Source organism: Hippocampus bargibanti, linkage group LG22 (genome assembly GCF_051943395.1).
Source record: "Hippocampus bargibanti isolate YZ-2025 linkage group LG22, ASM5194339v1, whole genome shotgun sequence".
Taxonomy (NCBI): Eukaryota; Metazoa; Chordata; class Actinopteri; order Syngnathiformes; family Syngnathidae; genus Hippocampus; species Hippocampus bargibanti.
The window spans coordinates 5,381,802-5,615,000 of NC_142755.1; the positions used below are offsets into that span (position 1 = coordinate 5,381,802).

General features: G+C 40.6%; 15 protein-coding genes across 28 annotated transcripts in view; 7 read left to right on the top strand and 8 right to left on the bottom strand.

Annotated features, from left to right (window-relative positions):
* The first annotated feature begins 28,617 nt into the window (after positions 1–28,617).
* LOC148881764 (prickle-like protein 1) lies at positions 28,618–38,601 on the top strand. 2 transcript variants are annotated; one of them, XM_088989176.1, is made up of 8 exons: positions 28,618–28,757; positions 31,530–31,727; positions 32,643–32,756; positions 34,074–34,211; positions 35,497–35,700; positions 35,772–35,958; positions 36,041–37,027; positions 37,118–38,601. In XM_088989176.1, the coding sequence occupies exons 1-8, from the start codon at positions 28,743–28,745 to the stop codon at positions 38,032–38,034; spliced, it is 2,760 nt and encodes a 919-aa protein (XP_088845302.1). In that variant the 5' UTR covers positions 28,618–28,742; the 3' UTR covers positions 38,035–38,601. The 2 variants fall into 2 exon arrangements, with proteins under 2 accessions (XP_088845302.1, XP_088845303.1); XM_088989177.1 differs by lacking the exon at positions 34,074–34,211.
* Positions 38,602–38,738: 137 nt separating this feature from the next.
* Positions 38,739–66,479, bottom strand: pphln1 (periphilin 1). Of its 4 annotated transcripts, XM_088989182.1 has the most exons (14): positions 66,388–66,479; positions 64,823–64,867; positions 56,027–56,161; positions 54,359–54,508; positions 50,433–50,557; positions 47,782–47,834; positions 47,599–47,687; positions 47,143–47,334; positions 46,943–47,004; positions 46,676–46,783; positions 46,344–46,495; positions 45,093–45,148; positions 43,507–43,647; positions 38,739–39,297 (listed from the first exon to the last, which is right to left on the bottom strand). In XM_088989182.1, coding segments are annotated over exons 6-14 (1,059 nt in total). In that variant the 5' UTR covers positions 47,783–47,834; positions 50,433–50,557; positions 54,359–54,508; positions 56,027–56,161; positions 64,823–64,867; positions 66,388–66,479; the 3' UTR covers positions 38,739–39,039. The 4 variants fall into 4 exon arrangements, with proteins under 4 accessions (XP_088845308.1, XP_088845311.1, XP_088845310.1 ...); XM_088989185.1 differs by lacking the exons at positions 54,359–54,508; positions 56,027–56,161; positions 64,823–64,867; positions 66,388–66,479 and having other exon boundaries at positions 50,433–50,591; XM_088989184.1 differs by lacking the exons at positions 50,433–50,557; positions 54,359–54,508; positions 56,027–56,161; positions 64,823–64,867; positions 66,388–66,479 and adding an exon at positions 48,269–48,315.
* zcrb1 (zinc finger CCHC-type and RNA binding motif 1) lies at positions 48,331–51,262 on the top strand. Its single transcript, XM_088989187.1, has 8 exons — positions 48,331–48,456; positions 48,561–48,661; positions 48,768–48,796; positions 48,895–49,006; positions 49,089–49,196; positions 49,280–49,389; positions 49,466–49,544; positions 50,624–51,262. The coding sequence occupies exons 2-8, from the start codon at positions 48,578–48,580 to the stop codon at positions 50,771–50,773; spliced, it is 672 nt and encodes a 223-aa protein (XP_088845313.1). The 5' UTR covers positions 48,331–48,456; positions 48,561–48,577; the 3' UTR covers positions 50,774–51,262.
* yaf2 (YY1 associated factor 2) lies at positions 52,112–65,813 on the top strand. Its single transcript, XM_088989188.1, has 4 exons — positions 52,112–52,246; positions 52,566–52,691; positions 61,630–61,785; positions 63,212–65,813. Exons 1-4 carry the CDS (start codon positions 52,221–52,223, stop codon positions 63,465–63,467), a joined length of 564 nt encoding a protein of 187 aa, XP_088845314.1. The 5' UTR covers positions 52,112–52,220; the 3' UTR covers positions 63,468–65,813.
* On the bottom strand, positions 63,524–124,785 carry pdzrn4 (PDZ domain containing ring finger 4). 4 transcript variants are annotated; one of them, XR_016113738.1, is made up of 18 exons: positions 122,302–124,785; positions 121,060–121,170; positions 118,200–118,309; positions 109,536–109,691; positions 109,264–109,453; positions 95,138–95,385; positions 94,964–95,066; positions 92,530–92,628; positions 92,025–92,087; positions 89,515–89,616; positions 87,950–88,057; positions 86,954–87,859; positions 82,510–85,319; positions 82,284–82,359; positions 77,943–78,279; positions 76,188–76,325; positions 74,645–74,728; positions 63,524–64,867 (listed from the first exon to the last, which is right to left on the bottom strand). XR_016113738.1 is itself a non-coding variant. In XM_088989178.1 (13 exons), the coding sequence occupies exons 5-13, from the start codon at positions 109,330–109,332 to the stop codon at positions 84,747–84,749; spliced, it is 2,271 nt and encodes a 756-aa protein (XP_088845304.1). In that variant the 5' UTR covers positions 109,333–109,453; positions 109,536–109,691; positions 118,200–118,305; positions 121,060–121,170; positions 122,302–124,785; the 3' UTR covers positions 82,928–84,746. The 4 variants fall into 4 exon arrangements, 3 of the variants coding, with proteins under 3 accessions (XP_088845304.1, XP_088845305.1, XP_088845306.1); XM_088989178.1 differs by lacking the exons at positions 63,524–64,867; positions 74,645–74,728; positions 76,188–76,325; positions 77,943–78,279; positions 82,284–82,359 and having other exon boundaries at positions 82,928–85,319; positions 118,200–118,305; XM_088989179.1 differs by lacking the exons at positions 63,524–64,867; positions 74,645–74,728; positions 76,188–76,325; ... (1 more) ...; positions 82,284–82,359; positions 121,060–121,170 and having other exon boundaries at positions 82,928–85,319.
* Positions 124,786–125,481: 696 nt separating this feature from the next.
* cntn1b (contactin 1b) lies at positions 125,482–140,827 on the bottom strand. Of its 3 annotated transcripts, none has more exons than XM_088988419.1 (25): positions 140,659–140,827; positions 140,350–140,545; positions 139,527–139,591; positions 139,391–139,426; positions 139,189–139,315; positions 137,764–137,945; positions 137,595–137,690; positions 136,735–136,947; positions 135,457–135,556; positions 135,191–135,375; positions 134,993–135,117; positions 133,420–133,537; positions 133,197–133,347; positions 131,818–131,945; positions 131,542–131,714; positions 131,158–131,281; positions 130,924–131,091; positions 128,994–129,143; positions 128,817–128,887; positions 128,480–128,732; positions 128,258–128,379; positions 127,093–127,282; positions 126,902–127,023; positions 125,895–126,051; positions 125,482–125,832 (listed from the first exon to the last, which is right to left on the bottom strand). In XM_088988419.1, exons 3-25 carry the CDS (start codon positions 139,579–139,581, stop codon positions 125,756–125,758), a joined length of 3,123 nt encoding a protein of 1,040 aa, XP_088844545.1. In that variant the 5' UTR covers positions 139,582–139,591; positions 140,350–140,545; positions 140,659–140,827; the 3' UTR covers positions 125,482–125,755. The 3 variants fall into 3 exon arrangements, with proteins under 3 accessions (XP_088844545.1, XP_088844544.1, XP_088844546.1); XM_088988418.1 differs by having other exon boundaries at positions 140,350–140,581; XM_088988420.1 differs by lacking the exon at positions 140,659–140,827 and having other exon boundaries at positions 139,527–139,588.
* Positions 140,828–141,754: 927 nt separating this feature from the next.
* On the bottom strand, positions 141,755–162,501 carry nrcama (neuronal cell adhesion molecule a). The gene is made up of 29 exons (XM_088988405.1): positions 162,364–162,501; positions 162,189–162,206; positions 161,800–161,905; positions 160,412–160,605; positions 160,208–160,330; positions 159,968–160,138; positions 159,784–159,895; positions 158,484–158,668; positions 158,167–158,298; positions 156,956–157,099; positions 156,782–156,893; positions 156,394–156,708; positions 156,209–156,333; positions 156,047–156,076; positions 154,258–154,359; positions 153,975–154,172; positions 153,829–153,899; positions 152,243–152,468; positions 152,038–152,153; positions 151,705–151,918; positions 151,502–151,624; positions 150,276–150,452; positions 150,146–150,178; positions 149,306–149,374; positions 147,819–147,941; positions 147,576–147,731; positions 146,184–146,315; positions 145,473–145,551; positions 141,755–143,949 (listed from the first exon to the last, which is right to left on the bottom strand). The coding sequence occupies exons 1-29, from the start codon at positions 162,449–162,451 to the stop codon at positions 143,715–143,717; spliced, it is 3,909 nt and encodes a 1,302-aa protein (XP_088844531.1). The 5' UTR covers positions 162,452–162,501; the 3' UTR covers positions 141,755–143,714.
* Positions 162,502–178,690: 16,189 nt separating this feature from the next.
* pnpla8 (patatin-like phospholipase domain containing 8) lies at positions 178,691–185,148 on the bottom strand. Its single transcript, XM_088988425.1, has 10 exons — positions 185,006–185,148; positions 183,334–184,164; positions 183,117–183,266; positions 181,681–181,832; positions 181,512–181,606; positions 181,268–181,439; positions 181,135–181,192; positions 180,166–180,360; positions 179,900–180,095; positions 178,691–178,965 (listed from the first exon to the last, which is right to left on the bottom strand). The coding sequence occupies exons 2-10, from the start codon at positions 184,147–184,149 to the stop codon at positions 178,691–178,693; spliced, it is 2,109 nt and encodes a 702-aa protein (XP_088844551.1). The 5' UTR covers positions 184,150–184,164; positions 185,006–185,148.
* LOC148881772 (A-kinase anchor protein 14-like) lies at positions 184,351–184,836 on the top strand. The gene has a single exon (XM_088989326.1). The coding sequence runs from the start codon at positions 184,351–184,353 to the stop codon at positions 184,834–184,836; it is 486 nt and encodes a 161-aa protein (XP_088845452.1).
* A 457-nt stretch (positions 185,149–185,605) lies between the features above and the next one.
* LOC148881773 (A-kinase anchor protein 14-like) lies at positions 185,606–185,995 on the top strand. The gene has a single exon (XM_088989328.1). It carries the CDS (start codon positions 185,606–185,608, stop codon positions 185,993–185,995), a length of 390 nt encoding a protein of 129 aa, XP_088845454.1.
* Positions 185,996–186,684: 689 nt separating this feature from the next.
* On the top strand, positions 186,685–189,252 carry LOC148881774 (dnaJ homolog subfamily B member 9-like). The gene is made up of 3 exons (XM_088988447.1): positions 186,685–186,823; positions 187,078–187,326; positions 188,335–189,252. Exons 2-3 carry the CDS (start codon positions 187,110–187,112, stop codon positions 188,757–188,759), a joined length of 642 nt encoding a protein of 213 aa, XP_088844573.1. The 5' UTR covers positions 186,685–186,823; positions 187,078–187,109; the 3' UTR covers positions 188,760–189,252.
* An 856-nt stretch (positions 189,253–190,108) lies between these two features.
* On the top strand, positions 190,109–190,839 carry ndufb2 (NADH:ubiquinone oxidoreductase subunit B2). Its single transcript, XM_088988458.1, has 4 exons — positions 190,109–190,312; positions 190,397–190,541; positions 190,623–190,698; positions 190,764–190,839. The coding sequence occupies exons 1-3, from the start codon at positions 190,227–190,229 to the stop codon at positions 190,695–190,697; spliced, it is 306 nt and encodes a 101-aa protein (XP_088844584.1). The 5' UTR covers positions 190,109–190,226; the 3' UTR covers position 190,698; positions 190,764–190,839.
* A 1,507-nt stretch (positions 190,840–192,346) lies between these two features.
* kdm7aa (lysine (K)-specific demethylase 7Aa) lies at positions 192,347–207,284 on the bottom strand. 2 transcript variants are annotated; one of them, XM_088988423.1, is made up of 18 exons: positions 207,080–207,284; positions 202,974–203,059; positions 202,536–202,653; positions 201,756–201,916; positions 200,464–200,605; positions 200,201–200,387; positions 199,963–200,125; positions 198,207–198,294; positions 198,017–198,123; positions 197,850–197,941; positions 197,686–197,772; positions 197,322–197,606; positions 197,111–197,238; positions 196,888–197,006; positions 195,934–196,019; positions 195,367–195,479; positions 194,949–195,283; positions 192,347–194,869 (listed from the first exon to the last, which is right to left on the bottom strand). In XM_088988423.1, exons 1-18 carry the CDS (start codon positions 207,175–207,177, stop codon positions 194,781–194,783), a joined length of 2,484 nt encoding a protein of 827 aa, XP_088844549.1. In that variant the 5' UTR covers positions 207,178–207,284; the 3' UTR covers positions 192,347–194,780. The 2 variants fall into 2 exon arrangements, with proteins under 2 accessions (XP_088844549.1, XP_088844548.1); XM_088988422.1 differs by having other exon boundaries at positions 195,934–196,022; positions 207,080–207,280.
* Positions 207,285–208,310: 1,026 nt separating this feature from the next.
* LOC148881777 (fatty acyl-CoA reductase 1) lies at positions 208,311–229,146 on the bottom strand. 2 transcript variants are annotated; one of them, XM_088988427.1, is made up of 13 exons: positions 229,130–229,146; positions 228,516–228,644; positions 223,818–224,069; positions 218,830–219,005; positions 218,571–218,750; positions 217,002–217,179; positions 214,902–214,946; positions 214,703–214,821; positions 214,565–214,632; positions 212,560–212,731; positions 212,357–212,486; positions 212,133–212,260; positions 208,311–210,525 (listed from the first exon to the last, which is right to left on the bottom strand). In XM_088988427.1, exons 2-13 carry the CDS (start codon positions 228,522–228,524, stop codon positions 210,363–210,365), a joined length of 1,620 nt encoding a protein of 539 aa, XP_088844553.1. In that variant the 5' UTR covers positions 228,525–228,644; positions 229,130–229,146; the 3' UTR covers positions 208,311–210,362. The 2 variants fall into 2 exon arrangements, with proteins under 2 accessions (XP_088844553.1, XP_088844554.1); XM_088988428.1 differs by lacking the exon at positions 229,130–229,146 and having other exon boundaries at positions 228,516–228,702.
* A 1,293-nt stretch (positions 229,147–230,439) lies between these two features.
* The window catches only part of magi2a (membrane associated guanylate kinase, WW and PDZ domain containing 2a), a 62,825-nt gene continuing 60,065 nt past the window's right edge, over positions 230,440–233,199 (bottom strand). For 2 of the 3 annotated variants that reach the window (XM_088988406.1, XM_088988408.1), the window contains exons 18-19: positions 232,934–233,072; positions 230,440–231,439 (exon numbers count right to left, since the gene is read on the bottom strand). In XM_088988406.1, coding sequence (XP_088844532.1) covers positions 231,147–231,439; positions 232,934–233,072 — 432 coding nt within the window. In that variant the 3' untranslated portion in view covers positions 230,440–231,146. Of the gene's footprint in view, positions 231,440–232,686; positions 233,073–233,199 lie in introns of all 3 variants that reach the window. The other variant, XR_016113635.1, reaches the window with a different exon arrangement.

Genomic DNA, 233,199 nt, shown 5'->3' on the forward strand with positions numbered 1-233,199 from the left:
TTCATATATTTTATGGGCAATCATTTTTTTTAATGCATGTTGTTTGTTAGGTTTTTCTGCGGGTGAGCAGCGGCAGCCACAGGCGCCAACATTCACTCAACCCAGAAGTAACTCAAATAGACAGAAAATGAGCTAGCTAGCTAATAGATAACTAGCTAGATAGCTATTATTGATAGCCAGCCAGATAGCTCGCCATCCACTTAGATATAGCGCTTAAACAATAGCTGAATAAATTCATGAAGGGTATTGAATGAGTTAAATGACAATATTAACAAGTTATTAAAATTTAGTCCCCGCCCCACATCTTTTTCGCCAGCATGACCGCGGAATAAATGTTCAATCAAACAAACCAACGGACTATGAGTGCAGATGATAAAGAATTTATGCAAATTAGTATTGACCCATTATCAGTCTGCTCGGCTAACCATACCGCCGCGCAGATGCTAATTTGGCCTTGACAGTGACGGAGGGAGAATAGCTAAAATTAGCATGCTAACTTTATTGCTAGTCATTTGCGTGGCTTGGGTGTTGACATTCTATCCGGGTGTCAAGAGAAACTATTGTCTAAATCGGCGTTACGGTCGAGTGTCAGGAAATGGCCGGGGTTTTCTGAGTCGTGACAACGACCCGTCGCGACGCAAAGGAAGAGAAAGCGGCAGAACCTGCATGTGATTATCTCCAGCGACTCCAAAACGGCGTGTGGGTTTCTCATTCTGCAACTTTGTGGCCCTCCTCGTCTTTCCTGTGATGTTGCGTCGCCCCGCGTTTGGAATTTACAGTCCGATGGGCCTTGCCTGCTAATAAAACACATGTGGACTTGTAGAGGAATGAAAAGGGGGCAAAGCGAGGGGGGAAGGGGGAACAGCCTCTCTCTGTATGCGAGCACTTAAGAGCACAAACACACACAAACATGGAAACACATATTCCTGTGTACATATTGGCTACCATATACACTTGTAAGGGGCTCAGCGCACATTCCTCCCATCGCTTATTGTTGTATCGCGTTCGTGTACGCTATAAATTAGCTTAGAGCGTGTCCAGAAACCCTTTCCAATAACAAGACCAAACTACAGTGAGACCTCAACTTACGAACTTAATCGGTTCCCAGACGGAGTGTGTAAGGCGAAAAGTGTGTATCTCAAAAACAAAATTCCCATAGGAAACCATTAAAATGGGAATAATCCGTTCCCGGGTTTCCATAAAATATACTTTTCAACTAAATAAGCCTTAAAACTACACACAACATACCTTATTCTATATATAATAAATGTGCTATTGTATTGCAATGAAAGAAATATCGATGAGAAGGTTTCTTCAGCCGTCATCTGTACAAAAGTGAAGGTTTCGGACGTTTCGCCTCCTATCCAAGAGGCTTCGTCAGCGAACTAAAGTCTGACTGGTCGTATCGGCCCCATTTATATATCCCTAATGTCCAGACCTGGTGGCGCCGGACACAGCTATGATAGGTCCCTACTCTCAGGTTGGGGGGGGGGGCGTGGGACCCCCCCCCTGTGGCCCCACGTCCGAAACCTTCACTTTTGTACAGATGACGGCTGAAGAAACCTTCTCATCGATGGACCACTCCTGTACGACTGAGAGCTTACACAGACGAATGAAAGAAATACACTGCACTGTACAATAAAGTCACTATTTACATTTGTGATGGTCATTTATGGCTTGATGGAATGGCGTTGGAGGTCGAAGGTCAAAGGGAATTGCTGTTTGGAAAGAGGAGCATTACACGAGGACTGTAATTAAAGAAATGAACTGCTGTAAAATAAAGTTTTATTGACCTTTTTGATGGTCGCTGATGGCTTATGGAAGGAGAGTCACCTTCCATAAGGACTGTTGGTGCTGTTCGGTCGTGTGCTTCCGCCGAAGATCACTCCGCCCGCCGTGGTGGGTGTGTATTATGAAAATAGTGCTTATTATAAGGTTTAATTTTCATAAATTTGACGTTTGTAAGACAAAAAGTTTGTAAGTTGAGGTGTTTGTAAGTTGAGGTCTCACTGTACTCTACCATAAAAAAATTAAGTCATAGATAGTGTAAGGTTGCTATCGCGGATCTGCTCTGTGCATATTTTTTTTTTAATCTCCTGTATATATTTTAAAATATATTTAACTCATTCACTGCCAGACGTGCAAAAATGTGTCCACTTCAGTGCCAGGGTTTTTGTCATTGTCACTCGAATTCCATGAGAATTACCGCTGGTCGACTGTGTGACGTCGTCTGAGTTTAGCAGACAAAGAAGGATAACTTCTCCATTGTTCTCCCGAAAAACGTCCCGCGTCGTCTGGTCGTACAGACGGACAAGTGGAGATGGGGCTGGGGGGGACGTGGAGGGGTTCTGGGGTCGAATCCAAATCGCAGTCTGTACATTATTAGGACAGGGGGAGATAATAAAAAGGAATTGCGGGTGTGTGTGTGGGGGGGGTAGAGGCTGTCCCTACACAGCCTCTGAATGACTAATCCTGCCTTAGTGTGTTAAGCGGAGTGGCATTGGGGGGTGGGGGGGGGGGGGTTGTGGGGAGGGTCCGATATCTCTTGTTTAAAAACCGTGATGCGGATGCCTTAAAACTCAATGTGACACTTTAAATTGTCCTTCTTCGTAACGTACATTATTTTTAATTCACCATCGATTAACTGAGAAATCCACCATGGTTGTTCCTCTCACACATTTTGCCCAAATATGGACAACTTCCCATCCTACGGTGACTTCATTTTTTATATATTTTTTTTTTCGCGACCCAGGCCGCAGGCCTCACCCTCGTGCGTCACCGCAGTGTCAATAATATGCAGCCTACATACCATCATCGATCCGTTTCCATGGCGGCACCAGAAGAAGAAAAAAAACGGCGCTGAACCGACGAGCCCAACCAGCCGACCGGGCGGTGGCTTGGACGCTTGGATTAGATATGACAGGAAGCGGTAAGTACCTGAGAAGGGGGTGACAAAGGTGTGTGATGGCGGAGGAGGGGTGTGGGGGGGGGGGTGAATACAGAATGGGAACAAAATAATACGAATAAAAATACATATTCCGGCGAATATCACAATAATATCACAAAAAAAGTACCACCCGGATGCCCCTTTTCTAGTCTACCTGGAGTACAGTGAGACCTCAACTTGCAAACTTTTCATCTTACAAACATCAAATTTCTGAAAATTAAAGCTTATAATAAGCACTATTTTCATAATACACACCCACCACGGCTGGCGGAGTGATCTTCGGCGGAAGCACACGACCGAACAGCACCAGAGGTTAACCAACAATCCTTATGGAAGGTGACTCTCCTTCCATAAGTCATCAACGACCATCAAAAAGGTCAATAAAACTTTATTTTACAGCACAGTTTATTTCTTTAATTACATTCGTCATGTAATGCGCCTCTCTTTCCAAACAGCAATTCCCTTTGACCTCCAACGCCATTCCATCAAGCCATAAATGACCATCACAAATGCAAATAAAGTGACTTTATGATTCAATCCAGTGTATTTCTTTCATTACAATACAATAGCACATTTATTATACATAGAATAAGGTATGTTGTGTGTAGTTTTAAGGCTTATTTAGTTGAAAAGTATATTTTATGGAAACCCGGGAACGGATTATTCCCATTTTAATGGTTTCCTATGGGAATTTTGTTTTTGAGATACACACTTTTCACCTTACACACTCTGTCTGGGAACCGATTAAGTTCGTACGTTGAGGTCTCACTGGAATACGAATAAAAATACGTATTCCAGCGAATATCACAAAAAATATACCATCTGGACACCCCTTCTCTAGTCTACCTGGAGTATTTTCTGTATGAGGTGAAGAAGCCAAGGTCACCGTTGTACATAATTTGTGCAACAAAGCCCAATTTTTAGCGTCTAAGCATGTTGCTGACCCGTCCCCCCCGTCCCCCTCTCGACCCCACCGGGTAAACAGACGGCGGCTAATCCTGCAGAATTTCGAGCATCCGCGGCCTGTCGTCCACGGTCTGTTTCTGCCCCAGTCTTTGAACAAAAGCTTTCACTATGTTTGCCCGACAGCCTCGCCGGGGTGGGTCAGGGGGGGGGGGGGGGGGGGGGGGGGGGGGGGGGGGGGGGGTTAGGATAGGGTGGCGTAGACCACCTTTTAACCAATGTTTATTTTAAAAGTGCCCGGTGGTGATGGAAGGGTCGAGAGTAAAAAGCGCCTGTGAGGCAACAGGTTGTGCGGGATGATCCGAGGTAAACAAAAATGGAGGGGGTGGGTTGCGTACTTCAAGTTGGCATAGCAGAGCGAAAGACGAGAGCAGCCATGTTGGGGTTCTTTTCCAATTCAAGTCATTTTTGGAGGGAGGGGGTGGGGGGTCAAGGTCGTGAAACAGTCCAAGTCATCGATGAAAAGGATTGTTCAGCCGTCATCTGTACTTCTTTGGAGGTGTGGGACGTTTCATTTCTCATCCAAGAAGCTTCGTCAGCGAACTAAAGTTGTGCTGGTAACTCTGGCTCTATATATACTTAATAGACAGAGATGGCGGTGCTCAACTACAAAATGGATGAAAAGGGATCTTCGGCCGTCATCTGTACTTCTTTGAAAGTGTCGGATGTTTCGCTCCTCATCCAAAAAGCTTCATCAGCGACCTAAAGTTATGCTGGTAAGTCTGGCCCTATAAATAGATACTTAATAGACAGAGGTGGTGGTGCTGCTCAACTACAACTTGCTGGTAGCTCTGACCCAAATATATATCCCGAATAATAATAATAATAATAATAATAATAATAATAATAAATTTCATTTATAAGCGCCTTTCAAAACTCTCAAGGTCACTTTACAGTCACAGGATAAGATAGAAAGCTAGCTAATATATAGGTAATAGCTAGCCAGCTAGATAGTGAGGCAGATAGATAGCCAATAGCTAGCTAGATAGCTAATATATAGCCAGCGAGATAGCCAGCTAATAATAATAACAATAATAATAATAATATATTTCATTTATAAGCGCCTTTCAAAACTCTCAACGACACTTTACAGTCACAGGATATTTTTTTTTTCCGGGTGAGCAGCGGCAGCCACATGCGCCAGCGTTCACTCAACCCGGAAGTAACATAAAGTAAATTAAATAAATAAATACATAAAAAAAACAAAAATATGACAACACAAATACAGGTCCCTTCTCTACCGCCACCTCTGGACATTAGGGATATGTACTTGGGCCAGAGCTACCAGCAAATGTTAGTTGGCTGACGAAGCTTCTCGGATGAGAAACGAAACACCCGACACCTCCAAAGGAGTACAGATGATGGCTGAAGAAACCTTTTCATCGATGGACCACTCATGTAGGAGCTTACACAGAGGTGTCCAGGTTGCCCCTCACCTCCCCCTCCCCCGCTTCTGCCTTCGAGCCAATGGTAGCGAGTCGATGAATAGTGTCTTTATTAAATGCCAATGGCTGTAACCCTCGGTGGTCTCGTTTGAAAGTGAAAGTGAATTACCAAATTATTTATACATCAAAAACGGAGGGACCCCCCCCCCCCAACCCCCCCACACCCCCGCAAGTTATAAACTAAATTTAGAAGGCCCCTAATGCGATCAGCGATGCCGAAAGGGGACTTTAAAAGCCGCAGATGTACGATGTTGACATCATCCCACATGATGCATCTTCGGCCATTGAGTTGCGGGTCGGGGGGGTGGAGGCGGGGCTTGTCATCCATCAAACTAACACACTCGCCGTCCTGTTTTTCTTTCCAATTGCGCCGTGAATTCAATTAGCGAGTTTGTGATTCGAGGTCATCCAAAAGAAATCACTCTTTTTTTTTTTTCTTTCTTTTTTCGGGAACGCCTGCTTGATCGCACAATGCGGTCATTTATGCATTAAGAGGGATGAAAAAAAATGGGGGGTGGGGGGGGGGGACCATGGCTTGGCTCGCTAATTTGCATTTTCCATATGCACATGACGAAGGTCGCACTCTAAGTTGTAGGTCACCCCCCCCCAACACTCCTCGGGGTAGATACCCCCTAACCCCGTTAGTCTCGGGGGTCAGGGGATCTACATCACCCGGGCAGTCACAAAGGTGAGTGGGACCCCCAAATATTAAATAATAAATCCATGAAAATATAAAATATTACATATATTTTTAAAATAAATTTTGTATTTTTTTCCTTTCTTTTTTTTCATTTAAAATGTTAAATTTGTTAAAAGTTAAAAATGAAAAAAATATTTAAAAAAAATAAAGTGTACACATTTTAAGAAATACAAATTTAAATTTAAAAATCTCAACATTTGGGATAGTTTTGTAAAATATTTTTCAACATTTTGTATTTTAATAAAAAAATGTAAACATGAAAAATAATTTCAAATTTAAAACAATATTAAAAACATTTACCAATTTTTAAAATACAAACGTAAACAATTAAAAATCTCAACCTTTTATTTTTTTCTTTAAAAAAGTTCATATTTTTTTCCAAATTAAAAATTTTAAATGTATTAAAAATTTCATCATTTACAAAATGTAAAAAAGACTAATGTCAACTATTTAAAAACATTATATTTCAAAATAATTTGTAACATTTTATTTTTTTATTTTAAATTTTAATACTTTTACAAGGTATAAAAAATTTCAACATTTTGGATATTTTTTTAATAATTCCTAACATTTTCTTTTTTGTAATGTAATTTTTTTATATTTAAAAATATTAAAAATGTCCAAATGTTCCAAAAGTTAAAAAAATACAATTCCAGATATATTGTAATGATGTTTACAATTGTCTTTATTTAAAATGTTTAATATTTTTTTAAAATTTAAAAAGTTTGAAATGTATTAGAAATTTCACCATTTACAAAATTAAAAAAATACAAATGTAACCAATTTAAAATGGCAATATTTCAAATCTTAAATTATTAAACAAATAAACGGGCGCATTGTGCAAGTGTATTTCACACAAGCATTAACATTCAACAGGATGGGGGCGGGGGGTTATTTTCCCAAAGTTTGCGCCTTGAACAGCGCAGAAGGATTTTACCGGCGAATCAGCAAGAGTTGGCGAGCGCGGCGACGGGACGACGCCAAGTTGGCAGCCTGGCGAGGCCTTCGCAATGAGTCACGGCTAACAGGAACATAGCGACATGTCATTTATCTCGGATCGATCGATACGGAGTGTCGCTCAGGCTGCGCTCTGCCATTGTTTTCAGTCAAAAAATAATTCCCCATGCATAAACATTAGATGATACCATACAGGAGACGTTTAGTATTAACTTAAAGGACAAGCAACGTCTCCGGACAAGTTGTGTCCATAATTTGTAAAATGGCTTCAAATGACTTCTACTGAGCGTATTTTACAAAGATTCCACCGCATATAGCTATATTTTACGTTTTAAGACTCGCACTGAATATTCCGGAAGTCTTGTTTTTGAGTTGGTGACAAGTCCGTACGTGACGTCACTGAAGGAACGCGCCTGACCGAAAAAAAAAGACACATTGTAGCAGTCATTCCATCACGTCAATATATTTTGCTGTAATTGTTTGGTCTGAAAACGTCATGTTGCACCAAAAAGAGCCAGAAGATGGTGTCAAAGCTCCATATAAGGAATTTATCAGCCTGTGGAAACGGAGGTGGCCACAGGAGGTCGCCATTTTGTGCCTCTTTTCTGGTGATCGTTTGTCCCCAATGTTGCCTCAAAATGGCACATATAATTCTTTAATCGATTGCAAACATGTATGCTTTCCTCTTCAGAACTATTTGAATCATATTCATAACTGGATGTGTAACAAGAAAGCATATTCTCCGAATCTGACGCCATTGTTTCGATTCACGAGCAATGCAAGACGTCTTGGCGTGTGACGTCACGAACTGGGGGCGGGACTTTCTGAAAACGCCCAATTCGCAGCTCTATTTTTTGCAAATTTTGGACACTTTAAGTCATTTTTATTGGTGTTTTGCATTTGACTCAAAATATCATACTGCGTGTTGTGGGTAGTTTAGATGCTATAAAACGTTTTTCTGATGTCAGTTAGGAAACAAAAAAGTGACATCGGTTCCCGTTCGGCGGGTCATTCAAAGTAAAGTAAAAAAAAAAGATTTTGAAAAAAATCAAAGCAAGATGAGGTTCTCCCCCCTCACACACACACACATATTCCGACCGTGCCGCTTTGTCGGAAATACGAGACACGTCGCTAAAGTTACGAGACCGTCGTGCGCACCGGCAACTTAAAGTGCTGCCGCGTTTGGGATTTCACCGTCTTACGGTGCAGCAGCCCCCAGGGTGAAACCCCCTTACACACACACACACACACACACACACACACACACACACACACACACACACACACACACACACACACACACACACACACACACACACACACACACGCACACACACATTTTCCACTGCAGATGGCAATGTAATTGCTTCATGCTACAGTTTTTTTTTCATTTTAAAGAGTTTCAGTGGCGATGACATTTAAAGTTAAGCGGAGTACCAACTGCGTACACACTGCATGTCCGCGACGGTGGGAAAGAAAGTGGAAATATCGCGGCTTGGAATTGAAGCGGATTTACGTGGGACAGTAGCCAGCTATCTAGTCGCTGTCTAACTAGCTAGCTGGCTACCTATTTCCTATCTATTCGCTATCTAACTAGCTAGGTAGCTACCTAGCTAGCTATTTGCTATCTATTCGCTATCTAGCTGGCTACCTATCTAGCAATGTACTTGCTATCTATTTGCTATCTAACTAGCTAGCTGGCTATCTATTTGTTTTATATTTGCTATCTAATTAGCTAGCTGGCTACCTAGCTAGTTATATATCTGCTATCTATTCGCTATCTAACTAGCTAGGTGGATATTTGCCATCTATTTGCTATTTATTCAGAATCAGAATCAGAATCATCTTTATTGCCAAGTATGTAGGACATACAAGGAATTTGTTTCCGGTAGAACACGCTGCACTAGTATCGTCGTCAAAAAAACTGCTAAGTGGCACTATACAGTTCCATTTTGGCTACTGTTATTCGCTATCTAACTAGCTACCTAGATAACTATCTATTTGCTATATACTCACTATCTAACTAGCTAGGAGGCTACTTAGCTATTCGCTATCTATCCGCTATCTAGCTGGCTACCCATCTAGCTATCTATTTGCTATCTCTTCACTATCTAACTAGCTAGCTAGCTAGCTATTAGTTGTCTATTAGCTAGCTAGCTAACTTTCTATCTATTTGAGTCATTCCAGGTTGAGTGAACGCTGGCTCGTGTTGCTATCTGTCTGTCTAACAATCAATCAATCTATCCATCTTTTGTTGTTGTTTTTTAACTTTTACTCTCCATATTGCAAAAGTTGACAACCAGACTAGTTGAATGGAAGCTAGAACACTAAGAAAGTTGAGATGCTCAGGTAGGCTTTCCCTGCCATGGCGACGGGCGCACCACTCGCCTTGCCTTTTATGGTCAACATTACCCTGAGTTGGCTCAGAGGGGCTGTCATAGTGCTCAGGTATGCCAGTAATGGGGTGGTGGGGTTGGCGGGGGAAGTTCGCCGGATGCGACCTGTGTCCTCTCACACACACACCTGATAAAAAAAAAAATACATAAAAACACTCACACACCGAGGCGTCAGGAAGCTGCTTCCTGGGAGTGGGAGGGGGGTTGATTTACCTCATTCAACAATTACGTTTCAGAGGTGACAAGAATTCCAAAAATGAGGAACGGGCTCTACCGCACACAATTCACCCAGTGCTTTTCCCACTGCAAAAAAAAAAAAAATAATTAAAAAATACCCGAATTAGTGGGAATTAGTCCGCTAAGCTTCTCTCACGTCGAGGCTCATTTGACCCTTTGGCGGTCTCGCTTGTCACTCCACGTTACGCGTTTCACTGCTGAACAGTTTCCTGGGTTTGGTGCCATTAGCCAGTTAAGTTAGCTTGACGGCTAAGCAACGTTAGCCTGCGAAAGCACTCTACGTGGAACATCGGGTGTTCGCTTTCAGCTTTTGCGTAACCGAATCCGTCAACGTATCTGATGACAGCCCCCCCCCCACACACACACACACTTCCTTTTTACTTCTAGTCTCGTGCTCTCTGTAGCTAGCCTGGTGATGACACGGCAAGTAGGCATGACGAGTGACAAAGCCGACCGTTGAAGTGCGCGCTTATCCAGGGGATGATTCCGATGCTATTAGCGCGCCCTTATCGTCCACCGTCCCACCTCCACCCCGTTGCGGGGACAACAATATGATTGACAAGTTCTCCCGGGGCCACGTCTGGAGCCACTTAAAATTGGCTCTCACCGAGAAGGGGTGAAGGAGTTTGAAGCCGGGTTATTGGGGGTCACGGGGGAAAGAAAGAGGCGGAGAGCTGAGCCCGAGGGGGGTCAAGGCCAGAAAGGGAAACTAATGTCTTCCTATAAAATGCGGGGGTGACTTATTTAGCAGCGAAGCGTGTTGGGCAAATATGCAAAAGTATCAAAGTGGGTTTTACAATACACTCAGATTTATTATATGACACTGTTTTGGGCGTACTGGTTAAACAAATAAAGAAAGAATCATGCTACATTCTACCAAACAAGCATGCTATTAGCTACATTTCAGTCATTTGTTGTCTTTGTACTCAGCTATTGAACTCATTCACTGCCAGACGATGTGTAAAAATGTGTCCACTCCAGTGCCAGGGTTTTTGTCATTGTCACTTGAACCTACAGATATTGAGTTTTAGGACTACATAATCATTGAATACAGCATTAGAAACCTTAGCCGCTCTTCTTTCACCAGAAAAAAAATGTTAATTCCTAAATTATATGGGTCTGGAGTAATATGAGCATGAAATGAGGGTGGCTATCCCTAATACAACACATATTGATTTACATATCGCTTTAACAACAGCTGAAGCTGTAACAAAGTGCTAACATGGACAAAAGGGGAAATGCTGCCCCCTTCTGGAAAGGAAAAAAAAAAACATTGCCAGAGGCCATGACCAGCGCTTTATCGGCACCCAAGCATGAAAAAACAAAACCCGAACAAATGCGGGAATGGCGTTCTACGTTATATTTTCAATTCCTGAATAAATTTGTGAATGGCATTGAATGAGTTAAAATTTGGAGTTATTTTGATGAAAAATATCAATTTTCGCGCTTAATGTTGAATGGTCATTTTTACGCAATAGGGAAATTTGAAAACAAACAACATGCATCCAAAAAAATCATTGCCCATAAAATATATGAGTTGCACAAATTTGGCACCTTTGCACATAATGTAATCATATTTAAAATGTCCTTTTTAAATACAGTAAAGTCTGGTTATATCGATAGTACTGCTTATTACGATACTATTTCTATGAACGCAAGGAGAAAATTTACATGCCGCAGCATCGGATATATCGATAGTCTGGTTATATCGATATTTTTTCAGACTCCAGAGAATATCGATATAACGAGACTTTAGTGTATTAAAATGAAAAAATTAGGCCCCGCCCTCCCAACTCCACCATTTACCTGAAAGTTGCTCATCACTGCTCTAAATGAAATGTATTATTATTATTATTATTATTATTATTAATAAAGAGAATAGCATGTTGTGCTATTAGCTACATTTCAGTCATTTCTTGACGTTGTATTCGGCTATTTAATAACGACACGTGTGACCTTTCCGACTCCAAAGACGCTACGCTACATTTATTTTTGTTGGCATAAGAGCTCGGAAATGGTTCATTTACAGTGGCGGGGGGGGGGGGGTATTGTCAAAATAAAAGCGCCTCCCGTTAGAATGTTCCAAAAAAAAAACCTGTTTTTTTTATTTGAAGCGGCTGACAGTAAAAACAATCTGCGACCGTGAAGAGTTGACACCTCCCCCAACCATGACAACAAATGACAACAGCCCGATGCTGACTCACCGGGCCGCCGCGTGACAGATGAGCCCGGCGTGGCTGCAAGATCGGATGGCCTGACTGGTCTCCTAGCGACCAAAAAGATAAGCTTTCACCATCCGATGCGGCCAACGCAAAGGCGCCATAACAATGCGACCTGTTTTCAAAAAATAATAATCATAATAAAATTGGCATCGGAAGTGCGGGCCTTCCTTTCACATGCAGGAATGACCAACGCAAGCACCCCATTTTGTTCTCTTCACGGCGCACTGATCCTCACTTCCTATTCGGCTGCATGCGTAGGCCTACGGGGGGCTTAGCTTTTGTACCACCCTCCCCCACCCTTCTTTCCTTTTCTGTCTGCTGTAAATAGGCTTAATGTTACAGTTTTCCGTGCACAAGCACAAAAGAGGCGCTGGGGTGCGCTCGTTTTAGCGACCGGCCCGATTGGAGGGGGGGGGGGCAAACGGGCATACAATAGACGATCGGGTTTCGTGAGATGGTGAATAGCGCTGATGAGCGGCGGCGTTAAAAACAGATAGTCGTCAATCACACAACAAATAAATAAATAAAGGTCTTACATCCGACTTACGACCGTTCCGACAAAACGGCCGTAAGTCAAACGGTCGTAAATCAAAATGCATTCAAAATGGCTAACGCGAGGTTTATACGACAGGATAGTAACAATGTCAATCTGTTGTTTTTAAGCAATGTTTTCTATTGAATACTATGATATATCAAAATGTTGACAGTTCGTTTATAAATCCTATAACTTTTCGTGTCATTTGAATCATTTTATAGTCCGTATTATCGATCTTTTTTTACAACACAGATGCTATTGAGCAAAAGTTGTTAGCAATATGGCGCTGTTAGCATAGCCTGGTTGTCATTGGTTTCTAACACTGTATTGAATGTTTATGTAGTCCGAAAACTCAATATTGTGAGGGTACTGGAATTCAAGTGACAATGACAAAAACCCTGGCACTGGAGTGGTCACATTTTTTAGCAATGAATGAGCTATAAAAAACGTGAAACATTTTTTTTAGACACACCGGTAACGGTTTGGTGAGTTTCTGGTGCCCCCGAAAGAACCCTAACTTCATATTAAGTATTCAAACTTGTTCAAAATGACAAGCTGTCAAAGTAACTTTGGTGTATTCTTTTTGGGTGCATATCTCTTAGCTAGCTAGCTTTCTATCTATTTGAGTTACTTTCGGGTTGAGTGAACGCTAGCGTGTGTGGCTGCTGCTGCTCACCCACAGAAAAATTTTGAAGAGTTTTGAAAGGCGCTTAGAAATGAACTGTATTATTAGTATTAGTAGTATTAGTATTATTAGTAGTATTATAGTATGTATGGGATAGTATTATTATGTAGTATTATTAGTATTACGTATTATTATTAGTAGTATTATTATTATTATTAGCAGTCTTATTATTATTAGTAGTAGTATTATGATTAGTAGTAGTATTAGTAGTATAATTATTAGTAGTATTATTATTAGTAGTCTTATTAGTCATATTATTCGTAGTATTATTATTAGTATTACTAGTAGTATTATTATTAGTATTATTATTAGCATTATAAGTATTATTATTAGTATTATTCGTATGATTCAAATTATTAGGATTAGTATTAGTATTATTAGTAGTCTTACTAGTCATATTATTTGTAGTATTATTAGTAGTAGAATAAATGGTGTTATTATTAGCATTATTATAAGTATTATTATTAGTATTATTCACATTACTCGTATTATTATTCGTATGATTCACATTATTAGGATTAGTATTATTAGTAGTATTATTCGTAGTATTATTAGCATTATTATTAGCATTATTATAAGTATTATTCACATTACTCGTATTATTATTCGTACGATTCACATTATTAGGATTAGTATTAGTAGTATTATTAGTATTATTCGTAGTATTATTAGCATTATTATTAGCATTATTATAAGTATTATTATTAGTATTATTCACATTACTCGTATTATTATTCGTATGGTTCACATTATTAGGATTAGTATTAGTAGTATTATTAGTAGTATTATTCGTAGTATTATTAGCATTATTATTAGCATTATTATAAGTATTATTATTAGTATTATTCGTATTATTATTCGTATGATTCACATTATTAGTATTAGTATATCATTGTGGACTATTATTAGGACGAGACTACAAAATATCCCAAGATGTGTTGGTAAGTGGGACGGAATACACAGGGCGGCATGTCTGTCCCGAGTGAGGCTACATGAGGAGAAGGAGGAGGGGGGAGGCAGGAGGTGGGAAAAAGGCCGGGTGGGTGAGGAGGGGAGGGGGGAGACAGGGGATTGTAAGCCAATAGCCATCGAGAAGCGCTAATATCGTTCCTCGACTCTCTACGCTGGTGCCAGAGCTGCGCTAAAACGCTCGCCGACGCCGGGTCGGGTCGCATTCTCTCTTTGGACTCAACTCAAAAGGGGGGATGAGGCGGCAGGAGGAGGCCGCCACTTCGCTTTAGCGTCTCCTTGCGCGGACGCCCCCCCCACCCACCCCACCCCAACCCCAACCCCGGGGGGCCTTGACTTCGCAAGGGAATACCTTTCAAACACGCCCCCCCCACATTTCCATCACTTCTCGGGTGAGTTTTTGACACATCGGAATGGCGCTTTATGAGACTTGAAATCTTTGACATGAAGGAAATGCAGGGGGCTTTTTTTACATGGGGGGGGTGTGAAATTGCGTGTGGCTTAAACGGCACGAAAAACGTAAATAAGCGGGGCAAACTTTTGCTTTCCAGATGTGTGGACTCAGCTGTTGAGTGTCACTCAGGTGGTCCCACTGTATCCCCCCCCCCTCTATTTTTTTTTTTTTTTTTTTTTACGAGCGCACTCTCCGTACTTTTCCCACTTGCCGTAAACGTGTCAGCGTGGACAAACCGCAGAACAAAGTCAAGGGACACACACAGAGAAAGACCCCCCCCCCTCCCACAATGAGGAATCGTATCGCAATGGCCCATTAAACATGTCATGTTGCTGAAAGTTATCATCAATAGAGTGACGTGGGGAGGGGGTAGAGGGGGGGAGGAGGGGGTGTAAGGGGGAGAGCGGCCTCTAGTGGCAGTGATGTAAAAAAAAAAAACAACTTTTGAGATGCCAACTCCACTTAAAGCATTGTCCATTTGGGACAGAGCAGATTCTGCGGATGATTGACAGATGAAGGGGGCTCGTGTGTGTGTGGGGGAGGGGGGGGGGTAATCTCTTTACCCCACTTGATACCCCAGAAGGGATTTTTCATGACTGATTCGGGATCAGAGCAGTCAAGGCTGAGGATCAGGTGACGAGTGAGGTGTGTTTCCCCCTTCCTCCGTGGGGGGCCGTTCTTTGTTGGAGGAGGGCTAAGCCTTTGTTAATGAGTATGTATCTATGTGTGCGTTTCCTAGTCTGTGTGTGGCGCTTGAACGCCGCCGGCGAGCGTGTGTCTACGCGCTCGGTCGGGTGTTTGGATCCACTCGGGGAGTTAAGCTTTGGTTAATTGGTCAGCCATTTTTGATGCGGGGGGGGGAGGGGTGGGGTGAAGCTTAGCATGCGTGCATGGTAAGTAGGTGGCGCTATAAGAAAAATACGTGTAAACAGTTGGCGTAGTGGTGATTGTATTTTTTTTTGTTTTTCTCGATCGAAAGCGGTGTATTGGCACCCTCTGCTGGTCGTTTGGCTCATTACAACTCCTCAAACATTTCGCAATAAAAAAATAGGGGACGCATTGTAAGTTAAAAAAACGACAATACAAACCATATCAAGTTGAGCTGAGTTAATCATCATCGGGAATTTGGGGCGAAAGCGTCCTGTTTTTGATTTTGGGACGGGGGGGGGGGGGGGGGGGGGGGGGGATTGGTTGGTCGATGATGTCGACCGCAAAGAGGATACAAAGCGTTTTTCTCACGCTGGTCCGTCGGCATTAAGTGGCCTCATCCTTCACTGTTCTTTTGTTTTGTCATATGCAACCCAGATTCTCTTCTACTGGGCCGTTGTTCAAGTGCCAGACAGGAAATCCAGCCCGAGAGATTGTTTTGGTATTGTTGGACACTGTCCTGGACAAGGGGGGGAGAAGGGGAGGGGGTAGAAGTGTGGGGGGGGGGGGGGGGGGCACATTACACTCAACTACAAAATGGATGAAAAAGGGTTTCTTCAGCCGTCATCTGTACTTCTTTGAAAGTGTCGGATGTTTCACTTCTCACCCGAAAAGCTTTGTCATTGACCTAAAGTTGTGCTGGTAACTCTGGCCCTATAAATAGATCCTTAACAGACAGAGGTAGCGGTGCTCAACTACAAAATGGATGAAAAAGGTTTCTTCAGCCATCATCTGTACTTCTTTGAAAGTGTCGGATGTTTCACTTCTCATCCGAAAAGCTTCGTCAGAAACCTAATGTTGTGCTGGTAACTCTGGCCCTATAAATAGATCCTTAACAGACAGAGGTAGCGGTGCTCAACTACAAGATGGATGAAAAGGTTTCTTCAGCCGTCATCTGTACTTCTTTGAAAGAGTCGGATGTTTCACTTCTCATCCGAAAAGCTTCGTCAGCAACCTAAAGTTGTGCTGGTAACTCTGGCCCTATATATATCCCTAATGGTGATATGTATATTAGAGGTGGTGGTGCCAAATCTCTGCTCTGATCCCTGCTCTAAGGTTGGGGGAGCAGTGGACTACTCCCTGAAGCTAATCTGATTACTTCTTTACTCAACTACAAAAAGTAAGAACGTAAACACATTTTTTCGATCGTGGGGACACTGCTTGAGTATCAACTTACGGTTTAGGGGGATGAAGCGCTTACATGTTTTCTATGCGCGTAGCGTAGACTGGAATTAGATCAAACAAATTGAACTAATCAGAAACACAAACAACGATGTGATGTGTGTGACCTCCAAACACACACACACACACACACACACACACACACACACACACACACACACACACACACACACACACACACACACACACACACACACACACAAAACAGTGTCCCGACTCTGCCCGCGTCTGTCAGTCTCGAAGCTTAGCCCAACATGAACACACACTGGCGTATTTGTGCGGCCGCACGCTGGAATGAAAGCGAGCGTCGGGGTGTGTAAATCATTGCGAGCGTTCGAAAACATGGCCACTCGCTTGCCAAGAAGCGACCACCCCCCTCACCACCCCCGAAAACCGAACAGTCGATAATGAGAAACAGAAGCAAATCGGTAAAAAAATAAAATAATAATAATAATAATATATCGAAACGGGCGCTATGACATCATCTTTTCCCCCCCTGTTGCAATGCAAATGCTATTTATTCCATTGTTGTCATTTTAACACATTCACTGCCATTTGTGAACTGAAAATATGACGTAGAGCGCCATTTCCCGAATGTGATCGGGTTTTTTTTCATGCTTGGGTGCCGATAAAGCACTGGTCAGACCTCCGGCGGTGTTTTTCTCCCTCCCGCAAGGGGGGCATCATTTCACCTTTTGCCCCTGTTAGCGCTTTGTTCCAGCTTCAGCTGTTGTTAAAGTGCTATATAAACCAATATGCACGATATTGCATTGTATTTTGGACAGCCGCCCTCATTTCAAGCTCATATAACAACTCCAGACCCATGTAATTTAGTAATTAACTCTTTTTTTTCTGATGAAATTAGAGTCTAATGTTTCTAAGGCTATATAAACCAATATGTATGTATTGCATTGTATTTTGGACAGCTGCCCCCATTTCGAGCTCAGATAACTTCAGACCCATATAATTTAGGAATTAACACTAGTTCTGATGAAAGAAGAGAGTCTCGGGTTTATTACGCTGCATTGAATGTTTATGTCGTCCTAAAATTTGTTATTCCATCTAGCTATTTAACTATCTTGCTATCTCGCTATTTAGTTAGCTATGTATCTAGCTATCTATCTAGTATTTTAAATTATGGTTTTGATAGTTCAAATATATCCCATATAACTCCAGACCGATATAATTTAGGAATTAACTCTTTTTTATTGAAATAAGGGTTTCTAACGCTTTTTGTTGCCTGAATGTTTATGTAGTCCTAAAGGTCAATATTCTGTGGGCCCTGGAATTCAAGTGACAATGACAAAAACCCTGGCACTGGAGTGGATACATTTTTGCACATCCGGCAGTGAACGAGTTAACGAGGATCAAGGGCCATCCCATAATATCATACTTGAGATAAATAAAAAGGTCATTAAATAGAATAAGAGGAAACGGAAGGATACGCAGTTCACCGAGACGTCTAAACTCGTCGGTACAGCGCTGATATGGGCTCTTTGACTTTTGATTCTTGTTCTATTTCACGCTCGAAAAAAACTGTAACACAAATTAGCCAACTAGCTTAGCTGTCGCTACAACAATTCCGGTTAGCGATATTCTTACCCGGATGCTAACTGAAAAGGCGAGAAGCAGTACAACACAGATGCCATTGAGCAAAAAGTTGTTAGCAATATGGCGCCGTTAGCATAGCCTGCTTGTCATCGCTCACCGCTGACCATTTATAATGATACCCCGCTACTTTTTTTTTTTTCGTGGTTACACGCTAAACCCTGCAGGCCGCACTGGCTGCACAAGGGGAGTATTATGGTCAGTTTGTGGGGGGGAATGCAGAAGAAGAGAAAAAAAAAATGGGAGACCACAGAGTGAAGACTCACAGCTGCGACTCGGAGTCGTTTCGGCACCAACTTAATTACCTGTACACACAGAACTATTTGATGATGATTAAAGCCCTGGTGTACACACACACACACACACACACACACACACACACACACACACACACACACACACACACACAAAAAGCCCCTAGTAAGTCTCCAGCTAGGCAGACATAAAAAAAGGTGATGATTATTAGATGATAATAATTAAAAGGTTGCTTGGTCTAATAGTATAGATAGCGTCTCATTAAAAAAATGTCGGAGCGGCAAAACCGTAATTACGTGACCACCCAGTGACGCGGGAAAAAAAAAAAGATAAATAATGGCTTATGGCCAAAACCAGGCGACGGGCGCGGGGTGTCGGGCGGGCGTCGCCGTGGCAACAATAACAAACCGGGGTGTGTTTACGGCTTGCGAATTTGGCCGCGCGCCGATTCGCGCGTGATAAACGGCCATCGAAACAAGAGGCGGCCATTTTGAAGTACGACAAACACCGCAAGGATATATGACATCGGGCTCATCTGTCTTCTATTTAGGGTTGCGTGTATTTTCCGTGTATTTTTTTTAAACCTGAAAAAAAAGAAGAAGATGAGTATATATATCAAAAAGCATAAACAAGATGAGATCTTCTCCACCCGGGTGGTCACCGCAGACAGGGGGGGGGGGGCTAGGGGGGAATGGTTTGGTCCAATTTGATGAGAATTGGAGTCAGGAAGAGATGACAATTTGTGTAAAGCAAAAGCTCACTTTTTTTTGTTGGTGGGGAGGGGGGGTTAAATGGCCGAAATAAATTAAATACTTTATTAAAGCGACGTCACTTTTTTGTTTCTTAACTGACATAAGAAAAAAACATTTTATAGCATCTAAAATACGCAGTATGATATTTTTAGTCCAATGCAAAACACCAATAAAAATGACTTAAAGCGTCCAAAATCTGCAAAAAAAAATTGAGCTGCGAATTGGGCATTTTCAGAAAGTCCCGCCCCCAGTTCGTGACGTCACGCCAAGACGTCTTGCATTGCTAGTGAATCAAAACAATGGCTTCAGATTCGGAGAATATGCTTTCTTGTTACACATCTAGTTATGAATATGATTCAAATAGTTCCGAAGAGGAAAGCATACATGTTTGCAATCGATTAAAGAATTTATTCCGTGCCATTATGAGGCAACATTGAGGGGAGATGTCTCAACGAAAAAGAGGCACAAAGTGGCAACCTCCGTTTCCACAGGCTGATAAATTCCTTATATGGAGCTTGGACGCCCTCTTCTGGCGGCTTTTGGGTGCAACACGAGGTCCCCAGACCAAACAAGTACAGCAAAATACATTGACGTGATGGAAGGACCGCTACGATGCGTCTTTTTTCGGTCAGGGGGCGTTCCTTTCGTGACATCACGTACGGAATCGTCACCAACTCAAAAACAAGACTTCCTGAATATTCAGCACGAGTCTTAAAACATAAAATATCGATATATGCGGTGTAAAATACGCTCAGTAGAAGTCATTCAAAGCCATTTTTTTACAAATTATGGACACAACTTGTCCGGAAACGTCGGTTGTCCTTTAACCATTAAGTAGAACTAAACTATGGGTGTTGTTCAATCCCGCTTATTCTTCAGACCGGACTCAACTCGACCCACTCCCCCGTCCCAAGTAACAGATAACAACACACTAAAAATGCGCTCAAGAAATGTGCGCTAGGTTAGCTAGCAGTTCAAACAAGAATAAAGTACTGTCAGCTATGAATGGCGTTTACTTGATGTTCGTAAAATAGCCAATGAGACGGCGCCGAATGTTTTAACGACTGGTATTGGAAGCCTTTGCGAGTACCCGACACACGAAAATAAGGCCGTATTGGCCCCATCTCGATACATGGTATTCATACAGTCCCAATGTATTATCAATATTATTGTTATTAATTATTATTATTAATTATTATTATTATTATTATCATCATCTATCTCTTAGCTAGCTAGCTTTCTATCTATTTCAGTTACTACTGGGTTGAATCGCTAGCTAGCAAGCTATCTATTTGAGTTACTATCTAACTAGCTAGCTGGCTTCCTAGCTAGCGATCTATTTGCTATCTATTCGCTATCTAACTAGCTAGGTGGCTACTTAGCTAGCTATTTGCTGTCTATTCGCCATCTAGCTAGCTATCTATTAGTTGTCTATTAGCGAGCTAGCTAACTTTCTATTTATTTTCTATTGAGTGAACGCTGGCGCATGTGGCTGCCGCTGCTCACCCACAGAAAAACCTGTCCTGTGACTGTAAAGTGACCTTGAGAGTTTTGAAAGGCGGTTATAAATGAAATATATTATTATTATTAACCTATTTTGGAGAGATGAAAAAAATACATATTGAATCACTACTTTTAACCACGCCTCCTGATCACTTGACATCTTTGACTTTGCCGCGCTTCTTAAAAACAAAAAAGTGGGGGCGGGTTAGGGACGTCAAGCCCGTCGGATGAAAGCGTTGGGACTTTCCGAGCGATACAAACAGTCGTCGCTGAACTGTCGTCTGGGTTACGAGTGCTTGAAGTTGCCATTTGTTCCTTCGTCACCCTTTGTAAAAGGGAGCTTCAAATTGCCCTGCGCTTTAATGAGGGACTTAAAAAAATGGCTGTTGTAGTAATAATAATAATAATACATTTCATGTATAAGCGCCTTTCAAAAGTCTCAAGGACACTTTACAGTCACACGTTATTTGTTTATACTGTTGACCTAAAAAAGAAAACATCTTAAAATAATAAAATAAAAGAAAAAATAAGAAAATAAGCTGCTAGCAAAGGTGCTAATTAGCTTCAAGCAGCTAACTGCGAAACCTGACACGCGAGGGGTTGTTTACATGAGGCCATTTTTTTTTGGGGGGGGGGGCTTTGGGGTGACTTCAAAATTGTAAATCGACATAGTATTAAGGAGTGGAGGGGTGGGGGTGTTGGGCGATACCCTCCTGGAATGCCCTTCATGCCATTTTCAGACATGGGGTTGTGGATGGACAACATGGAAGTCCAAAAGTGTCCCAAAAGAACAAAATTAAACCCTTCATCAACACCACCCCGCTTCCCGAATGTCGATCAAACCGCTTCCCTCTCTCGCCATGGCCTTTTCCATCTGTTGCAGATTAGTCGTCCGTGTGTTTAGAGAGCTAAAACCACGTCCGCGCGCGAGACCGAGAGTAAAGCCCACAGGAGGGTTTTCGGCGGAAAAATCACTTTGGTCCAAATTAAGCGAGAGGCCATCTAAGGATATGGCTGGTTGGGAGAAAATGACCAAGGGGGAGGGGGGGGGTGTTTGGGGGTTACTCAAGTACAGAGGGGAAAAAAAATGTATTTTTTAAAAAGTCATTCACTGGCCATAGAGACCATCGCTCATGCTAGCATCGTCGCGTCAAGCACAAAGATGAACGCAAACCCCATTTTAACTCATTCACAAATGTATCCAGGAATTAAAAATATGACGTCGACTTTTTTTTTTTTTTTTCATGCTTGGGTGCCAATAGAGCGCTAGTCAGACCTCCGGTATTTTTTTTTCTTATTTTCCACAAGGGAGCAGCATTTCTCTTTTTTTCCCCATGTTAGCGCTTTGTTCCAGCTTCAGCTGTTGTTAAAGCATGATATAAACTATCTAGGTAGCTATCTATTAGCTATAGGGCTACCTGGCTATCTAGCTAGCTATCTATTAGCTAGCTTTCTATCTAATTGAATTACTTCTCAGTTGAGTGAACGCTGGCGCTTGTGGCTGCCGGTACTCACCCACAGAAAAACCTCTCCCGTGATTGTAATGAAGAAATTAGCCACATGTAGCCTTTTAACATAGTTAGCATGTTTTGCTGAGAAAAGATGGAGATTCGGGGCACTATGTACTTGGATATCTGTTAGCTATATATCCAGCTAGCTAGCTATCTACTAGTTAGCTAGCTCTTTGGCTGGCTATCCAGCTGGCTAGCTATCTATTAGCTGGCTCGCTATATATTAACTATCTAATAGCTACCTTTCTATTTATTTGAGTTGTTCTGGGTTGAGTGAAGGCTGGCGCGTGTGGCCGCCACTGCTCACCCACAGAAAAACTGATCCAGTGACTGTAAAGTGACCTTGAGAATTTTGAAAGGCGCTTATAAATGAAACTTATTATTATTATTATAAAGTTACCTTGAGAGTTTTGAAAGGCGTTATAAAATAAATGTCATATTATTATTATAAAGCAGTGGCCAGACCTCTGGCAATGTTTTTTTTCTTTTCCACAAGGGGGACAATTTCCCCTTTTTGTCCATGTTAGCGCTTTGTTACAGATTTAGCTGTTGTTAAAGTGCTATGTAAACCAATATGTATGTATTGCATTGTATTTGGGATAGCCACCCTCATTTCAAGTCCAGATAACTCCAGAACCATATAACTTAGGAATTAACTCTTTTTTTTTTCCTGATGAAAGAAGAGCGGCTAAGGTTTCGAACGCCGTATTCAATGTTCATGTAGTCCTAAAACTTAATATTTGTGGGTTCAAGTGACAACGACAAAAACCCTGGCACTGGATTGGACACATTTTTGCACATTCGCATTTTGCACTAAATAGCCAAGTACAAAGTTAGCAAATGACTGAAATGTAGCTAATAGCATGAGATTAGCATGATTATTATTTTTTTTTTTTTTTATACCACTAAGACCATAACAGTGTCATATAATAAATCCGAGTGTGTTGTAAAACCCACTTTGAAACGTTTGCATATTTTCCGACACCCTTAGGAGCAATTTTCAAACTACGTGGAAAGGGGGCGGGGGGGTTTCGTCAATGTAACGGGACGAGCTGTCTCGCCCGACCTTGTTAAACGATTTGTTCAACAGACCTTTTACATCTTTGGCGTCTGAGGTCCCGAACGCTTAATGACAGCATTTATTTTGGCTTTGGGGTGCGACTGTAAATCAATCGGGCTGATAACATTCGAGTCAACAAAAGGTTGTCGAAGACGAGTCTTGTATGAATTTAGCAGGTCTTTCTTACTCAGGGAGGCTAATTTTTAATCTATTTTCTTGCAAAAAAAACCAAAATGAATCATTTAGAAGTCAGGATTCAAATCAGAAGAGCTGAACTGCGTCTGTGTGGTCTAAAAAAAAAAAAAAAAAAAAAAAAAAAAAAAAAAAAAACATTTTTTCCGTATTTGAACTGATCTGGGGGGTGTCCGACACATAAGAAACCGAATCGGCTTGCAGCTAATTGGTTCAAGTGGAACACGGACGGGATGGTAACTAAAGCCCGTACTTTGCAACCTGGCCTTGAAGGTCGCTTGCCAGTCACTTGCCAATTTCCTGCTTTTTACGGCACGTTTACGGCTGTGGATTCCCCCACCCCCTCACCCCGGTTGTCCGAACGGTAACACCCCGCGGCGGTTAGCAAGTCTTTTATGACCATGGAACCTCAATCAGCGTAGCTTAGGGGTGTCAAGGAATTTTCTATTAGCTATCAAGCTAGCTATCTAGTAGCTAACTTTATACCTATTGGAGTTCTTCAACTATCTAGCTAACTATCTGAGTTATCTATTAGCTATCTAGCTAGCTATCATGATCACAATCAGAAAACCTTTATTCGTCCCACAATGGGGAAATTTGCAGTTCACAGCAGCAATCTATTTATCTATTAGTTATCTATTAGCGAGCTAACGTTCTACCTATTTGAGTTATTCAACTATCTAGCTAAATATTTATGAGTTATCTATTGGCTAGCTAGCTTTCTACCTATTTGAGTTATTCAACTATCTAGATAACTATCTGTGTTATCTATTAGCTATCTAGCTAGCTATCTATTAGTTATCTATTAGCTAGCTAGCTAACTTTCTACCTATTTGAGTTATTCAACTATGTAGCTAACTATCTGACTTAACTTTTAGCTATCTAGCTAGCAAGCTATTAGTTATCTATTAGCTAGCAAGTTAACTTTCTACCTATAAAAGTTATTCAACTATCTAGCTAACTATCTATGAGTTATCTATTAGCTATCTAGCAAGCTCGCTATTAGTTATCTATTTGCTAGCTCGCTAACTTTCTACCTATTTTTCAACTATCGAGCTAACTATCTTTGAGTTATCTATTGGCTAGTCAGTGAGCTTTTCATCTATTTGGGTTACTTCCGGGTTGAGTGTGAGTGTGACAGCCGCTGCTTACCCACAGAAAACTTATCCTGTGACTGTAAAATGACCTTGAGAGTTTTGAAAGAGGCTTAGAAATGAAATGTATTACTATTATTATTATGATTATTATTAACACTGAAGTGGGTGAGCAGCGGCACTCACACGCACCAGCGTTCACTCAACCCGGAAGTAACTCAAATAGATAGAAAGCTAACTCACTAGCTAATAGGTAGCTAATAGATAGCGAGCTAGATAGCCAGATAACCATATAGCTAATAGATAGCGAGCTAGATAGCCAGCTAACTAGCAAGATAGCGAATAGATAGCAAATAGATAACGGGATAGGTCGCTAGTTCGATTGAGAACTAGATAGCTGGATAAATAAGAAAGAAGTGAAGAGAGGAAATATATTATATGCTAATGCTAGCACTACTTGGAGCCAACAAAGTAAATAATAAGGATGGACAAATGAACTAGTTAACTAAATAGTCTCACTTTATATATGTGAATGGCAGTGAATGAGTTACGGTTGTGGGTGGTGATATTGACTTCATTTTATTTTGGAGATTTCTTTTTTTTTAATTGTTTTATTTGAATGGGGGCGGGGTTTATCTTTGTTTTGGTCGCGACGACGCTAACATGAGGGAAAGCCTCTATCGCTTGCTTTTGATCAGGCCGCAACAAGTTGAGACACACTCGCCATTTCTGTTCAGAGCCAGCGCGGGGTCGCCCGCCTGTGATATTTACATTCTAAGGGCCTCATTTAAACACTGTTGTCCTTCCGTAGAGGGGGTGCGAAGGGGTGGGGGTAACACCGTGATGCTTATTGAGTGCAGGTGAGAACGATTTTTAGAGTGAAAACGGGCCTTGTTCTTTGTCTCTGACTATTTATTTTACGTTCCAGCGTTCACTCAACCCGGAAGTAACTCAAATAGATAGAACACTAGCTAACTAGCTAATAGTTAGCTAGCAAGATAGCCATATAGCTAATAGATAGCTACTTAGATAGCTATTTTTCTATTTTCGGTATTAGCATTTGGCCGTACTAAAGGAGATTAGATTTTCTTTAACAAATACTCTATAGTATGCAAATATATATATAATTTTGACGAAAATAACAAACAAACCCGCTCTCCTAAAAGTGAATTTACCCAAAACATTTAATTTAACAGACAAAACATAATAAAAGCTCGCTAAAAACATCTATTCGCTGGCTAACGGCTATCTGTTCACTGGCTAATGGTTAGCTATTTGCTAGCTAGGTATTAGCTATCTATTCGCTAGCTATTAGCTATAATAATAATGGTAATAATACATTTCATTTTAAGCGCCTTTCAAAGCTCTCAAGGACACTTTACGCTGGCTAATGGCTATCTATTCGCTGGCTAATAGCTATCTATTCGCTGGGTAATGGCTAGCTATTTGCTAGCTAGCTATTAGCCATCTAGTCGCTAGAAAATAGCTTTCTATTCGCTAGCAAATAGCTATCTATTCGCTAGCAAATAGCGATCTATTCGCTAGCTAATAGCTATCTATTCGCTAGCTAATAGCTACCTATTCGCTAGCTAATAGCTATCAATTCGCTCGCTAGCTTGCTATATATTTAAGTTAATTCGGGGATTGAGTGAACGCTGGCGCGTGTGGCTGCCGCTGCTCACCCACAGAAAAAAAAAACGGATCCTGTGACTGTAAAGTGACCTTGAGAGTTTTTAAAGGCGCTTAGAAATGAAATGGATTATTATTTTTAAAAATAAAAAAAAAATCCTCTAAAATGGAATCTGGTTTTCACAGCCATCATGCTCTGCACTGGCAAACGCTCGGGGGTCAGAGGTCATTGCATAAACCGTCCATTAGTTTACTTTGTCCTCTTGGGCGTCGGACATGTGAATTGAAGCGGAGTGGAATCCATTCAGCGCTAGTCGTCTAACAACTCGGGGGGGGGGGATGCCTCGTCGACTTCGGGGGGGGGGGGGGGTGTCGTGGTTGGGGGGGGGTACGATTCCAATAACGACATCATGTAAACTGGGCAGCTCCTAAACAGCTTTTGTGCAACGGACACATAATTACGATATATTTTGGCCGCAATAGCGAAATGCTTCTCTTGGCGGCGGCTAATTTGGCATGTGACAACCAGACCCCCCCACCACCACCACCACCACCCCCTGTCGTCCCCTCTGTTAAGTCACTTAGCCTGGTTGTCAAGGCTGCTCTTTGTCCCATCGGACAATTGAGTCAACTCATTTTTCAAGCCGGAGCGTTTAAGGACGATTGCTGCTTTTCAGGCTTTCACCATGACAGATGGTTGCGGGACCTTGTCCAAATAAGTCACCGGCGAGCGGTCGCGGGTTGTCGGCGACTTGTCGGAATTCTAAATCATTATTTTTTTTTTGGATACAGTTGACTATTTTTTGGGGGTGGATTTCAGAATACAATACATGAACTCAATCATATGCAAAAATGTGTCCACTCCAGTGCCAGGGTTTTTGTCATTGTCACTCAAATTCCAGGACCCACAAAATTGGTTTGACAAGATTTTCCTAAAACAAGTAAATTTATCTCGCTTCCGAAAACCTATACAGGTCTTAAAACGAGTAAGAATAGAGGCACAAAAAGCAAAAGTATCTTGAAAAGACTAATTGTTTTTAGATTTGCTCAAAATGAGAATAATATGCTGAAAATGTGCATTTAATGTTCCTGAAAATATCTTGAAAAAAGAAAATATGGAAAGATATTTAGAGGGGAAAATGGTAAAATAGTGCTTCAAACAAGCTGTCAGAAATAAGATATATTTTCCGGGTTGTGGCTGCCACTGCTCCCCCGCAGAAAAAAAATATATGTGACTGTAAAGTAGTAGCGCTTATAAATTAAATGTATTATTATTGTAAAATATTGAGTTTTAGGACTACATAAACGTTCAATGCAGCTTTAGAAATGTTAGGTTCTTTCATCAGAAAAAAAGAGTTAATTCCTAAATGATGTGGGTTTGGAGTTATGAGCTTGAAATGAGGGTGGCTGTCCAAAATACAATTTATATAGCGCTTTAACAACAGCTGAAGCTGGAATGAAGTGCTAACATGGAAAAAAAGGGAAATGCTGACCCCTTGTGGAAAAGAAAAAAAAAACATTGCCAGAGGCCATGGCCAGCGCTTTATCGGCACCCAAGCATGAAAAAAACAAAACCTGAAGAAATTCGGGAAGTTATTTTGATGAAAAATATCAATATTCGCACTTCATGTTGGTTTCCTGTTCAGCAGCTTTGTTCCATACTTGAATCTATTAGATAGCTTTCTATCTATTTGAGTTACTTCTGGGTTGAGTGAACGCTGGCGCATGTGGCTGCCGCTGTTCGCGCGCAGAAAAACTTATCTTGTGACTGTAAAGTGACCTTGAGAGTTTTGAAAGGCGCTTATAAATTAAATGTATTATTATTAATGGTCATCTTTACGCAATAGGGAAATTTGAACAACATGCATCAAAATAAACGATTGCCCGTAAAATGAATAGCACAAATTTGGCAACTTCGCACCATAATATGATAATATTTAAATTGTCATTTTAAAATATTAAAATGAAAAATTATGCCCCGCCCTCCCCGCTCCAGAATTAACCTGAAAGTTGCTCTAAATAAAGCGAATCTCCGGACGTGTCAACTAGCACTCATTAAAGCTTTGCAGGCAAGTTGGGGGCGGGGTGATGGGTGAGGAGTGGGGGGGGGGGGGGTGTCACTGATTGAAGTGCACTGGCAGGCTATTTGCTGCCTGGACGGGGGAGGGGGGGGTCAGGGGGTTGGTTGAGGGAGGGGCCGGCGAGTCCGACCTGCCTCCACACATGCACTCGCTACACACTCGGGATCTTGAGACACTCCGTTGAGAGACATTGTCTCCTTCTCAAGGATTTCGGCTGCAAAGTGAGGGGGTGTGGGGGGGCACTTTCCGAACTTTCGAGGACATTTGAAGGACAGGGTGGGAGTGGGTAGCAAGGGGGCGGGGGGTGGTGCGTGGGTGAGCTGGATCTGGAAGCGATTAAAGTAAAGACGCATCGGCCTTGGCGGTGCGGATATGGAGAGCGAAGCGTCGTGGGGCTGAGAGGAAGCGGGCCGACGTTCACATCAGGTGGGGAGAAAGATGCTTTTACTGGAGGTAAGAAATTCAACCGGGGGGCGGGGGGGGGCATATGACATGATTTGTCACGGTCTAGAGTGCCTCGCGCACCCCTCGTGACACCCATTTGGCCCTAGAATAATACACTTGAGCCGTAAAGAGAGAGATGAACTCGGCCTTTGAACTCCGCTATTGAATGTTTTTCCACAATCGGCGATGTGGAACTTTTTGTTGTTGTTGTTGTTTTACTTCCTATTCCACTACGAAGCTTCACGTATCAAAAAATGCTATTCGCCGAAGATCAAACGAATCGCCAGAAGGCGTCACTCAGCGACACCCTCGTCGTAGTTACGACTCCTCCGTGGGGAGGGGTGTTGACTGACTTTTTTCTTTTTTTTGGACCTACAAGGTCCAATCAACGTGAGCGATGAAGGAGAAAACCCTTCGAAAAAGTCAGTAAAATCCTACCGGCCCCTCCGCATCCTGCTCACCACCTTTTCCAGCGACTTCCCTCAGGCAGGCGTGAATGATCCTCTTAAACTATCTATCTCCTAACTAGCTACATTTCTATTTGCTATCTAGCTGGATAGCTAGCGAGCTAGATAGATAGCTAGCTCGCTAGGGAGCTAGCATTCTATCAATTTGAGTTACTTCTGGGTTGAGTGAACGTCGGCGCGTGTGGTTGCCGCTGCTCACCCACAGAAAAACTGAGCCTGTGACTGTAAAGTGACCATAAGAGTTATGAAAGGCGCTTAGAAATGAAATGTATTATTATTATTATTATTATTATTCAAAAGTGTCAGTCATGCGAGGGGGGAGGAGCACGCAGTTAACCGTTAGCCGACTACATCTGGCCCGTGTTTGCACAGGCCCCGATGTTGTGACTCCTAAAACGTCTTTTGTTTTGCTTTAAGCACGCTTGAACTCGGCCAACCCCCTCCTGCCTCCCCCTTGTCACGTTCGCTGACGACGCTTGTCTTCAGGAGGAGAACCAAGTGGTATTGTGAGTTGACCGGATAGGTCTGATGGGGGATCTGTACATTTTTGTGGGTGCTGGAGGGTGGAAATAATAATAATAATAATAATAATAATAATAATAATAATAATTATTATTATAAGCGCCTTTCAAAACTCATGGTCACTTTACAGTCACAGGATACGGTTTTCTTCGGTTTAGAAGTGGCGGCGGCACACGCCAGCGTTCACTCAACCTGGAAGTAACTCAAATAGATAGAAAGCTAGCTAACTAGCTAATAGATAGACAGCTTGATGACCAGATAGCCATATATCCAATATAGACAGCTACCTAGATAGCTAGCTAGCCAACAAGATAGCTAATCATAATAATATTAACACTAATAATACATTTCATTTATAAGCGCCTTTCAAAACTTTTTAAGCTCACTTTTCAGTCACAGGATAAGTTTTTCTGTGGGTGAGCAGAGGCAGCCACACGCACCAGCGTTCACCCAACCCGGAAGTAACTCAAATACATAGAAAGCTAGCTAATAGATAGCCAATAGATTGCTAATAGGTAGCCGTAAAACTAATACATACCCAGCAAGCTAACTAGCTAATAGATAGCCAATAGCTAATAGCCAGCTAGGTAGCTAGCTAGCTAATAGATAGCCAATAGATCACTAATAGACAGCTAGTTAGCGAGCTAGATAGCCATATAACTAATAGATAGCCAGCTAGCTACAGATAGCTTGCTAGATAGCCAATAGACAGCGACCTAGATAGCAAGCCAGTCGGATAGCTAATAGATAGTAAATAGATAGCTAAATAGCGAGATAAATAAAAAAGAAGCGAAGAGAGGAAATATATGCTAATGCTAGCACTACTTCGAGCCAACAAGGTGAATGATAAAGATGGACAAAAGAATGAGCTCGCGAATTAATAGATGGCTAATAGATAAGCAGTGTTAAAATGGCATCCTCGAGGGGGGTTTGGGTGTCCCAAAAAAGTTTCAGATTATAAATAATAATAATAATAATAATAATCACTTGCCTCATTGAACAAGATTCTCTTTCAGACACTCGCCAGACAAAAAAATATGTTCCGGCTCACTTGAAGATTGGCTACAAAATGGCCGACGGGCTCAATTTAAGTATTTAGCATCCCCATAAATACATCAAAAGAGGAAATGATGGTAGTACTACCAAAATAAAGACTTTGCTTATCCAATTGTGCTGCTGACTGGAGCTAATAAGGTTAACGCGAGATCGCAGGGTGCAATAGTTGAGCCAAAAAAAAAATCAAAAAATCAACAACAACAAAAAAAGAATTCCCAGTGTGATAACATTATCTCTCCTACCATAAAACCTGACAGATTAGGCAAAGAAGAACAAAGCGGGTCTCAGATGGCTCCTTTGTCCTCGATGAGAAGCTTCGGTCGGTTTGGTTGACGTGCTAATGTTGTGTTTTGAGGCCCTGGGCTTTCTATGCTAATGGTGGCGGGGGGGTGGATGCTATGCTAATCGTCACTCGTGCGAAAACCCGATGGCTTAGCGACGTTTGCAATGGACGCAAGCGCTGTCCGAAATCCAAATGAGGATTCGGATGAGGACGCTGGGGGAGGGGGGGGGGGGGGTTCAGCGTTGGAATGAAAGCCCCCCCCCCCCCCTCTCATTTTTTTGGGTTGGTCCTAATGGAAAAGCTGGGTTGCAGTTTTCCTTGACACATCATCTGGAGAGCCTCTTAAGTGCTATGTTTTGATTTCCCGTCAAGCATGAAAGGACTACTGAGACAAATCGGGCGACAACAACAAAAAATGACACTTCATATGTCCATTTTTTTGTGTCTCAATAGCGTCCACGCTTGATGAACCCAGAGCGCAGTGACCGAGGGGAGCGTCCATCGCACCGAGGCCCCGATATGGAGACCCTCCCCGGTGGGAACAAGGGCAAAGTGCCCGTGAGCTTCCAGAGGAGCTCCACCTCGGATGACGACTCCGGATGCGCGTTGGAGGAATACGCCTGGGTGCCACCGGGACTTAGACCCGAACAGGTAGCGTCCGTCAAAGTTGCCGAGTGGCATCTGATGACAATTTCAATAAAAAATGTATATTGATTTGTGGATGAAAAGGTTTCTTCAGCCGTCATTTGTACTTCTCATCCGAGAAGGTTCATCAGCGAACTAAAATTTGCTGGTAGCTCTGGCCCTATATAGTGAGACCTCAACTTACAAACTTTTCGTTTTACAAACGTCAAATTTATGAAAATTAAACCTTATAATAAGCACTATTTTCATAATACACACCCACCACGGCTGGCGGAGTGATCTTCGGCGGAAGCACACGACCGAACAGCACCAGAGGTTAAGTGACCAACAGTGACTCTCCTTCCATTACAGTCCTCATGTAATGCGCCTCTCTTTCTAAACAGCAATTCCCTTTGACCTTCGACCTCCAACGCCATTCCATCAAGCCATACATAACCATCACAAATGTAAATAAAGTGGCTTTATGATACAATGCAGTGTAAAAGTTGAAAAGTATATTTTATGGAAACCCGGGAACGGATTATTTCCATTTTAATGGTTTCCTATGGGAAAATGTTTTTTGAGATACACACTTTTCGCCTTACACACTTTCTCTGGGAACCAATTAAGTTCATAAGTAGAGGTCTCACTGTATATCCTTAATGTCCAGAGTTGGCGGTGCCAGACCATTGCTTTGATAGGTCCCTAGTCTAAGGTTGGGGGGAGCAGAGGACTATTCCCTATGACTGGCCCTGATTTCCCCATTCGCCCTGGTATCACCTTATCAGCAAGACTAATAAGCCTATGTGGTAACGATCCAGGAAGTCTGTTGTAAGCACAATCCAAATAGAAGCTCACATCACCATGGCGATTCAGTAAAGGGTTTTGCAGTATTGATTTGTGTTCGACTTATAAACTTTCCGTGTTGGTCTACAACCGCAGGTCCAGATGTATTTTTCCTGCCTGCCGGAAGACAAAGTGCCATACGTCAACAGCTCCGGAGAGAAACACCGGATCAGGCAGCTCCTTTACCAGCTGCCGCCTCATGACAACGAGGTATCTTTGACATTTGCTATGTTGGTTTGATTGATCCGGAAATTAAAACTCAATGAATATTAAATCAGGGGAGACAAAAGCCATTAGAGCGCCATTCCCGAATTTGTTTGGGTTTTGTTTTTTCAAGCTTGGGTGCCGATAAAGCGCTGGCCAGACCTCTGGCAGTGTTTTTCCCTTCCACAAGGGTGTAGCATTTCCCTATTTTCCACGTTAGCGCTTTGTTCCAGCTTCAGTTGTTGTTAAAGCGCTATATAAACCAATATGTAGTGTATTTTGTACAGCTGTCCCCATTTCAAGCTCATATAACTACAGACCCATATAATTTAGGAATTTTTCTGATTAAAGAAGAGAGTCTAAGGTTCCTAACACTGTATTGAATGTTTATGTCGTCCTAAAACTCAATATTCTGTGGGTCCTGGAATTCAAGTGACTATGACAAAAACCCTGGCACTGGAGTGGACACATTTTTGCACCTCGTCTGCCAGTGAATAAGCTAATGAGGTCCAAGGGCCATCCCATAATATCATACTTTACAGAAAAGGTTATTAAATAGGATAAGAGGAAACGGAAGGATACACAGATCACTGAGACGTCTCAACTCGTCGGTACAGCGCTGATATGGGCGCTTTGACTTTGACTGTTTTATTTCACGTCCGCAATTTACGGACACGCAAATTAGCCTACTAGCTTAGCTGTAGCTAGAATAATTCTGTTAGCGATATTTTTACCTGGATGCTAACTGAAAAGGTCACAGCAGTACAACACAGATGCTATTGAGCAAAAAGTTGTTAGCAATATGGCGCCGTTAGCATAGCCTGACATTTGTGAAAGCGTGGCTCAATTGGAACCAACATCTGATTACGGCGACGGAGAAAGTTGTGGATGCGGCCGGCAATAAAACAGCCAACGCCTGAACTAACACAAGCAGGACAATAGCCGCATTCCCACGTCTGTCAAAGCGTTTTACGGCGCACCCCCTTTCACATCTGCGCTGATAAGAGTTTACGTCGGGAGATACGACGGGGAGCTTTATCAACCCACGCCAGGGCTGGTTTCTGGATAAACAATAAGTCGCGTCGACGGGTTTTAGAATGTTTGTTGGCGATTGAGGAGGAATTCCTTGCGTTACTGCGGTTAGAAAAAGGGGAGAAAGTGCGCCCGAGCCTGTTGTAAGGACAAGCCGCGCTTTTATCGGAGAATCTTTACCGTTTCCCAAACATGGGGAAAGAGTCAAGCAGAGGAAGTTTAAATAAACGTACTTTTCCAGACAGTGATACGCAGTCTCAACGTTAGTAACTACACTTCTGTCTCCGGTAGGTTCGTTATTGCCAGACTCTAAGCGAGGAGGAGAACAGGGAACTTCACATGTTCAGCGTCCAGCGGAAGAGAGAGGCGCTCGGAAGGGGAACGCCAAAGATCTTGCCAAGAGCTCTGCAACACACTCGATGCGAGAATGTAGGTTTCTTCATCAAAACTGAATTTTACATTTTTTTCAGAATCAGAATCAAAAGCGAAATCCCGTTAAACAAACAATTCAAGGCCATGACAACCGAAAACCGCTAGCGTCAAAACAAAATTAAAGCCTTCGCCAGTGAAGAAAAGCACATCGTATGCTAGGCTACGCTAGCTATGTTACTTTGGGTTAGTGCCCTAAACATAGATGCTAACAAATAAATCATATGTTGCAAGCTAGCAACTCAAGCTACAAAATGTTTTCATCAAAACTGAAATTACATTTTCCCAAAGCGAAATCCCGTCAAACTAACCATTCAAGGACAACAGAAAACCTCTAGCATCAAACAAAGTTAAAGCTTTCGCCAGTGAAGAAAAGCACATCGTATGCTAGGCTACGCTAGCTAGGTAACTTTGGGTTAGTGCCCCAAACATAGATACTAACAAACAAATCGTATGTTGCTAGGTAGCAACTCAAGCTAGCAACAACACATTAATCCATACCGGAATGTTGCTAGCTAGCAACACATTAATCCATACCGGAAACGCCACTGCGTCGCATATTCACTCGGACATCACTCACATTCTCACCCACGCAAAACCACGGCATGCACCCGCATTTGCGGAAACATTATACCTACAAATGCACACATGCTCGCAGTCGAATTATGAGACTCCAGTTTCTGTCATTCTCAGGGACACACATGAGCCAAGATAACTCAAACCCCACCCGCCTTTCCATTCGGAATAATAGCAAACAGCTGCGCGGGCTACGCTATCGCTGTCCGTTTGCATCCCCCTCGCTCTCACGGGTTAAATTAAGACATGCGACGGGGCACTCGGACACACCGCGATGATCTCCGTGGAGTCATGTGAGCTTTGGCGTCTCAAGAACCGAGGACAGAAGGCTTTGTTCTAATTCAGGGAGGCCCACTCATGTGATTACGTTTATGGCTTTTGATTGTAAAAGCGAGACCAAGTGAAAGACAACGCTAACTTCAAGCGGTTATCGGATATGAGAACGGATAATACGGAATTTTAAAAAAATGGATGGACGACTAACTCAATCTAAAAACAATCTACGGTTTTGCTTGAAAAGATTCAAGGGCTTCAAGTTCAATTCGGTTTTCGCCAAACTGTTTTGATTGGATAACATCACCGGCTTTTCTGGTTTCGGGTCTTAACAGATCTATTAAACGACAATTTCAACATACTTATCAGTAGATCATCAGCATTAACAAGATGTCTAGAATTTGAATGCCATGCTTTATTTGTATATGTTTGGCAGTGCGGAGGGGGCATCAACGGAGGCGAGATGGCAATCTTTGCTTCCAGGGCCGGACCGAGCCCTTGCTGGCACCCAGCATGCTTTGTGTGCGCTACGTGTCAGGAGCTGCTCGTGGATTTGATCTATTTCTACCAAAATGGCAAACTCCTCTGCGGGAGACACCACGCGGAAATGATAAAACCGAGATGCTCCTCTTGCGACGAGGTCGGTAGCATCGGGTAGATTGACGTTGAGGTTTACCCGCGTTAATCATTGGCGTACGTTCGCTATTTCAGATTATTTTCGCAGACGAGTGCACGGAGGCGGAAGGCCGTCACTGGCATATGAAGCACTTTGCCTGTTTTGAGTGCGGGACGATGTTGGGGGGGCAACGCTACATCATGAAAGACGGACGGCCTTACTGCTGCGGATGTTTCGAGTCACTGTATGCAGAGTACTGTGAGGCCTGCGGTGAAAATATTGGTAAGTCAGACATTATCCGGTGGCGAAGTCCACGTTCGCCGTCCGATTCACAAATATGTCTTTTCCTCCGACTGGCGTTAAGGAGTGGACCATGCTCAGATGACCTATGAAGGAGGACACTGGCATGCCACGGATGAGTGCTTCTGTTGCGCTCAGTGTAAGGCGTCCTTGTTGGGGTGTCCCTTCCTACCGAAACAAGGGCGGATCTACTGTTCAAAGGCCTGTAGCCAAGGAGAGGACATCCACGCCTCAGATTCTTCCGACTCGGCCTTCCAATCCGCTCGCTCACGCGAATCCCGCCGCAGTGTCTGCGTGGGGAAGAGCAGCATGTCCGCTGCGGAGCAGTGGAGGGAGTCCCAAGTCTTAAACCCCTCCACCGTTGTCTCGGCGAGCGAGTACAAGTCGGTCGAGGGCGAAGTGGACGGGGACATCGAGGTCATTGGGAAGAAGCTTTCTCATCTCGAACTGGATGAGGAAAGGTTCTGGAGGGATCGTGAAGAGCAGGATGCTGGGGGAGAAGAAGACCCTGAGGAATGGGCCCAGCACGAGGACTATATGACTCAGCTCTTGCTCAAATTCGGGGACCAAGGAATGGTGCACCAAATTCAGCAGCCATGTCTAAAATCTTCCACTCCCAGTCAAGACAGAAATCGTTTGATCAATGTCTCTGACCCTTGGCTCAAGCCGGGAAGCCTCGGACTCACTGCCTCTTCACCGACCCCAACCAGTCCTACACAGAGCCAAACTTCCAATCAATCCAGAGCCACTAGCCTGAGCCCTGGCCTCATGAGCAAGAAGCATCTCCCCGAAATGTACTGGGCCCAGTCTCAGGATGGACTGGGAGATTCGGCCTACGGAAGTCACCCGGGACCTGCCAGTGCCAGAAAGATCCAAGAGTTAGAGTCAGAGCAAGATCAGGACCTGTCCGGCGGCGCAGGCAAGCATTCAGTGTGGCAAGACAACAGGCAGTGGTACCAAGACACACTGGAGTGTATTGCGGATGAGCTGAGGAAGGCGGGCCAGGGCGTGGGAGACTCTACGGACTCGCTGGCACTGTCAAACATCACAGGTAAAGAAGGAGGACCATTTGGTTTGGTTCTAGGATTCTTCGTCTGAAGGGAAAAAAAAATGTGTTTGACATCCATTTTCTGCTTCCTAGGTGCATCCGTTGACGGTGACGGCAGGGAAAGGCCTACGGTCTACTCCCTCCATACAACGCATGAACCTTTGGCGGGAGATGGCTGTGAGAAAATGAGCAACATGGGGACCTACAATTCATCTAATCTCCATCACAGTAACTCCTCCCTCAACCTGGTGAAAGGAGGACAGGAAACGGCACAAGAGGGAGAGCTAGCAACCAGGGGAGGACTTTTGTCTTTGTACCCCCATTCAGAAGGTCAGCCTTCTGCGTTTGCGCCAGCTCTGAGGAGGACCAAGTCACAGTCCAGGCCTCCTCAGATGGTCAAGTTCACAGATGACACCGTGGACAACGGATACGACGATGCCTTTGAGGTCAATATTCGCAAGCACCCTATGAGTGAGAGGCCACAGCGGAGGGCTTACGCCCACGACGAGGGGGGTTGGGAAAGAACCCGCCCGTCCAGTCACCACGGGCGCAACAGACAGAGCGCCCACCGCAGCAGGCACCACAGGAGCCGCAAAACCCATTCGGACATTGCCCTCAACATGGTGCCATTGGAAAAGGCCCAAAGACCATTTCGACATCACCGACATCATCTAGCCAGCCCCCGGCAAAGGTCTCCAAGTCAACCCGTGGTGTACTCCCAAAACCGGTCTGAATATTTGATTCAGGGGGCACCTAAGGGAGACCGTCGGATTGATCATTTCATGGCTCGCTATCAAGATGAGGACGAGTGGTGCTCCACTTGCTCGTCATCATCGTCGGACTCGGAGGAGGAGGGATACTTTATGGGTCAGCCCATCCCTCAGCCTCGACCCGTCGGGCGCTACTACGCTGAGGATTATCCGAGGGTCATTGGCCTCTCGTCCCAAAGTCACGGCTCAAAGACCGGTCGCAGAAAGAGCCGCCACTCCAAAAACTGCATTATCTCCTAAAGCTCAGTCTGCGTTAACACTATGACTTGGATAAAGTATTTTAGTTTTGAAACCCCTAACCTTTTGTACAGATGTGAAAGAACTGAGATATGTTGTGAGTGGCAATTAGGCTACGATCGATGGCAACGAGTCTAAAAGGAAACTGTCAAACGGCCCAACACAGTTCAAGTGAAAATGACTAAAAATTTACACCCAGGTGGATAATGAAAGTAGAATAAGAAACTAAGCAATTATTTAATGCTACATTGCAACAAAAAAAGTATTGTAAATAGGCCAATTACGATGTTGTTTTTATTGTAGTTAAAATAAATACTCTGGAAGTGGAATTAAAGTGAAAAATCGCCAGCTGTTTGACTTTTACAAGGAACCAAAAAGTTGCCGTTTCATCAAGCGCGTACTCCTGTAAAGTGCCATAAAACAATGTCTATTTTAAATATTTAGCACACTACGTAATGTTTCCAGTGAGCCCAAATATTCACGATACTTTATTTGTGACATAACCAGTTATTTTACCGAAGATTGTAAAGATGCTTGGAATTAAATATTTTTGCAAAGTGGCAGAAAAAAAAACATGGGTCCACTGGCAAATTTCCTGCTTGAATTGCAAACATTTTTAAATGTAAAAAGGAAAGGTGTTTCTTTTCTATTTAATGGCTTGTAAACCTAATGTGTATGTGTAAAGCACAATAAATAATTTAAATACAAAAAGCAAAACAAGACTTTTTATTTGGAAAAAAAAAATGTTTTCATTCTGTACCTTGGTGACTCAGCACCAGCAGATTGCAATAAACAGTGAAGAGAGAACACTAGAAAGGTAGAAATGTGTTTTTTTTTTTGTGTGTGTTTTCCATCTCCCAAAACTAACACTGATGAACCTCCACCCCACCGTGCTGGAAAATTATGTCAAATCCAAAAATCCAACGAGCGTCCAGTGAGTTATAATCCAAGTTACCCGCCATGGTTAGTTAGACTCGAGTCCTGCAAACGTTCCATGGGACTCATCGGTCAGCCGTGATTGACTCCGGTTGTTGAAAGTTTTTGGCTTCTTTTAGAAGGGGCGGTGGAGTCACAAGTGGCGACTTCCGTCTGTCGGATTGCCTCATCCAGTTCTTCGATGAAGTGTTTGAGGTCCTCCAGACAACGTTCGCGGATTTCCCCGAGGTTCTCCCTGAGGGGGACTTGGAGCTGTTTCTCCAGATCGGGATCTTTAGCAACCAGCATCTTCACCACCGTACCGAAGGTTTCGCAATCCTGGCGGTACACCTGAGAGTGGACAGTGTAACAACAAAACAAAACAAACAAAAAATAAAATACAAAAATATAAAACAAACAAAAAAAAGCTTTGTTTTCACGTGGTATGTCCGTCACATGACTTTTTGACAAATCAGGTTGACGATGAATCAATGATGTTGTCTTGAGTTGAGAAATGGAGCTTATCCCACTTGTGCAGTTCTTCCGCTAGGTGTGAATGCTACTCGTTTTAATTGTCCTGGATTGGGAGTTGGGGGACGGGGAGGGGGTCTTTACGCGTCTTCACACTTTCCATAAAGGCGGCTTAAATCGGCAATGAAAGCAATAAAAGCACTTGCAGCTCAAGAGGTGCGAGCAGGGAAGACGATATCCAGCAGCCTCTTTACTCTTCAAAATAAAACAACACGATTAACCCGTTGCCACACGGGGTCGTATACGGTCCTGTGAGGGGGCGGGTCCAAAAATATGTCCGTCGGGCGCCGTCTAAATCGCATCAAAAAGCAGACGATTGGTCCAGACGACGCAAATGGTTGCAGGAAATGGTGTCGACGGCAAAAACAAACAATGGCTTCCTTTGATCGCATTTCGACTAAATTACGAGGCGATGTGACGCAAAAGAGTGAATTAGCGGGAAATATCCAATCAAGTACGTAAACAAAAAGGTTTCAATAGATTGAGAGGAAAAAAAAATAAGAATGATAATAACCATCTGTGAAACAATGTGCTCGGAATATACTTCCTGTTCTATGAAATGACTTTACGCTCTCATCCAAACGACTTCCTGTCTTATCCAAACAGGAAGGAAAAGAATCGCAATTAACTCTGGGTGGGGCAAGCAAGCCGAAAACTGTATTACAACCCCCCCCCCCCACACACCCTCCTTAGCCTCGATTGAACTGCTTTGCAAAGACTATAGGATGTTAAAATGAAGCAAAGGCGCACGTGAGCGGTCAACGTGTGCATGCCTGCCGGGTTTGGGACAGGCAGTAAGCAGAATGAAAAAAAAGAAAGAAAAAGCAACCAAATAGGGTGGAGGGGGTCTCAGTCATGCGCTGCCACCTTTTGAAGCCTAAACAAAAGAGTCTGAAATGCCTGTACTTGGGCCGAGTTGTCAAATATATTTAGATTATTCAACAAACGGTACCAAATAGCCTTTTGTGTCACAGCCTGGAATGCGAGGAGTAAAAGAAAAAAAAAAAAAAGTCCATCGAGTTTATTGCTTTTTAAGCCCCTCCCACCCCCTGTTCGCTCACCAGCTCGAGTTTGCACGCCAGCCAAAGTCAACCCCCGACAACGAGGAAAAAAAAAAACTCTGCTTTGTATTTCCCGAAGAGCAATTTTAGCCAGCTTTCTGCAGAAAAGCCAAACGAACAAACTGACGGAACTGCAAATGGCAATATTTCAGATGTGGGCGGGCTCTAAAATCTCGCCAATTTTTTTTTGCGACTGCATGGTTAAGTCTATTTTTGTTGTCATATGATTTGTTATTTAGTTTTTTTGTTCTTTTGACTTTATGTCGACATTAGTGAGAAATATTGTGCTTGAGTGAACGCTGGCGCGTGTGGCTGCCACTGCTCACCCACAAAAAAATATCCTGTGACTGGAAAGTGTCCTTGAGAGATTTGAAAGGCGCTTATAAATGAAATGTATTATTATTAAGTCAATTATCTTTCTCTTTTCTGTAATACCGTACAATAGCTACCTAGCTATTAGCTATCTATTGGCCTGCTAGCTAGCTTTCTATCCATTTGTCTTACTATTCTATTTGAGTTACTTCCGGGTTGAGTGAACGCTGGCGCGTGTGCCCGCCGCTGCTCACCCACAGAAAAAAATATCCTATAACTCTAAAGTAACCTTGAGAGTTTGGAAACACGCTTATAAAGTTCTAGCTAGCTATCTAGCTGCCTGGCTACCTTGCTACATGTCTATTTGCTAACTAGCTATCTAGCTGGCTAGCTATTAGCTATCTATTGGCTTGCTTGCTAGCTAGCTTTCTATCTATTTGTCTTACTATTCTATTTGAGTTACTTCCGGGTTGAGTGAACGCTGGCGCGTGTGGCCGCCGCTGCTCACCCACAGAAAAAAAAATATCCTATAACTGTAAAGTAACCTTGAGAGTTTTGAAACGCGCTTATAAAGTTCTAGCTAGCTATCTAGCTGGCGACCTTGCTACATGTCTATTTGATATCTATTTGCTAACTAGCTATCTAGTTGCCTATCTCACTAGCTATCTCGCTAGCTATCAATTAGTTATCCATTAGCCAGCTAGCTAACTTTCTATCTATTTGAGTTATTCCTGGTTTTGTGAACACTGGCGCGCGTGGCTGCCGCTGCTTAGCCGGAAAAAAAAATATCCTGTGAGTGTAAAGTGACCTTGAGAGTTTTGAAAGGCGCTTATACATGAAATTATTATTACTATTATTATTTCGTCAACCATTTTGGCATACAAGGAAGCAAATATTCAAAATGGCGGCTTGATTTGAATGCTTTTTTCCCCCCCAGGCTGGATTAACTAAACATTGGACGGCTACTTTTTTTGTACATAATGTCTGGGAAAGGATCTACTTTTTAAAAGTAGATCACCATGCGCCGTAATGAGAATAAAAACCTCACGGTTAGCAGGGGGTACAAACACACACACCTCGAAGGGAAGAGCGACTATAAACAGGTCAGAATCTGCAGCGTCAGCGAGCCCGTTACAAGCGCCGGCAGGCAGAGCTGCTTTCGGGTTTAATGATCCTAGTAAAGCAGCGGTAGCATTCCCTGTTGCAGGAAAGGCCCTCATTAGATGAGCCAGGGAGTAAATCCCCGAGGGTGGTTTTCACTCCACTGACCTCTATTTATTGGATGCACAAAACTACGCCCTGGATGGTGGACATGAGTTATAAGCGCTTGAAAAATTCAACTATGTAGAAAAAAAGTTTCAAAAGGCACAAGGAGCATTTGTTGTCATCATTTCCTTCATGAATTTACAAGCGTAAATGGAAACATGGTGGGAAATTAACCATCTTGTTGGGAAATCTTTAAAAGCTCCAAAAGCCAGGAAATACTCCCGGGTGGCTTCTCAGAGTGCTTTGGTGTTTTAATTCGGCTAATTATTCAGAAACCTGAATACGCTTTGCTTGGGAAAGCATCGCGCACAAATGCAATGAGACTCTCAAATCGAAAAAAAATAATAAAAATAAAGTATTTTCTGCACTATAACGCGCACCTAAAAGAAAACATTCTTTTCAAAAGATGACCATGCGCCTCATAATGCGGTGCGCCTTATGGATGGAAAACGCTTGAAAATATGTCATTCGTTGAAGGTGATCCTTATAATGCGGTGCACCCGATGTATGGAAAAATGTTTTTAAATACGTCATTCATTGAAGGTGGCCCTTATAATGCGGTGCACCCTATGTATGCAAAAGGTTTTTAAATACGTCATTCAGTGAAGGTGCCCCGTATAATGCGGTGCACCCTACGTTTGGATTTTTTTTACATATGTCATTCATTGAAGGTGGCCCTTATAATGCGGTGCACCCGATGAATGGAAACGTTTTTTTTAAATACGTCATTTGTTGAAGGTGCGCTTTATATTCCAGAAAATATGGTAATAATGTCGTGATTTATCGACGGCGCTAACTCCCAAAGGTGGGTAGGAAGACATTTTGTGTGACTTACCTTGTTTTTAACCGAACGGGGTGGAAAATAGGTTATCGCTCGTCAATCTACGCCGGCGATTTTGAGCGACAGGGGGGGGGGGGGGGGGCTAATAAATGCTAGTCATTTATGTTCAATTCATAGCATGAAAAAAATATGGATACTTTCACTTACTGTGGCTACTATCAAAATTAATACATACATAAAAACAGCGGGATATTAAAAATATTTAGAGACTGATTACATTTCATCAATAATTTTAAGGCCATGTGTCATCCGAGGTATTTGAATATTTCACTTGATAGAATGAAAAATCTCCATATTTTATGGTTGTTGGAACGGCCATCTTTGTTGAATGTGTTAATGCATATCATAAAAATAATGAGGGTGGGATCAGCTGCTTTTACTTGGAGGCGGGGGGGAATTTAGAAATAGCTCACCATGGGTGATTATTGGGACGAAATTACAGGCTACATTATTGAAATAAATCGATGATGACTCCAATCGAACATCCATAAACGGGAATGTCGAAATATTCCGCCCCCCTTATCATCCCAAATAATAAAAAAGGCGTACCTTTTCAATCTCTTGGGCTTTAGCTGCGATGGCCAGCGATCGTTTCTCCTTGAAGTCATCGGCGGTGATATTTGGACTCCCTTCGGCCACAGCGGCCGGCGGTTGCTCCTCTTTTTCGGCTTCTGCCTCGTTGATTTCCTCCTAAAAGTGAATTTATTTGAGAATTGAATAGTATGAGGTGGAGCGCCATTCCCAAATTTGTTCGGGTTTGGATTTTCCCTTGCTCGGGGGTGCCGATAAAGCGCTGGTGAGGCCTCTGGATATGTTTTTCCCTTCTACGAGGGGGCAGTATTTGCTTTTGGTCAATGCTAGCTCTTTTTTTGCAGCTTCAGCTGTTGTTAAAGCGCTATATAAATCAATAGGTATGTATTGTATTTTGGAGACGTCCCCCATTTCAAGCTCACATAACTCCAGACCCACATAGCTTAGGAATTAACTCTTTTTTTTCCGATGAAAGAAGAACATCTGAGGTTTCTTACGCTGAATTGAATCTTTATGTAGTCCTAAAATTCAATATTCTATGGGTCCTGAAATTTGAGTCAAAATGACAAAAACCCTGGCACTGAAGTGGACACATTAACTCATTCACTGCCAGAAGATGTGCATAAATGTTAAATATAGAATCAACTTTAAAATTCTTCTTTATACATTTCAAGCTATCCATAACCCTTACCTATCTGACCTTCTTCAAATTTCTATTCCCTCTCGTTCCCTCAGATCATCTTCCTCCCTCCACCTCTGTATGCCCCCCTGCCCGTCTCAGCACAATGGGGGACAGAGCTTTCAGCTGCTCTGCCCCCAAACTCTGGAATTCACTTCCAACATTCGTAACATGGATTCTCTTCCCACCTTCAAATCCCATCTCAAAAGCCACCCATTTAAAAATCGCATTTTCTGTGTAGCTCTTTCTCTCGTTTCTATTTATAACTGTATTTTATTTATTGTATTCTATTTGCGATTGTATTTTATTGGTTATTGTACATATGCTTTGAAAGGCACTTAAAATGAAATGGATGATTATTAATATGATTTTTTTTGGGGGGGGGTAGGGGTGCAATTTTAAACATTATTAAGACGGTTTGCGCCAAGGGACTGCCAAACGCGGAAAGTTAGGGGGGGGTTCTCTCTCTCTCTCTCTCGTTGTGCTTCGTGGCAAGGAGAGATCCTCTGATAAAAAACGACGGCTCGGGCGAACTTCTGGGTGGCCGCAACGGTGCGGCGGCTCGTCACATCTGCCTCGACTTAACCTGCACCCGCAGCGACGGTAATGGAGGATAGATTGGCAAAACTATTATTTACAAAGCCGCCACGTTTACTTATATGCAGCATTTATATATATAAATATATTTTTTTTTACATTCTAATCAAAATAAAAGACGACTCAAGCTCGAGACTCTCTCCAGCCATGGTTACAAGTCCGCGTGAGTGAAGTCTTGCTTACACAACAGGTAAACAAAGGCACGGGGCCACTTTAAAAACCATTAAAATACTTGGAAGGGGACGAAACACTGAAGTTAAAAGGGTCCACGTGCAGTTTTCTGTCAGTCAGACGTGTGTTTGTGTTTTTATTTTCACTGTGAGCTCACCTTGTTTGACGTTGCACTGCACGGGGAACCGTCTCTTGACAAGCCCGGGATCTTTTCTGAGGCAGAAAAAAATGACAAAGGAAAGATTGAGGAAAGCAACAAGGGGACACATGTAGAAAATAAAAATCAGAAAAAGGGGATGGGAACAAAACAAAATGGCCGATTGACATCGACAACATCATGCAAATGCGATATCATCGCGCCCCCATTTTTTTTTTTGTTTTTGGGTTACGGTCCAGTGGCATTCAAATCTGATCTACGTTGCATGTCTATTGTTTAACTTATATGACAAAATGGAACTGTATAGTGCCACTTAGCAGTTTTTTTGACAACGATACTAGTGCAGCGTGTTCTACCGGAAACAAATTCCTTGTGTGTTCTACATACTTGGCAATAAAGATGATTCTGATTCTGATTGCCGCGGGTGGGCTTATGATCACTGATTATTAGCTAGCTATTATGTAATAGATAGCTAGCTACCTAGCTAGCTAGCTATCTATTAACTAATAGCTAATAGCTAGATATTAGCTATTATTTAATAGATAGATAGCTAGCTATCTATTAGCTAATAGCTATTATCTAATAGATAGCTAGCTACATAGCTAGCTATCTATTAGCTAATAGCTATTATCTAATAGATAGCTAGCTACCTAGCTAATAGCTATTATCTAATAGATATCTAGCTACCTAGCTAGCTACCTATTAGCTAATAGCTATTATCTAATAGATAGCTAGCTATCTATTAGCTAATAGCTATTATCTAATAGATAGCTAGCTACCTAGCCAGCTATCTATTAGCTATCTTTCTGGATAGCTAGCAATCTAGGTAGCTATCAGCTCTATGGCTATCTAGCTCGTTATCTATTAGCTAGCTTTCTATCTATTTGAGTGACTTCCGGGTTGAGTGAACGCTGGCGCGTGTCGCTGCTCACCCACTGAAAAGCTTTTCCTGTGACTGTAAAGTGACCTTGAGAGTTTTGAAAGACGCTTTTAAATGAAATGTATTGTTATTATTATGATTATTCACTGTTAGGAAAGAGCGCCACCTAGAGGTGCTCATTCAGACCACAATTCCCATCTGGACAATCCGTAACAGTAAAACCGGTGAGTCGGATGTTTCAAAATTGGTCGACGTGCAAAAAAAAAGGGAATAAAATGTAGTCTTTTGGGGTTAGTGAGTGGTGAAGAAAAAAAAAATGCACACGACTTGGACGTACACGTTTTAGTACTACGTTTTGACTCTGAGCTCACCTTTGCCTTGCTGCGAGGGAAAAGGGAGGCCTTTGCTGTGATTGGGCGAGTAGCTCCTGCTGCTCACGCTGGAACCCGAACGGCTGTGGGGGGAGCGGTCCTTCGGGTGAGGCAAAAGGGGTGCCTTCCTCCGGCAGTCCTGTCTTTCATCTCTGTGACAGCACATGAAGAAATTTGGTTTGGTATTGTCAAGGTACAACACTGCCACCTAGCATCCTTTTGATGAACATGCGGTTTCAAAAACAAAGGGAGGGAAATATTACCCCAAAGTCCCAAAAAATACACCCCAAATGAGACGAGCTATAGGGAAAAAAAACACATTATTTTTTTACCCCCGGTCCAGGTTGAGTATGGCTTGCATGAGTGTATCTGCCCCACTTTCTGGCAGCGATCGAGGTGTTGGGTATATGCCTTGGTTCCGAGGTGGTTGGGAACGACTGCTGAGAGAAAAAAAATAATACAGTTCAACCACAATAGTATCACAATATAATTCACATAAATAGTTAATAATGGAGATTTTTGCTCAAGCGTAACATCGTGACCCCATTTTCATTGTAACTGCACCATACCAAGACGATAATTGCAGTGTGAGCATTTACTTGTAGTCCATTTGCCGTCCTGAATGTTGCTCCTCCCTCTGTCCTCTGTAAGAATAATCCTCCTGCAAAAACAGGGAAAAAAACAATGAGTTCGGCTTTGCACCTTTATCTTTGCATGCAATTGTAAATTTCTCCACTGTGAGACTAATAAAGGCTATTCCAATCCAATCCAATGACTTATTTAGTATCTTTGCTTTCACCCTTCTTGACGAAGGACCGCCTCTGCGTTCCGAAGGGAAATGACCGCCATCCCCGTGGTAGCCGCGTTGATCTTCTCCTTGGTAATTACGTGAGCCTCCTCCATTTGGGAAAAAGCGAGGGCCTCCTTCATATTCATAACCATCAGGCCTGCCAAAGTGGCCTCGCCGTTCCCTTCCTTGAGAGTATTGACCCTGTACAGAAGGGTGGATATTAAGAGGTGAGCCCCGATAACAATTTGCAGAAATACAGTAAAGTCTCGTTATATCGATATTCTCGGGAGTCCGAAAAAAATATCGATATAACCGGGACTATCGATATATCCAACCCTGCGCGCATGTAATTCTCTCCTTGCGTTCATAGAAATAGTATCGTAATAAGCGGTACTATCTATATAACCGATATCGATATAACGAGACTTTACTGTATGTGTGTGCTTATAGAAGGCAGAAACATACTCTCCCTGGCCTGTCCGCCCTCTCCGTTCTATCCGACATGAAACGGTCTTCATACGCCTCTCGTACATTCCTCTCCCTCCTGTAAGTCACTACGCCGCAACAAAAAAAAATGACAACCAATAATTAGTCAACACCCAACAAGGCATGTATATGCTGTGTGCATTTCTTATTTTATCAACTTACTCTCTGATATCAGGGCTCTCCTAGTTGTTTTTGGTCAAGTCTTTCAATAAAATCTGAGGAAAGTTTAAACAAAAAATAGGGTTACTCAACGTGTCTTAGCCATTCAAATGGAACACAGGATAGACAAAAACTTACAGGTGCAGGAAAATAAATTGATTAAGGTCGAAAAGCATCGAGCTCAACGCGACTGGAGCTACTAATCTCATTCCACAACACTGCCTTACCGGTAACGTGCGAATAATTCACAAAACAAAAGTAAAAAAAAAACACGACGTTTCGTCGTTTTAAGCCTTTTTTTTTCGATAGACTCGCACTAGCAATGCTACTTAGCTAACGGTAGCCAGTTAATACGGCGACGAAATGAGTGTCGTTTTATTTACTGTTAAAACATTATTGCCGCCCAAGAAAATGAACTATCACCATATACTGGACGACATTTAAGTAAAAATAAATCATCTTGGATATCGATTAATTATACAATACTCACTTTAGCCTTTCCCAAACGCTACCATTCGAACGGCGCGTAGTTTAGTGAACGCGCTGTGATGTCATCAACCAGCGACGTATAGTAGTATATCTCCGCACATCCGTTTACAGGGAATACGAGACTTTAGGACAACATTTAGACTTATTTGAATCTTTTTATTTGATTTATTTTTAAATATAGATGTTTTGGTAAGCGATTCTGACTTGGGGAGCTGTAATTTGCATTTTATTTGGCGTGCGTGACAAAGCGATCCCACGGAACTATCTTTATGAATTATGCATTTTTCTTTCAGTTTCGTGTAAATTCAATATGAGTGGGGGATTAGCACCGAGCAAAAGCACCGTATACGTGTCGAACCTGCCATTCTCCCTCACCAACAACGACCTCCACAAGGTAAATGAGCAACCATCCATTAAATCCGTGTGGAAATATTAAACATGTTATTTCACCCGCCTCTTTTGCAAAAATATACACATAACAAACTCGTTGACAATTTCAGCTGTTCACCAAATATGGAAAAGTGGTTAAGTGAGTATATCACCGGTCTGTTTCTATTACAGCTTTACAAATCCGATCAATTTTATTGAACGTGATACCCCTCCCGGGGGTGTGTTTCTATTTCTCAGGGTTACAATTGTGAAAGATAAAGACACTCACAAAAGCAAAGGCGTAGCATTTGTTCTTTTCTTGGACAGAGAATCAGCTCATAACTGTGCAAGAGCGGTGAACAACAAGCAGGTGGGGGACAACTTTGCTAATGTTTTTTTTTTTTAATTGTTATTATGAATGCATATGGCTTACTTAGGTACATGCCTTCCAGTTGTTTGGCAGAACTGTCAAAGCCAGTATCGCAATCGACAACGGTCGAGCGACTGAGTTTATCAGGAGACGCAACTACACGGACAAGAGCAGGTGTTACGAATGTGGGGTTAGTGCAATTGTGAAAACTTTGGGTCGTGCACATTTTGGGTCGTTTTATAGCTGTTTTAATGTTGCTCTAAAATATTTCAGGATTCGGGTCACATGAGCTACGCATGCCCCAAAAATATGCTGGGAGAACGAGAGCCGCCGAAGAAGAAGGAAAAGAAAAAGAAGAAAAAAGCTCAGGAACTTGAACTCGTGTAAGTAACGGCGCATTTGCCCGCAAATAGGGCACCTCTCCTTTTTTATGCTTATAGCTTTTTATATCCTTCATAGTGAAGAAGAAGAACAGGAAAGCGAAGAAGAAGGGGAGGACCCGGCACTCGATAGTCTCAGTCAAGCCATCGCATTTCAGGTTGTCTTTTTTTTTTTTAATATCACTTTAAAGGACAACCGACGTCTCCGGACAAGTTGTGCCCATAATTTGTAAAATGGCTTCAAATGACTTCTACTGAGCGTATTTTACAAAGATTCCACCGCATGTAGCTATATTTTATGTTTTAAGACTCGCGCTGAATATTCAGGAAGTCTTGTTTTTGAGTTGGTGACGAGTCCGTACGTAACGTCACTAAAGGAACGCCCCTGACCGAAAAAAAGACACATTGTGGCAGGCCTTCCATCACGTCAATGTATTTTGCTGTACTTGTTTGGTCTGAAAACCTCGCGTTGCACCCAAAAGCCGCCAGAAGCGGGCGTCCAAACTCCATGGAAGGAATTTGTCAGCCTGTGGAAACGGAGGTGGCCATTTTCTGCCTCTTTTCCGGGACGCTACATTGCAGTCCAGATGCCTCAAAATGACATGGAAGGACTTCTTTAATCGATTGCAAACATGTATGCTTTCCTCTTCAGAACTATTTGAATCATATTCATAACTGGATGTGTAACAAGAAAGCATATTCTCCGAATCTGAAGCCATTGTTTTGATTCTCCAGCAATGCAAGACATCTTGGTGTGATGTCACGAACTGGGGGCGGGACTTTCTGAAAATGCCCAATTCGCAGCTCATTTTTTTTTGCAGATTTTGGACACTTGAAGTCATTTTTATTGGTGTTTTGCATTTGACTAAAAATATCATACTGCATTTTGGGTATTTTAGATGCTATAAAACTTTTTTCTGATGTCCGTTAAGAAACAAAAAAGTGACGTTGGTTGTCCTTTAATCTCAAAACAACTACTCAATTGCGTGTACTTTGATCTCTGTGCATCGCGATATGAATGTAACGGGTGTTTCTTCAAGCTTCACCTTCAAAACAGCAGATAACAACGTCCACTTGAGATGATGGCCGTTTTAGCTCCTGTGTTGATGTTCTCCTAGCCTTAGCCTTCCTAATCTTAGTCCTGCCTCATTCCTGCATCTTGAATCATCACCTGCAAAAAGAAAAAAAAAACATCTCTTGTGTGAATAAATGGGTGATTTCTTCTTTCCCTTTCCAGCAAGCGCGTATCGACGAAGAGGATAAACAAAGAAAAAAAGTGGTCGTGTCCCAAGACGACAGCGCGAATCCTTCCAGCTCATCAGACTCCAGGAAACTACGGATCAAAAAGAGCGCATATTTTAGTGATGAGGAAGAACTTAGCGACTAACGTGGACTTCTTTGTTGTGTTTCAACTTCAGGCGCACCGCATGTATAGATTTGTATGGAAATCGCTTGGATTGGAGATTGCACAAGCCTCATCCTCCTCCTTATTTTGTTTGACATATTTGTTTTGCCTTCTTTTCAAAAAAATGTATTTATTTGGAATAATGTAGTTAATTCACAGTAAATAAATACAAAATTAGTTGTTTACACATGATTTTTTTAAGTTTTATTGTAATAACAGAGGCGTTGACTTTTTTTTCATCAGCGATGCAAGTAAACCTTTTTTTAAGATATTTTTTTGCACACATTGTATTGTTTTCTGTAGCAATTCACATTTTCCTATTACTATTTATTAAGTCAGGGTTAGGTTTTGCTTCTAAAAAATGTTTGCTGATAACTAGTGTAAACGTTTAATTGTGATAACATAAATGCGACTTCAGAGTGACAATTCATTGTAATAAACGGCAGATGAATATTAAATGTGACTCGTGAATGCTTAGTTTTTTTTTTGCCCACAAGTCTTTTACAAAGCTAAAATATAGCTAATTTTGAATTTAGCATCGCGCAAAAATAAAATAGTAGACTAAAAGTCCTCTTGGACTTTTAGTCTACTATTTTATTTGGACTCAAAATCATCCAGCGAACCAAAAAAGACGAAAATGATGACAGTGAGTGAAAAAGTAAAACTAAACTGAGGGAAAGCGAAAGTTATTCCGCTGTTGAACGCTATCACAACGTCAATGAATCTACGGGACGTTACCTCAAGAAAGACGAGTAGTGTACCTCTAAATATACTGCATATACTGTCTGTTGATAGTGGACTGTTTACTTCATTGCATTAGTGTACTGTACTACAAGCATTTATTGTGCCTCTTTATGCATGTCCTGTACTGTATTCCACTAAATTTGGCTTTATATATATATATTTTTTGTACTTATACACATGTAGATTTACCAATACATGTAGATTGCGTTTTTTTGTCTATCGCGGGTGGTCCAGGTCCGCATTAAACCACGTTAATCGAGGGATTACGTTATATTAAAAATACTAGCCCAAAAACGGAACTGTTCGCGTATCTTCCTACGTCGTCGAGGGTGTGTCGAATGTAGCATTGTATTAAGACGATTGTTTTTTATTTTAAAAAGCTAACTAAATAAATAAACCGTCGTGTGGCGACCTCGATGTGGATTATTGACGACAAATGACGGCGCTGTGGAGCCACGGTAGGCTCCGGAAGCAACGCCGCCCGCGATTGGCTGAGGCGGGGTCACGTGACGGACTCCCTCCTCGCCGAGTTTCCACGACAGCTGGAAGCCGAAGCGGCTACGGGGGGGGGGCGCATCGCTTCTTTTTAAAAGAATCGGGACGAGAGAGGAGGAGGGGGGTCGGGGTTGGGGGACCAGGCTTCTGCTCGTCTCGGCAACCCCTTCCAGAGACAACCTGGTCTGGCATGGGCGACAAGAGGAGTCCCACAAGGTAAACGAAAGGCGGCTAAAGCGGCCTCGACGACCGAAATGAAGCCGTGCGGTGGGGGCAGACAGTGGCGAGGAAAGGGGGGTGGACGGGGAGCTTTTTTTTCCCCCTCCACAGTGTCTTCTTGTCCCCTTTTTGGCGTGCTTGTGTTTATGCGCGCGCGCGAGTGTTAAAAGCCTCGCGACGGCGTTGGGATCACGGCGCGCGTTCACACGATTTCCGACTGAGATCGTCGAAGCCAGATGTGTGCCGTCGGGAGCAAGTCGCTCGGTGCAAAAGGGGGCCAAGCCTTCTCTTTTATTTGTCTGGGTTTGTTTTCAAGGCCGAAGCGTCAACCGAAGCCCTCCTCCGACGAGGGGTTTTGGGACTGCAGCGTGTGCACGTACAAGAACACGGCGGAGGCTTTCAAGTGCATGATGTGTGATGTCAGGAAAGGGACATCAACAAGGTAAAGTCGATGAATTTGCTTTCTGGTTTGGGTTTACAACTCCAAGCGCGTAATATCACTACTGTTTTAAATTCAACTGTCAATCAAAGACTAAATTGGGGCGTCTTGTTTTGTGGGAAGCAATAGACTACTGGGCTTTTTGCGGTCCTAATGTCAAGACATCTGGAAGGTGACCGCGTCCAATCGGATTGTGTAGATTGTCATTACCTACCATCAATTATTCAGAATGTTTTTTTTTTTTTTTTTAGCCACGGAATACATTTGGAAATTCCCGCAAAAAAAAAAAAATGCATTAAATTATGACAGTTTGTTCATTTATAGGACAGTCCACCAGCCCGGGTCACAATTGGTTAAAATACATGTATGATTGACACATATTGAAATCTATTGTCAGGGGGGGAGATTCTGATTCAGAGGTGCATCTCATTGACCTGCATGTCACTACACGTCGCTAGCAAAGATAGATAAACAAAATGTTATTTTTAGTCAAAACATTATTTCAAGCCAATATTATGAACAAACCGTAAAAAAAAATGTACCGTATTTTCTGAAATATAAGGCGGACAGTCAAAAAATGACAAACCTTTTCCATACACAAGGTGCACCGCATTATTAGGGGCACCTTCAATGAATGGCAAATTTTAAAACGTTTTCCATACATAAGGTGCACCGCATTATAAGGCGTACCCTCAATGAATGACATTTTAAAAACATTTTCCATACACAAGGTGCACCGCATTATAAGGGGCACCTTCAACGAGTGACATTTAGAAACATTTTACATACATAAGGCACACCGCATTATAAGTGGCACCTTCAATGAATGACATATTTAAATGTTTTCCATACATAAGGTGCACCGCATTATAAGGGGTACCTTTAATGAATGACACATTTTATAATAATAATACATTTCATTGTTAGGCCCCTTCAAAACCCTCAAGGTCGCTTTACAGTCACATGATAAGTTTTTCAGTGGGTGAGTAGCGGTAGCCACACGCACCAGCGTTTGCTCAACCCGGAAGTAACTCAAATAGAGTTGTAAGACAAATAGATAGAAAGCTATCTAGCAAGCCAATACATAGCTAATAGCTAGCCAGGTAGCTATTGTACGGTATTACAAAAAAGACAAAGAGAATACTTAGCAACTGGTCTCCCGGTGTGTAGTTTATATGTTCTCATTTTAAAACGTTTTCCATACATAAGGCGCACCGTATTATAAGGGGCACCTTCAATGAATGACATATTTTAAAACATTTTCCATACATAAGGCGCACCGGATTATGAGGCAAAAATGTTTTCGTTTGGGTGCGTCTTATAGTGCAGAAAATACGGTACTTAAAATTCTGATAAACATTCAGAAATACATGGAAAATGTGTGTGTGTGAGAGTGGGTGAATATAATCTATAAATTGTGAAAGTTTGACATTATTTCCAAATTTCCCCATTGTGGGACGAATAAAGGTTTTCTGATTTTGATTCAGAGGTGCATCTCATTGACCTGCATGTCACTACACGTCGCTAGCAAAGATAGATAAACAAAATGTTATTTTTAGTCAAAACATTATTTCAAGCCAATATTCTGAAATCGGATACATTCCTGCGGCACACTGATGATAATAAAACGTACCAACGATCAATCGCTTTGCGTTTGACTTGATACCGACCTTGGCGAGATGCGAGTGACACACTCCTGTCATACTCGATGGCGATGGAGTCGGGGGAGATGGGGTTGGAAGCTAACATGCTCCTCCCTCCTGTGTCGCTGCTGATATGAGTGAAGCAATCCAGGAAATGAGTGTTATTCCTGCTGGACACTGTAACAGGAGGAATACATAACAAAGAGCTGAGCGGGAAGGAAACGTAACTTTAGCGCAACATCCAAATGTGTGTGTGTGTGTGTGTGTGTGTGTGTGTGTGTGTGTGTGTGTGTGGGAGTGCTCGCCGTGAAAGAGGTTGCCAACGCAGCTGCCAGACCGACAGCCATAGCTTATTACTATGCAACAGCTTAATCAGCCTGCTGTCATCAGACACGCTCAGATGCACTCAACGTGCACATTTCGCACTTGGCCGCATATACACACATATTCTGGCATTATATGCATTGTGGGGACTTAGGGCCTCGCCAGTGTTGTTGTTTTTTTTTTTCGATGTTACTTCGGTGCACGCCGCCATTCCCCTCATTGTCGCCTCCATTTGGCCGATGTTGCTGCTCCGACTATGGTTGCGCCAACTTCGGCTTGAGCACCAAATGGGCCCCATCGACATACACCTGTATCGAGCTAGTTAGCTAACTGTCTAGCTGGCTATCTTTTAGCTAGCTACCTGGCTGGCTATCCATTTGCTATCTATTTGCTGTCTGTTAGCTAGCTAGCTAGCTTCATATCTACAGGTAACATCCGACTTACGACCACCCGTACTTACGACGACAACCTCCAGACACTATTTGTAACATTTTAAGAGGGGGAGTTTGCGAGTCATTAAGCCCCCGAATCGTTATTCAACATTTGGAATGGATTTCGACTTAGGACCATTTCGACTTACAACTGTTTGGTCGGAACGGAACTCGGTCGTAAGTCGGATGTTACGTGTATTTGAGTTACTTCCGGGTTGAATGAACGCTGGCGCATGTGGCTGCCGCTGCACACACACAGAAAAAACGATCCTGTGACTGTAAAGCGACCTTGAGAGTTTTGAGAAGCGCTTAAAAATGAAATTTATTATTTAATAATTTATTATTATTATTATTATTATTATTATTATTATTATCGTGTCAATCGAGTTTTCTGTGGAAACATTTTTTTTTTAAAAGCATGGATGTGATCAAACCACAATCAAATAGTAAAAAAAAATAGTGAAAAAGATTAGCTAACTAGCGTTCAGATAATAATAATAATAATAATAATAATAATAATAATACACTTAATTTATAAGCGCCTTTCAAAACTCTCAAGGTCACTTTACAGTGACAGGATAAGTTTTTCTGTGGGTGAGCAGCGGCAGCCACATGCGCCAACGTTCACTCAACCCGGAAGTAACTCAAATAGATAGAAAGGTAGCTATCTGGCTAATAAACAGCTTGCTATATCGCTAATAGATAGCAAACAGCTACACTGTATATACACACAGATACAGTGCATTTCAGTTCAACGCTGCGGCAAAGACGGTCGCACAGGTGGTCGCTGCTGTTAATGGGCACGCAAAATAGACGGGGCGCCTCGCTTGGCACCGAGGTAAAGGGCAAACGACACGCGGCATACAAATGCAAGATGGCGACGGCTCCCTTGGCGGTTACTAAACAACAACAAAAAAAAATGAAAACAAGTGGAGCGAACCTGCTAGAATTGCATTCCGGTTCTGGTGCGGTGCCATTCGATGCCGAGTTACGTCCATCATGGCTGCCTCTTGTCGTTTTCTGTTTTGATATCCTCGAGAAATTCTTTTGTAGCCCTCAGTGGAAGTGACATGAACTGTAGGGTAAAAATATAGAGATATACATTTTTGGATTGGATCCCACAGTGGAGAAATTTACATCTCACAGCAGCAAAGTTATGGATGGAAACAGGAAAGGAAGTAGAAAAACAAAATACAGGAGCTGCTGTAAAGGCAGCCACTCTCGCGACGCCATCTTGAAGTAAAAAAATAATCATACAAAATAAATAATGTGACCAGAGAGACAGTCATTCAATCTTAAGCACTTTCTGCACCCTCTTTGTTACATACATGAAGCAGTTCTAGATGAAAGAGGAGAGGATCAAAGCATCCTTTTCACCAGTGGATCAGGGACATCATGGTGGAATGTGCATGACTAAGACAAGCTAAATGTTGAAAGCAAACACGAAGCTGTAGCATCAATTGACGAAAAGGGATTGTCACATCTCGTAAATCCGCTTCAATTCCAAGCGGCGACAGTTCCACATACACATTGCCCTCTGTTAATGCACCTGTCTTCTCATTTCAATGTGACAAAAATAGAGGGTTCAATAGGGGTGTGTTGACTTTTTATATCCAATGTCTTAGGGCGTATTGTAAAATAATAATTGACAAATGTATTTTTGAATTGAAAATATGACGTCGAGCGCCATTCCCCCATTTGTTCGGGTTTTGTTTTTTTTTTCTTGCTGGGGGGGTGTCGATAAAGCACTGGTTAGACATCTGGCAATGTTTTTTTTTTCTTTTCCACAAAGGGGCAGCAATTCCCTTTTAGTCCATGGTAGCGCTTTGTTCCAGCAGCAGCTGTTGTTAAAGTGCTATATAAACCAATATGTATGTATTGCATTGTATTTTTTACATCCACCCCTATTTCAAACTCATATAACTCCAGATCCATATCATTTAGGAATTAACTGATGGATCTTTCATCAGTTAATTCCTAAATGATATGGATCTGGAGTTATATGGATCTTTCATCAGTTAGTTCCTAAATGATATGGATCTGGAGTTATATGAGCTTGAAATAGGGGTGGATGTAAAAAATACAATGCAATACATACATATTGGTTTATAACAGTATATAAGGTTTTTAACGCTGTTTTGAATGTTTATGTAATCCTAAAACTCAATAATAGTAATAGTAATAGTAATAACAATAATAATAATAATAATAATAATAATAATAATAATAATAACAACAACAACAACAACAACAACAATAATAATAATAATAATAATAATAATAATACATTTTATTTTAAGCGCCTTTCAAAGCTCTCAAGGACACTTTACAGTCACATACAACCATAGGTACTATAATAAATAGTCTGTGGTTCCTGGAATTCAATTGACAATGACAAAAACCCTGGTACTGGACTGGACACATTTTTGCACATCGTCTGGCAGTGAATGAGTTAAGGCTCTTGATTTGAAAGGTGTCAGATGGGTTCATCTTGGGTCAAGTTAGGGAACAAAACGTAAACAGATTTTTTTTTTTTTACTTAACCCAGGACATCTGACACTGATAGGCGTAGTGATCTACGGGTTTCATCAGCGCCGCAATAAACCAACGTCAACCCTTTGAAAGCGTGTAATCTGCACCGAAATGGGCTTTGACGACGGTCGCCAGACGGCTAACATGCTACGAAACGTGGGCGGACGCAGTCGCAGTCTCCCGGCCAATAACGACCCACGTAGTTCACCTTTTTGTAAACGACCACGCCCCTTCCGGTGTCGCGTACAAATAGTGAAGGTTGAGGGAGGGGGGGGTGGGGTTACAACAAAGCCTGCCATAGGCGCCGTCGCCGCGGCTCAAGATGACGGCTACGTGATAAGCCTGTAATTACGGCGCTGACACTGATGCATGACATTCGGCTCCGAGCGGGAGTAACGGCCGTGTAGGGGGTGGGGGAGGCTAGTGGGCTGTCTAAAAGGTGTCATAAAGCACAGGATGTGACAAGCCATCTGCCCCCCCCCCCCCCTCACGCCATTCTCTCACACACACACACACACACACACACAGAGGCAATCACCCGCACAATGCTAGCATGTCAAGGCGGGATGAGGTATTAATCATCGCTTTGGATGAGCTTCACAACCTGCCCACACCTGAGCGGAGAATGCGCGACGGAGCATAAAATAAGCTATTTCGCAATAATCATCACGGAAGGGGGAGGGGCTAGATGAATAGCGTTGTATCGGTGGCGCTGGTTTGTTTGGATGGTGAAACTTTGGGTTACTGAAGTGGAAAAAAAATGGGCTAGATCAGGGGGCCACATATGGCCTCGGTAGATGTCAAGTGGGCCGGAACATTAAAATTATACCATACATGCTATAAATAACCAATACAGTAAAGTCTCGTTATATCGATATCGGATATATCGATAGTCCCGGTTATATCGATACTATTTCTATGCACGCACGGAGAAAATTACATGCAAACAGGGTCGGATATATCGATAGTCCCGGTTATATCGATATTTTTTCGGACTCCCTTGAATATCGATATAACGAGACTTTACTGTATATCGTGTATTTTATTAGTTTTGCTCCACTGATAGTTCCTGTCGTTCTGACTAACAACTGGCCTGATTGCCCCATTTCGACCGGTATCACCTCATGAGTATTACTAATCTTATGTTGCCTAAGCAGGCTATTGTATGAACGATCCAAATTGAACCTCACCCCACCAAACCGGTTTAATGAAGGATTTAGTTGTTTTATGAAAATCCCTTCTTTTACTCCCCCTTTCAAACCATCTATGTTCTTTCGCTAAGATTTCAACCTCATTGTCGTCAAATGAGTGGTTGCTAGCTTTTAGGTGCATATGTACTGCCGATTGAGGCCCACTAGTATTATCCCTGCGATGTTGATAGTCTTTTTTTGAGAATGTGTTTAGTCTCCCCAATGTACTGCTCTTTACAATTTTCATTCTTAGAATATATTGAATAAACTACATTACTTAGCTTTTCATTTGGTAGCCTATCTTTTGGATGCACTAATTTTTGCCTTAACGTGTTTATCGGTTTGAAATAAGTAGGAATTTTGTAGTTTTTCAGAAACTCCTGCAATGTAAGGTACTGCTACTCCTCACCTTTTTGTATCTTCAGAATTTTTGGTTTCATTCCCTATTCTTTCTTTCTGACATTTGTTAAATGACCACTGACGGTACCCACAGTTTGTGAGTGCTCTCCTGATATGTTTTGACTCCTTTTCTCTACCTTCAACGCTTGTTGGTTATTGGTTTAGCCCTATGTTGGAGGGTTCTGATAACTCCTAGTTTGCGACTTATCCCAATGATTCTACAACTGCAAAAAACTAACAATAAATTGGTATTGAAAAATATAGTAATGCAATTTAAGATTAAATGACATTTATAAAGAAATGAATTTTTAAAGTATTGTTTTTGTTCCTGATATTTGGCATCTTTTGGCCTGTACAAGTGCATCAATACCAGGTGTCATGTCCTGACTAGCTGACACTTTCACAATGTCATTTACATACTTGTTTGTGAGCTTTGAACGCATTTTGTTTTAATGATATTCATTACTGAGAAGATTTGTTCGCAAAGGTAGGTTGTTCCAAACATGCACAAAACTTTAGCAGCCAATTTGGGGTACCTTGGTAGTAGATACTGATAAAAATTTGTCCAGAGCGACGTAGGCGAATTTGCCCTTACTAATGAGGCTGTTTTCTTCTATGTTCTTTAAACAGCACCACTCTGGCCACTAGTGGACAATCGTTGAATTGCACCTCGTCAAAAATATGAATTTCATTTCATTTGTGCATTTTTTTTTTCACTTTTAAATTATCCTGCGGGCCTGATTAAAACCTCCTCGGGGGCCGGTTCTGGCCCACGGGCCGTATGTTTGACACCACTGGGCTAGATTCTTTTTTTGGGAGGAGCAAAATAATGTCATTTAGACATTTCGACGGCCGCCGTTCAGCCCCCGAGGGCGAGAAAGACAATGTGAGTTTTGTGAGCGCTTTTGTCGGTTGCGGCGGGGCGCGCAAAAACAAGCTTTGTCACTTTGGGGAGGAGGAGGAGGATCAGGTTTGTCGAGGAGAGCGGCAAATTGCTTCGGCGGGAGGGTTGGAGGAAGCATTTTGAGGGGGTGGGGGGAGTTATTTAAAAGGTGTCAGCGGTTCCGCAACACGGCGCTGACAGGACGGGATAATATCGGAAGATGGCGGCATCGCCAGCGGCACGACATAGCTGTGATAGATGCAACAAACAAAATGGGGGGTTATTTAGCAGCAAATTGGGTCACCCACCATTGTGAATCATTTAATGCTCGCAGAACAAATACAACTGACATACACAAGTTGCATTTTCCCAAACAGAGGTGCCTTTTTAACTCATTCGCTGTAGGACAATGTGCAAAAATGTGTCCGCACCAGTGCCAGGGTTTTTGTCATTGTCAATAGAATTCCAGGACCCACACAATATTAAATTTTAGGACTACAGAAATATTCAATGCAGCGTTAGAAACCTTTGATTCTCTTCTTTCATCAGAAAAAAAAAGAGTTAATTCCTAAATTATATGAGTCTGGAGTTATATGAGCTTGAAACGGGGGTGGCTGTCCGAAATACAATGCAAATACAAATACATACTTATTAGTTTATGGCTGCCACTGCTCACCTGCAGAAAAAATATCCTGTGACTGTAGTGTCCTTGAGAGTTTTGAAAGGCCCTTATAAATGAAAGGTTTTGGTATTCTTATTATTATTACTATTATTATTACTATTATTAGTATTAGTAGTATTAGTATTATTATTATTATTATAATATAGCACTTTAACAACAACTGAAGCTGGAACAAAGCGCTAAAAAAAAGGAAATGCTGCCCCTTCGTGGAAAAGAAAAAAAAAAAACTTAGCCAGAGGCCATGACCAGCGCTTTATCGGCAACCAAGCATGAAAAAAACAAAACCCCAACAAATTCGGGGAATGGCGCACTACGTCATACTTTTAATTCCCGAATAAATTCGTGAATGGCGGTGAATGAGTTAAAATTAAAAAGCTAGCCTGTTAACGGCTAATTTTCAGCATTCAAAATAGCGTTAAAATCAAAAAAGATAAAAGTAACAAATTAAGTTAAATTAACACTGTTAATAATAATAATACATTTCATTTATAAGCGCCGTTATAATAATAATTATATATATCATCATTTATAATAATAATAATAATACATTTAATTTATAAGCGCCTTTCAAAACTCTCAGGGTCACTTTACAGTCACAGGATAAGTATTTCTGTGGGTGAGCAGCGGCAGCCACACGCGCCAGCGTTCATTCAACCCGGAAGTAGATACCCATGGTGACGTTACGCCACTCTTGCACACTGCAAAGAATCAAGCCAAGAGCGTGAAAAATCCTACTGGACCCTCCACACCCTGCACACCACCTTTTCCAGCAAACCTGTTTTAGATATTTGGCCAATAAAGATGATATCGATTCTGATTAATCTCCGCCCCCGTGTCATCCCCTCATGACCCGACAGGAAGCCACGCCCAGTCTCCCAGCTCGTCTCGCAGCAGCAGGCCACCCAGCAGTTCGTGTTACCCTCGCAACCCAAAAAGGAGAAGAAGGAGCGCGTCGAGCGGGAGAAGAGCGACAAGGAGTCGGCGCTCAAGAAAAACAGTCACAAAAAGATGAGGTGAGACGAGTGATGCCAATATAGATATGTAGATATTGGGAGTAAAAAAAAAAAATATATAATAATAATAATAAGAATACATTCAATTTCTAAGCGCCTTTCACAGTCACGGGATAAGAACTTTTTTTCTGTGTGGGTGAGCAGCGGCAGCCATTCGCGCCAGCGTTCACTTTACCCGGAAGTAACACAGCAGCAACAATTAGCTACCGCCAATATCAACACGCCATGCCTTGAAATGTTTGGTGATGAAAAATAAAAAAATAAGTCCTACACATAAAAAAATATTATTATTATTATTATTATTATTATTATTATTATATTGAAAGGCGCTTATAAATGAAATGTATTATTAGTATTATTATTAGTATTATTATTATTTGCTAGCTATTTGCTATCTATTAGCTCTGGCTGGCGGGCTAGCTATCTGGCTGGCTAGCTAGCTATTCAGTAGCTGGTTGGCTATCAAGCTAAGTATCTGTTGGCTATCGATTGGCTAGCTAGCTAGCTTGCTATCTTTTTAACTTACTTCCGGGTTGAGTGAATGCTGGCGTGTGTGGCTGCCGCTGCTCACCTGCAGAAAAACCTATCCTGTGACTGTAAAGTAACCTTGAGAGTTTTGAAAGGCGCTCATCAGTTAAATGTATTATTATTATGATTATGATTATGATTCTGATTATTATTATTATTATTATTATTGTTGTGCGGCGATTGTTGCTAGCATGAGTGGTTAGCTATCGCTGAGCCGCTAAGCCACAGGTAACTATTTTTCTTTCTAACTGCAACAGTGTTTTATCTTTTTTTTAATGTAACTTTATTTGTTACTTGTTACTAAAAATTAGCTGGAACAAGCTAGCTTTTTTATTTTTTTAACTCATTTACTGCCATTTGTCATTCAATGTCATTCACGATTTTTTCGGAAATAGAAAATATGACAGAGCGTCATTCCCGAATTTGTTCGGGTTTTGTTTTTTCATGCTTGGGTGCCGAATAAGCGCTGGTTAGACCTCTGGCAATGTTTGTTTTCTTTTCCACAAGGGGATAGCATTACCCTTTTTGTCCATGTTAGCCCTTTGTTCCAGCTTCAGCTGTTGTTAAAGCGCTATATAAACCAATATATATTGTAATTTGGAAAGCTGCACACATTTCAAGCTCACATAACTCCAGACCTATATAATTTAGGAATTAACTATTTTTTTTCTGATGAAAGAAGAGCATTTAAGGTTTCTTACGCCGCATTGAATGTGTATGTAGTCCTAAAACTCTATAATTTATGGGTCCTGGAATTTGAGTAACAATGACAAAAACCCTGGCACTGGAGTGGACACATTTTTGCACACGTCTGGCAGTGAATGAGTTAAGGGCAATTTTGGGGTAGGTCATATTACACTTATTTGACGCCACTTCTTTCCTGATTTGTTTTTTCCAGGCCCAGGTTAAAAAACATTGACCGTAGCAGCGCCCAGCACCTGGAGGTGACAGTGGGCGACCTGACGGTAATCATCACAGACTTTAAAGAGAAGGCCAGGCCATCGTCCGCCTCGGCGTCATCTTCTAGCGCCGCGTCATCCGCCGCCGAGCATCACAGCCAAAACGGCTCCAGCTCGGAAACCACCGAAAAGGGTCTCTCGCGGTCATCCTCGCCTCGGGGAGAAGGCGGCTCGGTTAATGGGGAGTCCCACTGAGTCCGCCGCCTTTTTTCCTTCCATACCCCGAACCCGAAACGGATGGATTTCTATCATTGTTTTTTTTTTTTTTTTCAAGCGGGAACTCTGAGCCTTTTGTCAGGCACGGACAGACGGAGCCGTCAGGAGTCGAATCGGTCACTTGAGGGAATCTTATGACTCGTGCACAGCTTCCTCCCAGATTTTACAACGGCCTTTTTTTTTTCGGGACTGTGATACCATGCTCAGATACGCTATGGACAATAAAGTGCTCCAAAAATACATTTGTTATTTTTGGGGGGAGGTAGGGGGGGCGGCATCAAGTGACCATCTTGCGATCTCAAACCCAGAAACTTATCCATCTATTGAACTTCTGCTGTAGAATTGATGATGTTTTTAGCCTGGAGAATATTCTTCATCTGTAATAAGCTTCTTTTTTTTTTTCGGGGAGGTATTAACTCATTCACTGCCAATGTGTCTACTCCAGTGCCAGGGTTTTTGTCATTGTCACTCAAATTCCAGGACCTACAGAATATTGAGTTTTAGGACGACATAAACATTCAATGCGGCGTAAGAAACATTTTCATCAGAAAAAAAAGTTAATTCCTAAATTATATGGGTCTGGGGTTATATGAGCTTGAAATGAGGGCTGTCCAAAATACAATGCAATAGATACATATTGGTTTATATAGCGCTTTAACAACAAGCTGAAGCTGGAACAAAGCGCTATTATTCTTATCATTTGCTAGCTATTAGCTCTGGCTGGCTAGCAAGCTATCTGGCTGGCTAGCTATCGATCTATTCACTATCTAGCTGGCTGGCTATCAAGCTAGGTATCTGTTGGCTATCGATTGGCTAGCTAGCTAGCTTTCTATCTATTTGAGTTACTTCCGGGTTGAGTGAATTATGATTCGTGTGGCTGCCGCTGCTCGCCCGCAGAAAAACTTATCCTGTGACTGTAAAGTGACCTTGAGAGTTTTGAAAGGCGCTTGTAAATGAAATGTATTATTATTATTATTATTATTAACATGGAAAAATAGGATATGCGGCCCCCTTGTCAAAGGAAAAAAACATCGCGAGAGGCATGGCCAGCACTTTATCGGCACCCAAACAAGAGAAAACAAAACCCGAACAAATTCGGGAATGGCACTCTACGTCGTATTTTCAATTCCCAAATAAATTTGTGAATGGCAGTAAATGAGTAAAAGACCACATTTAGGGAAGATTTAGTATATTCTTAAGGGTCATACCAGCATTTTTTTTTTCTTGTGCGAGTGACGAGATTTGAAGCTAATTGGACATTGTGGAATTTGTTGTCTGCAAACGATATTTTCAGTCATTAATTCATGATGAATGAACTCAGGATTGACACTCACCGAAATAGATATCGCTCCAGATCCTGGGAAATCGGGGTTCAGATGCTGTGGGGGAAAAAACAGATGAGACAGCATTTAGGAAAGGTAATTTATATATTATTATTTTTTTTTGGGGGGGGCGGGGTGAGATGTACTAAAATCCCAGCCGAGCAAAGCAAATCCAACTACAGTACAAACTTTTTTTCAGATTCATACAGGTTAATGGATATTTATGATATATTGTACTACCATACCATGTTTTGATGTGACTGGTTATGTGTCATATCATTGTTATTGCTCTGTTTGTTTGTTTTCCCATTCTAAGCAGTGAGTCAAAGAACGGTCACAGTATCAGAAAACGTGTTCTAACATGGGATAACGTTACAGTAAAGTCTCGTTATATCGATATTCAAGGGAGTCCGAAAAAATATCGATATAACCGGGACTATCGATATATCCGACCCTGTTTGCATGTAATTTTCTCCATGCGTGCATAGAAATAGTATCGATATAACCGGGACTATCGATATATCCGATATCGATATAACGAGACTTTACTGTACTTAAGAGCAAAGGTTCAAAACACTAGCTGGGACTATGTGCGTGGGGCCCGTGATAACTGCTTAGAAAAGTGTTACTTGTTTGTGACAACAATTGATTTTTTTTTAGGGGTGGCGATATGCTGTTTGTTGATCTATCTCCTTTTTCTTTGCTCGATTGTTATGAAATGTGTTAATTACATGTCTGTTAGAATTATGAAATGCAAAAAAAATATATATTAGATGCATTTTTACCTTTGATTTCTTCTATTAAATTGCCTTGATTTACATGCCAAACAAAGACAGCATATTGGACTGTACGGTATGTATAATATAGATTTGGTTTTACCCTTTAGCCCCACCTGGTGAATCATTTAGTCATACATAGGTGGGGATAACAACCTACATATTGCAGTTGAATACCACCTATTGATTATCAGACGTTCTAAATGTCAATAAACAACATCACTCTCCCTTTGCTTCATTAAAATGCAATTGAATGAGGCTTCTGCTGCTGCTTATTGAAGAAGTCGCCATCATGACCTCTTGAATCTGTTTGGGAACTTCATAAAGAGACGACAATGAAGAAAGACACCCGGAAAGTCATGTAGCCTAAAAAATAAAAGCGCTAAAAGTCATTGCATTCTAGCTAGTTCTAGCGTACCACCCAAAAGTACATCAAGACCAATTAAAAACAGCAATCTTAAGAATTTGAAACATTTTTAACGGTGAGGCATTATGTAATGAAGGTAGCTTGTTGTTTAAATCGAACCGGAAATGTCAACGCGTCGACGTCGACTTGAATTTAAATATTAGCGTAGTTATGTGGCGTGACTCTTGCCCCCTAGTTCAGCGTTAAACTTGCAGAATGCGTCGTTACATTCGCGCACTACTGATGTGCACCGCGTTTGCCATATTTTTAAGATTGTACGTATATATATGCACTTTTTGACGCGAGTTCGTTGGTCGGGGCAAACGGAGAGAAGACGATTTACGTCGCCCCCCGGAAGTCCCATGACCCGGACAAAGCGACAACACAAAGCTTACATCGACACAGGTTAAGAGAAATAAACGCGTCCTTGTCACTTATTTACTCGTTTAAACGACTAACTACGCCGTCCCGACATTTGTGGCTCAGAATGTTTAGAAATTGTTCAAACACTGAACGCTGGATCTTTTTGACGTCACTGGTAGGTTCATAAACGAGATTCACGCGAGACTTGGACCTGCACGTGACTGAGGGGAAATCTACATTCAGGGACATCAAGGAAAATCGGTCACAGTTACAGAGCTGGTTGCTTACGTGGTGTTGCAATACAACCGATGACCACAAGATGTCTCCCGCGCACTGCATTTACAATAATAATAATAATAATAATAATAATACAGTAAAGTCTCGTTATATCGATATTCAAGGGAGTCCGAAAAAATATCGATATAACCGGGACTATCGATATATCCGACCCTGTTTGCATGTAATTTTCTCCGTGCGTGCATAGAAATAGTATCGAAATAACCGGGACTATCGATATATCCGATATCGATATAACGAGACTTTACTGTAATGATGATGATAACAATAATAATAATAATACATTCTATTTATAAGCGCCTTTCAAAATTCTGAAAGCTACTTTATTTGATTCAGAATGAAGTACTGGGTTTTAGTTTGTTCAATTAAAATGTGTTATTATAGTTATAATTATTATTACTATTACTACTACTATTACTATTATTATTGAGAATGATGAACTTTAGTGGTGTTGCAATACAACCGATGACCACAAGATGTCCCCCGCAGACTGTATTTACAATAATACTATCATACTGTAATACAGTAAAGTCTCGTTATATCGATATTCAAGGGAGTCCGAAAAAATATCGATATAACCGGGACTATCAATATATCCGTCCCTGTTTGCATGTAATTTTCTCCGTGCGTGCATAGAAATAGTATCGATATAACCGGGACTATCGATATATCCGATATCGATATAACGAGACTTTACTGTAGTTTGTTACAGAGCTAGTTGCTTTCGTGGTGTTACAATACAACCGATGACCACAAGATGTCCTCAGCGTACTGTATTTACAATAATACATTTCATTCATAAGCGCCTTTCACTATCATACAAGAATACTGTTGTCCCAAATTAGTTACAGAGCTGGTTGTTCTCGTGGAGTTGCAATACAATCACTGGCCACAAGATGTCACCCCGCGCACTATATTTACAATAATACAGTGTACTATAATACTGTAATACATTGCCCCCCAGTTACATTTACAGAGCTGACTGTTCTCGTGGAGTTGCAATACAATCACTGGCCACAAGATGTCACCCGCGCACTGCAGTTATCATAATAATGCTACTACTACTACTACTACTACTACTACTACTACTACTAATAATAATAATAATAATAATAATAATAATAATAATAATAATAATAACGTCCACTAGATGTCACCCTAACCACATTGTACTTTCATTAACGTGTTTCTCTTTTTGGAAACCATACCTAAGGTGACTGAGTACCACGCAATGTTATTCGGGTGATGAGAATAGCGAGCATTTATTTACAATGGATTTCCTAAATTGAAAGTGCGATCTGAGAGCTCATTTCCCTCCCGGGAGGACGTTTATGGGCTGTTTACTAGCGGTGTCATAATATTGACGACCACGCTGGCATTTACTTAATGATGCCATCAGAGCAAATCTCATTGCCTTTCTGTGAGGCATCGTGAATGGCGGATCTATATCGGCTATCGCCTGCAAAAAAAAAAAAAACAATGTTGTAGGTATTAATTTGGTTTGACTCAGCTTCTTTATTTAAATTTCTTTATTTGTCTTTATTGATTTATTTGTTTATTTTTATTTGTTTTTATTTATTTGTTAGATTACTTGGGTGTTTATTTGTTTGTTCGTTTTTTAATTGTTTTATATTGATTCTATTTTGTATTTTTCATATTTGTCTAATTATCTAATCTAATTACCTATGGATTTATCGAAATGTCTTTTTTTATATTTGTTTATTTCTATTTATTTATTTGTTGACCTTAATGGGCAGGTGGAACAAGCGATTGTAAAGATTGTCGCACAAGGATGCAGTTCAGTTATTTAGGATTTTTTTATGACAAATATATTCTGAATGTAGGGTTGTTTGTGTTTTATTTTGGAACATTAATACTACTACTAATAATAATACATTTCATTTATCAGCGCTTTTCAAAACTCTCAAGGTCACTTTACAGTCACGGGATAAGACTTTCTGTGGGTGAGCAGCGGCAGCCACACGCGCCAGCGTTCACTCAACCCGGAAGTAACTCAAATAGATAGAAAGCGAGCTAGCTAGTTAATAGATACAGCAATAATAATAATACATTTCATTTAGAAACTACTCATTTACTGCCACAAATAATAATAATAATAATAATAATAATAATAATGAAATAAATAAATTACTACAAAATAATTAAAAAAACAAATAAACAACCAAATAATCTAACAAATAAATAAATAGAAATAAACAAATATAAATAAAGAAAAATAGACATTTCAATAAATCCATAGGTAATCAGATTAGATAATTAGAGAAATACATATAAAAAGTACAAAATAGAATCAATATAAAACAATTAAAAAAACGAACAAACAAATAAACACCCAAGTAATCTAACAAATAAATAAAAACAAAACAAATAAAAATAAACAAATAAATAAATAAAGAAAAATAAAGAAATTTAAATAAATAAATACATCGGTAATTGATAGAGAAATGAATTAATACATATAAAAAATACAAAATATAACCAATGTAAAATAATTTAACAAAAAAACAAACAAATAAACACCCAAATAATGTAACAAATAAATAAAAATAAACACATCTAAATAAAGAAAAATAAAGAAATTTAAATAAATAAATACATAGATAATTGATAGATAAATAACTAAATACATATAAAAATACAAAATATAATAAATTTAAAAATTAAAAAACAAACAACCGAATAAACTAACAATTATACAAACAAACAAACAAACAGATAAACAAACTAATACATTTTTAAGTAAATAAATAAACGTTGGTATATGCAGACGTATTGAATTTTGCTCAGTTCACCCCATTGACACCATCTCAGTGGGGGGGGGGGGGGGGGGGGGGGGGTCCTATAGACTGCTTGCTACATGTTGCCTCCGAGCGCTGGCCAATAAAGTTAATTGACAAGCTCGCATATAGCTACACGGTGATGAATGACACCTGTTTGTGATGCGACGTATCGAGGGCCCCCCGGCGGGAACGGCAGACAGACGCCCGCATGTAGCTCCTAATGGGGGGGGGGGACATAAAATCACACCCCCCCAGGTCAATGTTGTCCAGTATCGCAGCTATTGGGCCATCACTTGCGCTTTATGAGCACCTCCCGGCTCGGGACCGCACGGTCGGACGAGCAGCTCTGGTGGTCCGCTTTTAGATTATTGACAAGTGCATCGATCTGTTGCACGAGCATGACATTCGTCTCAATTAGGTGCCTGGATAGAAAGTCTAACTGCTTCTTGCTGTAGCTAAGTGTCAAGGAGGGGTATTTGGGGGGGGGGGGGGGTACTCTAGAATTGGCAGTTCCACGCTTTCGTAGTTTTTTTTTTTTAATCAATGATGTCGTTTATCCTGTTTTTCCGTTCTTCCTCATTGTCATAAAATGGCTAATTATACTCAATTTGATTGATTGATTTTAGAATGTACATTCAGTTGTATTGAATGAAAAAAAAGTACGCACAAGTCTTTGAAAATATGACGTAGAAAAGCGCGCCATGTTTTTTTTTTTTCATGCTTGGTGCCGATAAAGCCATGGCCAATGGCAATTTATTTCCGTTTTTGCATGTTAGGGCTTTGTTCCAGCTTCAGCTGTTGTTAAAGCCCTATAATAATAATAATACATTCCATTTATAAGCGCTTTTCAAAACTCTCAAGGTCACTTTACAGTCACAGGATAAGTTTTTATGTGGGTGAGCAGTGGCAGCCACACGCGCCAGCGTTCACTCAACCCGGAAATAACTCGGATAGAAAGCTAGCTAGCTAATAGATAGCTAGCTAGGCCTTCACTCAACCCGGAAATAACAGATAGAAAGTAACTCGGATAGAAAGCTAGCTAGCTAGTAGATAGCTAACAGATAGCTTGGCCTTCAATCAACCCGGAAGTAACTTAACTCGGATCATGTAAATATATGACAATTAAATTAATGTGAAATGACAATATTAAGACCTGAAAATGCATTTTGAGACAAAAGAAACAAATATGTATCCATTGCATTGTATTTTGGACAGCCTCCCTCATTTCAAAGTCATATAACTCCAGACCCATATAATTTAGGAAATAACTTTTGTTCAGATAAAAGAAGAGGCTCTAGTGTTTCTTATGTTGTATTGAATGTTTATGTCGTCCTAAAACTCAATATTTTTTGGGTCCTGCAATTTGAGTGAAAATGACAAAAACCCTGGCACTGGACTGGATACATTGTGAAAGAGTACCAAAAAAAGGAGAGAAAAGCGAGTGATTAAGTGAAGTACTTCAAGGTGAGGTTGGCCATTTTTTTTTCCGAATAATGGCACAAAAAATGGGCAAAAATGTGAAAAGACAGATGGGATAAGTGCACTTGGGAAGGACAGCGAAAGGCCTGATGGAGTGTGTTTTCATGGATACAAAAAAAAACAAGACTGACAAAAAAAATACAAGGTCGACCGCAGCCAAAGTAGCAATTAGGACATCTTGTGTGCACTTTCTTTGGCTTGATGCAACTGGCAAAATGGATTCCATCAAAACAAAACTTCTCGAGAAAGGTCTCGAGAAGTTTTCAAATTCGAGTACAAATACTTGAAAACAGAAAGACAATTTGCTGTAACTGTCTAAACTGAGCCGCTGGTCATTTTTGTACGCTCGCATGCGCGCACAGCAGGGGAGCATTTACATGTTGTAATAGGGTCTATATATCACGTTTGGCCATGTCATCTGCCCCCCCACCCCTCCAAACCTTGCTTTATTTACTTATATATAAAACCTTATATATAAAAACATTTATATAGGTAACATCCGAGTTACGACCGAAGCAAGTTACAAATTCTACACCTGGCACCGTGACGCAAAAGCAGCCGGCAACACGTACTACAAATTTTTTGCCAGCCAGGATGTCACACACTCGCACAGCAATCTGCTGCGTTACTACACTCAATACAGTGGTATTCAGTATGGGCGCAAGTTATGAATTATACTCCCGGCACCGCAACGCGCAAGCAGCCGGCAACGCGTACTACAATTTTTTTTTTACCAGCCAGGATGTGACACACTCGCACAGCAATCTACTGCGTGACTACACTCAATAAAGTGGTATTGAGTACGGGCGAGAGTTATGAATTTTTCTCCCGGTACCGCAACGCGTACTACAATTTTTTTTTACCAGCCAGGATGTGACACACTCGCACAGCAATCTACTGCGTGACTACACTCAATAAAGTGGTATTGAATACGGGCGAGAATTATGAATTATACTCCCGAGTACCGCAACACGCACTACAATTTTTTTTTGCCAGCCAGGATGTCACACACTCGCACAGCAATCTACTGCGTGACTACACTCAATACAGTAGTTATTTATACAGTAAAGATAACGTCTCGGCAAAATCTCCAGTAGTACTGTACACTGTTTTTTTCTTTCGGCGTCGACCTGAGTCCGAGCGTGTGTGTCGGGCGACCTCTTCTGGCTGTTAGCAGGGAGAGCGATTTTTCAACATAAAATGATAAAAACGACACTAAAAGGTAAGTATAACATTTATAAATGAACTGTACAGTAAACAGTTTTGTATACATTGCAGGTACAGTTATACAGTATTAAAAATGATTATATGAAATATAAAATGATAAAAACGACGCTAAAAGGTAAGTATAACATTTATCAATGAACTGTCCATCGATAATAAAAAAACAATAATACAAACTATAAAATGATAAAAATGACACTAAAACTTATCAAACTTATAAATGAACTGTAAACAGTTTGGTATATCATAGTATTCCAGAGAAAACGTTGCTTAAAAACAACAGATTGACATCACATATACTATCCTGTGATTTCAACTTACGACCGTTGGACTTACGACCGTTTTGTCGGAACGGAACGTGGTTGTAACTTGGATGTTACCTGTATAATAATAATAATAATACATTTCATTTATAAGCGCCTTTCAAAACTCTCAAGGTCACTTTACAGTCACATTAGTTTTTTTCTGTGGGTGAGCAGCGGCAGCCACACGTATATGTATTATATTCTATAACGTGAACAATGTTGCGCTATTTTTGAATCAAAAGCGCCTCCATTATCCTTCAAATTACAGCTTTATCGTTCGCGGGCTCCCTCAGGTATCAATCGACGCCTCGGGTGTATTCTATCGATCTACGCGTGTAAGACTCAGGGAAAAAAAAAAATATGTGAAGTTGAAAAGCCCACATTGTAATTATCCAAGCCCGAAAAGTGGAGAAACACCTGCTATCTGTTCCCATGGCGATAAGCCCCCACTGTGTTAATTAAAGCTTTTAACTTGTTGTTATGCCGAGCGGCGGATGGGTTCAAGTGCGAAAGCCCGAGCGAGACGATAAATCAATTGAACTATGGATTAATTATCAATACGGGGGGAGGGGGTGGGCAGGTATGCATGGTGGATGATTTGTCTATCACTTACTAGGCATGACGTCAGTGATTAAATGCTAACAGTTAAGCGTCCTGCTGGCTTTCCGAGTCAGCGAAATCAAATATTCAGAGCGAGTTTATCGGTCCTGTTTATCACGCCACAATGTTCCGGGTGGAGGGGTGGATGTTTTTTTTTTCTTTTGGAGGGGAGTGGGGGTGGTGAGGACCTATCATCAATACAGTCGGAAGCAGGCCAACTAACGAGGTCTTCTAACGACGGAAGGCGGTGAAAGGATATCATTGGGAGGGGGGGTGGGGGTGGGGGGGTTACGATTATCTATCCTGGAAAAAAAAAAAATGGATGGCGTGCTGTCTGGGGAGGGAGAGTGGCGGTCGCCAAGTGAAGGGAAAAGAGAAAAGTCAATATGAGAACACTTTGGGAGGCAGTGAAGCAGGAAAAAAAAAACACAGAATGTGTCACAAGGCTGAACATTTGTCGACAGATGAGAAAAACAGCTATGGAATTGACCGGGGGGGGGGGGGGGGGGCACACCATGGCGCTTCGGAGTCATGCAGAAATACATTTTGTCACAAAAGTGAGAAAAAAAGATGAATATTGTTGGCTTTCCATGTGTTAAAGTAGCAGTATCTACAATATTGATGCTAATTTGCTAATGCGTTAATGATAATAATAATACATTTCATTTATAAGCGCCTTTCAAAACTCAAGGTCACTTTACAGTCACAGGAAGTAACTCGGCTCGAAAGCTAGCTAGCTAATAGATAGCTAACAGATAGCCAGATAGGTCTTCACTCAACCCAGAAGTAACTCAGATAGAAAGCTATCTAGCTAATAGACAGCTAATAGATAGCTAAGTAATTCGGATAGAAAGCTAGCTAGCTAATAGATAGCTAACAGATAGCAAGCTTGGCCTTCACTCAACCTGGAAGTAACTCGGATAGAAAGCTAGCTAGCTAATAGATAGCAAGCTAGGCCTTCACTCACCCCAGAAGTAACTCAGATAGAAAGCTAGCTATCTAATAGAAAGCTAATTCGATAACTTAGTAACTCGGATAGAAATGTAGCGAGCTAATAGATAGCTAACAGATAGCAAGCTAGGCCTTCACTCACCCCGGAAGTAACTCAGATAGAAAGTTAGCTAGCTAATAGATAGCTAAGTAACTCGGATAGAAAGCTAGCTCGCTAATAGATAGCTAACAGATAGCAAGCTAGGCCTTCACTCAACCCGGAAGTAAGTCAGATACAAACCTAGCTATCTAATACAAAAGCTATTTCGATAACTTAGTAACTCGGATATAAATCTAGCTAGCTAATAGATAGCTAACAGATAGCTAGATAGGCCTTCACTCAACCCGGAAGTAACTCAGATAGAAAGCTAGCTAGCTAATAGAAAGCCAATAGATAGCTAAGTAACTCGGATAGAAAGCCAGCTAGCTAATAGATAAAGTAGCAGTATCTAAAACATCGATGCTAATTGATATCTCAAGTTAGCATTAAGCTATCAGGAGTTTACTTCGGATTGTATGTATTTATTTGTTTAGTTTTGGTTCAAAGGAGCAGGGAAGATTGTTTTGATAGATAGAAAAAGACTCAAACTCACAAATTGGGCTTTTGGACTTGGTGGCTCGCTGGCGTCGATCCAGGTTCAGGAGGATGTTTTCAAACGGGAAGAAAAATCTGGAACCTGGAAAATGCGAGAAAGACTTGGTGACGAAAGAACAAATATGGCAGTGGCATTTTACAATCCAAAAGAATAGATGGAAAATGAAATATAAATATTGCACGTTTTGGGTGCTGTGATTCGACAGGGCCTTTCTGTCCACGTTTTGTTGCAACCGTTGTAAAATGCGCTCTATATATAAAGTTGCAATTTATGGTTTCATTCCAAATTGTCGACTTAAAAGAGTCCATTCTGCTCACTCAAGATGATTGTCACGGCCCTTTTACAGGTACCAATAAAAGCGTTTTGTTGTGTTTGCAAAGTGATGCATTCGTGATCAATTTTATGTGGCCTTGGTTCTCTCATGGCGGGGCACTGTAAATGTTTTACTGGCCAACGGCAATAAAAAAATCCACTTTTTCATCACTGGACATACGTCTCTTTTTTTTTTTTTTTTTTTTTTTTTTGCATTCCCATTTGCCGTGCACGTTCTCTACATATCGTGTACCAACATGACACATAGCCCCCCCAAGTCCATGGACATATTGTTTGGATTTACAGCCCTGTCGAGGAATAATTACATCTCCTAATTGCATCAAGAAAGAGCTCCAGTGGGAACAACGGAGCTCCAAAACAAAGAAAGATTAATAAGGGAATGATATGACGACGCCTGGGAGGAAGATGGGTTGCCGTTAAGGAGGCCGGCGGGTTTGAAGATGTGGGCAAGCAAAGCTTAATCACTACATCTGATTGCCAACCGGAGCCGTGAATCACAATTAGCTGCCTTTTTGTGTCAGTTTGGCAGAGTCCATTTCCATGATTGGACTCTTTGTCTTGTCAAGCCAACATACTGTAAAAATATTTGCAGGGGATCACGTGCCGTATGCTTTAACGCGGGTTTGCTTTATTGAACCAACACTCATATTTTACATTGGATTCATCTCATAAATCTAAATTTACACAATACTTATATTGTGTAAATATTTAACGGGTTTCCATTTATTTGTATAGTTACCATATTTACTTTTAATAACACACCAAATTGAAAATGTATGAATTAGTTTGAGGACTGGAACACATTAATTTAATTTAATGAGATGTACCGAGTCGGTTTACGAATGTTTGACGAATGTATTTTATTTTTTAAATACATAATGCTCAACTACAAAAAAAAAATAACATGCTGTGATTTTTACAACCTGTGCGTCTTTAATGAAAGTCCACATTCCGAATTGGTACAAAACGGCAAAAACTCACTTTTAAACGACTGAAATATTAGCCCCTAAATTGACAAGCTCGCTAGCTCACCTGTGTGTGTACCATAAAAACGCCAATTAGGACGCCATTTGCGGTTGGAACATTATGAAGCCGTGAATATCGTCATGTTCTTACAAGACACACATTAATTAACTGTTCGGGCACTTTAAGCGAATTATCAAGGCTGTACATTATTAAAACAATGCAACAAATATGTATTACATACCTGTCGTCCGTCTTTGGGGAGGTGTTTTGGACGGCCATGACACGCTCTTCTTCACTGACGCATATTTTCGGAGTTGGCAGACCTATTGTGCGACGTCTGCCTCCCCATGGTGAACGCCGGCATTACATCGTTCAACGGCTTAGAAATTGGAAATTGATTTTTATTTTAGGAATTAATCGATTGCGGTCCAAGGGTTCACAGTTGCCTACCAGTCTGTTTTTTGTATATACATTACAGCTATAATTATTATTGATTTATTTTGTAAACTATGTTCACGTTTTATAATGCTTCGCTCCACTCTGGTGTACAGTGTGGCGGGCACCAGCATTCATGTAAAATTTCAGAAACGTTCGTACTCGAGACTCTTTGGTGCGTGTTAAAATAACGTAAGCGTTACAAACGTGTAAATTAGAAGTACATAAAACACAAAAATGCTTTCATTATTTATTTATACATTAAATTAGTAGAGGAATAGCTAATTATCACTCAAACCGGAAGTAACTCAAATAGTTAAAAGCTAGCTAAAAATAGAGAGCTAGCGAGCTAACTCGATAGCTAGCCAGCTCGATAGCAAACAGAGCTATCTAGCTAGTTCGATTGCTAGATAGCTAGCCAGCTGGATAGCAAATAGAGAGTGAGGTAGCTCGATAATGAATAATAAAGTAAAGTAGCTAATAATAAGATAGATGAAAAGGTTTCTTCAGCCGTCATCTGTACTTTTTTGAAGGTGTCGGACGAGTATATATATATATATATATATATATATATATACACACACAGTAAAGTCTCGTTATATCGATATCGGATATATCGATAGTCCCGGTTATATCGATACTATTTCTATGCACGCACGTAGAAAATTACATGCAAACAGGGTCGGATATATCGATAGTCCCGGTTATATCGATATTTTATCGGACTCCCTTGAATATATATATATATATATATATATATATATATATATATATATATATATATATATATATATATATATATATATATATCCCTAATGCGGAACCGGACACTGCTGATAGGTCCCTGCTCTCAGGTTGGGGGGGAGCAGAGGACCACTCCCTGCAGATACTTTAATAATTTAAAAAGAAATCCATATCTATTTTAATCTTATCAATGTCAGGATGGTACTCTGTATTCTGAATACGCCCTCGTTATTTTTAATTGCGGCTAAATATGAGACAATGAGGCCTTTGAGTGCCAAGTCCTTTCTCTCCAGACAGTCACCTTTTCAACAGGCTTCCGCCTCTTCTTCTCTGCCATTAAACAAACCTCCGCGGTTGCCCTGGTTACCCGCAGATAAGCCGCTAGTGTAATTTAGTTAGCTTGTTATCTCCAAGTAGAACGGGGGAAGTGGGCAAATGAGATACTTTGATGCTTCCCCTCCTCTCCGGAGAGATTTAGTTGATTACTGCGCTACAGGAAAAGTGCAGTTTTTACTAGTTTCCTTTTTTTTTGCCTCTTTCTTTCATGGATGCGCAGGAATGCAGCAGAGCTCTCTCCGCGGACCTTCCCAAATATCACCTGGGGTAAATGTGAAAGATGCTAATCTACGATTCGGTTTGATAGTGTCGACATGAAATATTCACGCGTGCCCTCCCCCCCCAGCCGCAATAAGCCGCTAGCAGCTCCCTTTCGTGGTATCGTCGAGCGCGATACTGGCGAGAAACTGCTTGCGAGAGCGCGAATCAGACGCGGATGGTAGCTAACAGTTGTTCATCGCCCCGTGACGCCTCTTCTCACCTGAAAGCGCCGATGGCGGCATCCTTCACGACCATCTGCCTGTCGTTCACTGATAATTGATTCGTCCTTGTACGCTAAGCGTCTCGGGGGTCAGGATTGACTTGCACTGAGTCTATGGAATACATATGAAGGAAATACAAATCCGAGTCTGAAGATGTAGAATAATTGTGAATATTTTAATAAAACCTTGAAAAAAAAGCCACTGTGCATGTTTCTTTCGAGACAATATCGCCAACTTGTGGTCCGATGGGAACGTTGCATCATTTGTGGGACGGGCTGCATGGTTTTGGAGATCTTGAAAGGGCGGGTTTCAGAAGATAACATCCTCTGATAAGAGCTGGGGGCGATGTAAAATGGTAAACATAATAGATTCAATGCAAAAATCCAGCCTTATCAGTGGCACTGCAAGATGAACAAAGACACATTTGACAATCATTTATTGATAATAATAATAATAATCCATTTCTAAGCACCTTTCAAAATTCTCAAAGTCACTTTACAGTCACAGGATCTTTTTTTTTTTGTGAGTGAGCAGCGGCAGCCACACTCGCCAGGGTTCACGCAACCCAGAAGTAACACAAATAGATAGAAAGCTTGCAAGCTAAGCAATCGTTAGCCAACAGATACCTAGCTAGATAGCCATCTAGATAGTGAATAGCTAGCTAGCTAGCCAGAACTAATAGATAGCAAATCGCAAGCAAATGATGATACTAATACTAATACTACTACTACTACTACTACTACTACTAATACTAACACATTTCATTTATCAGCGCCTTTCAAATCTCTCGAGGTCACTTTACAGTCACAGGATAAGTTTTTCTCTTGGTGGGTAGCGGCAGCCACACGCTCCAGCGTTCACTCAACCCGGAAGTAACTCAAATAGATAGAAAGCTAGCTAGCTAGCGAATAGATATCTATCTAGCTAGCGAATATATAGCTGATAGCTAGTTTCGAATGTAAGTAACTAAAATAGAAAGCAATCGTTAGTCAACAGATACCTAGCTAGATAGCTCGCTAGCCAGCCAGATAGCGAGCTAGCTAGCCAGCCAGAGCTAATAGATAGCAAATAGCGAGCAAATGATGATACTAATACTCATACTTCTCATACTCATACTAATATGAATACTAAGAATAATAATAATACATTTAATTCACAAGCACCTTTCAGAACTCTCAAGGTCACTTTACAGTCACAGGATAATTTTTTTTAGTGGGTGAGGAACCCGGAAGTAACTCAAATAGATAGAAAGCTAGCTAGTGAATAGATAGCTATCTAGCTAGCGAATAGATAGCTGATAGCTAGTTTAGCATGTAAGGCCTTATACAACTTAGCTCACGGGGCTAGTGGGATGCGTAAAGCTCTGCATCACAGAAGAAAATAGCCGAAATTGATGGTCTGAACTAGCATTAGCCGCTAACGCTCAAACAGATGGACATCTCTCGTACATTTTCATTTCATTTTTAGTTTTTCGACTGCAATCTAATTTAATTATCTAATCTAAATAGATAGAAAGCTAGCGATCACTTGAGCGAATCTGGAATTTAAAGATATTTTTGTCTGTAAGACTGAGTGAACATGAATGACAGAATCTATTATTTACATGTCATGAAAACAAGCATTGGGAAGTCTTTAAAAGTAACATTAGCCAGAAATGGCAGCATTAACTCTCTCCTAAAGCCACTGTGGAATTCCGCCCGTCAATTAGCGCGACAGCTCCGCAGGCGTGTTTCTCTTCTGCGAGAAGAAAAAGCCGAAACTAGCCGACCCTAATTGCTCGCTGGATGTATTCCCCGGTGCTTGCGCTGAACAATGGGAGCGGATAATGTATTGCTGTCACAGAAGGTTAAATGCTTTTGCCGGCATCACAATATAATTAAGCTTTTGGAGTGTGTGTGTATGTGTGATGTCATCGACCAGATTCTCTCCATGTTATTTAAAGGACAACCGACGCCTCCGGACAAATTGTGTCCATAATTTGTAAAATGGCTTCAAATGACTTCTACTGAGCGTATTTGACTAAGATTCCACAGCATACAGCTATATTTTACGTTTTAAGACTGAATATTTCGGAAGTCTTGTTTTTGAGTTGGTGACGAATCCTCACGTTACGTCACTGAAGGAACGCCCCTGACCGAAAAAAAAAGACACAATGTAGCAGTCCTTCCATCACGTCAATGCGTTTTGCTGTACTTGTTTGGTTTGAAAACTTTGTGTTGCACCAAAACGAGGCAGAAGAGGGTGACAAAGCTCTGTGTAAGGAATTAATCAGCTTGTGGAAACAGGCGGATTAATTCCTTACACGGAGCTTTGTCGCCATTTTCTGCCTCTTTTTTGTGCAACATTTCCCGCCCCCAGATAACTCAAAATGGGATGGAATAAATTCTTTAATTGATTGCAAACATGTATGCTTTCCTCTTCAGAACTATTTCAATCATATTCATAACTGGATGAGTAACAAGAAAGCATATTCTCCGAATTTGAAGCCATTGTTTTGATTCTCCAGCAAGGCAAGACATCTTGGGGTGACATCACGAAAAAGGGGGCGGGACTTTATGAAACTGACCACTTCCAGGTTCATTTTTTTGCAGATTTTGGACACTTTAAGTCATTTAAAATATCAGCCTGCCTGTTTTGGGTATTTTAGATGCTATAAAACGTTTTTCTGATGTCAGTTAGGAAACAAAAAAAAATGGTGTCGGTTGTCCTTTAAATAACATTGGAAGAAACAATGAAATTTTTTTTTTTTTTTTTTATTTTGTTGTCAAGCCCAAGCAATCGACAACATACAATATCAATAAGCTTCATCGACACACAGTTACTTTCCTTAATTCGCCGAGCGCTTTAAGAAACCAAAGCGAGGGCGACCATTTGTCTTCATTGAGCGTCCGCTCACTGTGAAACGCTTAATTAGGACCATCCGGGGGAAAGAGATTAACAATCGCGCTTTGCTGCATTTGCTTTGAAGGCCTTTTTTCATTGATGGCCTTCTTCACACTTGGGTGATTTTCATTGATTTCAGTCGAGAAAGCAAAACATTTTGCATTAAAAGGGGCTTACGGCAATTTAAATGGTGAAATATTTGATTTTAAAAAAAGGAGGGGCGCAATTATTAGATTCAAAGGACAACCGACACCATTTTTTTTGTTTCCTAAATGACATCAGAAAAACGTTTTATAGCATCTAAAATACCCAAAACACGCGAGCTGATATTTTTAGTCAAATACAAAAAAAAAACACAAATAATAATGACTTAAAGTGTCCCAAAACTACTTCAAAATGAGCTCAAGAAATGGCGAGATTCAGAAAGTCCCGCCCCCTTGTTCGTGACATCACGCCAGGATACTCCTTCACAAACTGCCTTGCTCCAGAATCAAAACAATGGCTTCAGAGAGTTCAGATTCGGAGATGACGCTTTCTTGTTACTCATCCAGTTATGAATATGATTCAAGTAATTCTGAAGAGGAAAGCATAATGTTTGCAATCGATTAAAGAAGTCCTTCCGTCTCATTTTGAGGTGTCTGGACTCCAATGTAGTGTCCTAGAATATGCACAAAATGGCGCCCAAGCTCCGTTGGAAATGGGCTTATTTGTCCGCTGGGAATTTGTGTCAACTAGTATCAAATAGTAGTCTTGGTGCAACACACAACGATTCACCATCGCTTTATGTGTTTTCCTTCTAATTTCGCCATCAACACGATGTTTTCAGACCAAACAAAGTACCCAAAATGCATTGTGTGTCGCTTTCTCGGTCAAGGGCGTTCCTTCAGTGACGTCACGTACGGACTCGTCACCAACTCGAAAACAAGACTTCCTGAATATTCAGCACGAGTCTTAAAAGGTAAAATATAGCTATATGCGGTGAAATCTTTGTAAAATATGCTCAGTAGAAGTTATTTGAAGCGATTTTACAAATTATGGACGCACCTTGTCCGGTGGTGTCGGTTGTCCTTTAAGCGCTCTTTTGGCGTAATTCAAGATGGCGGTGGCGGGTGCTTAGCGAAATTCGTTAATTCGCCGCAGCATCGGGGTGCGGGGGGGGGGGGGGGGTTCTCAGCTCAAGGGCACTGCGGTGCAGTCGTATTTTGGCAGGAAGGGTGTCACCCAGAACTAAAAATGGCGCCTAAACAACCTTTTTTGGGTTACATGCAGCCCGACGAGATAAAAACGGGCTAATGAAAGTCATGCATCTTTTATTCATAACCTATTTTGCATCTCGGCCGCATATTCGGTCTCATATAACTGGAAATGGGAGATTTTCTTGCCTCTCCTAAAAGCCAAGCATTTTTTTTTGGGGTGCAAATTCCAAGGTTATCAAAAATACAAGAGGAAAGACTTACCCAATTCACAGTCGCCGGAATGGTCGCTCATCGCTTCGAGGTGGTGTGCTTTAGATGAAAATTTCCCATTTGGCTTCTAAAATGATAAATAAGGCATACAGATGAGAATATAGAAGATATTTCACATGTTTATGTCAACATCTGTGTTCTAAATATAAATAAACCAGCACAAAATATCCTCCTGTCTGTCCTTAGATGCTGGACACAGAAAAAAGGGTAAGTTCACCTGATTGAATACGACGCACAGAGGCGCCACTCTGATGTTTCTCAATAATTCAACTCAGCGGGCTGTGGTAGATTGACGGGTGGGGGGTGGGGGGGGCTTCAGGGGCATCTCACAAACGCTTTGAAATGGTAGTCGAGTTTCACGAGCGCGCCTCAAAACGGACTCTCCTCGCTTCAGACGAGAGTTGTCTTCTCACTGCAAATGCAGTGATGTGATGATGGCCTTGTGAAATTAGGGAAACAACATTAAAAAAATGTATTTTTATGAATAATTTTGATTACCGGCGTGATATAAAATGGAGATGTCAAGAGGTAATAAGCCAGGTGTTGCCATTAGAGAGTCTCAATTAGTCATCATGGTGTGTTCGAACCCCCCAACCCCCAAATCGGCTTTGTTAATAATATGCAAGAGACGTCAATGTCGCTGTCACAATATGTCTTTTTGGGAAGATAAATGTCAAGATGCGATCAGATTTCTGTCTCGGTACAAAAAAAATGTTTACAAGCAGGAAAAAAAAAACAATATAAAAATGTTTGGTCAAATACTGGCATAATAAGAATAATACATTACAATAAATATAAATAACAGATATAAATAGGAAAGTTGGAATGTTTAAAATGCACCACACAGTAATGTCTTTTTTTTTTTAAAGGGGATGTCTCCAAAAGTCCTTGGGAACAGTTCTTGAGGTAAAACTTAAAGGGAAAGTCTTCCAGCATGTCTTAAGACAGGGGTGTCAAAATCATTTTTTGCCACAAGCCACGAGAATGTTTCATCCCCTCCACATATTACATAGCGCGTACAATAAATTAATAATAATAATAATACATTGCATTTTAAAGCGCCTTTCAAAGCTCTCAGGGTTACTTTACAGTCACAGGATCAGTTTTTTGTGGGTGAGCAGCGGCAGCCACACAACCCGGAAGTAACTCAAATAGATAGCAAGCTAGCTAGCTAGCTCATAGATAGCTAATAGATACTTATTAGATAGCTATCTAGATAGCTAATATATAGCTAGATAGCTAGTAGCCAGCTAGAATATTGCTATTAGATAGCCATTAGATTGCTATTAGATAGCTAGTCAACCCAGAAGTAACTCAAATAGATATTTATTAGCAAGCAAGCGAATAGATAGCTAATAGCTAGTGAATAGATAATTAATAGCTAGCAAATAGATAGCCAATAGCAAACAAACAGATAGCTAATAGCTAGCAAATAGATAGCTAATAGCTATCAAATAGCTATTAGCCAGTGAATAGATAGCTATTAGTATTTGAGATGTGAAACAAAATGGCGGAACAAACAATTTAAGAGACCAGATGACATGAAGATCCACATGAATAACTAGTTTTTTGAAGTCAAAAATAATGACATAAATACATTCAAAAATGTGAAATTTTGGGTCTGATTTTAGCAAGCATAGTGGAATTTCACAATTTCGATTTGCTTTCGCGGGCCGAAACAGAAGATGTGGCGGGCCGGATTTGGCCCTCGGGCCTTGACTTTGACACCTGTGTCTTAAGATGACACTTTGGGGTCAGAAATTATGATTATTATTATTGTTACATCCAAAAATATGAAATTTAGGTTCTGATTTTAGCAAGCATTGTGGAATTTCACAATTTCGATTTGCTTTCGCGGGCCGAAACAAAGGATGTGGCGGGCCGGATTTGGCCCCCCGGGCCTTGACTTTGACACCTGTGTCTTAAGATGACACTTTGGGGTCAGAAATTATTATCATTATTACATCCAAAAATATGAAATTTTGGTTCAGATTTTAGCAAACATTGTGGAATTTCACAAGTTTGATTTGCTTTCGCGGGCCGAATAAAATGACGTGGCCGGCCAGATTTGGCCCTCGGGCCTTGACTTTGACACCTGTGTCCTAAGATAACGCTTTGGGGGTCAGAAATTATTATTCTTTGTGTACAATCCACCCGGTGTAAAATCACTTTTGGTAACTCATTTACAACATTGATTTCCAGTATAAAAAAATGAATATAAAGTGTAAAGTAGCGAGATTATAAATAGTGAAAAATCCCCCCCAAAAACCCGTATTTAAAAAAAACCCGCCGCATTGAATGCAGCAGTGGTGTCAATAACAAACACAAAATGACAACGGGAGAGGACCAAAAGTGGCCGAGGGGGAGCAATGCTCCAGGTAACCCCAAACAGGGGTCAGGGGTGAACCCCAAACAGGGGTCAGAGGTGGGTGATTTTTGGGTATAAACAACGCCTTACACGGTGGTAACGGACAAAAAGGCGTTATGGACTTGCGAGTCCTCCGGGATGCGAGCCCCGTGGCTCATCAGCTCCTGGATGGTCATCCAATTATCCAGAATCTTTTTATTACGCTTCTTCATCATCTTCCTGTGACTGAGCTCCAGGATGCTGAGTTCCCCGTGGGCCTCGGCCCCTCCGGCGGGGGTCTCCTTCAGGCACTCCAGGCGGCCCCTCTGCATGAACTCCCTCCTCTTCTTCTGCTCCCTGGCTCGCGCTAGCTGCTGTTTGCGCTCCTCTTTGCTCCAATAGCGCCCCATCTTCATCTCGCTCATGGCGTCGTCGTCCGTGGTCATGCCGCCGCTGCGTTCCTCTCGGATCCTCAGCGCCCGTTCCCTCAGGATGCGGTCGCGGGCCGGGCGTCGGGCGGCGTAACGGGAGCCGTCCGATCGCACTTTGACCTTCCATTCCAGACGAGGTTCGCCGGAGCGGGCGTTTCGGTTCATGGGGTCACGGCAGACGTTGAGGAGGCTCAGCTGGCTTTGGGAATACTCCAAGGATGAGCGTTGTTGGAGCAGCTGCACGTAGCTCTGGAAGATAAACGACCGTCAATGATGGAATGCCACTTTTGCCATATGAGCAGTTTAACTCATTCACTGCTAGACGTGTCCGAAAATGTGTCCACTCAGGTGCCAGGGTTTTTGTCACTGTCACTACATACACATTCAATGCAGCGTAAGAAACCTTACATCCTTTATTTGCTATCTATTCGTTATCTATTTGCTATATATTAGCTATCTAACTAGCTAGCTAGCGATCTATTAGTTATCTATTAGCTAGCTAGCTAACTTTCTATCTATTTCAGTTATTCCGGGGTTGAGAGAACGCTGGCTCATGTTGCTATCTATTAGCTATCTATGAAGCTAGCTATTAGTTATCTATTAGCTAGCTAGCTAACTTTCTATCTATTTCAGTTATTCCGGGGTTGAGTGAACGCTGGCTCATGTTGCTATCTATTAGCTATCTATGAAGCTAGCTATTAGTTATCTATTAGCTAGCTAGCTAACTTTCTATCTATTTGAGTTATTCTGGGTTGAATGAACGTTGGCTCATCTATCTATCTATCTGCTTTCTATTGGCTGTCTATCGAGTCAGCTATTGGTTATCTATTAGCTATCTAGCTAACCTATCAATTTGAGTTATTCCGGGTTGAATGAACGTTAGCTCATGTTGCTATCTATTAGCTATCTATTAGCTAGCTATTAGCTACCTATTAGCTAGCTAGCTAACCTATCTATTTGAGTTATTCCGGGTTGAGTGAACGTTGGCTCATGTTGCTATCTATTAGCTATCTATCCATTTGCTATCTGTTAGCTATATATCTAGCTAGCTATTAGTTATCTATTAGCTAGCTAGCTAGCTAACCTATCGATTTGAGTTATTCCGGGTTGAGTGAACGCTGGCTCATGTTGCTATCTATTAGCTATCTAGCTATCTATCTGCTTTCTATTAGCTATCTATCGAGTCAGCTATTGGTTATCTATTAGCTATCTAGCTAACCTATCAATTTGAGTTATTCCAGGTTGAGTGAACGTTGACTCATGTTGCTATCTATTAGCTATTAGCTATCTAGCTATTAGTTATCTATTAGCCAGCTAGCTAACCTATCTATTTGAGTTATTCCAGGTTGAGTGAACATTGGCTCATGTTGCTATCTATTAGCTATCTATTTGCTATCTATTAGCTATCTATCTAGCTAGCTATTAGTTATCTATTAGCTAGCTAGCCAACCTATCTATTTGAGTTATTCCGGGTTGAGTGAACGCTGGCTCATGTTGCTATCTATTAGCTATCTATTTATCTATTTGCTATCTATCTAGCTAGCTATTAGTTATCTATTAGCTAACTAGCTAACATTCTATCTATTTGAGTTATTCCGGGTTGAGTGAACGCTGGCGCGTGTGGATGCCGCTGCTCACCCACAGAAAAACTTATCCCGTGCCTGTCAAGTGACCTTGAGAGTTTTGAAAGACTCTTAGAAATGAAATGGATTATTATTATTATGATGAATTGAATGTTGATGTAGTCCTAAAACTCAATATTCTGTGGGTCCTACAATTTGAGTGACAATGACAAAAACCCTGGCACTGGAGTGGACACATTTATGCACATCTTCTGGCAGTGAATGAGTTAAAAATGGATTCTCAACGTCGGCGTAACCAACCTGAAGTTGGCGGGGTCCCAGCGAGCTTTGGTACGAGGCAAACGGCGGTTTCCTTTTAGGGTCTTTGGTTTTGTCCCTTTTCTGGCGCCGCTCGTCGTCCGCGGGCAGCGCCGGGTCCGACTCGGATCGGGATGGGTTACTTTGGTCCGGGCTGCTGGAGAAAACGGGGCACGGATGCACTCGTGGCTCTTGTTCCTGTGACCCCGGAGACTCTGGAACGGGGGGCTTTGGCGAGGTCATCTGGAGGTTTTTCCGGTTGGCGACGCTAATGCGTCTCCGGAGGGGGCGTTCAGGAGACCGCTCGACATCCGGCGGGGTGGAACGTGCGCTCTCGGCGGTGTTGTAGGCACAGGAGCTGTCTTTTTCTCGGGTTTTTTCGCTCGGAAGGCGCTGGCGGATGTCGGTCAGCTTTCCGAGGCTTTTGTGTGTCTGACCTTGCGACGATGCGGGCGTTTGCGTGGCCTGGCGGAGCCGCACGATGTTCTGACATTCGAGCTCGATGCTACGTAGCTCTTCCTTCAACATCCTCAACTCATTTTCCATCCCATCGCTTTGGGCGGGGGGCTCGTCGCCGTCGCCTCCCACCGGCTCGGTGAGACTGCACTCGATACTGTGGCGAATGGAGTACACACCGCATTCCACGCCCTTCCGGATTTGACACTTGACTTCTAGAAGTTGCTGGAAGTAATTCTCCAGGTTCAAGATGCCGCTTGCGCCATTTTGAACGCTCGCTACGCCATCGCGGGCTCGCCACCGTTCCTTCAAACACCGAGACGGACTACGGCTGTAGAGACCGTCCGATAAGGGACGCCGTTCAGGACTGTCTGTACCGCACCCGAAGCCGCTGTCTTTGTCCTGCCCGTTGGACGAAGACGTAGCGGCGTCGGGTGGCCTTTTATCTCCATCCTGCGGATGATGAAGAATTCCAAAAAAAAAAAGGGGTAGTGAGCCGGGTCGCTAGCTTAAGCGTTTGGATCTCGAATGACTTATTGTCACCTCAACTCGTCCCAGGTTGCAATGCTCCCCGCCGACTTGTAGGATCTCCATGGTCAGTTCCTTCACCAGATCCTGCCGCGAGTCGTCGAGCCACACCGCATCGTCCGGCTGGAAAACAACACTGAGGATTAGCTCGGAAATAAGAAAATACTGGACCCTCCGCACCCTGCCCACCACCTTTTCCAGCTACTCCCCTCAGGCAGGCGCTACTGATCCATGCGCACCAAATCCGGCAGACATTTAAACAGCTTCTTCCCCCAAGCTACTAACTCTTTGAACAGTAGCCAAAATGGAACTGTATAGTGCCTCTTTGCAATTTTTTTGATGATGATGATACTAGTGCAGTGTGTTCGACCGGAAACAAATTCCTTGTGTGTTCTACATACTTGGCAATAAAGATGATTCTGAATACTACCTTGAGACTTTGCCAGGTCGTCCTTGTGTATTTGTCGAATAAACCTTATTTTTTAAACTGTTTAAGCTGTTTATTGAGAGTACAGTGATACCTCAGTTTACGAACTTAATTGGTTCCCAAAAAGTGTGTGTTCCAAACATTAATATCTCATAGCAAACCATTAAAAATGAGAATAATCCATTCCTAGGTCCCCATAAAACCATTTTCTACTAAATAAGACTTAAAACCACACAAAATATATCTTATTTTATGTATAATAAATGCACTATTGTATTGTAATTAAAGAAATAAACTGTACTGTAAAATAGTCGTTTTATTTACCTTTGTGATGCTTGTTGATGTAGTTGCCTCTTGATGATAGATATCCGAGTGAAGTTGCCGTACTTTCTCAGTGATAATACCCTCACACACACTGTCCCCTGATAGCTGCTTTTCGTTAATCCAAATCAACAGACATTTTTCAACCTCTTCTATTGCCTGAGACCGTTGCTTAGACAACACAAAAACACCCTTAGGCACACGTAGCAATGGTCGACTTAGCATACTGGTACTGGGATGCTAAGTCACACAAACGCACACCTCATTCATGCTATTTTGATGATCTCCTTCTTCTGGTCGACCATAATTTTTTTTTTGTGTCATATTCGGTTTAACACTAGCCTGTGCTGGGGTCTTTTTCGATCCCACAACAGAAAAGGTACTCCACTCGATAACAAACTACGACTGCACTCAAAGGGAGGGAGTGAAGAAAACTAGTCCGTCAGTCACCGTGGCGCTGTGTGGTTTGGTCCGTTCGCCGAAAACTAGTTGGTATACCAAGATTATATTCTGACGAATGTAATGTTCATAAGGTGAAAAGTTCGTTAGCTAAAGCGTTGGTAAGCCGAGGTATCACTGAATATGCACATTTAAGTAATACAGTCTTATTATCATAGTCTATTAACCGATAGAATTGTAACCTGGCTAATGAGCTCTTACTGTGAAGGAGTTTACCAAGTTGTAAATTAGTCCAAGGCCAGATCTCCTACATGAAGATGACAGTTTAACAAACTTTTCTGTGTTTCCATTGCGGGCCTTCTAAGCATGAAACTTTGAAATATGATAACTTCTTCTCTGTCTATTCTCTATCATAAACCGAATCGTTGTTTACCTGCGTCTCTGGTCTTGTCACCAGAAGGACAATGTTTTCCGCATTTTCTCCCGACAGCACGGAAACTGCCTTCTCTCTATCCTGCATTGTGTGGCCATTGATCTGAAGGAAGAAGAAGAAGAAGAAGAAGAAGAAGAAGAAAAAAAAGAAGAAGAAAAAGAAGAAGAAGAAGAAGAAGAAGAAGAAGAAAAAAGAAGAAGAAAAGGAGAAGAAGAAAAAGAAGAAAAAGGAAAAGAAGAAGAAGAAGAAGAAAAAGAAGAAGAAGAAAAAGAGAAGAAGACGAAGAAAAAGAAGAAAAATGAGAAGAAAAAGAAGAAAAAGGAGAAGAAGAAAAAGAGAAGAAGGCGAAGAAGAAGGAGAAGAAGTAGAAGAAGAAAAAGGAGAAGAAGAAGAAAAAGGAGAAGAAAAAGGAGAAGAAGAAGAAAAATGAGAAGAAGAAGGAGAAGAAGTAGAAGAAGAAAAAGGAGAAGAAGAAGAAAAAGGAGAAGAAAAGGAGAAGAAGAAGAAAAATGAGAAGAAGAAAAAGGAGAAGTAAAAGAAGAAAAAGGAGAAGAATAAGAAAAATGAGAAGAAGAAAAAGAAGAAAAAGGAGAAGAAGAAGAAAAAGAAGAAAAATGAGGAGAAAAGGAGAAGGGGGAGGAGAAGAAGGCGAAGAAGTAGAAGAAGAAAAAGGAGAAGAAGAAAAAGGAGAAGAAAAAGGAGAAGAAGAAGAAAAAGGAGAAGAAAAAGAAGGAAAAGGAGAAGAAGAAAAGGAAGAAAAAGGAGAAGAAAAAGAAAAAAAAGAAGAAAAAGGAGGAGAAAAAGGAGGAGGAGAAGAAGAAGAAGAAGAAAAAAAAGAAGAAGAAAAAGAAGAAAAAGAAGAAAAAGGAGGAGAAAAATGAGAAGGTGGAGAAGAAGGCGAAGAAGAAGTAGAAGAAGAAAAATGAGAAGAAGAAAAAGGAGAAGAAAAAAGAAGAAAAAAGAGAAGAAAGGAGAAAAAGAAGAAGAAAAAGGACAAGAAAAAAGAGAAGAAGAAGAAGAAAAGAAAAAAAGAGAGAAGAAGAAGAAAGTCTGTAAAATAATGTTTTGACCCTTTGCGAGGCATGTATCTCCACGATCGAGAATCCTTCCCGGTTGTATCTCCTACGGTGGGGTAGAGCAAGCCCCACCGTCCAAAGCTCTTCGGTCTTCACGGGCTACCCAATTAACTCTTTTTTTGACAAGCGGCGTTCATCTTTTCTCTGGAGTAATGGAGCTGCCATACGGAGATAACAGGCCGCTAGCTGTTCTTTCACAGCCAATAGAAACATGACCCAGAGAGAATTTGAGCGCAGCTTGTTTTTGGCTTAGCTCTTTGTTTTTACACCGCGGCCACCAGCTATCTAGCTGGCTACCTACCTAGATATCTCTTAGCTAACTATTACCTACCTGTTAGCTGGCTATCTAGCTAGCTAGCTATCCAATAGCTGTCTAGCTAGCTGGCTAGGTATGTAGCTAGCTATATATTCGCTAGCTTTCTGTCTATTTTATTTACTTCCGGGTTCAGGGAACGCTGGCGCATGTGGCTGCCGCTTCTCACCCGCAGAAAAAAATGATCCTGTGACTGTAAAGTGACCTTGAGAGTTTTGAAAGGCGCTTCGAAATGAAATGGATTATTATTAATTATTATTATTATTATTATTATTATTATTATATGACACATCTGGCTATCTATCTAGCTTGCTGGCTAGCTTTCTATTATTATTATTATTAGGTGCATCTGGATATCTAGCTCGCTATCAAGCTAGCTGGCTGGCTAACTTTCTATCTATTTGAGTTATTCTGGGTCGAGTGAACGCTGGCGCGTGTGGCTGCCGCTGCTCACCCACAGAAAAACTGATCTGTGACTGTCAAGTGTCCTTGAGAGTTTTGAAAGGCGCTTATAAATAAAAGTTATTCTTATTCTTCTTCTTCTTATTATTATTATTAGGCACACTGGCGATCTAGCTAGCTAGCAAGCTAGCTGGCTGGCTAACTTTCTATCTATTTGAGTTATTCCGGGTTGAGTGAACGCTGGCTCATGTTGCTATATATGAGCTATCTAGCTATTTATCTATTTGCTATCTATTAGCTATCTAGCTAGCTTGCTATTAGTTATCTCTTAGCTAGATAGCTAACTTTCTATCTATTTGAGTTATTCTGGGTTGAGTGAACGCTGGCGCGTGTGGCTGCCGCTGCTCACCCACAGAAAAACTTATCCTGTGACTGTAAAGTGACTTTGACAGTTTTGAAAGGCGCTTATAAATGAAATTTATTATTATTAATTATTATTATTATTATTATTATTACAATGTTCATTATTAGTCTTTTTTTGGGAACTTGAATGTCGCAGCTTGACACTGATTCCATTTTACGAGAATCCAAACAAAACGGAGACGACGGAGCGCCACCCGGATCAGTGACGAGACCACAGACTTTTGTTGCTGATTTTTGGGATTTCTGAGATCCAAACACTCTTTGTAAACATCACTAAAACTTGCGGAAGGACTCACTTGTAAAATACGATCGCCGTTCTTGATGCGTCCGTCTCTCGCCGCTAAGCTGTTTGACTCCACCTGCGCAGATCACAACGTGTTTCATTTATGGAAATGTATTTATTGAATATTTAACTCATTCACTGCCATTCCCAAATTTATTCGGGAATTGATAATATGACGTCATTCTTCAATTTGTTCTGTTTTTAGTTTTTTTCTTGCTGGGGTGCCGATTAATCAGTGGTCAGACCTCTGGCAATGTTTTGTGCCTTTTGTTAAGCGCTATATAAATCAATACATTTTGGACAGTCGCCCCCATTTCTAGCTCATATTACTCCAGACGCATATAACTTAGGAATTAACTTCTGATAAAAGAAAATAATCTAAAGTTTCTTAAGCTGCATTGAATGTTTATGTAGTCCTAAAACTCAATATTATGTGGGTCCTGGAATTTGAGTGAAAAATGACAAAAACCCTGGCACTGGAATGGACACAGTTAACAGCGTTGTAAACGAGCCTGTACCTGGCTGACGTAAACGGCCACGTCGTCGTCCTCATCGGTCCTGTAGCACAACGTCAAACCCAGCTTCTCTTGAGCGTTCCGCTTGCGCAATTCCACTTCCTGTTGGGGAAAGCAACATCTTTCTGGTGAATTGAATTGAAGACCCGACGTTTGTTTGTCTCGCGCTTGTCGTCTGCGACATCTGTTCGGCGCATTTCTGCCTCATTGCCACTTAACATTTCGATGAGGTCTAATTGAAAAGAAATGATTGCCGCGCCTCATCTTCGTTGTTTCCTCAGAGGGTAATCACATGCATGTGCCTGATGCATGTAAATTGAGTACTGACTGGAGAACAAGGTGGTGTAACCAGGATTTTATTTATGAATGTATTTATGTATGTATTTGTGCATGTACTGTATGTGTGTATTTATGTATGTGTGTACTTATGTATGTGTGTAATCATGTATGTGTGTAATCATGTATGTGTGTAATCGTGTATGTGTGTAATCGTGTATGTGTGTACTCGTGTATGTGTGTACTCGTGTATGTGTGTACTCGTGTATGTGTGTACTCGTGTATGTGTGTACTCATGTAGGTGTGTACTCATGTAGGTGTGTACTCATGTACGCGTGTACTCATGTACGTATATACTCATGTACGTGTGTAGTCGTGTACGTGTGTACTCGTGTACGTGTGTAATTGTGTACGTGTGTACTTATGTATATGTGTACTCATGCATGTGTGTACTCATATATATGTGTACTCTTGTATGTGTGTAGTTATGTATGTGAGTTTTGAAAGGCGCTTATGAATGAAATGTATTAATATGTATGTACTTATGTATGTATTTGTGTATGTATTTATTTGTGTATTTAATTGTTATTTATTTGTGTATTTACTCATGTCTTTATTTATGTATTGATTCATGTATTTAATCATTTATATATTCATTCACATATTCATTTATTCATGTATTTATTCATGTATTTATTCGTGTATTTATACATTTATTTATCCATGTATTTATCCGTGTATTTATCCGTGTATTTAGTCGGGCATTTATTCATGTATTTATCCATGCATTTTTCCATGTATTTATCCATGTATTTATCCATGTATTTATCCATGTATTTATCCATGTATTTATCCATCTGTTTGTCCATGTATTTACCCATGTATTTATTAATTTATGTATCCATTTATGAATTTATTTAGCACTAATATTTGTTCAAATGCGTCTACTCCTTTTACTTTGATTATTTGATCTCTGTGTGTCTAAGCTCCTCTCTTGGCTTCTCTGTACAGCAGTTATATTAGCCTTTTTATTCATAGGAGAAATGATACACGGGCGTTCATATTATTTTATAATCTGGGCTATGAGACTCAAAGCTAAAACTGACTGAATGATCGATCTACTTTTCTTCCCTTTTCCCAAACAACAGTGTCAAACTGTGAGCATGATGACACCCGTGTTGCCAACTTGGGTGCATTACATGTGATTCGTCAGCGAGAGGCAACTCTGCTCCCTCATTTATCCAGTCAGAAAGGCCTCGGCGTCTCAGTTATTTACACGCGGCTGACGGATATGCTACGGGGCTGCCAAGCCGAGCTTGTTGTGATTGTACGGACGGCAAGTTAGGCCTCAGCTGGCAGGGAAGGGAGCCCTAATGACCTTCCGATGGCGTTCGTCGAACCAGGAAGTGCCCATTAAACCAGCCAGAGCGGACGGCGGCTCATCACTGTCGCAGGCAATCACCCACAGGTCCTCTTCTGGACCGCCGTAATCCATTTGTCAAGCGCATAGATAGCGCTACATGTGTTCTGGTCCGCTCATTAAATAGTAGTTTACATGGTGCGGGCCAGCCCAGCAAGCAATTGGCAATTTGGCGTCGTGTCGGCCGGCTACGGAATGGACTGTCATGGCTGCCAAACGTCATTCTGCATTTGTTCGAACACGTTTCGTGAAGTTGGATGGATAAGCGCAGAGCACCGATGCGGGACTGTCGCCGCTCGGAATTGAAGCGGATTTACATGGGATAGGAGATGCTCGCGAGACAATTTATTTTCGTCAATGGATCCTACAGCTTTGCGTTTGCTTTCAACATTTAGCTTGTAACAGACGTGTACATTTCACCATGATGTCTTTGATCCATTGGTGTAAATGATGCTTTGATCCTCTCCTCTTTCATCTAGGACTGCTTCATACAACAAAGAGAAAGTGCTTAAGATGGAATAACTGCGTCTTGGGGTTTTTTTTGTTATTGTTGTTATGACTTCAAGATGGCACCACCTTAACAGTATCTCCTGTATTTTGTTTTTCTACTTCTTCCTTTCCTTTAATCTTCCTTTCATAACGTTCCACTGCGAGACTACACAACTGATTGATCATTGATCGGGCTTCTGGAGGGCATGTGATCGTTTGAAAAATAAGAAAGACAAAAAAATGCCATCGTACCTCGTATACATACTCTTCAGTGCGCTCAACTTCAACCGGCACATTGGACAAGTATTCGGGACACTCGTAGAATTCGTGTTCCATAGCGTGGATCGAATGGCAGCTGGAAAGAAAAGAGAAGTGACGTCAAATTAAAGCAAAGTAAATGGACGTTAATTTGCAAAGAGTTCAAACCTGTCAGACAAGAAGAAGGGACAGACGTCAGGCACCGGCGGCGTCGCCGGTCGCAGTTTCGCCAGCGCCATGATATGCTCGAAGGTGATGTCAGTTTGCGTGCACACGTCGGCCACGCAGGCCTCCTGTGGCGCGAGACCGTGATCCCGCGCGACGGGCCGGATGACCTGGACGACGACCGGGTTTGGTCCTGTGAGCTCTGCTGCCGTCTCATCCTGCTGCGCCTTGGAAAAGTTACGCCTGTTTACCTGCAATGGCGACATTTTGCTGTCAAGAGGACTTGTGAAGCTACATTGAGGCCAAGCTAGGCTATATATATATATATATATATATATATATATATATATATATATACACACACACACACACACACACACACACACACACACACACACACACACATATATATATATATATATATATATACATATATATATATATATACATATATACACACACATATATATACATATACATATATAGACACACATATATACATATACATATATACACACACATATATCTACATATATACACACACACATATATATACATACACACACACACACACACACACACACACACACACACACACACACACACACACACACACACACACACACACACACACACACACACACACATATATATATATATATATATGCTGTCTATTAGCCATCGAGCTGGCTATCTATTAGCTATCGAGCTGACTATCTATTAGCTACCAAGCTAGCTATCCATTATCTAGCTGGCTACCTAGCTAACTATCTGTTTGCTGTCTATTAGCCATCGAGCTGGCTACCTAGCTAGCTATCTATTCGCTATCTATCTATCTATCTATCTATCTATCTATCTATCTATCTATCTATCTATCTATCTATCTATCGGCTAGCTATTAGCAAGCCAGTTAGCTTTCTATATATGAGTTATTCCGGGTTGAATGAACGCTGGCGCGTGTGGCTGCCGCTGCTCAACCACTGAACAAAAAAATCCCATGACTGTAAAGTGACCTTCAGAGTTTTGAAAGGCGCTTATAAATGAAATGTATTATTATTATTATTATTATTATTATTATTATTATTAATGTAAATGTAGGCAGCATAATAACTCCATCAACTGACACATCATTTTAGCCAATTATTGCATTTCTTACTGACAAGTGTGCACCCAAGGTCCTTTTCAATTCATCTAAATCATAATTTGGATTTCTTTTAAAACAGTTTGGCTGTATCGAATTCAAAAGAGGAAGTAAATACAAAGTGACTTTTTTTAATTGACCAGTGTTGCATTCTGTGCAAGGTGACACGGCAAAGCGCCATTTTGGACCACGGGCTATTCATCTAATAGTTTGTGATCTTCTAATTAAACAGCCACCAGCGCTTCCAACAAGGTGGCGTTCCTTGAAATTGAGGTGAAAAGTCGACCCCGGGGCCCTCCAATATGCTCAAGATTCAGTCCGCCCCTTGAAAATGTGTCACTTGTCTTTTATCTTTTTTTTTTTTTAATTCAAAATGGGAGGACTGCAGATAAGAGCTGATGGTGTTTTATTTGAGTTTGCCATGTTGAGATAAGAGCGTGATAGGGAATATTGTCATTGTGAGGGGCGGACAAAAAAAAAAAAAAAAAAAGCCATTCTTCCACAAAAAAAAACACACACTCTCCCGACAGGCTTAACAAAGGCTGAAAAATAAATAAATACAAATTCTGGCGATTCAATCGCTTTTCTTTCACGTTGGATTTTCGCAGACTTTGATCCTATACAACATGGGTGTCAAAGTCATTTTTTGCCGCGGGCCACATTGTAGTTATGGTTTCCTCTCGAGGGCCGTTATGAATTAGAATGTTTAAATCCCTTCAAATATTACATATAGAGCACACAGCAAATTAATGAATAACTCGTTTTCAAATCTGAAGTCAAGAATAATGACTTTTATTGTGGTTGACATCCAAAAATATTACATTTTGGCTCAGATTTTAGCAACCATCATGGAATTTAACAAGTTTGATTTGCTTTCGCGGGTCGAAAAAAATGATGTGGCGGGCCGGATTTGGCCCGCGGGCCTTGACTTTGACACCTTTGCTATACAAGTTTATAGATTAGACAAGTATATATTGTTCGGGTGTTTATTGTTTTTTTATTGTCCTCGGGTGCTTTGAAAGGCGCTTGTAAATTAAATGTATTATTACTATTATTACCATTACTACCGTTACTGCCGTTACTGCCGTTACTACCGTTACTGCCGTTACTACCGTTACTGTTATTACCGTTACTGCCGTTATTACCGTTACTGCCGTTATTACCGTTACTACCGTTACTACCGTTACAACCGTGAGTACCGTTACAACCGTGAGTACCGTTACTACCGTGAGTACCGTTACTACCGTTAGTACCATGACTACTACCACTATTACTATTATTATTATTATTATTGGTAAGTGCGATTGTTATTCTATTCTAAGGACGGTATAAGGGGGATTGGTGGGTGGGGTTGGTCTGATAAGAAAAGGAAGCGCAGGTGGCGTGCGTGCACCCACAATCTGGTTTGAGGCCACGGCGGCCGTCATAAATGTCTCATTTCAATAATAAAAGTAGAAGAAGAAAGACTTTGAGCGACTGACTGCAGTGAATGGCATTAACCCTTTGCCGTGGATGCTGGATGACGTTTTTGGGCAGGAAACGCACCTTGTTTGAACCCTACTCGGCCTTGTTTGACCCTTGGGGTCAGTGCAGAAATATATTTGGAGCCCATATGAAGTGAAATTAGGAGTATCGTTGATTATTAACTCATTCACTGCCAGAGGAGGTGCAAAAATGTGTCCGCTCCAGTGCCAGGGTTTTTGTCATTTTGACTAAAATTGAATATTGAGTTTTAGGACGACATAAACATTCAATGCAGCGTAAGAAACCTTAGCCTCTCTTCTTTCATCAGGAAAAAAAAACAGTTAATTCCTAAGTGATAAGGTTCTGGAGTTATTTGATCTTGAAATGGGGCGGCTGTAGAAAATACAATACAATACATACATATTGATTTATATAAGCTTTAACATGGACTAAAATGCAAATGCTGCCCCCTCGTGGAAGGGAAAAACATTGCCAGAGGTCTGACCAGCACTTTATCAGCACACCCGACAAAACAAAAATAAAAAATTAAAGAATTTGCGATTGGCGTTCAACGCCGCACATTCCAATTCCCAAATAAATTCGGGAATGGCAGCGAATGAGCTAATAATATTTTTTTTTTTTGCTAACACGCTTCACGTGGTTACCAATGTAAATCCTTTGTCCAGTTCCTCCGGTCAGAACTTTTTTTTTTCCGGCAACGCACCATTAATCAATGCCACAAGACATTTCATGAGAGACAATTAGCCAAGCATGCAAATAAAAAAGGGGGGTCGTGTGGGAGGGGGAGGCAGGTGGTAAAGATGGCCAATCGCTGACGTCAAATTAGCACTTGACTGGAGAACCGAGCTATCAAGTATGCAAAATAAATAAATAACTAAATAAATTCAGCTCAAGCAGCAACGAGTGTCCTTCAGCTTTTTTTTTCTTTCTGTTTTTCCCGCAGACGGGCTAACAAGAAAAACCAGCCAATTAGTTCTGCATCAAAATGGCGCGTCGACATGAAACATGGATTAAGGCGTGCGGCGTAAGCTAAGCCTTCCTTCCCCTCTTCTGAGGATGAATTCTAAATCAAACATTCTTTTGGTTGGCAGCCCATTAAAAACGACACCGGACAATAAGAGAGAGAGAGAGAGAGAGAGAGAGAGAGACTCTCCCTGCCTCCTCACTGCACTAAGATACAAACGGGCTGCCTGGGGAGGGGGTCAAAGGTCAGATCGTCCATATGGCCGAGCCATTGAATTAACCCCAAACGGTTACCATTGGTAAAGGGAGGAAAAATGGTTGCCCATTTGTGGTAATGGAGCATGTTATTAAGTCGGCGTCTGGATTTGCTTTGAAAGTTTAAATGAGATTCAATTTTTTTGCCATTTGCAACCAAAATAAGACCCCACCCCACCCCCGCTGACGCCAAAAGGCACTTTGATTGTCTCCTAATTTGTTTATTTCAGATTTGAGCTGAAGGCAAAAAAAAAATGTGTTTGCATAAAACACTTGGGAAAATTACTCATTTTCCTAGAGAGGCTGCCACCCCCACCAAAAGAAAAAAAAACATTCATGAAACGGCTATTTGCATAAAATTAAATGGAGATTTTTTTTCCTCCTTTGCAAAAAGCCTCGAATTGAACTACATATTTTTCTACAAACTTTTTCAATTCAATTTCAAAGACATTGGCACAGCCATACCCACTACACACTGCAAGAACAAAGACAAGGGTCATGGAAAATCCTACTTGACCCTCCGCACCCTGCCCACCACCTTTTCCAGCAACTCCGATCCATGCGCACCAAATCCAGCAGACATTTAAACAATTTCTTCCTCCGTCGCCATTCACCCTTGAAAAAGTAACCCAAATCTAACTGTATAGTGCCCCTTTGCAATTTTGCACACACCCCGTGGAACAGCATCCCATAATAATCATCGTCGCTCCAGCTCTGTACTATTTGTGTCTGTATCTATTAGCTATCTATCTATCTATCTATCTATCTAGATAGCGATCTATCTATCTATCTATCTATCTATCCAGCTAGCTATCTAGCTAGCTAGCTATTAGCTATCTACCTATCGCGTTAGCTATCTATCGAGATAGCTATCTATTAGCTATCGAGATAGCTATCTATTAGCTATCTATCTAGCTAGCTATCTCTTAGCTATCTATCTAGCTAGCTATCTCTTAGCTATCTATTAGCTATCTAGCGAGCTATCTATTAACTAGCTATCTATCTGAAGCTGCTTTGGTATGGTTATAAATTCCAATTTAATTCATAAAAAAAAAACAGATTTTTCTCATCCGGGGATAATTGGTGAAAATGTGACCTGACTGACAAACGTGGCTGGATAGCTATTAGTTAGCTAGCTCGATTTCTGACTATCTAGCTAGCTATTTAGCTAGTTATCTGTTATCTCGCTATTAGCTTTCTATCTTAATATTTGAGTTATTCAGTGTTGAGTGAAACACTGGCGCGTGTGGCCGCCGCTGCTCACGCCACGGAAAAACTTATCTTGTGACTGTAAAGTAACCTTGAGAGTTTTGAAAGGCGCTTATAAATGAAATGTATTATTACTATTACTATTATTATTACTATTACAAGTCCTACTACTACTACTGTTACTACTACTACTACTACTATTACTACTATTACTATTAGCATTACCATTACTATTACAACTACTACTGTTACTACTAATCCTGTTACTACTACTACTACTATTACAACAACTACTACTACTACTACTATTACAACTACTAGTACTACTATTACTATTAGCATTACCATTACCATTACAACTACTACTGTTACTACTACTCCTGTTACTACTACTACTATTAAAACAACTACTACTACTACTACTATTACAACTACTACTACTATTACAACTACTACTACTAGTACTACTATTACTATTAGCATTACCATTACCATTACTATTACAACTACTACTGTTACTACTACTGTTACTACTACTACTATTACAACAACTACTACTACTACTACTACTACTATTACAACTACTACTACTAGTACTACTATTACTATTAGCATTACCATTACCATTACTATTACAACTACTACTGTTACTACTACTCCTGTTACTACTACTATTACAACAACTACTACTACTACTACTACAACTACTACTACTAGTACTACTATTACTATTAGCATTACCATTACTATTACAACTACTACTGTTACTACTACTGTTACTACTACTCCTGTTACTACTACTACTATTACAACAACTACTACTACTACTACTATTACAACTACTACTACTACTATTACAACTACTACTACTAGTACTACTATTACTATTAGCATTACCATTACCATTACTATTACAACTACTACTGTTACTACTACTGTTACTACTACTCCTGTTACTACTACTACTACTATTACAACAACAACTACTACTACTACTATTATAACTACTACTACTACTACTACTATTACAACTACTACTACTAGTACTACTATTACTATTAGCATTATCATTAACATTACTATTACAACTACTACTATTACTACTACTCCTGTTACTACTACTACTACTACTATTACAACAACTACTACTACTACTACTATTACAACAACAACTACTACTACTACTATTACAACTACTACTACTACTACTACTATTACAACTACTACTACTAGTACTACTATTACTATTAGCATTACCATTACTATTATTATTACTATTACAACTACAACTGTTACAACTACTACTATTACTACTACTACTGTTTCTATTACTACTATTACAACAAGTACTACTATTACAACTATTACTATTACTACTATTACCATTACTTTTTCATTTTCATTACTATTATATGAAGTTTTGAATTGGGACTATTCCCACGGTCTCAACGAAAACAGCCAAATGTGAAAAAAAAAACGAGTCTGTTTTGTTGGCCAAATGGAGGCAAGTTCAAGACAAGGTGGTTTTGAGTGACAAATTGCATTTCCTCAAAACATCAGCAGACATTTGCGCATCTCCACACCAAATGAGACTCGTCTTATTCTCGGGCCTGAGGGCGCGCAAGCGCGTGCAAGGTTCAGCGCCATGTAATCAACCCCGACGACGCAGATGGTTTTGTGCAATTCTATCCGTAACCGGACTCGACGGCCGTCTCCGACTGCGTCTAATTGACTTGCAAAACTGCGTTTAGTTTTGTGGGGAATTCAAACCCGGCGGGCTGTTGGAACTTCATCTGCCGTCCCCCCCACCCCTCCCCCACCACCACCACCACCGGACCACCTGCGAAAGTCCAAATTGGATTTGATGCGTTCGGGGGTCTAAAGTATTCCACTTTTGATATTGTCGTAATGAATTTGGGATTCTATTGGTTTGAAAGTACTTTAATTTAAAAACAAATGCATATTGTACGTATATTGACTGCCAATAAAATGGCGTGTGTGGCTGCCGCTGCTCACCCGTAGAAAAAAATAACCTGTGACTGTAAAGTGTCCTTGAGAGATTTGATAGGCGCTTATAAATGAAATGTATTATTATTATTAATATTAGCATTAACATTTTATACACATCTCACAATGTAATCTATTTTGCATAACACATTTTTCAATTACATATTTCAGTTTTTTTTTATGGAGATTTTCCTTTTCCTAAATTTTCAGTTTGTTAATTTATGTAATTATTTATGTGATTGATTGATTGATTGATTTATGTACAATTATTTATTTATGGAATTATTTGATAGATCTTTTTTTAAACAAAAAAGCTTTTTAGTCGTATGATTCAAATAGGAATCTTCCTAGCTTCAGATTATTTTAACTCATTCACTGACAGATGTGCAAAAATGTGTCAACTCCAGTGCCAGGGTTTTTGTCATTTGTCACTCAGATTCCAGGACCCACTGAATATTGAGTTTTAGGATGACATAAACATTCAAGACAGCGTTAGAAACTTCTTCTTTCCTCAGAAAAAAAAGTGTTAATTCCTAAGTTTTATGGGTCTGGAGTTATCTGAGCTTGAAATGGGGCCAGATGTACAAAATACAATACATACATATATCTATATCGGATATATTCATATAGCACTTTAAAACATGCTGAAGCTGTAACAGAGCGCTAACATGGACAAAATGCAAACGATGCCCCCTCGTGGAAGGGAAAAATATTCCCAGAGCTCTGACCGGTGCTTTATCTGCATCCAAGCATGAAAAATACATTCTGGAATGGCGCTCTATGTCCTATTTTCAATTCCCGAATAAATTCGTGAATGTCAGTGAATGAGTTTTAAAAACCCATCTGGAAATTTTAAAAAAAGTGTTAATTCCTAAATTATATGCGGTTGGAGTTATCTGAGCTTGAAATAAGCGTGGCTGTCCACAATACAATGCAATACATGCCTATTGGTTTATATAGCGCTTTAACAACAGCTGAAGGTAAAACAAAGTGGGAAAAAAAGGGGAAATGCTGCCCCCTTGCGGAAAAGAAAAAAAAAAAAATTGCCAGAGGCCATGGCTTTATCGGCACCCAAGCATGAAAAAACAAAAGCCGAAAAATTTTGGGAATGGCGCTCTACGTCATATTTTCTATTCCCGAATAAATGCGTGAATGGCAGTGAATGAGTTAAAAATCTATTATGACTTTTTCGAGCGATTGTTTTGATTTAGTTGTTTTTTTTATGCTACATTAAGAGGCTGGTCTCTTATTGGCTGCTCACCTTCAGAGTCTGAGGGTGATTATTATGATTATTTTATCGTAATGAAGGCCTAAATTGGGTACATCTCTCAAATCTCGCCTGCTTCCCGATCGATCGTCGAATACACGAGCGTAATCCCTCTCCAAGTTCCAGATGGTTGACTTCTAAGAAGCTTCAAAGCCGACACAACAAAGCAACAAAGCCTGCGGATTGTGAGCAGAAGGTGTGTTATTGGGTTATTGAGGCTAGCTTCCTGTCATATAAGTGTCACCGGCAAGCAGCTCGCGCGACTAAATCTAATTAAATTCATCGCTTTTATTCTTGGGGCTTTTCGTATGCTACTCTAGCTCCAAGGTTGAAAAATATAGATGTAAAAAAAAAGGGGGCGGAGTTAGGTCAAAGTGTATTAATAGATACAATAGAGTGAAAACTGGACAGAAGCAGTGGAGGCAGAATAAAGTTAAAACGGTGACCAGCGAGCGATAAAGATGGAAAAAAAAATGCTTCTTGGGAAGACTGGAAGCTTGTTTCCCCCTTTCTTTATCACCCACCGCCTCCACTATCCTATCATCTCGCCCAGGCTAATTGGCCGAAGCTGATAAGCCCCCCCCCCCACACATTAATAAAAACAGAGGTGACATTTATACACAGTCGGTAAAAACAAAGCAGAGAATGCGCAATAAACAGCGACCTTTAATTGTGTGTGAGCAAATATGAGTCTGTCTGCCACTTAAAGGACAACCGACGCCACCGGACAAATTGTGTCCATAATTTGTAAAATCACTTGAAATGACTTCTACTGAGCGTATTTTACAAAGATTCCACGGCATATAGCTATGTTTTACGTTTTAAGACTGAATATTCAGGAAGTCTTGTTTTCGAGTTGATGACGATCCCCCACGTGACGTCACTAAAGGAACGCCCCTGACCGAGAATGCATTTTGGGTACTTTGTTTGGTCTGAAAACTTTGTTGTTTTTTTTGAAAGATGGCTTGGGTAACATTTTCTGCATTTTCCGGGACGCTACATTGGAGTCCAGATGCCTCACAATGACACGGAAGGACTTCTTTAATCGATTGCAAACATTTATGCTTTCCTCTTCAGAACTATTTGAATCATATTCATAACTGGATGAGTAACAAGAAAGCATCTTCTCCGAATCTGAAGCCGTTGTTTTGATTCTCGAGCAAGGCAAGACGTCCTTGCGTGACGTCACGAACAAGGGGGTGTTTTGCATTTGACTAAAAATATCAGCGTGCGTGTTTTGGGTATTTTAGATGCTATAAAACGTTTTTCTGATGTCAGTTAGGAAACAAAAAAAAAATGTGTCGGTTGTCCTTTAAATGAGTATTTGTCTGGAGGGCAGCTGGGGGGGTCAAATGTGCGTCGACCCACATTCAGGCTTTCATTCTGGTCTTATCAGAGCAGACACAGTCATCATTGGGTTGGGTTTTTTGACCCTGAGCAAACAAGTGGATGACATCGAGAAAGAAAAAAAACAACAATATCGTACCGCAATCTATTTTTCTTTTCTAACATAAAATGCCAAAGTGTTTGCATAGGACAGGATTTGTCAAGTCCAATATCGCTCACACGTCTAAAAGGTCCAATTTGCTGACCGGCAAAGGCTGCCAGGTTGATAGAGAATAGAGAGAATAGACGTTTATCATATTTATTTATTTATATGTTTTTGATGTTTATTTTATTTATGTTTTTGTTTGTTATTGTTTATCATATTTGCTAAACTAAAAAGCTAAGATGGACAGCCCCTCCCACCCCCTGACAGCACTGGGTAGCTCCTTCAGCCAAAGACTGTTACACACACGATGCAAGAAGGAGAGGTACCGCCGCTCGTTCCTACCGACAGGAAGAGGTCATTAGCCAGGTTACAAATCTATCAATTCATGGAAAGAACAACCAATTAAAATGTCGACGTTCTGTTGTTCTATAGTTGTTGGTGCTTGGGACGTCGTCACATTAAACACACACATTAAAACAAGAGTATAAAATAGGTTCAGATGGAGTATATAGTTAACAATAATATAATTATATAAACATAAGCTCTCTATTTGCTATCTAGCTGGCTAGCTATCCAGCTAGCTAGCTCTCTAATTGCTATCTAGCTGGCGAGTTATCTATTTAGCTAGCTAGCTCTCTATTTACTATCTAGCCGGCTAGTTATCTATCCCGCTAGCTATTAGATAACGATTAGCTAGTGAGCTAGCTTTCTATCTATTTGAGTTACTTCCAGGTTGAGTGAACGCTGGCGCGTGTGGTTGCCATTGTAGTAGTAGTAGTAGTAGTAGTAGTAGTAGTATTAGTAGCAGTAGTATTAATAGTAGTAGTAGTAGTAGTAGTAGTAGTAGTAGTAGTAGTAGTAGTAGTAGTAGAAGTAGAAGTAGTATTAGTAGTACTAGTAGTAGTAGTAGGAGTATTAGTAATAGTAGTAGTATTAGTAGTAGTAGTAATGGTAGTAGTATTAGTATTAGTAGTAGTAGTATTAGTAGTAGTAGTATTAGTAGTAGTAATAGTAGTAGTATGAGTAGTATTAGTAGAAGTAGTAGTAGTAGTAGTAATAGTATGAGTAGTTGTGGTATTAGTAGTAGTATGAGTATGAGTAGTATGAGTAATATACTTATTATTATTATTATTATTATTATCTCTGACACAGATCCACTTCGCTATGCCAAGGTCGCCTTAATCAAGACACAAAGGTTCTTTTTTTTCTTGATGATGTCACAGTCCAGGTCCGAGAAGGCCATATGGAGCGGCCGGCTGTGTGTGGACTGCGACTGGTCTGCGTGGAAAACCCCCTCCTCCACCCCCACCCGCCGCCCCATCGCGATGCTGTCTAACAGGCTGGACATATGGCTTAGCATCTGTCCCCCCCGGCGGACACAACCGGGACGCGCACTAAGCACCGTCGATGACACGAAATACATGTTTTGATGCCATGGACCTGATTGGTTCTTACGGGGAGGTTTTGCATTATGGGCAAGGGATGTAGTTCATCAGCAAAGCCAGTAGGTGGCACTGTGATGGGGGGGAAGGAATCATCAAGCTAGGCAGTACTATTTGTCAATACAAATTTTGTCCATTGACGTCCCAATTTAGAAGATTTTTTTTTTACTACAATCGTGCATATGTCATCTTCTGATTCCAAGCAGGCGGTATCCGTGGAAAACACACACACACACACACACACACACACAGTCCTGTTTCAATGGTTTTGAGAGGTCCGGATAACTCCAGATAAGGAGTGAGGACCACCGTCGCTGATAACTAGTGTGACATTTGAAGACTAAATGTCACCCCATTTCCCACTTCAACTTCTTTAAAAACAAAGCGATAAAAAATGGACTTGAAACTGAAATAACAGCAGGAGTGAGGTTTCTGAATGGCTACATTCAAAGTCCTCACCCCTATAGTGAATTTGGTTAAAATATCATTTTACTTTTTGTGGTATGAACTTTTTCCTCTCAATTACACACACACATAAACACACACAGTGAGTAAAAAGTGTGTGTATCCAAGTGAAATGAAAATATACACACACAAAAAAAAAATTGGGTGAATTTGTGAGGACCTCTCTGAAACTTTAACAGATGCATATATAGACCCACTAGAATGAAAAACTTGTGAGGACCGGCCAAAAGGTCCTCACTTGTCAAAAATGTCCTCACTAGATATGGTATAAAATGTTAGTGGTCCTCACCAGACTGGTCATACAAACACGCACACACACACACACACACAAAAGCTCAGTGGGAGAAGAACAGAAAGCGAGTCGGGCTGGAGGAGAAGAAGAAGACTCGATAAATGTGCAAGGATGAAAGTGGGGAAAAAAGCGACGAGGGGATTGAAAAAAAAGTCATACTTTTGTTGACATACTTTTGTTGCTCCGCTCTTGTTACGTTTTTGTCTTCGATGGACCGATACTGTACTTGCCAACAAAGCATGTTTACTACGCTCAGTAACAAGACCATATGGGCAGGATTGTTTGTTGTTTGGGTCGGGGGGGGGGGGGGTGTAGAAATGAATTCACACTTTTCAAGCACTTCCTTTTCTAATCAACACATCCCAACGTTGTGAAAGTTTTTGTTCCAACGTGTTTGAAGGTTCGCCGCCATGAAAATAAGAAAAGTCGCTTTCGGAGGATAATATGAAAACAATAATATCAAAACTAAATGTAATGAAGTGGTTGGGGGACAGTTGTTGAAATGATAGCTTGGGGGAGTTCATATACACTCATTTTTTATAGCTTTAGAAAATTGCTAATTTTAACATTTTTTTAAATAGAAATGTCTTTAAAAATAGCTAATTTTAACAATTTTTTAAATATAAATATCTTTCGAATTTGGTGATTTTAACCATTTTTAAAGTTAACATTTTAACCATTTTTTAAAACTATAAATATCTTAAAATTACTAATTTTAACCATTTTTTAATATAAATATCTTTCGAAATTCCTAATTTTAACATTTTTTTAAATATAAATATATTTCGAAATGGCTAATTTTAACTTTTTTAAAATATAAATATCTTTCAAAATAGCTAATTTTAACCATATTTTTTTAATATAAATATCTTTCTAAATTGCTAATTTTAACAATTATTTTATTATAAATATCTTTCTAAATTTCTAATTTCAAACATTTTTTATACATAAATATCTTTCTAAATTGCTAATTTTAACCATATATTTCAATATAACTACCTTTCTAAATTGCTAATTTTAACAGTTTAATATAAATTTTAACCATTTTTTGAATAAAAAATATATATTTCAAAATTGCTAATTTTCACCATTTTTTGAATCGAAATAACTATCGAAATTGCAAATTTTAACCATTTTTAGAATATAAATATCTGTCAAAAATTGCTAATTGGAACAATTTTTTTCAAAGAATATCTTTCAAAATTGCTCATTTTAACCATTTTTTTAAATTTAAATATCTTTCAAAATTGCTAATTTTAACGATTTTTTAATTTAAATATCTTTCAAAATTGCTAATTTTAACCATTTTTGAATATAATTATCTTTCAAAAATTGCTAATTGGAACAATTTTTTTCATACAAATATCTTTCAAAATTGCTAATTTTAACCACATTTTTTAATATAAATATCTTTCGAAAATGCTAATGTTAACCATATTTTTTTATATAAATATCTTTCGAATTAACTTTCGAAATTGCTAATTTTAACCATTTTTTTAATTTAAATATCTTTCAAAATTGTTAATTTTAACAATTTTTTGAATTTAAATATCTTTCAAAATTGCTAATTTTAACCATTTTTGGAATATAAATACAGTCAAGTCTCGTTATATCGATATTCTCGGGAGTCCGAAAAAATATCGATATAACCGGGACTATCGATATATCCGACCCTGCGCGCATGTAATTTTCTCCTTGCGTTCATAGAAATAGTATCGATATAACCGGGACTATCGATATATCCGATATCGATATAACGAGACTTTACTGTATTTTTCAAAAATTGCTAATTTTAACCATTTTTTTAATATAAATATTCTTCAAAATTGCTAATTTTAACCATATTTTTTTAATATATCTTATATCTTTCGAAATTGCTAATTTTAACCATTTTTTAATATAAATATTTTTCAAAATCGTTCATTTTAACCATTTTTTTAATATAAATATCATTCGAAATTGCTCATTTCAAACCATTTTGTGAATAGAAATATCTTTCGAAATTGCTAATTGTAACCATTTTTCGAATATATGCAGTACACATACATTGCTAATTTTGAAAGGGGGGGGAAATTCTCTTGTGTAAGAGGTCCATCACTTCCACCACTTACCTGCGCAATCTCATACAGCAGCTTGTAGTGCTCCTCCCGCTTCTGCAAGGTGCACAAATTGCAGCCCATCGCGGTTGCCAGGGGAGACCGTCCGTCGGACTGAAATGCCGCCGCGGGACTGAAACTCGCTCCTGCTTCTCCGCTCTCGCTTCTCGCATCCCTCAGAGGATCGCTCCCCCCCGCCCGGTCACTGCGCACACACACATATGGATGAGTATCACATTGACCGTCTTTGCGTGGTGTACGTGTCGTCAAGATGAGCGAGAAAGCACCTGTCGTTTTCTCCTTTTGCTTCTCCTCCTCGGGCGCCTCTTCCAGTGTGTGAGCTCACACACGAATGCACGCAGACTTTTGGATCAGGCGGACACACCTCCTCCCGTGGCAGGCTGCCTTGCCAGCATGCTACGGATGAGCTGGCTCCTCATTGGCTGGGAGAGAAAAAAAGAGGCGGAGCGCAGGATGAGGGCATCTCGGCGCGCAGGTGTGTTTTCAAAAACACCATTTTTATTTTTTTTTACTTCGACTAACAAGTGTCTTGCTGTCCAATCGAGCTCGCGGGATTAGCTCGCGGTTCAACTGTCCCCCCTCGATGGTTGGGGTGGAAGAAAGCCATATTCATGTTATTTGTTTTCAGGGATCTGGGTTGAATATAAATGACTGGCAGGTGATTACAAGCTTATTTGTAGGTCATTTAATTTGAATTTGCTCAGTAGAAATCACTGAAAAATGTACCGGGCTGATGGTATATTTTAGCAAGTGTTAAAAAGCGACAAAATCCATCACAAAATATATGCTGGAATGTCAAAAGATGACGTAATAGTCCATCTGTTAGCTCACTAGCCAGTTAGCCTCTTAGTCTAAAATGTGGACCGATAGACGATAAAACAAACTGAGGTCGCCAAAGTCGATCAAGCTAGCTGGCTACGCTATCCAAAACTTAATGACAGTTCTTCTTATTAGTTTTATGACAATATTTACTACTCGTAAGCTGTGACCACTAAGTTAGCACTACTAAGCTAGCATCGCGATTTATTTTATCCACAAATGTTTACTGAATATGTCCAACTTACATTTCTTATGGCAACTTTTGCTTCTTCTAAACTAGCCTCAGGAAGCATTACAAAGATAGCCTGAGCTAGCGTGACCAAACAAGCCATAGATAGCACTGCTAAGCTAGCATCCCAACTTTTGACACAAATATTGACTGAAAATGACTTCAACTAATACTGTACTTTCTATGGCAACCTTTGCTTCTTCTAAGATAGCCTCTGTGAGCATTACAAAGATAGCCTAGCTACCTTGACTAAACTAGCCTAACTTAGCACTACTAAGCTAGCATCCCATTTTTTAACAAATATTTACTGAATAAGACTATTAGTAACACTTCTTATGGCCATTTTTGCTTCTTCTAAGTTAGCCTCTGTAATCATTATAAAGATAGACTAGCTAGTGAGACTAAACTAGCATTACTAAGTTAGCATTTCATTTTTTTCAAAATATTTACTGAATATGACTTTTAGTCACACTTCTTATGGCAATGTTTGCTTCTTTTAAGCTAGCCTTTGTAAGCATTACAAAAAAAGGTTAGTTTACTTACTGCTTAACTCGTTTAGTGGTGCTAGTTTAGGCTACAACTAAGCTAGCATCCAGATTTAATTTAGACAAATATTTACTGAATATGACTTTTCACTTTTACAAGTATATCTTAGAAGAAGCAAACATTACCATAAGAAGTGTTCCAAAGTCATTCAGTAAAAATGTGTCTAAAAAAAATTGCAATGCTAGCTTAGTAGTGCTAACTTACTACGTGCTAGATTACGCTAAATTAGCACAACTAAACTAGCATCCCGATTTAATTGACACAAATATTTACTGAATATGACTTTTCACTTTTACAATTTTTACTTCTTCTGAGCTAACATTGGTAAGCATTTCAAAGATAGCCTAGCTACCGTGACTAAACTAGCATCCCATTTTTTAACAAATATTTACTGAATAAGACTTTTAGTAACACTTCTTATGGCCATTTTTGCTTCTTCTAAGTTAGCCTCTGTAAGCATTACAAAGATAGACTAGCTAGCGAGACTAAATTAGCACTACTAAGTTAGCATTTCAATGTTTTTCCAAATATTTACTGAATATGACTTTTAGTCACATTTCTTATGGCAATGTTTGCTTCTTTTAAGCTAGCCTTTGTAAGAATTACAAAAAAAAGGTTAGTTTACTTACTGCTTAACTCGTTTAGCGGTGCTAGTTTAGGCTACAACTAAGCTAGCATCGCGATTTAATTTACTTTTCACTTTTACAAGTATATCTTAGAAGAAGCAAACATTACCATAAGAAGTGTTCCGAAGTCATTCAGTAAAAATGTGTCTAAAAAAAATTGCAATGCTATCTTAGTAGTGCTAATTTACTACGTGCTAGATTACGCTAAATTAGCACAACTAAACTAGCATCCCGATTTAATTTACACAAATATTTACTGAATATTACTTTTCACTTTTACAATTTTTACTTCTTCTGAGCTAACATTGGTAAGCATTTCAAAGATAGCCTAGCTACCGTGACTAAACTAGCATCCCATTTTTTAACAAATATTTACTGAATAAGACTTTTAGTAACACTTCTTAAGGCCATTTTTGCTTCTTCTAAGTTAGCCTCTGTAAGCATTACAAAGATAGACTAGCTAGTGAGACTAAAGTAGCACTACTAAGTTAGCATTTCAATGTTTTTTCCAAATATTTACTGAATATGACTTTTAGTCACATTTCTTATGGCAATGTTTGCTTCTTTTAAGCTAGCCTTTGCAAGCATTACAAAAAAAGATTAGTTTACTTACTGCTTAACTCGTTTAGTGGTGCTAGTTTAGGCTACAACTAAGCTAGCATCCCGATTTAATTTACACAAATATTTACTGAATATGACTTTTCACTTTTACAAGTATATCTTAGAAGAAGCAAACATTACCATAAGAAGTGTTCCGAAGTCATTCAGTAAAAATGTGTCTAAAAAAAATTGCAATGCTAGCTTAGTAGTGCTAATTTACTACGTGCTAGATTACGCTAAATTAGCACAACTAAGCTAGCATCCCGATTTAATTGACACAAATATTTACTGAATATGACTTTTCACTTTTACAATTTTTACTTCTTCTGAGCTAACATTGGTAAGCATTTCAAAGATAGCCTAGCTACCGTGACTGAACTAGCATCCCATTTTTTAACAAATATTTACTGAATAAGACTTTTAGTAACACTTCTTAAGGCCATTTTTGCTTCTTCTAAGTTAGCCTCTGTAAGCATTATAAAGATAGCCTAGCTAGCGCGACTAAACTAGCACTACTAAGTTAGCATTTCAATTTTTTTCCAAATATTTACTGAATATGACTTTTAGTCACATTTCTTATGGCAATGTTTGCTTCTTTTAAGCTAGCCTTTGTAAGCATTACAAAAAAAAGGTTAGTTTACTTACTGCTTAACTCGTTTAGCGGCGCTAGTTTAGGCTACAACTAAGCTAGCATCCCAATTTAATTTACACAAATATTTACTGAATATGACTTTTAGTCACATTTCTTATGGCAATGTTTGCTTCTTTTAAGCTAGCCTGTGTAAGCATTACAAAAAAGGTTAGTTTACTTACTGCTTAACTCGTTTAGTGGTGCTAGTTTAGGCTACAACTAAGCTAGCATCCCGATTTAATTTACTTTTCACTTTTACAAGTATATCTTAGAAGAAGCAAACATTACCATAAGAAGTGTTCCGAAGTATTCAGTAAAAATGTGTCTAAAAAAAATTGCAATGCTAGCTTAGTAGTGCTAACTTACTACGTGCTAGATTACGCTAAATTAGCACAACTAAGCTAGCATACAGATTTAATTTACACAAATATTTACTGAATATGACTTTTCACTTTTAGTATTTTTACTTCTTCTGAGCTAACATTGGTAAGCATTTCAAAGATAGCCTAGCTACCGTGACTAAACTAGCATCCCATTTTTAGCAAATATTTACTGAATAAGACTTTTAGTAACACTTCTTATGGCCATTTTTGCTTCTTCTAAGTTAGCCTCTGTAAGCATTACAAAGATAGACTAGCTAGCGAGACTAAATTAGCACTACTAAGTTAGCATTTCAATGTTTTTCCAAATATTTACTGAATATGACTTTTAGTCACATTTCTTATGGCAATGTTTGCTTCTTTTAAGCTAGCCTTTGTAAGCATTACAAAAAAAAGGTTAGTTTACTTACTGCTTAACTCGTTTAGCGGCGCTAGTTTAGGCTACAACTAAGCTAGCATCCCAATTTAATTTACACAAATATTTACTGAATATGACTTTTAGTCACATTTCTTATGGCAATGTTTGCTTCTTTTAAGCTAGCCTGTGTAAGCATTACAAAAAAGGTTAGTTTACTTACTGCTTAACTCGTTTAGTGGTGCTAGTTTAGGCTACAACTAAGATAGCATCCCGATTTAATTTACTTTTCACTTTTACAAGTATATCTTAGAAGAAGCAAACATTACCATAAGAAGTGTTCCGAAGTCATTCAGTAAAAATGTGTCTAAAAAAATTGCAATGCTAGCTTAGTAGTGCTAATTTACTACGTGCTAGATTACGCTAAATTAGCACAACTAAGCTAGCATCCCGATTTAATTTACACAAATATTTACTGAATATGACTTTTCACATTCACAATTTTTACTTCTAAGCTAGCCTTGGTAAGCATTACAAAGATAGCCTAAGATAGCACCACTAAACTAGCCCAAGTTAGCATTCCAATTTAAAGAGAACTTCACGTTGCCATTCGCCCACTAAAATAAATTCATTAAGAAACGCCCCGAAGGCTTTACAACATTCTCCCCTTCCATAAAGTTCCTCGGAAATGCATTTGCGAGATAATGAGTGATGGCGGTAACAAAAAAAAAAGAGGGGAAATGAAAGCTCCTAGCCTGCACGTTATGGAGGCAACAGGGCCAGTACGGGTCACGCGGATTTATGTTGACCATGAAATAGAAGGAGGGAACTCCCGGCCAGTTAAAGTGGCCCCGTGACCAATAGCTGTCATGGCCGAAGAAGACGAGGAGGAGATGCGTCATCTTCCTTATCACCAGTCAAGCGGTTACAAGGACCGTAGCGGAGCAGTCAAGGGCATCGGAGCACAGATAGATACAACCCATGAGATAACACTTAACCCCTTCTCGCCATTCACTTTCGGATGAGGTCACCCCCCCCCCCCCCCTATCGCCGTCAAATGAATTCCGCTCTCTTTCCTTTCAATTTTTATTCCAAAAAAAACTGATTGACAACTAGAAAAAAAAAAAAACACACGCCAACCAGCTAATTCTCACTGGAGGAATCATAAAAAAGGAAAGGCATTTCATCAAAAGGTGATATCATCATTTTGCGACTTTATGATCCTATTTTTTATTGTCCATATTGCCCTCTTTCTATCATCTCCTTCAATTTTATCATCCCCCTTTTTTATTATGACGACACGAGCGTACGTGCGAGCACCTGCCGCTTGTAAAACTTGAAACGAGGAAAAGTGTTGAAGGTCTACTTAGGGTGGAAAAAAAAAAATAATCAAAACCGTAGGTGTAATTCAATTACGGGTTTAAAGGACAACCGACATCTTTTTTTTTTTTTTGGTTTCCGAACTGACATCAAACATTTTATAGAATTTAAAATACCCAAAACACACAGGCTGATATTTTTAGTCAAATGCAAAACACCAATAAAAATGAATTAAAGAAGGGGTCTCAAACTCGCGGCCCGCGGGCCAAATGCGGGCCCGAAAGAATATTTTGCGGCCCGCCTTGATATGAAAGATTAATGTGAGTGCGGCCCGCGTGATTTATATGAATGAAACTTGTGTGTGGAGCTGAACAAGTAGACAAGAGAAGCCATGTTTAGGACAGTTCATGTTCAATATTTTCTTTATGTTAAGAAAGTTAAAGGTGAAAGAACTGTGAATACAGACATTTGAAACTTTATTAAAATAATTACTTTTCCTGTGTTTTTTTTTTTTTCGGTCGTCTATCTGTCTTATGATCATTATAATTATTTTATGTATTTATTACTGGTTAATTAATTTTTAATTCATTTTGTGTGTGTTAAAAAGTAACGATTTTGAGAACATTGGAATGTTTTATCTGTGATTTTCTTGTGGAAATTCTGATGCGGCCCAGCCTCACCCAGACTCTGCCTCCAGCGTCCCCCGGGGTAAATTGTGTTTGAGACCCCTGAGTTAAAGTGTCCCAAAACTACTTCAAAATGACCCCGGAAATGGTGAGTTTCAGAAGGTCCCGCCCCCTTGTTTGTGACATCACGCCGGGACGTCTTTGCGTTGCGCGAGAATCAAAACAATGGCTTCAGATTCGGAGAAGATGCTTTCTTGTTACTCATCCAGTTATGAATATGATTCAAATAGTTCCGAAGAGGAAAGCATAAATGTTTGCAATCGATTAAAGAAGTCCTTCCGGATCATTTTGAGGCATCTGGACTCCAATGTAGCATCCCAGAAAATGCACAAGATGGTGCCCAAGCGCCATTGGAAATGGGCTGATTTGTCTGCTGGGAATTTGTGTCAACTAGTATCAAATAGTAGTCTTGGTGCAACACACAATGATTCATCATCGTGTTATTTATGTGGTTTTCCTTCTAATTTCGCCATCAACACAAAGTTTTCAGACCAAACAAATTACCCACAATGCATTGTGTGTCGCTTTCTCGGTCAGGCGCGTTCCTTCAGTGACGTAGGGTGAGGACTCGTCACCAACTCGAAAACAAGACTTCCTGAATATTCAGCGCGAGTCTTAAAAGGTAAAATATAGCTATATGCGGTGGAATATTTGTAAAATACGATCAGTCAAAGTCATTTGAAGTGATTTTACAAATTATGGACGCAACTTGTCCGGAGGCGTCGGTTGTCCTTTAAGGGCAAAGCAAACCGGACTGCCGACAGCGTGAGAAGAGCCCGAGGACGCCTCACTCATGGATCTCGCCATCTATTATTTACCATCGTTAGCCATTCATCTGGCTTAAAAAAACAAAAACAAAACACACAATCGAACTTGTACTCACAACATGGAGGCTCTGATTACCCTCAAGTGTCATCTGCCATTCATATTTGCCACCCTTGGTAAATGACATTTTAACTTTTAATGATGGACCGTTGCTGGGATGCAGTTCGCACGGTGTCCTCCCATGTCGTGTCATTCGGGACAAAAGACTGACCGAGAAAGCGACACACAATGCATTTTGGGTACTTTTTGTCGTCTGAAAACACCGTGTTGATTGCGAAATTAGAAGGAAAACTACATAAATAACGCAATGGTGAATCGTTGTGTGTCAACCAATTGCGGTACCACGCATAAATAAAGACGGTGTAAGTTTAAACAAATTCCTAGCGGACCAAGCAGCCATTTCCAACGGAGCAGAGCAGTATAACGCCAGCTGAGGAGCTCCTCCGGAGTACGCGTATCGGCGCTTGGATTACCGTGGTGAAAGAGAGCAATCGTCATAATAGTGGAGCAAAACTATCGGACAAAACATACAGCTGCCGGAACGAGGAGCTAACCGGACTTTCCTCTTCAGAACTATTTGAATCATATTCATAACTAGATGAGTAAAGGATTTTTTTTCCAAATCTGAACTCTCTGAAGCCATTGTTTTGATTCTGGAGCAAGGCAGTTTGTGAAGGAGTATCCTGGTGTGATGTCACGAACAAGGGGCGGGACTTTCTGAATCTCTCCAGTTTTGAGCTCACTAGTGGAAGTTTTAGGGAACTTTAAGTCATTATATTGGCGTTTTGCGTTTGACTAAAAATATCAGCCTGCGTGTTTTAGGTATTTTAGATGCTATAAAACGTTTTTTTCTGATGTCAGTTAGGAAACAAAAAAATGGTGTCGGTTGTTCTTTAACACCTGAACAATATCCGCACCCTTGACACTTGAATTTAGCCACTCTGAGTCTCCGATTGACTTTTAATGTCCGCCTGGGATATTTCGGCGTGTCGAGATAGGGTCAGGGTTGTGGCGCGCATCTGAACAAATCCATTGGAAAATCATTGGAGGGGGATTAAAGGGGAGTGGGACTTACTTCCATCTTGACGAGGCCGATAGTGTCCAAGCGCTTAACCAAATTACGGGTGGAAGTCTAACTAGCTAGCTGACTACCTAGCTAGCTATGTATTTGCTATTTATTCACTATCTAACTAGCTAGCCAGCTACATAACTAGCTATCTAATTGCTATAAATTTGCTATCTATTCGCTATCTAAGTAGCTATCTAGCTAACTTTCTATCTATTTGAGTTATTCCAGGTTGAGTGAATGCTGGCGCATGTGGCTGCCGCTGCACCCCCGCAGACAAACTGAGTCTGTGACTGTAAAGTGACCTTGACAGTTTTGAAAGGTTGGCTACCTAGCTAGCTAGGGGGCTGGCTACCTAGATAGCTAGCTAGCTATTTGCTATCTATTCGCTATCTAACTAGCTAGCTGGCTACCTAGCTAGCTATCTATTTGCTATCTGTTCGCTATCTAACTAGCTAGCTATCTATAGGTTATATATTAGCTAGCTAGCTAACTTCCTATCTATTTGAGTTATTCCAGGTTGAGTGAACGCTGGCGCATGTGGCTGCCGCTGCTGACCCGCAGAAAAACTGATCCTGTGACTGTAAAGTGACCTTGACAGTTTTGAAAGGCGCTTAAAAATGACACGGATTATTATTATTATGTGTTAAAAAGCAGAAGTAGGAGGACAAGGACTTTGGAGACCGAGCCAATCCACCCCTGAACGTTTGAGTCATTTGACACAGGATTTCCGTCACTTTCCATGCAAATTCTCTCCCCTCCGTCGTGAATCGACGAAGCTTTAAAGTCAGCGATAAAGACGCGAGGGGGGACATTTAGGTCGGACGGCGAAAGATTAGTCACATACGCTGAACTCTCGGAGCATTTTCGTCTCGCTTCCTGGTTACAGCTGCCCGGGTACGTCTTGGTGCGCCTTGTCTGGGAGATAAGGACATGCCCATTGTGTTCCGCTTCTATCTGAGAAATAAGAATGAAAGACGAGGGTCAAAAAAGGGGGGTTTTGGGGGGGGGGGGGGGTCCTTCCAACTCCCCCTTACGAACCTTTAGTTAAAACACTTGACAGTCATGTGTGAGGAGATTTTGACTGAACGCTCTTTGCGACCTGCAATTTAATGGGTTTTACTCCACAACTGGTAGAGAATAGAAGTTATCATATTTAAAAGTGTCATGCCGCCGAACACAAGGCCCGCAATGGAAGCACAGAAAAAAACCTAAGGTGAACAGACTGTCATCTTCATGTCGGAGATCTGGCCTTGGACTAATTTATTACAAAGTGACGTTTGATGGGTTTGAGGCCGATTTGGCGCACGATGACCCGAAGGGTCAAAAGGGTCAGATGGTTTGCGTCTTTATGGTGCTGATGAGGACCTGTCAAGCGGCGTGCACATGAGAGACATCCAACTAGCTTGCTGAGGGCCAAACGGACACTTTTATCCCTTGTTTACAATCAATTCCTTTTTATTTTAATAATAATAATAATAATAATAATAATACATTTCATTTATAAGCGCCTTTCAAAACTCTCAAGGTCACTTTACAGTCAGATAATGAGGGTTTTTTTTTTTTGTGGGTGAGTAGCGGCAGCCACACACGCCAGCGTTCACTCAACCCGGAAGTAACTCAAATAAATAGAAAGCTGGCTAGCTAGCTCGCTATTAGATAGCTAATATCAATAATCAATAATAAATAATTTCATTTTGTGTCAAACTGGATGCCCACCTCACTCAACTAGATAGAATGCTAGCTAGCTAGTAGAAGTAACTCAAATCAATGGAAAGTTGGCTAGCTAGCTCGCTAATAGATAGCTAATATTAAAAGTAGTACCAATACATTTCATTTTGTGTCAATTGTGATGCCCACTTAACTACCTGAAATAGACAAGAAGCTAGCTAGCTAATAGGAAAAAAAATAATAATAATAACAATAATAATAATAATAAGTACATTTTTTTTAACAAATTCAAGCGCTTTAAAGGGACACGAGCCTGTCAGATAGAACTAGACTTGTCACCCACAGTCCCCCCTGTGCTGTTGCTTTTAATCAAATCACTCCCAGTAGGCAAAGCTTTTTTTTTTCTATCCCTCTCCCTTTTTTGGGGGACATATGTCGTCATGGCAACCCTGCAATGTGACAGAGCTGATGACAGAGGGACTCTAAGAGGAGATCTGTCAGGGAAAATAGCAGCCATACTGCCGGAGACATGCTTTAATGATGTGTGAGGCAACACACACAAACGCATGGTATTTCCGTCCACCCCTAGGCTTGTTTTCTCCTGAAGGAAAAAAGGTTACAAATGCTGAATGGAACAAAAAAAATAATCAAAGTAAAAAACATAATAATAACACCCACTTAGTACTAAAAGACTCATCATACCATCGCAGCGTGAAATGATTTTGATTGATTGCGACCCCGCTGCTGTAAACATGCCAGTCCACTAGGTGGTACAATCAGCCTCCGGTGACTTTGCGGCAGCATTATTATCATGTCACTATTTTTCCTCATTCACAAATAAATTACAGTGATACCTTGGCTTACGAACTTATTTTGTTCCCAGACAGAGTGTGTAAGGCGAAAAGTGTGTATCTCAAAAAATAATTTCCCATAGGAAACTATTAAAATGAGAATAATCCGTTCCCAGGTCCCCATAAAACATAATTTTCTACTTTCTAATTTTCGAAGAAAAAAACTCAAACTAAAAAAAACTACACAAAATATACCTTATTTTATGTATAATAAATGTGATATGGTATTGTAATTAAAGAAATAAACTTTACAGTATAATAAAGTTGTTTTATTTACTTTTGTGATGGTTGTTGATGGCTTGATGGAATGGAGTGGTCGGTTTCATCATACCCAGGCTTACGAACTTAATTGGTTCTCAGACAGAGTGTGTACGGCGAAAAGTCTGTATCCCAAAAATTATTTTCCCATAGGAAACCATTAAAATGAGAATAATCCGTTCCCAGGACCCCATAAAATATCATTTTGTACTAAATAAGCCTTAAAACAAAAAAAAATATACCTTATTTTATGTATAATAAATGTGCTATGGTATTGTTATTAAAGAAATAAACCGTACTGTATAATAAAGTCATTTTATTTCCCTTTGTGATGGTCGTTGATAGCTTGATGGAATGGAGTGGCTGGTTTCATCAGCATTAAACACTTGAGGAACGTAACCTTCTTTTTCACCATTTTGAGGAATGATCCCTTGTAGGTGCTTTCTCTGCGCTAATTTTATCTAGTTCCTCATCAATTGTGTTCTGTTTAGCTGGGTTGATTTTTTTTGCATCAAGTGTACAGATGGCTTGTGCGGGTTGTTTGTGGAGCCTGATTTTAAACTTGCAGTCTACACTCTGTCTTTGAAATATCAAAGTTGAAACTCTTACTGGCGTCTGCCTGTCTCTTTAATGTTTAAACCAACCCCCTCACTGTTGCGTTCTTGACCAATCACGTGGTTTTAACCGAAGACTGGGGGCGGGGAATAGAGGACAAAAAGTGTCGGCTGCCATTTTGTTGTTAGAACTGGCTCGTTCGCGAACGACACATCACTCATTGAGGCAGCTCCGTGTACGAAAAAAGTTCGTATGCAAAGGTAAAATTGTCATAAATGTAACGTTCGTAAACCAAAAAGTTCATAAGCCAAGGGGGTTCGTAAACCGAGGTATCACTGTATTACAAATGTGTGCCAGTCGTTTATGAGTTACCTAATATGGATTTATGTTTCTTGGTTGGAAGCCTTTGTTGCCTTTTCACCAAGTGTCACAGATCGTAAAGATGGGGTCGCCGGGTCAAATGATGCATGAGGTCAACTCGACCTAAGGGGGGGGGGGGGGGGGGGGGGGAGACATTAGCTGCCCTCGAATGACATTCAAAACAGAATTCACTCAGCTCATTTTTGTGGCTGTGGTGTTCGTCGATTTGAATTAAATAGAACATGTAAACAACAGTTTTAGCGTGACTTTTATGCATGGGATTTACAAGTCAAACTTACAGCTTTATCTAGGCAAATAAAAAGCATCGGACATTTACGAGGTCGCATACATCTCATGACGCTAGCGCTATTAGTGCTTTAGGTTTTGAAGGTAAACTTGCTTGAAAGCGATGCAGCTCGATAAAAAAAAAAAAAAATATGTATATTTATATGATTTTAGTTGACAGTTGATTGCCTCAAAAGACACCAAAGGTCTCTGGTACATAAAGTTCATTCGCTGTAAAGGTCAGAGCAATCCCTCAAGGAACACTTGTTTGGACTTGCTATCTTTGACATTTATCCCAGAAGAAAATGTATATAAGCCCTCCAATGAGTTTCTTAAGGTTCTGGTTACAAAATAATAATAATAATAATAATAATAATAATAATAATAATAATAATAATAATAAATGTAATTTACAAGTGCCTTCCAAAGCACCCAAGGACACTTTACAATTAAAACAACACCAGAACAATAAAACCACAAATAAAATGATAAATATTCCGAGAGGTGATTAAATTGCTGTCTGACCAATCGATGTCAGAGCCTTTGACCTCTGAACTCATCCTAACATTCACCAGTGACCTGCCCCATGTCAAAAGTGGTCAACAAAGGGGCTGAGATTCTTTAAACTCTTGGTCATTAACCTTCATTTGTTTAGCTTGTCTTTCCTTAATTGTGATTCATTGTCAGGGCAGGCGACTAAGGCTTTCATAAATCAATAAAGAGCCGGTGTATTTATAGCGGGTGTGACGGTAAACAGTAGCAGAAAGTCAGCGTTTGGTTACCAGAAAAAAAAAATTGCAGTATTTGTCAAATAAACTACTCTTCATATCGTTAGCAGTTAGCATAGCACGAAAGCTACGAAAGGAGACCTCGAAGGGCAATGCTGGTGACCGATTTTTTTCACCATGCATATGCATAAATCATAAAACACTTGATGGAAAAGCAAAATTAATAACCATAACGTCTTACCTTGCTTATTTTGTTTGTTTTTGACGAGTTTGCGGTACTCCAAGGTCATTAGTAGATTGTAATGGAGGACCACGAAAAAGGTGTTCACCAGGTGTGACGAGATCTGGTCATGTGACACGGAAACGGTGTTCCAAATCCTGCATATCTATACGTATTTTAATTTACATTAAAACAAATTCATTCAAGAAATACAACAATAATAGAAGCTAATAATGAAACAACCAAAATAAGCAATGAATAAATAAATGACACAAAAAACGACTGTATTTACAACCTATGTACCGCAAAGTATGCTGTGAGAGCTAACATAGCGAATATTGCGTACATTACAGGTATTAGCTTTTCGTTCGACTAAAAAAATATATATACACATTAAAACCAAAATTACCACAGAAAAACAACCATAATACAAGCTAATAATGAAACAACCAAAATAAGCATCTTAGAAATAAATGACAAAAAAACGATTTACAAACTAAATACCGTAAGGCATGCCGGGAGCGCTAGAATAGCGAATTATTTGAAATCGTTCAACTTAAAAATATAAATATACACATTAAAACCAAAATTATCACAAAAAGCCAACCACGATACAAGTTAATAGTGAAACAACCAAAATAAGCATTTTAGAAATACGTAAATGACACAAAAACGATTGATAATCAAGTACCGCAAAGCATGCTGGGAGCGCTACAACAGCGAAATACTGTATTCAAAATCGTTCAACTTCAAAATATAAATACAGTATACACATTAAAACCAAATATTTCACAGAAAAACATCCATAATATAAGCTAACAATGAAACAACTAAAATAAGCATTGAAGAAATAAATAACACAAAAACTATTTACAATGTAAGTGCCGCAAAGCATGCTGGGAGCGCTAGAATAGCGAAATATTCAAAATCGTTCAACTTGAAAAAATAATATACACATTAAAACCAAAATATCACAGGAAGCCAACCATAATACAAACTAATAATGAAACAACCAAAATAAGCATTGAAGAAATAAATGACAAAAACTATTATGATCCAACTACCGCAAAGCATGCTGGGAGCGAAATATTCAAATTCAAGTATGTACTGTATTGCTTTCAAGGTTGAGGTTGTTCATTAGATATACGATTAGCTTTTATTTCAACCTAAAAATACATGTATAAACCATGAAGCGCAATGTTTCAATGGAATCAATATCAGATTCTACTTTTATATCAGAAAACATGAAGAAGAATCATGAAAATAAAAATAGACCTACCGTAGAGGGAGGCGACGAGGCACACCTGGATGAGGATATCTAAACTTAAACTAAAAATAATTTAGTGGAATCAAGTAGAGGACAAAATGTGTCCTTGAGGGGAAACTCGTGTATATATTCTTTCTATGTTAGGGATCACTTTGGCAGTAAAATCGCTTATTTTTAAAGGTTGCTGTAAGCATGCAGTGAAGCTTATCGAATCCCGCGTCACTCAAATGGCCCGACACGGCAATTTAAACTGTCAGCTTCATCTAGGAGATCTGTCCTTGCACAGAATTTAGGACTTGGGATACTCTTTTACCACCAAAGTCATGTACGGGGTGTAGTATTCTAATCAAGAAAACTATGTTTTACTAATGTATTACTTTAATTGGCATGTACTTTCAATAAATAGCTTGGCAGAGGGCCGCAGAATTCAGACGTATGTCATGAATGACTGGGTTTCCTACCGGCAGTAGAGACAATCTTTCTGGTTCTAAGTCTTTGTCCACAGTGTCCGACTGTCATATCTCTGACAGGAAGCCATTTTGGAAACACAGCTTTAGGTTAGCAGGTTAGCAAGCTTTTTTTTTTTTTACTACTGTACCGGGAGAGGACATTAAAAAAAAAGTGCAAAGTTGGTATTTTTCCGAGCATTAGCATTTTTCACTTATGCAGCATTATTTGATGCTTTGAGCAGGAAAGCGTCATTAAAAATGCATCTGTGTCAAGTTAGGCAATAAAACATTCAGGGGTTACTCCATTTGTACAAAAGCGTTAAATAAAAGTGGGAATCGGCTTATCTTTATAATGAATTACCCCGATGTAACCCCAACAACAGCTTATCATCTGATATTACACCATATGATGATCATTCCACATATTTCAAAACACAATTTTACATTTTTTTGGGCCCGTATTAATCATGATTTCATATCGTTCAATAGCCAAAATCATTTTACATTTGCTACCAATATACTGCCCTTTTTTTTTATGTGTACATTCAAATGTAATTCTACTTTATTCTATCATTCCACACTAATGTTTTTTTTTCCCCCCAAACAGCATTTATATGCAATTTCAGACAAATTGTTCATTTTTTTTTAATATTAATGAGTTTTGGAACTGTCTTGTATATAAGTGACTATGGCGCTACCTGCTGTTGAAAAAATATAGCGTGAGCCTATGGGATTATTGATCAGAAGTCAATAAAAAAAAAAATCAATACTAATAAAATACTACTACTACTACTACTACTAATACTAATAATAGTCATAGTAGTCGTAGTAGTAATGGTAGTAATAGTAGAAATAGTAGTAATACTAGTGATAGTAATAAGAGTAGTAATAGTAATAAGAGTAATAATAGTAATAGTAATAGCAATAAGAGTAGTACGTAATAAGAGTAATAATAGTAATAGTAATAGCAATAGCAATAATAATAGTAATAGTAAATAATAATAATAATATAATAGTAATGATAGTAGTAATAGTAAAAATAATTAAAAAAATAAAATAATACAATAAAATAATACTAATAATAATAGCAACAATAATAACAATAACAACGATAATAATAATGATAGTAATGATAACAGTAATGATAACAATAGTAACAATAATGATAATAATAATAACGACAGTAATAGTAATAATAATAATAATAATAATACATTTCATTTATAAGTGCCTTTCAAAACTCTCAAGGTCACTTTATAGATAAATAGACACTATGTTCTAAAATACTAGCTTTATATATTTAGTTGTGCATTCTATAAATATCTCAAATGTTTAAAAAAAATAATAAATGAAAAGGAAATAAACAATTTTTTCACCCCTGCAAAGATGGTTTCATTGGATAAAAAAAAAACGATCATTTTTCTGCCTATTTTGATAATTTAAAAAACACGATTCAGAAAAAGCGCTTGGAAAAAAAAAATCAGACAGAAATTTAGTGTAGTAGTATTTTATCTACATCTAAAAGCACTACTTGACATCTTTATACACAATTTGATTGCTTTTGATATAGTGCTTGTCATAAATATCGATTGCTAGTGAGTTTACATGACGGACCAACCCCGAGAAAATAAAAGCCATTTAAAAAATACATAAATAAATATTGAAGCTCAAGTTTACGGGATATTCAAAAGCCTTTTTTGAACTACATCTAATGCGAAGGGAAAGCAAAAATAAAAAAAAAAAACCTCTCGTCTTGACGTTACAATACCGCAACGAGCAGCGCTAGCAAGAGCGCCGAGATGAATCCGAGGGTGGGCGTGGTCACGGGGGCCTTACCTGAGGAGAAGCGGAGCGAAGGTGAAGCGTCTGGGCCAAAAATGGCTGATGGCAAGTCTTACCCAGTAGCTCGATGGTCCTGACGGGACCGTCGCCTCCCTCGTAACGTCCGCGGACCATCAGCTCGTAGTCGCCAAACTGCGGCATGGGGAAGTCCATGAAATGCCAGCCTGTGACGTAAACCTTCCCGTAGATGTAGCCCGTCTTTCGGAACATGACCTGGAAAAGTGGGCGGGGTTTTAAAAATCAAGGTGGCCATTCGCTGCCAGCTGGCGATCTATTTGGCTGGCTAGCTAGCTAGCTTTCTATCTGTGTACAGTATTTAATAGTGACATTCAGTGTATTAGCTAACTAACTATCTAGCTAGCTATTAGCTATAGAGGTATCTAGGTGGATAGCTATCTTGCTAGCTATCTGTTGGCTATCGATTAGCTGGCTAGGTTGCTTTCTATCTATTAACTTTCGGGTTGAGTGAAGGGTGGCGCGTGTGGCTGCCGCTGCTCACCCAACAGAAAAACTTATCATGTGACTGTAAAGTGACCTTGAGAGTTTTGAAAGGCGCTTATAAATTAAATTTATTATTATTATTATTATTATAGCCGAATTTATTCGGGAATTGAAAGCGTGATATAACTCAATATGTATTGTATTTTTGTACAGCTGCCCCAATTTTAAGATCAGATAACTCCAGAACCATATCATTTAGGAATTAACACTTTTTCTTCCTGATGAAATTCCATAGTCTAAGGTTTCTAGGGGGCAGCATTTGCCTTTTGTCCATGTTAGCGCTTTGTTATAGCTTCAGCTGCTGTTAAAGCGCAACACAAATCAACGTGCACTGCATTTTGTACATCTGCCCCCATTTCAAACTCAGATAACTCCAGACCAATATAACTTAGGAATTAACTCTTTAATTCTTAATGAAAGAAGAGCCATCCTAAAACTCTATATTCTGTGGGTCCTGCAATTTGAGTGATAATGACAAAAACCCGAAATGGACACATTTTTGCACATGGTCTGGCAGTGAATGAGTTAAGTTTAAAGTTCCCCAAAGCTCCATGGATCTCACCTTGTAATAGAGCGGGAAGGATACATTCCCAAACCAGTCGTACGAGATGTGGTCCCACCACACATACAGCCACTTTCCAGTCCACGAAATGAAGCGCCACATCCTGGGGGGTTCTGCTGGAGCTGCATCGGAAAAGGTGGACATCGTAAGGGGAGGACATTTTGTTTTTTTCCCCGACATCTCCATCTTACGTGGTCTTTTGGTGAACATCTCGCAGTGTTCTCCAGGAGGTCCGAGGCCTGCGCCGTTAAAAGCCCGCACTTCGATGAGGTAATGCGAGTCGGGTAGCATGTTCTCCAGTCTGGTTTGGTTCGCCGTGGCGTTGACAAAAATGCGATTGGCTCCCGGTTCCGTGTCGTCGTATTTTCGCCAGTATTTAACCTGACGTGGAACGGGAGTGGGTCAGCGGGTCTTTTTTGGGAGGTACAATGATACCTTGGCTTACAAACTTAATTGGTTCCCAGAAAGTGTGTGTAAGGCGAAAAGTGTGTATTCCAAACATTAATTTCCCATAGGAAACCATTAAAATGAGAATAATCCGTTCCCAGGTCCCCATAAAACATAGTTTTCAACTAAATAAGGCTTAAAATGACACACAACATACATTATTTATGTATAAGAAATGTGCTATGGTATTGTAATTAAAGAAATAAACGGTACTGTATAATAAAGTCATTTTATTTACCTTGATGATGGTCGTTGATGGCTTGATGGAATGGATAGCTTTTTGCATAGAGTGTCTTAGAAGTTGTGATATTGCAACAGATTCAGACAGACACACTAGAAACTTCATTAATAGCTGGTTCCATGGCTTGTCTGTTATTTTCAAATTATACAGATGGCTTATTGTTTGTGGAGCTTGACTGGTGGGATATTTTAACCTTGCAGTCTACACTATCAATAAAGTCAAAATTTCACTGTGTTTTCTATCCATGTTTCTATCCATGTTCTCACCTTTTCACTTTTTTTTCACTTTTGTTTTTTTTTGTTTCAAGCTCTGTCGTCTCCCTTTCGTGTGTGTGTGTTTCTGTTTCTGTAACCCCTCCCCCCGCTCACTGCTCCGTGTGCCCTGCTGCGAGTGTCCCACAGATCTTGACCAATCACGTGCGGCTTTAACAGAAGACTGGTCACTGGGAATAGAGGAGAAAAAAAAAGCCGGCTGCCATTTTCAGCTCCTTGTGAGGAAAAGCGGCTCATTCGCGAACGACACATCACTCATTGTGGCGCTCCGCGTGTTTCCCAAAAAATAGTTCGTAGATTATATTCTCGCAAATTTAACATTCTTATGGCACAAAGTTTGTTAGCTAAAGCGTTCGTAAACCGAGCTATCACTGTATTCGGTCGAAATCTTCTCACCTGGTAGCCTTCGATGTACTGTTGCAGGCCCGTTCCCGTGTCCACCACCGGGAGCCACCATACCAGAGCCTCCGTGGAGGACACCGGCCGAGCGTAGACATCCGTTGGAGGCTCTGTGGGGACTGCAGACCACACAACGGGGGTCCCTCAAAAAGTTCTTCATACTCTGGGGAAGGCAACCCTCATCGAGAGACTCTGGAGCGACACCAGGTGTGTCCTTACCGTCTCGAGGGTAGTAGATGACTTTGGTGAGGCTGTAGGGTCCGTCTCCCTTCACGTTGAAGGTCTTGATCTTCACCTGGAACTCCCGGACTTGGAAGTCCTCCTCGCCGGGAAGGAAGAAGGAGTCTTTGTGAACGTAGCGCCTGGTTTCCGGGTCGGAGATGGTCTCGTACCACCAGTCGTATCCGTCGTATGGCTTGAAGGCTACGATGTAACCAAACTTTTTCCCGTAGAAATACCAAGGCTGCACAGGCTATTGGGATGGGATGGGGGGGGGGGGGCGTAAGACGAGTGCTAAAGTGACTTTTAGCAAAAATGTGGTGTTGGGTTTGGTTACCGTCCATGTGATGATAATCTCGCCATTTCGACCGCCGTAGCCTTCCACGTCAGCGGGAGAGACCACCGGTGCTACCAAGGGGGTAGATCAAATTCCAGTTAAATCTCGTTCCAATCTATTTCCATTCCAATGCTAATGCTAACGGTGGACAAAACTCCAAATGGTGCATCTACTTACGCGCGTCCCAAGTTTTGATCTTGAGCGAAGGAATGCTGGCTTCTCCCGAGCCGTATTTGTTTGTGGCGATGATCCGGAACTGATACTCCATCCAGGGGTACAGGTCGGTGACGTCGGCCCGATCCACGTTACCGTCGAGGAAGGTCGGCGCTGAAAGACACACATTCCAGTTTCCAATGTTATTGTCACTTGTGAGACCTTATGTATGCTTTTCTCTATGACTTCTGTTAGCATTATGCTGCCATCTCGTGGCCAAAAGATGAACCCAAATCCATCTTGATGAATCCATTCGGATTTTTAAAATAAATTAAAAATACAAAAATACAGAATAAAAAATATTAATTATATCAATATTTTAAATATTTATTTATTAAAAAAATACATTAAACATTGCAAAATAAAAACAAATACAAAATTTAAAAAATAAAAATAAAAAAACAACAAAAAAACAAAAATAGCAACATTAATAGGGAAAATAAAAATTACAAAAATAAAATAATTTAAAATTAATACAGTTAAAAATGTAAAAAAAATAACTACAAATAATAATAACAAACAAATAAATAAATACTGTAGAATGATACAAATTATAAAATAAAAACAAATACTAAATTAAATAAAATAAAAATAAAAAACAACATAAAACAAAAAAAGCATTACAAACTAAAACATTAAAAGGGAAAATAAAAAGTACAAAAATAAAAACATTTAAAATTAATACATTTAAAAATGTAAAAAATAAATACAAAAATAAGAACAAACAAATAAATACTTTAGAATGAATGAAGGTAATGAACATATAATGAATTAAATAAATAAAAAATACTAAATTACAAAATAAAAACTAAAAATAAAAAAGAACAAATTTAAATTTATATTTAAATTAAAAATTGGAAAATGTAAAATAGAAAATAGAAAATAAAAGTAAAAAAATAGAAGCACTTAAAACATTTAAAAAAAACAATAAAATACAAAGTACAAAATAAAAACATCAATGAACAAATAAAAAATATAAAAAAATGAAATAAATAATTACATATAATATAATAATATCATATAATAAATTAAATTAAAAAGTACAAAAAAAATTATTTTATCAAATAATTAACAACATTTAATAACAACATTTTTTATCAAATAAAAAAAATATAATAAACAAATAAATAGAATGAATGAAGGTACAAATAAATGAAAAAATAATGAATTAAATGAATTCCAAATGAAAAAAATAAAAAATAAAAAATAAAAAAATGAAAAAATATTATTACAATTTACATTAAAATTAAAATGTAAAAAAAAAAAATGGAAAATGGCAAACAAAAAGTAAAAAAAAACAACATTAAAAACAATTACAAAATAAAAACAACAATAAATAAATACATGCATGGCCACCCTCTCCGGCTTCCTCATCATCTCGGGCTGTTAGAGCACAGGTGTCAAAGTCAAGGCCCGCGGGCTAAATCCGGCCCACCACATCATTTTTTTCGGCCCGCGAAAGCAAATCAAACTTGTTAAATTCCATGATGATTGCTAAAATCTGAGCCAAAATGTCATATTTTTGGATGTCAACCACAATAAAAGTCATTATTCTTGACTTCAGATTTGAAAACGAGTTATTAATTAATTTGCTGTGTGCTCTATACGTAATATTTGAAGGGATTTAAACATTCTAATGGGTTCCCCAAATTCATAACGGCCCTCGAGAGGAAACCATGACTACAATGTGGCCCGCGGCAAAAAATGACTTTGACACCTGTGCGTTAGAGGCTCCGAATATCCCTCAATGAGGGCGTTCACATCCTCTGATGTCATGACAGAGAACCCTTCAGTTTTTTTAACCACAGCTTTTTCTACCCGTTTGCATCAATGGCGGCGATAATCGAGCCGTTAAGTAGCAAGGGATTACTGTAATGTCCTGTTGGGTACGTACAAGTGCTGGCGTTCCTCCAGTCGTCCTCATGCAGAGACCAGAAGTGCCTGGTCTGAATGGTGTAATACAGAATGGGACTGTTGTGTTCGGCTCCTTTGGTCCACAGCAGCTTCACCCACGTGTCGCCGATATCCTCCACGCGGATGACACCGGGAGGCCCCGGGACACCTACGACCAAAGACGTTTCCCAGTCACGGTTATTCGGTAGCGGGATGGAAAAACGGGTCTACTGACCGATGACTTTTAGGTCTGCGTACGCCGTGTCGCTGTCCACTACCGTCTGAGCCGTGCACGTGTAGCGGCCCTCGTGTTGGATCTGCGTGTTCTTGATGCGCAGATGACCGCTACCGTCTTCGGTCTTTAGGCCACGGAAATGCGGAAAAGAGAGAATTTTTGTTATTGGAGATTGATCTTTGAAGATTTAAAGATAAATCAGAGGGTAGGTGAGAGAGAATAGACATAAAATAAGTTAGCATATTTAAAAATGTCATGCTTCAAAGGCCCACAATAGAAGCACAGAAAATCTGGAGTCAATCTGAGGTGAACACACAGCCTGTTAAATTGTCATCTTCATGTAGGAGATCTGGCCTTGGACTAATTTAGGACTTTAGACGGTACCATGATGCGCTCATAGTGTGGCCATTCGGCGTCAAAGTCGATGACCCGGAAGTCGATGGCCCAGATGAAGGCGATATCCAGCATGGGGTCATAGGACGCCGAGCAGGACAGGATCACCTCGCCACCAACCGTCACCACAGTGTCTTCGGGAGCCATCGTGATGCCGGTCGCCTCTAAGGAAACCGTGTTTGAAGGCCACATCGCGATGAGACCATTTGATGTACTTCACGGACGATTCAGGTTCTGGTGCTCAAGGATCCGTCTGGAACAACTGACCCGTGATGGTGAGATAACCGGAGCTGTTGGCCTTCCCTCTGTCGTTCTCCGCGAAGCACGTGTAGAAACCTTCGTCGTTTTTGGTGGCGTTGAGGATCTCCAGGGTGCCGTCAAATGCGATGGAGATGCTGCCAAAAAGCATAATGGAAAGTTTCCAGATGCGTTTTTAAACTCATTCACTGTCATTCGCGAATTGAAAATAGGACATAGAGAGCCATTCCCAAATGTATTTTTCATGCTTGGATGCCAATAAATAATAATAATAATAAATAATAATAATAATACATTTCATTTCTAAGCGCCTTTCAAACTCAAGGTCACTTTACAGTCACAGGATCGGGTTTTCAGTGGGTGAGCAGCGGCAGCCACATGTGCCAGCGTTCACTCAACCCGGAATAACTCAAATAGAAAGTTAGCTAGCTAGCTAATAGATAACTAATAGATAGCTGGCTAGCTAGTTAGATAGCGAATAGATATCAAATAGATAGCAAGCTAGGTAGCCAGCTAGCTAGTTAGATCGCAAATAGATAGCAAATAGTTAGCTAGGTAGCCAGCTAGCTAGTTAGATAGCAAAAAGATAGCTCGCTAGGGATCCAGCTAGCTAGTTAGACAGCGAATAGATAGCAAAAAGATAGCTAGCTAGGTAGCCAGAGAGCTAGATAGCGAATAGATAGCAAATAGATAGTTAGCTAGGTAGTCAGCTAGCTAGTTAGATAGTGAATAGATAGCAAATAGATAACAAATAGATAGAAAATAGATAGCTAGCTAGGTAGCAACTAGATAGTGAAAATATAGCAAATAGATAGCAAATACATAGCTCGCTAAGTAGCCAGATAGATAGTAAATAGATAGCAAATAGATAGCTACTTAGGTAGTCAGCTAGCTACTTAGATAGCGAATAGATAGCAAATAGATAGCTAGCTAGGTAGCCAGCTAGCTAGTTAGATAGCAAATAGATAGTTAGGTAGCCACCTAGCTAGCTAGATAGCAAATAGATAGCTCGCTAAAGCGCTGGTCAGACCTCTGCCAATGTTTTTCCCCTTCCACAAGGGGGCATCATTTGCCATTTGTCCATGTTAGCGCTTTGTTACAGCTTCAGCTGTTGCTAAAGCGCTATATCAACCAATATTGCATTGTATTTTGTACATATGCCCCCATTTCAAGCTTAGATAACTCCAGACCCATATAACTTAGGAATTAACTTTTTTTCTGATGAAAGAAAGGAATCTAAGGTTTCTAATGCTGTACTGAATGTTGATGTAGTCCTAAAACTCAATATTCTATGGGTCCTGCAATTCTAGTGACAATGACAAAAACCCTGGCACTGGAGTGGACACATTTTTTGCACATGTCTGGCAGTGAATGAGTTAAAATCTGACCGTGAAGTGTTGAAGAGAAGCTCTTTCCCCTTGGTCCAGGTGAAGCGAGGCCTGGGGGCCGCTCGCGGTTGACATTCGATTAACACGCGGCCGTCACGGGCACCGAGGAGCTGCTTCTTCAAAGGGTTGAACTCAAAGGTCGGAGCGCACGCTGAAGGGGGATTCGGGTGAATAGATCGCCACGTCGCGGCTCGGAAAAAAACACTTTTTGTGGGGTTCTCACCGATCACCCGCAACTCTGCATTGGCATATTTGATGCCCCAGTAGTTCTCCGCAATGCACTGGTACATCCCAGAATCGGCAAACGTCAGGCTGGAGAACTTCAGCTCACCTTTTCCAGACTGGGAAAAGATTGGTAATATTATTAGTGATGATTTACTTTGAAAACTTTATTTATACAAATCTATAAAAAAAAAATATGTCTGTGTAAGATCTTAGTCATATAGGAATGGTCCATCGATGAAAAGGTTTCTTCAGCCGACTTGTCGGAGGTTTCGCTCCTCATCCAAGAAGCTTTGTCAGCGAACACAAATTTGCTGGTAGCTCTGGCCCAATATATACATATATAATGTTTAATTTTAATTGTAATTTGAAATGTATTTTTTTTTTTTTAATGGTAATTGTTTTATTATTTGTATTTATTTGAATTGTCTTTATTTTTTTTATGTTTTAATTATTTAATTTTTATTATTTTTTTGAGTTGTGTATTTTTTTTCTCGTAATTCTCTTTTTATTTTTTTACTTTTTTCATTTGTAATATTTTACTTTTTTTAATGTTTTAATTGTTTTATTATTTGTATTGATTTTCATTTTGTTTAATTTGTTTATTTGTTTTATTTGTTTCATTTTTTAATTTTTAATTGTTTTATTTTAGTATTTTTTTAATTTTGTAATGTTTTAATGTTTTTAATTATTTAATTATTTAATTCATTTTTTGTTTTAATTTGTATTTTTTATCATGTTGTTTATTTTTTTATCTTTTCAATTGTTTGTGTAATTGTTTATGTTTTAATTATTTAATGATTTTTTAATTGTGTTAACTTAACTTTCGATTGTTTTAAATTATTTTTGTATCGTTTCTTTGAGTTGTGTTATTTTTTATTTTCGTAATTTTCTTTGTAATTTCTTTATGTTTTGATTTTGTACTTTTTCATTTGTAATATTTAATTTAATTTTTTAATTTTATTTTTTTTCTGTATTTTTTTATTATTTATTTGTTACTATTTCTTTGAGTTGTGTATTTTTTTCTTTTTATTGTTTTCATATTTTAATTTTTTATTTTTCACGTGTATTTGAAATTTTTCTTAATATAATTATTTTGTCTCTATTTTTTCATCATTTACGTATTTATTTGTTTTTTTTTCTTACATTTTTTTTATTGTTTTTAACTGTCTAATTGTTTTAATGTTAATGTTTTTAATTGTTTTGTTTTTATTTATTCACTCATTCATTCATCTATTTATTTATTTATTTATTTATTTGTTGATTTATTTGAATTGAAGATTCTCGGATGAGGAGCAAAACGTCTTACTACAAATGGCGGCGAAATAAACCTTTTTATCAAAAAAAAAAATATATATATATATATATATATATATATATATATATATATATATATATATATACACAGTAAAGTCTCGTTATATCGATATCGGATATATCGATAGTCCCGGTTATATCGATACTATTTCTATGCACGCACGGAGAAAATTACATGCAAACAGGGTCTGATATATCGATAGTCCCGGTTATATCGATATTTTTTATATATATATACGTATATTTACGATGCTAACCATGTAGCCGTCTTTATACCAGCGAATGAACGGGAAAGGCTTCCCCGACGCAACGCAGCGCATGGTGTGCTCGGAGCCGATGTCCATCTGTGTGTTGTTGACGGTCTCGGCCCACTCGGGAGCAGCTGGACGACAAAATGAGATTAATTTCAAGGCATTGGCACCATTTGGCAACGACGTAGTCCGGGAGACGCTCACACTCAACGTAGAGCCAAGCTTTGTGCCAGTCCTTCCCTTTGGTGTTGATGGCCTCGCACTCGTACGCGCCGACGTCTTCGTATTGGACGTTGTAGAGGTGCAAGGCCGCGCCCGATTCGCCGATCTCGTGGTTGGCCGGTAAGTCCGTGGCGTCCACTTTCCTCCATACAATGTGAGGGATGGGACTGAGGAGAGGAATGAAAAAACGGGATTGGACGCTTTGGAGGTAAATCCCGTGATATTAGTTCGTTGTCAATCAAACGTACTTCCCCAGAGCAAAGCATTCAAGGGTGATGTTGGAGGCGAGCAGGGCGGTCGTGTCTGGGAACTTCACCCGGATGTCTGCTGGGTATTTTCTTTCTTCGCCTGAAGTCATTCAAATAAATCAACAAATAAATAAATAGATGAATGAATGAATGAATGAATAAAAATAAATACATACAATACAAAATTACATAAAATAATCATAAATAAATAAATTTACATTAAAAATGAAAAGAAATAAAAATTTAACAATTAAAATATTAAAAAAAATGAATACAAAATTAAAAAAATAAAAATTACTCAATAAAAAAATGCCATGAATGTAAAAAATACCTACAAATAATTAACAAATTACAAAACAAAAAAGAAAAAAAATACAAACATTAACAAATTAAAAAATACAAAATACAAAATTAAAAAACATAAAAATTGTAAGATGAAAAAAATACAACAAAAAAAATATTTACTATTAAAAGTATTAAAACATTTAAAAATAAAAAATACAACATTAAAACATAAAAAATAAACAATTAAACAATTGAAAAAATAACATTAAAAAAATACAAATCAAACAAATTAAACAAATTGAACGTATTGAACAAAATAACAAAATCTAAAAAATGCTCATCATAAAACAATTAAAAAACATTAAAATATTTTTAAAAAAGAAATTCAATAAATTAACATTTGAAATTAAAATTAAATTTAAAAATAAATAAAAAAATAAATAAATACATAAATAAATACATAAATAAATAAATAAATGAAAAATTACAAATTAAACATTTAAAAAATTAAAAATTTAAAAATTTAAAAAATTAAAATTAAAATTAAAAATAAATGAATAAACACATAAATTACAAAATAAATAAATCAACAAATAAATAAAGCCATTTTAAATTAGACAACAACATGCAAAAAAAAAATGCCTTTGTATCTCCATTCGTATGACGTGGGTGGGTGAAGATCCAGAGCCACTTTCAAGCAACAGTCGGACCACAAATACTTTGGTCAAAACTACCAGTAAGCATAATATTAGAAACATAGTGTTAAATGTTTGCTGAAATTGTGGTTATGGAAGTAGGCCACGTTTAGCAATGTATTCTCTGCATGTGCCACCAACAAATCTGCGTAAGAGTCAACAAGTATACAAAAATGTATCATCGACTGAAAATAAACTAAACATTTTGTGAAAGGATGCTCAATTTTACTTAACAGGTGACTCCAGAAATGTCATCGTTTCAACGTTTTTCAGTCGTTTTGTGACACGACAAACTCACCGTCGTCTGGCGGCAACGGGATAAGAGGAATGAACTTGGAAAAGACACTTCTCCCCAGGACGGGGCTGGAGACGAAGCACGAGTAGTTCCCGGCGTCCTGAGCCTCCACCTTGGAGATGTACAGGTTGCCCGTCCTCTGCGAGACAAAACGGCGGCGGTCCATGTTGAGGAACACCGGGAATTCGTTGAAGATCCAGCGGTAGGAGACTTCCTCTGAAGGGAGAAGAAACGTTAAGGCGCTTACAAATGAAATGCATTATTATAGTGATACCTCGGTTTACGAACTTTTCGGTTTACGAAGGCTAAATTTATGAACATTTTACCTTGGCATACGAACTTTTTTTCGAGATACACACGAAGCAGCCACAATGAGTTATGTGCCAAGCCATCTGTACACCTGATGCAAAAAGCTATCAACCCAGCTAAAATGAACACAATTGATGAGGAACTAGATAAAATTATCACAGAGAAAGCACCTACATTATTCCTCAAGATGGTGAAAGAAGAAGGTTACGTTCCTCATCAAGTGTTTAATGCTGATGAAACCGGCCATTCCATTCCATCAAGCCATCAACGACCATCACAAAGGTAAATAAAGCAACTTTATTATACAGTACAGTTTATTTATTTAATTATAATACAATAGCACATTTATTCTACCTAAAATAAGGTATATTTTGTGTAGTTTTAAGGCTTAGAAAATTAGAAAATTGTGTTTTATGGGGACCTGGGAACGGATTATTCTCATTTTAATGGTTTCCTATGGGAAAATATTTTTTGGGATACACACTTTTCGCCTTACACACTCTGTATTATTATTGATGGAGGAGCAGCTGTTTGACGTGACCTATTTGACGTACCTGGCCACGCTTTGGGAGGGACGCACAGTAGAACCGCCCCTTGGCCTTCTCTGACGGTGACCGGGTCTCTCTCCTCTTGAGGAAACTCCTCGAGAACTTAAACGGAAAAAAAAACATTGAATCATGGCGACACAAATAAAACACATATCTGACTTTTGCGTGTTCCTACATCCGAATTTGACGCGGGCCTCCTTGCTGATGACGGTGCCGTAGATGTTGTGAGCCACGCAGATGTACGTGCCGCCGTGCTTCTTCTGTCTGGGGTTGCTGATGACCAGGTTTCCTCCTACCAGGCTGTAATGCTCATCCGGCTGCTCCATCAGCTTGATCTCCCAGTTGTCACGGCGCCACCTAGCGAGCGGATGCTACGTTAGATATGGATGAGTAACATACCCCCCCCTCCTCCCAAAAAATGCTCATATTTGCATATGCATTGTCACCGCAAAATTATTTGGATACAAATGGAATAAGACACTATTTTTTTCCAAAAGAGGTAAAAGATGCAGAAAACAAAAGAAGGCTAGGAATTGAACCTTGAGGGACTCCACAAGCGGGCATGTGCAATTTTTACTTAACTCATTCACTTCCATTGACAAATTTATTCGGGAATTGATAATATGACATCGAGCGCCATTCCCGAATTTGTTCAGGCTTTGTTTTTTCATGCTTGGGTGCCAATAAAGCGCTGGCCATGGCTTCTGGTAATGTTTTTTTTTCTCCACAAGGGGGCAGCATTTTCCATGTTTTTTTTGTTCCAGCTTCAGCTTTTGTTAAAGCGCTATATAAATTGTATTTTGGACAGCCGCCCTGATTTCAATTCATATAACTCCAGACCCATATAATTTAGGGATTAACCAAATGAGTTTTGAACTCATTTACAAATATATTCGGGAATTGAAAATATGACGTAGAGCGCCATTCCCGAATGTATTAGAGTTTTGTTTTTTTCATGCTTGATGCCGATAAAGCACTGCTCAGACCTCTGGCAATCTTTTTCCCTTCCACAAGAGGGCATCATGTGCCTTTTTTGCCATGTTATAATACTACTACTACTACTACTAATAATAATAATAATAATAATAATAATAATAAATAATCAATTTCATTTATAAGCGCCTTTCAAAACTCTCAAGGTCACTTTACAGTCATAGGATCAGTTTATCTGCGGGTGAGAAGCGGCAGCCATATGCGCCAGCGTTCACTCAACCCGAAGTAACTCAAATAGATAGGAAGTTAGCTAGCTAACAGATAGCCAATAGATAGCCAGCTAGACAGTTAGCGCTTTGTTACAGCTTCCACTGTTGTTAAAGCTATAGTAATGTATATGTATTGTATTATGTACATCTGCCCCCATTTCAAGCTTAGATAACTCCAGACCCATATAATTTAGTAATTAACTATTTTTTTTTTCTGATGAAAAAAGATAGTATAATGTTGTGTAGTCCTAAAATGCAATATTATGCTGGTCCTGGAGTTTGAGTGACAATGACAAAAACCCTGGCACTGAAGTAGACACATTTTTTTGCATATCTGGCAGTGAATGAGTTAATATTGACCAAAGTAAAAATCAATTACAAAAACAAAGATGGACTACCTGTATGCGGCTGGAGGGTTGGCCCGAGCCCTGCAGTTCATTGAGATCCGACCATCGGGGGAGTCCTCCGTGTAGACCACATCCACTGGCTCTTCTTCAAAAATAGGCCCGTAGCCAGTAGCTTCCTCTAAATATTCAAATAACAACCGCAAATATTACAAATACGCATCGATAATGACGAGAAAAACTAAAAGGGACTCACCGCCAAATATCCTGGGTTCCCCGAAAAGAATTGTGACTGACAACAGGAGACATAATGTTACAATGGCAAAAATAATGGCCGCCTTACATAGCTACATATGTAAAGTATATGTAAGTATATAAACAAAAGTACTTACATGTGACCGGGATCGAGGATACAAGGGCCAGCAGCGACAAGACAGTAGGCGCCATCTTAATTCTGCTATAAACAAAGCAAGTGATCTGTTAAATTCCAATTACATGATAAAATTAGTGGGCCTAATAAGGTGCCCTGTGGGTGACATCATAACATACATCCAAAACTATCACGCAGCGTTCTCTCGCGGGACTGCAATGATGACTCAACAGAAACTTCGCCGGCCATCCCGCCTGCCGCAACAACCCCCCCACCCCCTCCTCCACCATCTTGGAAAATATAAATGCACTCTGCACAGCAACTCACGCCAGACATGTTTTTCATTTGTAAACACAAATGCAATCAAATACAGCAAGGGCGGAGTCAAGTCACTGCAATCTGATTTTTATCATCACAACGTGCTGCTTTATTCGCCATGTAATCCCGTCACAGATCCGCTTTAGGACAGATGAAGGTAAATTTAGGTCACTGTATTCATTTAAAAAAAATGATGATGAGGGAGGAGGTGGTTGGGGTATACTGTAGTGGATCTATAGGACGAGTAATCCCTTTTGTGAATTCAATGTCAAGTTGTTTTTGTTGCACAATAACTGCAAAATTTCAACAATGTATTTTATTTTGGGGGAGGGGGTGTTGCAGTCTATACACTTGCCCCCCCCCCCCCCCCCAAAAAAAAAAAAAAAAAAAAATAGTGCGCACCGATGATGCCTCCACCAGCTGTTCTGCAATGCGGTAATCCGGTCCCACCACCAAATAGACTTGTGTCCACACACACATATTGCATCACAACCGTGCACAAACTCACCCAAAAACATATATCTTACCTTTTATTTCAATATAATGTATGAAATATGATTGCTTCTTGAAGCCTGGCACACCTGCAGCCGAAACGCATCGTCCTGCGTGCAGACGCGAACCCCTCCTCTTCGGGTCCGGATGGAACTTTTCGTTTTGGAGCAGAGGGTGCGGGGAGACACGTGACCGCCGCTGGCCAATCAGAATGCAGGGATGGCGGAGTTGCTGAGGAGAACCGGAAATGGACAATCTAAAACGGCACTGGAATGAACAATTTTGGATGATTCAAGGCCATTTTAAAAATAAATTAATACAAACATAAATAAACAAATCCTTACCTTTGAAAGGGGAAGTTGGTTGTACTTCACAAACGGCTCGACACACACAATATAATCAAAACATTCAACTTCCTGGTGTACCAGGTAGTGCTAGCCACTTCCGGTAATTAAGTGACTGGTTGAGTAAACATATGCCAAATTTAAAACTTGAAGCCAACGTTTATTCAAACATTTTCGCCCTATTTTTTTTATCTTCATTTAATACAAAATACTTGTCGTGTTATAGCAAGAGGAACCCGTTGAACAGACTCACTCTCATGCTTAGACGCGAACAGCTCCCGGGTACGTTGGAATTTTTCGTATTGGAGCGACACGTGACCGGCACTGGCCAATCAGAATGCAGGGATGGCAAATTTGCCGAGAACCGGAAATTGATAATCTTAAACATCACTGGAATGAACAATTTAGGATTATTCAGACACACACAATAAACAAGAAATAAATGAAACATTACCTTTGAAAGGGGAGAGTAGGTTGTACATTAAAAATACTTCGAGAACAAATTACATCCACAATAATCAAAACGAACATTCAACTTCCTGGTGTACCAGCTACTTCCGGTAATAAAGTGGCTGGTTGAGATCGAAATCTTCAAGACAACGTTTATTCAACCATTCCTCCCTATTTGTTTTAACTTAATTTAAATACAAAATAATTTGTCGTGTTATAGCAAGAGAACCCCGTTGAATAGACTCACTCTCATGCTGAGACCCCTCCTGGGTGCAGATGGAATTGGAGCAGGTGTGGGGAGACACGTAACCACCGCTGGCCAATCAGAATGCAAGGATGGCAGCGTTTCTGATAACCGGAAATCGATAATCTGAGACATTACTGGGAAGAAAATAGTTGGATTATTCAGACACACGGAATTTTTAACAATAAACAATGAATAAAAGAAACGTTACCTTTCAAAGGGGAGTGTTGGTTGTACATTACAAATACCTCGAGAAAAAAATGACATTCACAATAAAACGAACATTCAACTTCCTGGTGTACTAGAAAGTACCAGCCACTTCCGGTAATGAAGTGGCTCGTTGAGTAAACTGTGCTAATTTGAAATCTTGAAGCCAACATTTATTCAACCTTTCCCCTCCTATTTGTTTTAAACTCATTTAATACAAAATATTTGTAGTGTTAAAGCAAGGGAAAACCGTTAAACAGCCTCGCTATCATGCTTCTCGCGTACAATCTCGCCATACAGTCGCCATAATCGCTGGAGAACGTTTTACAAAATGTGTCAAGTTAGCATTTGTGTCATCGCATTTTGGCTTACACGTGTCAAAATAGTGTTTGTCCATTTACCTTTAAATGATTTGTTTGTGTGTGTGCAGTTAATGTAGCAATAAAGTTTTGTTTTTTTTTGAAAAGTGCACAAACAAGACAACTGTCACCGGAACTGGGCCACAAGCAAGATAATCTCATTTAAAATGTTGGGAGTTCACTTGAAGAATAAAGAAGAAACAAAATCACAGCAAATAAAAACTAAATAGTCATGTGTCACACTACCCACAATGCAACGGGGCTGATTTTTTTCCACGCTCAGGTCAAACTAGCTATTTACAAAATAAAAAAACACATAAAGCTGACATGACCTAAAAACTTGATGCAAGTTATGATAAACGACATATGCGAGGTGGGGGTGGAGCAAAATCAAGTCGCCATTTTGAGAATTGGATGACGAAAAAAGCCTGAAAAGAAAAAGAAAATATGTTCCACATTCAGCATCATTTTCCTAAACTGCCATTTTCACTCCAAAGTATGACTATTTAGGAAAAAAAGAAAAAGCTTTGACCTTGCATTTGACATTCCACATTTGTATATTTCATAATAGTGGTTAAATAAATGGACATTACCAGTCACGGCATTGGGCATAGCTGGATAAACATTTAAAGACACGGTAAAGGTAATTTGTAGTATAGTGATACCTTGGCTTCCGAACTTAATTGGTTCCCAGACAGTGTAAGGCGAAAAGTGTGTATCCCAAAAATAAATTTACCATAGGAAACCATTAAAATGAGAATAATCCGTTCCCAGGTCCCCATAAAACATAATTTTCTAATTTTCTAAGCCTTAAAACTACACAAAATGTACCTTATTTTATGTATAATAAATATGCTATGGTATTATAATTAATGAAATAAACTGTACTGTATAATAAATTTGTTTTATTTACCTTTGTGATGGTCGTTGATGGCTTGATGGAATGGAGTGGCCTGTTTCATCAGCATTAAACACTTGATGAGGAACGTAACCTTCTTTCAACATCTTGAGGAATGATGTAGGTACTTTGTCTGTGATAATTTTATCTAGTTCCTCATCAATTGTGTTCTGTATAGCTGGGTTGATCACTTTTTGCATCAGGTGTACAGATGTTATGTGCGGGTTCGTTTGTGGAGTCTGATTGATGGGATATTTTAACCTTGCAGTCTACACTCTGCCTGTGAACTATCAGAGTTGAAACTCTCTCACTGTCGTCTGCCTGTCGCTTTAATGTTTAAACCACCTTGCGGGGAATAGTGGACAAAAACAAAATCGCCTGCCATTTTGTTTTTAGAAGAATTGGCTCGTTCGCGAACGACACATCGCTAATTGAGGCAGCTCCGCGTACGAAAAAGTTCGTATGCCAAGGTAAAATGTTCATAAATTTAACGTTCGTAAACCAAAAAGTTCGTACGCCAAGGGCTTCGTAAACCGAGGTATCACTGTATGTGCCTTGGCTAACTATTTTTTTCCACCCTTTGCCTCCAAATAAACTGCATCATACGCTTTGGGGTGGCCATTTTAGGAATCAAGATGGACTCCATGCAGTTAATTCCAGTTTGGATGCATTGTGGTTGTATGGAAATGCTAGCAAAGGCTAGCAAATGGTGCGCACACACACATTCCTTTCTATATTGCTTCTCCAGAGGGCCGTTCCCTCGACACCATCTGGGCGGCGGTGTCGGAAGGGGTGAAAGGTGGAAAGAAATAATTAATGGGTGCATCCAGGGTGACGGGTTGCCATGGTGATGAACCACGGCGGTCCAAATTGAAGCGTCCTTCGCACGGAGCGACGTTTAGACAAAGGAGTTCATGGCGTTGACGGGCGACGGCGCCTCCGAACTCTCGTTGCCCTCGTGCGTGTCCTTCTCCTTTTTGCCGCTGTACTGGCCGATGAAGGAGCCGTCCTCGTTGAACTGGCCGTCCCCGCCCTCCCCGTAGTCCACCAGGCTGTCGTCGCTCTCGTCGCGCCGCACCGTGCCGTTGGACGGCGTCCGGCTGCCCTTCAGCGGCTTGTGGTCCTCCGTGTCACTGTTTAAAAAAATAAAAATAAAAAGAATAAAATACAAATAAAATACAATAAATTAGTAGGTTGAACCCTTGACCTCATGTACAACAAGAGGGGACTCTGGTGCATTGACTGCAATCAATACTTGTTGTTATGGGGGAATTTGTTAGTTTTTCAAAATAATAAAAATATAAAAGTATATAATAATAATATAATATAATAATATAATAATACAACGATAAAGTAATAAAATAAAATAAAATAAAAAATAAAATAAAATATAATAAAATGGCAACATGATAAAATGATAAATTAATAATATAAAATAAATTAAAAAATAACATATTGCAATAATTATATAATGCAATAACACAATAATAAAGTAATATAATAATAAAATGATAAAATTAAATTAATAAAATGAAATAATAAAATAAGAGAATAATAAAATGATAAAATTATAGAGTAATCAAATAAAATAATAATATTTTAACATACAGTTATCAAATAAATTAATAAAGACTATAAAATAATAAAACAATAAATTAGTACAATAATAAAATAATACAATTATAAAGTAATAAAATAAAATAATAACATAACATAACATAATGCAATAATGCAATAATAAAATGATAACATTATGACATAAAATTATCAAATAAAATAATAAAGACTATAAAATAATAAAACAATAAATTACTACAATAAAATAATACAATTATAAAGTAATAAAATAAAATAATCACATAATCAAATAAAATAATAACATAACATAATGCAATAATAAAATGATAACATTATTACATAAAATTATCAAGTAAAATAATAAAGACTCAAAAATAATAAAACAATAAATTAGTACAATAATAAAATAATACAATTATAAAGTAATAAAATAACATAAAATAAAATTGAAAAATAAAATAATAAAATAATAAAGTAAAACAATAAATTAGTACAATTATAACATAAAATAATAAAACTAAATACTAAATAATTAACTAAATAAATTTGTAAATTTCTAAAATTAAATCATACAGTACAAAGCAACACAGTAATACAATAACAAAATAAAATCATCATAAAATCATAAAAGAATAATCAAATATGAGTTCCAAATTGAGCACTCTGACTGAACTTTGCTGTGTTTTATGGCTTTGACATTATGAAAAAAACTTTTTACATGTTATGGACTGGTAGTAGTAGTAGTAGTTACGTGCTTATAAATGAAATGTATTATTAGTAGTAGTTATATTTAGTACTGTGTGTCTTCATTTAACAAGACAAGGACTGTAACTAATGAAATCAATGATGGCTTCCCTACAACTAAAAGAGTTTAAGTTCGCATTAAGTTTGTTAAAGAGGACAAATTTGTTTGATGAGATAGTTTCTAGGGTTAGTTGCGATTGAGTCTTGCCTCTGTGGCGTGTTTGCTATTGGGCTCCGCTGATGTCTTGGCAGCTTCGCATAATGTTCTATGTACAAATAACCACAGTAGGTGAGAAAGTGGGTCTGTGGGGGGGATAGTGGAAGTCTGTCTTACCTGTATTCTCCAAAGGTGCCATCGTCCTCCTTCATGGGCTGGATCTCCGGGTCTTGGTGAGCTTCTTCTTTCTCTTTTACTGTCGAAGGCATAAACACATCACCCAAAAGGAATCCATTATAAATACACACTTAAAGGACAACCGACATCTCCGGACAATAATTTATAAAATGGCTTCAAATGACTTCTACTGAGCGTATTTTAATAACATTCCACCGCATCTAGCTATATTTTACGTTTTAAGGCTCGTGCTGAATATTCAGGAAGTCTTGTTTTTGAGTTGGTGACGAGTCCGTATGTGATGTCACTAAAGGTACGCCCCTGACCAAAAAAAAAAAAAAAAAAAAAGACGCATTGTAGCGGACCTTCCATCACATCAATGTATTTTGCTGTACTTGTTTGGTCTGGGGACCTCGTGTTGCACCCAAAAGCTGCCAGAAGAGGGCGTCCAAGCTCCATATAAGGAATTTATTTTATTAGCCTGTGGAAACGGAGGTGGTCACAGGAGGTCGCCATTTTGTGCCTCTTTTCTGGTGATCAGTTTCTCCCCAATGTGCCTCAAAATGGCATGGAATAAATTCTTTAATCGATTGCAAACATGTATGCTTTCCTCTTCAGAACTATTTGAATAATATTAATAAAATGTTTTTCTGATGTCAGTTAAGAAACAAAAAAGTGACGTCGGTTGTCCTTTAAATACACTCTTTTTACCTGGATACTTGCCGCCTTTGTTCCTCTTGATGAAACAGACGATGAGGAGCACCAGGATGAGCAAAGCGATGGCGCACATAAGCCCGATGAACCAGCCTTGGGTGGCGATGTCCACGTGTCGACTGGCCACGGCTACGAAAGGCAGAAAGATTCAATGTGTGGGTGAGTAGGTGGGCTTAAGAGGGGTGCGCGGGGGTTGTCAGTAATGGAAGTCATGATGCAATGTGAAAATGATAGACAGAATGATAGAAAATAGACACGTTTCATGCTTAGAAGGCCCACAATGGAAACAGAAAAAAATCTGGGGTCAATCTGAGGTGAACAGACACAGCCTGTTAAACTGTCTAATTTAAAACAGATTTTTTTCTTACTGTCTGTAAGAAAAGAATCTGTTTTAAATTAGGTATCAAGTAGACAGGATGAACTAATACAACTATTACTGTTAAACTGTCGTCTTCATGTAGGAGATGTGGCCGTGGCCTAATTTAGGATTTGGTAAACTCCTTCAAAGGAAGATGTCATTAGCCAGGTTACAAATCCAGTTATACCTTGTCTTACGATCTTAATTGGTTACCAAAAAGGTGTGTATTCCAAAACAATAATTTCCCATAGAAAACCATTAAAATTAGAATAATCCGTTCCCAGGTCCCCATAAAACATAAGTTTCAACGAAATAAACCTTAAAACTACACACAATATACCTTATTTTATGTATGACAAATGTGCTATGGTATTGTAATTAAAGAAATAAACTGTACTGAATAATAAAGTCATTTTATTTACCTTTGTGATGGTCGTTGATGGCTTGATGGAATGGATAGCTTTTTGTATAAAGTGTCTCAAGGAGCTCTGGGTTGTACATCTTAGTAGTTGTGATATTGCAACAGATGAAGGCAGACACACACTTCCCTTGCTTGTATGTTCTCTTCCAATTATGATGCTTGTGCGGGTTATTTGTGGAGCCTGATTGATGGGATATTTTAACCTTGCAGTCTACACTCTGCCTTTGTACTATCAATAAAGTTGAAACAAGTCCAAATTTCACTGTGGTTTCTATCCATGTTCTCATCTTTTTACTTTTGTTATTTTTTTTAACTTTTGTTTTTTGTCTCAAGCTCTGTCGTCTCCCTTTCGTGTGTGTTTGTTTCTGTCGGTTGTCCTTTAAATTTGCATATACATACTCTCAATACATAGCTTAGCAGAGGGCTGCAGATGTTGTGTCCGAGCCTTTGTTCACAGTGTCAGACTGAATATCTCTATCTAAAGGTGAGTAAAATGAGCCATTTTTTTTGGAGGGGGCGGCTATTGAGATGGAGCTAAGTGAGAAAGTAAAATTCGGAAATGACGAATGGGACTAATGAAACAAAACGACAATGAGGCATGCCGCCTGACCTGGCACCGTCACCACCTCTTCGTTTGTGGTGTGGAACGCCGACCCGGACGGGTCTCGAGCGACCACACGCACCCTATAGGACGTCCCGGGTTTTAAGCCTTTTAAAATATGCGAGTGAGAACCGTTAACCGATTCCTTTTTCCAGTCTTCTTTACCTGAAATGGAAAGTTATGGGTGGAGAAACGTTTACATTACACGGCGGGGTTGAGTGAACGCCGTTATTTGATACGTGAGAGCCTTACTGTTTTCCACCGTGTATTCCACGTAAATGTTCTTATGCTGTCCAAAGTATTCCCAAGTGATCAACGCGCACTCCTCCGAAACGGATGTGTTCACGATGCCAAAAACGGGGCCGACAGAGGGCGCTGAATACATAACGCAAAAAAGGGAAAGGGGCGGGGTTTCATTCCCCAAAATATTGGAATAAAAACACCACTATGGTATTGATAGCTTTTTGGTGAAGTTTCAGGATGAACCATTTTAACATCACATTAATAATTGATACTAAGTGACGCTTGATGCAAAATTTCCACATATTTTGGGGGGTACGGATTAGCGTTACATTTTTAACTTGTTCGCTGCCATTCCCGAATTTATTATTGAAAAGTGTGACGTAGAGCGCCATTCCAGAATCTGATAAAGCGCTGGTCAGACCTCTGACAATGTTTTTCCTTATCACAAGGTGGTAGCATTTGCCTTTTGTCCATGTTAGCGCTTTGTCCCAGCTTCAGCTGTTGTTAAAGCGCTATATGATTCAATATAATAATGATACTAATAATAATAATACTAAAAATAATACTACTACTACTACTACTACTACTAATACTAATAATAATAATAATAAAAATAATAAAAGATAGAAAGCTAGCTAATAGATAGCCAGCTAGACAGTTAGCTAACTAGCTAGATAGCCATACAGCTAATAAATAGCCAGCTACATAGCTAGCTAGCTATTGTAATTTGTACAGCTGCCCCCATCTAGCTATTAGCTGCCTATTGGCTTGCTAGCTAGCTTTCTATCTATTTGTCTTACTATTCTATTTGAGTTAATTCTGGTTGAGTGAACGCTAGCGCGTGTGGCTGCCGCTGCTCACCCACAGAAAAACAAATAGTGCTTGTAAATGAAATGCATTATTATTATTATTATTATTAAGGAATTACCATATTTTCTGCAATATAAGGCACACCTTTTTTTTTTAAGTTGACCATGCGCCTAATAATCCGGTGTGCCTTATGAATGGAAAACATTTAAAATGTCATTCATTGAAGGTGCCCCTTATAATGCGGTGCACCTTATGTATGGAAAATGTTTTTAATATATCACAAGGGGGCAGGCAGCATTTCCCCTTTTTTCCATGTTAGCGCTTTGTTCCAGCTTTGGCTGTTGATTAAAGCACCATATAAATCAGTTATGTATTGTATTTTGGACATATGCCCCCATTTCAAGCTCAGATAACTCCAGATGCATATTACCTAGGAATTAACTCTTTTTTTTTCTGATGAAAGAAGAGCGTCTAAGGTTTCTTACGCTGGATTAAATGTTTATGTCGTCCTAAAACTCTATATTCTGTGGTTCCTGCAATTTGAGTGACAATGCCACTGTTTGGCAGTGAATGAGTTAAAATGTTGCCATGACAACATGTTGTATGTAGCCCATTTTGAAATTTCACCGAAAAAAATCGGATAGAAGGTGAGAGAGAAGAGGTGCGGGGGGGAAAAGCTTGTGTACCCTTGCCAAGCGGGGTTTGCGTAGACCGAGTGACGGGGGAGGTTGGCTGAGGAGGGGGCTCGGTGGGGCCTAAAAGAACACGGAAGAAAGGTGAGACAAACACCAAGAAAGAAACAGCGTCGTGCTAGTTGATCATGTCATTTTCAAGAAGGGGGGAGGGCAAATTTGAGTATATATTTTTTTTTTTTTTGGGGGGGGGGGTTGTTACATTTTTATAGTAATAATAATAATAATAATAATAATAATACAGTAAACTCTCATTATATCGATATTCTCGGGAGTCTGAAAAAATATCGATATAACTGGACTATCGATATATCCAATCCTGCGGGCATGTAATTTTCTCCTTGAGTTCATAGAAATACAGTAAAGTCTCGTTATATCGATATCGGATATATCGATAGTCCCGGTTATATCGATGCTATTTCTATGCACGCACGGAGAAAATTACATGCAAACAGGGTCGGATATATCGATAGTCCCGGTTATATCGATATTTTTCGGACTCCCTTGAATATCGATATAACGAGACTTTACTGTAGTATCGTAATAAGCAGTACTATCGATATAACCCATATCGATATAATTAGACTTTACTGTAATACATTTATTGACAATTGGGCCAGGTCATTTGTTGAAGAGGAGTTTGGGGTCAAGGCAAAAACAATGATAGTACATAAAAGACTTGAAAATGACAGTGAGCGTGAAAAAAAATAGCTAAAATATGAAGCCTGCCCCCACCCTGACGCTTCATATTTTGCCCATCAGTACTCTAAAGTGCAGCTAGCTAGCATCTCGCTATCTTCTCGAAAGTGCACAAACAACAAAGGGTGTCTTGACCTTTGACTGTGGCGACAGTGGGACGAGTGCGAGCTTGGAGAGAAATAGAAAAAGAAAATAAGAGATTGCGGTGCTTTATATCGTAACCCCCCCCTAAGCCTCGTCCCGTCCCAGGTGTGCGCCAACTCACTGGTTTCCATGATGGTGGAAGCCTCTTTGGTGATATCGGCGCCGGCGCCCTTGATGGTCTTTGCGCTCAAGCGGAACTTGTAGAGGACGCTGGAGTTAAGGTTGTCCAGCGTCACGGTGGTCTCGTTGATCGGGAAATCCATAGCGCTGATCGGCCCCGATTCAGTGGCGTTCACAACTGAGAAAGAAGACATAGGGCCAAATGTCAAAGAGCGCTGATGCGTATGAGGAACTGTCGCGGCTCGGAATTGAAGTGGATTTTACGTAGGACAGGAGATGTGAGGCGATTTGATTTGTTTTGGTCAATGGATACTACGGTTTTGTGTTTGCTTTCAACATTTAGCTTGGAGCAGAGGTAAACGTTCTATACCACCATGACGTCCCTGATCCACTGGTGAAAATGACGCTTGGATCCTCTCCTTTTTCATCCAGAACTGCTTCATACAACAAAGTGGGGTGCAGGAAGTGCTTAAAATTGAATGACTGTGTGTCTTTTGCGTTGTGTCACATAATTTGTTATTTTGTTTTTGTGTATTTATTTATGTATCTGTGTATTCATGTATCTTTGTATGTATTTATGTATCTCTTCATGTATCTATGTAGTATCTATTTATATACCTTTTTGTATGTTTTGATCTATTTATCTATACTATCTACTTATTTTCTATATTTATTTATTCATGTATCTATAGGTATTTTTTATTTATGTATATTTGTTTATGTATTTATTATTTATCTATAATATTTATCGATAATCTTTATTTAATTATCTATAATTTTTATTTATTTATGGATCTATAATATTTATTTATGTATCTATCTATATTTATCGAAACCGTTTATTTATTTAGATATGTATTTATATTGTATTTATTTATTCATGTATTTATTCATGTCTTGATGTATTTATGTACTTATGTACTTGTGTAATTATGTACTTATGTACTTATTTACTCGTGTACTTATTTACTTGTATATTTATTTACTTAAGTACTTATTTACTTATTTATTTCCTTATTTACTTATTTATATATGTATTTATATATGTATTGCTATTTGTATTTATTTATTTACTTATTTATTGATGCATTTATGTACTTATGTACGAATGTCCTTATTTACTCAAATACTTATTTACTTACTTATTTACTGACTTATTTGTTTACTTACTAATTTACTTATTTCTTTATTTTTGTCTGCGCAAAGATGTGACGTGATTGCTTGTACCTGGCTGGTATTTAAGCGTGTAGCCAATCAGGCGTCCATTTTTATGCAACGGTGAGCCCCATTCCAGAGTGAGAGAGTCCAAACTTGGATTCAAGATGTTGAGAAAAGACGGTGGTCCTGGCACTAAATCACAACATGGAGCAAATATTTGGAAGGGAAACTGCGAAATAACATTTTTTGACGGCCAAATATCGTCTACAGACCTCCTTCCGGTGTCTCAAACTCCTTCTCCTGACTCTGGGGACCTTCTCCTTTGCTATTCAACACCCTGATGAAGATGATGTACAGGCTGTAGGGTTGCAGGCCCGGTAGACGACCTTCAGTGAGGTTCCCGCTGAAGGTCAGAACCTGTTCTTCCGATTCTTGATCCGCTTCCTCTTCGCTTTCGTGCAAACCCCGCTGGCGACGGTAGTATACCTGCGGGAGGTTGAACGTGACAGCTCGTGAGGAATTATGATTGACAGGACGAGCTTCCAGGGGAGTCACGACCTTCCTCTGTGTTCAAGGTTACCCTTTTTTTTTTTTTTTTTACTGACCTTGTAGCCCTTTAGTTTCCCACGGACCGAGTGAGGGGTCACCGGCTCCCAGTGGACTTGTGCCGTCGTGCTGTTGTGGACCGTGACCAAGACATCATCCGGGGTGGACAAAGGCACTAAAAACGGATCAATAAAAGAAGAACAGGTGAGCAAAGAATAGTTGTTGTTTTTTTTTGCGAGGAATTCAAACATGGCCGCCGCTCACAGTCTTCCCCCGAGTATCCGATGACGATTTCCGCCTCGGGCCCGTTGCCGTAATCGTTGAGAGCTTGGACTTTGATCTCGTAAGGAACGTAGACGGGAACTCCGGATATGACGAGACGTGAGGAGTTGGCCACCGTCTTGGAGGACCAATCTTGATCCACGTGCCTTTGCCTCCACAGCACCTTGTACTCCAGACCGGGTCCGTTGGACTGGAATCCTGTGAGCGACTATAAATGAATATTTTACCGGATGTCAGTGAATGCCTCGATTCAACAACTAAGTCATTATTTGTTATTTATTACAACCAGATTTTTGGGGGTAACTTGTATATTATTTATTTATCTATTGATTTATTTCAGTAATTTACTTTTTGAATTTTACATATTTATATCTTTAAATATTTATTATTTTTTAATGTGAATACCTGTCTATCTGGCTTGATAGCTATCTATCTATTAGCTATCTAGCTAGCTGTCTTGCTGGCTAAGTAGCCGGCTAGCTATTAGCTATATAATAATAATAATAATAATAATAATAATAATAATACATTTCACTTATAAGCACCTTTCAAAACTCTCAAGGTCACTTTACAGTCACATGATGAGTTTTTCTGTGGGTCAGTAGCGGCAGCAACGTTCACTCAACCCACAAGTAACGCAAATAGATGGAAAGCTAGCAAGCTAGCTAACAGATAGCTAATAGATAGCCAGCTATCTATTCACCCAGTCAGCTAAATAGCCATATAGCAAGCTAGCTAGATAACCAGCCAGCCAGCTAGAGAGCTAATATTAGCTAGCTTTCTATCTATTTGATTTATTACAACCAGATTTTTTTTTCGTAAATTGCATTTTATTTATTTATCTATTGCTTTATTTCACTAATTTACTTTTTGCGTTTTAAATATTTATTATTTATTAATTTGAGTACCGGTCTAGCTGGCTTGCTAGCTATCTAGCGAGCTATCTATTAGCTATCTAGCTAGCTCTCTAGCTATTAGCTATATATTATAATAATAATACATTTCATTTATTAGCGCCTTTCAAAACTGTCAAGGTCACTTTACAGTCACAGGATGTTTTTCTATGGGTGAGCAGTGGCAGCCCCACACGCCAGCGTTCACGCAACCCGGAATAACTGAAAAATATAGCTAGCTAATAGATTTATTCATCCATCCGTACATTTACATGTATGTATTTATTTATGTATTTACTTTAGCCAGCTTTCTATCTATTTGAGTTACTTCCGGGTTGAGTGAACGCTGGCGCGTGTGGCCCGCCGCCGCTCACCCACAGCGAAACTGATACTGCGACTGTAAAATGACCTTGAGAGTTTTAAAAGGCGCTTATAAATGAAATGTATTATGTGGCTGCCGCTGCTCACCCGCAGATAAATTATCCTGTAACTGTAAAGTGTCCTTGAGTTTTGAAAAGCACTTATAAATGAAATGTATAATTATAATTACAATTACGATTATTCTTACTATTATTATGACTATTATGACTATTATTATTATTAGCATTTTTTTCGGCCTGCAGTGACAGTAAATGACCATTAGATGTCAGTGTTTCACCTCGCCAGTGTGCTCACCGTCCAGGAAATGACCAGGTTGCCAGGTTCTGTTCCTTTTACTTGAACATCCGAAGGATTCTCATCGGGGGCTGCGACGCCAAAGAAAACATGACAACACGAACAGGCAATCGATTGGAAATTCACAGCCGTGTCCCGGTACGTACCCGCCGGGTTGGTTCTGTACTGGCGCGATGGCTGACTGGCGAGGCTGTAGCCCACCTGGTTCTTGGCCACGACCCGGAATGAGTAGTAGACGTACGGGGAGAGTTCCAGTTGCGCCGTGGTGCTCGTACCGGCGACCTCGGTCATGTTGATCCAGACGCCGGGTCGATGTAGTAAATCCTCATACTGGATTAAAAACTCTTAAGAAAATGATGCATCGGGTTCCATTTTAAGAGTTTTAAATAACAAAATAGCCCCGCCCCCCACCCCAAAAATATGACATACTTTGTATGGGACTGTTGCGTTCGTCTCCGGGTAACCAGGTGAGCTGAACACTGCGCTCGGTTTGGTCCGTGAGTTCTAAACGAGTAGGCGGGTCGGGTTTCTCTGTCAAGACAAGAAACTCATTTAAACGATTGCAAAAAAAAAAAAAAAATGGAGCATTTGGGAAATTGGATTCATTTTCGCGACTCTTTTTCGGCCAGCGAGAATGTCATTCACTGCCAGACGATGTGCAAAAAATATGTCCACCCCAGTGCCAGGGTTTTTGTCATTTTCACTCAAATTCCAGGACCCACACAATATTGGGTTTTAGGACTACATGAACATTCAATACGGCGTTAGAAACCTTAGCCTCTCTTCTTTCATGAGAAAAAAAAATAGTTAATTCTTAAGTTATATGGTCCTGGAGTTATCACAGCTTGAAATGGGGGCAGATGACCAAAGTACAATACAATACATTACATATTGATTGATATATTCAAAAGCTGTAACAAAGCATAACTTTGCTGCTGTGTTATTTCCGGGTAGAGTGCACGCTGGCGCGAATGGCTGCCACTGCTCACCCGCACAAAAAAAAAAAAAATCCTGTGACTGTTAAGTGTACTTGAGAGTTTTGAAAGGCGCTTAGAGATTAAATGTATTATTATTATTATTATTATTATTAAAATGGAAAAAAGGGGAAATGCTGCCCCCTCGTGGAAGGGAAAAACATTACCAGAGGTCTGACCAGCGCTTTATTGGCAACCCTTCGCAAGAGAAAAACAAAACCCGAACAAATTTGGGAATGGCAGTGAGTGAGTGAATGAGAATAAAGACAGACAAAAGAATAATAGCGAGGTTTGTATAAAAATGTAATCATTATTTTAAATTCATTTTTTTTCCCCCATTTGTGACCCTCCCAAAAATAAATTACCGTATTGTCTACACTATAAGAGAAAATAAATAAATATAAATAAAAATAAATAAATAAAATAAAATATTTTGACCATGTACCTCATAATCCGATGCGCCTTGTGTATGGAAAAGGTTTTTAAATCTGTCATACGTTGAAAGTGCACCTTATACAGGTACCAGCCGACTTACGACCGGGTTGACTTACAACCATCCACCATACTTACGACCACGACCGCCAGACCCTATTTTTTTTATTTTAATGCAACGCGCTAGCAACCCGGCAACGCGTATGACAATTTTAGGCCAGCCAACCAGCATCTCACTCTCGCACACCAATCGACTACGTGATGCACCAGAGGGGGGAGTGCCCACCGATGCCAGCCTCGGCGCGGCCAAGACTAGATCCGAGGCGGGTCGGGCGTCGAGTCTCTATTCAACAATTAGAATGGACTTTGACTTACGACATTTTGACTTACGGCCATTTTGACTTACGGCCATTTTGACTTACGGACATTTTGACTTACGGCCATTTTGACTTACGACCATTTTGACATACGACCATTTTGACTTACGGCCATTTTGACTTACGGACATTTTGACTTACAACCATTTTGAATTACGACCATTTTGACATACAACCATTTTGACTTACGACCGGTTGGTCGGAACGGAACCCAGTGCTAAATCGGATGTTACCTGTATTCCAGAGAATACGGTACTTGCTAATCATAGCATAAGGCATACGCACAGAGTCAAATTTAGGACCATTGGAAGAGAAATGTAAACGTTAGATGAGGGAAGGTTTGCGGGTGTGGGTAAGGGGGGGGGGGGGGGGGGGGGGGGGGTTCAAGGGTGGAGACAAGGTCACATGACTACACCAGAGAGGATATTTGTTTACCGTAGAAAATAGCCGGAGTGGGAGTAGCCTCTGAGAGAGCAAGAATCAAGAGTAGAGTACACAGAAAGTTAGCGAAAGTGACATACACATACAGGAGGTTGCGCAAGAAAATTGGAGAATATTGGGGGCGGGGTCAAGGGTCGAAATAAAGAGCGCGAGTACCAACGACTGTCAGCGTAGCGCTGGCGGAGTCCCGGTCCAGGGTGGTGTTCATGATGCACGTGTACGTTCCCTCGTCTTCATCCGTCACATCTTTGATGACCAAATTGTCAGTGTCCACCTCAAATCTGAATGTCAAAAATATTTTTCACCACGTTTGAGTACACGTCACGTCGCGTCCAACCTACCTTTCATCGTCGGGCAGCTCGCCGCCATTTTTGAGCCAGGTCATGGTGGGAATGAGCGACGGGTCGTGTTTGACTTTACATTCGAAGACGGCGCTGGTTCCCCGTTGCGCCACTTTGTATTCGGGTTGCTTGAGGATCCGGGTGGGCTCTTTGACCTCCAGGAAAACGTGGTTCTCTTTGACGCCCAGGTTATTGGTGGCAACGCATGTGTACTTGCCGCTGTTTTGCGACTGGGCCACGTTGATCTCCAGGGTACCGTTTTCGTGGATCACGTAGGGCTCTTCGCTCTTGATGGTGATTAGACCGTCCTTGAACCTACCAAGAAGCAAATATATTGAAGACATTGACTTTTTTGTAGGAGGGGTTGTGATAGTAAAGGCGTTTTTACCATGTGATGGTCGGGATGGGTGAACCAAAAGTAGCACAATGCAGTAAAGCGGGGCTATTGGTGATGACCTGGTACACTCGGTTGGGAGGGGTGAGCACCCTCGGCGGTTCCGCTAAAGGGAATAAGAGTCCAAATGGCCATCAGCCCGTCAAAACGTTTTTTTAGGGCACTTACCGAGAACGCTGACAAAAGCGTTAGCGAGTAGATAGCCGAATTCGTTGGAGGCGTTACACTGGTAAACCGCACTGGAGCCTGTCTGAACGCGGCTAAGAATGACGGTATCGGCATCCACTTTGCGGGTGGGGTCCTCGGGAGCGTCTAAAGAGCAAATATGTGAAGTAAAATGAAGAGTATTTTCAACCATAATCCGTTCCAGAAACAGGTTCGAAAACCGAAACATTTCCCATGATAACTACATTTTTGGTCAAAAACAGAATTGGACGTGACCAGAGATGTTCCAAAACTGAGGTTTGACTACACAGTCAAACCTGGGTTTTTGACCATAATCCATTCCAGAAGCCTATTTGGTGGAAAACCAAAAATTTCCCTTTTTAATCAATGTCTTCTCATTTTTAATCGTGATTAAACAATAGAAACATGTCGACTCACAACGGAATGCTAAACGAGGATAATGCGTCGCGACACAAGGAAGTGACGTATAAGGAAGCGAAGGAGAGTTGAGTGAGTTGAGTTCAGGTGCACTCAGTTTGGTTAAGAACCGATTTTTGGTTGTAAACCAAGACATAAAAAAAATGACATTTTTGGTCGAGAAACCGAATTAGACGTGAACCAAGACGTTCGAAAACTGAGGTTTGACTGTACAGTCAAACCTGGGTTTGACCATAATCTGTTCCAGAAACCTAGTTGAAAACCTATTTGGTCGAAAACCAAAACAATCCCTTTATAATTAATGTAATCAATGTATGATTTTTTTTTTAAATCAAAATTGAACAATACAAACATGTTGACTCACAATGGAACGCTACATGAGGATAATGCGTCGGTCACAATGAGACGCGACACAAGGAAGTGACGTATAAAGAAGCAGAGGGTAGTCGAGTGATGCGTTCAGGTGCGCTCAGTTTGGTCCAAAACCCATTTTTGGTTGTAAACCAAGACATAAAAAAACTTGACATTTTTGGTCGAAAACAGAATTGGACACGAACCAAGACATTCGAAAACAGGTTTGACTATAACAGTCAAACCTCGGTTTTCAACCATAATCAGTTCCAGAAACCCATTTGGAAACCTATTTCCAAAATCTTCCCTTTATAATCAATGTAATCAATGTTTGACTGTAAATAACAAAAAATACAGACTGAATAAGATTTGTCGAAACTCCAGAAAACGGCAACTTGAGCAACAGATAAGCACACAGCGCTCACTTTCTATGGGCACTCCGTTGATGAACCAACTAATATCCGGTTTCGGGTCTCCGCTGACCCGGCAAGTCAGGATGCCGGTCTCATTTGGGGCCAGGATCAAGTTCCTGGGGGCGCTGATCCAGAATGGAGCCGCTGATGAATAGAAAGGTGATAGAGAATAGACATAATAGAAGTTAGCCTATTTAAAAGTTTCATGCTGTTGTATGCTTAGTTGGTTAATAGAAGGCCCACAATGGAAACACAGAAAATCTGGGGTCAATCTGAGGTGAATGGACACAGCCTGTTAAACTGTCATCTTCATGTAGCAGAGGTCCGACCTTTAACGGTAACCTTGATGGTGTGTTGCGCCGTCCCTAGGCGGTTAGCGGCGGCGCAGGTGTAATCGCCGGCGTCAGTTTCACCGACATCCACGATCTTCAAGGTTTTTTTGTAGTTGAGGAAGGAAACCCTGCTGCTCGGTAACTCTCCTCCATCTTTCTGCCAAGACATCTCCGGAGTGGGCCTGTCGCGATTAGAATTGAAATGTATTATTATTATTATTATTATTATTATCTATAATAATAATAATAAATTTCATTTCTAAGCGCCTTTCAAAACTCTCAAGGTCACTTTACAGTCACAGGATAAGTTTTTTTGTGGGTGAGCAGCGGCAGCCACACGCGCCAGCATTCACTCATCCCGGAAGTAACTCAAATAGATAGAAAGATAGCTAGCTAGCCAGCTATTTGGATAGCGAATAAATAGCTAATAGATAGCCAGATAGCCAACAGCTAGCCAGCCAGACAGCTTACAGCCAGCTGTATAGCTAATAGATAGCTAATGGATAATAAATAAATAGTGAATATAGATCTCTAGATAGCCAACAGCTAGCAATCTTACAGTCAGCTAGAGAGCTAATAGCTAGCTAGCTAGCTAATGGATGGCAAATAAAAATAATAATATCTATATATATATATATCTAGCTGGCTGCCTAACTAGTAGCTATTTGCTATCTATTAGCTATATAGCATTAGCTATCTAGCTCGCTAGCTACATAGCTAGCTATCTATTTTGCTATATATTAGCTATCTAGCTCGCTCGATATCTAGCTCGCTATCTATTAGTTATCTATTAGCTAGCTAGCTTTCTCTTTATGAGTTATTCCGGGTTGAGTGAACACTGGCGAATGTGGCTGCCGCTGCAAAAAAAAACTTATCCTGTGATTGTAAAGTGGCCTCGAGAGTTTTGAAAGGTGCGTATAAATTAAATGTATTATTATTATTCTTATACTATATCTAGCTGGCTACCTAGCTATCCAGCTATTTTCTATCTGTTAGTTATCTAGTATTAGCTATCTAGCTCGCGAGCTACCAAGCTAGCTAGCGATTTGGTATCTATTAGCTATCTATCTTTCTATCTATTAGTTCTCTATTAGCTATCTAGCTCGCTAGCTATCTATCTTTCTATCTATTAGTTCTCTATTAGCTATCTAGCTCGCTATCTATCTTTCTATCTATTAGTTATCTATTAGCTAGCATGTGGTTGCCGCTGCTCACCCACAAAGAAAAACTATGACTGTGACCTTGACAGTTTTGAAAGGCGCTTAAAATGAGACGTGCCCGCCGTTCGTCCACTTACAAGCCTTCGGCGATGCATTCCAGCTCCAGGGTTTCCCCTCGCAGGACCATCTTGGCGCTGGTGGGCCCGAACGGCGTCATGAAACCGGGACGGCACTCCAAGGTCGGGTTGTCTATTTAGCAAGCGGAGACAAAGACTCAAAAGAGTCCGTTTGTTTGACGTAGGAATGGAGGTAGCGACTTACTTCGCAGCACCGTGACGGAAATGGGCTGCTTCTGCTGGATTGTTTGCGTGTACGGAAAACGGGCATAGCAGATGTAGTCGTTCCGGTTGTCCTCCGGGAGCACGTTGGAAAAGTACAAGTCGCCATTCAGGGCCTGCGACACGCGATTGTCCAGAGGAAGCTTCTGGAAAACTGGAGGAGAAATGCGTATATATAATATTTTTATAGTTGTTGTTTCGGGTTAGCCGATGATTGACTTACTGTTATCCATCCAAAATATGACGGGAGGGGGCAGCCCTGCAGGGGGACGGCACTGCAGCACCAGCGAGACCCCCATTTGGACTGTGATGGCTTCAAGTCTTTCTTTTGACCACAAGGGGGACCCTGCGAGTCACCGGTGAGGGTTTAGGTGACCATTTTTGGAACAAATATGATTTTTTTGGGGGGTAATCGATCAATTCTTACTGGATTGCCTGATGACAATGTTGTTGGAGACGGCCGCGCCGTGATCGTTATGGGCCGTGCACTGGTAGGTCCCTTCGTACGCCTCGGCTTTTTCCCCACTGATGTCAATGACCAAAGTCCCCGAACCGGGTTTCAGTAGAACTTTAGAATCTTGATCCACATCAAAATGGCTTCCGTTCCTCGTCCAAGAAAAGCTAAATCAGAAAATGGGATAGCTGTTATATTATTTATGTTTGTTTGTTTTTTTTTATATACAGTAAAGTCTTGTTATATCGATATTCTCGGGAGTCGGAAAAAATATCGATATAACCGGACTATCGATATATCCGATTCTGCGGCATGTAAATTTTCTCCATGCGTTCATAGAAATAGTATCGTAATAAGCAGTACTATCGATATAACGAGACTTGACTGTATATTTCACAGAATCAGTGTTGACTTCAGTGCCAGGGTTTTTGTCATTGTCACTCAAATTCCAGGAACCACAGAATATTGAGTTTTAGGACTACGTAAACATTCAATACATCGTTAGAAACCAGAACATCTCTTATTTCATCAGGAAAAAAAAGAGTTAATTCCTAAATTATATGAGTCTGGAGTTATATGGGGGCATATGTCCAAAATACATTACATATATACATATATTGATTTATATAGCGCTTTAATCAACAGCTGAAGCTGTGACAAAGCGGGTCTGGAGATACTTAAAATGGGGGAGGGGGTGCAAAAACATTGCCAGAGGTCTGACCAGCACTTATCTGCACCCAAACAAGGACTAAATAGACATTCAATGCAGCGCAAGAACTTTAAAATGACCTTGAGAGTTTTGAAAGGCACTTATAAATGAAATCTATTAATATTATTATTATTATTGTTAAGAAACTTAGACTCTATTCTTTCATCAGAAAAAAAAATCCTAAATGATATGTGTCTGGAGTTATATGAGCTTGAAATGGGGGCGGTTGTCTAAAATACAATGCAATAAATACATATTGGTTTATATAGCGCTTTAACAACAGTTGAAGCTAGAACAAAGCGCTAACATGGAACAAAAGGGAAACACTGCCCCATTGTGTAAAGAAAAAAAAAAACATTGCTGGAGATCATGGCCAGCGCTTTGTCAGCACCCAAGCATGAAAAAACAAAACCCGAACAAATTCTGGAATGACGCTATACATCATATTTTCAATTCCGGAATAAGTTTGTGAATGGCAGTGAATGAGTTAAGTGAGTTGGTTTCAACGCTGGCTTATTTGGGCTAACGGGCGAGTGTCTTTCTTGGAGATGCTGTCCTTGACAACCGTTGCTAAGGCCATTTTTTCCCCCTCTTTTTTTTGCAAATCTCATGTCAGATCAGTTTCAGCCGAGAGAGGAGAAAAGTTATTCACCTGGGGTGAGGCTTCCCCTTAGCTTCACAGTGGATGACGATGTTCTCCCGCGGGTCAAAGATGTAATCCTTTGGCGACTGCAGCGTAATCGTGGGGGGCTGCGGCACTGTGGGAGGGACAGGCGGGGTCAGGGGAGTTATTAATACACGCGCAGTGACGTTTGAAACGCAACCGCGGTGTGGCAGGAAACATCACGGCAAGCGATGACACGTGGACAAAAGTATTGGGACGGACTAAAGATATCAGTCCATGAGTGCGTCCCAAAACTTTTGTCATTGTGCATGAGTCCAACAACTTGAAAAGAAAAAAAAATAACAGAAGCATGCAATAATGTCAATAAAAGATGGCGGCGGCGGGGGGGGGGGCTCACACTCGATGTCAGAACTTACATCCTTCCAGGACCTTAGCTTTTGGTCCGCAGGTGGGCGGGAAAGGGGGTGGGGGGGCGCAGACATACAGCGACAGAATATTACGAAGAAGGGGTTAGTTTTTTGCTACTTGGCATATACAAGGAATGTACAGTCGGAGCGAGTTTTTCCGGTAGCTTCATTAAAACAAACTTACGATCAAGGGGAACTTCCAGCGCTGATGCAACATGGCTCACGAGGATCACCAGGAGAACGGGTCCAGATCCCACGGACCTCATCGTCATTTTTCAGGGGGTGGAACACGGCAAAGTCAATAATGTCAGGTGCTGCGATGGAGTAAATGAAGGCTGGCAAGGCTGAAAAAGACCCCAAACGATTGGTTAGCGTGACTATAAAGTTGGGGACCGAGTACTAAAAAAAGGCCATTTTGCATGTGCAGCTGACATCACGCAGCTGTTGAATAAAAGGAATAAAGTGCAAGGGATTTGTGGGGGAAAAAAAAAACGTCTTGCCCCTCATCTACTTGTATAAATCATCACCAAAGTGGTTTTGGACTCAAACCACATAAAGAATCAAACCCCATAGATCACAGGTGTCAAAGTCAAGGCCCGCGGGCCAAATCTGGCCCGCCACATCATTTTTTTCGGCCCGCGAAAGCAAATCAAACTTGTTAAATTCCATGATGATTGCTAAAATCTGAGCCAAAATGTCATATTTTTGGATGTCAACCACAATAAAAGTCATTATTCTTGACTTCAGATTTGAAAACGAGTTATTCATTAATTTGCTGTGTGCTCTATATGTAATATTTGAAGGGATTTAAACATTCTAATGGGTTCCCCAAATTCATAACGGCCCTCGAGAGGAAACCATAACTACAATGTGGCACACGGCAAAAAATGACTGCCATAGATGATCGAGAAGGTGCCTCAAGGTCAAAAAGTCAAAGTTAGCTTGATTGTCAAATATGCTAAAATGCATGACATACAGCACAGATGAAATGACTGTCCTCTCGGACCCAGGGTGCAAAGGCACTTATGACTTTAACAAACATAATAAAAACGAAAACGCCAATTTGTCGACAACAATTTGTTTCCCGAGCGACGACTTTTCTCAATTAACGGAATGTTTCAGGCGGGGGAGGTTTTGTTTACCCCCCCACCGCACATGCAGTCCCCATAAACCAGCCCGGTGGGGGGGGGGGGGGGGGGGGGGGGGGTGATTCTCGCATCATCTGCACAATCCCTGCCGGCTTATCGAAGTGCTGATGGTCAGCGTGATGCAGGGTCTCTCTCACATCCGCCCCCCCCCCCCTGACCTATTGTGCTTTTGTTTTGTTTAGCGAGCGCTGAAACGGCAGGGCTACTGCAGGCCATCCAGTGACATCGCAAATATATAGATACATACAGGTAACATCCGAGTTACAACCGGGTTACATTCCAACAAAACGGTTGTAAGTCAAATGGTCGTAAGTCGAAATCCATTGAAAATGGCCGACGTGACGTTTACACGACAGGATAGTATATGATGTCAATCTGTTGTTTTTAAGCAACGTTTTCTATTCAATACTATTATATACCAAACTGTTTAGAGTTATTTTACAAATTCTATAACTTTTAGTGTCATTTTTATCACTTTTTTTATTACTATCGATTTTTATGGCAGTATAACCGTACCTGTAATGTATACAAAAGTGTTTACTGTACAGTTCATTTATAAATGTTATACTTAACTTTTACTGTCATTTTTATCATTTTATATTTCATATTATCGATTTTCATTACTGTATCACTGTACCTGTAATGTACACAAAACCGTTTCCTGTACAGTTCATTTATAAATGTTATACTTAACATGCTATCCTTGCTAACGGCCAGAAGAGGTCACACGACACACACGCTCGGACACAGGCGGACACAGAAGGAAAATAAAGCAGTGTACAGTTCTACAGATGTTGCCGAAACGGTATCTGTACTGTATAACTACTGTATTGGGTGTCGTCACGCAGTAGATTGCTGTGCGAGTGTGTGACATTTTGGCTGGCCAAAATTGTAGTACGCGTTTCCAGCTGCTTGCCAGGCGTAGAATAAAATAAAATAAAATAAAATAAAATAAATGGGTCTGGAGGTTGTGGTCGTAAGTACGGGTGGTCGTAATTCGAACCGGTCGTAACTCGGATGTTGGCGATATATATAGATACATTTTGTGTTAATAATTTCCATCTGTGTGTTGATCTGTATGACACACAGCCCCCCTCACAACCCCTTTGAGACAAGCCAGTGGCAATTGAAGTAACAATGACACTAATAGGAAGTGCTGCATTATGCAACACTCCTCCATGTGGCGGACCGCAACTGTTTTTTCTAAACACGTCAAACATCATCTGCTGGCGACCTTCCGCCATCAGCTTAAAAGGTCATCTGAAAATACGACCCGTGCACTAGATAATCAATCTGTAAGAATTTTTCTTACCTGTCAAGGTGTGACCGCCGCTTTCCCCTTTCCAGGAAATAGTCCAGATCTGCAATCCAACTGAGAGCGCACGTCAGGAGGTTCCTGTTAATGATAAACAGAAGAAAAAGGGGTTGGGATCGGTGATCGCGGAAGTCAGTCAAAACTGTGGATTTTAGAAGACAGATAATTTCGTTTAACTCATTCACTGCCAGATGATGTGCAAAAAAAATGTGTCCACTCCAGTACCAGGGTTTTTGTCATTGTCATTTGAATTCCAGGACCCTCAGAATACAGGTAACATCCGACTTACGACCGAGCTCAGGTCCAACCATATGGTCGTCAGTCAAAATGGTCGTGAGTCAAAATCCATTCTAAATGTTCAATAGAGACTCGGAGGCGAAATGACGCTCAAACTCCACCCTCTGGTGCCGTCACACGGTCGATTGCTGTGCGAGAGTGACATGCTGGCTGGCTGGCCAAAATTGTTTTACGTGTTTCCTGCCTGCTAGCGCCTTGCAGTGCCAGGCGTAGAATTATTTTTTTAGAATGGAGGTCGTGGTGGTAAGTACAGGTGGTCGTAAGTTGAGCCGGTCGTAAATCGGATGTTACCTGTATTGAGTTTTAAGACTACATAAACATTCAATATAGCGTTAGAAACCATAGAATCTCTTCTTTCATCAGAAAAAAAAGTAGTTAATTCCGAGGTTATATGGTCCTGGAGTTATTTAAGCTTGAAATGGGGGCGGCTTAACAAAATGCAATACAATACATACATATTGATTAAAATAGAGCTTTAAAAACACGCTCAAGCTGTAACAAAGCGCTAACATGGACAAAAAGCCAATGCTTCCCCGTTGTGGAAGGGGGGAAAAAAAAAACATTGCCAGAGGTCTGACCAGCGCTTTGTCGGCACTCAAAAAAGACAAAAAACAAAACCCTGACAAATTTGGGAATAATGGCGCTCCACGTCATATTTTCAATTCTAGAATAAATACGGTAATGGCAGTGAATGAGTTCATAATCAGACCTTTAATCAATGACTATAATGTCTCCCGCCATTTTTATTACTTACATTCGGAGCGAGGGAGACACACACACACACACGCGCGCACACACACACACACACACACACACACACACGGCTCCCCTCCATGACCATGAATAATAATAATAATAATAATAATAATAATAATAATAATAATAATAATAATAATAAAAATAACAAAAACAATTACAATTAAAATACAAAAAATATATAAAAAAAAATAAAATAAAATAAAATTATAATAATAATACAATAATAAAATAAACAAAAATAATAACATCAAAAAAATAAAATAAAAGAATACAAAATACAGTAAAGTCTCGTTATATCGATATTCAAGGGAGTCCGAAAAAATATCGATATAACCGGGACTATCAATATATCCGACCCTGTTTGCATGTAATTTTCTCCGTGCGTGCATAGAAATAGTATCGATATAACCGGGACTATCGATATATCCGATATCGATATAACGAGACTTTACTGTAATAATAATAATAATAATAATAATAATAATAAAAATAAAAATAACAATAACAATTAAAATTCAAAAAAATATATAAAAAATTAAAATAAAATAAAATTATAATAATAATACAATAATAACAAACAAAAATAATAACATCAAAAAAATAAAATAAAAGAATACAAACTAAAATAATAATAATAATAATAATAATAATAATACATTTAATTTTATAAGCGCCTTTTTGAATACATTTTAACCATCCTGGCCAATACTTTGCTCATCTTAACGTTAGCGACAAAAATAAATTGAGAAGGAAATAAGCAATTGTCCCGTTCAAAAACGTTCGGCGGAGAGAGAGAGAGAGAGAGAGAGAGAGAGAGAGATTTGGGGGGGTCGGAGGGGGTTTCCTATTCACTGAACCGGCTGAGGAGCGACAGATTGGAAAGCGAGGCCCAAGCTGTGACATATCGCCATGGAAACAAAACAAAAAAAACATACAGGCACTTAGAAGTCACCCGGTTTCAAAAGCATCACAATGCAGTCGACGCAATTTGAAGACTCGCGTGCAAATTCATGAAAAAAAAAGGTGCAGGGAAACATGTATTATTAACAGCCGAATCTAAAAGAAGATGCAAGTGGGGGGAAGGTCGCCGCAATGCTAGAAATGGCAGCTTGAAATGATTCTTGCTTTACATCCAGCTTTCTATTTAAACACCAACAGTCTCACGAGAACAAAAAAAAAAAAAAAAGGCTCCCGCGCTGGGATTTATCGTCTGCGATTGAATGAGCCGCCTAAGTGATGTTTTATGTACCCGCCGGGACCCCAGATTTTAGCCAGTCGACTTTCTTTTGTCTGCCTGAATGGCGTTTCATCTGTGCGATTAGCCCGACAAAGAAAAGTACATACAAGTGGCCCGATTGGGGAAACGCGAGCACGGCACCTGCAGCCTATCATGAGCCATCTGTGAGATTTTTTTTTTTTTTAAGAGAAAGCCTCGAGCTCTACTAGAGAACATCTGTCTCAAATTTTCCCACTGTTCCAAAAAAACATGACAAATGACCTAATTAAGGTAATGTGTGTTGATTTGCGAGAAAAAAAATGGCCTACTTTGCCTCGACGACATAATACTGTGAAATCTCCATTTAAACTTAAGAGTAGACCGAGTAGACAGGAGAGCAGGCTAAAACATACACAATTAGTTAACTGGCTAACTAATAGCTAGCTAGCTAGCTAGATAGCTAGCGAGCTAGCTAACTAATAGATAGCAAACAGATAGCAAGATAGGTAGCCAGCTAGATATATAATAATGATACATTTAATTTATAAGCACCTTTCAAAACTCTCAAGGTCACTTTACAGTCGCAGGATCAGTTTTTTTCTGTGGGTGAGCAGCAGCAGCCACATGCGCTAGCGTTCACTCAACCCGGAATAACTAAAATATATAGAAAATTAGCTAGCTAGCTAATAGATAACTAATAGATAGCTAGCTACATAGATAGCACGCTAGATAGCTAGATAGCAAATAGATAGCTCGCTAGATATATAATAAAAATACATTTAATTTATAAGCGCCTTACATAATTCTCAAGGTCACTTTACAGTCACATGATATGTTTTTATGTGGGTGAGCAGCGGCAGCCACACGCGCCAGCGTTCACTCAACCCGGGATAACTCAAATAGATAGAAAGCTAGCTAGCTAGCTAGCTAATAGATAACTAATTGATAGCTGGCTTGAGAGCCAGCGAGCTGGATAGCTAACACTGATTTGCTGTGGCAACCTTTTGAAAGCCGAAAGGAAAAGAAGAAGATAGCTAGCAAGGTAGCTATCTATTTACTAGCTAAGTTAGATAGCTAGCTAGCTAATAGATAACTAATAACTAGCGAGCAAGATAGCTATCGAGCTAGATAGCTAATAGATAGCAATTAGAAAGCTAGCTAGATATATTTAATAAAAATAAATGTAATTTATAAGCGCCTTTCAAAACTCTTAAGGTCACTTTACAGTCACAGGATAGTTTTTTTTTTTTCTGTGGGTGAGCAATGGCGTTCACGTAACCCGGAATAACTCAAATAGATAGAAAGTTAGCTAGCTAGCTAATAGATAACTGATAGATAGATAGATAGATAGATAGTGAGCTAAATAGCTAATAGATAGCAAATAGATATATATCTAGGCAGCCTGCCAGATATATAATAATAATATATTTAATTGATAAGCGCCTTTTAAAATTCTCAAGGTCACTTGATAAGTTTTTCTGTGGGTGAGCAGCGGCAGCCACAATGATTGTACATCAGGCGTTGCTCCAGAATAGAATCGAATAAAGGTGCTGATTCTCCCTGTAAAACTTGGGAGGCAAAGTTTGGACGGAGTGTCCGCTCCCCATTAAGTGCCTACCCTCGAATACGTATGTGGGCCTTAAAGACACATGGTTGCCATGACTCTACAAGTGCCATTTTAATTTCAACGGTCTGAAAACGTCCTTCGGATTGGGATGTAACGCCCACAAGAGCGTACACACTCTGCAATAAAAGCGCAGAGTTTAATCAGAGTGATTTACTACACGCTTGGAAGTTAGCACCCCCGCCTTCCTCCATCTCCTCCACTAACACCCGAAGAGGTTAAAAGGACAAATCTTCCCACCCTTGACATGTCTGAGTGGAACCACACAAGATGGAGGGATCGCAAACGTGTCTTACGAAGTCTTACAAAAAAATAAAAATAATAACAATTGGGAGGATGTAGTATGTCGTTAATGGCTCTCAGAATATCCCATCACACAAACAGATTAAATCCAATAGAGTTTGCAAGACCTCAGAGGCTTGAACGACACCATCAGGGCCTTCATCAAGCAAAATCTGGGCCTTCGGTTGGTAAGGCGTCCCCCGACATCCCATGGAGATCTCTTCGGCAGCGACAAAGATGGAAAAAGGAAATGAGAACACGGTGCTAACAAAGCGCTTTTGGATGAGGGTGGGTCAACACGGGACAGATATGGAACAGGGGATGCCTGGGAGACGACTAATATTGACCCCCTATAGACAAACGCAGGCGGACGGACGAGAGGGGGAAAGAAAATGTAACTAACCTAACAGTTGTGTTGACACGTTGCGACCTTTTAGCCCTACGTGGGGGGCCGGTTTATATCTTAAAAGACAAAAAATAGCTAGCTAGCTCGCTCGCTCGCTGGTTAGCTCGCTCGTATGCTTGCTCGGTAGCTCTCTCGTTTACTTGCTCGCTAGCTTGCTTGTTAGCTTGCTCGCTAGGTCGCTCGTTAGCTTGCTCGCTAGGTCGCTCGTTAGCTTGCTCGCTAGCTCACTTGTTAGCTTGCTTGGTCGTTGGCTTGCTTGTTAGCTTGCTCATATGCTTGCTCGGTAGCTTGCTCGCTAGCTCGCTTGTTAGCTTGCTCGCTAGGTCACTCGTTAGCTTGGTCACTAGGTCACTCGTTAGCTTGCTCACTAGGTCGCTCGTTAGCTTGCTCGCTAGCTCGCTCGTTAGCTTGCTCGCTATCTCGCTTATTAGCTTGCTCGCTAGGTCACTCCTTAGCTTGCTTGCTAGGTCGCTCGTTAGCTTGCTTGCTAGGTCGCTAATTAGCTTACTCGCTAGGTCGCTCCTTAGCTTGCTCGTTAGGTCACTCGTTAGCTTGCTCGCTAGGTCACTCGTTAGCTTGCTCGCTAGGTCACTCGTTAGCTTGCTCACTAGGTCCCTCGTTAGCTTGCGTAGTAGCTCGTTTGTTAGGTTGCTCAATAGCTTGGTCGTTGGCTTGCTCGCTTGCTCGCTCGTTGGCTTGCTCGCTAACTCGCTCGTTAGCTTGCTCGCTAGCTCGATACAGCTCGTTAGCTAGCTCGATAGATAGGTTGCTCACTAGCTAGATAGCTCAATAGATAGCTTGATCGCTATCTAGATAGCTTGATCGCTATCTAGATAGATCGGTCACTAGCTAGACAGCTCTATTGCTAGCTAGATACCTCAATAGATAGCTTGATCGCTATCTAGATAGCTCGATAGATAGCTAGATAGATCGATCACTAGCTAGATGGCTCTATCGCTAGCTAGATAGCTAGACAGTATAACAATGAATGACTCTGTGTCTTTGTGTGGTCATATTATTTGTTTTTTAGTTTCTTTTTTTGACTTCAATATGGCGCCGCGAGAGTGGCTGCCCTTCCCGCTACTCATGTAGTTTGTTTTTCGACTTATTTCTTTTCTTTCGTCTTCCTTTCATAACGTTGCTGCTGTGAAACGTAAATTTCTCCACTGCGAGACTAATAAATAAAATAGCTCGATCGCTAGCTAGACAGCTAGCTCAATCATTAGGTAGATAGCTCGTTTGCTTTCTGGATAGCCAGATCGCTTGCTATCTCGAAAAATTGCAAGCTAGATAGCTAGATAGATGCTAGCTAGATAGATGCTAGCTAGATGGACAGACAAACCGACAGATAGACAGATAAAGGATAGAGTATGTCAGTAGCACCAAAGCATCACTGGCTGCCCGCCAAGTGATTAAACAGAGTTAATTACGGTCTTGCTCGCTCCAAAAGATGTTAAGAAGCAGCTGCCGTCGTCAAATTACAAGAAAAAAAACGTGCTTAGGGGTTTATCGAGAGAGCAACATTCCGAAAAGGGGAGGTGACCGCATTTACTTTGTGGTCGCATTGAAGAAATTGTCGATCAATTAAGTGACGGAACCGCTTGGCTTGGCTGATCAGAGGCGTTTCTATTTTGAGCTACACGCTCACATAAACGGAAGAAGATGCATGAGAGATTTTAGCCCACTGCGTAGATACATAATTTGACCCGTATTTTGGATTTCGGTGGGGGGGGGGGGGGGGGGTCACTTTTGCTTTCTCCTCAGGCTAATTTGCACGTACACGCGGCTCGACGTGTGTTTGCTTTAGCGGAGGATTTACGCCTTATACAAAGTGACAGGGAGCGCGGCCTATTTTGGTACACGATATATTTTACGTTTCCATAAACTGGTGACAATCAGCAAAAAAAAAAAAAAAAGGCTTTAGACTTCCTGCTTGAGGCCAAACTAAAAAGAAAGCGGCACAGTGATGGCCTAGAAATTAAAATGAAGAACCACCATCGCAGAGGCTGATAGGCTCTCACGCTCATCATGTGTCTTAAAGGACAACCGACGTCTCCGGACAAGTTGTGTCCATAATTTGTAAAATGGCTTCAAATGACTTCTACTGAGGGTATTTTAATAAGATTCCACCGCACATAGTGATATTTTACATTTTAAGACTCATGCTGAATATTCCGGAAGTCTTGTTTTTGAATTGGTGACGAGTCTGTACGTGACGTCACTGAAGGAACGCCCCTGACTGAAAAAAAAGGACACATTGAAGCAGTCCTTCCATCACGTCAATGCTTGTTTGGTCTGAAAACCTTGTGTTGCACCCAAAAGCCGCCAGAAGAGGGCGTCCAAGCTCCACATAAGGAATTTCTCAGCCTGTGGAAACGCAATACACTGTCATGTCTACAAGAGGTCACCATTTTCTTCTGCCTCTTTTTGGATGAGACATTTACCCCCAATGTTTCCTCAAAATGCCACAGAATAAATTATTCAATCGATTCCAAACATGTATGCTTTCCTCTTCAGAACTATGTGAATCATATTCATAACTGGATGAGTAACAAGAAAGCATCTTCTACGAATCTGAAGCCATTGTTTTGATTCTCCAGCAATGAACTGGGGGCGGGACTTTCTGAAAATGCCCAATTAGCAGCTCAATTTTTTTGCAGATTTTGGACACTAAGTCATTTTTATTGGTGTTTTGCATTTGAATAAAAATATCATACTGCATGTTTTGGATATTTTAGATGCTATAAAACGTTTTTCTGATGTCATTTAGGAAACAAAAAAGTGACGTCGGTTGTCCTTTAAGTCGCTTCATTGACCTCAATCATTTTCTGACTATCCTGGAAGGAAAATAAAATATTTTAGAGAAACTCTACGATCGCACAGTACTCGGACTACCGCAATCTTTCTAGAACATCCCAGGCCTCCCGAAAATGACACAAAGGCTGGACATCAGCAGTTTCTCAGCAAAACACTAACGACGCCGGCGCACGCGTCTCCTCGGATAAATCCGCCCCGCCTGCGGTGTTACTTCAAAACACAGCTGGTGATCACGGCACTATGGCGACCATCTTTTATGACTCTTGAATGGACATCACCTTAAACCGGACTACAGTGATACCTTGGCTTACGAACTTAATTGGTTCGCAGACAGAATGTGTAAGGTGAAAAGTGTGTATCCCAAAAATCTATTTCCCATAGGAAACCATTAAAATTTGAATAATCCGTTCCCAAGTCCACATAAAACATACTTTTCTACGTTCTTATTTATTAAGCCTTAAAAGTACACAAAATGTACCTTATTTGATGTATAATAAATGTGCTATGGTATTATAATTAAAAAAATAAACTGTACATACCATATAATAAAGTATTTTTATTTACCTTTGTGATGGTCGTTGATGGCTTGATGGATTGGAGTGGCCGGTTTCATCAGCATTAAACACTTGATAAGGAAGGTAACCTTCTTCTTTCACCATCTTGAGGAATGACCCCTTGTAGGTGCTTTCTCTGCGCTAATTGTATCTAGTTCCTCATCAATTGTGTTCTGTTTAGCTGGGTTGATAGCTTTTTGCATCAAGTGTACAGATGTCTTGCGCGGGTTGTTTGTGGAGCCTGATTGATGGGATATTTTAACCTTGCAGTCTACACGCTGCCTTTGAACTATCAGAGTTGAAACTCTCTCACTGTCGTCTGCCTGTCTCTTTAATGTTTAAACCACGTCCCTGCACTGCTGCGTTCTTGACCAATCACTTGACTTTAACCGAAGACTGGGGGCGGGGAATAGAGGACAAAAACAGTCGGCTGCCATTTTGTTGTTAGAAGAACGGGCTCATTTGGGAAAGACACATCACTCATTGAGGCAGCTTTGTGTACGAAAAAAAGTTTGTATGCCAAGGTAACATTTTCATGAATTTTACGTTCGTAAACTGAAAAGTTCGTAAGCCAAGGTTCGTAAACCGGGGTATCACTGTACCCCCATTTCTCCCCCCCTTCCTGATTTGCACGAGTCATCATCACCGTAAAACCAAAAGTACACAGAATCATCTGGGTGTTAATTGTATTCATTTGCCTGCCATGTTGGACGAGAGTTTGGATTGTGTGTTATAATCAAATTAGGCTGCATTTCAAAACAAAGTGGAAGGAAGGAAATTAAGGTTACAAGTACACACGTGTGGCTATTACTTCAACAGTAAATTATTTTGCAGTCCTCCAACCTAAAAAAATGGCTTCAAAATTATATTGATAAAAAATGTATATTGCAGTATCGTTCCATATAAATGACAATAATATTTATAGTCTAAAATGTGTCTACTATTAATTAAAATGGCTGACAATCCATACTCAGGTCAGGTGGCTAATGTTGAGGGTGAAGGGGACAGATTATAGAAGTACTTTCTGACCATGCAAATAATTGATTACCGATAATGTATCTTGTTTTTTTCATAAGACACTGTCTTGGCTCAACAGCAAAAGTCTCTTTAAAACGCGCAACGTGAGCATCAGTGAGATAAAGGCCCGTGTGTGTGTGTCTTAAACGCGATTTTGAAACGAACACGTCCAGAAACGCTTCTGGCGGATGTGCACCTCGGGCTGCAACAATGAAGCGAACGTAGCCGTGCCGCTACATACCACCACCCGCCGCCATCCAGGTCCACTAAAAGAGCCTATCAGAGCCTTTGAGATGCTTAGCCGACAACAATTTTCCTCCATATTGCGAGACCTTCACATCGTCACGGCGAACCGAATCAATGTGCACTGCACCATGACACAACGCGCATGCCTTCCATCTCCCTCATCAACACAAGAATGGCGTTTGGAACTCACCGTGTTGCTGTCAATGCGATGCAGTCGGCGTACTGCAACCCTCCGCGCGTGACCGCCGGTAGCGATGATGGAGGGGGGGGAGTTGGGGGAGCGTCCGGCCGGCCTCGCGTGTCCGTGCCTCCCGGCCACTGCAGTCGCAACAGACGGTGGTCCTCCTCACCTCCACCGATTTTTCTCCTCCCACCGACTGGTCCAGTTGCCGAAAGGTGACGAATGCTCCCCCTAGTGGCGAGAACACGCATTTGCTACTACATACACGTTGATGAACAATGGCAGTGCCGTATATTATGTGTTGTAGGATTTCTCTAAACTAAATTCGCGTATTTGACAATAATGTACTACATTTGTGGTTGTGGTCATGTTATCACATATAAAAAAAATGTATTTTTAGTGAACGTACATGACTGTATTTGTATTTTTACAACGGGAAACAGCGACACTCGTCAAATGTGTGGCAAGTGTTGGTAGTGCAGTGGTAAATACAATGACAGTGTCGTGTAAATCACACTAAATTTGAGTATTTTACAATCATATACTACTTTTGTGGTCAAGTTATAAGGGACAAACATATTTTTTTAGTGTATTTGTATTTTTACAACGGGAAACAGTGGCACTCGTCAAATGTGTGGTGTTGGCAACTCAGTTGTAAACACAATGGCAGTGTCGTGTAAATGACACTAAATTTGAGTATTTTAGAATACTATACGTACGATTGTGGTTGTGGTCATGTTATCACAGATGAAAAAATGTATTTTTAGTGTACGTACATTACTGTATTTGTATTTTTACAACGGGAAACAGCGATCCTTGTCAAACTTGTGGCAGGTGTTGGTAATGCAGTTGTAAATACAATGGCGGTGTCGTGTAAATCACACTAAATTTGAGTATTTTAGAATCCTGTCATACTTTGGTGGTTGTGGTCATGTTATCAGAGACAAAAATTTCTCCACTGTGAGACTAGTAAAGGCATATCCAATCCAATCCAAAATAATGTTTTTTTGGGAGGATATTTGTAATTTTACAACGGGAAACAGCGACCCCCGTCAAAGGTGTGGCAGACGTGGTTACTGCAGTTGTAAATACATAACAAAATGGTTACTCAAAGAAATACAGTATGATGGAGGAGCCACATTGCAATATTTCTGTTGTTCAATTTATTAAATTGGACTTCTTTATTGCTGCATAATTTTCAATAAAGTTAAATGCTATCTTGAGTATGTTTGATTTTGTATGTTTCAAAAAAAGTGAAATCTTGAATCGATTTGTCAAACTACTGATCAGTTTTTTACGCAATAGCCATTTTAAGAGCTGTCATCACAAGGCATTACTCACCCCAAACAAGCGCTGTTCCGTCATATAAATTGCGTGCAGCGACGCTCACGGTGGCCGAAGGCCCGGTGCCTCGCTAAAAGGTCAAATCGGGCCAACCCTAAGGAGAAACTGACTGCAGTTTTAGACAGGGAGCTCTCTGGCACGATTTCACATCAATGTTGTTTTGCACCGGAATGGCTGCAGACAGTGTTGACATTGATGCAAGGCCACTGAGGCAAATAAGGTTACGTCGAGACTGCAAGAAGATACGCGCCGAGCAACACTACTGTGCTAAACCTCATTCGCATCTCCCCTTCAAAACGTTCATACGGGGAGGCCTTGACCTTTTCCTTTATGATCGTGCTCGTCATTTACAAGATGGCCAAGCAAACACTTGCGTTTGACTTTTCCGGCCTTGGGTGATCTGCGCCGTGTACTTTAGAACCAGTCTGGGTGCATTAAACTGTATTAGGACAAGGCAACTTTGACAATGACCAGACAACCTGCTCTTGAACCGTTACTGTTTAGTTTACGCGACAAGGCTTCCCCCTTGTGAGCAAATGAACTCCTACCAGAAGCTCGCGACAGGAAAGATTAAAATAGTCATCTCGGAATATACAATTCTGAAGGCGCAAATGAGAGCGCGCGCATTGATAAAAAACGGAAAAGTGGAGCGGTTGCTAGGCAATGACGTTAAGACAATCCTGCCTAGATTGCGGTTTTTGTTGTTGTTTTTTTTAACTCGGGCAAAAAGCGTGGGAGACAGATAGCGCGTACCCATTCTGCACAACTAGGAAGGTGGAATGCGGGCGGCGGATGTAACTTTATCACGTCCGGTCACGTAAACACAACCCTGCGACACCGTCTATTTTAGCATAGCCACACCTCATTTGTCTTGCGTGGCGTGATCGGGTAACAAAGAGGGGCTGCGACTTTCGGGCACTTCACCTGCAAAATAATAATGGGAACTGAAAAGTGACATTAGAAATACAATTAAAAAAATATATAAATACAGGTAACATCCGACTTACGACCAGGTTCCATTTCGACAAAATGGTCGTAAGTCAAACGGTCGTAAGTCAAAATCCATTCGAAACGGCTGACGTGACGTTGACATGACAGGATAGTATACTATGTCAATTTGTTGTTTTTAAGTAATATTTTCAATTGAATACTATTATATACCAAACTGTTTAGTTTATTCACAAATGTTATAACTTTTGGTGTTATTTTTACCATTCTATATATCGTATTATCGATTTTTATTACTGTATGTATAACTGTACCTGTAATGTCTACAAAACTGTTTACTGTACAGTACATTTATAAATTTTATACTTACCGTTCAGTGTCGTTTTTATCATTTTATATTTCATATTATCAATTTATATTTTACATTTAGATTTTATACAGTGGGGAAAAGAAAGTGGGTTGAAAAATCGCTCTCCCTACTAACGATCAGAAGAGGTCGCCTGACACACACGCTCGGACTCCTATATGTGTACACCTATATGTATATGTAGACACGCAGGAGATTGCTGTGCGAGTGTGTGACATGCTGGCTGGCCAAAATTGTAGTACGCGTTGTGGTGCCAGGCGTAGACTAAAAATAAAAAATAAAATTAAAAAAGGGTCTGGCGGTCGTGGTTGTAAGCATAGGTGGTCGTAAGTCGGATGTTACCTGTATGTATCTTTCTCTTTACCTTGATAAGCATTTCTGCACCTAAATAAAGGGTAGTGCCGATGATTAGAAAAATATCTTCAAATAATACTCCCAAAAGCCATCCAAGAAGGTGAAAGGAAATGGTTAGCATCCGTATGAATATTTTGGCAAAGTTACCGATACGTGACTGCATGCGGTGTTATTGTTGTCAATGGAACTTAGCAATGCATTTGACAGAATTCCGGCGGTCCTTCATTGCCGATCAGTCGCCATTCGCTGTCGGTTGACAAACGCGCGTGCTGGAAAGAGCAAATGAGCAAATTTATGACATTTTTTTGTGTTGTTTTCAAGACTGATTGACATTTGTAAAGCATCAAGAAACATCTTTATTATTATTTTTTGAGTATGGTTGCAGTGATCCGAGTGCTACTGTCACGTGACAGACAAAGTTTTGCATGCTACTTGCAAATAAGACACCTTTATGCGCACCCGTATACCTCTTGTGTGCACCCGCGGCGATAAAAACTCAAATCAAATAACTGCAAAAAAATACAGATAAAAATAAGACGCGGCTTGGAGTTGAAGTGGATTTACATCGGACAGGAGATGTGAGACAATCTTTTTTTCGTCAATGGATGCTCTAGCTTTGTGTTTCCTCTCAACATTTAGCATGTAGTAGACGTGCACATTCCACCATGATGTGCCTGATCCACTGGTGAAAAGGACGCTTTGATGCTCTCCTCTTCCATCTACAACTGCTTGATGTCACAAAGAGGGTGCAGAAAGTGATTGTGTTGGCACATTATTTGTTATTTCGTTTTTTGTTGTTGTTTTGACTTCAAGATGGCGCCGCGACAGTGGCTGCCTTTCCAGGAGCTCCTGTATTTAGTTTTATTACTTCTTTCTTTCCTTTCCTCTTCCTTTCATCCCTTTTTCTGCTGTGAAATTTAAATGTCTCCACTGCGAGACGAATAAAGGTAAATTGGCTAGCTATTAGCCGTCTAGCTGGCTGGCTGTAAGCTGTCAAGCAGGCTAGCTGTTGGCTATCTTGCTATCTATTCGGTATATATTTGCTATCCATTGGCTAGCTAGCTATTAGCTGTCTAGCTGACTTGCTGTAAGCTGTCTATTATTTGCTATCCATTAGCTAGCTCACAATAAGCTGTCTAACTGACTTGCTGTAAGCTATCTGGCTATCTATTAGCTATTTATATGCTATCCATTAGCTAGCTAGCTAGCTTTCTACCTATTTGAGTTACTTTGTGGTTGAGTGAACGCTGGCGCATGTGGCTGCCGCTGCTCACCCACAGAAAAACTTAGCCTGTGACTGTAAAGTGGCATTGAGAGTTTTGGAAGGCGCTTATAAATGAAATATATTATGATTATGATTATTATAAATCCAATCCAATCCAAGTTTGTGGCTTCAATGATGACAAAATATGAATAAGCCTAAAAATTCCAACTCTGATCAAATATTATTTACAGGTCCCGCGGTTAAAAACAAACAGTTCAAGAGTGTATGAGGGCTTTAGCCTCCATTGTGCTTCTGTTAAAATCATTTTTCAAGTCATGAAGGAATAAAACATTCATAGCAAAACGACCTACATGTCAATTAAATGATTTTTTTTTTACTCCTCTATGGGTCATCTTACCTTAGCGTACAGAGTTAGAGTTTGGAGGTGAAAGGGGGACCCTCGTACATGTGCGCCTTGAGCTTGGCCCAGTCGCCAAGTCTCTGGATGCAACTTTTCTCACGAGTCAGCACGCCGGCCGCCTTCCGCAATTTGGCGTCGTTTCGCTCCAGGTATCGCTCGCCCTCGCCCATGAGGAAATTTAACTTGTCCACACGGCTTTCGTTCAGCGGCACGTCTTCGCTCATGTGGGGGTTGAAGCGGAAGTAGGTGTCCGCAGGCAGGAGGGCGTCCAGCATGGTGTGCACTTCTGAAAACGGAGGGTGGGGTGTGTGGATTTCACTCTCAAAGGCAAACTACAGTGATACCTTGGCTTACAAACTTCCCAGACAGAGTGTGCGAGGCGAAAAGTGTGTATCCCAAAAATTAATTTTCCATAGGAAACCATTAAAATGAGAATAATCCGTTCCCAGGTCCCCATAAAACAGAATTTTCTACTTTGTAATCCTTAAAACTACACAAAATATACCTTATTTTCTGTATAATAAATGTGCTATAGTATTATAATGGGAGAAATAAACCGTACTATATAATAAAGTCGTTTTTTTGCCCTTTGTGATAGTCGTTGATGGCTTGATGGAATGGAAAGCTTTTGCATAAAGTGTCTCAAGGAGCTCCGGGTTGTACATCTTGGAAGTTGTGATAATGCAACAGCAACAGATGCTAGCAGACATACTAGAAACATCATTAATAGCTGGTTCCCTTGCTGATCTTTTCATTTCAAATTGAACTGATGGCTAGTGCGGGTTATTTGTTGAGCCTGATTGATGGGAATTTTAACCTTGCAGTCTACACTCTGCCTTTGAACTATCAAAGTTGAAACTAGTCCTAATTTCACTGTTCTATATTCATTTTGTCACTCTCTGTCGCCTGCCTGTCTCTTTAATGTTTAAACCACCTCCCCTCACTGTCGCGTTCTTAACCAATCACGCTGACAGGGGGCGGGGAATAGAGGACAAAAAAATGTCGGCAGTCATTTTCTTTTTTCGCGAACGACACATCACTCATTGTGGCAGCTCTGTGTGTATCCCGAAAAATAGTTTGTATGCTAAGGTAAAATGTTCATAAATTTAACGTTCGTAAACTGAAAAGTTCGTAAACCAAGTGGTTCGTGAACCGAGGTATCACTGTATATCGATTATATTGATTAGTTGATTCCAAAAACAAGATTCGGGCAGTGGTACCTTCCGTATCTGTGGCGCTGCTGATGACGTTGGTGAGCTTGGCTTTGAGGCTGGTGTAGGTGGTGCCGTTCTTACCCGCCACCTCGTGGCGCCCGGTACCCAGCGACAGCACGCACTGCAGGGGCGTGTTCGGCCAGAGGCATTTCGATTCGTGGATGGCCAACGCCGTGGGGTTGTTGATCAAGAGGCCTCCATCCTCAAAGAGGAGAAAGAGTTTTGATCTTCGCTCAGACAGAATGTCCCATGTTGGACAGAAAATGCCATACCTGATGGAGATCTTTCCCAAGGACGTATTCCTGGAAGTAGCCCGGCGCTGCAGACGACGCCCTGATGGCTTGCCACATTTTGTATTTGCAGTCTCCGGGGTAGTGTGACCTCACTCCTGGCATGAGTCTGTAGTTCCTGAACACAAAGGCCTTCAGGGGTAGACCTCTGTTCACCAAGGTGCTGACTGCTGAGACCTGGTGGACAAATAGGAGACTGAGAATCAATCTATATCTACCGCGCTAGCTGGCTGACAATACCTACCAGGCTTGATGGCTGACTATACCTACCAAGCTATCTGGCTGACAATACCTACCAGGCTTGATGGCTGACAATATCTACCAGGCTAGCTGGCTGACTATACCTACCAGGCTAGCTGGCTGCCTATACCTACCAGGCTAGCTGGCTGCCTATACCTACCAGGCGAGCTGGCTGCCTATACCTACCAGGCTTGATGGCTGACGATACCTACCAGGCTAGCTGGCTGACTATATCTACCGAGCTAGCTGGCTGTCTACATCTACCGAGCTAGCTGGCTGACTACATCCACCGAGCTAGCTGGCTGACTACATCCACCGAGCTAGCTGGCTGACTACATCCACCGAGCTAGCTGGCTGACTATATCCACCGAGCTAGCTGACTGACTATATCCACCGAGCTAGCTGGCTGACTATATCTACCGAGCTAGCTGGCTGACTATATCTACCGAGCTACCCGACTACCTAGTAATATTAGCTTGTAATATTTTAACCTAACAATATTTTAACAGTTAGCTTAAAATGTTAAGGATTAAATACGTAATTAAATATTTACCTTATTGTGCAATGTTGTAACCTCGCTAGCTAGCTATCTGACTGCGTAGGTATGTTTTTTTTTTTTTTTAATATGAGGAAAATTAATATGTTGTCGCCATTTTGTGTAATCCGGGTAGAGGTGTTCCTACTAGTGTACCCACACTAGTGAGGACTTACTTTGGGACAGTTTGGATCTCTGGCACTTTCTATCATGCAGCCCTCACCCATACGTTCCCTAAAGAAAATAAATTAGGTTTCGGACAAGATGGCTCTAAAATTGGAGCAAAATTAACCATCCGTAGAAACAAACTTGAGGATGTTTTCCCAAATTTCACTGTCATAAAAAGCATGGCTCCAGCCCATCTTGACAGCCCCGACGATGACGTTCTGCTTAAAGACATCCGAGCCCAATTTCCTGTACATCTGCTCGCATTCTTCAAGGGGGATTTGAAAAATTCCCAGCATGAAAGCCAGAATAGCACCTAAAAGCAAACAAAGAGAAGTCAATTAAGACCAGGTGATATTTTTTACACGTTAAGATGATGACAGAATACCCGTGCTGACTCCACAGATATAGTCAAAAAGCTGATGGACTCGTTTTCCAGTCAGGTTCTCAAGTTTGAGGAGGGTCTGCAGAGCCAGTAGTCCTCTGTGTCCAAAAATAAACACCAAAAAAAATTAGCCACTGAGAAGATTTCAGAGCTGATTTTATTTATTCGACACCTTGTCCCTCCTCCGTCGATGGCCAGGACTCGGATTCCTCTGCCTTTCACCGGATCGGTATAGCCGACCAGAGCTAGTGACTCTCTCACAGCAGCCTGAAAGGGGAGGTCTGTGGCCTGACGCAAACGCAGCAAACACGGTATAGCTTTGGCCTGTAAAAGTAACACACAACAAGTTTGGAATTAAAGAAAAATAATGCATCCAACTTTTTATGCTACTTTTTTATGTGGGATACCGCAGGGTTCGATTTTAGGCACGCAACTTTTTTTTTTAATGTTACACTTTTACAGTTAACTTCTGAGTGATAAATAAACGCTCGAAAGCAAAGCTCCGCCTTTGGACAAGTGTGAGACAACAAGAACCGTTCCTTTTAGAATACAGGTAACATCCGATTTATGACCGACGCAACTTACGACCACCCGTACTTACGACCACGACCGCCAGACCTTTTTTTTGTTTTTTTTTTCTCTACGCCTGGCACCGCAACGCGCTAGCAGCCGGCAACGCGTACTACAATTTTGGCCAGCCAGCATCTCGCTTTCACACAACAATCTACTGCGTGACTACACTCAGTACAGTAGTTAAACAGTAAAGATACCGTCTCGTAGTACTGTACACTGCTTTTTTTTTTCCTTCGGCAGACGCCTGAGTCCGAGCGTGTGTGTCGGGTGACTTCTTCTGGCTTCTCCATTAGCAAGGAGAGTGATTTTTTAACAGCGCGCATGCGTGAGAAGCCGTGTGTCAGCAGAATGCGTGTGCGCCGACACTAAAAGGTAAGTATAAAACTTATGAATAAACTGTACAGTAAACAGTTTGGTACACATTACAGGTACAGAGTAATAAAAATGGATAATATGAAATATAAAATGATACAAATTACACTAAAATGTATACATCTTAGAAACTGTACAGTAAACAGTTTGTTATACATTACAGGTACAGTTATACAGCAATAAAAATGGATAATATAAAATATAAAATGATAAAAAGGACACTAAAAGGTAAGTATAAAATTATAAATGAACTGTACAGTAAACAGTTTTGTATACATTATAGGTACAGTTATACAGTAATAAAATAGATAATACAAAATATAAAATGATGAAAAAATGACACCAAGTTATAAAATATATAAATGTACTATTAACAGTTTGGTATATAATAGTATTCATTAGAAACCGTTGCTTAAAAACAACAGATTAACATTGTATACTATCCTGTCCTATAAACCTCACATGGGCCATTTTGAATGTATTTCAACTTACGACCGCTTGACTTACGACCATTTTGTTGGAACGGAACCTGGTCGTAAATGGGATGTTACCTGTGTTTCAGATTTTCATCTTCTATTTAAAAAAAAAAAATGGTAAAGGAAAAAAAAAAAGAAAAAGATTGTAACCGCTGAAAAGACTTTCAAAACAATACCTGCAACTTACCTTGACGGCCACGCCGCGCGTCTCGGGAAACTCCAGCAGGTGACAGCTGAGTTCCTCCACGCGACTGGTGAGAAGCTGGATATCGTTCACTCTCTGTAAGCCTTTCACGAGTGCCCTGGTTCTGTTGTCAACACTCACCCTGGCTATTATCTGCAAAGCGATACACAACGCATGATAAGTTTGCAACTAAAAGAACTGCTAAACTAAAAGAACTTACCTTCTCCCTTTGAGCCAAAAGTTGCCGTTGCTTAGCTTCTTCTGCCTTCCGATCTTCACTCTCCGCTTCCTCAGGAGAAGCCTCCGCTACACTGCTAGCGGGGAGCTTATCTTTCTCCACACTTTTAACATCCCCTCGGAATTTGGGCACCAACGGAGCGATGTAATTGCCCACAAAAGCTTGAACGCTTGGACGGGGGTAAGACAGATAGTGGGTGAAGCCTTTTTTGGAGGAGCTAGGAAGAACCGCATCGGATGGAGCTGTGCTTTTTGTGGAGTCATATGAAAGTTTAGGTTCTGGGTGACTGATGTCTTCAGATGGAGGTGGGTGTGTAGCTCCATTCATAGGCTTGGACGCTGCTGCTGGAGACATAACTGGGAGATGGTCGGCACTTCTAGGGGGAAAAGCCTCACTGTTTTGCTGGCGCATGCTCCCTTCCTCCCCGTGCGTGTTCATACCAAAGTAAATGTTGACGTGCTGGGCTAAAGACTTGTATGTCTCATCCATGTCGGTGGTATGGAAGAGCTGCGCCGTATGCTTTAACGACGAGACAGGTTTAGATGCCTCAAATGTGCCACTCTTAGCAGTGACAAATGGGTTTTCTGCAACTGCCACTTCTGAAACACATTTCTCATCTCCTCGGGTGGCTTCAGGTCGCGGCGAGACATCAGGGTCCTTCGTTGTCACCGGAACTTTTTCAACATGGGCGCCGTTCACCACAGCGTTGCCTGGCTTGAGACGGGAAAATTTGGAGATGAGCTCGGTGCTTCCAACTGCCTTGGTGACGCTGTCCAGTGTGGTCCTGATCCGCGACATGCGTCTGATAGCTCCCTAAGAACAAGAGTGGAGAGGACATAGGTTTAAAAGTCCCATCCAGCAGAAAACAGCCTTAAAAAAAGAGGTTGTTGTTGTAATACAAAAAGATGCTGATAGGGGGCACTGTCAAATTTGTAATTACTGTATCTTGGTAGTCAAGGAAACAGAGCAAGCGAATGACAGACTAAAACCTCGATCGAAATGGATGATCAGAGTACTCCATCACGCCTTAATTTACCCGCCGAGTCGTGTCAACTTGTCAAAATCCTACGCCAGAAGAGGCACAACCAACCCGTAGAACACATCAAGTGGGTAACAGCACAAGACTTTACCGTGGAAGTTGGCAAACAACAGATTGCCGAGTATATCCGGACGTGGGAATTGAAACCCCTGTGGATTTACAGTCTGGACTGCCTCTGCTCGACAGAAGATGAAAATCAAACCTACTACCACTACCGGGCTCGCTTTAGCAGTCCGACCTCACAGAGGCCAATTCTGGGGACGGCGAGCGTCTTTTTCGCCGTTCAAGTTTCGAAAGTTGAACCACAAACTGAGCCTGTCGATGTCCACTTTGTGGTGGAGTCTAATAGATTGGTACACACGCCAGGGAGGACCCGCTTCACTGACAAATGGCTCGCGGATATCATTGAAAAGAAGGCTATGCTACGAGAAGCCATTAAATTTTGATGATACAGAAAGTCGCTTTTGGAAACGTGAAAAAAAAACACACGAGTGGTATTATGTCAACTCTAAACGTTGAATGGAAACTTGCAGTAAAACTGTCAAAAGACGAATAAACCGCATTGGCAAACTGTTGCCGAATTACATACAATATATGTAAAAAAATGCTAATTACCTGATGAAATAACACACGGAAATCATTCGGTCAGTGCCGCCCTGCTAGCCCCGTTAGTTCTTGAACTCGAAAACAGGAAAAAGACAGGAAATGGCGTAAAATACGAAACTTCCTTTCTTCCAAAAATTAACATTATTAAAAAAAGTGTTTATCATGAATATAAATCGCATTCAGAAAGAAAAAAAACAATGTTGCGTGTTGGTATATGCTACGGATAGTTGTATTCGCGCAAAACATGCAGATTCGACAGACATTAAAACACTCGAACATAAATGTGATTTAACTCACACGACATTCATCTCGCGGTGTTGTTCTTTCTTTCTTTCTTATTAATTCGATGACATATTTCTGTGTAATATCGCAATGCAGAATCGCTAAACTAAAGGAACAAGCCGAAAGAACAGATACGTAACAACATATTGATTTACCCTAATGATAGCATCAAGCTAATATTCACCGAAACGTCACTTGCTGACCCTTTCAAACAAAAACTAAATCATTATGTCATCGACGACGACGAGTATCTGAAAACTTTTAATACCTTTCCATCATGCAAATGAGTAAGTCGCCGCTGTTGTTGCGAATGAAAAAAAATAAGACATGATTTGGGTGGCTGCCAAAGACTTTACAGTGGAAGTTGGCAAAGAACAGATTGTAGAGTTTATCCAAACATGGCAGCTGAATCCAAGATGGATATACAACCTAAATTTTCTCTACTGGACTGAAGAGGAGGATCTGACGTCCTACCATTACCTGGCGAACTTTAGCACCCCGTCACCGCAGATGCCCATCCCCACTGCTGCCGGCGTTTACTTCGTGCTGGATGTTTCCAAAGTTGAACCGCAAACGGAGCCGATCGATCTGCACTATGTCGTGGAATCCAACAGGCTAATGCACACACCTGGGGGGACAGAATTCACAGAAAAATGGCTGCTGGATATTATAGAAAGCAAAATTTCGTCGAGTCAAGCGATGCGCAACATGTACTGATGAATCCAGTTGTTTATAGCAATCATCAAAAGTATCTGAGCAAAAATCAAGTGTCGGCGTAGTGTACAAATCCTCAACTATTGACAGCTCTCCATTGTATAGATTCAATTCAAAACATGGCTGCCAAAAAAACGCCTTATACTCATTTAATATACTCACTCTCTTCACACCCCATTTCTCATTGTTTCCCATAAATGTGTTGAAACACATCCAGAAAACAAATACTACACGCATGGTAAGTGTACAAGAGTAAAGACAACCACTACAATAAATGGTGGTAATGCATCCAAATTTCCACCCAAAACAACATTTAAAACTCGGATGATGCGTAAATTTAATTAACACGGGCAGGTGTGACAACACAGTGACACTGTACTTACATATTCAAATACAGTACTGTACTTGTTTCAATTAACGAATGATTGGAATAACCAATAATTTTAGAAAATTCCCTGTTTTGCACTTAAATTCATAGTTTAATCTCATTCAATTCCTGATTAAAATGAAATGTTAATACCAAAATTGCTGCATAAATCTTGGAATAAAGTATATAATAACGACCACCGAGAAGACGACACGTCCTGTTCTGTAAAACGAAACAGGAAGTAATGGAAAGTAGTTATCTTGATAATTGGTGTTGAAGCGACGTGGCATCTTCCACCAATCAGAGATCTTCGACTGTTACGTCATTGGAACGATCCAATAGCGTTTCGAGTCGTGGTTTTCTGGCCTTTGGAATGCATTTCGTCAACAAACGTTAGCTTGCAGTTACGTATCAGCTGGAGCTGACAGCAATCGGCAAACTTCCCTCCCTCTTCGGTGACCCAGGTAAACAATATTTAATCACAATTATCCAGTTTTGTTAACTAATTTTTAAAGAGCCGGATGTGGGATTTCAAAGAATGGAACATTCCTTTTTTTTTTGTCTAAAATGGCGAGTTGTCATTGCCTGTTCGGCTTTCGTTTTAAAAGTAACCATAAACAGTCGACCGTGGCTCTTTTTAATTCGTACTTTCAGACACGCCATTTCAAAATTATGTAATATAGTATGCTATGAACTAAGTTTTCGACGTCCCCAAAAGGTGTCCAACACAAAGGAGCTCCAAAGGCAGTCATGGCCACGGCGCAGTATATGTTTCTGCTCGCCTTTCACATCTTGCTCATCTCCGAGTTTATATTGGCCAAGAAGGACTACTACGACATCTTGGGGGTGCCCAGAGACGCCTCGGATCGCCAGATCAAAAAGGCCTTCCATAAACTGGCTCTCAAATACCACCCGGATCGAAACAAGGGCACGGACGCCGAGGCCAAGTTCAGAGATATAGCTGAGGGTAAGGAAGTCTTTGTATTTCATGGAGGAGAAGGAATGTTATTGACATTTTGGGGGGAAAAAATGGGGCTTGGTGTGCGTTCATTGACAAAAACACAGATACAGTGATACCTTGGCTTACAAACTTAATTGGTTCTCAGACAGAGTGTAAGGCAAAAAGTGTGTATCCCAAAAAATAATTTCCCATAGGAAACTATTAAAATGAGAATAATCAGTTCCCAGGTCCCCATGAAACATACTTTTCTAATTTTCCAAGCCTTAAAACTTCACAAAATATACCTTAGTTTATGTATAATAAATGTGCTATGGTATTATAATTAAATAAATAATCTGTACTGTAAAATAAAGTCATTTTATTTACCTTTGTGATGGTCGTTGTTGGCTTGATGGAATCAAGTGGCTGATTTCATCAGCATTAAACACTTGATGAGGAACGTAGCCTTCTTTCACAATCTTGAGGAGTGATCACTTGTCGGTGCTTTCTCTGCGATAATTTTACCTTGTTCCTCATCAATTGTGTTCTGTTTAGCTGGGTTGATAGCTTTTTGCATCAAGTGTACAAATGGCTTGTGCGGGTTACTTGTGGAGCCAGATTGATGAGAATTTTAACCTTGCAGTCTACACTCTGCCTTTGAACTATCAAAGTTGAAACGAGTCCAAATTTCAACTGTTTTCTATCCATTTTGTCACTCTCTGTCTCTGTCGTCTGCCTGTCTCGTTAATGTTTAAACCACCTCCTTTAACTAAGGAGTGGAGGCGGGGAATAGAGGACAAAAACAGTCGGTTGCCATTTTGTTGTTAGAACGGGCTTGTTCGTGAACGACACATCACTCATTGTGGCAGCTCCGTGTGTATCCCAAAAAATAGTTTGTATGCCAAGGTAACATTTTCATAAATTTAACGTTCGTAAACTGAAAAGTTCGTAAGTCAAGGGGTTCGTAAAACCAGATATCACTGTAATCCCACACAAGCGATTGAAAAGTAAAATTTCCGTTTTTCCTTACCTCAGCATACGAGACATTGTCGGACGAGAAGAGACGTCAAGAGTACGACCAGTTCGGCCACAGCGCGGGTCCGCACGGCGGCAACGGAGGACCAGCCGGCAATTTCCGGCAGCACCACCAACGGTCCTTCAACGTTGACGACATCTTCAAGGACTTTGACTTTTTCAGTAGTCACCAACACTTCCACTCCCATCAGCAAGCCCATAAGAAGAGGGTCTTCCACCAGGCCACTGAGAACCAACAGCGAGGGGCCTTCGGTGGCGGCGGAGGACTGTTTGATGATATGTTTGAGAACTTGGAGAAGATGTTCTCCTTTAACGCTCACACGACCAGAGGTGACGGTCGATTCCAGCGCTCAGCTAAGCAGCACTGCAGGACAGTGACGCAGCGAAGGGGCAACATGGTAACCACCTTCACAGACTGTTCCTGAGCGGGGAAACAGACACAGTTATTTAGTTTGGAAATTGAATGCTAATTTATAACGTGGCTTTTTTTTTGGGTGAGATTTATATGCAAGGAACAAAGTTAGTTTCCAGTCACTTCCAATTAGGTCACCTTGTTTACTTGCTCAGGAATCGACATCAACTCCTGGATTCTTTGATTCAAACATGCTGCACTGGGGTGTTATTCTTTGTGAACAAGCTGGGACTGAAAAAGACACATATTTGAATGAAAAGAAATGCACAAAAAAAAGCACTATTATATTTTGCTGGAGATGTTTTTCAATATTTTCTTGCTAAAAAAACAAAAACCTCAAGTTGATCATGTGCAATACTTTTTGCTCTTTGTTCCCTGTTTTGCATAGACAGTGCTGTTTCAATAATCATTGTCTAAATGTCTGCACTTTTGTATGTGTGTGTGTGTATTAATTGGCTGGACAATGTTTGAACACAGAATAAACAAAGTTGCAATAGGACATGTTACTCAATCTGTGTGCACAATTATTATTTTTATGCAGTAAACTGGCAAGTAGTAGTGTTTTATTTATTGTATTCTATTTGTGATTGTATTATATTTATTATAGTTCCTATGCTTGTCTGACTAAAGTGTCATTGAGAGCTTTGAAAGGCGCTTAAAATGAAATGTATTATTATTGTGATTATTATTATTATTGCAACACAAACGTCCCCATAGTCAATAATTGCTGACACCTGGCATCCTTTTGTTAATGGAGGAGCATAATGAAATAACTAATTGTAAAAGTTCTAATAATGTTGGAATTCGTAGCTAATGTGACTGTAAAGTGACCTTGAGTTTTGAAAGTCGCTTAGAAATGTATTATTATTAGCTATCTATTAGCTAGCTTTCTGTCCATTTCAATTTTTACCAGGTTGAGTGAACGCTGGCGCGTGTGGCTGCCGCTGCTCACCCACTTCAAAACTTATCCTGTGACTGTAAAGTGACCTTGAGAGTTTTGAAAGGCACTTGTAAATGAAATGTATTATTATAATGTTGGACAAAACAGTAATAACATCTATATACGTACAGTACATTGGTGGCGGCGTTTTACTTCCGGGTTGAGTGAACGCTGGCGCGAATGGCTGTCGCTTCTCACCCATCGAAAAAAAAAACATTATCCCATGATTGTAAAGTGAGCTTGAGTTATAAAAGTCGCTTAGAAATAAAATTGTCATTATTATAATTATTGAATGGTAAATCATTCATCAAATATGCAGTTTGGGATTAGCTTCGCCATATTTATAAAAACAAATGGCTTTTCTCATTCAACCAATCACCGCGCAACATTAAACATCTTCCTGTTCCGAACTCTTGCCCAATCAGCGGCCTTGACGTAAGAAACCCTTCTGTTGACTCGGGAAGGTGACTCCTCAGACTGATTCTGGTTTATTTATCATTTTAAACAGCGAATGCTGTAAATCAGATATTATTTAAAATCATGTCTTCTTTCGGGAGGATGTTAGGCATCCTTCGGGTTGGAACTCGGCTGACGAGACGCGATCCACAAAGGATAATAACGAGAAAGTAAGTTCGTCGTCACTAGCCTCTGATGCTAACATGCTAACGAGTCGTTCTATCCATTTTCCCTCACCTGTGATGATCTTGCAGGGCAAGCGACGGGACCCACATCGAGCCTCAGTATAGGCAATTTCCTCAAATCACCAAGAGCCAGCAGTTCCAGTCGGAGTTTATCAGCGGTGCAATGTGGTTCTGGATCCTTTGGCATATGTGGCACGACCCGGATGCGGTCCTGGTAAACACCTGCACTATTAAAAAAAAAATAATCCAACTGGACCGTGACGTGTATATTAATGAGTTTTTCGTTCTGCTCCAGGGTCATTTCCCGTGGCCTGATGCTTCTGAGTGGACAGATGAAGAGCTTGGAATTCCACCAGACGACGAAGAATAAGGTGATTTTTACAACCATTCCAAATTAGCATATTTGTTGCGCTTACCTTATTTTTCTTCATTGCAGTTCATCCGGAGTGAGGCCACTTCGAAACTGTTTCCTAGAAGTCGTCATTGTACATACAATAAATATTCAAACATTCTCTCACGTGTCATCAATAATGAGCCTTTCCACTGAATACGTTTTATTTACACGCCATTTTATGAAATGCAGATAACAGTGTGTCAGCTTTGCCAGTGTTTGAATCTTGTTGTTTAGAATGTAAGCCACGATTAGAAAACAAATGTCCAAAAAAGTGAAGGGAAATAAAGTCGGATTGAACAAACCGAGAGGAAAGAAAGCGACAGCGTGAACAACTACAGCGTAAATGTGCTGAAAGTCACTCGCGGGTTTGTGTGCACGTCAACCTGAGCGGAGCTTGAAAGCTACTTTGTTTTGGGATGACTCCATTAACACTATCGCGCTAGCTAGTTATTAGCTATCTGTTGAGCGAAACGAAAACTAAAAAGATCGGCGTCCGCGTTCGTGAGGTGGCTGGTGCTTTTCTGTTCATGGCTTCATTCCCTGAGTTAACAACTGTGAAAAAAATTAGCACTTTTTTTTAAGTTCCTCACAACTTTCGGCACCACAGTGGCTCAAAAATACTAAGTGGCACGATTGGATTGAGGATTTAAAAACAGACCCGTTCTTGAAAAAAAAAAAAAAACACACCGCCTAGAGGGAGAATAAGAAATGGATAATTAGTAAATCAACTGCTATTATTAGCTAAATAATAATACATTTTATTTATAAGCGCCTTTCGGGACTCTCAAGGACATTTTACAGTGATATAGCTAGCTGGCTAACTAGCTAGCTAGTTATTATCTATATGTTGGCTAGCTAGCTGGCTTTCTATCTATTTACATTAATTTCATCAGTGCTGTATGTCATGCATATTTGACAATAAAGCTGACTTTGACTTTTGACTATTTGAGTGGCTAGCTATCTAGCTATTAGATATCTGTTGCCTGGCTCTATCTATTTGAGTGGCTAGCTCGCTAGTTATTAGCTATGTGTTGACTAGCTAGCTGGCTCTATTTGAGTGGCTAGCTATCTAGTTATGAGCAATCTGGCTTTCTATTTGAGTGGCTAGCTATGTAGCTCGCTAGTTATTAGCTATCTGTTGACTGGCTAGCTGGCTCTATGAGTGGCTAGCTGGCTCTATTTGAGTGGCTAGCTATCTAGTTATTAGCTATCTATTTGAGTGGCTAGCTATGGAGCTAGCTAGTTATTAGCTATCTGTTGCCTGGCTAGCTGGCTCTTAATTTGAGTGGCTAGCGATCTAGCTAGCTAGTTATTAGCTATCTGTTGTCTGGCTAGCTGGCTCTATCTATTTGAGTGGCTAGCTATCTAGCTAGTTATTAGCTATCTGTTGGCTGGATAGCTGGCTCTATCTATTTGAGTTGCTAACTAGCTAGTTATTAGCTATATGTTGGCAGGTTACCTGGGTCTATCTATTTGAGTGTCTAGCTATCTATCTAGCTAGCGATTAGCTATCTGTTGGCTAGATAGCTGGCTTTCTATCTATTTCAGTAGCTAACTATCTAGCTAGCTAGTTATTAGCTATCTTTTGGCTAGCTAGCTGGCTTTCTATCTATTTGAGATAACTTCCTGGTTGAGTGAACGCTGGCATGTGTGGCTGCCGCTGCTCACCCACGGAAAAACTTATCCTGTGACTGTAAAGCGACCTTGAGAGTTTTGAAAGGCGATTAGAAATGCAATGTATTATTACAACAACAACAAGATGACGAGCACACCAACGCAAATACGCCATTTACAGAAAAAAAGAAGCTCCAAAATATAATAAAATTGTATCTCTTCATTAATAAATACATTAAAAAAATCACAGATTAAAAGGAGAAATAAATTAAGCAGAATATCCATGAGCTTTTTTTTTCCTTTTGTGAAAGATTCCTATTCAAACCAACAGAGGGCAGCGATGAGCTTGTATAAAAAGTAACAAAGAAGAGCGGAAAGGGAGAAAATATTTTTTTTTTTGTAATTATTGCTGGTGAGATTTAGAAAGCACGAGCACCATTTGTGAAATCCGCCACCCCGAAAAAATATATTAAAAATAATGGAATACAGTGATACCTTGGCTTACAAACTTAATTGGTTCCCAGACAGTGTAAGGCGAAAAGTGTGTATCCCAAAAATTAATTTCCCATAGAAACCATTAAAATGAGAATAATCCGTTCCCAGGTCCCCATAAAACATAATTTTCTAATTTTCTAAGCCTTAAAACTACACAAAATATACATTATTTTATGCGTAATAAATGTGCAATGGTATTATAATTTAAAGAAATAAACAGTACAGTATAATAAAGTCGTTTTATTTACCTTTGTGATGGTCATTGATGGCTTGATGGAATGGAGTGGCTGGTTTCATCAGCATTAAACACTTGATGAGGAACGTAACCTTCTTTCACCATCTTGAGGAATGATCTCTTGTAGGTGCATTTACTGCGATAATTTTACCTAGTTCCTCATCAATTGTGGTCTGTTTAGCTGGGTTGATAGCTTTTTGCATCAATAGTACAGATAGCTTGTGAGGGTTGTTTGTTGAGCCTGATTGATGTTTTTTTAACCTTGCAGTCTACACTCGGCCTTTGAACTTATCAAAGTTGAAATTCTGTAACTGTCGTCTGCCTGTCTCTTTAATGTTTAACCCGCCACCACCCCCCTCACTGCTGCGTTCTTGACCAATCACATGGCTTTAACCGAAGACGGGGCGGGGAATAGAGGACAAAAACAGTCGGCTGCCATTTTGTTGTTAGAAGAACGGGCTCGTTCGCGAACGACATCACCCATTGAGGGAGCTCCGTGTACGAAAAAAGTTCGGATGCCAAAGTCAAATTTTCATAAATTTAACGTTCGTAATCCGAAAAGTTCGTAAGCCAAAGGGTTCGTAAACCGAGGTATCACTGTAATAACTAGGCGTCAAAATGTGTTTGGTAAACCTCATTGTCCTCGACGTCCATTTTAATGCCCGCAGTCGCTCCCATCCTCATCGCCACCTTTTCTTTCCATCGTTAGTGTGCTTGTAGTGAAGTTGGTGCATGACTCCCCCCCCATTTTTTTTGTCGTACCTCAGCTTCACGTCGTCTCGCTTCTTAAAAAAATAAAAAATAAAGCACAAAAAGTGTCCAAATAGCTCATATTAACTCATTCACTGCCATTCCTCAATTTATTCGAGCGCCATGCCCTAATTTGATCGGGTGTTTCACACTTGGGTGCCGATCAAGTGCTGGTCAGACCTCCGGCAATGTTTTTTTTTTGTTTCTTTTCCACAAGGGGCAGCATTTGCCTTTTGTCCATGTTAGCCCTTTGTTATAGCTTCAGCTGTTAAAGCGCAATATAAATCAATATGTATGGATCATATTTTGCACAACTGCCTCCATTTCGAGCTCAGATAACTCCAGACCTATGTAATTTAGGAATTAACAATTTTTTCTTCGGATGAAATTAAAGATTCTAAGGTTTCTAGGGGGCAGCATATGCCTTTTGTCCATGTTAGCGCTTTGTTACAATTTTTAGCTGTTGTTAAAGCACGATATAAATCAATATGTATGGATTGTATTGGGTACAGCTGCCCCCATTTCGAGCTCAGATAACTTCAGACCTATGTAACTTCGGAATTATTATTTTTTCTGATAAAATTAGAGAGTCTACAGTTTCTAGGGGGCAGCATTAGCCTTTTTTTTCCATGTTAGCGCTTTGCTATAGCTTCAGCTGTTGTTCAAGCACGATATAAATCAATATGTATGGATCGTATTTTGTCCAGCTGCCCCAATTTCAAGCTCAGATAACTCCAGACCTCTGTAACTTAGGAATGAAGATTTTTTTTTCTGATTAAATTCAAGTGTCTTAGATTTCCTACGCTGCTTTGAATGTTTATGTAGTCCCACAACTCAATATGTTGTGGGTCCTGCAATTTTGAGTGAAAATGACAAAAACCCTGGCAACGGAGTAGACATATTTTTGCACATCGTCTGGCAGTGAATGAGTTAAAAAAAAAAAAATCTTTTTTTTTTTTCTTTCCTTAGACAAAAACACGACTGTGTCTGTTGATTTTCAAAATCTTGCCCAGTCTCTGCTTGGCGGTGGCCATGCCTTTTTTGGGACGTTTGCCTGAAAACAAAAGAATGGAAAAAAAAAAGGTGAAAAATTAGACGTATTCCACGTATTAAGATGAATTTTTGTCACACACCTTTTGTGGCTTGATTGCTGACGGGCGGCGGGTTGGAGGCGTGTCTCTTGGAGGGGTGCAAAGGGGGCGACATGTTGGGATCACAGTACTGGTAATGGTGCTCTGGGCTGGGTAGGCCCTGATTGTCCCAGGCCTCTCTGCTGTTGCCTTGGCTGTCCATGGGGCTGGCGACCCCCTGCTGGTGGGGCGCCGCCCCCCGCTGCCCTGCCGGGTTGGAAGACCACCATGGTTCCTCAGGCGAGGCCGTCTTTTCCGCCTTGGCGGGGCATAACAGGCCCGCCATGGATAACATCCCTTGAATGGCTTCTTCCGTGCTGGGTGAGGTAGGACGTTCTCTAAAGGGGGCGGGGCAAAGAGTGTCATTTGCTTGTAAATGCCGCCCAAATATGGTCGTCCTTCCTGTAAGGGGCGGACATACCGTTTGAGTGGTTTCTGGCGAGATTGGTCCAGCTCGATGGTGTGTCTTTTTTGCCTTTGATCTTCGTCCTCCGAATCGTCGTCGGAAGAGGACGACAGCGGCGACACTTTGAGCTACCAATAGAAAAATTTAGATTACATTACATTAGATTACATTCCGCAGCAGCTAAAAAAAATACATAAAAATACAGGAGCTGCTGTAAAGGCAGCCATTCTCGCGGCGCCATCTTGAAGTCAAAAACAAACAAAACAAAAATAATGTGACAACATAAAAGACAATCTTCAAACTTTAGCACTTTCTTCAACCCTATGTTTCATACATGAAGCAGTTCTAGATGAAAGAGGAGAGGGTTAAAGCGTTCTTTTCACCAGTGGATCAGAATGTGCGCGTCTGCTACAAGCTTAAGTTTTGAAAGCAAACACGAAGCTGTAGCATCGTTTTTGACGAAGAGAGAGTGTCACATCTGTCCTGTCAATTCGCTTCAATTCCAAGCCGCGACAGTTCCACATACAGCCCAGTGACTGACCATTCGTTTGAAAGAAATTAGCAGGCAAATGTCCGCCGTACCTGCGTGGGAGCATCGCTGTCCGAATCGACATCCGACGCACACGTGTGTCCCGACGCTTCTTCCCTGAGTTCGGTTTTCACTCTCTCTGCTATGCAAGAAAAAAAGTGTCAATAAAGTGTCAATAAATAATACGACTAATAATAATAATAATAATACATTTCATGTTCAAGCCCCGTTCAAAACTCTCAAGGTCACTTTATAGTCACAGGATATGTTTTTCTGTGGGTGAGCAGCGGCAGCCACACATGCCAGCGTTCACTCAACCCCCAAGTAACTCAGATAGAAAGCGAGCCAGATAGCTAATAGCTAGCTAGCTAGATAGCCATATAGCTAATAGCTAGTCAGCTAAATAGCTATCCAGCGAGCCAGACAGCTAATAGATAGCTAGCTAGATAGCCAGACAGACACGCAACAGATAGCTAATTGATCATAAATAGCACCTAGATAGCAAATAGCTAGCTAGCTAGGCGTTCAGCGTTTACTCAACCCGGAATAACTCAAATAGATAATATATAGCTAGGTAGATAGCCAGCTAGTTAGTCATATAACTAATGGATAGTCAGCTAGCTAGCTATCCGGGGAGCCAAACAGCTAATAGATAGTTAGCTAGATGGTCATCCAGACAGACAGACAACAGATAGCTAATTGATGATAAATAGCAAATAGATAGCAAATAGCTAGCTAGCAAGGTGTTCAGCGTTCACTCAACCCGGAATAACTCAGATAGAAAGCGAGCCAGCTAGCTAATAGATGGCTAGCTAGCTAGCTAGATAGCCATATAGCTAATAGCGAGTCAGCTAGATAGCTATCCAGCGAGCCAGACAGCGAATAGATAACCATCCAGACAGACATTTATATTATAGTTATTATAGATAAACGCCTCCATTATTGTTTACAATAACTTATTTTAACACAAGTTATGATTGACATTAATCATGATCAATGAACCTCACCAATCATTTTGTGGTCGAGCGCCCGATTGATCCAATCTGACTTGACGTCGGCGTTTTTGTTAAAGACGTGCCTGTTGGACTCCATTTTGATCGGGCACGCGGCGGGCCGCCTCATATCCCTGAATAGGAATTCAATAGCATTTTTAGATCAAGACCACAAAATGGGAATTAAGTCAAACATATTTATTGATTATGGAGGAAAAGCGTACGGAAATATTCTGACCGTATGATCCTGCCATTGACCAGCATGAGTCTGAGGTGGTTTTCCTCCAGGGATTCGGCGGCGGCGGCGGCCGAAGCCGTGGACGCCTTGTTGAGCTTCCCGCGTACTTTGGCGCAGAACGCCGGATCCTGCCAACAGCACAGAACAGGTCAAAACCGCCCAAATGCATCATGGGACAAAAAAATAAACAACAACAAAAAAAATCTGTCACCTCCTCTAGCGGGCCCACCTCCAACCTCCTCAGCACCTCCCTGGTGTGTCTCTCCAAAATGTCCAAGTTGGACGACGTCCGGGGCGTCTGCCGCTGTTGTTGCTCTCGCAGGCGGCGGGCTGCCCGCCTGGCTTGCCGCGCTTGGCACAGACGTTCCAGGGTGGCGCGTGTGGACGGGCATCCGTTGGATCCTCCTCCTCCTCCTGCTCCTCCGCCGCCGCAGACGCTTCCCTGAGATTTAAGCGGCTTGACGCTAACGCCCCCTGCACCGTTGTTCGGTTCCTCCTGTTGCGCAATAACATCGGTCACTCGTCGCAGATGATAAAGAATACGCGCATTGTTATAGTCTTGTTTTGAACCTTACTTCTAGATGTCGTATTTCCTTAGTGAGCTCCTTGATGAGATGATTTGGCCTGATGTTGTCGGGGACCTCGCTGTTGGGCTGAGTCACCTGGACAAAATGTCAAAAGTAAGAAACAATGCAAAAAAAAAAAGGGGTGACGGAGGAACACGTTGGCGAGAACTAACCTCTCTTTTTAACCATGTCTTGAGCGCACAGATTAAAGCCTTCACGCCCTCCATGAGGTACGTAGGCGGTGGACAGGTGTCTTCTCGGAGTTCTGATAATGGACCGCAATTAAATTACATTTTTTTTAACGGCGTTTATGAAATAAAATTTGCCGCACAAAAATTACCTTTAAGAGTTTCCAGAAGATTCTTGCCCACATACCAACAAATGGCCTCAAAGTAAGGAAACTTGAAGAGGTCCGGCGTTTTCAGACGGCGCTCCATTTCGTAACACCTGACCGACAAAATAAAATCACGTTATGTCATTTCAAAGTAAAGGTATTACAAAAAAAAGGGGGCGGAGTTCCGGGGTCTTACCTGAGCTGCATGCCGATATTGAGGTTATGCAGGAAATTGCCGCCGAACGCCATGCAATCCTGAGAGGTGAGGACGGCGTGGATCCAACCTGCGGGGGGCGCCGTAGCGTTAGCACGCCGACATTGACGGCGGACGCCTGATAGCCTGACCCCTGGTCACATTATTTGTTATTTTGTTTGTTTTTGACTACAAGATGGCGCCAACCTCGGATAAAAAGGACAACAACGAGGACAATTTAGCAGTTGGCGCCACGGATATTTTCCACTTCTGTAAAATTTCTTAACTCAATCACTGCCATTCGCGAATTTATTCGGGATTTGAAAATCATGACTTGGAGCGCCATTCCCGAAAATTGACCCAGAGGAAATGATCATGAGATTTTTCGACACCCACGTCACTCACCGGCTTTCAAAGCCAAAAACACTTAACTCACAAATACTACAGTCAAATTTGAGGACTATAATAATAATAATACATTTCATTTATAAGCGCCTTTCAAAACTCTCAAGGACACTATACAGTCACATGATATTTTTTCTGCGGGTGAGCAGTGGCAGCCACACGCGCCAGCGTTTACCCAACCCGGACGTAACAAAGTAAAAAAAAAAAAAAAAAAAACTGAATGATATGACAACACAAAGACACAGAGAGTCATTCATTCTTCAGCACTTTCTGTACCCTCTTTGTGACATGAAGCAGTTCTAGATAAAAGAGGAGAGGATCACAGCATCCTTTTCAGCAGTGGATCTGGGACGTCATGGTGGAATGTGCACGTCTACTACAAGCTAACTATGAGTCCACATGGATAAAAAAAATGCAGTTGCACTGACCCAGTTTGTTTATTTAACTCATTCATCGCCATTCCCGATAAAGCGTTGGTCAGACCTCTGGCAATGTTTTTTTTTTTTTTCCCTTCCACGAGGGAGCAGATTTTGCCTTTTGTACAAATTAGCGCTATGTTACAACTTTAGCTGTTGTTACAGTGCCATATCAATCAAAATGTATGCATTGTATTTTGTACAGCCGACCCCATTTCAAGCTCAGATAACTCCAGACTCATATAACTTATTATTTTAACTCTAATTAACTCTATTTTTGATGAAATTAGAGAGTCTAAGGTTTCTAGGGGGCATCATTTGCCTTTTGTCCATGTTAGCGCTTTGTTATAGCTTCAGCTGCTGTTAAAGTGCCATGTAAATCAATGCATGGATTGTATTTTGTACATCTGCCCCCACTTCAGGCTCAGATAACTCCAGACCCATCTACCTTAGGAAGTAACTCTTTTTTGGATGACATTAGAGAGTCTAAGGTTTCGAGGGGGGTGCATTTGCCTGTTCTCCATGTTAGCGCTTTTTTATAGCTTCAGCTGTAAATCAACATGTATGGATTGTATTTTGTACATCTGCACCCATTTCAAGCTCAGATAACTCCAGATCCATATAACTTAGGAATTAACTATTTTTCTGACAAAATTAGAGAGTTTTATGTTTCTAGGGAGCAGTATTTGCCTATTGACCATGTTAGCGCTTTGTTATAGTTCGAGCTGCTGTTAAAGCGCCATGTAAATCAATATGTATGGATTGTATTTTGTACATCTGGCCCCATTTCAAGCCCATATAACTCCTGACAAATTTAACTTAGGAATTAACTCTATTTTTGATGAAATTAGAGAGTCTAAGGTTTCTTATGTTGCATTGAATGTTTATGTCGTCCATTTTTTTGTGGGTGCACGTGGGAGTTTTCAAAAAATTGTTACCCGTGGGGATGAGCAGCGTGGTTCCCTTGGGCACCACGCACTTGAAACACTTGTCCACTTTGTCCCCGAAAAAGACTTCGCTCTGATTGGGCGAGGAGCTCCAGGCCTCATAGAGCGCCAGGTTGGCTGGCGTTGGCTTGATCAGGTAGAAGATCTTCTCGCCCTGAAGATAAACACCCACGATTGTTCACGTCTTTTTCTCGAGCGGGTGTCCAGAGACATCCGTTGTCTCACTCACCCAGAGGACGTGGTACCACACGGAGGTGCCTCCAAAGTCGATATGGAAGTCGGTGTAGCTGTCCTTCACGCCCATCAGGCAGTACTTCTGCACGAAGGGTTTGGGGAAGAACGAGTCGTCCGGCCAGTAATTCTCCACCCAGGACATTTTTTGAGCGACGTCGGGCACCTCCACTAGCTTGGACATCCTTTAGCGAGATAAAAACATCGGAATGGGCGCGACGGAGGCAACGACGGCGGCCATTTTGGGAAGCGTTTGCTCACTTGGTGTCGGAGAACTCCAAGCTGATGAGGTTGAGGACTTTGGGGCGATGCGGGCCGGTGAAATACTTGATGAACTGGCTGAGTTTCATCTTGGTGTCGGCTTGCCGGGCGACGTCGATCACGTCGATGACTTTGTCGCCGCCTGCGGTCGAAAAAACAAGACCGTTAACGCCGTCGTTGAGGGCGGCCATCTTTGTACGCACCCAAACGAGGCTAAACAAACGCTTGCTAATGATGGGAGAGGCTAACTAACGTGTTATGCTACAAATCACATTGGGGCGACATATTGGCTTCACACACGCTGCTTTAAAAGATGTAACGCAGTGGTGGTTCGTCAGGGCCTGCAAGGCCTTCTCTGCTGGCCTAAATATATCTGAATCACAGAATAATGTGATTGGGCGAGGAGCTCCAGGCCTCGGGGCGACATATTGGCTTCACGCACTCTGCTTTAAGATATGTAACGCAGTGGTCGGGCGTCAGGGCCTTCAAGGCCTTCTCTGCTGGCCTAAAAAAATATCTCAATCCCAGACAAATGTGAATTATATTTTGTCCATTATTAAATAATTCCAAATTCTCTTTCGGCTTCCTTTCATTGCTTTTAACCAATCACATTTCAGCTAATTTGTTACCACGGTCAGAAATCTACTCGACGCCTTCACAATCAGTTCTGCAGGCCCAGGAGCATAAAAAAAAAAATCGATGGCGATAAAACCGATGCTTTAACCAATCAGATTTCGAGTTGCCTGCTTGAAAACGTTAGCAACATCAAGAATTATCGCAAAATATGATTGGCTCGACACATGATTGACAAGTCACTAACCAATCATAGTATCACTAGCCGGCTAACGGATAAGCGCATGCTGGCCAGAGCTAGCATGCTGTGTCTGTCACGAGCTGTATAAGCTAATATATTTTTGTGTTGATTTAATAGCAAGTTTTGTCAACCCACAATGGCTGAAGACGGACTTTTCAAGAAAAAAATGGAGATTATTAATAAAGGTTGGCTATCTCCGAAGCTAGCAAAAATAGCAAGTAATACTGCAATTTTATGCGGTTATCATGAACCCACACGTTCATAGTAAAAACAGTTTAAAGGCAGTATTTCTTAAGTTTCTTCGGGTCACATGTTATTTCCTTGCTATCGGCACCCTCTAGTGGACATGTAGTAAATCACACAAAACTGGATTCAGACATAGCACAACTGAAGGCCTGGTCTGCTATTGGCCCGGAAACGCACGCGGCTACTTAGCCACAATTTTCTTCTGGCTATCACGAGTGGATAGCAAACTTACCCACGTATTGCTCCACATCTCGCACGCCGAAACTGGGCGACGGCAACTTGAGGCCAAGGCCTTCCATCTCAGTGACGGCGATGGGATGGCGGAATCCCGAGCGTTCGAGGTACTTTGGCGTCACCTGCTCGCCTCGCATGCGCATCACCACCTCCTCGCAGCTGGTGGACCGACACAAACAACGACAAACGTCAACATTTGGATTTATTTTCAAAACAGAAACAGACAGCGCGAAAGTAAATAGATGGTTTGAAAGGGGAGTAAAAGAAGATATTTTTATAAAACAGCTAACACTAAATCGCCATGGTGGCATGAGGCTCAATTTGGATCATGCTTACAACAGATTTCTTAGATTGTTACCACGTAGGCTTAGTCATGCTGATGAGGTGATACCAGGGCGAATGGGGCAATCAGGGCCAGTCATAGACCAGGGAATAGTACTCTGCTCCCTCCAACCTTAGAGCAGGGACCTTTCAAAGCAGAGGTCTGGCAAAGGGATATTTATATAGGGCCAGAGCTAACAGCAAAAATTTTAGTTCGCTGATGAAGCTTCTCGGATGAGGAGCGAAACGTCCGACACCTTGAAAGAAGTACAGATGACGGCTGAAGAAACCTTTTCATCGATGGACCACTTCTGTACCACCGAGAGTTTACACAGACGATTGAACCCTTTTAGCTGCAATAAAATGGCGACGTGGTTGTTTTCTTACATGACCAGTCTTTTTGGAGAAATGTGACGACCAGTCTTTTTGGAGAAACATGAAAGCCCGCGATTGGTACCTGGAGAAGGTTCTGCTTTGCAGCTCCTTGACAAAAATGGGGGTGCCAGCTTGCACGGGCTTGGCTCCGTCGTCGGGCTCCGTGTAATCGTGGCGGTGCCAATTGTTCCGCCTTTTCACTGGCGACCCCAATGAAAGATTGAAGCAGAAATTATTATTATTATTATTAGTAGTGGTAGTAGTATAGTAGTAGTAGTAGTAGTAGTAGTCGTATTAGTAAAGTGATACCTCAGCTTACAAATTGAATTAGTTCCCAGAAAGTGTGTGTAAGGTGAAAAGTGTGTCTTCCAAACATTACTTTCCCATAGGAAACCATTAAAATGAGAATAATCCGTTCTCAGGTCCCCATAAAACATAATTTTCTACTAGTTCGTAACCCGAGGTATCACTGTGTTATTATTATTATTATTTACGAATGACAAGAAGCGACATCACTCACTCAGGGAGGGTCCGTGTAGGACGTCACAGTTCGGACAGTGGTAAACGTCGATATCAACGGCATGGTGCTCCTCTACGTGGACACAGCTGCAAACAAAATGGAATTATAAAAAAAAAAAAAAACATGAGAAGTGTTGAATATGTTTTTTTTTGTAGCTGGATTACATCGAAAAGGGAGGCAAGATGTCTCCCATTTGACCTAAAATGGCTTCCGTCTCCCAGTCGAACATAGCTGCTACCTCCCTTTGGGCCCTTTGGGCATTTTGTGATAAACGCAAAATCAGATTAAGAGCGCCGGTTTGAGCCCGCGAGATGGAAGTGAGGCTCTGGCCGCTATCACCTTTGATCTATTTGCAGGGAAGTGTAAAAAAAAAAAAAATAATAATAATCCAAAGCGCCGGAAGAGCCATTAAAGTACTCAGGAAGTGGAGAGCTACTGTGAATTCTTAACATTTGCCATGCACACATTGTTCCTGTTGTTTATTATTTTGCTTTGTGTTGACTGTTATGTAAAGTGTTTTGTTACAGCGGCTGCCTCTACAGCAGCTCCTAACCCTCTAAACCGGTTTCCATTCTACTACAGTGAGACCTCAACTTACAAACACCTTATCTTACAAACATTTCGTCTTACAAACTTCAAATTTCTGAAAATTAAACCTTATAATAAGCACTATTTTCATAATACACACCCACCACGGCTGGCGGAGTGATCTTCGGCGGAAGCACACAAAGGTGACTCTCCTTCCATAAGCCATCAACGACCATCAAAAAGGTCAATAAAACTTTATTTTACAGCACAGTTTATTTCTTTAATTACAGTCCTCATGTAATGTGCCTCTCTTTCCAAACAGCAATTCCCTTTGACCTTCGACCTCCAACGCCATTCCATTAATGACCATCACAAATGCAAATAAAGTGACTTTATGATACAATGCACATTTATTATACATAGAATAAGTTATGTTGTGTGTAGTTTTAAGGCTTATTTAGTTGAAAAGTATATTTTATGGAAACCCGGGAACGGATTATTCCCATTTTAATGGTTTCCGATAGGAAATTTTTTTTCGAGATACACACTTTTCGCCTTACACACTCTGTCTGGGAACCAATTAAGTTCGTAAGTTGAGGTCTCACTGTACATTGTTTATTTATGTTATTTCTAGTATGCATAGAATACTTTGTTTTTAATCTTTTCACCCCTTCATTTAAATGTTGCTGCTGTAGATGGCACATTTGACCATTGTGGGACTATTAAAGACTCTGATTCGGATGAAAACGTGTCCTGAAATGACTCCGGCGCTAAGGATCGGCGTGCGGGCCAGATGTAGTCGACTCCTCCCCCCCATTGGCGAGCGAGCGCGTGACTTGGAAAGATGCTATAGCATCAAGCTCATGTTTCTACCATGTGCTCCATTGCAGGAAAAGCATGACTCATACACAGCGAGCGACCTCGACTGACTTTATCGTCGCAGCGGCAAAAAGGAAGAGGACGCGCCTTCCGAGCCCGGGAGAGAGAAAATTGGGTTGGGTTGAGTGAGGGGGCGCAAGTATTTCCTGCCTCCTACGAGGTTGATGACGATGTTGTTGCGTCGCTAGTCACGGGCGGCGTCATCTAACAGGATAGATGTCAATCAATAAATGATTCAAGTGGATTTCACAGTGTGAAATCAATGAGACCCCCCCCCCCCCAAATAATAAAAATGGATCTGTCTCAATGACGATTTCAATTGTAACGAGCAGTATGCGCTCAGCGTTGGACTGGACCACTTCCTGTCATCACCCCCCCTCCTCACCCCAACTAGATCCTGTGTGGTGTATTCATTAGCTGTGAGAAGCCTTCATTGTCGGCGCCGCCATACAAAAGGCCGGAGGCGGGCACGGCTATTATTTTAAGCTCTAAACAAGCATGCCGGGGCGGGGGGGGGGACCCGGACGAGTTTCATCTAACCTCCAGGCGGGCGTCGATGGATGTAAACAGTCTTGAACAGTGGCTATCTTACACATTGAAAATTGACCCACAGGAAACGATGAGATTTTTCGACACCCATGTCACTCACCAGCTTTCAAAGCCAAAAGCACTCAACTCACAAATACTCCAGTAGAATTTGAGGACTATGAGTGTACATGAATTAAAAAAAAAAAAAAAAAAAAAAAAACGCAGTTGCACCTCTTCAGTTTATTTTCATATTTAACTTATTCACTGCCATTCCCGATAAAAGCGTTGGTCAGACCTCTGGCAATGTTTTTTTTCTCCCCCTTCCACGAGGGGGCAGATTTTGCCTTTTGTCCATGTTAGCGCTTTGTTTCAATTTTAGCTGTTGTTAAAGCACGATATAAATCAATATGTATGTATTGTATTGTATACAGCCGTCCCCATTTCAAGCTCAGATAACTCCGGACTCATATAACTTAGGAATTAAGTTTTTTTTCTCATGAAATTAGAGAGTCTAAGGTTTCTAGGGGGCAGCATTTGCCTTTTGTCCATGTTAGCGCTTTGTTTCAATTTTAGCTGTTGGTAAAGCACGATATAAATCAATATGTATGTATTGTATTGTATACAGCCCTCCCTATTTCAAGCTCAGATAACTCCAGACCCATATAATTTAGGAATTAACTATTATTTTCGGTGAAAGAAGATAGTCTATAAAGTTTTTTTACACTGCATTGCCTATTCATGTATTTCTAAAGCGCAATATTCTTCAGGTCCTGCAATTTCAGTGAAAATGACAAAAACCGTGACATTGAAGTAGACACATTTTTGCATATTTTTTAAATTAGAATTGTTATACTACAACTGCATGCACTTATCAGATTGTTTTCCACTGTCGAAGGCGAATCAGTGCAAGTCGGACATGCCAGCATTTCTCTTTCTGTCGTGTTGGCACACCCTCTCAGATTTTTTTTTGGCAGCGCTCTTCACGCCATTACACAATCATTCCCGCCATTTCTAAGAAACTGCTCTGTTGTTTGTGTGCTATTACGCACCCCGCTACCAAAACAAAGCAAGCCAATGGGAACAGAATCAGATCCCGATGACCTGTGATGTAATTTTTTTTTGGGCGACCTCGACGCTGAGGATAAGCTTGATAAGGGTTGTACCACTGAACTTGATCAGTGGCACATATACGCAAAAGTTGTGTAACAATGACTCACAAAAGCAGCACTGATAACACCACGGGGACGCTGACATGACTACGCGTGGAAGCAGAAGTTGCTGAGAAAAGGATGTCTAAAACGCCTGTTATTGCTAAATGATAGAATTTTAAGCTGGAGTCTTTTGGGGTAATTTTTGACATTCATTTAACGACCCAAAACACATAAAAACACAAAACGTTTGAAGGAAGCAGTTCCAAATTCAGCCTTTAGGCGTCCCATCGGCCATGTGCCTCAAAAAGGGGGGATTTAAATTTCTCAAGCAGTCAATCAAAAAGCGCCACCATAATAACAAGGTCCTTGTTGTCGAATATCGCATTGAAAGCGATATTCAACAAAAACAAGGGGGACTCGAAACCCACCGTGACGAACCCAATAGTTTTGAAAAGTGTCACATTTTTTTGGTTCAAAACAAGAATACGAAGGAGCCACGTTTAACAATGGAGGAAGTTGCTCGAGGAGCGTGCCGATGTAAATTGTAGTATTTTAAAAACATTGGATATCTCGACTCAAGACAGTAAAGCATTAACATTGAATTAATAGAAAAAAAAACGAGAAAACCAATACATCGATTTTCAAAACAAACTCGTCGCCTTTGTAAATGACGCCGAGCTTGACTGACAACACAGACGACCCACGAATTGGGAGAATAAAACTACTCGCGTCAAACCACTCCTTTGTCTTTAACATTAACCGAAACCTGAATTTTACACACGGTATCATCTTGTTTCGCGTTTAGCCCATTCCGACAGCATAAAATGCGGTTTCAAGGGAAAAAAAACAACCCACTTTCTCACACCAACTCGCGTCAATAGACCATTTAAAGCCCCCGAAAGCTAAGCTAACTTAGCCACCGGTCCGACGCTCGGAGAACCGTCGCATTTACCAGACAAACTCGGGTATGTGTTCCCTCAAAAGGAGCTAGATCGAAGGAGGACACCTTATGCCACGTACCTGCCGTGGAACCAGTCCTTGCAAATGTCGCACTCGATCATAAACCGGCTCACGTCGTATGGCTGCCGGCAGACACAGTATAGCGGGGTCGCCGCCATCTTGCTACTGTCCCCAAACAACGCAGGAATGAACGCGGGGCGGAGAGTCAAACCCGATGGTCGGAAACTGCCGAAGGGAAGCCGAGAGAATCCGAAGCTTTGTCAAAGGAGGCGACACTGTTGTCACGACATAAAGAGAAATGGTTAACTTTTACGACGAAATGATGTCGACATGACTGCATCCGTGTATTAAAGTGCACTTTACAACATAATCTTCATTGACTTATGCTTTATTTCGAACAAGCACTATACAAGCATCGTATTGTATTATAATACATTATAATATAATTGAACTGTATTGTGTTGTTCTTTTGACTTCAAGATGGCGCCGCGAGACTGGCTGCCTTTCCAGCAGTTCTTGTATTTTGTTTTTCTACTTATTTCTTACTTTAATCTTTCCTTCATAACATTGCTGCTGTGAAATGTACATTTCTCCACTGTGAGACTAATAAAGGCAAATCGAATCCAAACAAAGGATAGAACAACATAAAACAATTTAAAAGCATACAATACCTGTACAGTATATGGAACTAATGTAATACACGAATGCAACTGTCAACTATGTACTACTATTATTCAAGATTCAACAAATATTCTGGTATTCTACACGATACATAACCATTTAAACTTTATTGCAAGTACCCCAAAAATTAAATGTACCGGTTAAATACATGGCATGCAAATTCCAGACTAATTATTTAGTTAGTGAGGTGTTACACCATTTTATTTACTGCTATCAAAACAAACGCCATTTTGCGTGTAAGCAGTGCCATCTCCTGGTTAATTTGAGTACATGTAATTAAAAATGTATATTTTGGTAGAAAACAGTTCGAAATGGATAAACATTAGCCACGGTTCATAGACATAAAAAACACATACTCATTGACTGAATTTACTGTTTCAAATGAACGTTTTCAGAATGATAATTTGTACGTTGAATCATTCGGTAAACTTCCATTTGGTAAATTGAAAATCAATGTTACACACAAGACTGAATGTTAACAATCGTACACATAGATGTAAACAAATAAACAAACAAAGAGTATTTTAAAGTATCATCCACCCTTTTTTCATGTTTGAAAAAAAAGGATGGATTAAGGCAAATCCGCCATTACAAAAGTGGACGACTACAGTTGTGTGCGCACTCTCGTCTGGTTTATTTCACACTCAATGAAGCATGGAACAACAGACGCTGGTGAATATGACATCTGATGGAGTTGAATCAAGTCATTGGTCATGTTTGTGGTCGGTAACAGTACTTTGGCCTTTCGGTGCTCCTTCCAAATGACATTTTGGCCTCGTAATCCTCTTTAGGAAATAAAAGAGGGCGCGTACATCACAACACAGAAATAGATGTTGCATATTTTTTTTTCCTTCTTCTTGTGTCTCATTCTTTCCAACATTCTTCTTTCTTACTCATCACTTTTGTGTCAAGAGTCAAAAAACACTGTTTAGTAAGACATGTTTTTGGTACTTTTTATAAGAATAATATTTACAGATTTTTCAAATTAAGAACACGTACAAAAGGAGAACTCAAAAGAATAACGGTAGGTCCCGTCTTAAGTTTTTTTAAACATAATCGCTTGGCTGAGTTTAAAACACCCTTCTGGATACTTACTTATTCCCTTTAAAGGACAACCGACACCATTTTTTTGTCTCCTAATTGACATCAGAAAGACGTTTTATAGCATCTGAAATACCCAAAACACGCAGGCTGATATTTTTAGTCAAATGCAAAACACCAATAAAAATGACTTAAAGTGTCCCAAAAGTATTTCAAAACGACCCAGGAAATGGCGAGTTTCAGAAGGTCCCGCCCCCTTGTTCGTGACGTCACACCTTGCTCGAGAATCAAAACAATGGCTTCAGATTCGAAGGAGATGCTTTCTTGTTACTCATCCAGTTATGAATATGATTCAAATAGTTCTGAAGAGGAAAGCATAAATGTTTGCAATCGATGAAAGAAGTCCTTCCGTCTCATTTTGAGGTGTCTGGACTCCAATGTAGCGTCCCAGATAATGCACAAGATGGCGCCCAAGCTCCGTTGGAAATGGAAATTTGTGTCAACTACTATCAAATAGTAGTCTTGGTGCAACACACAACAATTCACCATCGCGTTATTTATGTTTTTTTTTCCTTCTTATTTGGATCAACACGAAGTTTTCAGAACAAACAAAGTACCCAAAATGCATTGTGCGTCACTTTCTCGGTCAGGGGCGTTCCTTCAGTGACGTAGGGTGAGGACTCGTCACCAACTCGAAAACAAGACTTCCTGAATATTCAGTCTTAAAACGTAAAATATAGCTATATGTGGTGGAATATTTGTAAAATACGCTCAGTAGAAGTCATTTCAAGTGATTTTACAAATTATGGACACAAATTGGTCGGCGGCGTCGGTTGTCCTTTAATTTTCTCTCTAAAAAAAAAAGTGTCCCCGGAGATGCGTGATTTGGCCCTTTTTGTATTCTTCCACAAAAACATTCAAAATGACGTCGTCCCACAGAGATCTGTCCTTGTTTCCCTTTTCAAATTTCCCAAGACGAAATCATTGATAATGATGTCTCCAGCGTTGAATAACACTCCGATCACAATGGCAGCTAATTGCTTCCCCTGTTCCGATTAAAGTAATTAAAAAAAATAAAAAAAACGCATCCGCACGAGATTTCCCTTTTAACGCATATAGATCCGATTATGACATTTTATACCTAAGTGTGCTTTTTTTTCAAGCAGGAAGTGATGGGAAAAGCTGAGATCAAATGATTTTTTTTTTCTTCTGGATATAACACACTGCTGATGTGGCGAAAGTTTGAGTAGAAAGATGAAAAAGTAGTAAACTGAGCGTCAGTACAAAGAGGTTTTAAAAGGATGATGAAAGGGTTAAAAAAAAATCCTGTATGTCATCATCAAAAAAAAGGCATTAGGTACACGTAAAGACCTGCAGATATCCGCCAAGAGTCCAAGTAAGTCCCACCAAAGAAAAGTGGCTTGACTCGATTGAGTTTCAAGTAACAGAAGAAGAAGGCAAGTACGCAAAATGGCGGCGGCGGCGCGGGGAGGGGAAAAAAGGCGTTCGGTTGCATATATTAAGAAAAAAAAACAATACTTTCCGGATATGGGCGGACGGAAGGGATCCGTGCCGCCCCCCCCGCACCCCACCTGTGTGAGTCCGGGCGAGGAAGCAGGAATCAGTTGGTCAGGGTGCTGGATGCGCGGAAGTAGGATAGGAACTTGAAACATAGGCTGACCACAAAGTACCAGATGTTACGCGCCATCTGCGAGCGGGCGATGAACACTCTCCAGATGAAGACCACCAGAACCGTGTTGAAGGTGTAGCGGATGTTCCTCAATCTGCCAATAAATAAATACATACATAAATATATAAATAAATACATTCATACAAACATAAATAAATATATACATACATACATACAAACAAACAAATAAATACATACATACATTAATAGAAACATAAATACATACATAAATACATTCATACAAACATAAATAAAAAATACATACATAAATACATTAATACAAACATAAATAAAAAAATAAAATAAATGCATAAATAAATACATACAAAATAAATAAATATACAGTAAAGTCTCGTTATATCGATATGCAAGGGAGTCCGAAAAAATATCGATATAACCGGGACTATCGATATATCCAACCCTGTTTGCATGTAATTTTCTCCGTGCGTGCATAGAAATAGTATCGATATAACCGGGACTATCGATATATCCGATATCGATATAACGAGACTTTACTGTATATATACATACATAAATACATTAATACAAACAAATAAATAAATACATAAATAAATAAATACACAAATAAATACATAAATAAATGCATAAATAAATACATACAAAAATAAATATATATATGTATATATATACATTGTATACATTATTTATTTTTGTATGTATTTATTTATGCATTTATTTATGTATTTATTTGTGTATTTATTTATTTGTTTGTATTAACGTATTTATTTAAGTATGTATGTACTTTATTTATTTATATGTATAATATACATACATGTATAATATACATACATAAATAAATAAATAAACCAATAAATAAATGCATAAATAAATAAATAAATTCAGACGTAAATAACTCAATACATGAATAAATAAATACCTACATAAATACATAAATAAATAATAAATGCATAAATAAATAAATAAAAAATACATCCATACATAAATAACTAAATAAATGCATAAATAAATAAATAAATCCAGACGTAAATAACTCAATACATGAATAAATACCTACATAAATACATAAATAAATAATCAATGCATAAATAAATAAATAAATAAAAAATACATCCATACATAAATAACTAAATAAATACATTAATAAATACATTAATACAAACATACATAAATAACTAAATACATAAATAAATAAATACCCAAATAAATAAATAACTAAATACATAACTAACTAAATAACTCAGTAAATAAATAACTACATAAATACCTAAATACATACATAAATAAATTACTAAATACATAACTAAATATAAAAATAAATAACTGAATAAATAACTAAATAAATAACTAACAAACTAAACAAACAAATAAATAAATAAATAAATAAATTCATACATAAATACATAAATCTCACGAAAGAAAAGTCGCTTGAGTGAACGCTGGCGCGTGTGGCTGCCGCTGCTCACCCACAGAAAAACCTATCCTGTGACTGAAAAGTGACCTTGAGTTTTGAAAGGCGCTTATAAATCAAATGTATTATTATTATTATTATTACTAATGGGATGGACAAGCTATTGGAAAGCAATTGCAGTTCACAAAGATGACCACCAGAGGGTGCAACAAACCTATTATTAGCTGCAGCACTATTACAATACAATTATTTGTGGCAATATGTAAATAAAAATAAAACAGAAAAAAATAAAGCAAAACGATGCAACTTACTTTCTTAGGTGTTGCCGGGCGGCAGGAATGTCAGACATATCCTCGTTCAGGACATACTTTTTGGTGCCGATACAGTAGTTCTCAATGTACTCGGGCCAGTTGAGCTGGCGCACGTCAAAGTTGAATATCTGCTCAACAACAAAATATTTGAAAATGAATGAAATTGAAATGAAAAGTATTTTTCAGATTTTTTTGTCCTTTTTTTGGGGGGGGGGTGTGACCACCTTGCGGTCTTCCGGGCTCATCTGCGCCATCAACATGTTGACATTCTCAGAGTTCCACTCCCAATCTTGGCTGCTGAAATACTCCAACAGGCTGATGGCCTTGTGAAGCCGATTGAAAATGCGCATCATCCTGGGATGACAGGACGACACGTGCGATCAGAGAAGCATTCCCCCCAAATCACCCAGCAGGGGGTCGGTCTTACTGCGGCTTCTGTCCCGATAGGCGCAACACCAGGTCGTAGATCAACGCAGGGAACTTGTGGCTGACCAGGATCCAATACTGGTAGATGAGATAGTTGGACGTGATGTTGGCGTTGGGCCGGCGAAAGGCCTGCTCCAGGGGGTTCCTCTTGAAGGTCGACATCACGTGATGTTCTAAGGGAACACACACACACACACACACACACACACACACACACACACACACACACACACACACACACACACACACACACACACACACACACACACACACACACACACACACACACACACACACACACACACACACACACACACACACACACACACACACACACACACACACACACACACACACACACACACACACACACACACAACAAAATGGATGCCGCAGCTGCCGGAGGAGGATCCACGTGACCGTTACATCACGGCACGCAACGTCGGACCTCTGTTGCCATGTCAACGGGATGACCAAACGCGAGCGGACGGCGGAGCGGAAAGGCCCTCCGAGACGCGGACGGACGGAATGGCCGCGATGCGAGATGCGTTTTCTGTCATAATGATGATGATGAGGCGTAAATCCCGCCGCTGGCCATCTGCTAGCAATTGCGGCGTGCTAGCTAATCTGACAGGAAGCAGAAAAAAATAGGAGGGGAGGGGGGTGGAAGCTACCTGATGACACGCTGCCAGACGGATATCCTGCTCACACGCCTGCTAATCTGACAGTGTCATGACATGACATGACATCCAATAATAATAATAATGATAAGAATACATTTAATTGATAAGCGCCTTTCAAAACTCTCAAAGGTCACTTTACAGTCACAGGATAAGTTTTTCTGAGGGCGAGCAGCGGCAGCGTTCACTCAACCCGGAATAACTCAAATAGAAAGTTAGCTAGCTAATACACGGCTAATAGATAGCTAGCCAGATAGCTAGCTAGATAGCCAGCCGGCTAATAAGCGAACCAGATAGCAAACAGATAGCTAGCCAAATAGCTAGCTAGATAGCCAGCCAGCTAATAAACGAGCCAGATAGATAATAGATAGCAAATACAAAAAATATATAGCTAGCTAGCATATGAGCAAAATTGAGAACAGCGGTTTAAGGCGAGAAAAAAAATAAATAAAAAAAAACACTACAAAATAGATAGAAAGCTAGCTAGCTAATACATGGCTAATAGACAGCTAGCTAGATAGCCAGCCAGCTAATAAGCGAGCCAGATAGCAAATAGATAGCTCGATATTTAGCTCACATATTAGCAAAATTGATAACAACGGCGGTTTAAGACAAGAAAAAAAACAAAAAAACAATCCAAAATAGAAAGCCAGCTAACTAATACATGGCTAATATATAGCTATCTAGATAGCCAGCCAACAAGCTACATAGCCAGCCAGCTAATAAGCGAGCCTGATAGCTAAAAGATAGCAAATAGATAGCAAGCTAGCATATGAGCAAAAGTGATAGCAATGGCAGTTTAAGACAAAATAAAACAACAAAATGGATAGAAAGCTAGGTAGCTAATACATGGCTAATAGATACCTAGCCACATAGCTAGCGAGATAGCCAGCCAGCTAATAAGCGAGCGAGATAGCTAATAGATAGCAAAGCGAGCTATCATATGAGCAACATTTATAACAATGGCAGTTTAAGACAAAAAAAACACTACAAACGAATCAAATATAATATGTAGTATATTTAATTCATTGTTTTATGTTCTTTTGACCTTAAGACGGCGCCACGGGAATGGCTGCCTTTGCAGCAGCTCCTGTATTTTGTTTTTCTACCTCTTTCTTTGCTTTCATCTTCTTTTCCTAACTTTGCTGCTGTGAAATGTAAACGTCTCCACTGCCAGACGAATAAAGGTAAATTCAATCCAATATACTCTGCATCTCGCATCACAGGAATGGCATGCTAGCCTTTTGTCCGATATCTAGCTAGGCTAGTTTGTAGAAGCTAAAAAAAAAAAAAAACGTAGCGCACCCGAATTTTGACGGGACTTACCTATCTCGCCCCAATGGAACGGGTTGATGCCGCCCGTCGTGCAGTTGTACACCAGAGCCGTTTTGGGTCTGCGTGGAAATTGCGGTTAGGATGATTCTCAAAACTTTATCGACACTTTACACACTGGAGGCGACTCACTTATGCACCGCCGTATACCAGCCGGCCGCCAACGTGAGATTGATGACCACGTCCACGGGGATCAAGTCGGCCACGGCGTCGTTGTTGGCCCGCATGGTGCGTAGGATGCCTTTGCCGGCCTGACGCATACGTGACCAAAAAAATGCTTCACTTATCTGCAATGGGAGCGCGTGTTGCGTTCAAGGGTCGTCCGACTTACGGCGATGAAGACGCCGCTGGGCCCGTTGAAGTTGTCGATCCAACCCTGTCGGGAGAAGAAGGGCTCAATCGCTGACATAGTGTGTGTGTGTGTGTGTGTGTGTGTGTGTGTGTGTGTGTGTGTGTGTGTGTGTGTGTGTGTGTGTGTGTGTGTGTGTGTGTGTGTGTGCACGATATTGTGTTACTTCCCTGCTGTGGGAAAAGCAGCCGCCGTGATTGTAAATTAGCCCTAATTAAAAATGCATCAAGCACAACAGACGGGGAGCCAGGCATGCGTCAAGGCTAGTAACACGCGGAATGGGGGATAAAAAAATAAATTCCTAAGTTATATGGGTTTGGAGTTATATGAGCTTGAAATGAGGGCATCTGTCCAAAGTACAATTCAATTTACGAACAAGATAGCCTTACCTTACAAACAACAGTTCTCAAACATCTCGAAATATAATAAAGTGCACATATAGACGCGCCCCAATTTATGAACAAGATACGTTCCAAACGGTTGTTTGTAAGGTGAATTTGTTCGTAAGTTGCTTCAGTGCTATATTTTGCATGAAATGTTTGTTAAGGCTTGTATAAGTGATAGCAAATATCAAACATCTAGAAATATAATAAAGTGCACATATAGACACTCCCCAACTTACGAACGAGATACATTCCAAACGGTCGTTCGTAAGGTGAATTTGTTCGTAAGTTGCTTCAGTGCTGTATTTGGTATGAAATGTATGTTGAAGGCTGATATAAGTGATGGCAAATATCAAACATCGAGAAATATAATAACATGCACATACAGACGCTCCTCAACTTACGAAGAAGATACGTTCCAAACGGTTGTTTGTAAGGTGAATTTGTTTATAAGTTGCTTCAGTGCAATATTTGGTATGGTGTGTTTAAGGCTTGTATAAGTCACTTGTATTGGTTTGTACTGAAAAATAAACATTTCATAAAATATATGCTCTATAAAGATATGCACAACTGGAGCGAATACTTGTACATATGTAACTCCAGAAATGTTCATATGTACCATTGTTCATAACTCGAATGTTCATAAGTAGGGAAGCATCTGTATTTTGTATGGAATGTCTGTTTAAGGCTTATATAAGTGTGTTTAAGGCTCGTATAAGTAACCTGTATTGGTTTGTACTGAAAAATAAAAATGTAATAAAATATATGCTTTATAAAGATATGTACGTGTACAACTGGAGAGAATACTACATGTGTTACTACAAAAATGTTTGTATGTACCATTGTTCGTAACTTGAATGTTCGTAAGTAGGGGTTAGTGTCTGTATAGCGCTTGAACAAGAGCTGAAGCTGGAACAAAGCGCTAAAATGGAAAAAAGGGGAAATGCTGCCCCTTTGTGGAAGGGAAAAAAACATTGCCAGATGTGATGGCCAGCGCTTTATCAGCACCCAAGCATGAAAAAACAAAACCCGAACTAATTCGGGAATGGTGAATAAATTCCCGAAAAAATTTGTGAATGGCAATGAATGAGTTAAAAATGTGACGGAAAATCTCATTCGAATGAGAGATGGCAGAATACTAAAACATGCTAAAATGAACGCGGATACGTTTTGCTAGTCGGCATTGTTTGGGTTTGGCCAACCAATTAGAAGACGGGGAAACACGTTGACATCATCAAAAAGCGCCGGCCTTGTGAGAGAGGTCAAGTTGAAATCAAATCGCTAAAAACAACACAGACCGTGTTAAGATAAGATTGGTTCAAAAATAATAATAAAAAACAATCCAATCTGGTGTTAAGGCCACGGTGGCGTCGACCATTTTGAAAACAAACATGGCGAAACATCAACAAAAAGTGTCGGAGAAGACGCTCGCTCGTCTCCGAATCGCAATCCCGAGGAATAGGGGTTGGGGGAAAGCCTCGGCGACGGACGGAGAAGATGTCTGGATGCACCAAAAGCGGCTTAAGCGTCTTCTCAGATGTCCCGAGTGTGACCCCCCCCCCCAATTAAAGCCGTAATCCTCCGCCATTTTAAGATAAAAGCCGCCAGGGAGCCTGGCAGGATTACAAGATCGATATCAACACCGCGGAAAAAGTCGGCGGGGGTTACGCGAGGGCGTGATGGGGGCGGGGGGGCTCACCGGGAAGGGCTCCTGCCAGCTGGCCCCGACGATGGACGGCCGGATGATGCCGATGTTCAGCTTGTCCTGCGCCTGCTGCACGACGTACTCGGCCAGCGCTTTGGTGTACGTGTACGTGTTGGGCCGGTTGCCGATGAGCCGCGGCGTGATGTCGCGCACGATGCCGTCGTCTAACCACCTGAAATCCGGCATCAACATCAAAATAATAAGAATAAAAATAACTTTCAAACGTCTCAGGGTCACTTTACAGTCACAGGATACGTTTTTCTATGAGTGAGCAGCGGCAGCCACCTGCGCCATCGTTCACTCAACCTGGAATAGCTAATAAATAATATAGATAGAAAGCTGGCTAGCTAATATACGGCTAATAGATAGCTAGCCAGATAGCTAGCTAGATAACTGGAGCCTGCTAATAAGCGAGCCAGATAGCTATTAGGTAGTATATATATATATATATATATATATATAGCAAGCTAGCATATGAACAAAATTGATAACGGCAGTTGAAGACAAGAAAAAAAAAACACTTCAAAATAGATAAAAAGTTAGCTAGCTAGCTGATAGCTAATGGCTAACTAGCTGTATAGCCACTAGATATCTAGCCAGATAATAGATAGCCAGCTAGATAGCCAGATAGCTAATAGATAGCAAATAGCTAAAAAATATATAGCTTGCAAGCATATGAGCAAAATTGATAACGGCAGTTTAAGACAAGAAAAAAAACAAATAAAAAAAGACTACAAAATAGATAGAAAGTTAGCTAGCGAGATGATAGCTAATAGATAGCTAGCCAGACAACTAGCTGAATAGCCAGCCAGCTAATAAGCGAGCCAGATAGCTACACACTACAAAATAGATAAAGTTAGCTAGCTAATACACGGCTAATAGATAGCTAGCCAGATAGCCAGCTAATAAGCGATCCAGATCGCTAATAAATAGCAAATAGGTAGCTAGCTAGCATATGAGCAGTTTAAGACAAGAAAAAAACACTACAAAAATAGATAGAAAGCTAGAGAGCTAAAAAACGGCTAATAGCTAGCTAGCCAGATAGCTAGCTAGATAGCCAGCCAGATAAGTGAGCCAGATAGCTAATATATAGCAAATAGATAGGTAGCTAGCATATGAGCAGTTTAAGACAAAAAGAAACACTACAAAATAGATAGAAAGCTAGCTAGCTAATACACGGCTAATAGATAGCTAGCTAGATAGCGGGAGCCAGCTACTAAGCAAGCCAGATACCTAACAGTAATTTCATCTGTCAGTTATGTCTTGCATATTAACATGTTTGACAATCAAGCTGACTTTGACGATAGCTAATAGATAGCAAATATCTAGCTAGCTAGCATATGAGCAAAATTGATAACAATGGCAGTTTAAGACAAGAAAAAAAAACAAAAAAACACTATAAAATAGATAGACAGTTAGCTAGCTAGCTAGCCGATAGATAATAGATAGCCAACCAGATAGCCAATATATAGAAAACAGCTAGTAAAAATGCATTTGTCATTTTTTGTGTGCTAAAATGACCCGAAGTGCTTCACGAAGCTTCATCGACAGTTGTTGACTCACTCGAGGGATTCGATGAGCTTGCGTGGCTCGACGGGCGGCGGGTAGACGACCTCGTCGATGTACTTGCGGTTGCAGTTTGCATAGGCGGTGGAGACGTGGATGAAGGCCTCCAGGTGGCGCATGCGCTGCGCCAGGCCGAGGAGCTGCTGCGTGCCAATCACGTTGAGCTGGACGGCGTGTCTACAAAGACGGGATGCGGCGCTAAGGTGAGCGCCCGCGTTGGCTTTCTACGAGCACTTCCCACCCGTCAAATATTCACTTGAGCGGCTCGTCGAAGCGGATGGTGGCGGCGCAGTGGAAGACGATGTTGACGCAGGCGGCCATCTTGTCGGCATCTTCCGCGCCGATGGCGAGGCCCGGCTCGGTTAGCTCGCTGCTGATTGGCACGATCTTCCGGGCGAAGTCGGCGTCGTCTTCTCGGACGCGATCGAAGAGCTGCGGTAGATGAGAAAGAGTTAGCATGGTTAGTTAGCAGTTAGCAGTTGGCTGCCTGAAATGGAATCGTCGGGCGGATTTCTGTGGAACGTGCGCCATGATGGATTGCGTCATTCATCGTCAATAAGCGACGAAAACTTTATTTATTTATTTATTTTTTTTTGCAGGAAGAGGAACGCACCTGTTCACGCATCGGTAACCCGACCGCAGGGCGGCATTCCGACACGCGGCGAGGGATTAAGTGGACCCCCCCCCCCCCCCCCGCACCCCGTTGTCTGATAAGGGACTTCTATTCTTTTGTCAATGCAGAGCAGGCGGTTCGGGAGGGCGGCGCGGGTTGCCAAGGGCGATGGCGAGCAGTCGAACGCTTTGCTGCGGCGGGAGAAGGCGGAGAAGCTAAAAGATGCTTTTGAAAACTCCCCCCCCCCCGCCCCCCGCGACCCCGGCTGACGGGGAACAGCTGTTTCCATTTCCTGCCGCGCCGTCGTAAATGCGGGTAGGGGGGAAGGGGTGCATTTTCTGCACCAAGTGTTACGCAATGCTAACCTTAGAGCCTTGCAAGCTGTCACAGAAGGGGGGTGGGGGGGGGGGGGGGTCCGCGTTGTGTTTAAATGCTACCAAAAAAGCCGTGGGGGGTGATTTTAGAGGGTTTCGATGAAAATGTTTCTTCAGCCATCATCTGTACTTCTTTGCAGGTGTCGGACGTTTCGCTCCTCATCTGAAAAGCTTCGTCAGAAAACTAAAATTTGCTGGTAGCTCCGGCCCTATATATACATATCCCTAATGTCCGTTACATTAGAGATAAATCATGTCCATTACATTATATATCCTATTTATATATCCCCAAAGCAACCAGCAAATTTTAGTTAGCTGACGAAGCGTTTCGGATGAGGAGCGAAACGTCTGACACTTACAAATAAGGACAGATGACGGCTAAAGAAACCTTTTCATCGATGGAACACTCCTGTACGATTGAGAGCTTACACAGACGTTTTGGAGTGTTACTAGTCACAATTCCCAGCATGCAACTGAGCTGGCTGCCACTCACTTGGTTATCGCACATAAGCGCAACTGCCGTTTTGTTGTTCCGCTGCTCGATTTCCTCAGTGGTGAGGCGGTGGGAAAAAAAAGGTGGGGGGGGGGTGGCAAAGATGATGGCGGGGTTATTGGGGTCAGGCGGGGAGGGCATGACGGCGGCCTTTGTGCGAAAGGGCGACGCTGGGGGGGGTGTCAAAGGGCGCTTTGGTGCCAGTCGCTGTCAAACAATAGAGCTACATAGTCACCCCCACCCCGCTATGGCCTTCAACAAGGTCAACGCGTGCCGACACTTCTAAAATAACCATTTGTTATTCTGGCGTTATATATATATAATATATATATATATATATATATATATATATATATATATATATATATATATATATATATATATATATATATATATACAGTGATACCTCAGCTTACGAATGCTTTGGCTTACAAACTTTTTGTCTTACAAACATTAAATTCGCGAGAATATAACTTTGCCATACAAACTGTTTTTTGGGAAACACACAGAGCGCCACTGTGGCAGGCGGACTAGTTTTCCACACCCCCTCTGTTTGAGTGCAGACGTGGTTTGTTATCGTATTGAGTACTTTTTTTTTTATTATGGGACTGAAAAAGACCCCATCACAGGCTCGTGTTAAGCCGAAGAAGACATTAAAGAAAATTACGGTCGAGCAGAAGAAGGAGATCATCGGAAAAAAAAAAATCAAATGCGGTATGCGTTTGTGTGACTTAGCGTCCCAGTACCAGTATGCTAGGTCGACCATCGCTACGTGTGGCTAAGCACCTGTTTCTGTGTTGTCTAAGCAACGGTCTAAGGCTATAGAAGAGGTTGAAAAACTTCTGTTGATTTGGATTCATGAAAGGCAGCTAGCAGGGGACAGTGAGTGAGGGTATTATTGCCTAGAAAGCACGGCAACTTCACTCGGATATCATCAAGAGGCAACTACATCAATGACAATCACAAAGGTCAATAAAACAACTACATTATACAGTATGGTTTATTTCTTTAATTACAATACAATTGCACATTTATTATACATAAAATAAGGTATATTTTGTGTAGTAATAATAATAATAATAATAATAATATTAATACATTTAATTTATAAGCGCCTTTCAAAACTCTCAAGGTCACTTTACAGTCACATGATCCGTTTTTTTCTGCTGATTTAGTAGAAAATTATGTTTTATGGGGACCTGGAAATGGATTATTCTCATTTTTAATTGTTTCCTATGGGAAATTTATGTTTGGAAGACACACTTCGCCTTCCACACACTTTCTGGGAACCAATTAAGTTCGGAAGCTGAGGTATCACTGTCCTCCATTCCATCAAGCCATCAACGAGCATCACAAAGGTAAATAAAACAACTTTATTATACAGTACAGTTTATTTCTTTAATTATAATACCGTAGCACATTTATTATACATAAAATATGGTATATTTTGTGTAGTTTTAATAATAATAATAATAAATTTCATTTATAAGTGCCTTTCAAAACTCTCAAGGTCACTTTACAGTCACAGGATCCTTTTTTTCCTGTTTATTTAGTCAAAAATTATGTTTTATGGGGACCTGGAAACGGATTATTCTCATTTTTAATGGTTTCCTATGGGAAATTAATGTTTGGAAGACACATTTTTCGCCTTACACACACTTTCCGCCACCGGGCACACGGCGCCGCACAAATTTCAGCCGGCCGAAACCCGAGATTGCACGAAAGGAATTCTTTCCCGCTCTCCTAAATCATCTTCGGGTAAAATGATGACAATACGAGCGCTCAAAGGTCGATTTGGCAGGTGAGCGCGCAAAACAGGTTTTTCCTTCCTTCTTTCTTTGTCGTCGTCGGCCATGCCCCACCCCATGAGTGGCGGCTGATCTCCGTCGACGACCAAGTGAGTCACATGACCTCCGAAATGAAAAGGTTTTACTCAGTAGAAGGGACTTCAAATGATCAGTCGCCATGGTAACGACTTATTTGGGGGCTAACTAAGCATTAGCATATTTTAACTCATTCAGTTGCCATTCTCAAATTTATTGAAATTGTATTCCCAAATTTGTTCGAGTTTTGGGTTTTCTCACGGGGAGTGCCGATCAAGCGCTGGTCAGACTTTTGGCTATGTTTTTACTTTCCACAAAGAGGGCATCATTTGCCTTTTGTCCATGTTAGCGCTTTGTTGCAGCTTCAGCTGTCCTTAAAGCGCTATATGAATAAATATGTATGTAATAATAATAATCAATTTCATTTATAAGCGCCTTTCAAAAGTCTCAAGGTCACTTTACAGTCACATGATATTTTTTTTTCTGTGGGTGAGCAGCGGCAGCCCCACACACCAGCGTTCACTCAACCCAGAATAACTCAAATGAATACAAATATCTATTAGCTAGGTAGTTGGCTGGCTATCTATTAGCTATCTAGCTGACTGGCTGGCTATTTGCTAGCTATCTATTACCTAGCTAGCTAGCTGGCTGGTTACCTGCCTATCTATTAGCTAGCAGGCTATCTATTAGCTAACTGTTGTATGTATTGCAATTTGTAGAGCGGCCCTCATTTCAAGCTCAGATAACTCCAGACCCATATAACTTAGGAATCAACTTTTTTGATAAAAGATTAGCGACAGCTTCAGCTGCTGTTAAAGCGCTATATAAATAAATGTGTATGTATTGTATTTTGTACAGCTGCCCTCATTTCAAGCTCAGATAACTCCAGACCCACATAATTTAGGAATTAACTATTTTTTTCCCGATAAAAGCTTTGTTACAGCTTTATGTACAACTGCCCTCATTTCAAGCTCAGATAATTCCAGACCCATGTAACTTAGGAATCAACTTTTATTTCTGATAAAACCATTGTTACAGCTATAGCTGTTGTTAAAGCGCTATATAAATCAATATGTATATATTGTATTTTGTACAGCTGCCCTCATTTCAAGCTCAGATAACTCCAGACCCACATTAACATAGGAATTAACTCTTTTTTTCTGATAAAAGCTGTTTCGGCTTCAGTTGTCGTTAAAGCACTATATAAATAAATATCTATGTATGTAATGCAATTTGTGCAGCTGCCCTCATTTCAAGATCAGATAACTCCAGACCCACATAACTTAGGAATCAACTTTTTTTCTGTTCAAAGCTTTGTTACAGCTTCTGCTGTTGTTAAAGCGCTATTTAAATCAATATGTATGTATTGTATTTTGTACAGCTGCCCTCATTTCAAGCTCAGATAACTACAGACCCACATAACTTAGGAATTAACAGTTTTTTTTTTATAAAAGAAGACAGTCGAAGGTTTCTAACAGTGAATTGAATGTTTATGTAGTCCTAAAACTCAATAGTCTGTGGGTCCTTGGAATTCGAGTGACAATGACAAAAACCCTGGCACTGGAGTGGACATATTTTTGCACATCCCCTGGCAGTGAATGAGTTAATCAGAAATGGCTTTGGGTGTCTCAAAATGTATTTGGGTTATGGAATAATTTTTTTGGGGGAAGGCGATTTGGGGGGAATATTCCTACTCGAGTAGATTTTTCGAGTACAGTTGTATATTTCAATTATGCAAGTTTGTGCCTTCCCTACTTAAAAAAAAAACGGACTTAAATGATTGATAGTCCAATTTCCTAACCCTGGTCTAGCTATGTAGGGGTGGGGGTGGGGTGTGGGGTGACCAGTCATCACACCCCCCCTCAACTTTTCCATTCAGTCAGCCTCAAAGGCGCCGGGGATATTTTCGGAAGAATTTTTTATTTTTTTTTCCAACCTCACCTTGCACTTGATCATGTCGTCCACCCTCTGCCGCATAGACTGGCCGGCTTTGGGTCGCACCAGCAGGAAGAGCGCCCCCACCTGGGGGCAGCACCGCAGTAGCTTCTCCACCAGGACTTTACCCATGAATCCCGTAGCCCCCGTGATCAGCACATTCTTGCCGGCGTAGTAATCCGCCACCGACGTTACGGCGGCGTCGCCCGACGCTCTGCCGGGAGCGTCCGTTTGCTCCCCGACGGGGTCCCGCTCAACCTGCGAGAGGTCATAGGTCAGGTTAAAAACTATAATCAAATTGGGGTGAGGGGTGAATTTGGTTTTTACCAAATTCCGCTAGTAGCAGTCAAATTTTACAAACTGTTTTGATAAAGGGTGGCGTCGGTCGGGCTCGCGATGCAAATATGGATGACGGCGGTCGCTTTTAGCTAGCGGGAACCCGACCTAGATGCGTCTCTCACCCCCCCTCCCCCACTTTTTAATTAGATCATTACCCCACTCACCCACTGAGAATAACGCAGCGCAAGTTCCTTATTTGGGCCAACTTGATAGGATGAATCAAGCGGTTAATGGCAGCCGATACCGAAGGGATGGCAAAAAACGGCCTGGGCGGTCCAGCAAGAGTTAAACTCACTAACACGGATTCCATTAAAAAAAGTTAATAAAGACGCAGATTTTACAGCAGGTTTGTTTCTGCGTCGCAACACGCCCGTTTCGCCCGCTAACAGGAGTGACGCAATATCTTGCCTGTCGCAATCCTCTGAGTCATCTTCCTTCCCGTGTTTTTTTTTTTTTTTAACACAGAACTCAATCAATCAAAAGTTATTGATGGTAAGGAATTTTTGGTTTTCAAATTTGGTCTTTAAATTCTCAAGGTCACTGTAAGAGAGAGAACAAGTACAGTAAAGTCTCGTTATATCGATATTGGTTATATCAATAGTACTGCTTATTACGATACTATTTCTATGAACGCAAGGAGAAAATTTACATGCCGCAGGATCGGATATATTGATAGTCTGGTTATATCGATATTTTTTTCCGACTCCCGAGAATATCGATATACAGTAAAGTCTCGTTATATCGATATTCAAGGGAGTCCGAAAAAATATCGATATAACCGGGACTATCGATATATCCAACCCTGTTTGCATGTAATTTTCTCCGTGCGTGCATAGAAATAGTATCGATATAACCGGGACTATCGATATATCCGATATCGATATAACTAGACTTTACTGTAACGAGACTTTACTATACTTTTTGCATTGCTATTTTCAGGGGGCCACCACAAAAATGGACAAAACCCGATTTATTTTTTTGCAGGAAGAGGAACGCACCTGTTCACGCTCCGGTCACCCAACCGCATGGCGGCATTCCACGGGGCGAAAAAAAACAACAAATATTGGCACCTCCCTACCCACTCGTGAGGACACTAAGAATCATGACAAGAGCGCGGAAAATCCTTCTAGACCTTCCGCATCCTGCCCACCACCTTTTCCAGTGACTCCGAACCATGCGCATCAAATACAGCAGACATTTCAACAGCTTCTTCCCCCATTGCCATGAACACTCTCAACTATAACCCAAATCTAATTGTATAGTTTATCTTTGCAATTTTTTTAATGATGATACTAGTGCAGCGTGTTCTACAGGAGATATATTCCTTCTGTGTTCTACATACTTGGCCAATAAAGATAATTCTGAGTCGGATTTTGCAACCTACGTTGATGCTTTGGACCCTCCATTAGTGGGTCAGCATGACTTGGTCGTGCGTGGGGGGGTGGGGTTGGGGGTGCACGACCGAACTCGACAGATGTACTCGGGCAGAGCGCATTACGGACGGGCAAAAGCCGGCGAGAGTTGCCACGAAGCTAGGGGGTGGCGGTGGGGTTAATAGAAGGCTCGCACGATCGCGTTAGTACGCTTGAAAGCTAGCGGCGACGGGATTGAAGGGAAGTGGCTGCCACAAATAGGAGTGGGGTGGGGGTGGAGGGATTGGAGGGGGCTTCAAAATAGTCCGACAAATGCTAACTTTAAAGTCGAATGCATGTTATTAAGAAAAAAACATTGCTTTTTGGGCTTTGTAATATAATTAGCTAGGAGGAAGCAAAGTCTAGCCCCGCCCCATTTTTTTTTGTTTTTTTTGTATAATAATAATAATAATAATTATAATAATAATAATAATACATTTCATTTCTAAGCGCCTTTCAAAACTCTCAAGGTCACTTTTACAGTCACTGGATAAGTTTTTCTGTGGGTGAGCAGCGGCAGCCACACGCACCAGCATTCACTCAACCCGGAAGTAATTCAAATAGAATAGTAAGACAAATAGATAGAAAGCTAACTAGCAAGCTAATAGATAGCTAATAGCTAGCCAGCCAGCCAGCTAGCTATGTTTACATTTTGAGCTTAAATTAAAAAAAAAAAAGTCCAAGTCCTAAACTATGTCCTGTGAAGGAGTTTACTAAGTCCTAAATTAGTCCAAGGCCAGATCTCCTACATGAAGATGACAATTTAACAGGATGTGTCTGTTCACCTCAGATTGAGCCCAGATTTTCTGTGCTTCCATTGTGGGCCTTCTAAGCATGAAACATACGATACATATGAGAACATATGAGAACTTCTATTCTGTCTATTCTCTATCACTTCCCCTCCTTTAATACCAAATCAGTGGTTGGTCCTGTTTTTTTAACCTAAAAAAAGCACAGGTTTTAATAATAATAATAATAATAATAATAATAATAATAATAACAACTTTCCTGCTGTGAAATGTACATTTCTCCACTGCGAGACTAATAAAGGCAAATCCAATCCAATAATACATTGCCGGCCTTGGCATTGACGGCCAACTAAGCATGGGACTTTTAAATATGATAACTTCTATTTTGTCTACTCTTTATCAGCCGTCTTCTGTTTTTACATTTTGTTTTCATAATTTGAATTGGAAATGCAAAATGTCTCCAAGTGTGTTTTTAGTGCTCCATTTTTTTTGTTTATTCACAACAGGGCAACGGATCATCCCGTAATTACGCCAGCCGCCCGGGCGACACTAATACACACCCAGCCACCGAGGTCAAAAGGTCACGAAGGAGAATCTGACATCTAATTTCCTCAAAGCGAATTGATCTTTGATCTTTTTCTTTGAATTCACTTTTGTGTGTACCCCCTGGCCACTTTGTGCTTTAGTGCGGAATGTCGCAGTACTTCGGGGATGTCCGGTAAATTTCCACGTGAGAATTCATTTGAGAAACAGTTTCATGGCGAGGGTTGCCATTTTGGTAATTGCCGTGCTTTTTCAAAACGCATTATTTTCAACAATATTTTGCATATAATAAATGATTAAAAGTCCCGCTAATGGTGATCTTAGGGTTGAAACATGACTTCACCGACTTGGCCAATCCGTCACTCGCTATAATTAGCACGCTCGGCGAGGTATGGATATACATTAGCGCAGTTCAAATTGAGGTTTATGTCCAGTCTATGTCCAGGACTGTATGACAGCAGGTGAGTGATGCTCATTGGTGCCATCAGGCCTCTTTATCACTGACTTGTGACATGCTATTAACGTCACGCCCTTCTATGCCTGGGTTCAATGTCGTGCTACCGATGAAGAGCCCACTCCCCGGTTATTAAAGTAAGAGATGAAGTAACGGTGCGGGAAGGATTGTGGGGGGGGGGGGGGGGGGGGGTGCTGAGCAAAGTGGATTTGTCACATTGGAGGAATACTGTTCTTGTTTGTTATTTAAATTAAAAAAAAAGTAATTCTCATAACGTCTGCCTGCTGCCGCCCGCAGAAAAACTTTCATCTCACTGTAATTCACTGTAAAGTGTCCTTGAGTTCTTTTAAATGAAATGTAGTATTATTATCATCATCATTATGATGATGATGATTATTATTATTATAACATACATCCCGGAAGTCACATAATAAAACACACGGGGGAAAAAAGTCACACAAACTTAAAAAAATAAAAGTACAGTATGCGATTCAAACAATCAAGACGGACGATCTAAACATGGTACACTTCCGGTTCGTATAATGAAATCACACGGTGATGAAATTATGAAAATGACAAATATTTCCTCGGCATTATTATGTTCGTCCATTAAAAATGGCTGCTTACATCTGAAAATATTATTTTGGATTTAACGGCGTTTCAAAGTGGTCTTGTGACTTTGATAAGTCAGGAAATGGCTCATAGGCTCGCTAGCTGACCGAGTTTTAAATGAGAAACGGGATTCAATTTGAACACGGAAGCGCTAAAATGATGAATGATGAATCATTAAAATATTTGATATTATACACAAAAAAAATATTTGAAACGACACTGTGGCGTGAACATACCACTTCGAAAGTTTCATTGTACAGTACTGTAAATGCCACCGTCGTGGCTTCCGGTGTGCTCGCTCCCTCTCACGTCGCCCGCTGTCCGTCACCACAAAAGGCGGCGACGGGCGACTCCGCCCCGAGTCATTCTGGCCCTCCGTGGAAACCACACAACGCCTTACAGTCATAAACGTGAACATGTATTATTTGCGGTATTATTCACTCACGCCACGTTCAAAAAAAAAAAAAAAAAAAAAAAAAACGAAGATGCTCGGCTTGGATCGTCGGAATTCGGCCGCTCCGCCTCCCCCCCCCCCCCACACCGACATTCGACCCGTTCGCGTCTGTAAAAACCGACAGACTAAACGGCTTCTTACCGTAGCCATGAGTGGCGTGCTTGCTTCCGAACTCTGGCGGCTGTCAAGAGGCAGTGCGGTGCGGCTGCTGCGGTCTCTCTGCCTCCTCCCACCGGCCGCCCCTCTCCACCAACACGGATGCTCCCACCACTGTCGCCGTGTAAAAAGAAAATAAAAAAAACTCCGCCCGTTACCGACGACGACAAATCTGTTAGCCGCCCGCCCAGCGTGACGCCGATTGAGCGGGTACAGTGTGTGTCACCCCACCCGTGGCCCCACCCCTTCCCTTCTCGTCTGTTTGGTTCGTCGCGACCAAATGTCGTCGAAATTTCCGTCAAGTGGCGGAGAACATTTCGACCTAAAGGAGGCGTTTCTTGAACGTTAAAATAACATTAATGTCCTGTAATTGCTTTTACGTTCATTGATTCGGGGGTGTGCCACACAAAACAAAATGGCTGCACGTAAATATGACACTTTTGTGTCGGGGTTCAAGAATGGCCATTGGATTTTTTTGTTGCATTTTCTTGTCATTTGATTACACCCAAAAAACAAGACATAACCAGAAAAACGCCTAAAACTCTTCAGTTTTGCGGAAAATACATTTTAAACATAAAACAAAACCTTGCCCCTGGTACCTATTTCCGCAGATTGGAGAATACCCATGAACTTCCTAGTTGGTGACGTGGGCATGTGCGTAAAAGTGATCCTCACAGAACAAGCTGAGCAGCAGATGCCCTGTCGGGAGAATGTGAAGTATGCGTCAATGTACAGGCATGTTTCGATACAGACCAGTCCCCTGCGTAGACAACATACCACTCGACCAGGCCCTTTTGGGGCCCCAGAACCCCCCCCCCCCCCCCTACTGTCATCTTTGCGGATGACGTCTGGGATGTGATCATATCTGACACCTAACTGTGGGAAAACAGGCAAGACGGTAGCAGGGTGCAATCGTTATGAAAAACAGTGAATATATTAAGCAGAAAATATGTTAAAACACATAAAATGGAAATATGTACTTATTGGAATTTGGCAGGTTTGCGCAACCTTGTTCCATCCAGTAAAACAAGTCTTGTGAGTCACTTCAAAATGCATGACCTAACCATTATTACATAAAAAGGAGGATTTATGGATAAAAAAAAACGTTTTTGGGACGTAAAAAAATCAACTACACTAAAAGAGGAAGTGAGGAAGGGTGAGTTGCAGAAGAGGAAGTTATACGTCATGTTGGTAAACCACACCAGGAGAAAGTGTTATTCGACATTGCACAACCCGCAAGGCGCCTTTTGAAACAGAAATAAACATAAAATACTTCATAAAAGCGTCAAACTTGACCAAGCAAGACCCGGCGGTCGAACAATGCTACAGCAGCGACACCCAGTGGACATTATGAAAAAGACAATTATATTTTCATATATTTTGCCCTCTTGTGGACAAACGCTGGCACTACAACCCAAATGTGTTACAATGCCTCGTTTGTACACTGGAATCATGTCGAATTTTAGTAAAATATGCATTTTTTTCAGATAAATATTTAATTAATCACCGGTAAGTACACTGGAATAATGTCGAATTTTAGTAAAATATGCATTTTTTTTCCAGATAAATATTTAATTAATCACCGGTAAGTAGTCGTGGTTTTATTAATGCTGAAAACGGATTCATAAAACCACAACTTAACATTTCTTTCCGTGAATGAAAACAAGTTTGGAATAATAATAATAATACATTTCATTTCTATTCGGCTTTCGAAACTCTCAAGGTCACTTTACAGTCACATGATACGATTTTCTGTGGGTGAGCAGCGGCAGCCAACCTGGAAGCAAAATACCTGTCGATAGAAAGCTAGCTGATAGCTATTATCCGGCTATATAGCTAATAGCTAGCCAGATAGCTATATAAATAAAAAGAAGCGAAGTGAGGGAAAAAAAAGTCAATAGTAACTTGGTTACTCTTGTTGTGTCAATGTTTTATTCTTCAGAGGATCACTCAAGAAGAACAACAAAAAAGAAGTTATTTTCATTTTTCATCATAAAAATAATCGTCTCGTCGACTGCTAATAGAACCGTTTTTTTTTCCTGTTTGTTTCACACGACACAGTGATTCTGAGCACACGCGCACACACACACATACACACGTTTTGGTTTTCCAACAAAAAAAAACTGATTAAAAGGACAGACGCTTCCAAGTTGTGCTTGCGTGACAATCGGTCATCGCCATGGCAACCGAGACGACTACGACGACGTCGTCTCCCCAGCTTTTAAAAACGTCGGCGAGCGAAGCCATTTTGGCACACTTGAAAATCTACGGCGACGTAAAATGACACGAGCTGGCGACGTCATCAAATTCACAGTAGTTCGTTTGCGTTGTTCGGGGTTACTAGCAGCCTTTGTGTTCAAACAAAAAACAAAAAAAAACGTCCAATCTTTGCGCCTTTTTCCTTCCTTAAGGCACTCCATGCCCTCCTCGGCGTCGTTTCTCAGCCTTCGGTTGTTATTTACAAGCTCACGGTTTTTGGTCCACACAAAGTCCGTTTAAGGCAAAGTCCGAGAAAAATCGTCCCACTTCATATCCGGGTCGTCGTAAAAAAAAAAGCTGCTTACATTTGATTGCTTCTCAGTTCTGCTTATTTCTCCAAATTGGATGAACGTCCAGTTATTTTAAGGTGGAGGGTGTCCAATAATTTAGTTCATACTGGAATAAATAGGAGGAAGAGGGAGGAGTCAAGGAGCGGTCAGCGTTTTTCCTCAGGAGGTTTAATCCGCCCGACGTTTCCGCCGCCAGCGGCGAGCTGGCGGACTTTCGGGGCAACGACTCCCACCCGGGCACGGGTAAGCCGCGTTCTCCGGGAATTCTCTCGGCGGAGCATCCCGACGCGGTTCGGGGCTCCTCGCCCGGGCGTCCTTCGCTATCGAGCGGCGCGGTTACTTCCGGCAAACTTGGAGAGGCTGAAGGGCGAGTGGGGACGTGTTAGGGATGACGAAGAAAAAAAACGACGGGGGGTATCGCGGGTGACGCATGCTAAGCGACAACAGGTGAAAATAAAACGCATGCCACAGAGAAGCACTTGCCGAATCCTCAAATAAAAGCAGGCTAACTGGCTAAGCGTTAGCAATAGCGGAAGCGGAACTAGCGCACAACTTCTTAAACCAGAGAAGCCTAATAAAACGCCGGGGTCCAGGTTACTGCGCATGCGCAGTAAACTGCAGTTCCGCTTGTTCGCGTTTTTTTTAATCATTTCAAATAATGTACGGCGTACTACAACTTTTATACGGGATTTGGCCGGCTGCATTTTCGCTTGTTAGCATTTTAGGAGACGCAAAGTTAAGCGTTGCTTTTGATGTCAGTATTAGCACATGAATTGTTATTGGAGCTAGGTTAGTTTTAGTTTTAAGGCTCACTTATGACACCTACAGGAGCGAAGAGGAACAGCAGCCGGTGACTGTAAGGTTGATTTTCACAATTAAATATAAAAAAGGCAAGAAATTGTCTAGTCATTATTATTATTATTGTTAATACCATTATTATTATTGTTAATATCATTATTATTATTGTTAATATCAAGATTATTATTGTTAATATCATTATTATTATTGTTAATATTATTATTATTATTACTACTATTATTGTTAATATTATTATTATTATGTTCGTCTCAATATTTGACAGGCAGCGCCATGCATAAACATTCATGGTTACTATGGCAACTCAAAGCTCCTATAAAAGGTATTGGGACACAACTTTCCACAAGTTTCCGTAATGTGTCCGAAACACATGAAATGTACCCCAAAATGAAGGATGAATACACACACGTAAAAAAAAAAAAAAAAAAAAAATCAATTTAACTCATTCATTGCCATTCACAAATTTAAAACCCTGGCACCGGAGCGGACACATCGTCTGGCAGTGAATGACTTAAAATTCATTCCGTGTCCCAATACCTTTGTCGAAATAGCATTTTAGTAAATTAGCATAGCATAAGAGCACTAATGAGAGAAAAAAAAATGCCTCAAAAAAAAAATCGCATAACAAATCGGTATGCAAATGAGAAAAAGAAAAAAAAAATCACACTTTGTTTCTAATATTTGTCTATGGGTGAGGGTCAAAACATTAGGAACACACACACACACACACACACACACACGAAACAAGCGTGAGTGGGGTGAGAATAAGAAAATTTGTCGGGGTCACAAACCGTGTCCTTGGGGTGCCCCATGAGGACGAAATAGGGGGCGCCATGCGTGTCACTTTTCATGCACATGGAGTGAGTGGAAGATACCATTCCTAAAGAAGGGGTCAGGGGGGTGACAACCTAGAGCAATTAGTTAGCGACACCGCGGCGGTTAGCGCGCGGATGGGACGAGATTAGCCGCGAGCGCGTCATCGCCTGGTGTGATGTTAGCGAGGACGCGGCGCGACGGGAGACGCAGTGTTCCACTTACCGTATTCGGGGACCTGTCCCGTCCCCCGCTTCAAGAGGAGACGCACCCGCCTGCCGCCCGACTTGATTAGTTCGATGGCGCGTCCGTGGGTCATGTCCCGCGTGCTCTCGCCGTTGATCTCGATGATCTGGTCGCCCACCTGACATCAAGGGATTATTCATCATCATCATCATCAGTATTAGTATCAGTCCTATTTATTTATTTATTTATTAACCCACATACCGATGTATTTCCCTGTTTATTTATTCATCTGTCTGTCTGTCTAT

Coding starts and splice junctions, on each gene's coding strand:
- pdzrn4 (XM_088989179.1), bottom strand. CDS start 109,332: ATGGGCTGCAATTTGTGCACCTTGCAGAAGCGGGAGGAGCACTACAAG. Junction 95,386..109,263: donor TGCTGTATGAGATTGCGCAG/GTAAGTGGTGGA, acceptor TCGCCATTGCAG/GTAAACAGGCGTAACTTTTC. Junction 88,058..89,514: donor TGACAAGACCAGAGACGCAG/GTAAACAACGAT, acceptor GTTGTTTTCCAG/CCGGACGATGCGGTGTGGCT.
- kdm7aa (XM_088988422.1), bottom strand. CDS start 207,177: ATGGCGGCGACCCCGCTATACTGTGTCTGCCGGCAGCCATACGACGTG. Junction 201,917..202,535: donor CAAAGCAGAACCTTCTCCAG/GTACCAATCGCG, acceptor TCGGTCCACCAG/CTGCGAGGAGGTGGTGATGC. Junction 200,606..201,755: donor AGATGTGGAGCAATACGTGG/GTAAGTTTGCTA, acceptor TTTCGACCGCAG/GCGGCGACAAAGTCATCGAC.
- yaf2 (XM_088989188.1), top strand. CDS start 52,221: ATGGGCGACAAGAGGAGTCCCACAAG. Junction 52,247..52,565: donor GACAAGAGGAGTCCCACAAG/GTAAACGAAAGG, acceptor TTTGTTTTCAAG/GCCGAAGCGTCAACCGAAGC. Junction 52,692..61,629: donor AGGAAAGGGACATCAACAAG/GTAAAGTCGATG, acceptor ATGACCCGACAG/GAAGCCACGCCCAGTCTCCC.
- zcrb1 (XM_088989187.1), top strand. CDS start 48,578: ATGAGTGGGGGATTAGCACCGAGCAAAAGCACCGTATACGTGTCGAAC. Junction 48,662..48,767: donor CCAACAACGACCTCCACAAG/GTAAATGAGCAA, acceptor TGACAATTTCAG/CTGTTCACCAAATATGGAAA. Junction 48,797..48,894: donor AAATATGGAAAAGTGGTTAA/GTGAGTATATCA, acceptor TCTATTTCTCAG/GGTTACAATTGTGAAAGATA.
- pnpla8 (XM_088988425.1), bottom strand. CDS start 184,149: ATGTCGCGGATCAGGACCACACTGGACAGCGTCACCAAGGCAGTTGGA. Junction 183,267..183,333: donor TTTTGGCTCAAAGGGAGAAG/GTAAGTTCTTTT, acceptor ATCGCTTTGCAG/ATAATAGCCAGGGTGAGTGT. Junction 181,833..183,116: donor CGCGCGGCGTGGCCGTCAAG/GTAAGTTGCAGG, acceptor TTACTTTTACAG/GCCAAAGCTATACCGTGTTT.
- LOC148881774 (XM_088988447.1), top strand. CDS start 187,110: ATGGCCACGGCGCAGTATATGTTTCTGCTCGCCTTTCACATCTTGCTC. Junction 187,327..188,334: donor GTTCAGAGATATAGCTGAGG/GTAAGGAAGTCT, acceptor TCCTTACCTCAG/CATACGAGACATTGTCGGAC.
- cntn1b (XM_088988419.1), bottom strand. CDS start 139,581: ATGGCGCCTACTGTCTTGTCGCTGCTGGCCCTTGTATCCTCGATCCCG. Junction 137,691..137,763: donor GGCCCGCGTCAAATTCGGAT/GTAGGAACACGC, acceptor TTTCCGTTTAAG/TTCTCGAGGAGTTTCCTCAA. Junction 131,282..131,541: donor CACACTATGAGCGCATCATG/GTACCGTCTAAA, acceptor CGTGGCCTAAAG/ACCGAAGACGGTAGCGGTCA.
- ndufb2 (XM_088988458.1), top strand. CDS start 190,227: ATGTCTTCTTTCGGGAGGATGTTAGGCATCCTTCGGGTTGGAACTCGG. Junction 190,313..190,396: donor CAAAGGATAATAACGAGAAA/GTAAGTTCGTCG, acceptor ATGATCTTGCAG/GGCAAGCGACGGGACCCACA. Junction 190,542..190,622: donor ACGACCCGGATGCGGTCCTG/GTAAACACCTGC, acceptor GTTCTGCTCCAG/GGTCATTTCCCGTGGCCTGA.
- LOC148881772 (XM_088989326.1), top strand. CDS start 184,351: ATGGATGATCAGAGTACTCCATCACGCCTTAATTTACCCGCCGAGTCG.
- LOC148881764 (XM_088989176.1), top strand. Junction 34,212..35,496: donor AACACACTCGATGCGAGAAT/GTAGGTTTCTTC, acceptor TATGTTTGGCAG/TGCGGAGGGGGCATCAACGG. Junction 37,028..37,117: donor GGCACTGTCAAACATCACAG/GTAAAGAAGGAG, acceptor TCTGCTTCCTAG/GTGCATCCGTTGACGGTGAC.
- LOC148881773 (XM_088989328.1), top strand. CDS start 185,606: ATGATTTGGGTGGCTGCCAAAGACTTTACAGTGGAAGTTGGCAAAGAA.
- LOC148881777 (XM_088988427.1), bottom strand. Junction 212,732..214,564: donor GTTCCATTGGGGCGAGATAG/GTAAGTCCCGTC, acceptor GTGTTCCCTTAG/AACATCACGTGATGTCGACC. Junction 212,261..212,356: donor TGAGCCCGGAAGACCGCAAG/GTGGTCACACCC, acceptor GTTGTTGAGCAG/ATATTCAACTTTGACGTGCG.
- pphln1 (XM_088989182.1), bottom strand. Junction 47,005..47,142: donor GCGGTCCTTCGTCAAGAAGG/GTGAAAGCAAAG, acceptor CTGTTTTTGCAG/GAGGATTATTCTTACAGAGG. Junction 46,496..46,675: donor ATACTCAACCTGGACCGGGG/GTAAAAAAATAA, acceptor GTGCTGTCACAG/AGATGAAAGACAGGACTGCC.
- nrcama (XM_088988405.1), bottom strand. CDS start 162,451: ATGACGATGAGGTCCGTGGGATCTGGACCCGTTCTCCTGGTGATCCTC. Junction 154,173..154,257: donor ACGCAACAGTCCCATACAAA/GTATGTCATATT, acceptor CATTTTCTTAAG/AGTTTTTAATCCAGTATGAG. Junction 147,942..149,305: donor GCAAACCCCGCTTGGCAAGG/GTACACAAGCTT, acceptor TTATGTATTCAG/CGCCCTCTGTCGGCCCCGTT.